We start from the raw sequence: 288,358 nt of genomic DNA, 5'->3' as shown, positions 1-288,358 counted from the left end.
GGAAATGTCAGTCATGAAGGGGCATAATTTTAAGGTAGTTGGAGGAAGTTGTGGGGGAAGATTTCAGAGGTAGATTCTTTACACAGAGTGGTGGGTGCATGGAATGCATTGCCACCTGTGGTAGTAGAGTCAGGGCAGGTGCAAGTTTTGTACTCTTTCTTTACCTTTGATTATAAGCCACATTGTACTTGGGTAACTGCTGTTGGTCTTCCTCCATGCAGGCTCACACTGCTGTATTCTACAGTCGTTTTCCTTGCACGAGAAGCTTTTCGGAAAGCATGCCTGAATGTTGGTGTGGAACAGAAATGGGCGCAGGTTATAAACCTGCTCTGGTTAACGTAAGTATCCAGCAGAAGTTAACAGTGCCAGCATGTCTCAACCAATTGTTTTTGGTCAGTTATCTCCTCAACAGATGGAGTATCTTTGGGATAGAAGATTCCTCGATGATAATATAGTGACAACAATCACAATCACAAAGTTGCAGCTTATTAAAGTTCCTTTCTGGTTGGTCTTCATTGTAAATATTGACAAGGAATAATCACTGTGGAAGTCCAATACAATGAGTCCCAATACATTTCAAATTTGCTTGATGATGAGGAGACTCGCATGAATAGCAAACTCGCCTCTATTGTATGTTTATCTTCTGCTATAATGATGACAATTATAAATTATGACAGTTAAGACAATTGGGACATCCCAGTGCATATGCTTGAATGTGTGTTTTCACAAGCATTAATTTATTTTGCCAAATGCAGCTTTAACAATGAAACATCCGCATCCTTATGATTGAGTTTATTGATATGATTAGTTTGGAATGGTGATGAGCTGATTTCTCACTTTGTCCCACTTGTCCATTGGTCAAAACAAAGTTTTAATTTAGAAAATAAGGGTCTGCTCATTGTTTAATATCCGAAACAAGTCAGCTAGATTTTTTTCAACTAAAAAATAAATGGATTTCAGTAAGGCCTTTGATAAAGTTCCACATGGCAGACTGCTCCGGAAGGTTAGATGGCATTGAATCCAGGGCGAGCTGGCAAATCAGATGCAAAATTGGCTTGATAGTAGGAAGCAAAGGGTAATAGTGGAAGGATGCTTGTTGGACTAGAGGCCCGTAACTAGTGGAGTATGTCCGGGGTCAGTGCTGGGCCTGTTACTGTTTATCTATATCAATGATTTGGATGAGAATGTACAAGATATCATAAGTAAGTTTGCTGATGACACTAAAATAGGCTGTATAACAGTGAGGAAGGTTAAGAGTAATTGCAGCAGGGCCTTGATCAGCTGGGGATTTGGGCCAAGAATTGGCAAATGGTGTTTAATATAGATAAGTGTGAGATTTTGCATTTTGAAAAGTCAAATCAATGTAGGATTTTCATGTTGAATGGTAGGGTCTTAAGGAGTGTATTAGAACAGAGGGATCTTGGAGTTCAGGTTCACAGTTCTCTGAAAGTGGAGTCACAGGTAGACAGGGCAGTGAAGAAGGCTTTTGGCACACTGGCCTTCATCAGTCAGGGCATTGAGTATAGAAGTTGGGAAGTTATGTTTCAGTTATACAGGATGTTGGTGAGGCCACAATTGGATTATTGTGTTCAGTTTTGGTCACCTTGTTATGGGAAGGATGTTATTAAACTGGACTGAGTGCAGCAGAAATTTACATGGATGTTGTCTGGACTCAATGATCTGAGTTATAGGTTAAACAAGCTAGGATCATTTTCTTCAGAGCGTACAAGACAGTGGCGGGGGGGGGGAGGTAGTGGGTTAGGGGGGATCTTAGAGGTAATAAGATCATGAGAGGCATGGATAGGGTGCATGCACTCAGTCTTTTTCCTAGGGTTCGGGAATCAAAGTCTGGAAGGCATCAGTTTAAGGTTAGAGGGGAAAGAATAAAAGTGAACCTGAGGGGCAACTTTTTTACACAGAGGCTGGTACACATATGGAATTAGTTGCCAGCAGAAGTGGTTATGGCAAGTATATTAGCAACATTTTAATTGGCATTTGGACCAAAACATAGATAAGAAAGGATTAGAAGGATATGGGCCATGTGTAGGGAAATGGGGTCAGCATGGACTAACAATTTGGCCAACATTGACCAAAGGGCCTGTCTCCGTGCTGTAGGACTCTATGAATCGTTTACATGCAGGCAATAGAAGATAAAAGATGTAAAAATCATTTACTAAAGGTTTGAGCTGTAAAATTCTGCAGCGTTGTCTTAAAAGTACTTTGCCAAATAGCTGTTAAATTTAGGAAAAATAATTATTCATAGATACTTGGGGCTACGATGTTGTGGCCATAACGGAGACATGGGTTTCACAGGGGCAGGAATGGTTGCTTGATGTTCCAGGGTTTAGAATGTTTAGAAAGAACAGGGAGGGTGGAAAAAGAGGAGGGGATGTAGCATTGCTAATCAGAGAGTGCCTCACAGCTACAGAAACGAAGGTTGTTGAGGAAGGTTTGTCTACTGAGTCAGTATGGGTGGAAGTTAGGAACAGCAAGGGATCGAGTTTAAGAGCTGCGAAGTTTTGCTGCAGCACTACAAGTCCCTAGTGAGACCACACTTGGAATATTGTGTCCAGTTCTGGTCGCCCTACTATAGGAAAGATACAGAGGCTTTGGATAAGATGCAAAGAAGGTTGGAGGGCTCGCCTTTTGAAGAAAGGTTGAATAAGCTCGGACTTTTCTCTCTGGAGAAAAGGAGGAAAAGAGGAGACTTGATCGAGGTGTACAAGATAATAAGAGGAATAGATAGAGTCAATAGCCAGAGACCTTTCCCCAGGGCAGGATTGACTGGTACAAGAAGTCATAATTTGAAGATATTAGGAGGAAGATACCCTCCAACACATCTCGTCCACATCCCGCTCCTCCACCCTCAGACCCCACCCCTCCAACTGTAAAAAGGACAGAACGCCCCTGATGCTCACCTTCCATCCTACCAACCTTTGCATAAACAAATCATCCGCCGACATTTCCGTCACCTCCAAAAAGACCCCACCACCGGGGATATATTTCCCTCTTCACCCCTTTCCGCCTTCCGCAAAGAAAGTTTAGGAAAAGATTTGTGGCTCGGGTGGCTCATTGTTGTGGTTCTGTTCGCCGAGCTGGGAATTTGTGTTGCAAACGTTTCGTCTCCTGTCTAGGTGACATCCTCAGTGCTTGGGAGCCTCCTGTGAAGCGCTTCTGTGACCTTTCCTCCTGCATTTGTAGTGGTTTGAATCAGCCGCTTCCAGTTGTCAGTTCCAGCTGTCCGTTGCAGTGGCCGGTATATTGGGTCCAGATCGATGTACTTATTGATTGAATCTGTGAATGAGTGCCAGGCCTCTAGGAATTCCCTGGCTGTTCTCTGTTTGGCTTGCCCTATAATAGTAGTGTTGTCCCAGTCGAATTATCAACTATGAGAGCAACCACCCCAACACACACAAAAGAAGTTGCATCAAGACACTATTCAAAAGGGCCACAACACACTGCAGCACACCAGAACTGCAAAACGAGGAAGAAGAACACCTATACAATGTATTCACCAAAAATGAATACCTGCGCAATTTCATCAACAGATGCCTAAGGGAAAGACAACGGAACAAGGACATGCCGCAATCCAAAGGACTAGCCACACTACCATACATCAGGAGCATTTCCGAACTGACAGCCAGACTACTGCGACCATTAGGACTCATAACAGCACACAAATCAACAGCCACTCTCAGACAACAACTCACCAGAATGAAGGACCCGATACCCAGCATGAGCAAAACCAATGTAGTGTACAAAATCCCATGCAAGGACTGCACAAAACACTATATAGGACAAACAGGAAGACAGCTAACGATCCGCATCCATGAACACCAACTAGCCACGAAACGATACGACCAGCTATCCTTAGTAGCCACACACGCAGATGACAAGCAACATGAATTCGACTGGGATAACACTACTATTATAGGACAAGCCAAACAGAGAACAGCCAGGGAATTCCTAGAGGCATGACACTCATTCACAGATTCAATCAATAAGCACATCGATCTGCACCCAATATACCGGCCACTGCAATGGACAGCTGGAACTGACAATCGGAAGCGGCAGATTCAAACCACTACAAATGCAGGAGGAAAGATCACAGAAGCGCTTCACAGGAGACTCCCAAGCACTGAGGATGTCACCTAGACAGGAGACGAAATGTTTGCAACACAAATTCCCAGCTCGGCGAACAGAACCACAACAATTCCGCAAAGACCGTTCCCTCCGTGACGACCTGGTCAGGTCCACGCCCCCCCACAACCCACCCTCCAATCCTGGCACCTTCCCCTGCCACCGCAGGAACTGTAAAACCTGCGCCCAAACCTCCTCCCTCACCTCCATCCAGGGCCCTAAAGGAGCCTTCCACATCCATCAAAGTTTTACCTGCACATCCACCAATATCATTTATTGTATCTGTTGCTCCCGATGTGGTCTCCTCTACATTGGGAAGACTGGGCGCGTCCTAGCAGAGCGCTTTAGGGAACATCTCCGGGACACCTGCACCAATCAACCACACCACCCTGTGGCCCAACATTTCAACTCCCCCTCTCACTCAGCCGAGGACATGGAGGTCCTGGGCCTCCTTCACTGCCGCTCCCTCACCACCAGACGCCTGGAGGAAGAACGCCTTATCTTCCGCCTCGTAACACTTCAACCCCAGGGCATCAATGTAGACTTCAACAGTTTCCTCATTTCCCCTTCCCCCACCTCACCCTAGTTCCAAACTTCCAGCTGAGCACAGTCCCCATGACTTGTCCTACCTGCCTATCTTCTTTTCCACCTATCCACTCCACCCTCCTCCCTGACCTATCACCTTCATCCCCTCCCCCACTCACCTATTGTACTCGATGGTACTTTCTCCCCACCCCTACCCTCTTCTAGCTTATCTCTCCACACTTCAGGCTCTCTGCTTTTATTCCTGATGAAGGGCTTTTTGCCCGAAAAGTCGATTTTACTGCTCCTCGGATGCTGGCTGAATTGCTGTGCTCTTCCAGCACCACTAATCCAAATTCTTTCTTCAATTGTTCTGACATTTTAATTTTAATTCCTGTTGGTCTACTATTCTAAATACAGTTTGCTCCTGACTTTCATGCTTGTTATAATATTTAGTTAGAATATTATTATGACACATTCACTGATCCTTTTTCCTCCTGTCTGGATTGTTTTCTACATAATTTCCATATTGAATTACTTTTTGTTTTGATAAGATCCTGTGAACATTGTTTTTAATGGTTTCTCAGAGACAGGTAACAATACAAACACCTTGTCTCCAGCAACAAAACTTTAGCTTTTTGATCTGCTCAAGGTTTCACTTGTTTGTCGAGAACTCTTTTGAATGCTTCTTGGTCAATTCACGTACTTTGTTTAGTTTTCTCTGAAATTAAAAACCCAGACTGGAGGTATAATCTCTAAGTTCTGGCTTATCTTATTTTAAAAATCAATTTAAGTAGTCCTTTGTGGGTGGCACGGTGGCACAGTGGTTAGCACTGCTGCCTCACAGTGCCTGAGACCTGGGTTCAATTCCCGACTCAGGCGACTGACTGTGTGGAGTTTGCGCGTTCTCCCCGTGTCTGCGTGGGTTTCCTCCGGGTGCTCCGGTTTCCTCCCACAGTCCAAAGATGTGCGGGTCAGGTGAATTGACCAAGCTAAATTGTCCATAGTGTTAGGTAAGGGGTAAATGTAGGGGTATGGGTGGGTTGCGCTTCGGCGGGTCGGTGTGGACTTGTTGGGCCGAAGGGCCTGTTTCCACACTGTAAGTAATCTAATCTAAAAAAAATCAACTCTTTGAGAGTATCACTCAAAAAGACTGAACGCTGTAGCCTCATTAGAAGCACCCCTATTGGCAAACAGTCATAGAATTGGAATTAACTTTTATTGTCACGTGTACTCAGAGTGCAGTGAAAATTTTATACATTGCCACTTACAGCCATCTCAGGTACAAAGATACTCTAGGTACAGCTTGTTTAATTACAGATCTTAGAGAATAGAGAAATAAAATGTCCAGCATTGCAGAAATAAAAGTTTAGAACCACAGTCTTCCAACCCAGACCACAGTGGCACCTAGCCTCCAATCTGCACTGGGTCTTGGCTCCAGACTGCATCGGACTTCACCTGAGGATCATGAGGCTGGGAGATTGCTTCAGACTGCCATGCCAGGCAAGGAGGATGCCGAGCCGGAAGGCCACTATGGGAAGACACTGCACCAGGCTGGAGGTTGCCATTGTCATGCAGGGAGGCTGATATGGGAAGCTGCTATCCTAGGCTGGGAGATCCCATGCTGGGAGACTGCTGTGCAAGGCTGGGAAGTTGCCACGCCACATTGGGAAACTACCGTGCCAGGCTGGGAGGTTGCCAGTCATTGGAAGCCGGGAGTCATCGCTAGAGGCTGGGAGAGAAGGAAAAAAAACACTAAGGGGGTGAAAAGAAAGGGAAGAAAAGAAGAGGAAGAGTGGACGAGCTCCGGCTGGAGTGTCCTGCTCCGGCTGGAGTGACCTAATCTGCCGCAATTTTACACCTAACAATGGAATTCCTTCATCCCAATACTGACCCTCGTAGCTGGTTCCTGAATTCCCAGAGGGCAATTCAGAGTCAACCACATTCCTGTGGGTCTGGAGTAACATGTAGGCTAGACCAAGTAAACATGACAGATTTCTTTCCCTAAGGGACGTTAGTGAACGAGATGAGTTCTTATGATAATCGACAGTGATTCATGGTCATCATTAGGCTGTTTAATTCCAGATATGTATTGAATTCAAATGCCACCGTCTGCCCAGTTCTGAAGAAGGGTTACACCTGAAACGTCGATTTCTCCACCTCCTGATGCTGCCTGGCTTGCTGTGCTCTTCCATCCTTCTGCTTGTTTGCCTTGGATTACAGCATCTGCAGTTTTTTTTTGTCTTTAACCACCCGCCGTGGCACGATTCGAACCCAGGTTCCCGGAGCATTACTTGGGTCTGTAGATTAATAGTTCAGTGATAATAACACTAGGCAATTGCCTCCCATTTTAATGCTATCTTTCCAATACCCTTAAAATTGTGGGTGATAACTGGAAGATGCAAGTTGTTTTATTCCTAAACTTAATGTTTTCAGTGGGCGGCACGGTGGCACAGTGGTTAGCACTGCTGCCTCACAACGCCAGAGACCCAGGTTCAATTCCCGACTCAGGCAACTGTGTGGAGTTTGCACGTTCTCCCCGTGTCTGCGTGGGTTTCCTCCGGGTGCTCCGGTTTCCTCCCACAGTCCAAAGATGTGCGGGTCAGGTGAATTGGCTATGCTAAATTGCTCGTAGTGTTAGGTAAGGGGTAAATGTAGGGGTATGGGTGGGTTGCGCTTCGGCGGGTCAGTGTGGACTTGTTGGGCCGAAGGGCCTGTTTCCACACTGTAAGTCTAATCTAATTTTTTCTTGTCATAAAATCCCACAATCTAAACAAGCATCCATTAACTTTCCAGGAGGCTTCCAGCCTGCTCTCTGATATGCACTGATTTAAAGTCATAATTCCAAGAAGACTGATCTACTTAATTATTAAACCCCTTTAACACAAAATAGACCAACACCAAATGCCGCAGATTTGAAATCCAAACATTCAAAAGAACATGGTATTAATACAAATAAATTACATACCTTTCCTTAGCACAGAGCATGATGCCTGAAACACATTAGTACTGTGTTTGCTCTGATGGTGGGAGTCTGAATGCTACACTTGCATGTGGTGAACTGCTACATGGGTGGGGATCCTGGATATAGGGAATTGAGCTGCTGTGCATTCCAAGTTAAAGGTTGCGAAGGGTGAGGGGGAGGGAGGTGTGTGATGGTTGGATGGATGTGCAGAGATGAATGTAAAGATGAGGACAGAAAGAGTGAGGGTTGATGATGAGGGTTCGAAAGTTCTTGTATGCAGAGTGGCAATAAGTCCATTAACAAATCTGTAATTGATTGTCTGTTAAGCCTTTCATCTGTTCATTGTTAACAGCTAACCCGAGAATGCAACTTTAAAGAAAGGGTTTTGTGATTTACACATGAAAAAGTAAAACTATCACTGTAATCGGTGATTGCTAGACAATATGTTGAAGGTTTTAGTCCCCTGTGTTCTCTGTCTATGACCTGATGTTTAGATTGATTTTAATCCAAAAAGTGAGATAACAGAGTTTTACATAACTTCATGCAGTTTTTGAGCTCAGAGTTCTACATGAATGAATGCAGTTTTTGAGCAAAGTGCAATGTAACTCTGCAGTACAAATTCACCCCACACAATATATGTGTGCATGTGGGTCTTTGTCTGTGTGTGTGTGTGCGTGTGTGTGTGTGTGTGTGTGTGTCTGTCTGTCTGGGGTGGGGGTTGTGAGTGTGAGAAAGTGTGTGTGTGTGTGTGTGTCGTGAGTGCAGAGTGTCTTAAGTCTGTGAGGGGGTGCATGTGAGAGTGTGGGAGTGTGTGTGTCTATAAGGGTGTGTGTGGGTGTCTGTGTGTACCTGTGTCCGTGTGTGTGTCCCCGTGTGTGTGTGTGTGTGTGTGTGTGTGTGTAGTGCAATGGTGATCACCTGTAATGTGACATGAACCCAAGGTCCAGGTTGAGGCCCTCCCTATGGGTACCGAACTTAGCTATCAGCCTCTGCTCGGCCACTTTCCTCTGCTGCCTGTCCCGAAGTCCACCTAGAGAATGGTCACCTGAAAGTCCGAGGCTGAAGGTCCTGGACCACTGAAGTGTTCCCCAACTGGGAGGGAACCCTCCTGTCTGTTGATTGTTGTGCGGTGCCCATTTATCCGTTGTTGTAGCCTTTGCTCGGTTTCCCCAATGTACCATGCCTCTGGGCATCCTTGCCTGCAACATATAAGATAGACAACGTTGGTTGAGTCACATGAGTACCTGCCGTGTACAAGGTGGGATGTGTTCCCACGCGTAATAGTGGTATCTATGTCCACAATCTGACACGTCTTGCAGCGACGACCGTGACAGGGTCAAAAACTGCATGAATTTATATAAAACTCTGTTATCTCACTTTTTAGATTAGAATCAATCTAAACATCAGGTCATAGACAGAGAACACAGGGGGCTAACACCCTCAACATATTGTCTAGCTATCACCATTGTTAACAGCTAACCCGAGAATGCAACTTTTAAAAATTTGCACATGAAAGAAGTGAAACTATCACTGTATTCTAACAGATGAAAGGCTTAACAGACAATCAATTTTTCAATGTATAATTTCAGTTACATCACACACTGCAAATTTTTGCTATAAATTCTGAGTTACGATCGAGCCCTCCACAATCACCTGATGAAGGAGCGTCGCTCCGAAAACTAGTGTGCTTCCAATTAAACCTGTTGGACTATAACCTGGTGTTGTATGATTTTTAACTTTGTACACCCTAGTCCGACACCGGCATCTCCAAATCGTAATTGAAAGTGATAGTGACCATGAATTTATTAACGATTCTCATACAAAAAAACCATCTGGTTCACTAATGTAATTTCAAAGAAAATCTGTCACTGTTACCTGGTCTAGCCTACATATGACTTCAGGCACATAGCATTGTGATTAACTCTTAATAGCCTTTTAAAATGGCCAAGCAAGACTCATGGGTCAAGGGAAATTTGTGATGGGCAATGTAAGGCCCACATTCAATGACAGAATAAAGAAAACAAAAGCTAAAATGGTGAGATATCAGAAACCCCAAAGTCTACTGTTTTGAAAGACTGTAAACTTATGGATCACATGGAATACAGGAAGAACTAGCTATTTGGACAAAGAGCTGGCTTGAAGGTAGAAGACAGAGGTGGTGACGAAGGGTTGCCTTTCAGACTGGAGGCTTTTCCAGCAGTGTGCCACAAAGATTGGTGCTGCGTACACTGCTTTTCGTCATTTATATAAATTATTTGGGTGTGAACATAGGAGCTATGGTTAGTAAGTTTGCAGATGACACTAAAGTTGAAGGTGTAGTGGACAGCAAAGAAGGTTATTTCAGAGTACAACGGGATGATCAGATGGGGCAGTGGGCTGAGGAGTAGCAGATGGAATTTAACTTACATAAGTGTGAGGTACTACATTTTGGAAAGGCAAGTCAGGGCAGGACTGATACACTTAGTGGTAAAGACCTGTCGCTGAACGAAGAGACTTTGGACTGCAGGTTCATAGGCCCATTGAAAGTGGAGTAGGACGTAGGTAAGATAGTGAAGAAGGCATTTGGTATGCTTTGCTTTATTGCTCAGAGCATCGAGTATAGATGCTGGGAGGTCATGTTACAGCTGTACAGGAAATTGGTTTGGTCATTTTTGGAATATTGCATGCAGTTCTGGTTTCCCACCAATTGGAAGGATGTTGTGAAACTTGAAAGGGTTCAAGAAAGGTTTACAACAATGTTAACAGGAGTGAAGGGTTTGAGCGATAGAGAGAGGTTGAATAGGTGGGGCTGTTTTCCCTGGAGTGTCAGAAGTGGAGGAGTGACCTTATAGAGGTTTATAATGTCATGAGGGGCATGGATCAGGTAAATAGACAAGGTCTTTTCTCTGGGTGGCAATGCCCAGAACTAGAGGGCATAAACTTAGGGTGAGAGAGGAAAAAATTGAAAGGGACCTAAGGGGCAATGTTTTCACACAGGGTGGTGAATGCATGGAATGAGCTGTTAGAGGAAGTGGTGGAATTTGGTACAATTACATTTAAAAAGGCATCTGGATGGGTATATGAATAGGAAGGATGTAGAAGGATATGGGCCAAGTACTGCCAAATAGGACTAGATAGGACCATTTGCTGGACATGCACACGGACAGCAGTGAATTGAGGGGTGTGTGGGTTAGATTATTTTATTTTAGATTAGAAATAATACTCAGCACAACATCGTGGGCGGAAGGGCGTGTTCTGTGCTGTACTTTACTATGTTCTATGTCCTATTAGTTTAGGAATCTGGTCGGCATGGATGAGTTGGATTAAGGGTCTGTTTCTGTGCTGCGCATCTCTATGACTTCCTTGCTTTTATACTTTAACATCTATTTATAAACCCAAGAATCTTGTAAGCCTTCTTAACAACTATTTCAAAATGTCTGACCATCTTCAGAGAATTATGCATTGAACCACAAGGTCTCTCTGCTCTTACATGCCGTTCAAAGTTGTACCGTTGAGCCTGCATCTATCAACAAACACATCGAGTTAGACCCCATCTACCACCCGCCTGAGAAAAACAGGAAATGACATCACCCCAGGAAATGATGTCACCAACCCAAGGAAACCCAAACATATAAATAGAATGCAGGAATTATCAACAGTGCTTCAGCTGGAGGCCCATTGGAGATGTTAGCTAGTAGGGTGATGAAACGTCTGGAAATGAACCTTCCAGCTCTGTGAGCAAACCTACATCCAAAACCTCAACCTGAGCTACAAATCTTCTCAAAGCCCACTATTCTCCCTAGCTTAGAGTTATCTGCACATTTAGAGGTTTTGCACTCCATCTCCAAATCATTCATTTAAATTAGAAAAGGAAGGGTCCCAACATTGATCCCTGGGGAACATCACTTTCAAGCGCCTGAGACCCAGGTTCAATTCCCGACTCAGGCAACTGACTGTGTGGAGTTTGCACGTTCTCCCCGTGTCTGCGTGGGTTTCCTCCGGGTGCTCCGGTTTCCTCCCACAGTCCAAAGATGTGCGGGTCAGGTGAATTGGCCATGCTAAATTGCCCACAGTGTAATGTAGGGGTATGGGTGGGTTGCGCTTCGGCGGGTCGGTGTGGACTTGTTGGGCCGAAGGGCCTGTTTCCACACTAAAAGTCTAATCTTGTCTCCAATCTGAGAAATGCCCATCTATACCTACTCTCTGTTTCCTATTTTTTGTCAACTTTTAGTCTATGCTGCCAAGGACACATCAGTCCCAAACATTTCTAATTCGCTAACCAATCTTAAAACTTGGCACCATATTAAATGCTTTCAGAAGTCCAAATATACAACATCTGCAGTACTATCCTCATTCACTGCCTGTGTTACCTTATCAGAGAACTCGATGAAATTTGTCAAGACAGGATCTGACCTTGACGAAGCCATGTTGACTGTCTAGTATTAACTTATTTTTCTCTAAGTGTATATTTACCTGATCCCATATTGTGGTCTCCATCAGTTTTCACCCTATTAATGTCAAGCTGACAGTTCTGTCATTTCCTGGGTTACGTTTGCCCCTTTCTAAACAGTGGCATCATATTTGGAAACTCCTGTCCCCCGGACTAATCTATGTTAAGAGAAGTCTGAAATCCTTTTTGTCAACAGCTCTGCAGATTGCTTCCTTTACTTTTTCAGCAATCTAGGATGTTTACAGTCAGGACTGGTGACTTCTGTACATGGACTGTCACCAGCTTTTTTAGCACCTCTCTTTTTAATCACTATACTGCTCAGTTGCTCAACCCTTGTTTTCAACTGGGCCATTGTCACCATTTTATAATGTGGAAAACACAGAAGCAAAGCACTAATTTAATACCTTAACCATACCCTTTGTTTCAGTGAGCAGTTTATCTTGCTTGTTCCTTATTGGCCACTCTATCCTTCACTAATCTTTTACTATCAATATGTTTGAAGAATATTTTGCTGTTTTAGTGGAGCCTGCCACCTTTTCCTCATGCCTTCTCTTAGCCTTCCTTATTCCAGCCTTAGCTTCTCCTCTGTATTTGAGATACTCTTCCTAACTTCTGTTGCTATTTTTATTCCAGTATGTATCATATGCCTACTTCTCCTTACCTCCTCATCAATATCCTTAGACATTTAGGGTACTGTAGCATTGGGTACCTTGTATTTATTTCCCATGGGTATATACCTAACTTGCACCCTGTTCATCTTTTTTTTAAATACCTCCATTTTCAGCTTTTGTTTTATCCACCAAAATGCATTTCCAGTTAACGTGCTCCAGTTCAACTTTTTGACCCCTCAACTCTGCCCTTTTCAAGTTTGGGATCTTAGTCATTGACTAATTTTTATCCTTTTACAATTTAATATGACGATTGCTATTTCCAAAATGCTCCTCTGATATCTTCCACTTGACCTACCTTCTTTCCTACCAGCACAGCTCCCTGCCTGGTAGGATGGGAAATATACTATTACAGAGAGTTCTTCTGCACACATTGCAAGAATTTCTCCCCTTCCTTGCCCCAAACACTAACTTTATTCCAGGCTACCCTAAGATAATTGAACTCACCAGTTATCACAACCCAGCTTGTCCTGCAGATTTCCATAATCTGCCTACATAGGGCGGCACGGTGGCACAGTGGTTAGCACTGCTGCCTCACAGCGCCTGTAGACCCGGGTTCAATTCCCGACTCAGGCGACTGACTGTGTGGAGTTTGCACGTTCTCCCCGTGTCTGCGTGGGTTTCCTCCGGGTGCTCCGGTTTCCTCCCACAGTTACAAAGATGTGCAGGTCAGGTGAATTGGCCAAGCTAAATTGCCCGTAGTGTTAGGTAAGGGGTAAATGTAGGGGTATGGGTGGGTTGCGCTTCGGCGGGTCGGTGTGGACTTGTTGGGCCGAAGGGCCTGTTTCCACACTGTAAAAACACTGTAAGTCTAATCTAATATGGTCTCTTCTACTTCCACCCCACAATTTGGAAGATTATAATAAATACCCAACAAGGTCACCACTCCTTTCCTGTTTCTCTCCTCTAACCATGTAGATTCTAATTCAGTAACTGCATCTCATTCAAGGGTAATAATACTAACTTTGACCAAGATTGCTGCACATCCTCTCTCTTTACCAACCCTGTGTCTACAAAAAACCTTATAACGTAGGATGTTAAATATCCAGTCCTGTTCAGGCTTGAGCCACGTTTCTGTCAATGCTACTATGTATACCTCCCTAGAGCAGTTTCTGCTTCCAGTTCCCCAGTTTTGTTCATTGTGCCCTTTGGAAGGTGACCACTGGAAGGAACTGGAGCTGGAGTTGGATGAACTTAGGATCATTCGGGAGGCAGAGGGAGTCATAGATCGGAGCTTTAGGGAAGTAGTAACTCCAAAGATTGCAGACAGATGGGTGACAGTGAGGGGGGACTGGGAGGAAGCAGCCAGTGCAGGGACCCCCCTGCGGTCGTTCCCCTCAAGAACAAGTATACCGTTTTGAATACTTATGGGGGGGGAAACAACTTATCAGGGGTAAGCCTCTGGCACGGAGCCTGTCCCCGTTGCTCAGAAGAGAAGGGTGGAGAAGAGCTGAGCAATAGTTATTGGGGATTCGATAGTTCGGGGCACAGATAGGCGGTTTTGTGGGGGCGAGAGAGACTCACAATTGGTATGTTGCCTCCCAGGTGCAAGGGTACGTGACGTCTCTGATCGTGTTTTCCGGGTCCTTAAAGGGGAGGGGGAGCCGCCCGAAGTCGTGGTCCACATTGGCACCAACGACATAGGTAGGAAGAGGGATGAGGCAGGCTTTCAGGGAGCTAGGTTGGAAGCTCAGAGCTAGAACGAACAGAGTTGTTGTCTCTGGTTTGTTACCCGTGCCACGTGATAGAGAGTCGAGGAATAGGGAGAGAGAGCAGTTAAATGCGTGGCTACAGGGATGGTGCAGGAGGGAGGGATTCCGGTATCTGGATAACTGGGGTTCTTTCTGGGGAAGGTGGGACCTCTATAAACAGGATGGTCTACACCTGAACCTGAGGGGCACCAGTATCCTTGGGGGGAGGTTTGCTAGTGCTCTTTGTGGGGGGGGGGTTTAAACTAACTCTGCAGAGGCATGGGAAACTGGACTGTAGCTTTAGGGTGCAGGACCTTGAGTGTAGGGAGGCTAGGAACATGGCATCAATCTCTAAGGAGGGTGCCTGTAAACACGAAAGTGGCTTGAAGTGTATATACTTCAATGCGAGAAGTATATGAAATAAGGTAGGTGAACTTGCAGCGTGGGTTGGTACCTGGGAGTTCGATGTTGTGGCCATTACAGAGACGTGGGTAGAACAGGGACGGAATGGCTGTTGTAGATTCCAGGGTTTAAATGTTTTAGTAGGGTCAGAGGTGGGGGTAAAAGAAGGGGAGGTGTGGCATTGCTTGTCAAGGATAGTATTACAGCGGTGGAAAGGACAATGGATGAAGACTCGCCATCTGAGGTAGTTTGGGCTGAGGTTAGAAATAGGAAAGGTGAGGTCACCCTGTTAGGAGTTGTCTATAGGCCTCCTAATAGTCCTAGAGACGTAGAAGAAAGGATTGCGAGGATGATTCAGGAGAAGAGTGAAAGTAATAGGGTGGTTGTTATGGGGACATTAACTTTCCAGATATTGACTGGGAAAGCTATAGCTTGAGTACGTTGGATGGGTCGGTGTTTGTCCAATGTGTGCAGGAGGGTTTCCTGATACAATATGTAGACAGGCCAACAAGAGGTGAGGCCATACTGGATTTGGTTCTGGGTAACAAACCAGGCCAGGTGTTAGAATTGGAGGTAGGTGAGCACTTTGGGGACAGTGACCACAATTCGGTGACTTTTACTCTAGTGATGGAGAGGGATAAGTGTGCACTGCAGAGCAAAAGTTATAGCTGGGGGCAGGGAAATTATGATGCGGTGAGGCATGACTTAGGATGCGTGGCTTGGAAAAGTAGGCTTCAAGGGAAGGGCGCAATCGATATGTGGAGCTTGTTCCAGGAGCAGCTATTGAGTGTCCTTGATAAGTATGTACCTATCAGGCAGGGAGGAAAGGATCGTGTGAGGGAGCTGTGGTTTAATAAGAAATTGGAATCCCTTGTTAAAGGGAAGAGGGCGGCCTATGTAAAGATGAGGCGTGAAGGTTCAATTGGGGCAATTGAGAGTTATAAGGTAGCCAGGAAGAGAGAGAGCTAAGAGCAGCAAGGAAGGGACATGAAAAGTCCTTGGTAGGATTAGGGTAAACCCAAAGGCTTTCTATAGGTATGTCAGGAATAAAAGAATGACTAGGGTAGGAATAGGTCCAGTCAAGGATAGTAGTGGGAAGTTGTGCGTGGAGGCTGAAGAGATTGGAGAGACCCTGAATGAATACTTTTTGTCAGTATTCACTCAGGAACAGGACATTGTTGCCGATGTGAATATTGAGTCACAATTAATTAGAATGGATGGCCTTGAGGTATGTAGGGAAGAGGTGTTGGAAATTCTAGAAAGGGTGAAAATAGATAAGTCCCCTGGGCCTGATGGCATTTATCCTAGGATTCTCTGGGAAGCAAGAAAGGAGATTGCAGAGCCATTGGCCTTGATTTTTATGTCCTCGTTGTCTCCAGGAATAGTGCCAGAAGACTGGAGGATAGCAAATGTGGTTCCCTTGTTCAAGAAGGGGGGTAGGGATAACCCTAGTAACTATAGGCCGGTGAGTCTCACTTCTATTGTGGGCAAAGTCTTAGAGAGAATTGTAAGGGATAGGATTTATGAACATCTGGATAGGAATAATGTGATCAAGGATAGTCAGCATGGTTTTGTGAAGGGCAGGTTGTGCCTCACAAACCTTATTGAATTCATTGAGAAGGTGACTAAGGAGGTGGATGAGGGTAAAGCAATAGATGTGGTGTATATGGATCTTAGTAAGGCGTTTGATAAGGTTCCCCATGGTAGCCTACTGCAAAAAATACGGAGGTATGACATTGAGGGTGCATTAGAGGTTTGGATTAGGAATTGGCTGGCTGGAAGAAGACAGAGGGTAGTATTGATGGTAAAGGTTCATCTTGGAGTGCAGTTACTAGCGGTGTTCCGCAAGGCTCTGTTTTGGGACCATTGCTGTTTGTCATTTTTATAAATGACCTGGAGGAGGGGCTAGAAGGTTGAGTGAGCAAGTTTGCGGATGATATGAAAGTCGGTGGAGTTGTTGACAGTGAGGAAGGATGTGGCAGGTTACAGTGGGATATAGATAAGTTGCAGAGCTGGGCAGAAAGGTGGCAAATGGAGTTCAATGTAGCTAAGTGTGAAGTGATTCACTTTGGTAAGAGTAACAAGAAGATGGAGTACTGGGCTAATGGTCGGATACTTGGTAGTGTGGATGAGCAGAGGGATCTTGGTGTCTATGTACACAGATCTCTGAAAGTTGCCACCCAGGTAAATAGTGCTGTGAAGATGGCATATGGTGTACTGGCTTTTATTGGTAGAGGAATTGAGTTCCGGAGTCCTGAGGTCATTTTGCAGTTGTATAAGACTCTGGTGCGGCCGCATCTGGAGTATTATGTGCAGTTTTGATCACCATACTATAGGAAGGATGTGGAGGCACTGGAACGGGTGCAGAGGAGGTTTACCAGGATGTTGCCTGGTATGGTAGGAAGATCATATGAGGAAAGGCTGAGGCACTTGGGGCTGTTTTCATTGGAGAAAAGAAGGTTTAGGGGTGACTTGATAGAGGTGTACAAGATGATGAGGGGTTTAGATAGGGTTGACCATGAGAACCTTTTTCCACGTATGGAGTCAGCTATTACGAGGGGGCATAGCTTTAAATTAAGGGGAGGTAGCTATAGGACAGATGTTAGGGGTGGTTTCTTTACTCAGCGAGTCGTGAGTTCATGGAATGCCCTGCCAGTAGCAGTGGTGGACTCTCCCTCTTTATGGGCATTTAAACGGGCATTGGATAGGCATATGGAGGATAGTGGGCTAGTGTAGGTAAGGTGGGCTTGGGTCGACGCAACATTGAGGGCCAAAGGGCCTGTACTGCACTGTATTTTTCTATGTTCTATGTTCTACTTCTTTGTTCACTGTTAACACTTATGCCTTCCCTCACTTCTTTTTCCCTGTCCCCCGTCTTGTCTCATTTGCCCTCTGCCTTACATTTTTAAATCCACCTCCACTATACGATTTATGCACCCAGCCGAAAGGTCAGTTCTTTTTCTGTTCAGGTGAAACCCCTCTCTTCTGAACAACTTCCTCCTTTCCCAAAAGTGATCCAAATTTTTTCCAAAATCTAAACCTCTCCCTTCTACAACATCCTCAACCATACATTTACCTCCCTGATCTGACTTGCCTAAATTGTGAAGCTCGTCACACGTATAATATTTCTGAGATTACTGCCTTGGGGATCCTGTGTTCCACCAACTCTCTAAAGCATGAAACTAAGTCTACATCTCTTCCAAGCATCTCCCTATGTTGTTGGTTCACTCATGAACCATAACTACTGGTTGCTCACCTTCCCTTTCTAGAAGTTTATCCAGCCCTACTGTTAATCCTTGCACCCGGTTTTAATGTACCACCACCATTGAATCATAGAAGTATCATAGATTTCCTACAGTGTGGATTTGGGCTGTTGAAGTCTGCACCAACCCTCTAAAGAGCATTCCTCCGTTTCCTTCCCCATCCTTCTGCCTTCCTCTACCCCCACCTTCTGACACAATTCACTTAACCCCTCATTTACCATGGCTAACCCACCTAGCCTGCACATCTTTAGATTGTGGGAGGAAACCCACACAAGCACAGGGAGAACATTGCAAACTCCATACATGCAGTCACCCAAGGTTGGAATCAAAACCAGATCCCTGGCACTGTGAGGCAGCAGTGCTAACTACTGAACCACCTTGCTATCATCATGATAAGGGCCTCACAATCTTCGCTGCTGTTCTGCCATTGTTGCAATTATTTAGCCTATTGTATGTTGTAGAGTATAATAAGTGTGCACTACAGTAAAATCTATGAAATCAAATTAAGACCAAAAAAAATCAATAAATGTCAAATTCTGAGCAGTTGTTGTTCACTGGACTCATTGTGTAAGAACTGTGAAGAGTTATAGAGTTATACAGCATGGAATTTATGTTAGGCAGGAAATGGTGTTGGATGGACTGTTAGGTCTGAAAGCTGATTAGTCCCCTGGACCTGGTGGTCTGCATCCCAGACTACTTAAGGAGGTGGCTCTAGTAATCATAGACACATTGGTAATCATTTTCCAATGTTCTATCGATTCAGGATCAGTTCCTGCGGATTGGAGGGTGACTAATGTTGTCCTACTTTCAAGAAGGAAGGGAGAGAGAAAACAGGGAATTATAGACCGGTTAGCCTGATAACAGTGGTGGGAAAGATGCTGGAGTCAATTATAAAAGATGAAATTACGACTCATTTTGGATAGCAGTAACAGGATAGGTCAGAATTGGCATGGATTAACAAAGGGGAAATCATGCTTGAATAATCTTCTTGAATTTTTTCAGGATGTAACTATGAAGATGGACAAGGGAGAGCCAGTGGATGTAGTGTACATGGACTTTCAGAAAGCGTTTGATAAAGACCCACATAGGAGATTAATGAGCAAAATTAGGGCACATGGTATTGAGGGTAAAATACTGACTTGGATTGAAAATTGGCTGGCTGACAGGAAACAAAGAGTAGTGACAAATTGGTCCCTTTCGGAATGGCAGGCAGTGACCAGTGGGGTACCACAAGGTTCAGTGCTGGGACTGCAGCTGTTTACAATATACATTAATGATATAGATGAAGGCATTAAAAGTAATATTAGCAAATTTGCTGATGACACCAAGCAGGGTGGTAGGATGAAATGTAAGGATGACGTATGAGAATACAAGGTGACTTGGACAGACTAGGTGAGTGGACGGATGCATGGCAGATGCAGTTTAATTTGGATAAATATGTGGTTATCCACTTTGGTGGCAAGAACAGGAAGGCAGATTACTATCTAAATGGATTTTCCTGCTCCTCGGATGCTGCCTGACCTGCTGTGCTTTTCCAGCATCACTCTAATCTAGACTCTGATTTCCAGCATCTGCAGTCCTCACTTTTGCCTAGTATCTGAATGGAGTCAAGTTAGGCAAAGGGGAAGTACAATGCGATCTAGGTATTCTTGTACATCAGTCAATGAAAGCAAGCATGCAGGTACAGCAGGCCATGAAGAAAGCTAATGGCATGCTGGCCTTCATAACAAGAGGAATTGAATAAAGGAGCAAAGAGGTCCTTCTGCAGGTGTACAGGGCCCTGGTGAGACCGCACCTAGAGTATTGTGTGCAGTTTTGGTCTCCAAATTTGAGGAAGGACATTCTGGCTATTGAGGAAGTGCAGCGTAGGTTCACTAGGTCAATTCCCGGAATGGTGGGACTATGATATGTTGAAAGATTGGAGCAACTGGGATTGTATATACTTGAGTTTAGAAGGATGAAGGGGATCGATTGAGGTGCATAAGATTATTAAAGAATTGGACACTCTGGAGGCAGGAAGCATTTTTCTGCTGATGGGTGAGTCCCAAACCAGAGGACACAGTTTAAAAATAAGACTAGGCCATTTAGAATAGAGTTGAAAAGAAACTTCTTCACCCAGAGAGTGGTGGATATATGGGATGTTCTGCCCCAGAAGGCAGAGGAGGTTAAGTCTCCAGATACTTTCAAGAAAGAGATGGATAGAGCTCTTAAAGATAGTGGAACCAAGGGTTATGGAGATAAGACTGGGACAGGATACTGATTGTGTATGATCAGCCATGATCATAATGAATGGTGGTGCTGGCTTGAAGGGCCGAATGGCCTACTCTTGCAGCTGTTGTCTATTGGAAGCAGATCCTTCGGTCCAACTTGTCCAGGTCAGCCAGATATCCTAAACTGATCTAGTCCATCTGCCCGCATTTGACCTATGTCCCTCTAAACCCTTTCTATTCATGTACCCGTCCGGATGTCTTTTAAATGTTTTATTTGTATTCACCTCCAAAGCCATCTCTGCTAGGTCACTCTATACATGTACCACTCTCTGCATTTAAAAGGTGCTCCTCAGGTCCCTTTTAAATTCTCCTCCCCACCCCACCCCTCACCTTAAAGTTATGCCTTCTAGTTTTGGACTCCCCACCCTGGGAAAAAATCCTTGGCCGTTCACCCTGTTTATAGTCCTCATGATTTTAAAAACCTCTCTAAGCCTCTGACACTCCAGGGATTAAAAAGCCCCAGCCTATTTGGCCTCTCCCTATGTCTCAAATCCTCCAATCACAGCAACATCCTTGCAAATCTTTCCTGAATGCTTTAAAGTTTAATAACATGAGCAGGGAGACCAGAATCGAACAAAGCGTTCAATGTCCTGTACAGTTGCAGCATGATGTCCCAACTCCTCTACTCAATGCACTGACCATTGAAGGCCAGTGGGCCAAATACCTTCTTCACCAACCTGTCCACCTACAACTCCATTTTCAAATAATTATTTACCTGTATCAATGGGTCCCTTTGTTCAGCAACACTACCCAGCTGTAATGGTTCCTACAGTTAGCTGTACAAGTCCTGCCCTGATTAGTCTTATCAAAATGCAACATTTCATATTTATCTAAATTAAACTCCATCTGTTACTCTTTGGCTTATTGGCCCATCTGATCGAGGTCCTGTTGTATTCTGAGATAACTTTCTTCACTGTCCACTGCCAACTTTGGTGTCATCTGCAAACTTACTGACCATACATCCTATATTCACATCCAAATCATTTATATAAATGATGAAAAGCACTGGACCCAGCACCCAATCCTTGCAGGACACTGCTGGTCATAGGCATCCCAGTCCGAAAACCAACCCTCTATCGCCATCACCCGTCTTCTACCTTCAAGCCAATTTTGTATCCAGTTGGCTAGCTCTCTCTGTTCTCAAGTTTATTTCACAAACTGAAATCATGTAAAACTTGCGTGGAAATGAGGATCAGATCAATGAGGACCAAGAACTATTGTACCACCCTGAAGCAACCCATTGATAGTTTGTAGTGATGATTCTGTGCTTGCTCTTTATTCCAGTGTTCCACTTGGAGTGCTCTGGTCATTACTTTTGGGTTGGATTTGGCTCCATTTAGTAACAACCCCAGACCCAGCTCTAATACCTCATTATGAAGTTGGTGTGGCAGCATTCGGTCTCTCTGCTATAGTAGAACTCCTCTCTGAGCCGTTGTGGATCCTGGCACAGGTGCATATGTTGGTGAGGCTAAAGGTGAGTGGTTCATAAATTGTGACTGACTTGTTGATCTTAGAAACTTTTGTTTCATGTTTTTATTTTTCCAAGATTCTCTTCCCCTGAAGTTGCTGGTCTTGAACCTGATTGGCTGACAGCTTGGTTTCTCTGCCCATGTGGCTGCTGGCTTTGTGTGGTGCTAGTCAGTGAGCATTGGCACTTTTCTACCCTGGGTGGCAGCACAACCAAGCCTGATCCTGCCTGACCTAATTTCTACATCTACAACAGTCTTTCAATAATGACAAAGTTCAGGAAACCTGGCTGATCTTTGTCAATTCAAGCAAGCACTTCATAGCTGCACAGGCTATGGATAATTTATGAGAACCATTGGTCAGTTGATCAGGATATCATTGATGTCTCAGGTTGGATCTGGTTCTATATGAATTTACATGTAATTCATTTGCTTTCTCTAGTTGTGGGTTGATGTAATTATTTCCAAAGCAAACACACTGATTACATAATAAGTTGGAGACTTGTACCTGGGAATGTTTCCTTTGCATTGTATTATGTAAGTTGGGTTAGGAGGTGGTGGGGGATTGGTCAATTCCTTGATGACAGTCTCAGTTGGCTAGGAGTTGCAGTTCTCTGACCTTGGATAGAACATAGAACATTACAGCACAGTACAGGCCCTTTAGCTGTCGATATTGCGCCAACCTGTGAAACCAATCTGAAGCCCATATAACCTACATATTCCATTACCATTCATATATTCATCTAACGACCATTTAAATGTCCTTACAGTTGGCAAGTCCACTACTGTTGCAAATAGGGCATTGCACTCCCTTACTACTCTGAATAAAGAACCTACCTCTGACATCTGTCCGATATCTATCACCCCTCAATTTAAAGCTTTGTCCCCTTGTGCTATCCATCACCATCTGAGGAAGAAGGCAGCCATTGTCCATTCTATCAAATCCTCTGATCATCTTGTATGTCTCTACTAAGTCACCTCTCAACCCTCTCTCTTATGAAAACAGTCTCGAGTCCCTCAACCTTTCCTCGTAAGACCATCCCTCCATACTAAGCAACATCCTGATAAATCTCCTCTGCTCCCTTTCCAATGCTTTCACAACCTTCCTAAAATGTGGCAACCAGAACTGTACACAATACTTCCAAGTGCAGCTGCACCAGAGTTTTCTATAGCTGCAACATGATCTCATGGTAGATTAGATTACTTACAGTGTGGAAACAGACCCTTCAGCCCAACAAGTCCACACTGACCTGCCGAAGCGCAACCCACCCCGATCCTTTTCCCTACATTTATCCCTTCGCGTAACACTACGGGCAATTTAGCATGGCCAATTCACCTAACCTGCAAATGTTTGGACTGTGGGATGAAACTGGAGCACTCGGAGGAAACCCACACAGACACGCAGAGAATGTGCAAACTCCACACAGTCGCCTGAGGCTGGAATTGAACTGGGGTCTCTGGCGCTGTGAGGCAGCAGTGCTAACCACTGTGCCACCGTTCTGAAACTCAATCCTCTACCAATAAAAGCTAACACACCATACTCCACCTTAACAACCCTGTCAACTTGGGTGGCAACTTTCAGGGATCTATGCACATGGATACCAAGATAGAACATGACAGTGCAATACAGGGTCTTCAGCCTTCGATGTTGCGCTGACTTGTGGAACTGATCTGAAGCCCATCTACCCTACACTGTTCCATTTTTGTCCATTTGTTTACCCAATGACCATTTAAATGCCCTCAAGGTTGCTGAGTTTACTGCTGTTGCAGGCAGTGCGTTCCATGCTCCTACTATTCTCGGAATAAAGATATGTGGATGAGCAGAGATCTGTCTGTCAAGAATCTTATCATTAGCCCAGTACTCTGTATTCCTGTTACTCCTTCCAAAGTGAATCACCTCACACTTTTCTGCATTAAACACCATTTGCCACTTCTTATGGTCACAACACGAGTCGGTTCTCTGGATAATTAATATCAACAGAGTAAAAAGTACTGGAGAAATTCAAGGAGCTAAAATTGGACAGTTCACACTGGCCTGTGTCCTATTATTTTAAAAGAGATAGATACAGAGATGGAGTGTATACTTCCTTACATTCTGAATTGGAACTCACAAATGTCACCACTATTCAAAAACGGAAGAGAACAATCTACAAAAAAGGTCGCTACTATCAGTCATCTTGAAAGTGTTGGAAATTGTTAAAAAGGAAGCAAGCCTTAAGAAGATTTGTAGTTCAGGTTGAGTTTCTGGATGTAGGTTTGCTCGCTGAGCTGGAAGGTTCATTTTCAGACATTTCTTCACCATACTGTAACATCTTCAGTGAGCCTCCGGACGAAGCATTGCTAATGATTCCTGCTTTCTATTTATATCTTTAGGTTGGTGATATTGTTTCCTGTGGTGACGTCATTTCCTTTGGTTATGTCATTTCCTGTTCTTTTTCTCAGGAGGTGGTTAATCGAGTCCAAGTCAGTGTGTTTATTGATAGAGTTCTGGTTGGAATGCCATGCTTCTAGGAATTCTTGTGTCTGTCTCTGTTTGGCGTGTCCTAGGATGGATGTGTTGTCCCAGTTGAAGTGGTGTCCTTCCTCAATTGTATGTAGGGATATTAGTGAGAGAAGGTCATGTCGTTTTGTGGCTAGTTGATGTTCATAAGGAAGTCTTAACAGTGCACTTAGTAAAGCGTAGTATTATTAGAACAAGTCAGCATGCATTTTTGGGGGTGACATTGGCATAGTGACAATGTTACTGGATTAGTCATTTCAAGGTCTGGGGACATAAGTTTGAATTCCACCGAGCAGATGGTAGAATTTAAATTTGATTAATATATTTCAAAAGGAAAGCTAGTCTCAGGAATCTATCACTTATTATTGGAGAAAAGCCATCTGGTTCAGTACTGTTCTTTAGTGAATGAAGTCTACTGTTCTTAGGTAATCTGGCCCACATGTGACTCAGACTACTAGTGTAGATAACTTTTGACTGTCTTCTGAAATAGCCAAGAAATCCACACAGTTCCATGAAAACTAGGAATGGGCAACGTGTTGTTTCCCACATTCTATGAAAGAATAAGGAAGAGGATTCCTGTTTGACCAAGTTATTAGATATTTTTGCTTTATTCTTTTTGTGGGACAGACAACATGTGTTGCACATCCTTAGTTGCTCTTGAAGTAAATGGCTTTTTTTGCCCCTTCAGAGGATAATTAAGACTCAACCATATTGCTGTGGGTCTGAAGTTGTAAGTACAGCAATCAGTGGCAGCTGTCATTGTCACCATTACTGAGACTTGCTTTAAATTCCAGATATATTGGTTCAGTTTAAATTCTACCAGTTGCCCTAATGATATTTTTGTTACCACTGCATTAGACTGCATTTCTCTCTTATGAGTAAAATGACATTAGCACTATGGTATCTATAGCACATGGCAGTGGTTTGGAAACCCAATCAGGGAAACAGAAGTGAGGAAAACAAAGATAGAAATGAAAGACAGAAAGATATAAAGAACAAAGAAGAACAAAGAAAATTTACAGCCCAGGAACAGGCCCTTTCACCCTCCAAGCCTGAGCCGGTCCAAATCCACTGTCTAAATCTGTCGCCCAATTCCTAAGCATTTGTAGCCCTCTGCTCCCCACCTATTCGTGCATCTGTCCAGTCACATCTTAAATTAACCTACCGTGCCTGCCTCTACTACCTCTGCTGACAATTCGTTCCAGACACTTACCACCCTCTGTGTAAAGTATATAATACAGAAGATAATAGGTGGGCAGGCAGGATCTCCTACAAATCTGTAAAATTCTAACAAGATTAAACCAGGCAGATGAGGAAGGAGGTTTACGATGAGTAGGGAGTCCAGAAACAGGAGTCACAATCTAAAGTTATGGTGTTGGCCTTTTAGGACAGAGGTGAGGAGGAATTTCTTCACCCAGAGAGTGGTGCGCCTGGAGAATTCTCTTCAACAGGAAATTGTTGAGGCCAAAATAGAAAAGACTTTGAAGAAAGATGTAGGTATAGTTCTTAAAGGATCCAAGGATCGGGGGAGAAAGTGGCAAAAGGGTACTGAGTTGGATGCAGCCATGATCATGTTAAATAGTGGAGCAGGCTCAAAGGGCCAACAGGCATATTCCTGTACCTATGTTCGATGTTTCCATGATTCTTTTTCAGTTTTAAAGGAGACTCCTATTTCCAATATCAATGACCTTCCTTCCATCAAAAGGTCACAAAAAGAAATGTTCACTGATATTCAGCACCGTTTGTGATTCTTTTGATAGTGGAGCAGTCCATATCTATAGAATTCTTACAGTGTGGAAGCAGGCCATCCGGCTCCACCACCTACCCTTCCTCTGTAACCTTGCATATCCCATGGCCACTTACCCTACACGCCCTTGGAGACTGTGAGCAATTTAGCATGGCCCATTCACTTAACCTGCTGGAGGAAACTGAAGAACATAAAGTCGCCCATGGCTGAAATCAAACCCGTGTCCCTGGTGCTGTGAGGCAGCAGTGCCAACTACTGAGCCACTGTGCCGCCCCTATATTGAGCAAGACCTGGAGAATATGCAGGTTTGGGCTAATAAGTGGCAAATAATATTTGCATGACACAGATGCCAGTGAATAATCATTTCCTGCAAAAGTATCTATTGGCCTTTGATAGTCAATGGCATCATCATCACCACTGAGTCCCCCACTATTCTGGCATGGATAGTGCATTGGCTAACTGGCAGAAGGCAGAAAGTGGGGATTAAAGGGTCTTTTTTCAGGATGGTAGCTGGTGGCATTTTGTTCCGCAGGTGTCATTGTTGGGATCACAAGTGTTCAGAATTCTGCATTAATGATCTGGACAATATCCACATCCTGTGAGCAAGTAAAAGATAAGGTTTGGGATAAGGCTCTGTCTTAGTGTTTTGCACTTCCTCTAGCCTGGGGAGGAAGTCAGTATCTGTGGTTTGTGGATCCTCAGGTATTAGAGGGAAGGGTAAATTTCTGTGGTTTGTGGATCTTCAGGTCTGGGGAGGGGGGAGAGGGAAGGGGTCAGTGTCTGTAATTTCTTGGCTTTCATGCTTTGTCTGTACTTCTGTTTCTCACTTTGCAGGTGATTGCTGAGAGTCTTGCTATTGTTGCAAAGTGTGTGCTGACTGTTCTGTGTGTCACAATCGTACCGCACTGGGGTCTCTACATCTTCTCTGTGGCTCAGGTGGGTTTTTAAATTGAGTCTAAATATACAGATCACTGAAACCAGAATGAGTTAAAAGAAAGCTGTTTGGGTAGACTGTTACTTACCCATGATAGTATGATAATCCTGCCCCACGATTAAAGCGTTTGCCTCAAGGCCAATGTTTCGATGAACAGAATGCTCATTAATGTGGTACTGTTGTAGACAGTAACCAACAGTTAGTTTCACACACCTTGCTCTTCCCCATAACACATCAAGTGTTTCCTTTCCAGAGAGTGATGGAGCATTGTGACAATATCATTGTAGTAGTAATACTGAGGCTAATTGGGTACATGGGTTCAAATCCCACTGGGACAGGTTGTGTAATTTGAATTTAATCAATAAATTCAGAAAGGTCACTAGATTAATTTCAGAAATGAGGAATTTGTCTTATGAAGAGACATTAAGCAGTTTAGGCCTATATTTTCTGGACTTTAAAATATTGAGAGAAGATTGAATTGAGGTGTATAAGATGTAAAGGAGGTTGACAAAATAGGTGTATAAGGGATGTTTCTTCATGTGGCGTCGTCTAGAACAAGAGGCCATAGGTTTGGGATAAGAAATTGCTTCTGTCAGAAGATTGTGAATCTGTGGAATTCACGCCCCCAGAGTGAGTGGACAGTGAGACATTGGATACATTTGAGGAGATAGACAGACAGACAAATTTGATTTTTTTAAATTAGTAATGGATTAAAGGGTTATAGAGAGCGGACAGGAAAGTGATGCTGAAGCAAAGATGCAATCATCCATGATTGTCCTGAATGTCAGATCAAGCTGGAGGGGCAGAATGTCTACTCCTGCTCCTCGCTCTTACATTCTAAATCTGGAATCGAAAGGTAATTTAGTCATGGTGACAATTAAACAAATGCCAATTATAATAGAAACCCATCTGATTTGCTAATGATCTTCAGGGAAGGAATTCCATCATAGTTACATAGTCTGGCCTACGTGAGACTTCAGACCCATTGGGATGTGATTAACTCTCAACTGTCCTTGAACTCATTTCAAGGGAGCAGGCAACAAATGACTGCAATGCCCAATCCCATGAAAGAATAAAATAATTTATCTAAGTTTCCCTTTCGCAAGTTACAATTGAATCGACTTTGCATTCCAGATTACAACAATTTAGTGTTTTTCCAGGTGCATGTAGATGGATGTTATCAGGTATTTTCCGGGTGCCGTGTATCCGAATGTTCTTCTGGGTGCAGTGTATCCAGGTGTTTTTCTAGTTGTGGTGTATATCCTGATGTTTTTCCAGTGTATTTGGGTATAGTATACTTGGGTGTTTTCCTGGTTGTGAAACATCTGGGTGTTTGTCCAAATATTTTTCCAGTTGTGGTGCATCTGGTGTTTATTTAGGTGTGGTCTGTCTGGTTTTGGTGTATCCGGATGTTTTTCCAGGTGCAGTATATCTGGATGTGGAGTATCCAGCTGTTTTTCTGGGGGGGGAGGTGTATCTGGGTATTTTCCATTTGAGGTGTATTGGCTGTTTTTCCAGGTGTTTTCTCTTTTGGAGTGTTTTTCCGGGTGTGGTGTATCCATATATTAAGAACGTAGAACATTACAGCTCAGCACAGACCTTTCGGCTCTTGGTGTTGCGTCAATCTGTGGAACCAAACTGAAGCTTATCTATCCTACACTATTCCATTTTCATCCATATGTTTTTCCGTTTGCAATGTATCCTTGTTATGGACTAGGCCAGACCCTGTCAAAACATTTCAAGAAAGTAGCCCGGACCCTAACTTTGGTAGTTGTTTTAAGCAGGTGTGTAGTGGAGATTCCAGGAGTGATGCAGCTGCCCCAATCTTAACTTAATGCTGCTGTTCTAAATACTTGCAACAATCCCATAAACACCCCTTGGCAAAAAAGGTAAATCAAAAGACAGTGTCTTACAGGAGAGAATCCAGAGAGAGGGAGGATCAGCATGGACTTGCTTCTTTGGGTCCAGCAGCTTCAAAACTGACTGACTGCTTTCAGTGAACAGCCACACTGCTCAAACCAAACCAGAGGAAAGTTGAGCTGGGAGAATGGCCACTCCCCTTTCATTGCTCAAGTGTTTATTTTTAAGAAACTTGAAGGCATTCTGAAATAGTTAAACCCAGACTTTCAGAATCGCTGTTTTTACGACCTCTATGAAGAAAACGCCAAGGACAGCATAACCTTGTTAAAGGAGTAGCATTGTCACATCCAGATGTTTTTCTGGGTGCAGAATACCTGGATGTTTTTCTGTTTTGGATGTATCCAGAAGCTTTCTGGATGTGATGTATCCAAGTGTTATTTTGGGTGTAGTATGTCTGCGTGTTTTTCCTTATACAGTGTATCTGGGTCCTTTTCTGATTGTTGTGTATTCAGATGTTTTTCTGGGTGTAGAGTTGTTTTTCTGTTTTGAGTGTATCCAGAAGTTTTTCCGGTTGCAGTGTATCCACGTGTTATTCTGGGTGCAATTTGTCAGTGTGTTTTTCATGATGTGGTGTCCCTGGATGCTTTTTCGGGTACGGTGTATCCAGGTAAATCACTTTGCACTTCTCAGGTTTGAATGTTTTTGTTCCAGTTTCTGGCTCCCTCTAGTGATGCAGCTGTTTCACATTATCTCTGCTCCAAAACGCAAGAATAAAAGAACTAGAGTCAGCCATTCAGCCCTTTAAACCTGCCCCACCATTCAATAACTTCATAGCTGATCTGTCCCAGGTATCAACATCTTTGTAGTGCCAGGTACTCATCGTCCTCAACTTCTTCATATTTGAAAAATCTATCTCCCTCCTTTTGAAGTACTTTTTTGTGATCTCGCCTCAGCAACTCTCTGGAGTAGAGAAATCTCGAAATTCACTACCCTTTGAGAGAAGAAATTCACTTGCATTTCAGTTTTTAATCAGTGCCTTTTTATTCTGTAACTATCTCCCTGAATTAGAGACTTCCCCATGAGTGAAAATATCTTCTCAACATCTACCCCAACAAACCCATTCTTCTAATCTCTACTGAAAAAGATCTAACTTGTTCAAGGTGTTCTTGATGTCAACCTGTTCATCCTAGGAGTCAGTCTAGTGAATCTTGTTTGAATCTCATGTGGCCCCCCCCCACCCCCTGGAAACAGTGCCAATATATCATTTATCAAATACATGGACCAAAACTCTACACACTTTTCCAGGAGCTATCTGATTATTTTTTATATACTTTCCTGTATTTTTGATTGTAAACTTAAGAAAAGATAAGGGTTGTTGAGAATTCCTGATCTCTTTTGATAAGATCCCCCCCCAAGAGAGACTGCTATCAAAGGTAAGATCCAATGGGATCCATATTTTGCAATTTGGATCCACATTTGGCTAAGTGGCAGGAGGCAGAGGGTGGTGAGTGAGGGGTGTTTTTCTAACTGGAAGTCTGTGTCCAGTGTTGTGTGTAAAATTGTGAAATAGTAAAATAGGGAAAACATTGTGTGGCCCTTTTAAAAGATGGTGTTATATCCTATGCTTAGAGATTCAAAAGAGTGTCTGTGGGTTTGCAGATGCACAGAGCACCTGAATTGAAACTTTTGTATCAAAAGGCTATACTGTTAGCAGGCAAAACAACATTTTTATCAAGACAACAGTCTTTTCAAATTTTACCAATCAATTTAAATCAGGCTCTTAGCTAACAAAAACCTATTAAATTTAAATGTGATAGTTTTGACAATCTAAGACCAACCTGATTGTAAAAATATTGATAGGACATTAAGCATATAAAAGATGAGGGCATTTGGAAAATTGGGTAGGGCCAACCACCATCTGCTAAGAGAAAGCAGCTCTCCGCTCTTAGAGAAAGCACCATCTCTTTAACACAGTACCACAGCATGCCATCTAAAATCCTGACAGAAGAATCTACAGAGGGAACCCTCCTGACAGAAGGATCATCGGAGAAGACTCATAAGGTTCTGGCAGATATAACCTGGCTGTAATTTCAAGAAACTAAGCTCTATTGTTTTGTTACATAAGTGGGACTTGTACTTATTGGAACAGCATACCATTAGAATCGTGCGTTATTTGGGAATGGTTAGTAGTTAGAGGGGAATTGTTTGGACTGTTAATAGTTTAGTTATTTTGTACACTGTTAGAGTTAGAGAAATAAATTGTTACTTGTTGATTATAAACTGAGTGTCAGGGTTTGTTTTATTTAACCACTAGAAGTTGCTGAAGAAAATGGATTACACCCCTTCTCACACGCCTTTTCAACAGATTATAAGGTGAGGTGCTCCTGTCTGGTTTTTTTTTGGTTTTAGTTACCAGAGGTGGGTCAACTTCTGATTTATGACAGTTGTCCCACAAGGATCAATATTGGGGTCTTTGCTGTTTGTGGTGAATATATAAATGATTTAGATTTGAATGTAGGAGGATTCAGCAGTAACTTCGCAAGTGATACACAAATTAATGGATATAAATGGCTGGTCAGGTGGGCAGATCAGTGGCAAATGGAATTCAATCCAGATAAATGTGAGATGATGCACTTGGGCAGGACAAACAAGGTAAGGGAATACATAACAAACAGTAGGAACCTGGGAAGCATAGAGGATCAGAGGGACAGATCAGACATTCTTGGTGTGCATGTCCACAGGTCTTTTAAGGTATTAGGACAGAGGATAAAATGGTTATTAAGGCACATGGTATACTTTATTAGTTGAGACGTAGAATTTAAGAGCGGGGAGATTATACTGGAAATATATAAAATGTTATTTAGTCTATAGCTAGAATATTGTATTTAATTCTGGAATCCACATTATAGGAAGGCTGTGATAGCACTGGAGGGGGTGCAGAGGAAGTTTACCAGGATATTGACTGAGCTGGAGAGTTTGTTATGAAGAGAGATTAGACAGGCTGAGGTTGTTTTCCTTGGAGAAGAGGAGATCAAGGTGAGAGGGGGAGGTCTGCTTGTATCAAGTTATGAAGGGAGATGGCAGCGATTCTGTAGAACTGCTGTGGACAGCTCTGCCCAATAGCCAAGGCATACTGGTGTTTTTTTTGCCATCCCTGGTCAACTTATGTGGTGGAATTATTAGTTTAAAACCTTACAGAACACATATTTGTTAATATTTGGGAGGGGGAAGGATGTTGAAAAGGAGCAAGCAAACAACAGCACGAAGGACAATCCTTTGCAGCACCAGCCATACCAGAGACTGTAGCAGCAGCAGTCTCTCTTGAACCCCCGGGCACCTGACAGATTTACAGGAATTGGCTGTGGTGATGGAGAGACTTACCTTGAAGGTTGCAGCTGCAATTGAGGAAATCTGTGGGGAGATTCGTGCCCAGGTCCCAACCTATCGCATCCATGCTGCAGAAGCATGAGCAGGAGATCCAGGGCCTCGGGGAGCAGCTGGAGGAGATGGAGGGTCGAACTAAGGCCTCGGAAGCTGTGATGGAGTCCTCATCCAATCGGATCCAGGTGCTGTAGCGAGAGGTGCGGGCCTTGCGAGACCATATTGACAACCTCGAAGATCAAGGTTGAAGGATAAATCTCCAAATTGTCGGGCTCCCTGAAGGTGAGCAGCCAGTCAGCTTCTTTGAAAGCTGGCTGCCAAAGATTTTGGACCTTCACGTCGAGTCCAGCAGGCTGCAGATTGAAAGGGCTTATCGGGTTACAGTGCAGAGGTCAGGCCCAGTGCTGCGCCTCCGCTTGGTCCTAGTCCACTTCCATTCATATAAAGACAAGCAAAAAGTCATAGAAGCTTCCACATCCCTGGGAAAAGATCCACATGTACAAGGGGTCAAAAATCATGTTTTCCCCGATTTCTCTGCAGCTGTAATTCAAAAGAGGAAGTCCTTCAATAAAGTTAAAAAGAGGCTGAGGAACCTGGGCATCCAATACTTCATGAGATACCCCGCAGTGCTTCATTTCAGCCACAAGGACTCAGTTTATAATTTGACTGAGCGGATAAAGCTAAAAACTTTGTGGACACTTTAAAATAGACGGATTGGCCTGAAGAATGTGGTTAATGTTTGTTCTCTTTTGTATCTTTCCCCATGTTTTCCCTTCCTTTTGTTTTATTCCTTTCTTTCTCCCTAATAATTTTTTTGAAAAGGGGGGAGAAGACTTTGGAATAAGTTGTTCCTGTTTTTTTCAATAACTGGATTTTCTGATGGGAAATTTTGTGGATATTCTTTGTTGTCTCTCCACCTTTTTGTTTGTTTGTTCTGCTTCTCTTTTAGACACAAGTACGGGTGATATGAAGCCAGGGGTGGGTGGAGTGCTCATCCTGACTTTGTCTTTTTTTCTGTTGATTTAAGGATCATCTGGCCTAAGGCTGGGGCACAGTCCAGGTTTGAAGGAGCTGTGAAGGCGGGGATGGGTAGGGTGAGTGCCTTCTATGGGCAGGGGGAAGATCTTCCATTCGAGGTTTTATAGTTAGTTTTCTTTTGTAGTTTTTTGGTAGTAATAGTTGTTTATAGTTATGATAGAGTAGTTCTTGTATATATAGTTTTTCGATTCTGAGTCTTTATTTACTTATGCTTGGTGCTTTGTAAGCAGGGTTCTCCCTCCGAGGGGTTCAAGGATGTCTGAAAGGGGATATGGCTAAGTGTCTTATTAAATGGTGCACCTGGAACATTAAGGGAACATTAATTCTCCTGTTAAAAGGAAAAAAGTGCTTTCCAGACTTAAGAGGGAAAAGGTTGATATGACTTTGTTGCAGGAAACCCATCTTGATGATGGGAACACCTGAAATTACAACAAAGGGGGTTATGACCAGATATTCTTTTCATCCTTTACTACTAAAAGTAGGGAAGTGGTGGTATTTATCTAGATAAATCTTCTGTTCACATTATTAGAGCAGGTGAAAGATGAGCAGGGACGGTTTGTGATACTTAAAGCCCTGATAATTGGGTGAAATATGGCATTTTAAATGTCTACTGCCCTCTGGCGCATCCCCTCAAATTTTTGATTAGTGCTTTCTCTAAGTTGATTGCTTTTGGAACACGGCACATTATTATAGGGGGGGGCATTTTAATTGTCTTTTGGATCCGACAGTGGACAGGATGCTTTGTGGACCCCAACTATTTCTTCGCAGGCCAAGCAGGTGGTTGACTTATGCGAGGAGTTGGGGCTGGTGGATATTTGGAGATGTCTTCACCCTACCAGCAGGGACTTCACCTTTTTCTCAAACCCGCATAAAGTCACACGAGGATTGACTTCTTTCTGGCTCCCTCGGCCCTTCTGGATTCGATTATGGGTTGTAAAATTGGGAATATCTCTGATCACGTGGCAATATATTTGGAGGTTAAGACCAAGAGTGATGGGCTAGGTTTGCGGCACTGGCGTTTGGACCCTTTTCTCCTAAAGGATTCCAAATTTGTGGAATACATTTTGAAGGAGTTTCAGGAATTCTTGACGATTAGCTCAGGCACGGCTGGTAGTCTGTCTATGCTATGGGAGACTGATAAGGCCTTTGCTAAGGGATTAGCTATTTCCTATTCAGCTAGCTGGAAACGACAGAAGGAGGAACAGCAGCGTCTACTTGAGACATGGTTGAAAGCGGCGGAGGCGGCACATTTTGCATGGCCTTCTGTGACTAAACTACAGCGTATCACGGCCCGTCTGGCTGCCTTGCATTCAATATTGACACAAAACACAAAGAAAGAACTTGCTTTTGCTAGACAAAGGCTGTTCAAATATGGGGATAGGCCAGGGAAGTATTTAGCATACCTGACTAGGAAAAAGCCTCCCCAATCCATTACTGCAATCAGAGACAGCGGCGGGATCCTTACATATGATGCTAAAAAGATTAATGAGGTTTTTTGGAGCTTTTACTCTGAATTGTATCAGTCTGAAAGTTGCGAAGACAGGAGGGCTAAAATGGAGGCCTTTTTTAAGAGGGGAAAGTGAGGTCTGCAGATGCTGGAGATCAGAGCTGAAAATGTGTCGCTGGAAAAGTGCAGCAGGTCAGGCAGCATCCAAGGAACAGGAGATTCGACGTTTCGAATGAGGAAAGTGTGTCCAGCAGGCTAAGATAAAAGGTAGGGAGGAGGGACTTGGGGGAGGGGCGATGGAGGTGGGATAGGTGGAAGGAGGTCAAGGTGAGGGTGATAGGCTGGAGTGGGGTGGGGGTGGAGAGGTCAGGAAGAGGATTGCAGGTTAGGAAGGCGGTGCTGAGTTTGAGGGATTTGACTGAGACAAGGTGGGGGGAGGGTAAATGAGGAAACTGGAGAAATCTGAGTTCGTCCCTTGTGGTTGGAGGGTGATGAGGCGCTCTTCCTCCAACCGTCGTGTTGTTACGGTCTGGCGATGGAGGAGTCCAAGGACCTGCTGTCCTTGATCCAAACTCAATATGGCTGGATATTGAGGCCTCCCAAGCAAAGTGCCCTCTTATTAACCTGTTGTTCATGGATAAGATGAGGACAGTTATCGACCACTACCGTTACCCCATTGTCATTAGTACAGTCAGGGCTTGGAGGGGAATGTGTCAGAGTAAGGGTTGCTTATCCAAGACTTCGTCACTTATACCTGTAGTTGGCATGCCAGGGTTCCACTAGGGATGATAGACTCAGGGTTCAAACTATGGGCAGCGAGAGGAGTTTCTAGTTTGGGAGACTTGTTTGAGGGGGAGGTTATGATGTCTTTTGAGTAACTGAGCTGCAAATATGAGTTGCCCAGCAGAGACCTTTTCCGTTTTTTTCAGGTTAGGGATTTCATCCAGAAGAAGACTACGCTCCTCACTAAGCCCTATAAGCCCGATTCAGAGAGGTTGTTGCTACATTCCACAAACACCCTTTCGGTTAGTGTCCTCTATCGCCTGCTGGGTGGCAGGGCCTGGCAGGATATTAACCGGTTATGTGAGGTCTGGAAGCAAGAGCTAGGAGTGCAGATCTCTTCTGAAACATGGGAGAACATATGGGAGAATATTCAAAAGATCTCAATCTGTAATAGGACATGGGCTACGCAGTTAAAAGTTCTGCACAGGGCTCATATGGCACTAGACCATCTGGCGAAGTTTAAAAAAGGAGCATCTTCAGTGTGCCCCAAATGTAAAATAAATGTAGGTACTCTTACCCATTGCTTCTGGACATGCCACAGGCTCCGTGTTTATTGGAGTGCTGTGGCGGGAGAGATAGAGAGGGTATTGTGGACTGAAGTCAAAGTAGACCCAATAGCTCTCCTCTTAGGTCTACCGAATTTACCAACATTAGACGGGCATGGGAAGAAACTATTTAATATTCTTGTGTACTGTGCACAGAAGAATATTCTGATGAATTGGGTGTCTGGGAACGCGCCGGGCTTGCTGGGACGGCAGACATTAATTATGGAGCACATTCCCTCGGACCTTTTTACAAACGTGGTGCACCACACAACAGACCATTTTTATAAGACATGGCAGCCCTACTTGAGTTATTTGGAAATAGATTTGTCAGTTGTCTTAACTAGGGCATTTGTTTAACCAGGATGGTTAGATTTGTCAAGTCCTCGGCCCTGGAGGGGTCTCCTGAGTTAATACGGGTGTATATACAATGCTCCCGTTCCTTTGTTTGGGAGCTGTGCGCTGAGCGTAGCTGTTCTGTACTTTGTGGGTTTTTTTCAGTTTTGTTTGTTTTTTTTGGTGTTGCTTTGCACAGTCTTAGGGTTTGTTTTGTATTAAGAGGGTAGGTTAATAGTTAGGAAACAGTAATTGTATTATAATTTGTGGGTTTTTTTCTTTTTATTATATTGATATTTGTTATTGTATTTTTCAATAATTTTATATGTTTGTAAAGTTAAAGTTAAAAAATATTTGCTAATAAATATAGTTACAAAAAAAATGAAGGGCATAGACAGGGTAGATAGAACATTTTGGTCTTGAAGGAACGGAATCAACGACCTGGGGAATAGATTTAAGATAAAGGGCAGGAGGTTTAGAGAAGATGAGAGGAAAAACATTTTCACCCAGAGGGTGGTTGGAATCTGGAACTCACTGCCTGTCAGGATGAAAGAGGCAGAAACCTTCATTACATTGAAGAAGTATTTAGGTGTGCACTTGAGATGCATGGACGGGTTGGACCGAAGGGTCTGTTTCCATGCTATACATCTCTATGACTCTATAACTGTGCTGCCATAATCTCTGTAAACTGATGTTAATCTGACTGTTTCCTTTCTCTGACAGCTGCTTTACTCAGGTTGCCTCCTTACTTGTTACGTGCTGTATTTTATGAAGTATATTGGTTCACAGGAAGCACAAAGAAGATCCTTCCCTCTCTCCACAGTAAGCGACGTATTGCCTAAATATCATTGTAATCAGGTAAGTGAACTGCTCCTTAATCAATGCTTGTTAACACCACACCCACCACAAACCACTGACTGTTCCCCTCCCTCACCCTCACTGCCCTCTTTCTCATCCTTACTTCCCCACACTTATCATCACTGCCCCCTCCCTCACCTTCACTGCCCCCGCTATCACCTTTACTGTGCCTTGCTCACTGTTCACTGCTCCCTCCCTCACCGTTCATTGGGTTAAGATCTCAGCTAATAGCAATATTGGACAAGTCTGACCTATGAATGACACCTGGATTAATATGCCATATATATTTTTTGTGATTGTATCGTATATTTCTATTACAATATATTACAAGTCAGAAAGATCAGATTAGAACAAATTTTTTTCAATCTATTTCCCAATGCCATCCATTACAGAGACCTCAGTCCGGAGGAATTATACTCTGGGATGCAGACTCGAAGGACCAAACATTCTACTCCTGTTCCTATTTCTTTTGGTGTTATTGTCCATCTGTTTTGGATCTGGTATTGGGTATTGAGATGGACTTATTATATAATGTTAGAGTAAAGGATTCCCAAGGAAGCAGTGACTATAACATGACAGAATTTAGCTTTGCGTTTGAGAGGGTAGGACTTAGATTGAAAATAATTGTGCTAATTTTAAGTAAGGCAATTAGAAGGGAATGGAACACACTGAGAAAGGAGTTTAGCAGCAAAGACACTTAAGGAACAATGTCAGATATTGAAGAAAATAGTTTATGGCTCACAGCAAAGATATCTCCCAGTCAGGAAGAAGAATTCTAGGAAGTCAACAATGGTTAACAAGAAAAGTTAAAGGTAGCATCAAATTGAAAGGAATGATGTACAGTGGGGCAATGATTAGTGTTAAGTCAGAATATTAAAAAAGTTTTAAAAACCAACAAAAGGTCACAAAAAAAGGAAGAGGAAGAAAATAAACTTTGAGGTAAACTTGCAAATAACATCACGGCGGACAACGAAAGCTCCTTTTAAATATATAAAAAGAAGCCAAAGTGAGTATGGATCCCTTGGAGAAGGAGACTAGAGAAATAATAATGGGAATGCAAGAAATGGCACAGGAGTTAAAATAATAATTTGCATCATCTTCACAATAGAAAAAACCCATAACATTCCAAAGTTAGTAAATAATTGGGGGGCAAAAGGAGGAGTGAAAATAAATACAATAACTATCACGGGGAAAAAAGTATGAGCAAAACTGATGGGGCTAAAGACTGATAAATCCCCTGGACCTGATGAGATGCAGCCCCAGACATTAAAGGAAGTAGCAACAGAGATACTTGATGCACTTGTAGTAATCTTCCAGGAATCCTTAGATTCTCAAAAGGTCCCAGAGGAAAACTGTCAATGTTACACCTTTATTGAAAAAGAGGAGACCATAAACCAGCGAGCTTAACATTTGTTATTGGGAAAATGTCTGTTATACAGAATATAATAGAACATTCGTGGGCGGCACGGTGGCACAGTGGTTAGCACTGCTGCCTCACAGCGCCTGTAGACCCGGGTTCAATTCCTGACTCAGGCGACTGACTGTGTGGAGTTTGCACGTTCTCCCTGTGTCTGCGTGGGTTTCCTCCGGGTGCTCCGGTTTCCTCCCACAGTCCAAAGATGTGCGGGTCAGGTGAATTGGCCAAGCTAAATTGCCCGTAGTGTTAGGTAAGGGGTAAATGTAGGGGTATGGGTGGGTTGTGCTTCGGCGGGTCGGTGTGGACTTGTTGGGCCGAAGGGCCTGTTTCCACACTGTAAGTCTAATCAAAGTCTAATCAAAGCTTTTAGAAAAACTTGTAATCAGAATGAGTCAGCATGGCTTCATGAAGGGGAAATCATTCCTGACAAATATACTGGAATGTTTTAAGGATGTAACCAACAAGATGGATAAAAGGCTGCTCACAGTGTTGATACATGCATGGGTAGAGGACTGACTAACTAATAGAAGATAGAGTTGGGATATGGTGGACATTTTCAGGATGGCAACCTATAACTATGCTATAGAAATTGGTGCTGAGAACTCAATTATTTATGATACATATTAGTGACTTGGATGAGAAAAGTGAATGTACTATAGCCAAGTTGCAGATGACACAAAATAGTTGGTAAGATAATGGCAAAGCTGACATGAAGAGGGATATAGACAAGTTAAGTGAGTGGGCAGAAACTTGGCAGATGGTATATAATTTGGGTAAACGTGAGGTAATGCATTTTGGCAGGAAGAATAGAGGAGCTGAAAATTATTTAAATGAAGAAAGACTGCAAAAGCTACAGAACAGAGGAATTTGGTAGTCCTTGTCCATGAATCTCAAAAACACCCAAGTTAAACAGGAAATAGGAAACCAAATGGAACGTTGGCTTTTATTTCAAAGGGAATGAAGTACAGAAGTAGGAAGATTTTGCTAAAACTGTACAAAGCGCTAGTCAGACCACAGCTGGAATCCTGTGATCAATTTTGGACCCCATATCTAAGGAAAAATGCGAGCATTGCAGGCAGTCCAGAGAATGTTCACTAGGCTGATACCAGGTGTGGAGGGACTGATACCAGTGATGGGGGGAGTCGTTGGGTAGGGGATTATGCGTCAGTGGAATTCTTTACTGTAAAGGGCTGTTGAAATTGGGTCATTAAAATTATTCAACACTAAAATAGACAGATTTTTAATCACTAAGGGATCAAGGGTTATGGCTAAAAGGCAAGGATGTGGAGTCCAGGGCTATAAGATCAGCCATAACCTCATTGAACAGCAGAATACACTCAATGGACTCGGTGGCCTATTTTAACACTCTGAGATCTTATGGTCTTAGGAATGAGTAGCATGAACCTTCTCTGAACTGCTTATAAAGCAATTATGTCTTTTTCAAATAATGACTCAAAATTGTATCCAGGACTCCAGTTGGGGACTTACCAAGACCCTGTACAGCTGCAGCAAAAACACCCACTTTTTATATTTGATTGCACTTACAAAAGATAATAACTTATCATTTGTCTTCCTAACCTCTTGCTGGACCTCAATACTAACCTTCTGCCATGCATCAGGTCAACCAGATTTACATGAGACTTACAATCTCTCTCCATTTAAGTAACATACAGCATTTTTAATTTTACCTGCCAAAGCGGGCAACTTTACATTTTTTTCATATTGTACTACTTCTGCCAAATTTTTCCTCACTCTATTAATTCATTTACATCCTTTTGCAGACTCCCTCTCCTCTCTTGACAACTTACTTTCCTATTTTGATGTCATCGGAAGATTTTGCTACCACGCTTTTTGGACCTTCATCCAAATCATTGATGTAAATTGTGATTAGTGAGGTCATATCTACAGGTTTTGCTTTATCTACTTTGCTTTTTACTTTGTAAAAATTTTAGTAACCTGATTTGCCTTTCACTAAGCCCTTGTTAGGTCTGCTGTTGCATTACGATTTTCTAGGGTTAATGCCCTACCTTCCTTAACAATGGATTCTGGAATCTTCAGAATGACGAATGTTAGGATAACTGGCCTGTACTTTTGGTCTTCATTCTTTCCTAAACAAAAATATTACATTGACAGGTAAACAGGGTGGTCAAGAAGGCATTTTGCATGCTTGCCATCATCAGTCAGTGCACAGAGTATAGGTGTTGGGACATCATGTTGCAGCTGTACAAGACATTAAGGAGACCACTTTTGGAGTACTGCGTACAATTCTGGTTAGAAGGATATTATTAAATTGGAGAGGGTGTAGAAAATATTTACAGGGATGTTGCCAAGACCGGAGGGTTTGAGTTATAAGAAGAGGGTGGATAGTCTATGACTTTTTTCCCTGAAGCATAGGAGGTTGAGGGGAACTGTATAAAGGTTTATAAAATCATGAATAGCAAAGGTGTTTTCCCTAGGGTAGGGGAATTTAAAATGAGAGGACATAGGTTTAAGGTGAGAGGGGAAAGATTTAAAAGGGACCTGAAGGGCAACTTCTTCACACAGAGGGTGTTGGATATATGGAATAAACACCCAGAGGAAGTGGTAGATGCAGATATGATTATAATAGTTAAAAGACATTTGGACAGGTATATGGATAGGAAAGGTTTGGAGAAATATGGGCTAAGGCAGGCAAATGAGACTAGTTTTGCTTAGGAAACTTGATTGGCATGGAGTAGTTGGACCAAAGGGACTGTTTCTATGTAGTATGACACTATCTTCCAAAATAGTGAAATTCATCTTAGCAGAGGCAGTAATGTTCTTAGCAGAGGCACTAATGCAGAAACTTGGAACAAACAGCTTTGCCAATCATCCAACCTAAACTTTGGGACTGCTACGTGGATGATACCTTTGTCATCACTAAACGAAACAAGTTAGAGGAAATTTTCAAGACCATCAATAATACCCTTACTGGCATAAAGTTCACTAAGAAGGAAGAAAACAACAACAAACTGCCATTCCGAGATGTTGCAGTAGAGCAAACAGCCAATGGGGAACTTCAAACCAGCGTCTACAGGAAGACAACACTTACGGACCAAATACTGAACTACAGAAGAAATCCAGCATCCACAAACAAAGCTGCATTAGAACATTATTTCGATAAGCCACCACACATTGCAATACAGAGGAACTACGAAGAGCAGAGGAAAGTCACCTATACAGTGTATTCAAAAAGAACAGGTACCCAATGAACACAGTCCTCTGATTTCTCAGCAACAAACCCAAACAAGCATTCAAAACACCCCCAGAAATCCTAGCCACTCCCCCCTATATCAAAGACATCTTGGAAATGACTGTCAGACTACTTAGACCTTTTGGCATCATGGTAGCCCACAAACCCACCAACACACTAAAACAGCAGCTAATGAACTTGAAAGACCCTATACAGACAACAAGCAAAACTAATGTCATTTACAAAATACCTTGCAAGAACTGTAACAAACACTACATTGGACAAACAGTCAGAGAACCAGCCACCAGGATATATGATCATCAACTAGCCACAAAAAGACATGACCCACTCTCACTAGTATGTTTACATACAGATGAGGAAGGACACCACTTCGACTGGGACAACACATCCATCCTAGGACAAGCCAAACATATACACACGTGAGAATTCCTAGAAGCATGGCATTCCAACCAGAACTCAACAAACATGTTGACAAGGATCCCATTTACTACCTGTATCACAGGAAATGTCATCAATCCAAGGAAACTTAAACACACAAATGAAAAGTGGGCCATGCCAACAGTGCTTCATCTGGAGGCTCACTGATGGTGTTACCTAGTATAGTGACAAAACGTCTGAAACTGAACCTTCCAACTCAGCGAGCAAACCTACATCCAAAACCTCAACCTGAGCTACTAATCTTCTCAAAACTTGCATGAGCAATTTATTATTAAGAATGTAACTTTAGCAGAGCACAGACTGACCACAAGGCAAACTAATTAACATGTATGATTAAACCTGATCTTTTTGAATATAAATCCACACTAATACACTGACAGACACACACACAGTTAAGGATTAAATTTAAAACGAAAATGCAAGCATTGTAATTTGTCAGTTTGATAACAATCTCAATGATGAATACTAGGCCTTCATGAAATCCTTTTCATGATGCGTTGTATTACAGGCATGTGGTAGTTTACATCTTGCTTGAAATCTAAACTTGCTCATCAATGCAAACCACTTAAGCAGACTGCAGGAGACTTTTATTTATTTCTTATGACTGGATTCTTTTCTGAGAACTTCAGTAAGTTGATAACTGAGAGCAAAACCAAAACACCTGGCCATGTCCAGCAGCTTCCAAAGCAAAGACTGCCTTCTACCCAGAACCCCGTCAAAGCCAGTTCATTCTTTGTTTTCTCTTTCTTTTTTGTGTGATTGGCTAGCCAGCACTGATCCTCCCTTGATTGATCAATTTAACATCTAACCAGGTGCCAGTCCCTGAACCTAAAAACATCTTAGTGCCAAATTAATGACACTGTTCTTAGAGCAGTAATTAACATGCATTATCTTTCCAGGCCAGTTCCCAACAACAAACATCAATTGTTTGTTTTTTTTAAAGCAAGCTGCTGTTCAAAGTTCAATTCTCAACTTCAACTCTCAGTTCCAAACTAAAAATGAGGAAAATAAAACAAAGAAAGTGACGATCTCAACATTAGCTTTGGTTCCTCAAATATATTTAAATTACTGTGAAAGATACAATTTGGAACAGGCGAGAGGGAAAGGAGCTGTATCACCCTGTTGTCCCCAATTTAAACATACTAATAACAGTGAACAATTTTATTTGTAGCCATTCAGGTTGTAAACTTGCTTAGTGACATAAATGTATGGGCTTCACATCTGATTTTATTGAAAGTAGTTTTAATTTCTTGTGTGTTTTAAATGCCGATATAGGGTATATTCCTGCTAATCAATTTTATTTTTCAGCCTATCATCGATCTGAGATTGGCTGTTCTTACTTGGAGCTTCTATAAACAATCTTTTCTGAAGCAGATCCTGACAGAAGGTGCGAGTAGGTTACAGACACTGATCAAATGACTTTAAACACGTTTGTCTCCCAAGATGAACCTTTAGATTTATTCTGTATATGTCTCATCATCTTTACATACATTTCTGCACAAGCAGAGAGAGTATCTATGTGTCAGAATGGCAGTATTTTCAGACATTGAATAATATTTTGTGTCTGTCTTCACAATAGAAGCCACAAATTACGTATCAAAAATAGACGTTATTCAACTTAGAGTGAGAAATGTAATGTTCTTAATGCTAGTATAGAAAGTTTATTAGAGTAACTTAGTCATAGAGACATTTATGGCAGAAAGGGAAGTCATTTGGCCCATTGAGTGTGCCAATTCCCCACAGGAATTGCAATTTGATCAATCCTACTACTTGCTTTCTAAGTTTATTTTATTCAAATATCCATCCAATTTCCTTTTGAAATTATTGTTTGGCCTGCATTTCTATCTCATCATTGGCAATAGGTTCCAAGTTATAACAATTCAATTTAGCACAGGAACAGACCCTTCAGCCCACCTGGCCTGCACCAGTTCCAATACTTATTTAGACCTGCCAGTTATTACCCATGCAATAAGTTTCTATCCCTTTGTTCACCTCCTGTTCATGTGTCTGTCATGGTACGCCTCAACCATTGCTAATGTACCCGCTTCTACTACCTCCACTGGCAGTGCGTTCCAGATACCCATCAACCTCTGTGTGAAATATTTGTCTGCACTTCTTCTTTAAACATTTCCTCTCTCACCTTGACAAAGCCTCTGACTATCTACTCTGTCTATACCTTTCATAATTTTAGACCCATATTAGATCTCCCCTCAGCCTCCATCTTTCCAGTGAAAACAATCCAAGTTTATCCAACCTGTGCTCATAACTAAAACCCTCCAGAGCAGGCAACATCCTGGTGAACCTTCTCTGCACCATCTCCAAAGCATCCACGTCCTTCTGATAGTGTGGCGACCAGAATTGCACTTTGGTATTCCAAACTTGGCCCAACTAAAGTTTTGAAAATGTGTTGCTGGAAAAGCGCAGCAGGTCAGGCAGCATCCAAGGAACAGGAAATTCGAAGTTTCAGGCATAAGCCCTTCATCAGGATTATGCCCGAAACGTCGAATTTCCTGTTCCTTGGATGCTGCCTGACCTGCTGCGCTTTTTCAGCAACACATTTTCAGCTCTGATCTCCAGCATCTGCAGACCTCACTTTCTCCCCAACTAAAGTTTTGTACTGCTGAAACATAAGTTGCCAACATTTATATTTGATGCCTAGGCTGATGAACACAGGTATGCTTGACCACTTAATTACCACACTGTGTATAAAACAAAATATTCTTCTAAATGTTCCAGGATATGCACGCTTCAGATAGGACAGAGAGGGAAGTAAAAGAGGGGTGGAGTTGCATTGCTGGTCAGGGATGATATCACGGCTGTGCTAAAGGAGGACACTATGGCGGTCTTGGGTAGTAAGGCATTATGGGTGGAGCTGAGAAATAAGATGGGTGCAGTTACATTGGGGCTGTATTACAGACCTCCCAACAGTGAGTGTGAGATAGGAGAACAAATAGGTAAACAGATTATGAATAGATGTAGAGGCAATAGGGTAGTGGTGATAGGAGATTTTAATTTTCCCAACATTAACTAGGACACACTTAGTGTCACAGGTCTGGATGGAGTAGAATTTGTACAAAGCGTCCAGGAGAGTTTACTAGAGCAGTATGTCAATAGTCCGACGAGGGAAGAGGCCATATTGGACCTGGTACTGGGGAACGAGCCAGGACAACTGGTAGAAGTTGCGGGGGATTTCTTTGGGAACAATGACCACAATTCTGTAAGTTTTATAATACTCGTAGGTAAAGAAGAGAGTGGTCCTCAGGGAAGAGTACTAAACTGGGCCAAAGCCAATTATATCAACATTAGGCAGGAGCTGGGAAATGTGGATTGGACACAGCTATTTGAAGGGAAGTCCACATTTGAGATGTGGGAGGCTTTCAAGGATAGGTTAACGGTAGTGCAGGATAGGCATGTCACGTTGAAGTAAAGGATAGAACGGGCAAGATTTGTGAACCGCAGATGACAGGAGAAATTGTATGATTAGCCAAGAGGAAAAGGGAAGCGTACGTGAGGTCTAGACAGCTGAGAACAGAACGGGCCCTGGAGGAATATCGGAAGAGTAGGACAAGTCTTAAACAAAGAATCAAGCGGGCTAAAAGGGGTCATGAAATAGCTTTAGTGAGCAGAATTAAGGAAAATCCCAAAGCATTTTATTCTTATATAAGAAGCAAGCGGGTAGCTAGAGAAAGAATTGGTCCACTAAAAGATAATGAAGGAAAGCTGTGTGCCAAACCTGAGAGAATGGGTGAGATTCTGAATGATTACTTTGCATGTGTTCATTGAGGAGAGGAACATGATGAACCTTGAGATTAGAGATAGATGTTTGATTAGTCTGGATCACGTTGACATAAGTAGGGAAGATGTGTTGCGTAGGCTAGAAGTTATTAAGTTGGATAAATCCCCAGGACCGGATGGGATCTATCCCAGGTTGCTGAGGGATGCAAGAGAGGAAATAGCTGGGGCCCTGACAGGTATCTTTGTGGCATCGTTAAATACAGGTAAGTTGCCGGAGGACTGGAGGGTAGCTTATGTTGTCCCCCTGTACAACAAGGGTAGTAGGGATATTATGGGTAACTACGACCAATGAGCCTGACATCAGTGGTGGGGAAGTTGCTGGAGAAGGTACTGAGAGATAGGATCAATTTATATTTAGAAAAGAATTAGCTTATCAGTATAGGCAACATGGTTTTGTGCGGGAGAGATCATGCCTTACCAACTCAATGGAGTTCTTCGAGGAAGTGACCAAGTTGTTAGATGAAGGAAGGGCTGTTGATGTCATATGCATGGACTTTAGTAAGGCGTTTGATAAGGTTGTCTTAGTAAGGTTTGAAAAGGTAGACGAATGGAGAAAGTGAAGTCACATGGTGTGCAGGGTGTTCTAGCTTGGTGGATAAAGGACTGTTTGAGCAACAGGAGACGGAGAGTAGTAGTTGAAGGGAGTTTCTCGAAATGGAGATAGGTGACCAGTGGTGTTCCACAGGGATCAGTCCTGGGGTCACTGTTGTTTGTGATATACATAAATGATCTGGAAGAGGGCACTATTGATATGATCAGTAAGTTTGCAAATGACACAAAGATTGGTGGAGTAGCAGAAAGCATGAGGGACTGTCAGAGAATACAGGAGAATATAGATAGACTGGAGAGTTGGGCAGAAAAGTGGCAGATGGATTTCAATCCAGACAAATGTAAGGTAATGCATTTAGGCAAGTCTAATTCTAGATCAAATTATGCAATGAATGGAAGAGCTGAAAAATGTGTTGCTGGAAAAGCGCAGCAGGTCAGGCAGCATCCAAGGAGCAGGAGAATTGACGTTTCGGGCAGAATATTCCTGAAGAAGGGTTTATGCCCGAAACATCGATTCTCCTGCTCCTTGGATGCTGCCTGACCTGCTGGGCTTTCCAGCAGCACATTTTTCAGCTCTGATCTCCAGCATCTGCAGTCCTCACTTTCTCCAATGAATGGAAGAGCCTTGGGAAAAGTTGATGGGTAGAGAAATCTGGGAGTGCAGGTCCATTGTACCCTGAAGGTTGCTGCACAGGTGGATAGAGTGGTCAAGAAGGCATATGGTATGCTTGCCTTCATTGGATGGGGTATTGAGCATAAGAGCTGACAAGTCATGCTAAAGTTGTACAAGACCTTGGTTCGGCCACATTTAGAATATTGTGTACAGTTCTGGTCGCCACATTACCAAAAGGATGTGGATGCTTTGGAGAGGGTGCAGAGAAGGTTTACGAGGATGTTGCCTGCCATGAAAGGTGCTAGCTATGAAGAAAGTTTGAGGAGGTTAGGTTTATTTTCATTAGAAAAAAGGAGATTGAGGTGGGGCCCGATTGAGGTTTACAAAATCATGAAGGGTGTAGACAGCGTGGATAGAGACAAGCTTCTTCCCAGGATGAAGGATTCAGTAACAAGAGGTCACGCTTTCAAGGAGAGAGGTGGAAAGTTTAAGGGGGATACACACAGCAAATACTTCACACAGTGGGTGGTGGGCATTTGGAACCTGTTGCCAGCAGAGGTGGTAGAGGCAGGCACGGTAGATTCATTTAGAATGCGTCTGGAAAGATGCATGAGTAGGTGGGGAGCAGAGGGTTACAAATGCTTAGGAATTGACCGACAGGTTTAGACAGTACATTTGGATCTGCTCAGGCTTTGCGGGCCAAAGGGCCTGTTCCTGGGCTGTAAATTTTCTCTGTTCTCTTTGTTCTTTGTGCTTTCATCCTCCGCTATTTAATGTTCTAACTAACATCCATGGAACTGATCAGATAAATTTCTCTGCACCCTCTCAAGGATCCTCACATCCTTTCCAAAATGTGGTGACTGTAATAGAATGTAATACTCCTGGTATGCTCTGGTTAGCATAGATATACTTCTTTTGTACTCAGCCTCTATTCATGAAGCCAATGATTCCATATGCTGTGCTGACCACTCTGAATATGTCCTGCCACCTTCAAAGATTAATACAAATCCACCCTCAGGTCCCTGTCCCTGAACAATCTGCAGAATTATGCTATTAAATCTATATTGCCTCTTCCTATTCCATATGCCAAAATGCATTATCCTCTCACTTCTGTGTGTTGAATTACATCTACCAATTGCAATCCATTTTGGTAGCTTGTCTCCTCCTCCTCCTAGGCAGTCCTTCAAGATCAGGAATGATTTGATTTCACGCCTGTTCAGGGTGTTCTTGGAATTCCAATAAGTCCAATATGAAATTTGCCATCTCTTACATATAGGACAGGTCATGCTTGAAGGTTTAAACAAATGAGCTGTTTAGAAGTTGTATGCTGTCTCCAGGGTCTGCTCTGTATGCAGCGTAAGCCACCAATGTGTTCTTGAAACCTATCTATTTTGTCACTTTTCCAAGTTTGGTATCATTATTGAATTTTGAAATTTTACTCTGTATCCCAAGAACCAAGTTAAAACAATCATCCACCATGTCAAAATAAAAGCTAATTATTGTGCATGCTGGAGAAATATAGCCAAGTGGTGATGAAGAAGCCGTTAACGTTTCAAGTCCAATTTCTTCAGATTTGACTGAGTTATACCCGATTTGAGATGTTAACTCTGTTTTTCACACTTTACTGATGCTGCCAGACCTGATTTTCTCTAACAATTTGATTTATCTACCATGACTTGCTGTATTCTGACCTAAAGCTTCTTTTTTATCCAATGCACACTGGCCCTCCTATTGCAAATCTCAAATTTACAAAAACTTGTAAACTTCTTTAAAGTACATAAAATACATATGAACAGCATCCACTGCACTAGCTTGATCTACCTTTTCTGATACTTCATCAAAATATTAATTTGATTAGTCAAGCATCATCTGTCTTTTACAAAAACATGTTGTCTATCCTTAATTGTCTTCAACCTCTTCAGCTTTTCGCTGATACTTTTCTGACTGATGTTTCTAAAGCCTTACTTATCACTAATGTAAAATTAATAAGCTTGTAGATTCTAGGACTCTCTGTACAGTCTTTCCTGAATAACAGAGTCATATTTGCACTCTTTAGGACACTAGAAACTTCACCAACTTCAAGGCAGATTTAAGGTCCGTCTTTCTGCTGTTTTTCACTCCCACTTTTGGAAACCTAGGATTGTAGGTATTGGGTGACTTTTACTATCCTAACAATAGCCGACCTTTCCACCACAGTCATCTTCCTTTCACTTTCCACACAGCCCATTTCCTCCAATACCTCAGTTTTTCTTACCCAAGTATTTTCCACTGACATTTGGTCCACTTGACATCTCCTAATACCAGAACCAGCATTATCTTGAGACTGAAAATACCCACTAATTGAGCAAGATCTCCTGAACACATTTCCAAAGTTCCTCCCCTTCTTGCATTTTACTCCAACATTATCCCAATTTCCATCTCTCCCTCTCACTTTTTGTAAGTGTATTAAATACCAAATAGTGTGGTTTTACACTTTTTGCTTCTCTACTCCAACCAATTGGACTCTTATTATTTCCCTCTCAGGGACATGCCCTGTCTCTTCAATATTACAATGTCTTTCTTATTCAGTACTGTCATCCCACCACCCTTTTATCCTTCTCTCTATTTTTAAACAGTTTATATCTTTGTTTAAATGCCCAAGTTCTCACCACTTTAAGCCTCATTTCCATTATTGCCGCAAAATAGTTGCACTCTGCTGTTTGTGCTTGAAGCTCATGGACACATTTTTGTTACCAGTAAGGCTAGGAATAGGAAGAAAGTATATTTTTTAAATAAGTGGCTAAAGAGTTGATGTAGGAGGAGGGTTTCAGATAGTTGGATCATTAGAATCTCTTCCAGAGCAGCTGGCAGGCAGTCCTACATCAGAAAGACAGGTTGTACTTAAACTGGAGGGGCACCAATATTCTGGCAGGTACAGTTGATAATGTCACTCAGGAGGGTTTGAAGTAGTGTGGCAGGGGATTGGGCACTAGTGCAGAATTTCAGCAAGTGAAATGACCAAGGAGGTGTGAGAGACTAAGGCCAATAAGGCTGAGAGGAGCAGCAGACAGGGAGAATGAAGGAAGGACATGATGATTGGCAATTAAATATTACAAGGTATAGATGCTTCAGACAGGACAGGGAGGGAAGTAAAAGGAGGTGTGAAGTTGCATTGCTGGTCAAGGACGATATCATGGCTGTGCTAAAGGAGCACACTATGAAGGTCTTGGGTGGTGAGGCATTATGTGTGAAGTTGAGAAATAAGGATGCAGTCACACTGTTGGGACTGTATTAAAGGCCTCCCAACGGTGAGCGTGAGGTAGAAGAACAAATAGATAAACAGATTATGGAAAGATGTAGAGGCAATAGGGTAGTGGTGATGGGAGATTTTAATTTTCCCAACATTGACTGGGATACACTTAACGTCAGAGGTCTGGATGGCATAGAATTTGTAAGCGTCTAGGAGAGTTTTCTAGTGCAGTATGTCAATAGTCCGGTGAGGGAAGGGGCCACATTGGACCTGGTACAGGGGAACGAGCCAAGACAGGTGGTAGACATTGAGGTGGAGGATTTCTTTGGGAACAGGGACCACAATTCTGTAAGTTTTAGAATACTCGTAGATAAAGAAGAGAGTGGTCCTCAGAAGAGTACTAAACTGGGCCAAGGCCAATTATATTAAAATTAGGCAGGAGCTCGGAAATGTGGATAGGACACAGCTACTTGAAGGGAAGTCCACATTTGAGATGTGGGAGGCTTTCAAAGATAGGTTAACGACAGTGCAGGATAGGTATGTCCCATTTAAGGCAAAGGATAGGAAGGGCAAGATTCATGAACGGTAGATGACAGGAGAAATTGTGCGACTAGCCAAGAGGAAAAGGGAAGCATACATAAGGTCTAGGCAGCTACGAATAGAACGGGTCCTGGAGGAATATCGGAAGAGTAGGACAAATCTTAAACGAGGAATCAAGCAGGCTAAAAGTCATGAATTAGCTTCAGCGAGCAGAATTAAGGAAAATCCCAAAGCATTTTATTCTTCTATAAGAAGCAAGCAGGTAACTAGAGAAAGGATTGGTCCACTAAAGGATAATGAAGGAAGGCTGAGTGTCAAACCTGAGAGAATGGGTGAGATTCTGAATGATTACTTTGCATCAGTTTTCACTGAGGAGAGAAACATGATGAATGTTGAGATTAGAGATAGAAGATTGATTAGTCTGGATCACGTTGACATGAATAGGGAAGATGTGTTGGGTAGGCTAGAGGTTATTAAGGAGGACAAATCCCCAGGACCGGATGGGATCTATCCCAGGTTGCTGAGGGAGGCGAGAGAGGAAATAGCTGGGACCCTGACAGATATCTCTGTGGCATCCTTAAATACAGATGAGATGCCAGAGGACTGGAGGGTTGCTCATGTTGTCTCCCTGTACAAGAAGGGTAGTAGGGATATTCCGGTGAGCCTGACGTCGGTGGGAAAGTTGCTGGAGAAGGTACTGACAAATAGGATCTATTTATATTTAGAAAAGAATGGGCTTATCAATGATAGGCAACATGGTTTTGTGCGGGGGAGATCATGCCTTACCAACTTAATAGAGTTTTTCGAGGAAGTGACCAAGTTGATAGATGAAGGAAGGGCTTTGATGTCATATACATGGACTTTAGTAAAGCGTTTGATAAGTTGGACTAATGGAGAAAATAAAGTCATATGGTGTGCAGGGTGTTCTAGCTAGGTGGATAAAGAACTGGTTGAGCAACAGGACAGAGAGACTAATAGTTGAAGGGAGTTTCTCGAAATGGGGAAAGGTAACCAGTGGTGTTCCACAGGGGCCAGTGTTGGGGCCACTGTTGTTTGTAATATACATAAATGATCTGGTAAGGGCACTGTTGGTATGATCAGCAAGTTTGCAGATGGCACGAAGTTTGGTGGAGTAGCAGAAAGCATAAGGGACTGTCAGAGAATACAGGAACTTATAGAAAGACTGGAGAGTTGGGTGGAAAAGTGGCAGATGACTTTCAATCCAGACAAATGTGAGGTGATGCATTCAGGCAAGTCTAATTCTAGATGGAATTATACAATGAACGGAAGAGCCTTGGGAAAAGTTGATGACAGAGAGGTCTGGGAGTGCAGGTCTATTGTACCCTGAAGGTTGCTGCACAGGTGGATAAAGTGGTCAAGAAGGCATATAGTATGCTTGCCTTCATTGGACGGGGTATTGAGTATAAGAGCTGGCAAATGATGTTAAAATTGTACAGACATTGATTCGGCCACATTTAGAATACTGTGTACAGTTCTGGTCGCCACATTACCAAAAGGATGTGAACGCTTTGGCGAAGGTGCAGAGAAGGTTTATGAGGATGTTGCCTGTCACGGAAGATGCTAGCTATGAAGTAAGTTTGAAGAGGTTAGGCTTATTTTCAGTAGAAAAAAGGAAATTGAGGTGGGACCTGATTGAGGTTTACAAAATCATGAAGGGTATAGACAGGGTGGATAGAGACCAGCTTTTTCCGAGTGAAGGATTCAATAAGGAGAGGTCACTCTTTCAAGGTGTGAGGTGGAAAGTTTAAGGGGCATACACATGGCATGTACTTCACACAGAGGGTGGGCATTTGGAAAGCGTTGCCAGCAGAGGTGGTAGAGGCAGGCACGGTAGGTTCATTTGAGATGCGTCTGGATAAATACATGAGTAAGTAGGGAGTAGAGGGATGCAGATGCTTAGGAATTAACCGACAGGTTTAGACAGTACATTTGGATCGGCTCAGGCTTGGAGGGCCGAAGGGCCTGTTCCTGGGCTGTAAATTTTCTTTGTTCTTTGTTATTGAACAGGGTGGGACTGGCAGACTGATATGTATTTGTGTTAATGTGTGGAGCATGACTGGTAAGGCAGGTGGATTTGGAGCTTGATTAATATATGTAACTATGATTATGCAGCTATTATAAAAACTTGGTTGAGAGAGGGACGAGACTGGCAGCTTAACAGTTTGGGATTTAGATGTTACAGAGGGACATAAAAGAAGTGAATTACTGATATGGAAGAATATCACAGCTGTACTGAGGGCACTTTGGAGGATTCAGGCAGCATCCAAGGAACAGCAGATTCTACGTTTCGGGCATAAGCCAGAAGGGCTTATGCCCGAAACGTCGAATCACCTGTTCCTTGGATGCTGCCTGACCTGCTGCGCTTTTCCAGCAACACATTTTCAGCTCTGATCTCCAGCATCTGCAGACCTCACTTTCTCCACCTTGGAGGATTCACCAAGTTAAATTAAGAGTTCAGGAACAGGAAGGCTGCAATTACTTTGATGGGATTGTACTACAGACACCCAACAGCCAGCGGAAATGGAGGGACAGATATGTAGACAAATCGTGAAAAAATGTGAAAACAACAGGATTGGTATGGTGGTGATTTTAACCTCCAATTTATTGACTCACACTCCTTTAGTTCCAGGGACTTGGATGTGAGGGAATTTGTTCAGTGTGTCCAGGAGAGTCTTTTGAAGTAACATTTTAATAGTCCACCTAGGGAAGGGGCCCTAATAGAGCCAGTATTGGGGAATGATGCCAGCCAGGCGATTGAAGTTTCAGTGGGGGAGCATTTCGGGAACAATGATCATAATTCTGTTAGTTTTAAGTGACTTATGGATACAGATAAGAGTAGTCCTTAGGTGAGAGTAAATTGGGAGAAGGCTAACTACCTCAATATTACACAGTAACTTGGGAATGTAGATTCTGGGTGGCAGTTTGAGAATGAATCCACATTTGTCACGTAGGAATCTTTGAAAGTCCAGTTGGTTAGAGTTCAGGACTAGCACAATTCTATGAAAGTAAAAGACTAGGATGACAAGATTCAAGAATCATGTTGGCTCAAAGGTAGAAGACAGAGGGTGGTGGTGGAGGATTGTTTTTCAGACTGGAGACCTGTGACCAGTGGAGTGCCGCAAGGATCGTTGCTGGGTCCTCTACTTCTTGTCATTTACATAAATTATTTGGATGCGAGCATGAGGTACAGTTAGTAAGTATGCAGATGACACCAAAATTGGAGGTATAGTGAACAGCGAAGAGGGTTACAACAGGATCTGGACCAGATGAGCCAATGGGCTGAAAAGTGGCAGATGGAGTTTAATTCAGATAAATGCGGGGTGCTGCATTTCGGGAAAGCAAATATTAGCAGGACTTATACACTTAATGGTAAGGTCCTAGGGAGTGTTGCTGAACAAAGAGACCTTGGAGTGCAGGTTCATAGCTCCTTGAAAGTGGAGTCACAGGTAGATAGGATAGTGAAGAAGGTGTTTGGTATGCTTTCCTTTATTGATCAGAGTAATGTGTACAGGAGTTGGGAGATCATGTTGTGGCTGTACAGGATATTGTTCGGCCACAGTTTGAATATTGCATGAAATTCTGGTCTCCTTCCTATCAGAAAGATTTTTTTTTAAAATTAGAATACTTACCATGCGGAAACAGGCCCTTTGGCCCAACACGTCCACACCGACCTACCAAAGCGCAACCCACCCAGACCCATTCCCCTACATTTAGAGATTTACTAGGATGTTGTCTGGTATGGAGGGAAGTTCTGACGAGGTAAGGCTGAGGGACATGAGACTGTTTTCATTAGAGAGAAGAAGGTTGAGTGGTGACATGATTGAGACATACAAGATAACCAGAGGGTTGCGTAGGGTGGACAGTGAGAGTCTTTTTCCTCAGATGGTGATGGCTAGCATGTGGTAGCATAGCTTTAAATTGAGGGGTGATAGATTTAGGACAGATGTCAGAGGTAGTTTCTTTACTCTGAGAGTAGTAGGGATGTGGAATGCATTGCCCGCAACAGTATTAGACTCGCCAACTTTAAGGGCATTTAAATGTTCATTGAATAGGCATATGGACGAGAATGGAATAGTGTAAGTTAGGTGAGCTTTAGATTGGTTCCACAGGTCAGCGAAAAGTCGGTTGAAGGGCTGATACAGACCTGAAATGTTCTGTGTTCTATGGTTGATGAGGGCAGGGTGGTGGTTGTTACTAATATGGACTTTAGCAAGACCTCTGACAAGGTTCCTCATGGCTGACTGGCACAGAAGATGAAATCCGTGAGATCGTTGGTGAGCTGGTGAGATGGATACAGAACTGGCTTGGTCATAAAAGATAGAGAGTAGCATAGAGTCATAGAGATTTACAGCACAGAAACAGACCCTGCGGTCCAACCTGTCTATGCCAACCTGAATTCCCAACCCAATCTAGTCCCATCTGCCATCACCCGACCCATATCCCTCCAAACCCTTCCTATTCATATACCCATCCAGATGTCTTTTAAATGTTGCAAGCAGTGGAAGGGTGTTTTTCTGACTGGAGATCTGTGAACAGTGTTGTTCTCCAGGTATTAGTGCTGTACCCTGGTTATTTGTAATGTAATTGTAACACAAAGATTGGAGGAACTGCAGATAGTGAGAAAGATTGCCAGAAAATACAGACAGACATAGATAGGCTTGATAAAAACAATGACTGCAGATGCTGGAAACCAGATTCTGGTGTAGAGTGGTGCTGGAAAAGCACAGCAGTTCAGGCAGTATCCGAGGAGCAGTAAAATGAGAGGAGGTTTATCTCTCCACCCTTCAGGCACTCTGCCTGTATGCCTGATGAAGGGCTTTTACCCAAAACATCGATTTTACTGCTCCTCGGATGCTGCCTGAACAGCTGTGCTTTCCCAGCACCTACTCCAGATCATAGATAGGCTTGAGTCTTGGGTAGAAAAATGACAATGGAATTTAATCCAAACAAATCCAAGTCTAATGCAGGAGGGAATTACACAGTAAAGGGCAAAGGCCTTTGAAGCATTAAAATACAGAGGGATCTAGGCTAGAGGTTCAAAGTTCCCTGAAAAAGGTGACACAAGTGGATAAGTTGGCCAAGAAGGCATATTGCATGCCTGCCTTGATCAGTTGGGGCACAAGTTGCAGCTGTTTAGAACTTTAGTTAAGCTGCATTTGGAATATTGTGTACAGTTCTGGTCACTACACTATCAGAAGGATGCGGAGGCTTTGGAGAGGGTACAGAAAAGGTTTACCAGGATGTTGTTTGGTTTGGAGTGTATTCGCTGTGAGGAGAAATTAGACAAACTCAATTTATTTTCACTTGACTATTAGAGGCTAAGGGATGACCCGATAGAATGGACAGTCAGATCCTTTTCGTGGGGTAGAAATGTCAATTACTCGGGCATAGGTTTAATGTAAATTGAGGAAAGTTCAAAGGAGACATGAGAGGCAAGTCTTTTATGCAGAGGGTGGTAAGTGTCTGGAACATACTATCAGAGGAGGTGGTGGAGGCATATACAATAGCAGTGTTCAGCAGGCATCTTGACAGACACACGAATAGGCAGGGAATATAGGGATACAACCACATAGAGGCAAAAGGTTTGTAGTTTAGAAAGGCATCATGTGTGGGTGCAGGTTTGGTGGGCCAAAGGTCCTGTTCTGTAACTGTTCTTTGCCCCACGTTTTGTGTATTTACAGTTGTACTTTATTGTTTTGTCTTTGCATTCATCATAGTGCTTCTTAGTCTGCTCCTATCTGATTTTGTTTTATTAATTCATTCATAAGATGAGGATGTCACTGGCTGGGTCAGCATTTATTGCCCCTCCATAATTGTCCAGAGGGCAGCTAAGAGTCAACCACATTGCTGAGGGTCTGGAATCATACATAGGCCAGTTATCCTCCCTAAAGGACATCAGTGAACCAGTTGGGTTTTCCCAACAATTGACAATAGATTAATGGTCATCATTTAAACTGTTAATTCCAGTATTTTTTAAATTGAATTCAAATTCCACCAATTGCTGTGGCAGGATTTAAACTCTAGTCCCCAGAACATTATGAGGGTCTCTGAATTAATAGTCCAGCAATAATGGCACTAGGTCATTTCCTCCCCCCAGCATGACACAACTTTCCTCTTTAATCCTGCCCAAAATACACTTCCAGGACCTTATTCATCTTTTTTATTTCTGTATGCTAGTACTGGTCCCAATGTTTCAATAATCTACCTTGCTTCAAGCACACATTGTTCCTGCTGAACATAAAAGGAGAAAATGCTGGAAAATTCAACAGTTCTTGCACTATTTCTGGAAAGAGAAGCAGAATTAAAATTTCGTATTCAAAAACACTTCACCAAAGACCTTTTGAATTTCAATGAACAGTGGACTTGAAATGTTAACTGTTCCATCCTTATGGATGTAATAAGACCATAAGAAATAGGAACAAGAGTAGGTCATTTGGCCCTTAAGCTTCTTCCACTCTTCACTTACATTTTCCTGCCCTTTCCCCATAATCCTTGATGCCTCAAATCATCAAGAAACTATCTCAGCCTTAAATATACATAAATACTCTGGCAAGGAGTTCTAAATACTCACAGTCCTCTTTAGCCAGTTTCTTCAGCACTTTCTGTTTTAATTTTAGCTTTCTATTATCTGCAATGTTTTACTTCTAGAACGTAGAACATTATAGCGCATTACAGGCCCTTCGGCCCTCGGTTGCGCTGTCCTGCAGAACCAATCTGAAGCCTATCTAACCTACATTATACAATTTTATCCACATGTTTATCCAATGACCAAATTCCCTTACAATTGGCGAGACTACTACTGTTGCAGGCGGGGATTTCCATACCCCTACTTCTTTCTGAGTAAAGAAACTACTTCTAACATCTGTCTTATTTCTATCACTCCTCAATATAAAAATATGTCCCCTCGTGCTAACCATCACCATATGAGGAAAAAGGCTCTCGCTGTCCACCCAATCTAATCCTCTGATTATCTTGTATGCCTCAATTAAGTCACCTCTCAACCTTCTTCTCTGTAATGAAAACAACCTCAAGTTCCTCAGCCTTTCCTCAGAAGACCTTCCCTCCATACCAGCAACATCCTAGTAAATCTCCTCTGCACCTTTTCCAAAGCTTCCACATTCATCCTAAGACCAGAACTGTATGCAATACTCCAAGTATAGCCGCACCAGAGTTTCACACAGCTGCAGCATGACTTTGTGGCTCTGAAACTCAATCCCTCTGCCAATAAAACTTAACACACTATATGGAATCGTGATTTGGAGGTGCCGATGTTGGACTGGGCTGTACAAATTTAAAAATCATACAACACCAGGTTATAGTCCAACAGGTTTATTTGGAAGCAGTAGCTTTCAGGGCGTTGTTCCATTATCAAGTGGCTGTGACCACCTGATGATGAAGCAGCACTCCAAAAGCTAGTGCTTTCAAATAAACCTGTTGGACTATAACCTGGTGTTGTATGACTTTTAACATGCTATACGCCTTCTTAACAATCGTATCAACCTGAGGCAACTTTCAGGAACCTGTGCACATGGACACCAAGATCTCTCTGCTCATCCACACTACCAAGAAGCTTACCATTAGCTCAGTATTCTGTATCCTGTTACTCCTTCCATAGTGAATCACCTCACACTTTCCGTATTCAATTCCATTTGCCACCTCTCAGCCCAGCTCTGCAGCTTATATATGTCACTCTGTCACCTGCAACATCCTTCAGAACTCTACCAACCTTCGTGTCATCCACAGATTTACTAACCCATCCTTCTATGCCCTCATCTAGGTCATTTATAAAAATGACAAACAGCAGTGGCCCCAAAACAGATCCTTCCAGTATTCCACTAGTAACTGAACTCCATTTCCCATCATAACCATTCTCTGTCTTCTTTCAACTAGCCAAGTATTTCTGATCCAAATTACCCTCGATCTCATGCCTCTGTATTTTGTGCAGTAGCCTACTGTGGGGAACCTTATTAAACACCTTACTGAAATCCATATGCACCACATCAACAGCCTTAACCTAATCCATTTGGTCACATCTGAAAGAACTCAATAAGGTTTGTGAGACACAACCTCCCCTTCACAAAATTATGTTGACTATCCCTAATCAACTTATTCCTCTAGATGATTATAAATCCTTTCTCTTATAACATTTCCCATCACTTTACCCACAACAAAAGTAAGGCTCACTCGTCTATAATTACCAAGGTCGTCTCTACTCTCTTCCTTGAACAAGGGGGCAACATTTGCTATCCTCCAGTCTTCTGCCACCATTCCTTTAGACAATGATGACATAAAGATCAAAATCAAAGGTTCTGCATATCTCTTCCCTGGCTTCCTAGGATAAGTTCCGTCTGGCCCAGGGGACGTACCTATTTTCACACTTTCTAGAATTGCTAACACCCCCTCGTTATGAACCTCAATCCAATCTAGCCTCATAGCCTGTCTCAGTATTCTCATCGACAACATTGTCTTTTTCCAGTGTGAATACTGACGAAAAATATTCATTTAGCGCTTCCCCCATCACCATGGATTCCACGCACAACTTCCCACTACTATCCCTGATTGGCCCTAATCTTTCTCTAGTCATTCTTTTATACCTGACATACCTAAAGAAAGCTTCAGGGTTTTCCTTGATCTTATCTGCCAACAACTTCTCATGACTCCTCCTGGCTCCTCCTGGCTCTCTTTAGGTCGTTCCTGGTTAACTTGTAACTCGAGCACCCTAACCGAGCCTTCATGTCTCATCCTAACATAAGCTGCTTCTTCCTCTTGACAAGAGATTCTATTTGATTGTTTGTCCCTATTTTCCTGTTTCTACTTTGGCTATGTTTGGTAGTGGGACTACTCTTGAGGTCCTCCTTTTTAACTTGCTCCCCAGCTCTTGAAAATCTGATGATATGACCTAATATGTATGTACAAATATGGAGCAGGAGTTGGTAATTTGACCCCTCAAGCCTGCTCCATCATTTAGTAAGATCTTAGCTCATCTGACTGTAACTAGAAGTGTTCTACAACTCTCAACCCTCAAAAAGGAAAGCAATTGTCTCATCTCTGTTGATTTTTAAACAGTGACCCCTCATTCTAAATGCTTGCAGAATAGGAAATATCCTATCCACATCTACCGTCAAGACTCGAGACATCTATCTTGAAGCCCAAGAAGTCAAGACCTCTCCGGACCTTATATTTTTCGATCATGTCTTTCTCCATCCTCAGTACCAGCATATGCCACAAAGTCTGGTTCACTTCATTCTCCCTGCAGCATATTCTGCACCTTCTCCATGATGTCATTTACCTTGACAAACCTCATGATGACATTTACAGAAATGCCTCTCTGTCCCTCTAATGATAGAATCTACTTTAGCGACTGTATTTCTTCACATTAATGTTCCCTCCTATACGGTTCCTTTCCTGTTGCATAGAGCCTAGACTGCATTGTTTCACTTGCAGCTGTTCTGAGTCCAGTTTGAGATTGGCTCACAACCCCAAGATTTTTAATAATTGTCTTTTCCTGCTCTTGTGGTTGGCCACGTATCGCATCTCACTGTCCATGGAGTGACTACCTCCTAGAATATATGACCTGGGAAACTGCTATCCTATCTGATGCTGCATAGTGAATCCAGTTATCCAGCTAAATTTGGAAATGCTGAGGATGAGCTGGAGATAGTTCCTGCATGCATGGTCACACATTATTTGAAAAAGAAACACCATGTATGCAGGAAAAAGGCAGGGGAAGGGATTAGGCAAATTACTTGCTTCAAAGAGACAACACACACGTCAGACTGATTGGCTTCTTTCTGTGCTATAGACTTCTTTGAATCTAAGACACATGCAATGTCCTGAGGTTCCCGTGTTCTGCAACAATTGAAATAAACGAACAGATCTCTGAAACCATCCATAATGTAAAAGAAATACACTGTTTAAAGTATTGATTTTAACACCTATTTTTCAACCTGTTGTTTGTGGTTGCATCTCACTGGAGTCATTCATTAGAAATCAAGCTCCATTATTCCTGGATTCATCACCAAGAATTAAAAGTTTTAAATAAGTGTGCAAAATTCTCCCAATTACTCTTTTAGGTCCAGATTGACAGAATTAGAGTTTTAAATTCCCCCCATATTTTCTGTTTGTATTCCAGGTGAGCGATATGTCATGACTTTTCTAAATGTGTTAAGTTTTGGAGATCAAGGTATGTTTTTTTATTTTCTTGATAGAGTGTGTCTAGTTGAATTTAAAGTGCTTTATTACAAAGATGTACAGTAGTGTTAGTAATGATACTTCTCTGTCATACTGAGGGAAATAGCGAGTGCAGCTCTTGAATGAGCCACCTTGCCTCACTAGCAGCACTACCAGGTTTTGAGACCAAGAGGGTAGAAATTAAGCACATAATTTCAAGCGAGTGCTACAAGGAGGGAGACTGCACGCTGCAGTACTACGCACCATTCAGCAGTCATTAAATTAGACTCTAGGTTAGATGGGAAGCATGGGTTTCTCTTGCCTGGCAGCAAGTGCTGAACATTCCTGAAAGGATTAACAGGTGGATCTTCGGACCTACAGAGAGAGGACCTAAGGGACAACTTTCATGCAGAGGGTGGCGCGTGTATGGAATGAACTGCTAGAGAAAGTGATGGAAGCTGTACAATTACAACATTTAAAAGCCATCTGGATGGGTATATGAATAGAAAATGTTGAGGGGGATATTGGCCAAATGCTGGCAAATGGGACTAGATTACTTAGGATGTCTGGGCAGCATGGACGAATTGCACCAAAAAATCTGTTTCCTTGCTGAACATCTCTATGACTCCACAAGTCTCAGTTGTTGAGACTAGCAGAGAGTCTGGTTGTTGCTGTGATTTTTCTGACTGTTCATGGATAGAACATATGTTGTTCTGTTGCTGACTGCATACAGTTGAAATGGTTATTGTTTTCACAAAGCAATGGGAATGAAAGGGAGAAACATCACAGAATCTGTTTGAAACATCAGAAGGGAGAAACATTATTAATAAGACAATGCCTAACTATCCCTTAGTTCATGATATTCTTGTCTCACCAACTATTCAACACATGTCTGCAGAGCTGGTGTAGGAGGGAAGGCTTCAGATGTGTGGATCATTGGGTTACCTTCTGGGGAAGATGGGACCTCTACAAGGAGAATGGGTTTCATCTGAACTGGAAGGGCACCAATATCCTGGGTGGAAGGTTTGCTAGAGTTCTTCAGGATTGTTTAAACTAGTTTGGCAGGGGATGGGAACTGGATCTACAGATCAGAGGATGTGGTAGCAGGTGAGCAGGCAGATAGAGCATGCATTGAGTCTGTGAGGAAGGATTTACGATTGATAGGGCAAAGTTGCAGTTAGTGTGATGGGTTGAAGTGTGTATTTTTTAACACAAGAGTCCGGAATAAGAGTGATGAACTTAGAGCTTGGATCAGTACTTGGAGCTACAATGTTGTGGCCATTACGGAGACTTGGATATCACAGGGGTAGGAATGGTTTTTGGATGTTCCAGAGTTTAGATGTTTCAGAAGGAATAGGGAGGGAGGTGAAAGAAGTGGGAGAGTGGCATTGCTAATTGGAATAGTATCACAGCTACAGAAAGGGAGGTCGTCGAGGGGGGTTTGTCTACTGAGTCAGTATGGGTGGGAGTCAGAAACAGGGAAAAGAGCAATCACTTTAGGACATAGAAAAGTACAGCATAGAAGAGGCCCTTCAGCCCACCATGTTGTGCCAAGGTTTAATCCTAATGTAAAATATAATAACTTAACCTACACACCCCTCAACTCACTGCTATCCATGTGCATGTCCACTGAGTTATTACAGTCAAGTCCGCGGTGAACAAATTATTGGAGAGGATTGTGAGGGGCATGCCTCACAAGCCTTATTGAATTCTTTGAGGATGTGACAAAATGCATTGCTGAAGGTAGATCAGTGATTGTGGTGGATATGGATTTTAGCAAGGCATTTGATAAGGTTCTCCATGGTAGGCTTGGGATACAGGGAAATCTGGCTGTCGGGATATAGAATGGGCTGGCCCCAAAGAAAACAGAGGGTGGTAGTTGATGGAAAGACTTCAACCTGGAGCTCGGTGACCATTGGTGTTCCGCAGGAATCTGTTCTGGTACCTCTGGTCTTTCTAATTTTTATAAATGGCTTAGATGAGGAAGTGGAAGTGTGGGTTAGTAAGTTTGCCGATGATACGAAGGTTGGTGGAGTTATCGACAGTGTGGAGGCCAATTGTAGGTTGCAATGGGACATTGACAGGATGCAGAACTGGGCTGAGAAGTAACTGATGGAGTTCAACCTGGAAAAGTGCGAAGTGATTCACTTTGAAAGGTCAAATTGGAATGCAGATTACAGGGCTAAAGGAAGGATCCTTGGCAGTGTGGAAAAACCAAAGGATTTTGGGGCACACGTCCATAGTACCCTCAAAGTTGCTACCCAAGTTCATAGGGTTGTTGAGAAGGTGAATGGTGTGTTGACCTTCATCCTTCCTGTAATGGGGCGACCAGAACTGTACACAATATTCCAAGTGCGGCCGCACTAGCGTTTTGTATAATTGCAGCATGATATTACAGCTCTGAAACTCAATCCCTCTCCCAACAAAACTGGAGGGAGGCAAATGTAATTCCTCTCTTTAAGAAAGGAAATAGGGAAATCCCTGACAATTACAGACCAGTCAGTCTCACATCTGTCGTCTGCAAGGTGTTAGAAAGGATTTTGAGAGATAGGATTTATGACCATCTGGAAGAGCATAGCTTGATTCAAGGCAGTCGGCACGGCTTTGTGAGGGGCAGGTCATGCCTCACAAACCTTATTTGAGGGTGTTACTAGAGAAGTTGATGAGGATCAAGCGGTGGATGTTGTGTATATGGACTTCAGTAAGGCATTTGATAAGGCTCGTTCAGAAGATCAGGAGGAATGGGATACAGGGAAATTTAGCTATGTGGATACAGAATTGGCTGGTTGATAGAAGACAGCGAGTGGTAGTGGAAGGAAAATATTCTGCCTGGAAGTCAGTGGTGAGTGGTGTTCCACAGGGCTCTGTTCTTGTGCCCCTACTCTTTGTAATTTTTATTAATGACTTGGATGCGGAGATTGAAGGATAGGTTAGCAAGTTTACAGACGACACAAAGGTTGGAGGTGTCGTTGACAATATAGAGGACTGTTGTATGCTGCAGCATGATATTGACAGGATGCAGAGATGGGCTGAGAGGTGGCAGATGGAGTTCAACCTGGATAAGTGCGAGGTGATGCATTTTGGAAGGTCGAACTTGAAAGTTGAGTACAGGGTTAAGGATAGGATTCTTGGCAATGCAGAGGAACAGCGGGATCTTAGTGTGCAGGTACATAGATCCCTTAAAATGGCCACCAAAGTGGACAGGGTTGTTAAGAAAGCATATGGTGTATAGAACATAGAACAGTACAGCACAGAACAGGCCCTTCAGCCCACGATGTTGTGCCGACCATTGATCTTCATGTGAGGTAAACCTAATGTATGAACTCTCAAATTTCTATGACCATATGCATGTCCAGCAGTCTCTTAAATATCCCCAATGACCTCGCTTCCACAATTGCTGCTGGCAACGCATTCCATGCTCTCACAACTCTCTGCGTAAAGAACCTGCCTCTGACATCCTCTCTATACTTTCCGCCAAACAGCTTAAAAATATGTCAGACGTTTTTTTACGTAGAGAATGGTGGGTGTGTGAAATGCACTGCCAGCAGTGGTAATTGAGTCAGATACATTGGGGACATTTAAATGACTCTTGCAACAGCACATGGATGATAGTAAAATGGAGGGTACTTAATTCAGTTTGATCTTAGAGTAGAATAAAAGGTCGTCATAATATCAAGGACCGAAGGGCCTGTACTGTGCTGTACTGTTCTATGTTCTATAACTATTCCCAGAGCTGAGTCCAGCTTCCAGGGAACTGCTGACTGCACAAGTGTTTGCAATTTGTTAGAATGACTGCTTATATGTGCGTTTTGATGCAGGTGTGTATGACGTTGTGAATAATCTGGGATCGCTGGTGGCCAGATTCCTGTTCCTTCCCATTGAGGAAAGCTTCTATGTTTTCTTTGTCAAAGTGCTTGAGCGAGGAAAGGACATTGGACACCAGAAGCAGGTAATGCCTTTCTGCAGCAAACTGCCAGACTGTCAGGTGTTGTGGTATCTCCAGATCCTGTTACTATACTGACAGGAATAAATGGAAGCGTCGACATCAGGAATGTGTTGGGTGGGGCGGGGGAGAGGGGTGGGGAGAGGTGCCCAAGGGGGCTGAGAGATAAATGGGAAGGGCGTGGGGCTGTGGGGGAAGGTAGCTTGGAAGGCAATGGGTAGATGAAGATGGGGTGTGATGGTGATAGGTCGGAGCAGAGGGTGGACGGGATAGTTGGAAAGGAAGATAGACAGGTAAGACAGTTAAAGAGGGCGGTGCCCATTTGGAGGGTTGGATCTGGGATAAGATGGAGAGAGGGGAGTTGAGGAAACTGGTGAAATTGACATTGATGCAATATGGTTGGAGGGTCCCAAGGTGGAAGTTGAGGCCCTCCTCCTCCAGGTGTCGGGTGGCTTGGATTTGGCAGTGGAGGAGGCCCTGGGCTTGCATGTCCTCGGTGGAGTGGAAGGGGGATTTGTTGTGGTCAGCCACAGGGTGGTGGGTTTGTAGGGTATGTTTGTCCCAGAGATGTTCCCTGAATGTTCCGCAAGTTGGCAGCCTGTCTCCCCACTGTAGAGGAGATCACATCAGGAACAGCAGACACAGGGGATGAGGTGTTTGGATGGTTAGGAAAATCTCTGCCAAGTGTGAAAGCATCCTTTGGGGCCTTGGATGGAGTTGAGGGTGGTGGTGTGGGCACAGGTTTTACACCTCTTGCTGGAGCAAGTGAAGGTGCTGGGAGTGGAGGGTGGGTTGGTGGGGTGTGTGGACTTAATGAGGGAGTCATGGAGGGAATTGTTTCTGCGAAGTGCTGGTAGAGGTGGGAGGGAAATATATCTCTGGTGGTGGAATCTGACTGTAGGTGGTGGAAATGGTGGAGGATGATGCATTGTATCCAGAGAGATACAACGTTGACTCTTCTGCTCCTCGGATGTTGCCTGACCTGCTGTGCTTTTAGATTAGATTAGATTACTTACAGTGTGGAAACAGGCCCTTTGGCCCAACAAGTCCACACCGACCCGCCGAAGTGCAACCCACCCATACCCCTACATTCACCTCTTACCCAACACTATGGGCAATTTAGCATGGCCAATCCACCTGACCCACACATCTTTGGACTGTGGGAGGAAACCGGAGCACCCGGAGGAAACCCACGCAGACACTGGGAGAACGTGCAAACTCCACACAGTCGGTCGCCTGAGGCAGGAACTGAACCTGGGTCTCTGGCGCTGTGAGGCAGCAGTGCTAACCACAGCACCACACGTTTTTTGACTCTGATCTTCAGGATCTGCAGTCCTCACTTTCTCCTAACAGGGATACGTGCATTGCATGATTCTTCAGTAGGGAGGGTATTTGTGCCAGTGTCTAAGCAGAGCAGGAAGAGGCAGTCGTGATGTTGGATAAATAGGAATAAAAAGAGGATATTTAAAAGATTCACAGCTGTCAAAGTGGGAAAAACACCTAATCTGGATGGCAATGAATTTTGAAATATGTTGAAAAGATGGAAACACTGGAAGCTATGGCCTTGGGTTTGAGAAGTGCCAGGGAATTGTAAATGTTTCATTCATGTTTAAAAAAGAGAGAAGGATAAAAATCTAGTTGTCAGCCTAACACCAATAGTGGAAAACATTTAGAGATGTTAATCCAGTGCAAAATAAATTGACATTTTTAAAAGGATGTGTGAATAAATGAAAATCCATATGAATTGAGCTCACAGCCACTGTATCCCCCCATCATAAAAAAACTGCCCAGCTGAACACTTGGCTCTACTGTTGTGACCTTTGCTTCAGTTTTCAGTCTTTGACCTCATATCCAGACTTTATCCTTGTCACTTGAACTTTGGTCTCAGTAAGGCCACCTGCACACACACAACCAATGCAATGTTGTTGTGCACTAAACATAGATTAATTCTGGCTTGGTACATCAATCTCCAGTAACTGACATCACCATGATAATATTAAATAAAGCAATCACCATGCCCATCTTTATGTGCACAAGCAACCATTTGGGCAGCCATCTTTACGCTCATCACTCCATTAATTAAAAGCAGATTGTCTTTGATTAATTTGATTAAGTTCTTCCAAAGAATGAGAGGTTGATATTGTTTATGTGAACTTTCAAGAGATATTTGACAAAATATCATGAAACAGATTTGTTAATAATTGAGCCCTGAGGGAGTGATGTCAAGGAGCTTGGGGTGAAAGTGGAAATGAAGCAATGAGGTAGAGGATCAATCTTGATAATGTTGAATTTACAGACTTCAGGAAATTATACAGAGGAGTTTGCCAGTGATGGGTATTGGGGCCTTTGTCTTTTTTTAACATACATTAGATTGGAGTGCACGGAGAATAATTTTTAAATTTGTCCATTTAAACAGGGAACTGTAGTAAACAGTGAAGGGTGTGATAACAGACTTCAGGAGGACATAAACAAATTGATGAAATAGGCAAACTTATGACAGTTGGTTTAACACCGAGAACTGCCAAGTGCTACCTTCTGGTAGGAGAAAGAAGATGCTAGGTACAGTAAATGGTACAGATATGATGGGTTGTAAGAGCAGAGAGAAATGCAACGGTGGCAGGAAAAGAACATGTTAAAAAAAGCAGACGAGATCCTTGGATTTCCAAATTACTCCCAAGTGTATGGAAAAGAGGTAGTTATGCTGATTTTTATAAAATTCTTTACCTTACTGAGTTAGTTCACATCACATTCTAGGAAGGATATCAAGGCCTTAGAGAGAATGCAGAGGAAATGTGCTATGGATAAGGGACTTCAGTAACATGTTGGAAACTGATTCAGTACTAGAGTAACTTTCAAAGAGAATTGGATAAATATGTGAAGCTGGACTTTGTTGAGCTGAGGAAAGAATGCCGAAGATGATGGTTAATAGAGTAGCTGTTTCAAAGAACTAGCAGATGTGCAGTGGCCTGGATATCACTTCCTATTTTATGATTATAACATGCTCTGGATTAATTGTTGTCGTGATAGCTGCCACATTATGAAGAATAGAATATTCACAAAACTTCCTGTTTGGTTACCAGGAGGATGTTTCTATGGCAGCCAATGTTCTGGAGATGCTTATGAAGCTGATGATGTTGATCGGACTGACCATCACTGTGTTTGGATACTCATACTCCCATCTGGCCCTGAATATCTATGGTGGATCGATGCTGTGCTCAGGCCCAGGTATTTCTGTCTCTGTGTAGAGTGTTGAATTTCAACACATCTTTTTGTGGAGTCCCAAGAGAAGGAATTTGTGCAACTTCATGAAACAGCAGTTCAGAAGCAATTTTTAAAAATTCATTTTTGTTTTATGGGCAGGCTAGGAAGATCAGCACTTACTGCTCATTCCCTAACTTCCCTGGAAAAGGTGGGGGTGAGCTGCATTCTTGAACCACTGTGGTCCACATGCTCTGAGAAGTTGGATATAGAAGATAAAAGCTCATTGTGTTGGGGGTAGCATTTTATTTTACTCTATCATGGGATATGGGCTCTGCTGTTTGGACCAGCATTTATTGCCAATCCCTTAAGCAAATTCCTTGATTAAAGCTGTCTGACTTTACTCTCTTAAAATGTCCCTTCCAGCTTGCCTTCAACCAAGATCCTGCCTCGGTGTCTCCTTATGCCAAATATTCTTTGATAACATTTCCACCAAGAACTTTGAGACTTAATATGATGTTAAAGGCACTATAAAAACACATCTTTATTGTTGATGACAGCGCTTCAACTTTTTAACTATTTCATTAATATTGTTATTCAGCAGTTGGAAATGAGTTGTAGACCCATGCAAATTCTTTTCCTTAAACTCGGGACAAATATGATTTCAGCTGTTGACGCATAGTCAAATAATTCATCTGAAAAATCATTGCCTTGAATTTTACATTGAAGAACATTCACTTCAGGGAACCAGTGGAGAGTAACATTTACTGTTGAAATAGTTTTCAGCATGGATATACACCATGAGAGAGAGAATTGACAAAAGAAGGCGAAATGTTATGGCAAATGGGGTTTAATGTGGAAAAGTGTGAGGTGAGTCACTTAGGAAGGAGCAACAGGAGTAAAGAGTACTGGGCTAATGGTAGATTCTCGGTAGTGTGGATGAGCAATGAGATCTTGGTGTCCATGTATATAGATCCCTGAAAGTCACCACCCAAGTTGATAAGGTTGTTAAGAAGGCATATGGTGTGTTAGCTTTTATTGGTAGAGGGATTGAGTGTCATGCTGCAGCTGTACAAAACTCTGGTGCGGCCGCACTTGGGAGTATTGCGTACAGTTCTGGTCACCATATTATAGGATGAACGTGGAAACATCTGAGAGGGTTCAGAGGCGATTTACTAGGATGTTGCCTGGTATGGAGGGAAGGTGTTATGAGGAAAGGCAGAGGGACATGAGGCTGTTCGCATTAGAGAGAAGAAGGTTGAGAGGTGATTTAATTGAGACATATAAGATAATCAGAGGGTTAGATAGGTTGGACAATGAAGCCCTTTTTCCTCGAATGATGTTGGTTAGCACGAGGGACATAGCTTTAAATTGAAGGGTAATAGATTAGATTAGATTACTTTTTAGATTAGATTACTTACAGTGTGGAAACAGGCCCTTCAGCCCAACAAGTCCACACCGACCCGCCGAAGCGCAACCCACCCATACCCCTACATATACCCCTTACCTAACACTATGGGCAATTTAGCATGGCCAATTCACCTGACCCGCACATCTTTGGGCTGTGGGAGGAAACCGGAGCACCCGGAGGAAACCCACGCAGACACGGGGAGAACGTGCAAACTCCACACAGTCAGTCGCCTGAGTCGGGAATTGAACCCAGGTCCCTGGCGCTGTGAGGCAGCAGTGCTAACCACTGTGCCACCGTGCCGCCCAAAGATGTAGGACAAATGTCAGAGATAGTTTCTTTACTCAGAGTAGTCGGGGTGTGGAACGCACAGCATGCAACAGTAGTAGACTCGCCAACCTTAAGGGCATTTAGATGGTCATTGGATAAAAATATGAATGAAAATGGAATATTGTAGGATAGATAGGCTTCAGATTGGTTTCACAGGTTATAGAGTCATAGAGATGTACAGCCGTCCACACTGACCAGATATCCCAACCCAACCTAGTCCCACCTGCCAGCACCTGGCCCATATCCCTCCAACCCCTTCCTATTCATGTACCCATCCAAATGCCTCTTAAATGTTGCAATTGTACCAGCCTCCACCACTTCCTCTGACAGCTCCTTCCATACACATACCACCCTCTGTGTGAAAAAGTTGCCCTGTAGATCTCTTTTATACCTTTCCCCTCTCACTCTAAACCCATGTCCTCTAGGTCTGGACTCCTGACCCCTGGGAAAAGACTTTGCCTATTTACCCTATCCATGCCCCTCGTAATTTTGTAAACCTGTATAAGGTCACCCCTCAGCCTCCGACACTCCAGGGAAAACAGCCCCGCCTGTTCAGCCTCTCCCTGTAGCTCAGATCCTCCAACCCTGGCAACATCCTTGTAAATCTTTTCTGAACTGTTTCAAGTTTCATAACATCTTTCCGATAGGAAGGAGACCAGAATTACATGCAATATTCCAATGGCCTAACCAATGTCCTGTACAGCTGCAATATGACCTCCAAACTCCTGTACTCAATACTCTGATCAATAAAGGAAAGCATACCAAATGCCTTCTTCACTATCCTATCTCCCTGTGACTCCACTTTCAAGAAGCTATGAACCTGCACTCCAAGGTCTCTTTGTTCAGCAACACTCCTTAAGACCTTACCATTAAGTGTATAAGTCCTGCTAAGATTTGTTTTCCCAAAATGCAGCACCTCGCATTTACCTGAATTAAACTCCATCTGCCACTTCTCAGCCCATTGGCCCATCTGGTCCAGATCCTGTTGTAATCTGAGGTAACCCTTTTCGCTGTCCACTACACTTCCAATTTTGGTGTCATCTGCAAACTTACTAACTGTACCTCTTATGCTCACATCCAAATCATGTATGAAAATGACAAAAAGTAGAGGACCCAGCACCGATCCTTGTGGCACTCCACTGGTCACTGAGGGCCAAAGGGCTTGTACTACACTGTAATGCTCTATGTAATAGTTTGCTGTTTCTCTGTAGGTCCAACTCTTTTGCGTTGTTACTGTGTCTATGTATTGCTCCTGGCTATAAATGGAGTGACCGAATGTTTCACATTCGCTGCAATGAGTAAGGAAGAAGTTGACCGGTAAGTAGCTGAATTGAATTGAATTTATTGTCACTTGAACCGAGGCACAGTGAAAAGCTTTGTCTTGCGAGTAATACAGGTAGATCACATAGTGAAGTAGATTTGATAAGTAAATAATTGGTAAACAGCAGCAAAAACAAAAACACAGGTACAGGTGAATGTTAAGAGTTTGTGAGTCCATCCAGTATTCTAACAACAGTAGGGTAGAAACTGTTACGAAACCGGCGTGTGTGTGTGTGTGTTTTTTCAGGCTTCTGTACCTTCTCCCCAATGGTAGAGTTGTAGAAAATATTGCCAGGGTGGGATCGATCTTTGAGAATGCTGGCGGCCTTTCCTTGACAGCGGGCCTCGTAGATGGATTCTGTAGATGGGAGGTTTGCCTTTGTGATTGTCTGGGCTGAGTTCACCACTCTCTGTAACCGTCTCCGATCTTGAATGGTACAGTTGCCATATCAGGTAGTGATACATCCAGACAGAATGCTCTCGATGGCGCACCTATAAAGGTTGGCAAGGGTATTCGCCATCATGCCAAATTTCCTCAGCTGCCTGAGGAAGAAGAAACGTTGTTGGGCCTTTGTACCAGTGCATCCACATGAAGAACCCAAGAAAACTTGTTGTGGATGACTACTCCCAGGAGCTTGACTTTGTTCCACCTCTGTGCTGTTGTTATATAGGGGGGGCATGAGTGACATCCTGCCAAAAGTCAAAAATAGCTGAAGTTGTTTGTGAAGCTACATCTAACTATTAAAATCAGTAAGCTTCTTGAAACATTAATGTCAGCTCTTTATAAATTTATTTCACATATATAAAATGCAATAATACTTTAAAAATGGGGGGCATGACGGAACGCTGGTGGGTAAAATTAGGGAGAATCCCAAGATAGTCTATGTATATCAAGCGGAAGAGAATAACCGATGTAGTTTGCATTGGATTGCAGCAAAGCCTTTGACAAGGTCCCACATAGGAAACTGATAAAGAAGGTAATAACACCTGTAATTCAGGGTAACTTGGCAAACTGGATATAAAATGACTTTGTGGCAAGAGACAGAGGGTGGTGGGCAAAGGCTGTTTGTATGACTGGAGCCCAGTGTGTAGTTGTGTACCACAGGAATCCGTGCTAGTCCCTCTTTTTTTGTGATATCCATAAGTTATGTTAATGAGAATGTGGGGAGTGATAAGTTTGTGGATGATATATAAATTGGCCACATCTTGAAAAATGTCCATAATACGGAGAAGATGCTGTGGATGTCTTAAAATGCGTAAACGTAGATAAATCTCCAGGACCTGATCAGGTGTACCCAAGAAGTGTGTGAGAAGCTAGAGAAGTGATTGCTGGGGCCCTTGCTGAGATAGCCACAGATGAAGTGCCAGAAGTCTGGAGGTTGGCTAACGTGGTGCCCTTATTTAAGACAGGTGGTAAGGACAAGCGAGAGAATTATAGACTGGTGAGCCTGACATCAGTGGTGGGCAAGTTGTTGGAGGGAATCCTGAGGGACAGGATTTACATATAGTTGGAAAAGGCAATGACTGATTAGGGATACAGTATGGCTTTGTATGTGAGAAATCATGTCTCATGAACTTGATTGAGTTTTTTGAAGAAGTAACAAAAAGAATTGATGAGGGCAGAGTGTTGAACATGACCTATATGGACTTTAGTAAGGCTTTTGACAAGGTTCCTCATGGCAGCCTGATTAGTGAGATTGGATCACATGGAATACAGGGAGAACTAGCCATGTGGGTACAGAACTGGCTCAAAGGTAGAAAACAGAAGATGGTGGTAGAGGGCTACTTTTTTAGACTGGAAGCCTGTGACCAGCGGTCTGTCACAAATATGGGTGCTTGCTCCACTGCTTTTCTTATTTATATAAATGATTTGGATGTGAATATAGGAGGTATATAGTTAGTAAGTTTGCAGATGACACCAAAATTGGAGGTGTTGTGGACAGTGAAGAAGGTTACCTCAGAGTACAATGGGATCTTGATCAAGATGGGCCATTGGGCCGAGGAGTGGCAGTTGGAGTTTAATTTAGATAAATGTGAGGTGCTGCGTGAGGTTTTGGAAAGGCAAATCAGGGCAGGACTTATTCACTTAATGGTAAGGTCCTGTGGAGTGTTGCTGAACAAAGAGACCTTGGAGTGCAGGTTCACAGTGCCATGAATCTGGAGTCCCAGGGAGACAGGATAGTGAAGAAGGTGTTTGATATGTTTGCCTTTATTGGTCAGTGCACTGTGTGTTGGAGTTGTGTGGTCATGTTGTAGCTGTACAGGACATTGGTTAGGCCACTTTTGGAATACTGCATGCAGTTCTGGTCTCCATGCTATAGAAAGGATGTTGTGAAACTTGAAAGGATTAAGAAAAGATTTACAAGGATGTTGCCAGGGTTGGAGGGTTTGAGCTACAGGGAGAGGCTGAATGGGCAAAGGCTATTTTCCCTGGACCGTTAGAAGCTGACGGCTAACCTTGTAGAGGTTTATAAAACCATGAGGGGCATGGATAGGGTAAATAGACAATGTCTTCCCTGCGGTGGGGAGTCCAAAACTAGAGAACATAGATTAATATGAGAGAGGAATGAGTGTTAGGGACCTGTGTTCAATTCCAGCCTTGGGCGACTGTGTGGAGTTTGCACTTTCTCCCTGGGTGTGTCTGCATAGGCTTCCTCCAGGTGCTCGAGTTTCCTCCCACAATCCAAAATGTGCAGGTAAGGTGAATTGGCCAAGTAAAATTGCCAATAATGTTCAGGGATGTGTAGGTTAGGTGTATTAGTCAGGGTTAATGTGGAGTAATATGGTAGGGGAATATTTCCGGGTGGGTTACTCTTCAGAAGGTCAGTGTGGACTTGTTTGGCCAAAGGGTCTGTTTCCACTCTGTAGAGATTCTATGATTTAAAAGGAACCTTTTCACACAGAGGGTGGTGTTTGTATGGAATGAGCTGCCAGAGGAAGTGGTGGAGGCTGGTACAATTACAACATTTAAAGGCACCTGGATGGATATATGAATAGAGAGGGTTTAGAGGGTTACTGACTGAATTGTGGCAAATGTAACTAGGTTAATTTAGGATATCTGGTTGGTATGGAAGAGTAAGACCAAAGGGTCTGTTTCCATGCTGTATATCTCTATGACTCTAAACTCTAATTGTTTTGTTTAGAATAGCAAAGGCTGAGATTAAGATATATAAGAGTATGAGGGGCATGGACATGGTAGATAGAAAGCAGTTGTTGGTTGATAAGTCAATTACAAGGGACATAATCTTAAAGCAAAAGGCAGGAGATTGGAGGAAAATGTTTTTCATCCAGATGGTGGTGGGGGCCTGGGAGGGGAGTGAGGTGAGAAAGCTCACAACCTTTAAAGTGTACTTGGATGAGCACTTGAAATATCATAACATTGAGTGCCTAATGTATGAAAATGGGACTTGTGTATTTTTGTCAGTGCAGACTCAATAAGCTGAAGGATCTCTCCTGTTTGATTCTAGGATTCTAAGGTTTAGAGTTTGCAACACATCTGGTGGTTAGACACTCAAATGCTTTGCAGTTCCAAGTTCAGTATTCAAGCTAGTCAAATGTCAGAATACAAATCATTACAACCTGAAACAACCTAGTTTCCAGATATCACTGGTCTGATTGCAAGATTTAACAATTTCACTTCTTGATTTTCTTACTGTGTGCACCAAGTGCGCCATTTAAAATCCCTGGAAGAAATGTTTCTGACATACTTCAGTGCAGGTGCATAAGATCATAAATTTCCATAATAATTGCAAATCTTCCTTGATCCATTAGGTACTTCAATATTTTGTTTAATGTTTGTTTTATTGAAGGTATAACTTTATGATGCTGGCTCTATCGCTTACATTTCTTGGCTTTTCCTATTGTTTGACATGGTGGCAAGGAGGTGTTGGATTTATTTTAGCAAACTGCCTGAACATGGGACTCCGAATTACTCACAGCCTTCAGTATATCAGTCGTTACTTCAAGCATAGCAAGAGTCAGCCCCTCAAGGGCCTTCTGATCCCTGGGCCTTTACTGCTCGTCTATCTTGGCAGTGGCATAGTAACAGCACTTTCACAGGTAGGTACTGGGGAAGGTGGGTGCAGAAAATCAAAAGATGGTCACCATTCCAAAGTTGCTGGAGGAAAGCTACTACGTGACACTAACCCCGGTCCCTGACCTAGTGACATGGCGACTTCAGCCCCTGGCCCTGTGATGCTCCGACCCTGGCCCCTAGCTCCTGTCACTGCAACACTCCGACTCTGGCCCTGGCCCAACAACACTGCAACTCTGGCCCCTGGCTCTGCGACACTCCGACCCTGGTCCCTGGCTCTGCGACACTCCAACCCTGGTCCCTGACTCTGCGACACTCCGACCCTGGTCCCTGGCTCTGCGACACTCCGACCCTGGCCCCTGACTTTGCCACACTCCGACCCTGGTCCCTGGCTCTGCGACACTCCGACTCTGGCCTCTGGCCCCCGACCCAGCGACACTCTGGCCCTGGCCCCTGTCATTGTGACACTCTGGACCTGGCCCCTGGCCCAGCGTCACTGCAACCCTGGCCACTGGCCCATCAACACTGCGACCCTGACCCCTGGCCCAACATCGCTGCGACCCTGGCCCAGCGACACTGCGACCCTGGCCTCAGGCCCAGCGTCACTACGACCCTGGCCCCGCGTCACTGCGACCCTGGACCATGGCCAAACGACACTGCAACCCTGGCCACTGGCCCATCAACACTGCGACCCTGACCCCTGGCCCAGCGTCACTGCGACCCTGGCCCCTGGCCCAGCGTCACTGCGACCTTGGCACTTGGCCCAGCGTCACTGCAACCCTGGCCCCTGGCCCAGCAACACTCAGTCCCTGGCCCCTTGCCCAGCGTCACTATGACCCTGGCCCCTGGCCCAGCGACACTGTGACCCTGGCCCCTGGCCCAGCGTCACTGTGCCCCTGGCCCAGCGTCTCTGTGCCCCTGGCCCAGCGACACTGTGACCCTGGCCCCTGGCCCAGCGACACTGTGACCCTGGCCCCTGGCCCAGCGTCACTGCAACCCTGGCCCCTGGCCCGGCGACACTCTGTCCCTGGTCTAGCGTCACTGCGACCCTGGCCCCTGGCCCAGCGACACTGCGACCCTGGCCCCTGGCCCAGCGACACTGCAACCCTGGCCCAGCAACACTCTGTCCCTGGCCCCTGGCCCAGCATCATTGCGACCCTGGCCCCTGGCCCAGCGCCATTGCGACCCTGGCCCCTGGCCCAGTTAAACACCCACAGTGAAGCACTAGTCCTGAACACCGCCGCCTCCTCACCAATTTTGATGACACTGATGCAATGCTTTATGTGACCTTGTTGCTTTGAATGAATTGTTTTGTTTTTTCCCAGGCTACTTTGAGTGAGCAGTGTTTGATGTCCCAGTTGGTCCATGTTCTGCTAGGGGCTTTGTGTTTATCCATCACCGTTGTCACGATCTTCTTCACTGAGCCCAGACTTGTTTGGTTCGTTAGAACTCAATTCCTTTCTCAGGGCAAGAAAGAAATGTAGAATTGAGAATGAAACAAGCAGAATGGTGATTCCAAAGCCAAGAGACACCAACACCAGAGGACTTCCAGGGTGATGGATGAAAATTTTGCATTTTAATTATTATAAAATCACAAAGACTCAAAGTAATCATGGAATCATCAGATCCAAGTGTGTGGGATGGATTTCACCAGAGATTTGAAACAAGTCTGCTGTACTGTATTTATTGAATAGATTGAGTTCAAATTTTGTTTATCTCTTAACAGCCTTATCTTCATACTTCATTTTGCACTGTAAATGCAGGGGAGATGGGAATTAATGCATTCCCAAAGTGGTGTTGGGAGGAAAGTAAAATCAGCAAACGAAGTTTCAACACAGATAAATATGGGGGTGTACATTTTGGTGGGAGGTGTCAGCAAGTTAGTTATTCCATGGAAGGTATGTGACTGGGTGGAGTAAAAGGAGCAAAATACACCGACTACTAAAGATTGTATCACAGGCATTAGATGCTACAGTAAAAAGGACAGAATTCAAAATTTGAGAAGTTATGTTAAGCCTGTACTGAACCTTTTTTAGATCACATTTATGAGTACTGTAAAAGTAATAATCGGTAATTATACTGGGAAATATCATCTTTCCCAACATAAATTGGGATGGTATTAGTGTAGGGGTTAAGAGGAAGCGGATTTCTTGAAATGTATCTGGGGAGTTTTTTTGTATCAATACATAGAAGTCCCAACAAGAGACGGTGCAGTGCTGGATCTGGTTCTGGGAAAAGTAGCTGGATAAGTGTTCGCAAAGGCAGTGGGGGAATATTTAAGCAATAGCAACCTCGATATGGTATGGTTCAAATTTATTCTGGACAATGAAAAAGATGTCCTACAAGGGCTGTGGATTGGGAAAGGCAGATTTTATTAAAATAAAGCAGGATCTGGCCACAGTAGACTGGGAACAGCTCTTTGCAGGTAAGTCTACAATGGAGCAATGGAGGTGTTTCAAAAAGGAGATGGGAGAGTACAGGTCCAGCATGTACCCGTTAGAGGGAGGTGTAGGAGCAAAATGTTCAGAGAATCCTGGATAACACAGAGCTGGATAAAGAAGAAGAGTAAGGCTTTTAGCAAGTCCAAAGGAAGCAATTCTGCTATGGTCATACAGGAATACAGGAGGTGCAGGAGGAAACTTAAGAAAGCAATTAGAAGAGCAATATGAGTGGGCATGAGAAAGACTTGCAAACAGGATTAGGAAGAATCCTAAGATATTTTATAAACGCTTTAAAGACAAGAGGTTAACCAGGGAAAGAGTAGGGCCCATTAAGAACTGAGAGGGTAATCTGTGTGTAAAGCTGCAGGATATTGGAAGGGCTTTAAATGAATACTTCTCTCGGGTCTTCACGCTGTAAAACATAGGACGTGACAATGCAGTACAGGCCCTTCAGCCCTCGATGTTGCGCCAACCTGTGGAACCAATGTGAAGCCTGTCTATCCTACATTATATGTTTATCTCATGACCATTTCAATGCTCTTAAAGTTGGTGAGTCTACTACTGTTGCAGGCAGTGCATTCCATGCCCCTACTACTCTCTCAGTAAGGAAACTACCTCTGACATCTGTTCTATATCTATCACCCCTCAATTTAAAGCTATGTCCCCTTGTGCTAACCATCACCATCTGAGGAAAAAGGCTCTCACTGTCCACCCTATCTAACCCTCTGATTTTCTTATATGTCTCAATTAAGTCACCTCTCAACCTTCTTCTCGCTAATGAAAACAGCCTCAAATCCCTCAGCCTTTCCTCATAAGACCTTCCCTCCATACCAGACAACATCCTAGTAAATCTCCTCTGAACGCTTACCAGAGCTTCCACATCCTTCTTATAATGTGGTGACCAGAACTGTATGCAATATTCCAAGTGTGGCTGCACCAGAGTTTGTACGGCTGCAGCATGACCGCATGGCTCCAAAACTCTCTCCCTCTACCAATAAAAGCTAACACACCATATGCTGCCTTAACAACCCTATCGAACTGGGTGGTAACTCTGTTTACCACCTCTCAGCTCAGTTCTGCAGCTTACCTATGTCTCTCTCTAACCTACAACATCCTTCGTCACTATCCACAACTCTAGTGACCTTGGTGTCATCCACAAATTTACTAATCCATCCTTCTATGCCCTCACACAGGTCATTTATAAAAAAATGACAAACAACAGTAGACCCAAAACAGATCCTTGCAGTACCCTACTAGTAACTGAACTCCAGGATGAATGTTTCCCATCAACCACCACCCGTTGTCATCTTGTTTCAATTAGCCAATTTCTGATTCAAACTGTTAAATCAACATCAATCCCGTGCCTCCATATTTTGTGGAATAACCTGCCGTGGGGAACCTTACCAAATGCTTTACTGAAATCCATATACACCACATGAATGCTTTCCCCTCATCCACCTGTTTGGTCACCTTCTGAAAGAATTCAATAAGGTTTGTGAGGCACAACCTACCCTTCACAAAACTGTGTTGACTATCCCTAATCAACTTATTCCTTTCCAGATGATTATAAATCCTATCTCTTATAACCGAAGTAAGGCTCACAGATCTATAATTTCCAGGGTTGTCTCTACTACCCTTCTTGAACAAGGGAACAGTATTTGCTATCCTCCAGTCATCTAGCACCATTCCCGTAGACAATGACAACATAAAGGTCAATGCCAAAGGCTCGGCAGTCTACCCCCTGGCTTCCACAGGATCCTAGGATAAATACCATCCAGCCCAGGGGACATAGCTATTTTTACACTTTCCAAAATTGCTAACACCACCTCCTTCTGCACCTCAATTCCATCCACTCTAGTAGCCTGTAATGTGAATACTGAAGAAAAGTATTCATTTAGCACTTCCCCTATCTCTTCTGACTCCACGTATAGCTTCCCACTACTATGCTCGATTGGCCCAAATCTTACTGTAGTCATTCTTTTATTCCTAATATACCTGTAGAAAGTCTTAGCGTTTTCCTTGATCCTGTGTGCCAACAATTTCTCATGTCCCCTCCTGGCTCTGCTTAGCTCTCTCTTTAGGTCTTTCCTGGCTAACTTGTAACTCTCGAGCAATAACCATTCCTGTCCCTGCTCTACCCATGTCTCTGAAATGGCCACAACGTTGAAATCCCAAGCACCAACCGATGCTGCAAGTTCACCCACCTTATTTTGGATGCACATAGCATTGAAGTAGACAAACTAACTTCTTGCTAGCCAGTGCCTTCTTGTGATCTTGAAATCTTAGTTCTGACTTCACTACTCTCAACCTTCCATATACACGTTCTACAATTTCAGTTCCCATCCACCTGCTGCATTAGTTTCAACCCACCCAAAGAACATTAGCAAATTCCCCCCCCCCCCCCCCCCCCCCGCCAAGGAAACTGGTACCCCTATGATTCAGGTGAAGACTATCCTGTTTGTAGAGGTTCCAATTGTCCAGGAATCCAAACCCTCCCTCCTGCAGCATCCCTGTAGGCACATGTTCAACTGCTCTCTCTGTCTATTCCTTCCTTGCTAGCACGTGGCAGGGGCAACAAACCCCAGACAACATCTGTTTGTTCTAGCTCTAAGCTTCCACTATAGCTCCCTGAATTTCTGCCTTAAATCCCCATCTCTCTTCCTAACTATGTCGTTGGTGTCTATGTGAACCACAACTTGCGGCTGCTCCCCCCCACCTCAAGAATCCCGAAAACATGATCTGAGACATCATGAACCCTGGTACCTGGGAGGCAACACACCAACCTTGAGTCTCTCTCATTCCCACAGAAACTCCTATTTGTCCCCCTAACTATTGGAATTCCCAATGGCTAATGCTCTGCTCCTCTACCCCCTTCTCTTCTGAGCAACAGGGACAGACTCTGTGCCAGAGACCTGTGTCCCATTGCTTACCCCTAGTAAGTCGTTCCCCCCAACAGTATCCAAAACAGTATACTTGTTGTTGACAGGAACGGTCACAGGGGTCCCTGCACTGCATGCCGGTTGTCTTTCAGTCCCATTTACCTTCTCCTTTTACCTGAGGTGTGACTACCTACCTAAACTCTTTTCAATAACCCCTCCATCTCCCGAATGATCTGACATTCATCCAGCTTTAGTTCTGTCACGCGGTTTTCAAGGAGTTGGAGTTAGGTGCACTAGCCACAACATCATATTGCAGAACTGAGAATCATCCTTAGCTGAAGGTTGGACATTTGGCTGGTGCCTCTGCAAATTCTGCTCTCCCTTTCCTCAGTACCCAAATATTTTATGAACATTTAAATGCAGCATATTCATAGATTCCTCCTTATCTATTTTGAAACCTTGAAATGCATGACAGCCTCCTTTTTAGCTGGTGAACATTTGCTGCCAACATAAAGGGGAAACCAATCTTTTCTCTTTCTCCTTCCTTACATTGTTTTTAGGTCCCCTCAAAATGTCTTTCATGATCTGGTTCTCAATTGTATTATTCACCTATTTGACTACACACAATTTTTCTTCATCTTATTCTTACCCTGGTTAGTCCTTGTCTTTTTCTATAACCAACATAAAGTTATGATGCAAAGACCACTTTCCCTTAAATGGTCTCGCTTTGACACTTGATTCACTTTGGCCACTGTCATTCTCAAGAGCCAGATCCAGAAATGTATGCCCCCTATACGGCTGCGAAAAAATTTCCACATACTCCAGTAACACATGGGTCTGCCTTATACACTACTTCCATTTCAGCTTTCAGCTGATTAAAGTTCCCAATATAGCTACTCAATAATATCTTTATAATTTCCTTGCAAATTTGTTCTTCTACATCCTTCTCATTAGTGGATGATCTGTAGACAACACCAACCAATCCAATTGCACCTGTTTTGTTCTTTCACTCTATTCAAATGAATTATTTCTTTGATCCCTCTGGGAAATCCTCTTTCTTCAGCATTGCAGTGCTATATTTAAACAGACTACCAGCCCTCCCCTTCCTTTCCTGGACAACTTGTATTCAGGAATTTTTAATACATAGTCCTGCCCTTGAATTAGAACTCTGACTGTTGTACACTGATTTAGCAGATTGGATTTGTGCTGCTTCAATACTAATGTGGTCTGATCGAAAACCAGATGGAAAAGCTAAATAACTGAAATCTTCTAATTCAAACCACAAACCTCAAATGGAGTATGTGATATAAAATCAGGAAACAACATTTTTTTGTTGTTTTATTTATATAAAAATAAGTACTTTTTCACTCCAGACAATATTAAGGCTTAACAAAATTAGCTTATAGCTATTGTCACTTTAGAATCAGATGTGACTTTGCAGATCTTTTCTTATTTACTGAAGACGCTCTTCGGCTGATCAGGGGTTCCCTTTGTAAAAACTGTCTCTTGTCCTGTTCTCGCGGCACTGAAAACAGAAGGAGCAGCTCCACCTTCCTTCTCTGTTAGTACAAACAAAGCATGTAAACTTCAGAAACATTTGCGTAGTTACAGAACAGTCCCACCACTGCTGGCAATCATTATAGAATTGAAACCGAGAGAGCCACAATCAGTGTGAGCCCAGATTCAGCAATACTGGAGACCAGGTTGGGGACGTTCAATATTTTTCTTCCTGGGGACGTTAAAAAGCTGGCAATTGTGTCGTGCAGACATTATTTACCATTTATAAACTGACTAATCATAAAATTACACATTTAATTAAATCTTAAATAAAAACAATCCTCTGTCACGAGTGAGGCATGTAACATGTAATCGTGTAATTGCAGGATTGTTGTAAACCGCCTGGTTTGCTACTGTTTTTGAGGGAGGAACAGCTGCTGTCCTTAACCTGTCTAGCCAACAGCTGACTTCAAATCTATAGCAAAGTGGTTACCTCTTAAGCACTTTCTGAAATGACTAGCAAGCCACCCAACTGCATCAAACCGCAAGTGACATATACCATATAGATCACTGACATTGACCAAAGACTCAAAAACACAATAAGAGACTAACCTATCCTGTCCAGTCCACCTCACTGACATCTGGGAACTTCTGGTGAAATTGTGAGACAGACGCCTAATAAAGTCTTGTTCATTGAGTCATAACTTACAGCTAACATTCCAGATACCACCATCATTATCCTTGAGAATGTCCCATTCCACCAACATGACACATTCACCAGGGCTAGCAGCAATAGTATATAGTCAGGAAGAAGTTGCCTGGGAGTTCTTGGCATTAACTCCAGACCCCAAGAAAACCCATTAATCAGGTTAGACAGGTATAAGGAAACACTGCCTGTCTCCCTCAGCTGATGATTCAGCAATCTCTGCTGAACACCACTTGTATGAGGCACTAAGAATAGAAAGGTAATGAATGTGGTTTGGGTGACTGGATAGCACCTGTATTGGCCAAGGTAATTTGATCATGAAAGACATAGCTGCTAAACTGTACTTTTCTTGGGTGTTGAAGCAATGAGGTAATATAAAATGCTTGACCTTGCCCTCACTGAACTACCTGTCACTGACTGTTCGGAATGGAATAACCAAAGGAATGACCTTGTGGAGAAGGAGGACACATGTAGTGTTACCATCTGTAGAATAATTAATTGAGGACAGAGATGTGGAGAAAGAGCAGGGAAGTAGGTCTTTGAGAGAACTGGCACAAGTAAGGCAGTCTGAATGATGTCTTCCCATGCAGTGTCTTTCTATGAGTGTCTGTCATAAGGTGAGCAAGCAGTTTGCTGTGTTTTAAATTCAGGACATCTATAATAATCAGAGGCAGTCAGTAGCTGGAAATATTTTTATTCATTCACAGGACATGAACACCAGTGACACCAGCAGTTATAGGCTATCCGTATTAGCTCTGATAGGATGGTATTGGGAATAAGCATTTGTTTGTGCTTCAGAGGCTGTTTAGCTTGAAAATATCTTGCACTGGGAGTGCCAAGCCTCTGTCCCTTTTGCTGTCTCTGTAAATCAAAGCACTGCAACCTATTATATACTTGTTCATGCAAACTTACCTGTTTTATTTGTTGACCAGTAAAAACAAAACCTGTTTACTGAGTTATTTAAATATCTGAGTTTCATTTTCCTTCAATCTTAAGTTTGGATGAGTCTGAAATTTTTCTGTGCAGTTAAATCTGCACAAATTCTGCTCTTCTGTCACCCATTTCAATCCTCTGCTTGATTACAGTCTTTGAATCTGGTTTCTGTTGAATTCATGGTGGAAGTTGAACACATGGCTACAGAACATTAGAGTCTGGAATTCTGGATTAGTTCAACATTACCACAATGCCACCACCTCTCCATGAACCTAGCTACACCCATTTGCAGATTTTATCCTCTCTTCACAACTTTGATTCGTATTGTCATCAGTAAATGTAGTATCCATGCATTAGCTCTCTTCATAAAAGTCATTTATATAGCTTAAAGGGTGGCACAGTGGTTAGCACTGTTGCCTCTCAATGCCCTGAGGTTGAAGTGTTCCAAGGCGGAAGATGAGGCGTTCTTCCTCCAGGTGTTGGGTGGTGAGGGAGCGGTGGTGAAGGAGGCCTCAGACCTCCATGCCAATAACTGCCTCATCTTCCGCCTCAAAACACTTCAACCTCAGGGCATCAATGTGGACTTCACCAATTTCCTCATTTCCCCTCCCCCCACCTCACCCCAGCTCCAAACTTCCAGCTCAGCACTGTTCCCGTGACTTGTCCTACCTGCCTATCTTCCTTTCCATCTATCCACTCCACCCTTCTCTCTGACCTATCACCTTCATCCCATCCCCATCCAGCCATTGTACTCTTTGCTACCTTACCCCACCCTCCTCCCCGACCTATCACCTTCATCCACCACCCCCATTCACCTATTGTACTCTATGCTACTTTCTCCCCACCACCACTGAACGAGGTGGGTGAACAGACAAATGTTATGCTTGAGACCAATTCTAAAGGCTGAGCCATAAAGTGATTATATCCTGATTGTAAATTTGTGCTCTCTGATTACTAATCATCTTGCAATTGCAATCAGCTTCTCATTTATTCTGTCATGTTTTTGAACACACAAACCTAATCTTACTTTAGTGTTCTCTCCAAAATCTTAACTTCATGAGTTTTTTCATGCAACTAATGTCCCTCCCCTCTACATGAAATCCATACTCTTTCCAAGACCTTCCATAAAAGATTGATCACAAGGCTTAAGCTGGGACTCAACCTGCAATATATAATCATGGATAGTCATAACTAGCTTCATTCCAGATGTGAATCAACTCCAGCCAGGTTTCTCTTGGGAACTTTGATGAGATTTTTTAAAAATGTTTTTGAAATCTCATTTTCAGGCTTTCAGTTCCCAGCATGCTTTCTATCTATTGCTTTCATTAACAGGGGATCGAGTTTAAGATCCACAAGGTTTTGCTATAGCTGTACAATTCCCTGGTGAGACCACACTTGGAATATTGTGTCCAGTTCTAGTCACCCTACTATAGGAAAGATACAAAGGCTTTGGAGAGAATGCAAAGAAGGTTTACCAGGATGCTGCTTGGACTGGAGGGCTTGCCTTGTGAAGAGAGGTTGACTAAGTTTGTACTTTACTCTCTGGAGAGAAGGAGGAAGAGAAGTGACAAGGTATACAAGGTAATGAAAGGCATGAAGGTAAAAACAATGACTGCAGATGCTGGAAACCAGATTCTGGATCAGTGGTGCTGGAAGAGCACAGCAGTTCAGGCTGCATCCTACGAGCAGCGAAATCAACGTTTCGGGCAAAAGCCCCCTGATGAAGGGCTTTTGTCTGAAATGTCGATTTTGCTGCACTTTGAATGCTGCCTGAACTGCTGTGCTCTTCCAGCACCACTAATCCAGAATGAGAGGCATGGATAGAGTCAATAGCCAGACACTTTTCCCCAGGGCAGGATTGACTGGTACAAGGGGTCATAGTTTTAAAATATTAGGAGAAAGATATAGAGGAGATGTCAGAGGAAGGTTCTTTAGGCAGAGAATAATTCCTGAAGAAGGGCTCATGCCCGATACGTCGATCCTCCTGCTCCTTGGATGTTGCCTGACCTGCTGCGCTTTTCCAGCAACACATTTTCAGCTCTGATCTCCAGCATCTGCAGTCCTCACTTTCTCCTCAGAGAGTTGTGAATGCATGGAATGTGTTGCCAGCAGTGGTGGTAGAAGCAGAGTCATGAGGGACATTTAAGTGACTGCTGGACGTGCACATGGATAGCAGTGAATTGAGGGGTGCGAAGGTTAAGTTATTTTACATTAGGATTAATCCTCAGTGCAACATCGTGGGCCAAAGGGCCTGTTCTGTGCTGTACTGTTCTATGTATTGTTAATCCAGTGTAGATCATTATCCCTGTGCTGAAAGGGCAGTGAGAGTTATGCCATGTTATGCTGATACTGACTGGTCAATTATCTTTAATTCTACTGCTGATAGGTCAGAATGCCTCATGGAGGGTGAATGGATTTGTTAGATTGTTGATCAAAAATCTGTGGAACTCATTGCCACAGTAGGCTGTGGAGGCCAAGTTATTTGGCTGTATTTAAGACAGAGATTGATAGATTCTTAATTAGTAAGGAGATCAAGGGTTACAGGGAAAAGGCAGAAGAATGGGGATGTGAAGCATACTAGCCATGATCAAATGGCTGAGAAGACAAGCCAAATGTCCCAGTTCTGTCATATATTTTATGGTTTTATGAAGAATTTACCAGACAAATTAGATGCATCCCAGCAAAGAAACAGTACTCTATTATTAGTGTTTGCGTTTGTGTAATTAGATTACTTACAGTGTGGAAACAGGCCCTTCAGCCCAATAAGTCCACACCAACCCGTCGAAGTGCAATCCACTCAGACGCATTCTCCTACATTTACCCCTGCACTTAACACTACGGGCAATTTAGCATGGTTATTTCACCTAACCTGCACATTTTTGGACTGTGGGCGGAAACTGGAGCACCTGGAGGAAACCCACGCAGACAGGGGAAGAACGTGCAAACTCCACACTGTCAGTCACCTGAGGCAGGAATTGAACCTGGGTCTCTGGCGCTGTGAGGCACAGTCCTGCCCGCATTGTTAATGGGTAATCCTTTAGAAAACAAATGTGCTCCACGGGCTCTTTTCTGTGAAGTGTCTGTTACTGCTGAACCCAGCCAATAGAGTCACGGAGTCATACAGCATGGAAACAGGCCCTTTGACCCAACTGGTCCATGGCAACCAGGTTGCCTAAACTGAACTAACCGTATTTGCCTGTATTTGGCCCATCTGCCTCTAAACTTTTAAAATACATTTGCATGAATAGGAAAGGTTGTAATTGTATTTGTCTCTATCACTTCCTCTAAAAGCTCATTCCATACATTTGCCACCCTCTGTGTGAAAACGTTGCCCCTCAGGTCCCTTTCAAATCTTTCCCCTCTCATCTTTAAACCTATGGCCTCTAGTTTTGGACTGTCCTATCCTGGGAAAAAGACCTTGACTATTCACTTTATCTTTACCTCTCATGATTTTATAAACCTCTATAATGTCACCTCTCAGTCTCCTATGTTTCAGGCAAAAATAAATCCCAGCCTATACCACCTCTCCATGTAACTCAAACCGTGCAGTCTCAGTGATCTTTATTGTATCCTTTCCAGCTTAATAACATATAGCAGAGCAACCAGAATTGTTTGCAGTACTTCAGTGTAGCCTTACAAGTGTTAACTAGGTCTCAGAGGCCACAAATGGTTGACAATATGATGGGAAGTTATGAGGTGACACAGTCTGCAGAGGGACAGATAGGCTAAATCATAGAGTCCCTACAGTGTGGTAGGAGGCCATTTGTCCTATCAAATCCACACCGACCTTCTGATGAGTATCACACCCAAACCCACCCCTATCCTTGTAGCCCTGCATTTCCCATGGCCAATTCTTTACTCTAGGCTGGGTCTTAAAGTATATTCAAAGCTGAGATACCAGTACCTTTTAGGGGCCAACCAATTCTGAATCCACACAGCCAAGACACCATGGATCCCATGCATCTTAATCTTCTGGATGAGCGGACCTTGTCAAAAGCTTTACTAAAATCCATGTAAACAACATCCACAGCTCTACCCTCATCAATCACCTTTGTCACCTCCTCAAAACATTCAATCAAATTTGTAAAACATGGCCTGTCCTGCATAAAGTAAAAAATGAGGTCTGCAGATGCTGGAGATCACAGCTGCAAATGTGTTGCTGGTCAAAGCACAGCAGGTCAGGCAGCATCTCAGGAATAGAGAATTCGACGTTTCGAGCATAAGCCCTTCATCAGGAATATAAAGCCATGCTGGCTGTCCCTAATCAGGCCATGCTTTTCCAAATATACTAAATCCTATATTTAAGAATTCTCTCCCGTAGCTTCCCAAGCACCAATGTGAGACTCGCTGGTCAATAGTTTCCCAGATTATCCCTATTCCCCTTCTTGAACAGAGGAACAACATTAGCTACTTGCTAGTCCTCCAGGACCTCTCCAGTGGCTAGTGAGGACACAAAGATCTTGGTGTCAAGATTAAAGTGATATTGGAAAAGCACAGCAGGTCAGGCAGCATCTGAGGAGCAGGAAAATTGACATTTTGGGCAAAAGCCTTTCATCAGGAATGAGCCCCTCTTGCATCTCTCAATAGCCTGGGGTAGGTACCACTTCCTTCTTGATTTCAAAATGCCCCACACTTATCTCACTATCCCTCATATCATTCTTTTGGGTGAATACCGTTGGAAAGTACTCATTTAGGATCTCACCCACATCCTGCACCTCCAAGCACAAGATCCCTTCTTTATCCTTGAGTGGTATTAGCTTCACCCTAGTTATTTTTTAAAAATATCTACAGAATATCTTGGGATTCTCTTTAACCCTCCTTGCCAGGGTCAATTAGAGACAAAAAGACTGCAGATGCCGGAATCCAAGGTAGACAAGCAGGAGGCTGGAAGAACACAGCAAACCAGGCAACAGCAGGAGGTGGAGAAGTCAACATTTTGGGTGCAACTCTTTGGAGTCATTTAATGGCCCCTTCTTGCTCTAATTCCCTGCTTGAGTACTTTCTGCTTTCTTTATGTTCCCCATGGTCCTGTTCGATGTTAGCTTCTTAAACCTTACATATGCTTTTTTCCCTCCTTTTGACTAAATTCACAACCTCCCTCGTTATCCAAAGGTCCCTTACCCTTGCCATCCTTGTCCTTCCTCCTTATAGGAACATGCGGGTCTTTAACTCTCATCAGGTCTTTAAACAATTCCCACGTCATAGGTGGATTTTCCCCATAACAGCTCCTCACAATTAACTCTCTCTAACTCTTGTCTAATACTGAAGTAATTTGACCTCCCCAATTTACTACCTTCCCTCAAAGTCCTGACTTACCCTTATTCGTAGCTATCTTCAACCTTGAGTTGTGATCACTGTTTCCAAAATGCTGTCCCACTGAAAAGTTTCTCTATTTCGTGTATTTATTTATTGGTTGAGTTTGCTCCTGAAGTAACTGGCTCCCTGTATAAAGGCAGTTTGTTATGCGTTGAAAGGAATTTCAATTCCACCTTCTCGAATAAGAATCGTGCAAAAAAAAATCGACCTCTCTCTTTAAAATAAGAATTCGCTTTGTTCAATTCTGCACGGATGGCTGAGTTTTCAGCTGCTTCCCTTCCCTAGAAACTACCTCCAAGGACACTCACCGCATTGCTGCATTACGCGGTACGTTTTCGACTGGACTTTCTGTTCTTTTCCCAGTTTATTTCGAGCTCCTTTAATATCTTCCTCCTTCATCGGTGGCCGTTTCTTCTTAACAACGTGCACTTCCTAGACAGGACATTTTACAAGAACTGGTTGAGAACATACAGAAAACAGTGAACTGAAGCCGCGCAGACAAGCAGCGTTTTACCTGCGACATGGTCTAGGAGCTGCAAAGGGACCCAGCGTCGGAGCCTCTCGCTTGGAATCGAAGGAGCTGCTCCGCGTTTTGTTGCTGCTGCTCAGTTTCTAATTTTGGGGAGAATGAGCTCAGAGCTCGTCACCAGCCGCTTATTATGACCCATGATTCTTGTTTGCAGAATTTCCTGAACCTGTTTGATGTTCATAAACAGCTGCAGAGACTGACAAGAGAGGGCTGGGGAGAGCTGCAGCTGAACTGGGTAAGATGACGTGAGTTTATAACAGAGACAGAACATTCTCGGATGTATCAAAGTCCCCACTCCGTATAGGAAAACCCATGCCAGCATGAGGAGCTATCATCGCAGATCTTGTATTTTTTTTTCGGTCAGAAAATTTGGGATGGGGTGAGGGAAATTCGGTGAAGCACTACGCTCTCGGTTTTTTTGGGAAACTGGATTGTACACTGATTATCATTGGGCCAGTTGCAAATTTAACGGGTGAACAAGGAAGAAGAGAATTCATGAAGCATCTGCTGGGTAATGCCAGACTTGGGGGTTTTCAGAACCAGCTGCTGTTCCTGACTCAGGTCCTATCTATGTATACTGACATTTAGAGAGACTGTCCAATGTTTGTACCCTCTTTAATTTCATGATCAAAATATTCAAAATGTTTGCAGCTGACAGAATCTCATCATAATCTTTACATGGATTTGATGGTGATGAACATTCTGTGAGAAGATTCATATCTAGGATGGAAGAAGATTATCTTTGGCCATTGTCCACAGAGTGGTCTCCTTCTCAAATGACACCTGGATCTTTCTCTATTCTAGACAGCGAATGATTAAAACTAAAACTAGGTAAAAGTTCATCGAAGTTGTCTGAAAATAAAACTCTGGGAGCTTGAGTTGAGGCAGTTACATGAAGATTGGTTTTCACACTTTGGAGTATTTGACAGATCACATTACATTTGAGGTATAGAACTGATTTTTTTTTAAGAGATGACTGAAATAGTGTACAGGGAAATCTCTCATTAATTTTAATTATTTGAACTGTCAGGCAGGATTTGATGAAGTCTTTAATCGGAGGTAATCTGAAATTGAAACTCATGGAATTGAAAACAAATTATTGATTCAACTAACAAAATAGCAGAAAGGCAAGGAAGGAATGGGAATGAACAAGGTGTGACTGGAGAAATTTTGCAACTATTTTAATATTTAATATTATTTAACGGGATATTAAGCTTTGCAAAAAAGACACATGAAATAAAGCATTTCATCAAGTATTCACCAGATCAGGACAGAAGAAACCAAACTTTAAAAAGAAACACTATATTACCTGGAAAGTGAAGGTGTCTCAAATGTTTAAGCAACAGATGAAGCTTGCTGTCTCAAACTGCTAATAAGCCACAGTGATTTTCTCCATTAACAGAATGCTGTAGTCAAGCCAAAAAGATGTCTTGCCTACAACACAACTAAGTAATGTGATATTTGTGTTTCAGTGCTGATGTGATGCCAATTATATAGGTTGTTTGTCCCAATTAGTGACAGACCAATCAAACAATAAACCCTAGGAGAAAGTGAGGACTGCAGATGCTGGAGATCAGAGTCGAGAGTGTGGTGCTGGAAAAGCACAGCAGGTCAGGCAGCATCTGAGGAGCAGGAAAATTTACATTTCGGACATAAGTTCTCCTCCTCTCTCTACAAGCTTCCAGCATCTGCAGTCCTCACTTTCTCCTAGTTGATTTCAACCTTACTGTGAAGGCTCTTCCAAGGCTGCCTACCTTAAGACGTTCTCCTCCTCTCTCTACAAGGGAGCCTTATTTCTGATGAAGAGCTTATGTCTGAAATGTTGATTTTCCAGGACCTTGGATGTTGCCTGACCTGCTGTGCTTTTCCAGCACCATGCTCCTGAAACAATATGCCCTGATGACTGTTTACAATGAGCAGCTTATTGACCACATAAATCAGCCCATTCTTGCAAAAATGCAAAACAGTGTGTCCAATATTGGATGTGATTCTGCTATGGAACAACATTCATTAAATAATTCATTAAATTCAAAGTGTGTTAAGAATTGCACCAGAAACCAATTTGATCGTATTTTAAAGTGGTTTCATTTGTGTGTGCTACAAGTTACATATATTTTCACACAGGACTCTATTAGATTAGATTACTTACAATGTGGAAACAGGCCCTTCAGCCCAATAAGTCCGCAGTGCTAACCACTGGATTAGTGGTGCTGGAAGAGCACAGCAGTTCAGGCAGCATCCAAGAAGCAGTAAAATCGATGTTTCTGGCAAAAGCCCTTCATCAGGAATACAGTGCTAACCACTGTACCACCATGCCACCCCTATTTCTCTCACTTCCAACATCACCCAATATTTCATCTCATTGGACTAGAAATACCACCCATAGAGCTGAAGTTAAATCATGGCTCAATATGTGAAAGTGAACCATTATTAACTCGATCTCATTCCTCCCAGAAAACTGTAGCTACTTTTCTTGACTTCTCAAACTAGCAACCACTAAATTTATTTAACAGAAGAAAATAGTTCATATCCAGTTGGGTCCTAGAAAGTGAACAGCTCCTTGACGGTACTGGGACAATTAATATCTTAATTAATACATTCATACAGCTCTTTATTGAAGGTCATTACATAAAATGAGTTTGATTTATTGTTGTCATGTAGAATCATAGAACCCCTACAGTGTGGAAGCAGGCCATTCAGCCCATACCAACCCTCTGAATATCACCCTACCCATCCCTGTGACCTTGCATATTCCCATGGGTAATATCAGCCTGCACATTATAGGAAATTTCCCATGGCCAATCCATCTAACCTGTGTATTATTGGACTGTGGGAGGTAACTGGAACACTGGAGGAAACTCACATACACACAGGGAGAATGTGCAAACTCCATACAGTCACCTGAAGGTGGAATCAAACCCAGGTCCCTGGCACTGTGAGACAGCAGTACTAACCACTGAACCACCATATACTGAGATATCGTGAAAAGTGTTGCTTTGCATGCTTTTCAAGCAGATTATGCCATACTCGGTGTATCAGTTTCCGCAAAAAGAATGCAGAATACCTTGTTAAGGCACAGAGAGAGAATGATCAGAATTAACATTTGAGAGGTCCATTCAAAAGTTTAAAAAAAAATCCAAAGGCCTCACAAGCTTTTTCCTGTCCAGGAGCAGCGGGAGACAGAGCAGAGGTGACGGAACCAGGAGGTTGCCGGGAAGGTAAGGACTTAGTATACATTTGGGCAGCGGCTAAACCCAAGATACTACATAGTAGTAAACCCAAGATACTATGTAGTATCTCCCTCCTGCCCCCCCCCCCCCCCCGCCCCGCCTTCCTCTAACCAGAAGAAAAGGGTGACCTTATTGAGGTTTACAAAATTATGAGAGGCATGGATAGGATAAATAGACAAAGTCTTTTCACTGGGGTCGGAGAGTCCAGAACTAGAGGTGAGAGGGGAAAAATATAAAAGAGACCTAAGGGGCAACTTTTTCACGCAGAGGGTGGTCCAGAGGATGTATGGAATAAGCTGCCAGAGGAGGTGGAGAAGGCTGGTACAATTGCAGCATTTAAGAGGCATTTGGATGGGTATATGAATAGGAAGGGTTTGGAGAGATATGGACCGGGTACTGGCAGGTGGGACTAGATTGGGTTGGGATATCTGGTCAGTATGGACAGGTTGGATCAAAGGGTCTGTTTCCATGCTATACATCTCTATGACTCTGTGACTCTGTAGGGTAAGGCTTTTTCTTTTATATATTTAAGTGCATTGTTTGGTATTAGTTAGTTGAGTTAGAACTAAGGCTAACAATGGCAGGGGACCTCAGACCTGTGGCATATGCCTCTTGCTTAATGAAGGAGCTCAGGGATGTGGCTGATGTCCCTGACTTTTACACTTGCAAGAAGTGGACAGCAAAGAAGGTTACTTCAGATTACAATGGTATCTTGATCAGATGGGCCAATGGGCTGAGAAGTGGCAGATGGAGTTTAATTTAGATAAACGTGAGGTGCTGCATTTTGGGAAAGCAAATATTAGCAGGACTTATACACTTAATGATGAAGGGCTTATTCACTTCCTGATGAAAGGCTTTTGCCCAACACATCGATTTTCCTGCTCCTCGGATGCTGCCTGACCCGCTGGGCATTTCCAGCACCACCCTAATCTCTACTCTTATACACTTAATGGTAAAGTCCTGGGAAGTGTTGCTGAACAAAGAGTCCTTGGAGTACAGGTTCATAGCTCCTTATAAGTAGATAAGATAGTGAAGACGGTGTTTGGTATGCTTTCCTTTATTGGTCAGAGTATTGTGTATAGGATTGAGTACAGGGATGTCATGTTGCAGCTGTACATGACATAGATTGGGCTACTTTTAGAATATTGCATGCAGTTGTGGTCTCTTTCCTCTCAGAAGGATATTGTGAAACTTGAAAGGATTCAGAAAAGATTTACAAGGATGTTGCCAGGGCTGGAGGGTTTGAGCTATATAGGGAGATGTTGAATAGGCTGGGGCTGTTTTCATGGAGTGTCAGAGACTGAGGGATGATCTTATAGAGGTTTATAAAATCATGAGGGACATGGACAGGATAAATGGACAAAGTCTTTTCCCTGGGATGGGGGAGTCCAGATCTAGAGGGCATAGGTTTAGGGTGAGAGGGGAAAGATATAAAAGAGACCAAAGGGGCAACATTTTCACACATGGGCGGTAAGTGTATGGAATGAGTTGCCAGAGGAAGTGGTGTAGGCTAGTATAATTGCAACATTTAAAAGACATCTCAATGGGTATATGAATTGGAAGGGTTTGGAGGGATATGGCTATCTGGTTGGCATGGACGAGTTGGACTAGAGGGTCTGTTACCATGCTGGACATCTCTATGACTCTAAATGTGTCCAAATGCAGCTCTTGTTTGACCGCATGACGGCTGTGGCGCGGTGGTTGGCTTCACTGTGGAGCATCCGTGATGCTGAGGAGATCATGGATAGCACATTGAATGAATTGGTCGCACTGCAGATTAGAATTGCTGAGGGAGACAATGAATGGGTGACCAAAAGGCAGAGAAAGAGTCGGAAGGCAGTGCAGGTGTCCCCTGCAGTCATCTCCCTCCAAAAGAGGTATACCGTTTTGGATATTGTTGGGGGAGATGGCTTACCAGGGGAGGGAAGCAGTTACCAGTATCATGGCACCTTGGCAGGCACTGCTGTTCATAAGGGCAGGAAAAGTCTCAGGGCCATAGTCATAGGGGATTCTATTGTAAAGGGAGTAGATAGGCGGTTCAGTGGCCAAACATAAGACTCCCGGATGGAATGTTGCCTCCCAAGTGCTCAGGTCAGTGATGTCACCAATAAGCTGCAGAACATTCTGAAAGGGGAGGGTGAACAGCCGGTTGTTGTGGTGTAGATAGGCACCAATGATATAAGTAAAAACAAATGGGATGAGGTCCTGAAAGAAGGATTCAGGGAGCTTGGAGAGAAGTTAAAGTGGAGGACCTCAAAGGTAGTGATCTCAGAATTGCTACCAGTGCCACATGCTGGCCAGGGTAGAAATGAAAGAATTGACTGGATGAACACATGGCTTGCAGGTTGGTGTAGGAGGGAAGGGTTTTTTGCTACTGCTGTTGGGGAGGGTTTAAACTGATGTGGCAAGCAGCTGGGAACCAGAAGAGAAGACTATAAAAAGTGATTTCAGGGAGTTAGGATGGAAGTTGCAAAGCAGGATGAACAGAGTAGTGTTCTCTAGTTTACTACCGGTGCTATAAGATAACGAGGCGAGGAACAGCTTAATACAGCTGGTGTAGGAGGGAGGGCTCAGATATGTAGATAATTGGGATGCCTTCTGGGGAAGGTGGGACTTGTACAAGAAGGATGGGTTGCATCTGAACTGGAAGGGGACCAATGTCCTGGGTGGAAGGTTTGCTCGAGTAGTTCGAGAGGGTTTTAACTAGTATGGCAGGGGGGTGGGAACCAGAGGTGAGAGTTGATGCAGATGAGGCAATAGCAAGAGGTAGACCAGCTAGTGGGAAGATTTTCCTGGCAAGGAACCAAGGGATCAGTTAAAGTGTGTTTGCTTTAATGCAAGGAGTATCAGGAATAAAAGTGATGAACTTAGAGCATGGATCAGTACCTGGTGCTATGATGTTGTGGCCATAACAGACATGGGTTTCTCAGGGGCAGGAATGGTTGCTGGATGTTCCAGGGTTTAGAACATTTGAAAAGAATAGGGAGGGGGGAAAAGAGGAGGGGGTATAGCACAACTAATCAGAGAGGGTATCACAGCTACAGAAGCTTCCATTGTCGAGGAAGATCTGCCTACCGAGTCAGTATGGGTGGAAATTAGGAACAGCAAGGGAGCAGTCACCTCTTTAGGGGTTTACTACAGGCCCCCCAATAGCAGCAGGGAGATGGAAGAAAGCATAGGTCGGCAGATTTTGGAAAAGTGTGGACATAGTAGGGTTGTTGTAATGGGTGACTTTAACTTTCCCAATATTGATTGGAACCTCCTTCGAGCAGAAGATTTGAATGGAGCTGTTTTTGTAAGGTGTGTTCAGGAGGGTTTCCTAACTCAGTACGTTGACAGGCCGACAAGGGGAGAGGCCATTCTAGACTTAGTGCTCAGAAACGAGCCAGGGCAGGTATCAGATCTTGTGGTGGGAGAGCATTTTGGTGATAGTGACCACAACTGCCTCACATTCTACATAGCTATGGAAAAGGAAAGGATTAGGCAAAATGGGAGGATATTTAATTGGGGAAGAGGAAACTATGATGCGAATCGACATGAGTTAGGAAGCATGGATTGGGAGCAATTGTTCCATGGTAAAGGCACTATAGACATGTGGAGACTGTTTAAGGAAAGTTGTTGCAAGTGATGAATAAATATGTCCCTCTGAGACAGGCAAGAAGTGGTAAGTGAGGAATAAGAGAATGGTCAAAGAAAGAGTAGGGCCGATCAGGGATAGCATAGGGAATTTGTGTGTGGAGTCTGAGGATGTAGGGGAAGCCCTATATGAGTTTTTTACTTCTGTCTTTACAAAAGAAATGAACTTTGTAGTGAATGAAACCTTTGAAGAGCAGGTGTGTATGCTGAAATGGATAGAGATAGAGGAAGCTGATGTGCCGAAAATTTTGTCAAACATTAAGATTGACAAGTCGCCAGGCCCAGACCAGATTTGTCCTCGGCTGCTTTGGGAAACGAGAAATGTAATTGCTTTGCCACTTGCGAAGATCTTTTCATCCTCGCTCTCCACTGGAGTCGTACCTGAGGACTGGAGAGAGGCAAATGTAATTCCTCTCTTCAAGAAAGGAAATAGGGAAATCCCCGGCAATTACAGACCAGTCAGTCTCATGTCTGTCGTCTGCAAGGTGTTAGAAAGGATTCTGAGGGATAGAATTTATGACCATCTGGAAGAGCATGGCTTGATTAAATGCAGTCAGCACGGCTCTGTGAGGGGCAGGTCATGCCTCACAAACCTTATCGAGTTCTTTGAGGATGTGACTAGAAAAGTTGATGAGGGTCGAGCTGTCGATGTGGTGTATATGGACTTCAGCAAGGCATTTGATAAAGTTCCCCATGGTAGGCTCATTCAGAAGGTCAGGAGGAATGAGATTCAGGGGAACATAGCTGTCTGGATACAGAATTGGCTGGCCAACAGAAGACAGCGAGTGGTAATAGAAGGAAAATATTCTGCCTGGAAATCTGTGGTGAGTGGTGTTCCACAGGGCTCTGTCCTTGAGCCTCTATTGTTTGTAATTTTTATTAATGACTTGGATGAGGGGATTGAAGGATGGGTCGGCAAGTTTGCAGATGACACAAAGGTTGGAGGTGTCGTTGACAATATAGAGGGCTGTTGTAGGCTGCAACGGGACATTGACAGGATGCAGTGATGGGCTGAGAGGTGGCAGATGGAGTTCAACCTGGATAAGTGCGAGGTGATGCATTTTGGAAGGTCGAACTTGAAAGTTGAGTACAGGATTGAAGACAGGATTCTTGGCAGCCTGGAGGAACAGAGGGATCTTGGGGTGCAGGTACATAGATCCCTTAAAATGGCCACCAAAGTGGACAGGGTTATTAAGAAAGCATATGGTGTTTTGGCTTTCATTAACAGGGGGATTGAGTTTAAGAGTCGTGAGATCTTGTTGCAGCTCTATAAAACTTTGGTTAGACCGCACTTGGAATACTGCGTCCAGTTCTGGTTGCCCTATTATAAGAAAGATGTGGATGCTTTGGAAAGGGTTCAGAGGAGATTTACCAGGATGCTGCCTGAACTGGAGGGCTTATCTTATGAGGAGAGGTTGACTGAGCTAGGACTTTTTTCATTGGAGAAAAGGAGGAGAAGAGGGGACCTAATTGAGGTATACAAGATAATGAGAGGCATAGATAGAGTCGATAGCCAGAGACTATTTCCCAGGACAGAAATGACCAACACGAGGGGTCATAGTTTTAAGCTGGTTGGAGGAAAGTATAGAGGGGATGTCAGAAGCGGGTTCTTTGCACAGAGAGTTGTGAGAGCATGGAATGCGTTGCCAGCAGCAATTGTGGAAGCGAGGTAATTGGGGACATTTAAGAGACTACTGGACATATATATGGTCACAGAAATTTGAGGGTGCAGACATGAGGATCAGTGCTCGGCACAACATCATGGGCTGAAGGGCCTGTTCTGTGCTGTATTGTTCTAAAGCATAGGGGATTGTCAAAGAATACAGGAGAATATAAGTAGACTGGAGAGTTGGGTGGAGAAGTGGCAGATGGAGTTCAATCCAGGCAAATGTGAGATGATGCATTTTGGGAAGTCCAATTCGAGAGCAAATTATACAATAAACAGAAGAGCCTTGGGAAAGTTGATGAGCAGAGAGATCTGGGAGTTCAGGTCCATTTTACCCTGAAGGTTGCTGCTTAGGTGGATAGAGTGGCCAAGAAGGCATATGGTATGCTTGCCTTCATCGGATGGGGAACTGAGTATAAGAGCTGGCAGGTCATGTTAAAATTGTACACGACATTGGTTTGGCCGCATTTAGAATACTGTGTACAGTTCTGGTCACTGATTACCATAAGGATGTAGATGCTTTGGAGAGATGCAGAGAAGGTTTACCAGGATGTTGACTGGTATGGAAGGTGCTAGCTATGCAGAGAGGTTAAGTAAGTTAGGATTGATTTAATTAGAAAAAAGGAGATTGAGGGGAGACCTGATTGAGGTTTACAAAATCATGAAGGGTATAGACAGGGTGGGTAGAGATAATGTTTTTCCCAGGGTGAAGGATTCAATAACGAGAGGTCACGCATTCAAGGTGAGAGGAGAAAGGTTTAGGGAGGATACATGCGGAAAGTACTTTACACAGAGGGTGGTAGGTGCCTGGAATGTGTTGCCAACAGAGGTAGTAGAAGCAGATATGGTAGATTCATATGAGGTGCGTCTGGACAGATGCAGGGGTAGGTGGGGAGCAGAGGGATACAGAGGCTTAGGAATTGGGCGACAGGTTTAGACTGGATTTAGGTCGGCCCAGGCTTGGAGGGCCGAAGGACCTACTCCTGGCCATAAATTTTCTTTGTTCTTAAGCTGCTAACCTTATTGGCTTGGAACAGATGGCTCAACACGTCTGTCTCAACCTCTCCTAATTAAAAAAAGGGCAATATACAACCCTTAAAGTCATAGTATTGTCACATCCCCAACTCAACCATTATTATCAAACCACGGGATCAACCCTGGTTCAATGGAGAATGCAGAAGATCATACCAGGATTGGAACTAGGCATACCTGAAGATGACGTGACAACCTGGGGAAGCTACCAAACAGGACTACTTGCATTAGCAGCAAGTAATAGAGCTAAGTGATCCCACAGCCAATGGATCAAATATAACCTATGAAGTCCTGCCATATCCAATCACAAATGGTGGTGGACAGATAAACAACTCAGTTGAGAAAGAGGCTCCACAAGTATCCCCTTCCTCAATGTGGGAACAGCCCAGCACGTAAGTGCAAAAAGATAAAGCTGAAACATTAGTAATAACCTTCAGCCAGAAATGATAAGTGGATGATCCATCTCAGCCTCTTCCAGGGGTCCTCAGCATCACAGATACCAGACTCAGTCTGTGTGATATCAAAAACATTTTTGGAGACACTGGATATAGCAAAGGCTTATGGGCATTGACAACAGTCTAACAATTGTACTGAAAGCTTTGGCTCTACAACATCCTGTTCTTTTAGCTAAGCTGTTGCAATGCAGCTACAACACTGGCCAGAAGTCACACCACCACCAGGTTATAGTCCAACTGATTTATTTGAAATCACAAGCTTTCAGAGTGCTGCCCCTTCACCAGGTGATGTCAAATAAACTTGTTCGACTATAACTTGGTGTCATGTGATTTCTTCGAGTAAAAAATGAGGTCTGCAGATGCTGGAGATCACAGCTGCAAATGTGTTGCTGGTCAAAGCACAGCAGGTTAGGCAGCATCTCAGGAATAGAGAATTCGACGTTTCGAGCATAAGCCCTTCATCAGGAAGGGCTTATGCTCGAAACGTCGAATTCTCTATTCCTGAGATGCTGCCTAACCTGCTGTGCTTTGACCAGCAACACATTTGCAGTCATGTGATTTCTGACTTTGCGAGTTTCCAATGACCGGTGCACAGACTGAAGGCGAGGCAGAGAGTCTTTGGTGTTCCAGTGTGTGGCAGTGCCTGAAGGCCTGGTTCAGGACTTTGGTTGTCTAAGATCCTAGGAACAAGCCCAAAGCAGTGATGGAGGTTCCCATGACATCTACAATGACAACAAAAGCAGGGGTGATCAAGCCAGGCATAAGGCAATGGTACCAAAGCAGAAGAGATTGAGCCCTTGTTGGAAATGCGGTCCTAGCATTGCTAAGCACTGAAGAAGAAGTGTATGGATGGATGCTTAGCTTTATTTCTTTATGCTTTGATTTAATACTAAAATGGACTGTAAAGTTTAACTTTCAACTTTGTTCCTTATATCTTTCTATTTTGCTCTTAGATTTTTGTTCCTGGGTACTTTTACCTAAGATTGTGGCATGTGTGATGATATTGAAAACTTTTCACTGTTCTTCTGTGTTTTTGTACTTGAGTATATGTGACAATAAAGTCTAAATCTAAAGCCTAGGAAGATGGTCATGGTTGTTGGAAATCAGTCATCTCAGGACATCTCTGCAGGGTTCCTCAGGGTAGTCTCCAAGGCCCAACAGTCTTCAGCTGTTTCTTCAACGACCTTCCCTCCATCAGAAGTCCAGAAGTGGGGATGTTTGCTGATGATTGCACAATGTTCAGCATGATTCAGGACTCCACAGATCCTGGAGTAGTCCATGTTCAAGTGTAACAACACCTGGACAATATCCAGGGTAGGGCTGACAAATGGCAAGTAATATTTGCATCTCACAGAAGCAAGGCAATTAGACCCAGGTTATCCTAACCCTGAACCAACAACATTCAGGAGCAGCAGTGTGTACTATCTACAAGAGGCACTGCAGAAATTCACCGAAGATCCTTAGTCAGCAACCTTACAAACCCACAAGCACTTCTATCTAGAAGAACAAGGGCAGCAGACACATAGGAACACTACCACCTGCAGGTCCCCATCCTTTCCTTCACTATCACTGGGTTGAAATTCTGGAATTCCCTCCCTAAAGGAATTGTGGGTCCAACTTACAGCACGTGGACTACAACAGTTCTCCACCACCTTCTCAAGGGCAACTAGGGACAGGCAACAATTGTTGGCCCAACCACTGAAACCCACATCCCCTGAGTGAATAAAAAAAATACTGTGTACAGTCCCAGTCACCACACAATCAGAAAAATGTGATTGTACTAGAGAGGGTGCAGAGGCGATTCATCAGGATATTGCCTGTGATGAAAAATCTCAGTAATGAGGAGAAACTGGATAGGCTGGGGTTGTTTTCCCTGGAGCAGCGGAGGCTGAGGAAGTATTTGATTGTGATACACAAAATTATGAGAGGCATGGGCAGGATGATCATGAGAACCTCTTCCCATGGCAAATGTGTCTAAGAGCAGAGGGCATAGGTTTAAGGTGATGAGTAAATGGTTTAGAAGAGATCTGAGTAATTTTTTTCCCCAGAGGATGGTGGACATATGGAGCATGCAGCCTGAGAGGGTGGTGGACACAGGTATTCTCACAATATTTAAGAAGTATCTGGATGAGCACTTACAATGCCAGGGCACAGTCGGCTATGGACCAGTGCAGGTAATTGGGATTAGCGTAGTTTGGTGTTGTTGCCCAGCATTGATGTGACGAGCCAAAGAGCTTGTTTCTATGATGGAAAACTCTGAATAGGATGATGTTTGAAACTTTAAAAACAATATTGGAGTATGTTGTGAGTTGTATGTGCAATGTTCGCTCATAGAATAGTGAAAGCAAGAAATATAGGTAAATTTTGATTTGATTTATATTGTCACATCCATCCAGTAACAGTAAAAATTATTGTTTTGACTCTATCCAGACAAATCATACCTTAAATAAATACATCAGGGTAACAGAACATAATGCAGAATACAGTATTACAGCTACAGAAAAGGAGCAGAAAAAGATCAACTCTAATTCTTGTGAGGTCCATTCATAAGGCTGATGACTGTGGGGAAGAGGCTGTTTTTGAATCTGTTGTACATGCTTTCAAACTTTTGTGTTTTCTGCCCAATGGAAGAGGGTGAAAGAGAGTATAACCAAGGTGGGATGGGTCTTTAATTGTATTGGCTGCTTTCCTACAGCAATGGGAAGTGTAGATGGAGTTACTGGAAGGAAGGCTTCCAGTTTCATGATGGATTGGGTTGACATTCACACCTCTCTGTAATCTATTGTGGTTGGCTGTGTGTGTGTGTGTGTGTGTGTGCGCGCGCACGCGCGTGTCTGTCTGTTCAATGCAACTCTGCCAAGAGACAGTCTTCTAAAGTGTCTTTTCAATCAACACCAGTTGTTGTGGTCTTAGGGGAGCCCAGCATTGTAAAAAAACTCTTGATTGGCCCCTTGGCAAGTGACTGCAAAATATTTAATGAGGCTTGTGAAGCATGAACTGCCCTGCACAAAGCCATGCTATCTATAATCAATCTTTGTTTTTCCAAATAATCATGAATCTTGTCTCTCAGAAACCTTTCCAATAATTGCCCACCACCAGTGTAAGACAGGTCTATAATTCTCAGGATTATCCCTATTCCCTTTCTTGAACAAGAAAAAAACATTTGCTACCCTCCAATCATCAGATACTCCTCCAGTGGACATTTAGGATGCAAAGATCATTGCCAAAGGCGCAGCAATCTCTTCCCTCATTTTCCGTAGTACCCTTGGGTATATCCCGTCTGGCCCAGGGGATGTATTTATCCTCATGTTTTTCAAAATTTCCAGTCCATCCTCCTTCTTAACATATGTTTGAGCATATCAGCCTGTTTCACACTGTCCTCACAAATGACAAGGTCCCTCTCACTAGTGAATACTGAAGCAAAATATTCATTAAGGACCTCCCCGACCTCTTCTGACTCCCGGAACAAGTTCCCTCCATTATTCTTGATCAGCCCTACCCTCACTCTGACCATCCTCTTGTTCCTCACTTAAGTGTAGAACACCTTGGGGTTTTCCTTAATCCTACCGGCCAAAGCTTTTTCATGCCCCATTCTAGCTCTCCTAAGTCCATTCGTCAGTTCCTTCCTGGCTACCTTGTAACTCTCTAGAGCCCTGTCTGATCATTGCTTCTTCAATCTTAAATAAGCTTCCTTCTTCCTCTTGATTAGATGTTCCAAATCTCTTGTCATTCAAGGTTCCTTCACCCTACCATCCCTTCCTTGCCTCAGTGGGACAAACCTATCCAGCACTATCCACAAGTGCTCCCTAAACAACCTTCACATTTCTCTTGTGTATTTCTCTGAGGTTATCTGCTCCCATGTTATGCACCATAGTTCCTGCCTAATAACATTGTAATTCCCCCTCCCCCAATTAAATACTTTTCTATACCCTCACTCCTGGCAGTTTGGGCAGAATACAAAGATTGACCAAGAAAGCAAAGGGAGAAATTAAAATGTGAGAGATGTCTAACTGGAAATATAAGAATATGTAGTACAATTTTCTGCAAGTTTTAAGAAATTAATAAGTAATGCAAATATAATGTTGGTCAGAAGCGGCAAAAGTAATTCAATCTAAATAAATATGAGGTGATACACTTGAATTGAATTTGAATTGAGTTTATTGTCACGTGTACAGAGGCACGGTGAAAAGCTTTGTCTTGCGAGTAATACAGGGTAGATCACAGAGTTAAGTAGATTAGATAAGTAAATAATAGGTAAATAGCTGCAAAAACAAAAAACACAGGTACAGGCGAATGTTAAGAGTTTGTGAGTCCATTCAGTATTCTAGCAACAGTAGGGTAGAAACTGTTTTGAAACCGGCTGGTGCATGTGTTCAGGCTTCTGTACCTTCTCCCCGATGGTAGAGGTTGTAGAAAAGCATTGCCAGGGTGGGATGGATCTTTGAGAATGCTGGCGGCCTTTCCTTGACAGTGGGCCTGGTAGATGGATTCTGTAGATGGGAGGTTGGCCTTTGTGATTGTCTGGGCCGAGTTCATCACTCTCTCTAACCGTCTTCGATCTTGAATGGTATAGTTACCATACCAGGTAGTGATACATCCAGGAGAAAGTGAGGACTGCAGATGCTGGAGATCAGAGCTGAAAATGTGTTGCTGGAAAAGCGCAGCAAGTCAGGCAGCATCCAAGGAGCAGGAGAATCAACGTTTCGGGCATGAGCCCTTCTTCAGGAATCAGGTGATACATCCAGAAAGAATGCTCTCGATGGTGCACCTATAAAGGTTGGCAAGGGTATTTGCCGTCATGCCGAATTTTCTCAGCTGCTTGAGGAAGACGGCCTTTGTAACCAGTGCGTCCACATGAAGAGTCCAAGAAAGCTTGTTGTGGATGACCACTTCCAGGAGCTTGATACTCTCCACTCGTTCCACCTCTCTGCTGTTAATGTATAGGGGGGTATGAGTGATATCCCGCTGAAAGTCAATAATGCGTTCCTTGGTTTTGCCGGCATTGAGAGCTCGGTTGTTCTCAGTGCACCATTTTTCCAGGTCTTCCACCTTCCATCAATAATCTGTTTCATCACATCTGAGATTCGACTGACTATGGTGGTGTCATCAGCGAACTTGTAAATGCCTCCACCCACGCATCAATTAATTTAATACCGCCATGACGTCGAACACCTCTTCCTCTGCCTCTGAGCATACTTTTACAATCAGGAATCCCGCCCACCTTTCGAAGACCCCTCCACTCGCCTCCAACACACTCCATCCACCTGGACACCCCGTGCTGGTCTATTACCCGCCCTCGACCTCTTCATTTCCAACTGCTGCCAGGACATTAACCCCCTCAACCTGTCTACCCCCCCTCCCCCACTCCAACCTCTCACCCCCACAAAGAGCAGCCCTCCAATCCCTCTGCTCCAATCCCAACCTCACCATCAAACCATCCCAAAGGGGGTGCAGTGGTAGTCTGGCGCACTGACCTCTACACCACTGAAGCCAGACGCCAACTTGAAGACACCTCTTCCTATTGCCCCCCTCGACCATGACCCCATTCCCCATCACCCATCCATCATCTCCCAGACCATACAGAACCTAATCACCTCAGGAGATCTCCCACTCACAGCTTCCAACCTCATAGTCCAGGAACCCCGCACTGCCTGGTTCTACCTCCTTCCCAAGATCCACAAGCCTGACCACCCTGGCCGACCCATTTTCTCAGTATGGTCCTGCCCCACTGAACTCATCTCTACCTACCTCGACACCGTCCTATCCCCCCTAGTCCAGGAACTCCCCACATACGTTCGAGACACCACCCATGCCCTCCACCTCCTCCAAGACTTCCGTTTCCCCGGCCCCCAATGCCTCATCTTCACCATGGATATCCAATCCCTCTACACCTCCATCCGCCATGACCAGGGCTTCCAAGCCCTCTGTTTTTTCATCTCCAGACATCTCCAAAAGTGCCCTTCCACCGACATTCTCATTCGTTTGGCCGAACTGGTCCTCACTCTTAACAATTTCTCCTTCGAATTCTCACACTTCGTCTAGACCAAAGGGGTAGCCATGAGCACCTGCATGGGCCCCAGCTATGCCTGTCTTTTTGTTGGCTACATAGAACAGTCCATCTTCCATAATTACACCAGCACCACTCCCCACTTCTTCCTCCGTTACATTGATGACTGCATTGGCGCCACCTTGTGCTCCCGTGAGGAGGTTGAGCAATTCATCAACTTCGACACATTCCACCCTGACCTTAAATTTGCCTGGACCATCTCTGACATCTCCCTCCCCTTCCTGGACTTCTCCATCTCCATTAATGACGACCGACTTGACACCGACATTTTTTACAAACCCACCGACTCCCACAGCTACCTGGATTACACCTCTTTCCACCCTACCTCCTGCAAAAATGCCACCTTGTCTTCCCAATTCCTCCACCTCCGCTGTATCTGCTCCCAGGAGGACCATTCCACCACAGAACACATCAGATGGCCTCCTTCTTTAGAGACAGCAATTTCCCTTCCCACATGGTTAAAGATGCTCTCCAACGCATCTCAGCCACATCCCACACCTCTGCCCTCAGACCACACCCCTCCAACCGTAACAAGGACAGAACCCCCCTGGTGCTCACCTTCCACCCTACCAACCTTCACATAAACCAAATCATCTGATGAATTTTCGCCACCTCCAAACGGACCCCACCACCAGGGATATATTTCCCTCCCCACCCCTTTCTGCCTTCCGCAAAGACCATTCCCTCCATGATTACCTGGTCAGGTCCATGCCCCCCTACGACCCACCCTCCCATCCTGGCACCTTCCCCTGCCACGCAGGAATTGCAAAACCTGTACCCACACCTCCTCCCTCACCTCTATCCAAGACCCCAAAGGAGCCTTCCATATCCATCAAAGTTTTACCTGCACATCCACCAATATCATTTATTGTATCCGCTGCTCCCGATGCAGTCCCCTCTACCTTGGGGAGACTGGACGCCTCCTAGCAGAGCACTTTAGAGAACATCTCTGGGATACCCGCACCAATCAACCACACCGCCCTGTGGCCCAACATTTCAACTCCCCCTCCCACTCAGCCGAGGACATGGAGGTCCTGGGCCTCCTTCACCGCCGCTCCCTCACCACCTGATGCCTGGAGGAAGAACGCCTCATCTTCCGCCTCGGAACACTTCAATCCCAGGGCATCAATGTGGACTTCACCTGTTTCCTCATTTCCCCTTCCCCCACCTCACCCCAGCTCCAAACTTGCAGCTCAGCACTGTCCCCATGACTTGTCCTACCTGCTTATCTTCCTTTCCACCTATCCACTCCACCCTCCTCTCTGACCTATCGCCTTCATCCCCACTCTCATTCATCTATTGTACTCAATGCTACTTTCTCCCCACCCCTACCCCCCCTCTCATTTATCTCTCCACTCTGCAGGCACTCTGCCTGTATTCCTGATGAAGGGTTTTGCCCGAAACGTCGATTTTCCTGCTCCTTGGATGCTGCCTGAACTGCTGTGCTTTTCCAGCACCACTCTAATCTAGAATCTGGTTTCCAGCATCTGCTGTCCTTGTTTTTACCTTGTAAATGGCATTAGTCTGGTATTTGGTGATGCAGTCATGGGTATACAGTGAGTATAGTAGGGGAGCGGAGTAAGCACCCTGGGGGTCTCCAGTGGTGAGTGTTAGTGACAATGAAATATTGTCCCTAGTCTTCACTGATTGTGGCCTGTGGGCCAGGAAACTGAGGATCCAGTTCAGAGAGTGGGGCTTAGTTCGAGATCACTAAGTTTAGTAATCAGTCTTGAGGGGATAATAGGGTTGAAGGCTGAACTGTAGTCAATGAGTAGGATTCTTACATAACTGTGCTTGGTGTCAAGATGTTCTAGGGAAGAGTGAAGGGCAAGTGATATGGCATCTGACATGGATCTGTTGGTCCAATAGGCAAATTGGAGTGGGTCAAGAGTAGTGGGGAGGTTGGAGTTGATTAATGCCATGACCAGCTTTTCAAAGCACTTCATGACCACTGAAGTTAGGGCCCTGGGCAGTAGTCATTGAGAGGTAAAAACAATGACTGCAGATGCTGGAAACCAAATTCAGGATCAGTGGTGCTGGAAGAGCACAGCAGTTCAGGCAGCATCCAAAGTGCAGCGAAATCAACGTTTCGGGCAAAAGCCCTTCATCAGGAATAAAGGCAGAGAGACTGAAGCGTGGAGAGATAAGCTTGGGGGGATTGGGCGTGGGGAGAGAGTAGCATAGAGTACAATGGGTGAGTGGGGGAGGAGATGAATGTGATAGGTCAGGGAGGAAAGGGTGGAGTGGATAGGTGGAAAAGGAGCTTGGCAGGTCGGACAAGTCCGGACAAGTCATGGGGACAGTGCTGAGCTGGAAGTTTGAAACTAGGATGAGGTGGGGGAAGAGGAAATGAGGAAACTGTTGAAGTCCACATTGATGCCCTGGGGTTGAAGTGTTCCGAGGCGGAAGATGAGGCATTCTTCCTCCAGGCGTCTGGTGGTGAGGGAGCGGCGGTGAAGGAGGCCCAGGGCCTCCATGTCCTCGGCAGAGTGGGAGGGGGAGTTGAAATGTTGGGCCACGGGGCGGTGTGGTTGATTGGTGCGGGTGTCTCGGACATGTTCCTTAAAGCACTCTGCTGGGAGGTGTCCAGTCTCCCCAATGTAGAGGAGACCGCATCGGGAGCAACAGATACAATAAATGATATTGGTGGATGTGCGGGTAAAACTTTGATGGGTGTGGAAGGCTCCTTTAGGGCCTTGGATAGAGGTGAGGGAGGAGGTGTGGGCACAGGTTTTACAGTTCCTGCGGTGGCAGGGGAAAGTGCCAGGATGGGAGGGTGGTTTGTAGGGGGGCATGGACCTGACCAGGTTGTCACGGAGGGAACGGTCTTTGCGGAAGGCGGAAAGGGGTGGGGAGGGAAATATATCCCTGGTGGTGGGGTATTTTTGGAGGTGGCGGAAATGTTGGCGGATGATTTGGTTTATGCGAAGGTTTGTAGGGTGGAAGGTGAGCACCGGGGCGTTCTGTTCTTGTTACGTTTGGAGGGGTGGGGTCTGAGGGCGGAGGTGTGGGATGTGGACGAGATGCGTTGGAGGGTATCTTTAACCACGTGGGAAGGGAAATTGCAGTCTCTAATGAAGGAGGCCATCTGGTGTGTTCTATGGTGGAACTGATCCTTCTTGGAGCAGATACGGCGGAGGAATTGGGAATATGGGATGGCATTTTTGCAAGAGATAGGTGTAATCCAGGTGTGGGAGTCGGTGGGTTTGTAAAAAATGTCAGTGTCAAGTCGGTCGTCATTTATGGAGATGGAGAGGTCCAGAAAGGGGAGGGAGGTTAGGGTCTGGACTTGTCCGACCTGCCAAGCTCCTTTTCCACCTATCCACTCCACCCTTTCCTCCCTGACCTATCACCTTCATCTCCTCCCCCACTCACCCATTGTACTTTATGCTACTCTCTCCCCACCCCCAACCCCCCCCAAGCTTATCTCTCCATGCTTCAGTCTCTCTGCCTTTATTCCTGATGAAGGGCTTTTGCCCGAAACGTCGATTTCGCTCCTCGGATGCTGCCTGAACTGCTGTGCTCTTCCAACTGATCCAGAATAAGATTAGGGCCAAACAAGCATAGTAGTGCGAAGTTGTGCATGGAGTCAAAAGAGAGAGGGAAACACTAGATGAATACTTTTCATCAGTATTCATGCTAGATAGCAAGGTGATAAGTGTTTTCTTTTATGTTTAATTTTTTCAGCGGTCTATTTGGGAATTTAGAATAGTGGGAATGGAGATTAGGGCAGTTGAATGTTCCTCCTGCAGCATGTGGGAGGTAAGGATCACCTCTAGTGTCCATGCTGACTTCATTTGTGGGAAGTGCACCCAACTTCAGCTCCTTGAGAACCATGTTAGGGAACTGAAGCTGGAGTTTGATGAACTTCGAATCATTCCATAGGCAGAGGGAGGTAGTTACTCCACAGCCACATGAAGAAGATAGATGGGTTACCATCAGGGGTAGGAAAGGCAACTGGCAGGCAGTGCAGGGATCTTCAGTAGTGGTTCCCCTCAAACAACAAGTATACCATTCTGGATACAGTTGGAGGGGAGGGGGGCAGCTTCCCCACTGTGAACAATGGGGCACAGGTCTCTGGCAAGTGGAAGGGTCCTCGAAAGGTAGGCTGGAGTCCTGATTGTAAAAGCACTCTCGGAGGTGGAGGCCATGGAAGAAGTGTTCTACGTCATGACGGGTATTAAATTCATTGATGCGTGGTCGGAGGGGGATAAAGGTAAGGCCTTTGCTGAGGACTGATCGTTCATCCTCAGTGAGGGGGAGGTCTGGGGAGATGGTGAAAACTCGGCAGTACTGGGAGCTAGGACCTGGTGTAGGTATGGAGCTGGAAGTGGGGGCGGAGCCTGTAACTGGAGTCATGAGCAGGGGTGGTGTTCCCCTCAGGGTTCTGGGGGGGGCGGGGATGGTGACAGTGGGATCTGTGTGTGGCATATCAGCAGTATGCAGCTGAGTGGTGTTGGTGGGGGGGCTGAAGTGGTGGCAAACACGGCGCTGGGGGGCGTGGAAGTTGCTGAGTGTGTGACGTCAACGATAATGTGGGGGGGGGCGGAAGTGATGTCACGTGAGGAATCATGACGGGCGGAAGTTGCTGTGGAAGTGGCCATGTTGGGGACGGAAGTGACGTCACTTTGATCGCCGTGGGGTTGATAGCTGTACCAGCCTGATTCCTGGTGAAGGGCTTTTGCCCGAAACGTCGATTTTCCTGCTCCTTGGATGCTGCCTGACCTGCTTTTCCAGCACCACTCTAATTTAAACTCTGGTTTCCAGCATCTGCAGCCCTCACTTTTGCCACAGGTCTGTGGAGCAGAGAATGTCCCTGTGGCTCAGAGGGGAAGGGGAAGGGAAGGGGGAGCAGAGCTTTAGGCAGACAGATAGGAGGTTTGGTGGGAACGAGAGAGACTCACACTTGGTGAGTTGCCTCCTAGGTGCCAGGGTTCGTGATGTCTCTAATCATGTTTTTGGAATCTTTGAGGGGGAGGCAGAGCAGTTCTAAGTCATGGCCCACATAGCCACCAACAACATAGGTAGGAAGACAGGTAGGGATCTACGGCAGAAATTCAGGGAGCTAGTTAGAGCTAGAACAAACAGTGTTGTTATCTCTGGTTTGTTGCCCATGCCTATGCTAGTGAAGGGAGGAACAGGGAGAGAGTGGAGCTGAACATATGGTTGCAGCGATGGTGCAGGAGGGAGGGTTTTGGATAATTTCTTGGATAAATGGAGCTCTTTCTGGGGAGGTTGGGACCTCTACAAACAGGATGATCTTCCCCTGAACCAGAGGGGTATCAATATCCTGGGGGGAGGAAATTTGCTAATGTTCTTCGGGGGAGTTAAACTGATGCAGCAGGGGGATGGGAACCTGAATTGTAGTTCCAGTGTATAGGAGGGGGAGGGTAGTGAGGTCAGGAATCGGTTTACAAGGTTGCGAGAGGGCACTGGAGGATAGGAATCTTTGTGTCTATGTGCATAGATCCGTGAAAGCTGCCACCCAGGTTGATAGTACTATTAAGAAAGAATATAGTGTGTTAGGTTTTATTGGTAGAGGGAGTTCCGGAGCCGTTTTGTCATGCTGCTATACAAAACGCTAGTGTGGCCTCACTTGGAATATTGTGTACAGTTTAGGTCGCTCCATTACAGGAAGGATATGGAAGCATTGGAAAAGGTGTAGAGGAGATTTACCAGGATGTCACCTGGTCTGGAGGGAAGGTCTTATGAGGAAAGGCTGAGGGACTTGGGTCTGTTCTCATTGGAGAGAAGAATATAGAACATAGAAACTTACAGCACAGAACAGGCCCTTCAGCCCACGATGTTGTGCCGAAGATTTATCCTAATGTAAAATAACCTAACCTACGCACCCCTCAATTCACTGCTGTCCATGTGCACGTCCAACAGTCGCTTAAATATCCCTATTGACTCTGTTTCCACCACAACGGCTAGCAACGCATTCTATGCATTCACAACACTGCGTAAAGAACCTACCTCTGATGTCCCCTCTATACTCTTCTCCTAATACCTTAAAACTATGACCCCTGGCCTGGGTAAAAGTCTGGCTATTGACTCTATCCATGCCTCTCATGTGAATATGAGGCATGAAGGCTAAGTTAGGGGGCTTGAGAGTTAGAAGTTAGCCAGGAAAGATCTAAAGAAAGGGCTAAGAAGAGCTAGGAGGGGACATGAGCAGTTGTAGATGGATAGGATCAAGGAAAACCCTAAGGCCTTCTATAGATAAATCAGGAATAAAGGAATGACTGGAGTAAGATTAGGGCCAATCAAAGATAATAGTGGAATCTGAGGACATAGGAGAAACACTTAATGAGCCCTTTTTTGTCAGTATTCACATTGGAAAAGGGCAATGTTAGTGAGAATATGGAGATACAGGCTACAAGATTAGATGGGATTGTGGTTGACAAAGAGGAGGTCTTAGCAACTTAGACATAGTCAACCAGACAGGATTGACTAGCCAAGAAGATTAGATAGGTTGGACAGTGAAAGTCTTCTTCCTAGGATGATGACGTTGGCTTGTATGAGGGGGCATTGCTGCAAATTGAGGGGTGATTGAGTAAAGAACCAACCTCTGACATCTAAAATCTGAGTGGTAAGTGGGTCAAATGCCCTACCTGCCAATGTAGTTGACTCAGCCACATTAGGGGCATTTGAACATTCCTTGGATAAGCATATGGATGGGATAGTGTAAGGGAATGGGCTTGGATTGGTTCACAGCTTAGTGCAACATCGAGGGCCGAAGGGCCAATTCTGCACTGTATTGTTCTATGTTCCTTGTAAATGTTGTTCCCTTGTTTAAGAAGGGGAGTCGGGACAATCCTGTTAATTATAGGCCAGTGAGCCCAACTTCGGTTGTGGGTAATGTGTTGGAAAAGGTTATCAGAGATAGGATTTTCAATCACCTGGCAAGGAATAATTTGATTGAGGATAGTCAACATGGTTTTGTGAAGGGTATGTCGTGCCTAACTAACCTTTTGAGTTCTTCGAGAAGGTGACTTAACAGGTGGATGAATGTAAAGCAGTTGAGATAGTGTATGTGGACTTCATTAAGTTTCGGGATTGAAGGTAATTTAGCAGTTTTGATCAGAAATTGGCTAGCTGAAAGAAGACAGAGGATAGTTGATTGAGGGGAAATGTTCATCCTGGAGTTCAGTTACCAGTGGCGTGCCGCAAGGATCTATTTTGGGGCCACTGCTCTGTCATTTTTATAAATGATCTGGATGTGGGTGTAAGGGGGATGGATTAGTAAATTTGTGGATGACACTAAGGTAGGCAGAGTTATGGATAGCACCGAAAGATGTTATGGGTTACAGAGGGACATAGATAAAATGCAGAGCTGGGCTGAGAAGTGGCAAATGGAGTTTAATGCGGAAAGGTGTGAGGTAGTTCACTTCGGCAGAAGTAACAGGAATGCAGAGTACTGGGCTAAGGGTAAAATTCTTGGCAGTGTAGATGAGCAGAGAGATCTCGGTGTCCTGGTGCATAAATCCCTGAAAGTTGCCACCAGGTTGAGAGTTGTTAAGGCAAATGGTGTCTTGGCGTTTTTTGGTGTCTTGGCATTTGTTGGTAGGGGGATTGAGTTTCAGAGCCATGAGGTTATGCTGCAGCTGTACAAGATACTGGTAAGGCAGCACCTGGAATACTGCATAAAGTTCTGATCACCACATTATAGAAAGGATGTGGAAACTTTGGAAAGGGTTCAAAGGAGACTTACTAGGATGTTGCCTCATATGGAAGGAAGGTCTTATGAGGAAAGGCTGAGAGAACTGATGCTGTTTTCATCGGAGAGAAGAAGGTTGAGAGGTGACTTAATCAAGTCATATAAGATAGTCAGAGGGTTCGATAAGGTGGACAATGGGAGCCTTTTTCCTCGGATGGTGAAGGCTAACATGAGGGAACAGATATAAGAGGTAGTTTCTTTACTCAGAGAATAGTGGGGCATGCAACGCACCACCTGCAACATTAGTAGACTCGCCAATTTTACGGGCATTTAAACGGTCATTGGGTAGGCATATGGATGAGAATGGAATAGTGTAGGTTAGATGGGCCTCAGATTGGTTCCACAGGTCAGCGCAACATTGAGGGCCAAAGGACCTGTACTGCGCTGTAATGTTCTATGTTCTATTAATCTATTTTGTCAATTTGCACATGGTTCAGGTAATAATCCAGAGATTGTGCACCTTGAGGTTCTGGTTTTTAATTTTGTTTCTAATTCCTGATAATCCCCAAACAGAACCTCTCACCTATACTTGTCTATATTGTTAGTGCCAATGTGGACCACAACAACTGGATCCTCCCCTCCCTCTCCAATACCTTTTCAAGCCAACTCGAGATGTCCTTCACTTTCACCAGGCAGGCAACACACAATGTGGGAATCTTGATCCTGCCCATAAAGGATGCTGTCGGCCCTCTAATTATACAACTTCCTACCAGTATCAGTTTTCTTTGGCTCCCATCATTTTAATGGCTTCCTGGACCATAGTGTTGTGGTCAGTTTGGCCAAAATCTCTGCAGACTTTTTTCTCAACCACACAGGGGGAAAGTACCTCATACCTGTTTGGATAAAGTCAAGAGATGAGGGTCCTCCAATGCTTTGTTCAGGATATCTCTAACTGCCTCACTTGTCACAGTTTCTAACCTTGACCAGTGACGAAATGTGAACTATTAAAGTTAAAAAGTGTGACTGCCTGGAACACAGTGTCAAGGTAACTCACCCTGTCCCAATGTGTCACAATGCCTGAACCTTGGGTTTCAGCTCATTAACTCTGAGCTGGAAGTTCTTTGAGCTGCACACACCTACTGCAGATGTGATCATTGTGGTTCACAGTAGGATCCATCAGCTACCACATCATGCAAGATCAATACATTGCCTGAACTGTCAGGACAGTATTCGATTCTCAAGGAAAGCTAGGGAGAAGCAATAAATGCTGGCCCAGCCAGTGATGTCCTTATCCATGAAAGAAGTCTCACTCACTTAACACTAGGTAAATTAGATTCTGACCTCCAGCATCTCAAGTTTAAAAATATTTGTCTCATGTTCACATCACTTGTCTCACTCCCTTTTTCAATCTCCTTCAGCTGCATAACGATTTCTGCTAAACTTTTCTTTTAGTATTGGCTTCATGTGCATTCCTCTATATTTTAGGACCATAAGACATAGGAGTGGAAGTAAGGCCATTCGGCCCATCGAGTCCATTCTGCCATTTAATCATGACTGATGGGCATTTCAAGTCCACTTACCTGCACTCTCCCCGTGTCCCTTAATTCCTTGCGAGATCAAAAATCTGCCTTGAAGACATTAAATGTCCCAGCCTCCACTGTGTTCAGCGGTAATGAATTCCACAGGCCCACCATTCTCTGACTGAAGAAATCTTTCCTCATTTCCATTCTAAGTTGACCCCCTCTAATTCTAAGGCTGTTCCCACATGTCCTGGTCTCTCCACCTAATGGAAACAACTTCCCAGCATCCATTCTTGCTAACCCATGCATTATCTTGAGATTTTCTATTGGATCTCTCCTCAACCTTCCAACTTTAATGTATACAATCCCAGAATCCTGAGCCTTTCATTGTATGTTAGGCCTACCATTCCAGGGATCATCTGTGTGAATCTCTGCTGGACACGCTCCAGTGCCAGTATGTCCTTCCTGCGGTGTGGGGCCCAAAATTGGACGCAATATTCTAAATGGAGCCTAAATGAGTTTATGAAGGCTCAGAAGCACATCACTGTTTTTATATTCCACCCTCTTGAGATACATGAAAACATTACATTTGCTTTCTTAATCACAGGCTCAACCTGCAAGTTAATCTTTAGAGAATCCTGGACTAGCACTCCCAGATCCCTTTGTACTTTGGCTTTATGAATTTTAGTCATAGTGCCATAGAGATGTACAGCATGGAAACAGACCCTTCGGTTCAATTCGTCCATGCCGACCAGATATCCCAACCCAATCTAGTCCCACCTGCCAGCACCCGGCCCATATCTCTCCAAATGCTTCCTATTCATATACTCATCCAAATGCCTCTTAAATGTTGTAAATTGTATCAGCCTCCACCACATCCCCTGGCAGCTCATTCCACATACGTACCACCCTCTGTGTGAAAACGTTGCCCCTTAGGTCCTTTTTAAATCTCTCCCCTCTCATCCTAAACCTATGCCCTCTAGTTCTGGACTCCCCGAACCCAGGGAAAAGACTTTGTCTATTTATCCTATCCATGCCCCTCATAATTTTGTAAACCTCTATAAGGTCACCCCTCAGCCTCTGACGTTCCAGGGAAAACAGCCCCAGCCTGTTCAGCCTCTCCCTGTAGCTCAGATCCTCCAACCCTGGCAACATCCTTGCAAATCTTTTCTGAACCCTTTCAAGTTTCACAACATCTTTCCGATAGGAAGGAGACCAGAATTGCACACAATATTCCAACAGTGGCCTAACCAATGTCCTGTACAGCTGCAACATAAACCTCCCAACTCTTGTACTCAATATTCTGACCAATAAAGGAAAGCATACCAAACACCTTCTTCACTATCCTACCTGAGACTCCACTTTCAAGGAGCTATGAACCTGCACTCCAAGGTCTCTTTGTTCAGCAACGATCCCTAGGACCTTACCATTAAATGTACAAGTCCTGCTAAGATTTGCTTTCCCAAAATGCAGCACCTCGCATTTATCTGAATTAAACTCCATCTGCCACTTTTTGGCCCATCTGGTCCAGATCCTGTTGTAATCTGAGGTAACCCTCTTTGCTATCCACTACACCTCCAATTTTGGTGTCATCTGCAAACTTACTAACTGTACCTCTTTAGATTAGATTAGACTTACAGTGTGGAAACAGGCCCTTCGGCCCAACAAGTCCACACCGACCCGCCGAAGCGAAACCCACCCATACCCCTACATTACCCCTTACCTAACACTACGGGCAATTTTAGCATGGCCAATTCACCTGACCCGCACATCTTTGGACTGTGGGAGGAAACCGGAGCACCCGGAGGAAACCCACGCAGACACGGGGAGAACGTGCAAACTCCACACAGTCAGTCGCCTGAGTCTTATGCTCGCATCCAAATCATTTATGTAAATGACAAAAAGTAGAGTGCCCAGCACCGATCCTTGTAGCACTCCACTGGTCACAGGCCTCCAGTCTGAAAAACAACCCTCCACCACCACCCTCTGTCTTCTACCTTTGAGTCAGTTCTGTATCCAAGTGGCTAGTTCTCCCTGTATTCCATGAGATCTAACCTTGCTTATCAGTGTCCCATGGGGAACCTTATTGAATGCCTTACTGAAGTCCATATAGATCACATCTACTGCTCTGCCCTCATCAATCTTCTTTGTTACTTCTTCAAAAAATTCAATCAAGTTTGGGAGACATGATTTCCCACGCACAAAGCCATGTTGACCATCCCTAATCAGTCCTTGCCTTTCCAAATACATGTACATCCTGTCCGTCAGGATTCTCTCCAACAACTTGCCCACCACTGATGTCAGGCTCACCGGTCTATAGTTCCCTGGGTTGTCCTTACCTTCTTAAACAGTGGCACTACATTTGCCAACCTCCAGTCATCTGGCACCTCACCTGTGACTATCGATGATACAAATACCTCAGCAAGAGGCCCAGCAATCACTTCTCTAGCTTCCCACAGAGTTCTCAGGTACACCTGATCAGGTCCTGGGGATTTATCCAACTTTAACCATTTCAAGGCATCCAGCACTTCCTCCTCTGTAATCTGGACATTTTGCAAAATGTCACCATCTATTTCCCTACAGTCTGTATCTTCTATATCCTTTTCCACAGTAAATACTAATGCAAAATATTCATTTAGTATCTCCCCCATTTTCTGTGGCTCCACACAAAGGCCGCCTTGCTGATCTTTGTGGTACCCTATTCTCTCCCTAGTTACCCTTTTGTCCATAATATATTTGTAAAACCCCTTTGGATTCTCCTTAATTCTATTTGCCAAAGCTATCTCATGTCCCCGTATTGCCCTCCTGATTTCCCTCTTAAGTATACTCCTACTTTCTTTATACTCTTCTAAGGATTCCCTCGATCTATCCTGTCTATTCCTGACATATGCTTCCTTCTTTTTCTTAACCAAACCCTCAATTTCTTTAGTCATCCAGCATTCTCTATACCTACCAGCCTTCCCTTTCACCCTGATGGGAATATACTTTCTCTGGATTCTTGTTATTTCATTTCTGAAGGCTTCCCATTTTCCAGCCGTCCCTTTACCTGCGAACATCTGCCTCCAATCAGCTTTCGAACTTTCTTGCCTAATACTGTCAAAATTGGCCTTTCTCCAATTTAAAACTTCAACTTTTAGATCTGGTCTATCCTTTTCCATCACTATTTTAAAACAAATAGAATTATGGTCGCTGGCCCCAAAGTATTCCCCGCCTGCCCTGCCTTATTTCCCAAGAGTCGGTCAAATTTTGCACCTTCTCTAGTAGGTACATCCACATACTGAATCAGAAAATTGTCTTGTACACGCTCAAGAAGTTCCTCTCCATCTAAACCCTTAACATTATGGCAGTCCCAGTTGATGTTTGCAAAGTTAAAATCCCCTACCATAACTCCCCTATTATTATTACAGATAGCTGAGATCTCCTTACAAGTTCGTTTCTCAATTTCCCTCTGACTATTGGGGGGGTCTATAATACAATCCCAATAAAGTGATCATCTCTTTCTTATTTCTCAGTTCCACCCAATTAACTTCCCTGGATGTACTTCAGGGAATATCCTCCCTTAGCACAGCTGTAATGCTATCCCTGATCAAAAATGCCACTTCCCCTCCTCTTTTGCCTCCCTTTCTATCCTTCCTGAAGCATTTGTTTCCTGGAACATTCAGCTGCCAATCCTGCCCATCCCTGAGCCATGTTTCCGTAATTGCTATGATATCCCAGTCCCATGTTCCTAACCATGCCCTGAGTTCATCTGCCTTCCCTGTTGGGCCCCTTGCATTGAAATAAATGCAGTTTAATTTATTAGTCCTACCATGTCCCTGCCTGCCCTGTTTGACTCACTTCTGTTCTCAGCTATACCCATCTCAGATCGATCTCTTTCCTCACTGTCTCCCTGGGTCCCCACCCCCACCTTACTAGTTTAAATCCTCCTAAGCAGTTTTAGCAAATTTCCCTGCCAGTATTAGTCCCCTTCAAACTTTCTCACCATTTAGAAAATAGTCCATGCTTGTATTCTTTTTTCCAAAGTATTTGCTCACAATGAATTTCATCAGCCATTTCCTGGACCACTCTCCTAAACTGCCTAAATCTTTCTGCATCCTCCCATCTCCTCAGTAGCCTGTCCACCTAACTTTGTATCATTGGTGAGCTTCACCAGAATGTCTCCAATCCCTTCATCCAGATCATTAATATATAAAGTGAACAGTTGCAGCCCCAGCACTGAACCCTGTGGGACACTTGTGCTGGGGGTGCAACTGTTTACAGGCTGCCATTCCAAAAAGGAACCTGTTATCCCAACTCTCTGCCTTCTGTCAGCCAATCCTCAATCCATACCATAGCTCACCTCAAACACCATGAGCCCTCACCTTACTCAGCAGCCTCCTGTGAGGCACCTTATCAAAGGCCTTCTGGAAGTCTAGATAGATAGATAGACTAGGTTTACCTGGTCTTAACTACTTGTTACCTCTTCAAAGAATTCTAAAAGGTTTGTCAGGCACAACCTCCCCTTACTAAGTCCACACTGAATTGTTCTAATCCGATCCTGCACTTTCAAGAATTTAGAAATCTCATCCTTAACGGTGTTTTCTAGAACTTTACCAACAACCTGAGAGGTTGAACAGGCTGGGACTGTTTTCCCTGCAGCATCGGAGATTGAGGGGCACGGATAGGATAAATAGACAAAGTCTTTTCCCTGGGGTCGGGGAGTCCAGAACTAGCGGACATGGTTTAGGGTGAGAGGGGAAAGATATAAAAGAGACCTAAGGGGCAGCTTTTTCACGCAGAGGTGGAACGTGTATGGAATGAGCTGCCAGAGGAAGTGATGGAGGCTGGTACAATTGCAACATTTAAGAAGCATTTGGATAGGTATATGAATAGGAAAGGTTTGGAGGGATATGGGCTGGGTGCTAGCAGGTGGGACTAGATTGGGTTGGGATATCTGGTTGGCATGGACGAGTTGGATCAAAGGGGCTGTTTCCATGATGTACATCTCTATGATTCTATAACTGACATTAGGCTATTCAACCTATGATTTTCCATCTTTTGTCTTGATCCTTTCTTGAACAAGACGGTTACAAAAACAATTTTCCAATCATTTGGGACTTTCCCTGACTCAGTGACTTTTGAAAGATCAATATTTGTTTCTTATTGGCTAGCCTACTTTCTTATTTGATCCTCTCCTTCCTTATTTCTCTCTTTGTTATACTCTGTTTTTGTAATCTTCCCAATCTTCTGATTTTGCCCATGATTGGCAACTTTGTCTTCAATCTATTATTCTCTATATTCTGGAATATTTTTACCATAAAGGTTGCAGGGGTGTATCGGCAGGCAGAAAGGTGGTTTGAAGTGTGTACTTCAATGTCAGGAGCATCTGGAACAAGGTGGGTGAACTTGCAGTATGAATTGGTACCGAGACTTCGATGTTGTGGCCATTTCAGAGACAAGGATAGCGCAGGAATGGTTGTTACAGATTCCAGGGTTTAGATGTTTCAGTAACATCAGGGAAAGTGGTACAAGAGGGAGAGGTGCAGCATTGTTAGTCAAGAACAGTATTATGGTGGCAGAAAGGACTTGTTTGATGAGGACTTGTCTACTGAGGTATATATGCTGAGGTTAGAAACAGGAAAGGAGAGGACCCTGTTGGGGAGTTTTCTACAGGCCTCCAAAAGTTCCAGAGATATAGAGGAAAGGATTGCAAAGATGATTCTGGATATAATAGGGAGTTGTTACGAGGACTTTAATTTTCCAAATATTGACTGGAAAACAATATAGTTTGAGTATTTTAGATGGGTCAGTTTTTGTCCAATGTGAACAGGCAGGTTTCCTGACACAGTATGTAAATAGGTCAACAAGAGGTGAGGCCACATTGGATTTGGCACGGGGTAATGAACCTGGCCAGGTGTTAGATTTAGAGGTAGGTGAGCTCTGGTGAGAGTGACCGCAATTTGGTTATGTTTACTTTAGCAATGGAAAGGGATAGGTATACAACGAAGGGCAAGAGTTATAGCTGGGAAAAGGGCAACTATGATGTGATTAAGCATGATTTAGGATGCGTAGGATGGGGAAGGAAACTGCAGGGATGGGCACAACTGAAATGTGGAGCTTGTTCAAGGAACAGCTACTGAGCGACCTTGATAAGTACGTACCTGTCAGGCAGGGAGCAAGTGATTGGGCGAGGGAATGGTGGTTTACTAAAAAAGTTGAATCTCTTGCCAAGAGGAAGAAGTTAGCTTATGTTAGGATGAGATGTTAGGCTCAGTTAGGGTGCTTGAGAGTTACAGGTTAGCCAGGAAGGACCTAAAGAGAGAGCTAAGAGGAGCCAAGAAGGGTCATGAGATGTCGTTGGCAGGTACGACCAAGGAAAACCCTAAAGCTTTCTATAGATATGTCAAGGATAAAAGAATGACTGGAGTAAGTTTAGGTCAGTCAAGGAGTAGTGGGAAGTTGTGCTTGGAGTCCAAAGAAATAGGAGAGGCACTAAATTAATATTTTTCATCAGTATTCACACAGGAAAAAGACAATGTTGCCGAGGAGAATACTGAGATACAGGCTATTATAGACAATAGGTGCAGAAGTAGGCCATTCTGCCCTTCGAGCCTGCACCACCATTCAATATGATCATGGCTGATCATCCTTAATCAGTATCCTGTTCCTGCCTTATTTCCATAACCCATGATTCCACTGTCCTCGAGAGCTCTATCCAACTCTTTCTTAAATGAATCCAGAGACTGGGCCTCCACTGCCCTCTGGGGCAGAGCATTCCACACAGCCACCACTCTTTGGGCGAAGAAGTTTCTCCTCATCTCTGTCCTAAATGGTCTACCCCGTATTTTTAAGCTGTGTCCTCTGGTTTGGCACTCACCCATCAGTGGAAACATTTCCTGCCTCCAGAGTGTCCAATCCTTTAATAATCTTATATGTCTCAATCAGATCCCCTCTCAGTCTTCTAACCTCAAGGGTATACAAGCCCAGTCACTCCAGTCTTTCAGTGTAAGGTAATCCCTCCATTCCAGGAATTGACCTCATGAACCTCCGCTGCACTCCCTCAATAGCCAGAATCTCTTTCCTCAAATTTGGAGACCAGAGCTGCACACAATACTCCAGGTGTGGTCTCACCTGGGCCCTGTACAGCTGCAGAAGAACCTCTTTGCTTCTATACGCAATCCCTCTTGTTATGAAGGCCAGCATGCCATTAGCCTTCTTCACTACCTGCTGTACCTGCATGCTTACCTTCATTGACTAGTATACAAGAACACCCAGATCTCTTTGTACTGCCCCTTTACCTAAATTGATTCCATTTCAGTAGTAATCTGCCTTCCTGGTCTTGCCACCCAAATGGATAACCATACATTTATCCACATTAAACTGTATCTGTCATGCATCTGCCCACTTACCTAACCTGTCCAGGTCACCCTGCAACCTCCTAACATCCTCCTCACATTTCACCCTGCCACCCAGTTTAGTATCATCAGCAAATTTACTAATGTTATTACTAATACCATCATCTATATCATTAATATATATTGTAAAAAGCTGCGGTCCCAGCACTGATCCTGGAGGTACCCCACTGGTCACTGCCTGCCATTCCGAAATGGAGCCGTTTATCACTACTCTTTGTTTCCTATCAGCCAACCAACTTTCAATCCAAGTCAGTATTTTGCCCCCAATACCATGCACCCTAATTTTGCTCACTAACCTCTTTTGTGGGACTTTATCAAAGGCTTTCTGAAAGTCCAGGTACACTACATCTACTGGATCTCCCTCGTCCACCTTCAGAGTTGCATTCTCAAAAAATTCCAGAAGATTAGTCAAGCATGATTTCGCCTTCATAAATCCATGCTGACTCTGACCTATCCTGTTACTACTATCCAGATGTGTCGTAATTTCATCCATAATAACAGACTCCAGCATCTTTCTCACCACTGAGGTCAGACTAACTGGTCTATAATTTCCAATCTTTCTTAAAAAGTGGTACAACATTAGCCACCCTCCAATCCGCAGGAACTGATCCCGAATCTATTAGACTAGACGGGATTAAGGTTCATAAGGAGGAGGTGTTAGCAATTCTGGAAAGTGTGAAAATAGATAAGTCCCCTGGGCTGGATGGGATTTATCCTAGTATTCTCTGGGAAGCCAGGGTGGAGATTGCAGAGCCTTTGGCTTTGATCTTTATGTCGTCGTTGTCTACAGGAAAATTGCCAGAATGTTATCACCTTGTTTATGAAGGGGAGTAGAGACAACCCTGGTAATTATAAACCAGTGAGCCTTACTTCTGTGGATACGGGGAGAAGGTGAGGAGCAAGTGATTTAGAGTAGTCCTGAGAATTTTTTTTTCTCCTCAAAGATGCTAGACACATGGATCGCATGTACAGTGTGGTGGAGGCAGGAACTCTTGCAACATTTAAGAAACATCTGGATGAGTAGTTAAAATGCCAAGGACATAGTAAGCTATGGATCAAGAGCAAGTAAACAGGATTAGTATAGCTTGGTGTTTGTTGACTGGCATAGACATGGTGGGCCAAAGAACGCAATTCTATGCTGTATGTAGAAGCATAAAATATAAAGCAAGGGTGACTGTGGTGCAGTGGTAGCGTCCCTAAAAAAAATAAAAGCAGGGAAGTGACAGGACACTTTCCTTACCATCACAACATAACAAATAAAACAGGTTTTGTTCTCCTAGTGTTTAGCTCGAGGAAATTCAGTCTCATTCATTAATAGGTGTAAGTAATATATTGCAAAATACAGGATGATTGCCTTCCAAAACTCTGAGGACAGGTACATAATAGGGTTAGATACAAAATAAAGCTCCCTGTACATTGTACCCGTCAAACACTCCAAGGATGGGGTTAGATAGGCTGTCTAATGTACAGTATTAGATACAGATTAAGGAACCCTCTGCATCAAATCATTAAGACACCTCATTGCCACCTTTCCTATAGCACCTTCTGCGTTTGTTGGAGTCTGATTGTTAATTTTTGTGTTGCTTACTTGTTAATTGAGGACGATTCTAATGCAACTTCATTCATTCCCAACTGGATTGAAATCACACAAACACATCATGTCTTAAAATGAACAGAAGAAAAATTTGGTCTGGATTCAAAACCATGCTTAAAGTGAGGTGACCACCTATCTGATGGATCACAGGCAGATACTGTTGCTTTTCTACAAATTTCAGCATTTCCTGTACAATAAAATAGAGCATTTAAAAAGAGGCATCATGAATGCAAGTTTTGAAGTTTCCAAAACTTTAATATAAAGTGATATATAAAGTATATACATCATATACTCATTGCTGTACACATTGCAACATGGTGAACTTGACCCGGCCCGAAAGCAGCATTGTGAATGTACACATACCTTTCGCTGATTTGGTTGATGCAAGAATTGTTGTAACATTTAAACTACACTACAAAGGAGTGACAGAAGTAAAGATTGATTTTAATACATTGATAGTTACCAAAACATTATTGAAACACCTGAACTTAGTTTCACTGCAAATAAATTAAAGAATTAGAATGGCCTTTTTTAAGCATCTCATGTTACAAAATTAATTTGAGCTTAAACTTGAGGATATTTTATGAGAAAGCATATTTATGATATTCTTACTTGTGAAAATGAAACATAATTTAGGGATCAGAAGAAAAATGTTATTTCATTAATTAAATACACCACTGCAATCAGTGGTCAATAATAAGTACCCGAGTAAAAAGTGAAGTCTGCAGATGCTGGAGATCAGAGCTGAAAATGTGTTGCTGGTTAAAGCATAGCAGGTCAGGCAGCATCCAAGGAACAGGCAATTCGACGTTTCGGGCCAGAGCCCTTCATCGTTCCTGATGAAGGGCTCTGGCCCAAAACGTCGGATTTCCTGTTCCTTGGATACTGCCTGACCTGCTGTGCTTTAACCAGCAACACATTTTCAGCAATAATAAGTACCCATTTGGCTGAGAATGGATCTCAAGTGTTTTAATGATACATTTCTTCACAATCTGATCTTTGAAAAGAAACAATGATGAAAGGAATGAACACATCAGAATCAATCAGGCTGAAATGCCTGATCGAAACATTCAGTCTTCTAGGCTATCCATCCACTCTGTGTATATAATTGAGGGATGTTCCCAGGTATTGACAGTGCCTCAGTACAGGAGCATCTGATTCTATTCCCAATTAATGTGACCAGATGTATTTTCACTATTCTCTCAGATTCATTCAGGAAACATTTTTACAGACTTAAAGAAATTCCAGAGCAATGCCTCGGTCGCATTCTCCAGATTCATTGGGAGGACCATCACACAAAATTGCATGTCCTTTTTGAAGCCAAATCCATGACTACTCAGGCAAGTTCTTGCAAAAATATCCATGGAGTAATGGACATTGTCCATAAGTTGAAAAACATCTCCCCTACCAGGTTCTGTTTTCTCTCGACTCATCTGATCAGATAAGGCAACGGACAAGGGTCTTTTCCATAGGATGGGGGAGTTCAAAACTAGGGGGGTATATTTTTTAAGAAGAGAGGAACTTAAAAAGACATGAGGGGGAACTTACTCTTAACAGAGAGAATGGTTTGTGTGTGGAATGAACTGCTAGAGAAGGTGGTGGGTGCAGATAAAGTTACAACATTTAAAAGACATTTGGATAAGTTAATGAAAAGGAAAGCTTTGGAGGGATATGCACCTAGCGCAAGCAAGTTGGACTAGTTTAGTTTGGGAACATGGTCAGCATGTTACGGCAGGATCAAGAAAAAGCTTCAAAAACTCTCTGAACATTCTTGAGCCGTGGCAGTATTGACATCAGTGACCAAGAGGAGCTTGTTATCAATCATTCAAGCTGACAATAGCTTGTGTATCATGCTGCATCAGACTTTGAATGCCAGCAACCTAATAATGAGTCCCAGGAGTTGCAGAGAAGAAAGCAAACCTTGCATTCCAGATTCCATACTTTGTATGACATTCTGCCTCATGAACACAAAGATTTGCAGATCCATAATCTGCCTGTTCAGTCAAATGAAACATAGCAGAAATCTGTGACCCTGATTAGATCTCATCCTCAAATCAAGAGACCCCAGTCATACTTACTGACAACAATACCAGCTCTATCTCAGTGTCCCGGATACGAGACCCTGTTGCTACGCCAGCTTTATTCCAATATCCAGGACATAAGACATTGTAAAATACCTGATGTAGTGTTTTTGCCCTGGAAACTATTTTCCAGCTTCCAGAACAAAAACACTACATCATCAACTATTTTCCCATGCCTCTTACCTGTATGTTTTAGAACAAATTTCACCTAATATTTTAGACTGTAGTTTGAGAGTTAAATACAGCTTTAAATAATCAGAGCTTATACTTACAATAAATGACTCACATGTAGACATTCTCCAGTTTTGCATTTTGTCCAATAATAAAAAAGTGTTTTATGCCTTAAATTCATTTTAAAAAGAGTTCTGATTGCAACATTATTTTTTTCAGAACATGAGGCACTTTATCTGAAGCAGTGACTTACATTCAAATGAGAAAAAAACATTACTGCAAGCTAAAACCTCAGTTAAATTAGTTGCATTAATGTCACTATAAATGTAGGCAAATATGCTACAAATTTCATATAAACATTTTACATGAATGAACAATGAATAGGCATCTAAAAATTAGTATATCAAATGTCTAGTTTTCCAAATGATTAAATTAAGCAATTAAGCATTCGAGAAAACACCAGCAATAGATAGATGTAAACTGAATCCCTAATAAATGCATTAGGTTAAAATGTGTTGTTTAATTTAATAAATATCAGCATCAGTTTTACGCTAGCGAATCCAGCAAATTCATGAGTAAGAATTAGCCTGCAAGACATATTTAGTGATTGCGGAATAGAGAATGATTTTCAGCTCCTTAAGCCAATTTTATACAGGCTGAACAGAGAGGAAAAAAAATCATAATTGGGACTGTTCAACTAAAAATTACTAAACAGATCAGTAGCACTCATCTGAGTTCTCATACCAGCTGCATTTCTCCAAGACTAGAATCAGAAAAAAAATTGAAATGCTTCTAGTGAAATTCTTTTAAAATCATATTTTAATAGCACTGAACTTCCATGCCAGCAGTCTCTGTCTTATGCATTGCTTTAGGTGTAAATTTTGTTCCAAACAGTTTATTTCACTCCAAAAAAAATTCTTAGCATTCAATCTCCAAATTTATACTGACTTTGAAATCTTTAAAGGTAAATGTGTTAAGGTTTTTTTTTCATTTTAAGTGATTAAAACTAGTTTCAGCATTTGAAGCATGACATATTTCAAGCTAGTAATTGGGCTCATTTTAGAACAAAATACTATTTTCAATAATGAACTTCAGGGTTATTCAAACACAGAAAATGTAGGGGAAACTCAGATGTCTGGCAGCATCCGAAGAGACAGAAATAGAGTAAATGTTCAAGTCTGGAATGAATTCTTCAGAATCAACTCAAAAAGCTAGACTCAAAACTTTAACTCTTTCTCTCGCCACAGATGCTGCCAGACATACTGAGTATTGTCAGCATTGCATTTATTACAAATTTCCAGCATTCGAGGCATTTTGCCTTTATTCACAGTTATTGATTCTGACACGTTTCCTTTTTAGCTTATTGTTGTAAAAACAATGGCACATTTATCCCTGCTAATTTTTACAGAAATGAGAAGTTGATCTTTAAATTTATAAACAGATTAATGTTACATTTAAGTGGGAGGTCTCTTTACACTGTCTCCCATCAAATACTCCCAAGTCAGGTACAGCGTGGGGTTAGATACAGAGTAAAGCTCCCTTTCCACTGCCTCCATCAATTACTTCCAGGGCAGGTTCAAAACTGGGTGAAGATAGAGTAATGTTTGTAGTGCTCTAACAATATACCTCAAGTTAAAATTCGAAAGATTTGCAGCAGCCATGATTTATGTTTATTTTACACACAAATCATGCCACTATATATAATGGTGTGGAGGTACCAGTGTTGGACTGGGGTGGACAAAGTTAAAAATAACACAACACCAGGTTATAGACCAACAGGTCAATCTGGAAGCACTAGCTTTCGTAGCCTGATGAAGGAGCAGTGCTCCAAAAGCTAGCGCTTCCAAATAAACCTGTTAGACTATAACCCAATGTTGTGTGCTTTTTAACTATTTATAATGTTACAGTTGCCAAAATGTTTTGAAAGGTACAGTAAGAATATATTAAAACAAAACCTCAATAAACATTAATGCCATCAATTAATTAATTAATATTTGCCTGTCAGAGCCAGTATGGGTTAGAAACATCATTATGAAATAGTTTTAAATGGTTGAATGTTTTTGATCAGAACAGACAGGTAACATATACCTTCAATGCTCTGTTAGTGAGCTTTGTAAAGTCTCAAAAGAGATGACCTGGTTTTGAAATTGAATACTTTGTTGCTGTTGAGAATCATATCCCATTAAGAAACCATGCTGCAAAGTAGCATTCGTTTTGTCCCACAGGTAAATTTATAATAAATAAAGCATGTTTATCATGATTTGACTAGAAATGATGGAGAACAGGGAGACAGGCCCAGAGGAAACAGCCTGGACAAGTCACAAAAGAATGGAACAGGCCAACAGCTGCTTTGCCCTTTCTCAGTGTGGAATTTTCTGCTATTACAGTATTTTCAATTTAGTAATTGCTGAGATTTTTCATACCGATCAGATCTCCAACCTGTGACCATGCTGTGTCACAATTACAGCTGCTGGTTATGACCTTTGAAAGTTGAGGATTCACAGTTCTTGGGCATTGTATAAAACATAAAAACAGACTGACTGACAGATTTAATAACTTAAAACAAGGTAACAAAAGCCTGACTGGTGCTAAAAAAAATGTTTTGCAGCATCCAACAGTCCTGTACATTTTGCATTTGCAAACAATGGACAACTTTGATTAGGGAATGTTCGATATCAGTGCAAAGAGGAGAGTTGAGACCATAAAATTTACAATCACTGCAATCTCATCTTTTTGTTCATCTTTCATATCTTTGTGCCACTCCAATATTTTATGTAGCCCATTTTCATACTGAAGTTTGGAATAGGAAAAGATTTCACATGTTCCGTTAACTCTGAAAGACAGAGCACTATCCTGCGTCATACGGGGAGGCCCCCAAATCGCAGCTTCTTTTTAACAGGCTTTAAATTCATCAGTCTCCTCAGGTCCTCGTCACCTTCAGATTCATCCATCTCATCATCTGCTGAAATGAGGATCTGTAAACCAGTTTAATGGTGAAAACTGGAAAAATACAAGCAATACCTGCACAATCCATATATTATTAAAAACCAGCTTTCTACATTTTCTATTTGTATTCCACAGAGTTTAATAAATATTATTTTAAATATCTTAAGATCATAAAGTAGGATCATGATTAGGTGTATGGTCCCTTGATTCTGATCAACCATTCAACAAATTTACAACTGATTTGATATCGCCATCGTTTTTCTGACCAATCCCCATCATCTCTGATTAACTTAGGTCCAGAAATCTACACATTCTTAACTCAAAATCTAGTCAAAGCATAAAATCATACAACACCAAATTATAGTCCAACAGATTTATTTGGAAGCACTAGCTTTCAGAGCACAGTTGGTGCTTCTAAAGGGCTTTTGTCCGAAACGTCGATTTCGCTGCTCGTTGGATGCTGCCTGAACTGCTGTGCTCTTCCAGCACCACTAATCCAGAATCGTGCTTCCAAATAAACCTGTTGAATTACAGCTCCTCCAAATCATAGTCAAAGCATGAGTGCCTACAACACCATGTGATAGAAAAATCCAAAGCTTCAAAACCCTCAGAGACAGCATTTCTCATTACAGTCCAAAATGGACAATCCTCTTATCCTGAAACTATGTCCCAGAGATCCAGACCATACACCCAGAGGAGGCCCTTGGCCCATGAAACCAGCACTGACCAAAAAATCCATCAGCATCTATACTTGTCCCTCTTGCCAGCACCTGGCCCATAGCGTTGAAGGTTATGTCATTTCAAGTGCTCATCCACATTTATTTAAAAAAAAGGCAGTGCATCTCACATTCCCACCATCCTCTGGGTTAAAATTAATTTCCTCAAAACCCTTCACCTTAAAATTATGCCCCTTGTTACCAACCCTTCAACCAAGGGAAACAACTGTTTCCTATCAATCTTCCTCAATTGGGCAGGACTGACAAGGCAAGGGAGTACACAATGAGTGGTAGAACCCTGGGAAGCATCAAAGATCAGAGGGACTTTGGTGTGTATGTACACCAGTCCCTTAAGGTATCACAACAATTAGATAAAGTGCTTAAGAAGGTAGATGGTATAGCAGCTAGAATATTGTGTGCAGGGTGGGTGGACAGGCAAGAGTTTTTCCTCTTGGTGGGAGGGGAATCAATGACTGGGGACACAAATTTAGGAGGGGTAAGGAAGAGATTCACCCAGAAACAGGTGGAAACTTGGAACTCAATGACTATAATGGTGGTAGAGGCAGAAACCCTCAGAATGCCAAGGCATACAAGGCTAAGGGCTAAGTGCTAGGAAAAGTGATTACAGTAGTTAGGTTTTTTTATCCCCCACTGGTTCAGATTCAACAGGCCAAGGGGCTGTTTTCAGTACTGTACACTTCCTTACCTGATAACATGGCGAAAGCATAAGCAAATTGGAGAGTGGCAAACTGTGACACACTCCGATATCCGGATAGGAAATTAGGCAACAATTATTTTCAGAGATTCACAAACCAATGGTATTGTACAAACATAAGTTTCCACCTTTCCCTGGCCAGATGCCAATGTCCCACATGGGAAGAACTCCATACTTAAATAGAATGTTAAATAAGCATCACCTGTTCTTGATCAACTCCAGGTCTGTTTGAGTCATAAAATGACCTGAATTTTTAACTCTGACAATCCAGAGAGATTGGAGACCAGCACTTACCTCAGACTCAGACTCCTCGTGTGATGCTGCTCTTCTGTATCTGACCTTGTTGCTGCTTCTAGATTCGTCTTCTCCAACTTCTCCTTCCAGTTTAGCTTTAGTTTTGCCTTTTCTCATTAGAAAATTATCTACTACCCAAAACATTAATGCCTGTGAGAAATGAAAAAGCAGAACATGGAATAGAGTTAAGGGAGAACGTATGAACAGTAACGAGGTCATTTAGCCATTAGGGTGTTGTCCCACTTAATTCTATCATGGCTGAGCTGTGATCTAACTCCATACCCCTGCTTTACCCCACAACTCTTCCCATCGATGGTTAACAAAGTCTGTCATTTCAGTTTTGGAATTAGCAATCAACCCTTGAAGAGTAACCCATCTCCTGACTCCACCATGCCTGCACACAAGGTACACAACACAAGTCAGATGTGAGATGGAATACATCCCACTTGGCTGGATGAGGGGAGCTCCAACAACACTCAAGGGTTGACAACATCCAGTATAAAAAGTGTTGATTTATACCCCATCCAGCACCCTCAAGAGTCACTCCCTTCACCACTGTCAGACAGTGGCAGCAGTGTGCAATAATGCACTGCTGCATGTCATCAAGGCTTCTCCAGTAGCATCTTCTAAATCAATGACTTATACCATCTAGAAATACAAAATCAACAGATACATGGGAATATCATCACTTGCAAATTCCCCTCCAAACATTCACCATCTATCATGGAACCATACCAGTGTTCCCTCACTGACAGTGAACATAGTGCTGGAACTAGGCAAAAGCGAGAACTGCAGATACTGGAGATTAGAGTCGAGAGTGTGGTCTTGGAAAAGCACAGCAGGTCAGGCAGCATCCAGGAGCAGGAGAATCATTGTTTCTGAAGGGCTTTTGCCCAAAACGTTGATTCACAATCCTGGAACTCCCTCCCTAACAGCATTGTGTGGGTGCATACATCCCAAGATTCAAGGACAAACTCACTCCACCTTCTGCGAAGTAATTCAAGTTGGCAATTAATGCTGACCTAGTCAGTGACAGCATGAACAAATTTAACATCCTGTGTGTATGCAAATGATTCTCAATTTTACTATTGAATGGTCAAGCTCTAAGTTTTAAGACTGCCAGTCAGACCTCAACTCTCAAACTCGGAAAAATATTTTCTCCAATTCTGGTCTCAATGCCTTGAAACCTTTCATTAAATCAGCACTCAGTCTTCCCTAGATATATAATCTAGTTTATGTAACATCTCTTAGTAACTTAACCATTAGTCATGGTAGTATGCTGGTAAATCAAGCCTGCCAGTCCTTCCTATGAACATTCATCTTGCTGAAGCTATAATGCCCAGAACTGTTCACACTCAAGATACACAAAATGTCATTTAATCTTGCTATAGCACAACTTCTTACATATAATGGCATGCATTCCATTAGCCTCTTCTCTAACTGTTTATAACATCTTAATGATCATGCGTGCGTCCCTGTCCTAACCACCGCAAATTGTTTAGGATCCCAATATACAGCCAAACAGTTGCAGATGCTGGAAATCCAAAATTAGAACAGAAAATGCTCGAAATGTTTAGCAGGTCAGGTAGCAATGATTTTTAATTCCTTCATAGAATGCGGCCATTGTTGACTAGGTCAACATATATTTAATATCCCTTGGTGCCCTTGTGGTGAGCTATCTTACAGCTGGACTGTGCAAAAGATAGGCACACCTACAAGGCCATTAAGAAGGGAATTTCAGGATTCGGATCCAGGAACATTGATATATTTCCAGGCAGTAGTCATCTCAGGCTCAGAGGGGAACTTGTGAGTACTGTTTCATGCTTCTGCTGCTCTTGTCCTTCTAATTGGTAGAAGTTGCAGGTTTTCCATTACACTCCTGACTTGTGCCTTCTGGACAGGCATTGGGGAAACAAGAGTTAAGTTCCTCACCTCAAAATTCCTAGCTGTTGACCTTCTCTTGTGGGAACAGTATTGATATGCTCAATTTCTGCTCCGGGAAGCAAGAAAGGAGGTTGCTAAGCCGCTAATGAGGATATTTGCCTCCTCACTCTCCACAGGAGTCGTACCGGAGGATTGAAAGGAGGTGAATGTTGTTCCTCTTTTCAAGAAGGGTAATAGGGAAATCCCTGGCAATTACAGACCAGTCAGTCTTATGTCTGTGGTCAGCAAGGTTTTGGAAAGAATTCTGAGGGATAGGATTTATGATTATTTGGCAAAGCATGGTGTGATTAAAGGCAGTTAGCATGGCTTTGTGAGAGGCCTCACAAATCTTATTGAGTTCTTTGAGGGGGTGTCAAGACAGTTTGACGATGGCTGAGCAGTGGATGTGGTGCATATGGACTTCAGCAAGACATTTGATAAGGTTCCCCATGGTAAGTTCAATCATAAAGTCAGGAAGTATGGGATACAGGGAGATTTGGCTATCTGGATTCAGAATTGACTGGCTGACAGAAGGCACAGAGTAGTTGTAGATGGAAAGCATTCTGCCTGGAGGTCCGTGTTGAGTGGGGTCCCGCAGGGCTCTGTTCTTGGGTCTCTGCTCTTTGTAGTTTTTATAAATGACTTGGATGAGGAGGTTATGGGGTGGATTAGTAAATTTGCAGATGATACAAAGGTTGGAGGTGCCGTCGATAGTATAGAGGGCTACTGCAGGCTGCAGCGTGACATAGACAGGATGCAGAGCTGGGCTGAGAAATGGCAGATGGAGTTCAACCTGGATAAATGCAAAGTGATGCATTTTGGAAGGTCGAACTCGAATGTTGAATATAGGATTAAAGACAGGAATCGTGGCAGTGTGGAGGAACAGAGGGATCTGTGTGTGCAAGTGCATAGATCCCTCAAAGTTGCCACTCATAGAACATAGAACATAGAAGGATACAGCGCAGTACAGGCCCTTCGGCCCTCGATGTTGCGCCGACCGAATCCTACCTAACCTATACTAGCCCAATAACTTCCAAATGCCTATCCAGTGCCCGCTTAAATGACCATAAAGAAGGAGAGTTCACCACTGATACGGGCAGGGCATTCCATGAACTCACAACCCGCTGTGTGAAGAATCTACCCCTAACATCTGTCCTATACCTACCACCCCTTAATTTAAAGCTATGTCCCCTAGTAACACCTGACTCCATTAGCGGTAAAAGGTTCTTAGTATCTACCCTATCTAAACCCCTAATCATCTTATACACTTCTATCAGATCTCCCCTAAACCTTCTCTTCTCCAATGAGAACAGCCCCAAGTGCCTCAGCCTTTCCTCATAAGATTTTCCTACCATTCCAGGCAACATCCTGGTAAACCTCCTCTGCACTCGTTCTAAAGCTTCCACATCCTTCCTATAGTATGGCGACCAAAACTGCACACAATACTCCAGATGAGGCCGCACCAGAGTCTTATACAACTGCAACATGACCTCAGGACTCCGGAACTCAATTCCTCTGCCAATAAAGCCCAGTACACCATATGCCTTCCTCACAGCACTATTTACCTGGGTGGCAACTTTCAGAGATCTGTGTACATGGACACCAAGATCCCTCTGCTCATCCACACTACCAAGTAGCCTACCATTAGCCCAGTAATCCATCATCTTGTTATTCCTACCAAAGTGAACGACTTCGCACTTAGCTACATTGAATTCCATTTGCCACATTTCCGCCCAGCTCTGCAACTTATCTATATCCCGCTGTAACCTACCACTTCCTTCCTCACTATCCACAACTCCACCGACTTTTGTGTCATCCGCAAACTTGCTTACCCAGCTTTCAAGTCCTTCCTCTAGATCATTTATAAAGATAACAAAAAGCAATGGTCCCAAAACAGATCCTTGTGGTACACCGCTAGTAACTGCGCTCCAAGATGAACATAATCCATCAACTACTACCCTCTGTCTCCTTCCAGCCAGCCAATTCCTAATCCAAACCTCTAATGTATCCTCAATGCCATACCTCCGAAGTTTTAGCATTAGCCTACCATGGGGAACCTTATCGAACGCCTTACTAAAATCCATATACACAACATCTACTGCTTTACCCTCATCCACTTCCTTGGTCACCTTCTCAAAGAACTCAATAAGGTTTGTGAGGCACGACCTGCCCTTCACAAAACCATGCTGGCTATCCCTGATCACGTTATTCCTACCCAGATGTTCATAAATCTTATCCCTTACCATTCTCTCTAAGACTTTGCCCACCACTGAAGTCAGACTCACTGGCCTATAGTTGCTAGGGCTATCCCTACTCCCTTTCTTGAACAATGGGACCACATTCGCTATCCTCCAGTCCTCTGGTACTATTCCTGTTGACAACGACGACATAAAAATCCAGGCCAATGGCTCTGCTGTCTCCTCCCTAGCTTCCCATAGGATCCTGGGGTAAATGCCATCAGGCCCAGGAGACTTATCTATATTCATCCTTTCCAATATTCCCAAAACCTCTTCCCTGCATATTTCCAGGGCATCCATTCTAATTATTTGTGATTCCATATTCACATCAGCAACAGTGTCCTGTTCCTGAGTGAATACTGAGGAAAAGTACTGATTTAATGTCTCTCCAATCTCCTCCGCCTCCACACACAACTTCCCACTACTATCCTTGACTGGACCGATACCTACCCTAGTCATCCTTTTATTCTTGACATATCTATAGAAAGCCTTTGGGTTTTCCCTAATCCTACCAGCTAAAGACTTTTCATGTCCCCTTCTCGCTTCTCTTAGCTCCCTCTTTAGCTCCTTCCTGGCTACCTTATAACACTCAATCGCCCCTACTGAACCTTCACGCCTCATCTTTACATATGCCGCCTTCTTCCCTTTCACAAGGGACTCCAATTCCTTACTAAACCACGGCTGCCTCACAAGGCCCTTTACACCATGCCTGACTGGTACATACCTATCGAGGACACGCAGTAGCTGCTCCTTGAACACTCCCCACATCTCATTAGTGTTCTTCCCTTGAAGCCTGTGGATATGTCATGTGGATAGGGTTGTTAAGAAAGCATGTAGTGTTTTGGCTTTCATTAACAGGGGGATCAAGTTTAAGAGCTGCCAGGCTTTGCTGCAGCTCTACAAGTCCTTGGTGAGACCGCACTTGGAATATTGTGTCCAGTTCTGGTCTCCCTACTATAGAAAAGATACAGAGGCTTTGGAGAGGGTGCAAAGAAGGTTTTCCAAGATGCTGCCTGGACTGGAGGGCTTGCCTTACGAAGAAAGATTGAATAAGCTCAGACTTTTCTCTCTGGAGAGAAGGAGGAAGAGAGGAGACATAATCGAAGTGTATAAAATAATGAATGGAATGGATAGAGTCAATAGCCAAAGACTTTTCCCTAGGGCAGGATTGACTGGTACAAGGAGTCATAGTTTGAAGATATTAGGAGGAAGGTATAAAGAAGACTTCAGAGGTAGGTTCTTTACACAGAGAGTTGTGAATGCATGGAATGCGTTGCCAGCTGTGATGGTGAAAGCAGAGTCATTGGGGACATTTAAGCGACTGCAAGACATTTGCATAGATAGCAGTGAGTTGAGGGGTGTGTAGGTTAGGTTACTATATTTTACATTAGGATTAAACCTCGACACATCATGGGCCAAAGAGCCTGTTCTGTGCTGTACTTTTCTATGTTCTAGTCAATGACAAACTCCAGGATGTTGAATGGGAGATTCAGCAATAGCAATAACACTTCAAAGTCAAGGGGTGGCGGCTAAATTCTGTCTTGATGGAGATGCCCATTGTCTGGTATCTATGTGGCACAAATACTACTTATTACTCATCAGCCCAAACCGGATTGTTGTCTAAATGTTGCTGCATATGAACATGGATACCCGGTGACTGCAAAGACTACGAAATTTATTTTCTTTCATTTGGATTGTGGACTAAAATGGGAAAAGAGATCTTTCCACAGCTTTTTCTCCAACCAAGGACTTTGGAAAGAGTTTCTGCACTTTTAAAAATAAAACAAGTTAGTGGGACATATTGTGAGTTACGTTTACTCTATCACTATGTTCAAGCAGTAGAGGGAGAGGTCTAAAATGGCACAGAACCGGGACGTTCAAAGTTAACACTGCCCAGCAATAGATTATCAATTGGTTTGTGCCATTGGGATTAGTCGTGGATGCCAGAAGTCACCAGCATCTCAAAATGTAAGGCTCTTTATCTGAATGCACACAGTAATTCTGAACAGATACACAGGTTGTTGGCACAAGTAGCACTAAACAAATAGCTACTACACAGCTGTGATTGCAGGGTGACCAGAAATGCGAACAATATTGTTATACCTCATTGGCATAGCGCAATGGAAACCAATCCCGGTTATTGTGGAAGTCATTACAAAAGTTAAAGCTTTTAAAAAATACACAAAATTCTCCAATTTATCTGTATTTTAGAATGTTGAGAGAAAGCACAGACCAGGTTTCTAAAGTAAACATGAATTACTGTTTCTTACAAGCATTTAGAGTCTAGCTACTGGTGAGCAATTTGAATTGCCAACATATAACTCTGCTAGTTAAAACTCTATCTTATGAATTTCTCCTTACACACAATTACATACCCACAGATGTGAACAGGAAAATTAATGGGTGTGATGGATAGAAGGAAAACCACTCATTAATCTCTGTTCACAGGATTTGCTGAGATCGTTGCTGTGCTGGTCAGAATGTTGCTTCTTGGTCTTCCTTCTCCAGATGCCTTCATGGTTTTCATGAAGCACAGCATGGCTGGTTCAATGATTTTAAAAAAGCCTTTGGCTTATTAATTAAAAATCAAAACTACAGCAATTGCTGAAGGTAAGGTAAAATGGTTTTCTTTAAGCAACTCTTACTGCAGAGAACAGTGAGCTGTTAAGTGATCTGTTGACTTTTCATTTTTTTGTTCATAACCAAAGTTGTTCAGTTGCCCAAGAACCAATTGGCCAGCAGAAGGGATCTAGTAAAGTGTGATAAGGTAGGATTGATCAGAGATCTCATAATTAAGGATTCTCATAGGGGTAGCCATCACAACATGATAGAAGCTCAAATTCAGTTTGAGTGTAACACGGGTCTCAAACCAGTATCCTCAACTTAAATAAGGGCAATCGCAAAAGGTACAAGGAAAGTGTTGTCTAAAATGGGCCGGGAAAAAAAGATGAACAGGTAGATCAGTAGATGAACAGTGGCAGACATTTAAGCTGATATTTTGTAACAGTCAGCAAAAATTTATTCCAGTCAAACAGAAGGACTTGATGAGAAGGATGATCCACCTGTGGCTAATAAAAAGTGATCAAATAGAATATCCAATCATAGGTATAGAAAGCAATTTTTAAAAAAAAGTGTGACGCCAGGGGTTGAGATTTTTTTTTAAGATGCCATCACCAGATAACTAAACAGCTAATAAATGGACAAAACTCGATTCTGTAAGTAAATAGCCAAGAAATATGAAAACAGACCACAAGAACTCCAATAAATAGACAATAGGTGCAGGAGTAGGCCATTCGGCCCTTTGAGCTGAATATTTATAATATTTAAAATGAAAAATGTAGCTAAAGTGAGCATGGCATCCTTGGAGGAATTGATAATGGTGATCAGGGAAATGGCAGATAATTTAAAGCAATAGTTTGCATTGGTAGTCACAGTTGAGGATATTATAAACATCCTAAAGATATCAGATAAGTGAGGTGCTAATGGAAGAAAAGGTCTTGCAACATTCTCTATCATGAGAGACAAAGTATTTGACAAACTAATGAAACTGAAGGCAGAGAAGTCACCAGCATTGACTACCTGCATCCAAGGGTTTTAAATGAAGTGACTGAAGAGATTGTGGAGGCATTGGTTGTAATATTCCAGAAATGGATGGGTCCTAATCGGATTACAGATCAGAAAACAGCAAATCTTCACAAAGGGAGGTAGACAGAAAACAGGAATCTATGGGCCATGTAGTTTAACATCTGTCATCGGGAAAAGCTAAATAAGGAGGGCTAAGAGGAAGCAAGCAGAAAAGATGGCAGTCTGTGCTAAAAAAAAGTAAAATGTTTTTCAAACATATTAATAGTAAAAGATTAGTGAAGAATAGAGTGGGGCCCATAAGGAACTTCATTGTTGTGGAGTCAAAATCCTGGAATTCCCTCCCTAACAGCATTGTGTGGCAACTTAGAACAGGTGGACTGTAGCAGTTCAAGAAGGCAACTCACCAGCACCTTCTCAAGGGTAACTAAGGACTGACAATAAATGCTGGCCCAGCCAATGATGCCCACATCCCAGAAATGAACAGAAAAAAACAACAGGCAGGATAAACTGCTCATTGATGCAAAGAATATGGCTGATGTACTAAATTAATATTTTGCTTTGCTCTTTACCAACTCTTGTACTCAATACCCCGCCCAATGAAGGAAAGAATGCCGTATGCCTTCTTGACCACTATCAACTTGCGTTGCAATCTTCAGGATACAATGGACTTGAACTCCCAGATTTCTCCGTACATCAATTTTCCCCACTGCTTTTCCATTTATCATATAGTTCACTCTTGAATTGCCCGGATTGAACACCATCTGTCATTTTTCGGCCCAACTCTCCAACCTATCTATATTCTGCTGCATTCTTGCATTCACTCCACCAATATTAGTGTCATCTCCAAATTTGCTAATCAGACCATCTATACCTTACTCCAGATCACTTATGTATATCACAAACAACAGTGGTGCCAGCACAGGTCCCTGTAGAACATCACTGGTCACAGTTCTCCATTTTGAAAAACTCCCTTCCACTATTACTCTCAGTCTCCTGTTGCCCAGTCAGCCCTCTAACCACCTAGTTTGTACAAGTTGGACCCCACGTGACTTCACTTTCTCCATCAGCCTATCATGGGGAAGCTTATCAAACACCTTACCAAAGTCCATGTATATGACATCTACAGCCCTTCCCTCATTGAACATTTCCTCAAAGAATTCTATTAAGTTGGTAAGACATGACGGCCTGTCACTGATAAGTCCATTTTTTTCCAAATGTAAATAGGTCCTTTCTCTCAATTATCTTCTCCAGCAGCTTCCCTATCACTGACGTCAGACTCACCAATCTATAAGGGCAGGTCACGTCTGACAAATTGGAGTTATTTGACGAGGTGACTCAGGCAGTAGATGAGGGCAATACTATTGATGTTCGATAGTTCAGAAAGCATTTGATATGGTGCCACATGGCAGGTTGGGTCCTTGGCAGTATGGATTAGAAGTTGACTAAAAGATAGTAAACAGATGGTTGGCATAGATGGCCATTCTTCACATTGGAGGCGATTTGAAAGTGGTGCCCCCAGGGATCAGTGTTGGGACCTTTGTCTTTCCTGATTTGTATAAATGATTTAGAGGGCAAAATCTCCAGATTTGCAGATGATACTAAGCTAGGGAGAATAGTGAATTGTGAGGATGATACTGCGCAACTTTAGAGGGACACTGACAAATTGGCCAAATGGGCAGAAACATGACAGATGAATTTCGATGTAGAGAAATGAAAGATAATACATTGTGATAGAAGAAGCTCAGAGACAATACAGGATTAGTGGTTCAACTTTGAGCAAAGCACAGGAGCAGAGGGACCTCAGGGTTCACGTGCATAATTCTCTGAAGGTGACCAGGCATGTTGATATAGTTGTTAAGGCGGCTTATAAGATCCTTGGGTTTACAAATAAAAAGTATAGAGTATAGTGTGCAGGTTTGATATCCAGACGTTTCATTACCTGGCTCGGTAACACCATCAGTGGCGACCTCCAAGTGAAGCGAAGCTGTTGTCTCCTGCTTTCTATTTATATGTTTGTCCTGGATGGGGTTCCTGGGGTTTGTGGTGATGTCATTTCCTGTTCGTTTTCTGAGGGGTTGATAGATGGTCTCTAGATCTGTGCGCTTGTTTATGGTGTTATGGTTGGAGTGCCAGGCCTCTAGGAATTCTCTGGCATGTCTTTGCTTAGCCTGTCCCAGGATAGATGTGTTGTCCCAGTCGAATTGGTATTTTTTTTCATCTGTGTGTAGGAGGGAGAGAGGGTTGTGTCTTTTTGTGGCTAGCTGGTGTTCGTGTATCCTGGTGGCTAACTTTCTTCCTGTTTGTCCTACATAGTGCTTGTGACAGTCCATGCATAGAATTTTGTAGATGACTTTGGTTTTGTCTATGGGTTGTACTAGGTCTTTTAAGTTTGTTAGTTTTTGTTTGAGAGTGTTGGTGGGTTTGTGTGCTACTAGGATTCTGAGAGGTCTTAGTAATCTGGCTGTCATTTCTGAAACTTTTTTGATGTATGGTAAGGTGGTTAGGGTTTCTGGCTGTGTTTGGTCTGCTTATCATGGTTTTTTCTTGAGAAATCTGCGGACTGTATTTTTTGAGTATCCGTTCTTCTTGAACACATTGTATAGGTGGTTCTCCTCTGTTTTGCGAAGTTCGTCTGTGCTGCAACGTGTGGTGGCTCGTTGGAATAGTGTTCTGATACAGCTTCGTTTGTGTGGGTTGGGATGGTTGCTGGTGTAGTTAAGTATTTGGTCAGTGTTTGTCGGTTTTCTGTATACACAGGTTTGTAGTTCTCCGTTGTCCTTTCTTTAGACTGTAACGTCCAGGAATGTGAGTTTGTTGTCAGTTTCTTCCTCCTTGGTGAACTTCATGCCTGTGAGGGTGTTGTTGATGATGTCAAATGTCTCTTCTATCTTGTTTCGTATAGAGTATAAAAGCAAAGTGATGCAACACCTCTACAAATCATTGTTCAGACCACATTTGGAATATTGCATTCAGTTCCGGATGTTTTATTTAAGAAAGGATCTTAAAACCCTGAAGAGAGTGCAAAGAAAATTTACTAGAATAGATTATATTCAAGGAAAGATTAGAGAGATTGGGCTTTTTCACCTTATAGCAGAAATGATTAAGAGATGAACCTCATTGAAGTGTTCAAAATTATGCACAATTTTGAGAGGGTAAAGAAGGATATTCTGTTTCCACAAGTTTAGATTAGATTAGATTACTTACAGTGTGGAAACAGGCCCTTCGGCCAACAAGTCCACACCGACCTGCCGAAGCGCAACCCACCCAGACCCTTACATTTACCCCTTATCTAACACTAGGGCAATTTAGCATGGCCAATTCACTTGACCTGCACATCTTTGGACCTTGGGAGGAAACTGGAGTACCTGGAGGAAACCCACGCAGACACGGGGAGAATGTGCAAACTCCACACAGTCAGTCGCCTGAGTCGGGAATTGAACCCGGGTCTCTGGCGCTGTGAGGCAGCAGTGCTAACTGCTAACAGCAGAGTTGGTATGTCAGTAACAAGAGGTCTTAATTTCAAGATTGTCAGCAAAAGAACCAGAAGTGAGAGAAGAAGAAATGTCTTTACTCTGACAGTTATTAGGATTTAGAATGTACCACCTGGAAAGTGGTGGAAAACGAAAAGGAGGCATACATAAAGTTTAGGAAACGGAAAACAGACAGTGCCTTTGAAGAATATAAATAAAACAGGAAAGTGCTTAAAGGTGTTAGGGGGGGCTAAAAGGGGCCATGAATGTCTTTAGCACACTGGATTATGGAAAATCCCCAAGACATTTTATACGTCTATTAGGAGCAAGGAGGTAGGTAGAGAAATGGTAGGTCCACTCAAAGGCAAAAGAGGGAAATTATGCAAGGAACCGGAAGAAGAGAGGGAGAGGCATCGATATAAACAAAGGAGAAGAATGTGGTGGATGGCGAGTCTAGAGAGGGTATGTTGATATTCTAAGGCTTGTCAATATTAAAAAAAGTGGCATTGGGTATTTTGAAAAGCATTAAGGTAGACAAGTCTCCAAGATTTGATGGGATCTATCCCAGAATACCGAGGCAGATGAGCGGGGAAATTGCTGGAGCCTTGTACGAAATCTTTGAATGTTTTTTACTCACAGTAGAGGTCATAGGGAATTGGAAAATAGCCAAAGTTGTTCTTTTGTTTAAAAAGGGCAAGAGGATTATCCAGGAATGACAAATCCTTCCCAGTCAGTGATAGGGAATTTTTTTTTCTTTATTCATTAATGGGATGAGGGCGTTGCTGCCTAGGTAGCATTTATGGTCCATCCCCAATTGTCTATTAGGCGTTGAAGAGTAAACCACATTGCTGTGGGTCTGGAGCCAGGTTAGGTAAAGGATGGCAGTTCCCTTCCATAAATAGCATTAATGTACCAACTGGGTTTTTCCTGACAAGCAACAATGGATTCACGGTCATCATTTGACTCTTAATTTTAGATTTTTAAAAAAATTGGATTCAAATTCCGTGAACTGCCGTGGCAGGAATTGAACATGGTTGAAGCTTGATGGGCTGAAGGGCTTGTTCCTGCACTGTACTGCTGTTTGTTCTTTGACAAATGTGTCATCAACAGTGCTATCAAATGCCACTTGCAAAGTAATAACCTGCTCACTGACTGTCAAAGTGGTTTCCAGCAAGGCTACGCAACTCCTGATCTCATTATAGTCAATGTCCAAACTTGACACCATCCAGGACAAAAGATCACAGTCAACTACAATATTCACTGCCTTTATCATTGATGCAGATTGGCAGCAGATTTTAATAATTTAAAAATACACACAACTCAACTAACCTCTGACAGCTCTTTCCAAATCCAGAGCTCCACCACATAGATGAACAAGTTCCCCACAAATCTATACACCATCTTTACTTGAAATTATATCACATTCACTGTCTCTGGATCAAATGCTTAGAACTCCCTTCCTAAAAGGATTGAGGATGCCCTTACACCGTACGGGCTACAGCAACTCAACAAAATAGATCACTACTGCCTTCTCCAAGGCATTTAGTGATAGACAATAATTCATGGTCTGGCCAGCTGTGCCCACGTTCCATGAACAAATATAAAAACCTAAGCTTTGGTTGTGAATTGATGCCAGGAAGCTGGGAGCCAAGAACAAGGCAAGTGGAAGCCAGGGACTGGGACCAAGGGCAGCCTTTTTTCCAGGTTGGGAAAAGGGATCGGGATTCTCTTGCTTGCCAAGACAGCTTTCTGCGTCCAGGGCTCTGAGGTGTAGAGGGTCACAAGGAGATTGTGGGGAGATGGAGAGGCTGAAAGATGACTGAAAGGGTACAATGGAGACTGTGGGAGATGGGGTTGGGGAGAGAAGGAAGCTGTGGGGTGGAAAGAAAACCTGCTGGGGAGGGAAGTGAGTGAAAAGAGGGAAAAACCAAACAATAGCTGAAAGGCGCCATCAAAAAAGAAAACATTTTGTGCCCGGTTGAGGAAAAAGTGTAGCTTGACAACACTATTAACAAGCTGGATCTACCATGTGTTTAATGGCCAAGGCATATCTTCGCAATATTTCACATTTGCGGTTGATACCGATGTTGTAGCTGTAATTGAACAGATTGGTTAGGATGCAGTTAATTCTAGACCATAATCTTCAGCACTGTTGTCAGAGTACTGTCTGGGCTCACAGCCTTTGCAAAATATCCAGTACCTTCAACATTTCTTGATAACTGAGCTGGCATCTGTGATGCTGGGGACCTCAGGAGAAGGTTGAAATGGATCATCCTCACAGTACTTCTATCTGAATACGGTTGAAGGTGCTTCAGCCTGGTCTCTTGAATTGATATGGTCGGGTCCACCATCATAGAGGATGTGGATATTTGGGTTGCCTCTTCCTCCAATTAGTAATTTGTTTGTTGACCACCAATCACAATTGGATACGTAGAACTGCAGATCTTAAAACTGATTCAATGGGTGAGAGATTCACTGTTCTGTTTGTTACATGCAAGTGCAATTAGACCATAGAACAATACTGCGCAAAACAGGCCCTTCAGCCCTCGATGTTGCACCGGCCTGTGAACTATTCTCAGCTCATCCCCATACACTATCCCATCATCATCCATGTGCTTAGCTAAGGATTGTTTAAATCTCCCTAATGTGGCTGAGTTGACTACATTAGCAGGCAGGGCATTCCACACCCTTACCACTCTCTGCGTAAAGATTAGATTAGATTAGAATAGATTAGTTACACAGTGTGGAAACATGCCTTTCAGCCCAACAAGTCCACACGTACCCTCCGAAGAGCAATTCTTTTGGAATTTTTTTGAGGATGTAATTCTGAAGATGGACAAGGGAGATCCAGTGGAATGTAGTGTACCTGGACTTTCAAAAAGCCTTTGATAAAGTCCCACATAGGAGCTTAGTGAGCAAAATTAGGGCACATGGTATTGGGGGCAAAATACTGACTTGAATTGAAATTTGGCTGGCTGACAGGAAACAAACAGGAAGAAAGTTAGCCACCAGGATACATGAACACCAGCTAGCCACAAAAAGACACGACCCCCTCTCCCTCATAGCTCTACACATGGATGAAACAAAACACCATTTCGACTGGGACAACACATCTATCCTGGGACAGGCTAAGCAAAGACATGCCAGAGGATTCCTAGAGGCCTGACACTCCAACCACAACGCCATAAACAAGCACACAGATCTAGATGCCATCTATCAACCCCTCAGAACATGAACAGGAAATGACATCACCACAAACCCCAGAAACCCCATCCAGGAGAAAGATATAAATAGAAAGCAGGAAATGTAGCATGGCCAATTCACCTAACCTGCAAATTTTTGGACTGTGGGAGGAAACCGGAGCACCCGGAGGAAACCCACGCAGACATGGGGAGAATGCGAAACTCCACACAGACACCGTTGCCTGAGGCAGGAATTGAACCTGGGTCTCTGGCACTGTGGAGCAGCAGTGCTAACCACTGCACCACCGTGCTGCCCATAAAGAACCTGCCTCTGATGTCTGTCTTAAATATATCACCTCTCAGTTTGTAGTAATGCCCCCTCATACAAGCTGACTTCATCATCCTCGGAAAAAGAGTTTCACTTTAAAAGCAAAAGGATGAGATTCATCAGGAGCCAGGGACTTGTTGGCCTTTCCTTCCATCTCTTGCTTCTCAACTGTTTCTGACATCCACTATATGGAAGCTAATGCAAACGACCTGTTCAATTCATTTGCCACTCCTTATTTCACATTATTAATTCCCCAGGTTCATTTTGCAATAGGACCAACATTAGCATTGTTAACACTTTTAAATATCTTTCAAAGCTCTACTATGTATTTCGGTATGTCTAACTCGCTTTCTCTGGAACTCACTTTTCAAAATTATTTTTTTAGATTCTTTGCTGCATTTTATATTTGGTCGAATCTTCTGACTGCACCCATCTGTTTCCAAGTCAGGATGGTGAGTGGCTTGATGGGAAACTTGGAAATAGTGATGCTTCTCCGTTTCTGCTTCCCTTGTCCTTCTAAATGGTAATGGTCATGGGTTTGGAAGATGCTGCTAACAGTGCATCTTCGAAATGGTGCACACTGCTGCTGAGGTGGCCTCTGAAATACACAGCATTCAGAATTGCCGAGCAAAAACTGATAGGCAAGTTTCATACACATGAAGACAGCCTCAATCGTGATCTTGGGTTCATGTTGTGCTACATGTGATCCCACCATACTGTTCTGTAAAATCTTCCTTACTGAACGGTTTTGACACCATCATGTTGATAAATTGTTATGATCTCTCTACTCTAATTAGTTTGCACAGTTTTCGATTACATACTACTTTGGTCAGACTCTCAGCATGCGACACTTATACCTTGCATGTTATTCCAGTCACCGGGTTTTTCTCCAGCACAACCTTATAATTATCCCTCTGCCTCAAGTAATCGGATTACAGGTATCCCTTTGCTTGTTATTCAGCTGTTGACACTTAACTCTCAAAGTTTGACACTCTTGATCACCTGCAGAGACCTATTATCCAGCCTGTCGACACTCCACTCAAACCATTTGTATCGTATTTTGATCTGTTTAAAAAATCTGTGCCTGAATGCTCTCTTCACTTGACAAAATGGCAGCACATCAAAAGCTTGTGATTTCAAATAAATCTGTTGGGGCTATAACCTGGTATCATGTGATTTTTGACCTTGTCCATCCCAGTCCAACACCGTTATCTCTACGTCATGACTACTGAGTGTCAGTAATGGAAGGATTGAATATTTGTGAAGAGGTGTCAATCAAGTGGACTACTTTGTCCTGGATGGTGTCAAGCTTCTTGAGTGCTGTCAGAGCTGTATTCATCCATGCAAGTGGACAGTATTCTGTCACATTCCTGACTAGTGCCTTGAAGACACAAGGTAGCTAGGCTTAGAGAGTCAGGAGGCCAGTTACTTACTATAGGATGCTTAGCCTCTAACCTATTCTTATAGTAACACTTCAGCTTCAGGTCAACAGTTATCCCCTCAGCATGTTGATAATTGGGGTTTAATGATAATGAAAGTGATGCCACTGAACATCAAGGCCAGAAAATTAGATCCTCTCTCGTTGGAGACTGCCATTGTCTGGTACTCGTGCTGCGTTAAAGCTATTTGACACTTATCAGCCAAAGCCTGGATGTTGTTTAGGCCTTGCTTCATACAGAAATGGCTTGGGTCATTATCTGAGGAATTCTGAGTATAACTGAATAGCCTGAGTTAGGGCAGTCACATATTCCTCCTGCAGGATGTGGAAGGTCAAGGAGTATTCCATTGTTCCTGATGCTTACACCTGTGGGGAAATGCACTCAGCTGCAACTCCTGGGAAACTGTGTTAGGGAACTGTAGCTGGATGCACACAGGATCATCGGAGACGCTGAGTGCTTCACAAATAAAAGTTTTAGTGAGGTGGTCACACCTAAGTTTCAGGCAGAGAGTAGCTAGATGACCACCTGGAAAGGCAAAGGGAGTAGGCAGAGTGTGCAGGAATCTCTTGTGACCATTCCCCTCAAAAACAAGTATACCTTTTAGGATAGTGTTGGGGGATGACCGTTCAGGGGAAAGCAGCATAGGCAGATTGGTGGCTATGACTGGCTCTGGGACATAGAAGGAACGGGTAAAGGTAAATAGGATCTTAGTGACAGGAGACTTGATAGTTAGGGGGACAGATAGGAGATTCTGTGGCTGCAAACAGAAATCCAGGATGGTGTGTTGCCTCCTTGGTGCAAGGGTCCAGGATGTCTCAGAGCAGCCAGACGTCATTGGCACAAATGACGTAGGTAGGAAAAAGGGATGAGGTCCTGCAGAGTGAGTGATTATAGAGAGCTAGGAAAAAGGTTAAAACCAGGACCTTATTGGTAATAATCTGCAGATTACTTCCAGTGCCACATGCAAGTGAGGGTAAGAACAGAAGGATATGTAGATGAACGTGTCGCTAAAGAATTGGTTTAGGAGGTAGGGATTCAGATTTTTAGATCATTGGGATCTTTTCTGGGGCAGAGGTGAACTGTTCAAGAGACAGGTTGCATCTGATCTGGAAGGGAACCAATATCTTGGCAGCTAGGTTTGCTAGTGTTGCAATGGAGGGTTTAAACTAGATTGGCGGGGTGGGAGTGGGATCCTCAACATTTTAATCCAAACAGGCATTCCTTGCTCCCTGTCCTGTTCCAGCCTGACTTGCTATTTCTGTTTACTGTACCTCCTTCGAGCCTCGCAATTGTCTCGGAGCAAGGAATGCCTGTTGGATTAAAATGTAATTATTTCAAGACAAGAGGGCTGACCGGTAAAGCTGATAAACCTAGGGGGTGAATAACCATGTGGGACTGGGATATTATCGCTGCAAATGTGTTGCTGGTCAAAGCACAGCAGGTTAGGCAGCATCTCAGGAATAGAGAATTCGACGTTTCGAGCATGAGCCCTTCATCAGGAATAAGAGAGAGAGAGCCAAGCAGGCTGAGATAAAAGGTAGGGAGGAGGGACTAGGGGGAGGGGCGATGGAGGTGGGATAGGTGGAAGGAGGTCAAGGTGAGGGTGATAGGCCGGAGTGGGGTGGGGGCGGAGAGGTCAGGAAGAGGATTGCAGGTTAGGAGGGCGGTGCTGAGTTGAGGGAACCGACTGAGACAAGGTGGGGGGAGGGGAAATGAGGAAGCTGGAGAAATCTGAATTCATACCTTGTGGTAGGAGGGTTCCCAGGCGGAAGATGAGGCGCTCCTCCTCCAGCCGTCGTGTAGTTGTGTTCTGCCGGTGGAGGAGTCCAAGGACCTGCATGTCCTCGGTGGAGTGGGAGGGGGAGTTAAAGTGTTGAGCCACGGGGTGATTGGGTTGGTTGGTTCGGGCGGCCCAGAGGTGTTCTCTGAAGCGTTCCGCAAGTAAGCGGCCTGTCTCACCAATATAGAGGAGGCCACATCGGGTGCAGCGGATGCAATAGATGATGTGTGTGGAGGTACAGGTGAACTTGTGGCGGATATGGAAGGATCCCTTGGGGCCTTGGAGGGAAGTGAGTGTGGAGGTGTGGGCGCAAGTTTTATATTTCCTGCGGTTGCAGGGGAAGGTGCCGGAGGTGGAGGTTGGGTTGGTGGGGGGTGTGGATCTGACAAGGGAGTCACGAAGGGAGTGGTCCTTGCGGAACGCTGATAGGGGAGGGGAGGGAAATATATCCTTGGTGGTGGGGTCCGTTTGGAGGTGGCGGAAATGGCGGCGGATAATACGTTGTATGCGCAGGTTGGTGGGGTGGTAGGTGAGAATACGGACTCCGAACTACATTCCAACCAACAAAATTTGGACCCAACCAGGACAACCTGTAACGGACTCCGAACTACATTCCAACCAACAAAATTTGGACCCAACCAGGACAACCTGTAGCCCCTCCCCCTAGCCCCTCCTCCCTACCTTTTATCTCAGCCTGCTTGGCTCTCTCTCTCTTATTCCTGATGAAGGGCTCATGCTCGAAACGTCGAATTCTCTATTCCTGAGATGCTGCCTAACCTGCTGTGCTTTGACCAGCAACACATTTGCAGCTGTGATCTCCAGCATCTGCAGACCTCATTTTTTACTGGACTGGGATATTATAGCAATTACAGAAACATGGCTAAGATAGGGACAGGACTGGCAGCTTAATGTGCCAGGGTACAGGCACTTTAGGCAGGGCAGAGGTGATGGAAGGATGGGAGGGGGAGTTGCATTTTTAACTCAGGTGCGTCTCAAAGCAGTAGTCAGGGGTGAAATAACTGAAGGATCATCCAGTGAGGCTTTGTGGATGGAGCTAAGAAATAAGAAGTTGATAGTGAAGTTATTGGGGGTTGTATTTTAGGACCCAAATAGTCAACGGGAATTAGATGAACAAATATGCAGGGAGATTGAGGAGATTTGCAGGAGCAATAGGGTTGTCATAGTAGGGGATTTTAATTTTACTAACGTAGACTGGGACTGCCAGAGGGTTAAGTGCTCAGATGGGGTGGAATTTAAGTGCGTTCAGAAAAGCTTCTTCAAGCAGTATATAAAGGGTTCTACTCGAGAAGGGGCAAAACTTGACCTACTTTTGGGAAATAGGGCAGGATAGGTGACGGAGGTGACAATGGGGGAGCACTTTGGGACCAGTGATCATAGTTATATTAATTCTAAAATAGTTATGGAGATGGACAAAACTGGTCCATAGGTTTAAGTTCTAAATTGGGGACTGGCAAATTTTGATGAAATTAGATAGGAGCTTGCAGGGGTTGATTGGCGTAGTTTGTTTGCAGGCAAAGGGACCTCTGGCAAGTAGGAAGCCTTGAAAAGTGAGATAGCTAGAAGTCAAGGTCTATTATATTCCTGACGGTGAAGGGCAAAGTTGGCAGGAATAGTGAACCCCGGATGACAAGAGATATGGAGGCTTTGACCAGAAAAAAAAAGGAGGCATGGCTCAAGTACAGGCAGCTGGGATCAAGGGAATCCCTGGAGGTATAAAGGGAATACAGGAGTTTACCAAAGGAGGAAATCAGGAAAGCGAAAGGGGCACGAGATAGCCTTGGCTGAGATTAGGGTGAATCCAAAGAGACACTTTAGGAATATTAAAGGAAAAAGAATAATGAAAGAGAGAGAATAAGGCCGCTCAAAGACCAAAGTGGACATGTATGTGTAGAACTGCAGGAGATGGGCGAGGTTCTCGAATAATATTTCTGTGTGTTTACCATGGAGAAAGACATGAAGACTTGGGAACTTGGAAGTTAGTGATGATATCTTGGGAAAATGTCCATATCACAGTAGAGATGGGTGTTGAACGTATTAGAAGATAAGAAGATGGAGCAGCACGGTGGCTCAGTGGTTAGTATTGCTGCCTCACAGCACCAGGGTCCCAGGTTCAATTCCAGCCTCAGGTCTGTGTGGAGTTTGCACATTCTCTCTTTGTCTGTGTGGGTTACCTCCGGATGATCTGGTTTCCTCCCACAGTCCAAAGATGTGCAGGCCAGGTGAATCGGCCATGCTAAATTGCCCATAGCGTTTGGTGCATTAGTAAGAGGGAAATGGGTCTGGGTGGGTTACTCTTCAGAGGGTTGGTGTGAATATGTTGCTGGAAAAGCGCAGGTCAGGCAGCATCCAAGGAGAAGGAGACTCGACATTTCGGGCATGAGCCCTTCTTCTTTCGGGCTCATGCCCGAAACGTCGATTCTCCTGCTCCTTGGATGCTGCCTGACCTGCTGCGCTTTTCCAGCAACACACATATTCAGCTCTGATCTCCAGCATCTGCAGTCCTCACTTTCTCCTAGAGGGTCGGAGTGGACTGGTTCCACACTGTAGGGAATCTAGAAAACAAATCTCTTGATCCTTACCAGGTATACCCAAGAACACTGCAAGACGCTAGAGAAGAAATTGCGGGGACCCTGGCTGATGTTTTTGCATCATCGTTAGCCACGGGTGAGGTCCCTAAGACAGGAGGGTAGCGAATATTGTGCCATTATTCAAGAAAGGCTGTAAAGAAAAGCCTGGGAACTATAGAACAGTAAAGTTAACATCGGTGGTGAGTAAGTTACTTGAGAAGGTTCGGAGGGATAAGACGTACATGCATTTTAGATTAGATTAGATTCCCTACAGTGTGGGAACAGGCCCTTTGGCCCAACAAGTCCACACTGACCCTCCAAACAGCAACCCACCCAGACTCACTCCCCTACATTTACCCCGACTAATGCACATAACACTACAGGCAAATTAGCATGGCCAATTTACCTAACCTTTCCTGGGAGGAAACCAGAGCACCCGGAGGAAACCCACACAGACACGGGGAGAATGTGCAAACTCCACACTGGCAGTTGCCCAAGGCGGGAAATGAACCAGGCTCCGTGGCACTGTGAGGCAGCAGTGCTAACCACTGAGCCACTGTGCTAGCCTTTTTTTTAAATTCAAAGAAATAAATAGTTTATTGGCTACATTTCCACCTCCAAAATATGAGCAGTTTTGCCTCAGGTGGCTTCCTATCTTAAATAGCACACAATGCTGTTAACAAATTGTCTGACAATATAAATTTTACACAAGTTCTAAACATGACTTTAAACCAGATTTGAACTTACACTCCATCGAACATTTTTCGGTATTGAATTCCCCAGCCATTAAAACATCAACCAGTTAAATTTCAAATTGAGCATGCATTGCTTGTCCCAAGTGTTGTGAAACAACGGACACTTGTCAATTAAAAAATTCAACCTGGTTTAAGTGTTACAGAAGTACACAATTTCTATCTAATGTTACAGTATGCTTTGGTTGATAAACACATTTTCTATAGTGCAAATTTAAAAACTCAGTGAAGTTCAGAAAAGCATGATTGCAACACGTATATTTACAGACTTGGTAAAAATGACACATAAGCTATTCCAATCTGAGACATTATAATCTTGTGTATCCCCTGAGGAATACAAGTTAAACATGAGGAGGATGAAAAATCCAGCAAATGTCCACGTTCGAGGATTTGCTATCCATCCAAACAAATTGATCTACTCCAGGAAAAGACACAAACAAAGACTCCCATGTTCTTTGTCCTTCTCCACCATCAAATACAGAAAATTCTTAGACTCCAGATGAAATACATTTTCAGTAGTAAGTGCACCAGTTGCTGCCATCACTGGGCATCAGATCTCCTGTAATGAGCAATATTAGATCCAAAAACCACCAGATCCCAAGACCTCCAAGAATCAGCAGTTTGCCCACTGCAGTGCCAGGCAAAGTCTATCTCCACTGAAGCACCCCAGGAAAAAGGAATATAGCAAGGTTGTTACAAATTTGGAAAGACAGGGTTTGATTAGGAGTAGTCAGTTAGGCACCGAGAGCTGTTGTGGTTCTGTTCGCCGAGCTGGGAATTTGTGTTGCAGACGTTTCGTCCCCTGTCTAGGTGACATTCTCAGTGCTTGGGAGGCTCCTGTGAAGCGCTTCTGTGAAATTTCGGGGGTATCCGTTTTTGGCGAATACATTGTATAGGTGTTCTTCTTCCTCTTTTTGCAGTTCTGGTGTGCTGCAGTGTGTTGTGGTTCTTTTGAACATTGTCTTGATGCATCTTCTTTTGTGTGTCTTGGGGTGGTTGCTTTCATAGTTCAGGACTTGGTCTGTGTGTGTCCTAAACTACGAAAGCAACCACCCCAAGACACACAAAAGAAGTTGCATCAAGACACTGTTCAAAAGGACCACAACACACTGCAGCACACCAGAACAGCAAAAAGAGGAAGAAGAACACCTATACAATGTATTCGCCAAAAACGGATACCCCTGAAATTTCATCAACAGATGCCTAAGGGAAAGACAACAGAACAAGGACATGCCACAACCCAAAGGACTAGCCACACTACCATACATCAAAAATCTTTTTGAACTGACAGCCAGACTACTGCGACCACTAGGACTCATAACAGCACACAAACCAACAGCCATTCTCAGACAACACACCAGGACGAAGGACCCAATACCCAGCATGAGCAAAACCAACGTAGTGTACAAAATCCCGTGCAAGGACTGCACAAAACACTACATAGGACAAACAGCCATCCGTATCCATGAACACCAACTAGCCACAAAACGAAATGACGCGACCAGCTATCCTCAGTAGCCACACACGCAGATGACAAGCAACATGAGTTCGACTGGGACAACACTACTATTATAGGACAAGTCAAACAGAAAACAGCCAGGGAATTCCTAGAGCCATGGCACTCATCCACAGATTAAATCAATAAGCACATCGACCTGGACCCAATATACCGGCCACTGCAGCAGACAGCTGGAACTAACAACCGGAAGCGGCAGGTACAAATCACTATAAATGCCGGAGGAAACATCACAGAAGCGCTTTACAGGAGGCTCCCAAGCACTGAGGATGTCACCTAGACAGGGGATGAAACGTCTGCAACACAATTTTCCAGCTCGGTGAACAGAATCACAACAACGAGCAACCCGAGCTACAAATCTTCTCCCAAACTGAAGGCTTTGTGAGTGGGAGATCATGCCTCACAAATTTGTTTGAATTCTTGGATAAAGTGACCAGGAAGATTGACGAGGGCAGGGCAGTAGACACAGTCTATATGGATTTCATTAAGGCCTTTCCCAAGGTTCCACATGGTAGGCATTTCTGGAAGGTTAGATCGCATGGAATCCAGCACAAACTGACAAATTAGATTAAAATTGGCTTGATGGTAGGAAGCAGAAGGTAATAGTGGAAAAATGCTTGTTGGACTAGAGAACTGTGACTAATGGAGTGCCTCAGGGGTCAGTGCTGCGTCAATTACTGTTTGTTATCTATAGCAATGATTTGGATGAGAATGCACAAGGCATGATTAATAAGTTTTCTTATGACACTAAAATAGGTGGTATTGTGGACAATGAGGAAGGTTATCAGAAATTGCAGCAGGACCTTGATCAGCTGGGGAAGTGGGCTGAGAAATGGGAATAGGAGTTTAATATAGATAGGTGTGAGATCTTGTGTTTTGGAAAGTCAAATCAAGTTTTATGGTGAATGGTAGGGCCTTAAGCAGTGTGTAGTGGAACACAGAGATCTTGGAATTCAGGTTCAGAGTTCCCTGAAAGTGGAGTTACAGGTAGACAGAGCAGTGAAGGCGGCTTTCGGCATACTGGCTTTCATCAGACAGGACACTAAGTATAGAAGTTGGGCAGTTACGTTGCAGTTTTACAGGACATTGGTGAGGCCGCAACTTGGAGTGTTGTGTTCAGTTTTAGTCATGCAGTTATAGGAAGTATGTTATTAAATTAGAAAGAGCGCAGAAGAAATTTACAAGATGTCACCTAGACTCAATGGTCTAAGTTATAGGGAGAGATTGGACAAGCTAGGACTTTTTTCTTCAGAGCATAAGAGACTGAAGGGAACCTAATAGAGGTGTATAAGATCATGACAGGCATGGATAGGGTGAATGCACTTAGTTTTTTTCCCAAGGTTGGGTAATCGAGGACGAGAGGACATCAGCTTAAAATTAGAGGGGAAAGAATAAAAGAAAACCTGAGGGAGAAGTCCTTTACTCAGAGGGTACACATATGGAATGAGCGCCAGCAGAAGTGGTTGAGGCATGTACATTAACAACATTTAAAAGGCACTTTTGCAAATATATGGATAGGAAAGGATTAGAAGGATTTGGGCTGAGTGCAGGTAAATGGGGTTGGTGTGGATGGACATTTTGATCAGCATGGACACTTTGGCCCAAAAGGCCTGTCCCCGTGCTGTAGGACTCTATGACTCTAATAAAGGTTAAGCACACTGACAGGGCAGTAATTAGTGGGTCACATTTTTCCTGCTTTTGGTGGACAGGATAAATCTGGCCAATTTTCCTTGCAGCTTGATAAATGCTGCTGCATTTGGCAATCAGGAAAGTAAACCTGCTCTATTTGAGGATTTGTTAGCCTTTAGTAATATTATTTTCTCCAATAACAGAGTCAGAGTCATAGAGATGTACAACATGGAAACAGACGCTTCGGTCCAACACGTCCATGCTGACCAGATATCCCAACCAATCTAGTCCCACCTGTCAGCTTGTACTGTCTCCATTCCCAATTCAATAGTGGTTTCCTTGACATGCCTTGACAGTGTTGTTAAAAAGAGTTATGTTGTGTTAGCTTTCATTATAGAGACAGATGTACAGCATGGAAACAGACCCTTCGGTCCAACCTGTCCATGCCGACCAGGCATCCCAACCCAATCTAGTCCGAACTGCCAGCACCCGGCCCATATCCCTCCAAACCCTTCCTATTCATATAACCATCCAAATGCCTCTGAAATGTTGCAATTGCACCAGCCTCCACCACATCCTCTGGCAGCTCATTCCATACACATACCACCCTTTGCATGAAAAAGTTGCCCCTTAGGTCTCTTTTATATCTTTCCCCTCTCACCCTAAACCTATGCCCTCTAGTTCTGGACTCCCCGACCACAAGGAAAAGACTTTGTCTATTTATCCTATCCATGCCCTTCATAATTTTGTAAACCTCTATAAGGTCACCCCACCAGGCCTCTGACGCTCCAAGGAAAACAGCCCCAGCCTGTTCAGCCTCTCCCTGTAGCTCAAATCCTCCAACCTGGAGGATAGTAAATGTGGTTCCCTTGTTCAAGAAGGGGAGTAGGGATAACCCTAGTAACTATAGGCCGGTGAGTCTTACCTCTGTTGTGGGCAAAGTCTTAGAGAGAATTGTAAGGGATAGGATTTACGAACATCTGGATAGGAATAATGTGATCAAGGATAGTCAGCATGGTTTTGTGAAGGGCAGGTCATGCCTCACAAACCTTATTGAATTCTTTGAGAAGGTGACTAAGGAGGTGGACGAGGGTAAAGCGGTAGATGTGGTGTATATGGATTTTAGTAAGGCGTTTGATAAGGTTCCCCATGGTAGGCTACTGCAAAAATTACAGAGGTATGGCATTGAGGGGGAGTTGGAGGTTTGGATTAGCAATTGGCTGGCTGGAAGAAGACAGAAGGTAGTAGTTGATGGTATTGGTTCATCTTGGAGTGCAGTTACCAGCGGTGTTCCGCAAGGATGTGTTTTAGGACCATTGCTGTTTGTCATTTTTATAAATGACCTGGAGGAGGGGCTAGAAGGTTGGTGAGCAAGTTTGCGGATGATACGAAAGTCGGTGGAGTTGTTGACAGTGAGGAAGGATGTGGCAGGTTACAGCGGGATATAGATAAGCTGCAGAGCTGGGCAGAAAGGTGGCAAATGGAGTCCAATGTAGCTAAGTGTGAAGTGGTTCACTTTGGTATGAGTAACAAGAAGATGGAGTACTGGGCTAATGGTCGGATACTTGGTAGTGTGGATGAGCAGAGGGATCTTGGTGTCCATGTACACAGATCTCTGAAAGTTGCCACCCAGGTAAATAATGCTGTGAAGAAGGCATATGGTGTACTGGCTTTTATTGGTAGAGGAATTGAGTTCCGGAGTCCTGAGGTCATGTTGCAGTTGTATAAGACTCTGGTGCGGCCGCATCTGGAGTATTGTGTGCAGTTTTGGTCGCCATACTATAGGAAGGATGTGGAGGCACTGGAACGGGTGCAGAGGAGGTTTACCAGGATGTTGCCTGGTATGGTAGGAAGATCGTATGAGGAAAGGCTGAGGCATTTGGGGCTGTTTTCATTGGAGAAAAGAAGGTTTAGGGGTGACTTGATAGAGGTGTACAAGATGATGAGGGGTTTAGATAGGGTTGACCATGAGAACCTTTTTCCACATATGGAGTCAGATATTATGAGGGGGCGCAGCTTTAAATTAAGGGGTGATAGGTACAGGACAGATGTTAGGGGTAGATTCTTTACTCAGAGAGTCGTGAGTTCATGGAATGCCCTGCCAGTAGCAGTGGTGGACTCTCCTTCTTTATGGGCATTTAAACGGGCATTGGATAGGCATATGGAGGAAAGTGGGCTAGTGTAGGTTAGGTGGGCTTGCATCGGTGCAACATCGAGGGCCGAAGGGCCTGTACTGCGCTGTATTTTTCTATGTTCTATGTTAACCTTGACAACATCCTTGTAAATCTTTTCTGAAGCCTTTCAAGTTTCACAACATCCTTCCGATAGGAAGGAGACCAGAATTGCACGCAATATTCCAACAGTGGCCTAACCAATGTCCTGTACAGCCGCAACATGACCTCCCAATCCCTGTACTCAATACTCTGACCAATAAAGGAAAGCACACCAAACACCTTCTTCACTATCCTATCTACCTGCAACTCCACTTTCAAGGAGCTATGAACCTGCACTCCAAGGTCTCTTTGTTCAGCCACACTCCCTAGGACCTGATCATTAAGTGCATAAGTCCTGCTAAGGTTTGCTTTCCCAAAACGCAGCACCTCGCATTTATCTGAATTAAAATCCATCTGCCACTTCTCAACCCATTGGCCCACCTGGTCAAGATCCTGTTGTAACCTGAGGTAACCGTCTTTGCTGTCCACTACACTCCAACTTTGGTGTCATTTGCAAACTTACTAACTGTACCTCTTCTGCTCGCATCCAAATCATTTATGTAAATGACAAAAAGTAGAGGGTCCAGCACCAATCCTTGTGGCACTCCACTCGTCACAGGCCTCCGGTCTGAAAAACTACCCTCTACCACCACTGGCTAAAAGCAAATTACTGCAGATGCTGGAATCTGAAACTAAAAGAGAAAATGCTAGAAAATCTCAGCAGGTCTGGCAGCTCCTGTAAGGAGAGAAAAGGACTTACGTTTCAAGTCTAACTGACCCTTTGTCAAAGCTCGACTACCACCCTCCGTCTTCTACTTTTGAGCCAGTTCTGTATCCAAATGGCTAGTTCTCCTTGTATTCCATGAGATCTAACCTTGCTAATCAGTCTACCATGGGGAACCTTGTCGAACGTCTTACTGAAGTCCATATAGATCACATCTACTGCTCTGCCCTCAATCTTCTTTGTTACTTCTTCAAAAAAACTCAATGAAGTTTGTGAGACATGATTTCCTACGCACAAAGCCATGTTGACTATCCCTGATCAGTCCTTGCCTTTCCAAATACATGTACATCCTGTCCCTCAGGATTCCCTCCAACAACTTGCCCACCACTGATGTCAGGCTCACCAGTCTATAGTTCCCTGGCTTGTCTTTACCGCCCTTCTTAAACAGTGGCACCACGTTTGCCAACCTCCAGTCTTCCGGCACCTCACCTGTGACTATCCATGACACAAATATCTCAGCAATAGGCCCAGCAATCACTTCTCTAGCTTCCCACAGAGTTCTCGGGTACACCTGATCGGGTCCTGGGGATTTATCCACCTTTACCCGTTTCAAGACATCCAGCACTTCCTCCTCTGTAATCTGGACATTTTGCAAGATGTCACCATCTATTTCCCTACAGTCTATATCTTCCATATCCTTTTCCACAGTAAATACTGATGCAAAATATTCATTTAGTGTCTCACCCATTTTCTGTGGCTCCACACAAAGGATGCCTTGCTGATCTTTGAGGGGTCCTATTCTCTCCCTAGTTACCCTTTTGTCCATAGTATATTTGTAAAAGCCCTTTGTATTTTCCTTAATTCCATTTGCCAAAGCTATCTCATGTCCCCGGTTTCCCTCTTAAGTATACTCCTACTTTCTTTATACTCTTCTAAGGATTCACTCGATCTATCCTGTCTATACCTGACATATGCTTCCTTCTTTTTCTTAACCAAAACCTCAATTTCTTTCGTCATCCAGCATTCCCTATACCTACCAGCCTTCCCTTTCACCCTGACAGGAATATACTTTCTCTGGATTCTTGTTATCTCATTTCTGAAGGCTTCTCATTTTCCAGCCATCCCTTTACCTGAAAACATCTGCCTCCAATCCGTTAGCAGAGGGATTGAGTTTAAGAGCCACAAATTTATGTTGCAGCTCATCAAGCCTTGGTTAGACTACACTTGGAATATTGTGTTCAGCTACAATGAGGTCGCCTCATTGTAGGAAAGATGTGGAAGCTTTAGAGAGTGCAGAGGAGATTTGCTAGGATGTTGCCTGGACTGGAGGGCATGTCTTATGAAGAAAGGTTGAGGGAGCTAGGGCTTTGCTCACTGGAGCAAAGAAGGACGAGAGGGGACTTGATTGAAGTGTACATGATGATGATGGGCATAGATAGAGTGGATAGCCAGAGACTTATTTCCCAGGGCGGAAATGGCTATCATGAGGGGGCATAATTTTCAGGTGTTTGAAGGAAGGTTTGGGGCGATGTCAGAGGCACAATCTTTACAGTGTATGGTGGGTGTATGGAAGCACAGTCAGCAGTGGTAGTAGAGTTAGATACATTGGGGACATTTAAGCAACTCTTGGACAGGCACATGGAAGATAGTACAATAAAGGGTATGTAGGTTAGTCCGACCTTAAAAGAGGATAAAAGGCTGACACGACATTGAGGGCCAAAGGACCAGTACTGTGCTGTACTGTTCTATGTCGAACATGCTGACTATCATATTTACAGTTGCAAAGGCATTATTGCTTTACTTTGCTTGCTAATATCACGAATATCAGCTTATGTGGCTCAAATTACCACCTCATCACCCTCTTTCTTCTCACTCAATTGCGAAATGCTTTGCATCAATGTCTATATTGCTTCTAAGGTTTGTTTCATATTCAATTTTTGTGGTCCTTATTATCTACTTTGTTGCTTTACTTTATATTCAGACAGTGTTAAATAAAACAAACAGACTGAGATTGCCATGGTTCAAGCATATCTATACTTCACCAAAATAAAGTTTGAAGTTCAATGCAGACAAATCTAAGGTGATGTATTTTGGTAGGAAGAACATGGATAGAAAATGTAAAATAAGGGATAAAACTCTAAAGGAGTGCAGCAGGACAGGAACCTGGGTGTCTATTTGCACAGATTATTGAAGGAAGCAGGACAGGTCGAGAGAACAGTTAATAAGGTAACTGGGCTTTATTAATGGGGCACAGTACGAAACAGCAAGGAGGTAATTTTCAATTTGTGCAAGACACTCGTTGAACTTCAGCTAGAGAACCATAGACAGTTCTAGATGCAACACTATAGGTAGGGTATGAACATACTGCAGAAGAGATTTACAAGAATGGTTGGAAGAAGAGATGCTTCAGCTTTGAGGATAGACTGAAGATGTAACTGTCCTCCTTGGAGAGAAGGCTAAGATAAAGGTTTTCAAAACCACGAGTGGCTGGATAGAATAGAACGGTTCTCTCAAAAGGAACAAGAATGAGACAACATAGATATAAACTGACATGTAAGTTTAGCAAATGCATCAGAGTTTGAGAGGGTCCATTGTCCCATCAAGTCTGCACTGGTGAAAAAACAAACATTACAGGTGCATATCTAAATATTTAAATGTTTTGAGGGTTTTGCCCTCTGCCACCCCTACAGGCAACGAATTCCAGATTTCCACACCCTCTAGGTGAAAATAGTTACCTCACAACTCCTCTAAACCTAACCTCCTATTCCTTACATTAAATTATGAGGGGTCATTTTCCCCTTTGTGCATTCCCCTGCACGATGGGGAAAAGTTTCTTCCAGTCTAGCCTATCTATGCTCCTCATAATCTTACATATCTCAAATGTCCCTCCTCAGTCTTCTTTGCTCTAAAGAAAACAATTCCAATCTATCCAATTAATCTTGGGGGCAGCACGGTGGCTCAGTGGTTAGCACTGTTGCCTCACAAAGTTCGATTCCAGCCTCAGGTAACTGTCTGCATGAAATTTGCACATTCTTCCAATGTCTGCATGGATTTCCTCTGGGTGCTCCAGTTTCCTCCAAAGATGTACAGGTTAGGTGAATCGACCATGCTAAAATTGTCCAGTGTTCAGGGATGTATTGATTAGATGCATTAGCCAGGGGAAATGTAGGGTAATGGGTCTGGGTGGGATACTCCTTGGAGGGGCAGTGTGGACTCGTTGGGCCGAGGGGCCTGTTTTCCACACTGTAGGAATTCTAATGCTAATTCTAATTCATAACTAAAACTCTTCAGCCCAGGCAACATCCTGGTAAATCTCCTCTGCACTCTCTTCAGTGCAATCACATCCTTCCTATAATGTGGATTCCAAAACTGCACAACATGTGATGGCAGAAACATCTTTTTCACTCAGCGAGTGGTTTGGCCTGGAATGCACTGCATGGAAATACAAAGAAGGCAGGTTGAAGTAAGGCATTCAAGGTGGTACTGGATGACTATTTAAGCAGAAACAATGTATAGGTTTATGAGCAAAAGGCAGATGAAGAGTACCAAGCCATAATGCTCACTTGGAAAGCTACGACAGACATGATAGAGCATTTGGCTGCCTCTACACCAACTCTGCAAAAAAGTTCACTTTCTAGTTGCTCAAACATGACGACTTCAATTTGGTTCACAAATTCATGCTATTGAATATAAAGTAATGAGGACCGGAGTTTCCAGAAATCAAACGTTTCAACTTTCAAAAGATATAGACAACATACCAAGTTTGTTATCATCATTTACAGTTGTCTTCTATATCAGAACTAGGTTAAAAAAATTAGGAGTCTCCCATTTAATACTGAGAAAAGGAAATTTTCTCTCTCAAAAGATCATTAATCTGTTGAATTCTTTTCCTCAGAAAACAGTCACTGAATATATTCACAGCTGAGTTAGTTAGGCTTTAATTCCGCAAGGAGAGTCACAGGTTAGGATGGACAGATGGAAAAGTGGAGTTGAGGCCATAATCAGATCAGCCATGATCATATCTAGTAGTGGAGCAAGCTTGAGCTGAATTACCTAATCCCACTTGAAATTCTTGCACCTAATCAGTTAATGCCAAAAACAAGGAACTCATTCAAGTGGCTCAGTTCAGGTACCTTTAGTAAAGGTCAGTCTGAAAGGGCTACTTACATTGACAAAAAAAGGAACTATGAGCATCACAATCGCCAGCTCCAACTGTGGATTCTGGATTGGATTGAGTAAAGCTACCTGTGAAGAAAGTCAGAAAAACACAAATGATGAAAAGCTATTTTACCAAGCAGATTTAATCCCATAATCTCTTCCCATAGTCCACATCACACAACCACCACACTTGCAACTCCATTGCATATCAGAAAGATAATTGAATGCAACTGAAAAGCTGGAATATCCATCACAAAAAAACAAGCGTTACAGCACAGGAGACGACCATTTGGCCCAATATGCCTGCACTGGTCCACAAAATTAGTATCATAACCTAGTGCCAATCTCCTGCTTCATTTCCCCCTCTACCCCTGCATATTATTTTTATCCAAATAATCACCAAGTGCTTCTTGAATGCTGCATTTGATTCTGCATTCACCTCATTTCCAGGCAATACATTCCATTCCTGAACTATTTGAGGAGTGAAAAGGTTTCTCCTCACTTCACCTTTGTTTCTTTTGGAGATCACTTCAGTACGGTAAGGAAAAAAAAGGGGGGAGGATATAAACCAAAATGGGGGGAACCAAACCAAACCAACATCCATTATCTCTTACAGTTTATCTAAGAGAGTCCAAGAATTCCTTAGCTTTTTCTGGCGATCCGAAGTTATACACGGATCCTTCATGGTTAAAGCGTAGTGTCGCTGGGTAGCGAGTACTGAATATTTAAGTCCCTTAAACGCTTCTTCGCCTCGTCGAATGCCTTCCTCTTTCGGACCAGAACTGGGGAAAAGTCCTGGAATAACATGATCTTGGATCCTTTATAGATCATAGCTTGGGGGTCTTTTCCAAGATTTCTAGAAGCTTCTAGGAGTATGTGCCTCTCCTTATAGCTCTGCAGCCAGAACAGGACCGGGCGCGGGCGCTGGTTCGAGCCGGGCCCGCGTATTGCGACCGGTTAGGCCCATCCCACCCTTACCTGGCCTGATCCAGCTTCCAAATTTAAAAGCTGTGGCAGCCACTGCTCGAGGAATGCTGTAAGCTAGTCTTCCTCTTCCCGATCAGGAAGGCCCAGCAAATGAATATTTTTTCAACGACCTCGATTATCAAGGTCGTCAATGTAATTCTCCAAGGTCCGTACTCGCTGTTCGAGAGTCCGGACCTGATCCACAGCCGATTGCGCTGTAGTCTCGGAGGTCACGGCCTTTAACTCCGCCCCTCCGACTCGGCGCTCGATTTCCTGGATGTCTCGGTCGTGCTTCTGCAGCGCGGCCGAGAGTGAGTCGCATCGATTTCGGGATTCTTTGATAAAGGCGTCGATCTTCACATCCAGCTTGGAGATCATTTCCACAAGGCTTGCCACTGTAGGTAAGTCCCCCGGGGCGGCTGTGGACGCCTCAGCTGCAGCTGGAGAGGGTGGGGGAGGGGTTCCTGCTTGCTGAGAGCTGCGGGCTCCCTTCCCTTTGGTCATTTTCACTAAATATTAGATTGTTTAAATTTAATACTAAGTAACTAATTAAATTAAACAGCTATTATAAATGATTTGGTGAGTGTGGTGGGGGTGGGTGACCCACTTTACCCAAGTCTTGGGAGGAGCACTATAGACTCAGACTTGCTGGGTCACCGCCATCTTGGATCCCGGAGATCACTTCAAATCTGTGCCTGCTTGTTCCTGCTCCGATTGGGAACAATTTATCCCAATAGACTCTATTCAACCTGTCCATGATTTTGATCAATTTTATCAGGTTTCCTCTAGCCTCTCTCTCTCCAAGGAGAACAGTCCCAAAGTCTTCAATCTGTCCTCATACTTAGGACCATTATTACAAAACACTTCTGTACTCACTCCAATGCATTCCCATCCTTGCTACCCATAACTGTACACAATTCTCAAGGGGAGGTCAACAAGTGTCTTATACAAGTCTAGATTAGAGCAGTGCTGGAAAAGCACAGGTCAGGCAGCATCCGAGCAGCAGGAAAATTGACATTTGGGGCAAAAGCCTTTCATTAGGAATGAGCTCCTGTATAGAGTTGCAGCATAACCTTGTGGCTCTTAAACGCAATCCCCCTCCTAATGAAAGCCAACACACCATATAGCTTCTTGACAATCCTATCAACTTGGGGAATCTATGCACATGGACTCCAAGATCCCTCTATTCCTCCACACTGCCAAGAATTCTGCCTTTAACCCTGTATTCTGCATTCAAATTTGACCCTCCAAAGTGAATTACTACACACTTTTCCAGACTGAACTCCATCTGCCATTTCTGTGAGGAAGGCATATGGTGTACTGGGCTTTATTGGCAGAGGAATTGAGTTCCGGAGTCCTGAGGTCATTTTGCAGTTGTATAAGACTCTGGTGAGGCCTCATCTGGAGTATTGTGTGCAGTTTTGGTCGCCATACTATAGGAAGGATGTGGAAGCTTTAGAACGAGTGCAGAGGAGGTTTACCAGGATGTTGCCTGGAATGGTAGGAAAATCTTATGAGGAAAGGCTGAGGCACTTGGGGCTGTTCTCATTGGAGAAGAGAAGGTTTAGGGGAGATCTGATAGAAGTGTATAAGATGATTAGGGGTTTAGATAGGGTAGATACTAAGAACCTTTTACCGCTAATGGAGTCAGGTGTTACTAGGGGACATAGCTTTAAATTAAGGGGTGGTAGGTATAGGACAGATGTTAGGGGTAGATTCTTCACACAGCGGGTTGTGAGTTCATGGAATGCCCTGCCCGTATCAGTGGTGAACTCTCCTTCTTTATGGTCATTTAAGCGGGCATTGGATAGGCATTTGGAAGTTATTGGGCTAGTATAGGTTAGGTAGGATTCGGTCGGCGCAACATCGAGGGCCGAAGGGCCTGTACTGCGCTGTATCCTTCTATGTTCTATAGCTCATCCTTTCAATGTCCTGTTGCAACCGACAACAGCCCTTCACACTATACCACTTCATCAATCTTCGTGTCTTCGGCAAAGTTACTAACTCACCCTTCCACTTCCTCACCTAAGTCATTTATAAAAATCACAGAGCAGAGGTCCCAGAACCGATCTCTGCAGGACACCACTGGTCACCAAGCTCCAGGCTAAATACTTTCCATCTACCACCAACCAACTGTCTTCTATGGGCCAGCCAATTCTGTACCCATACAGCCAGATTTCCCTGTATCTCATACCTCCTTACTTTCTGAATGAGCCTTCCACATGGGGAACCTTATCAAACGCCTTGCTAATATCCATGTACACCCCATCCACTGCTCTACCTTCATCAATATGTTTTGTCACATCCTCAAAGACTTCAATAAGGTTTGAGAGGCATGACCTGTCCCTCACAAAGCCATGCTGACTATCTCTAATCAAGTTATGGTTTTCCAAGTAATCATAAATCCTGCCCCCAGAATCTTCTCCAGTACTTTACCCATCACAGACGTGAGACTGACTAGTTTATAATTCTTCGGATTATTTCTATTCTCTCTCGAACAAGGGAATAACATTTCGGTAAAAACAATGACTGCAGATGCTGGAAACCAGAGTCTAGATTAGAGTGGGCAAAAGCCGTATTCCTGATGAAGGGCTTTTACCCGAAACGTCGATTTTACTGCTCCTCTGATGCTGCCTGAACTGCTGTGCTTTTCCAGCACCACTCTAATCTAGACAAGGGAATAACATTTACCAAACTCCAATCATCTGGCACTACTCAGTGGACAGTGAAGATTCAAAGATCATCACCAAAGGCACAGCAATCTTTCCCCTCACTTCCTGTCATAACCTAGGGTATACCCTGTCTGGCCCAAGGGATTTATCTATCCTTACGATTTTCAACATTTTCAGCACTTCCTCCTTCTTAACATCAAGCTGCTCAAGTATATCAGCCTGCTTCACACTGAACTCAGAAACATCAAGGTTCCTCTCAGTAGTGAATACTGAAGCAAAGTATTCATTAAGAATCTCCCCAACCTCCTCCAAATCTAAGCGCAAGTTCCATCCACTATTCCTGACTGGCCCTACCCTCACTCTGGCCATTATCTTGTTCCTCACATAAATATTAAGGTTAAGGTTTTCCTTTTTCTAACCTGCTAAAACCTTTACATGCTTCCTTCCAGCTCGAAGTCCATTCTTCAGTTCTTTCCTGGCGACCTTATAACCCTCTAGAGCCTCGTATGATCCTTGCCTCCTCAACCTTAAATAAGCTTCCTTCTTCCTCTTGACTAGATGTTCCACATCCCTTGTCACGCAAGGTTCTTTCAACCTACCATCTCTTCCTTGCCTCAGTGGGACAAACCTGTTTAGCAATATCAGCAAATACTTCCTAAACAAACTCACATTTCTGTTATGCATTTTCCTGAGAACATCTGTTCCCAATTTAGGCATCCCAGTTTCTGCCTAAAAGCATTGTTAGTCCCCCTCCCCAAATCAAATACTTTCCCATACCATCTGCTCCTATCCCTCTCCATGAGTATAGTAAAGGTCAGGGAGTTGTAATCACTATCACCGAAATGCTCTCCCACAACGAGACCTGACATTTGACCTGGTTCGTTGCCAAGCACCAAATCCAATACAGCCTCCCCTCTAGTCGGCCTATCTACATATTGAGTCAGGAATTCTTCCTGAACACATCTGACAAAATCTGCTCCATCCAAACAATTTGAACTAAGGAGGTTCCAATCAATATTAGGGAAGTTAAAGTCATCCATGACAATAACCCTGTTACTTCTGCACCTTTCCAAAATCTGCCTCCTAATCAGTCCTCTGTATCTCTGTTGCTATTGGGGAATCTATGGAAAAGTCCAAATAAAGTGATTGCTCTTTTCAGTTTCTGACTTCTACCCATAATGGCTCACTAGACAAATCCTCCTCTATGACCTCCCTTTGTGCAGCTGCGATACTATCCCGTATTAGTAATGCCACTCCTCCACCTCTTATCTCCTACCTATTCCTTTTGAACCATCTAAACCCTGGAACATTCAAAACCATTCCTACCCCTGCAATATACAAGTTTCCGTAACGGCCACATCATAACTCCAAGTACTCACCTGTGCTCTAAGTTCATCACCCTTATTCCTGATAATTCTTGCATTAGAATAGACACACTTCAACCCATTACACTGATTGCACCTTTGCCATATCACGCGCCTACCCCTCCTCACAAACTCTCTGCACACTGTATCTAGCTATTCATTATCTAGTCTGAATTTGATCCATTACTCTGATTCCCACCCCCTTTGCAATCTCATTTAAACCCTCCCAAAGAGCTCCAGCAAACTTCCTGCCCAGGATATTGACGCCCCTCCAGTTCAGGTGCAACCCATCCTTCTTGTATATGTCCCACCTTATCCATAAGGTATTCCAATGATCCACATATGTGAACTCTTCCCCTCCTACATCAATCCTGCAGTCACGTGTTCATCTGCATTCACCCTCTATTCCTAGCCTCACTAGCACATGGCACAGGTAGCAATTCTGAGGTTACTACTCTGCTCACCTCCTTGCTTTTGTACTCAATACTCCTATTAATAAAGTCAAGAACACTGTATACTTTATTAACAATCTCTTCACCTGTTCTGCTATTTTCAATGAGCTGTGCACAGATACGCCTTGTTAAGAATTATACTCCCTATTCTGTATTGATTTTCAAAGTTCATCCTGCCAAAATACATCAACTCACATTTCTCTGCATTGAAAATCATCTTCCATTGATGTAGTCACTCCAAAGGTGGAGGCATTTCAGTCTCCTGAGTCAATGGGACTGTGGCTGCTCTGTGGCTTAACTTCATATATCTGCCTTTGGCCCATATAGACTTGGAGTCATAGAGATGTACAGCATGGAAACAGACCTTTCAGTCCAACCCATCCACGCCAACCAGATATCCCAACCCAATCTAGTCCCACCTGCCAGCACCCGGCCCATATCCCTCTAAACCCTTTTTATTCATATACCCATCCAAATGCCTTTTAAATGTTGCAATTGTACCAGCCTTCACCACTTCCTTTGGCAGCTCATTCCATACATGTACCACCCTCTGAAAAAGTTGTCCCTTAGGTCTCTCTTATAGCTTTCCCCTCTCAGCCTAAACCTATGTCCTCTAGTTCTGGACTCCCCCACCCCAGGGAAAAGTCTGTCTATTTATCTTATCCATGCCTCTCAGTATCCCTTAATACTTATACTTAATAAAAACCTCTCTCTCAAATTTAAAATTAACAACTGATCTAGCATCAATGGGCATTTGTTGAAACAGTTTATCATTACTTATCCTATCTTTTCCTGTTAGTTTAGATGACCCCTCAACTGTAAATTCTAGAAAAAACAGGCCTAATTTGTGCAATCTCTCCTTATAACTTAAACCTGATGCTCAAGGATGCTGCAAAGATATCTGTTAAGGGCCGAGCTATTTCCTATCTCGCTTCCCTCAGTAACCTGGGATAGACCCAGGTAGATTAGCCAGTAATATTAGAAATGATAGTAAAAGTTTCTTTCAATACATAAGAAACAAATGACAGGCAAAAGTAGACATTGGGCCACTTCAAACTGATGCTGGAAGGCTAGTGGTGGGAGATAAGGAAATAGCTGGAGAACTTAATAAGTACTTTGCACCAGTCTTCACAGTGGAAGACATGAGTAATATCCCAACAATTAAAGGGAGTCAGGGGGCTGAGTGGAGTATGGTTGCCATTACAAAAGAGGTAAAGCTAGAAAAGCTAAAAGATCTTAAAATTGACAAATCTCCTGGCCCCGATGGGCTACATCCTAGAGTTCTGAGGGAGGTGGCGGAGGAAATAGCGGAGGCGTTGGTTGAGAGCTTTCAAAAGTCACTGGAGTCAGGGAAAGTCCCGGATGATTGGAAGACCGCTGTTGTAGCCCCATTGTTCAAGAAAGGTTCAAGACAAAAGATGGAAAATTATAGGCCAATTAACCTAACCTCGGTTGTTGATAAAATTCTAGAATCCATCATTAAGGATGAGATTTCTAAATTCTTAGAAGAGCAGAGTCTGATTAGAACAAGTCAACATGGATTTAGGAAGGGGCGGTTGCGCCTGACAAACCTGTTAGAATTCTTTGAAGAGGTAACAAGTAGATTAGACCAAGGAAACCCAGTCGATGTGGTCTATCTAGACTTGCAAAAAGGCCTTTGATAAGGTGCCACACAAGATGCTGAGTAAGGTGAGGGCCCATGGGGTTTGAGATGAGCTACTGGCATGAATTGAGGAATGGTTGTCTGACAGAAGGCAGAGAATTGGGATAAAAGGTTCTTTTTCGGAATGGCAGCCAGTGACAAGCGGTGTCCCACATGGTTCAGTGTTGGGGCCGCAGCTGTTCACGTTATATATTAATGATCTGGATGAAGGGATTGGGGCATTCTAGTGATGTTTGCTGATGATAGGTGGACAGGCAGGTAGTACTGAGGAAGTGGGGAAGCTGCAGAAGGATCTAGACAGTTTGGAAGACTGGTCCAGGAAATGGCTGATGAAGTTCAATATGAGCAAATGAGAGGTCTTGCACTTTGGAAAAACAATACAAGCATGGACTACTTTCTAAACCGTGAGAAAATTCATAAAGCCAAAGTACAAACGGATCTGGAAGTGCTAGTTGAGGATTCTCTAAAGGTAAACATGCAGGTTGAATCTGTGTTAAAGAAAGTGAATACAATGTTGTCATTTATCTCAAGAGGGTTAGAATATAAAAGCAGCGATGTGCTACTGAGACTTTATAAAGCTCTGGTTAGGCCCCATTTGGAGTACTGTGTCCAGTTTTGGGCCCCACACCTCAGGAGGGACATACTGGCACTGGAGCGTGTCCAGCGGAGATTCACACGGATGATCCTCGAAATGGTAGGTCTAACATACGAGGAATGGCTGAGGATCCTGGGATTGTACTCATCGGAGTTTAGAAGGTTAAGGGGAGATCTAATAGAAACTTACAAGATAATACATGGCTTGGAAAGGGTGGACGCTAAGAAATTGTTTCTGTTAGGCGAGGAGACTAGGACCTGTGGGCACAGCCTTAGAATTAGAGGGGGTCAATTCAGAACAGAAATGCGGAGAGATTTCTTCAGCCAGAGTGTGGTGGGCCTGTGGAATTCATTGCTGCGGAGTGCAGTGGAGACCGGGACACTAAATGCCTTCAAGGCAGAGATTGATAAATTCTTGATGTCACAAGGAATGAAAGGCTACTGGGAGAATGCGGGTAAGTGGAGTTGAAATGCCAATCAGCCATGATTAAATGGCGGACTGGACTCGAAGGGCCGAATGGCCCTACTTCCACTCCTGTCTTATGGTCTTATGGACCCCATCTGGACCTGGGGTCTTGTCCACTTTAATGCATTTTAAGAATACCAACACTTCCCCTCCCCTTATGCTGACTTGACCCAGAGTAATCAAACATCTATCCCTAAACTCAATAATGTTGGAATATTGCTTGCAATTCTGGCCTTTTTCCTATCAGAAAGATGTTGTGAAACTTGAAAGGGTTCAGAAAATATTTACAAGGATGTTGCCAAGGTTGGAGGATTTGAGCTATAAGGAGAGCTTGAATAGGCTAGGGACGTTTTCCCTGGAGTGTCAGGGACTGACTTTTTAGAGGTTTATAAAGTCATGAGGGGCACGGATAGGATAAATAGACAATGTTTGTGAGAAGATTTGTAGCTCGGGTGCTTGTTGTTGTGGTTCTGTTCACCTAGTTGGGAATTTGTGTTGCAGACGTTTCACCCCTGTCTAGGGGACATCCTCAGTGCTTGGGAGCCTCCTGTGAAGCGCTTCTGTGATGTTTCCTTCTGCATTTATAGTGGTTTGTCTCTGCCACTTCCGGTTGTCAGTTCCAGCTGTGCGCTGCAGTGGCTGGTATATTGGGTCCAGGCCGATGTGTTTGTTGATAGAATCTATGGATGAGTGCCATGCCTCTAGGAATTCCCTGGCTGTTCTCTGTTTGGCTTGTCCTATAATAGTAGTGTTGTCCCAGTCGAATTCATGTTGCTTGCCATCTGCGTGTGTGGCTACTGAGGATAGCTGGTTGCATCGTTTCATTTCGTGGCTAGTTGGTGTTCATGGATACGGATGGCTAGCTGTCTTCCGGTCTGTGTTATGTAGTGTTTTGTGCAGTCCTTGCATGGGATTTTGTACACTACATTGGTTTTGCTCATGCTGGGTATCGGGTCCTTCGTCCTGGTGAGTTGTCTCAGTGTGGCTGTTCGTTGTTTGTGAGCTGTTATAAGACAATAAGACCATAAGACATAGGAGTGGAAGTAAGGCCATTCGGCTCATCGAGTCCACTCCGCCATTTAATCATTGGCTGATGGGCATTTCAACTCCACTTACCAGCGTTCTCCCCGTAGCCCCTAATTCCTCGAGACAACAAGAATCTATCAATCTCTGCTTGAAGACATTTAGCGACCCGGCCTCCACTGCACCCTGTGGCAATGAATTCCACAGGCCCACCACTCTGGCTGAAGAAATGTCTCCGCATTTCTGTTCTGAATTGACCCCCTCTAATTCTAAGGCTGTGTCCACGGGTCCTAGTCTCCTCGCCTAACGGAAACAATTTCCTAGCGTCCACCCTTTCCAAGCCATGTATTATCTTGTACGTCTCTATTAAGTCTCCCCTTAATCTTCTAAACTCCAATGAATACAATCCCAGGATCCTCAGCCGTTCCTCATATGTTAGACCTACCATTCCAGGGATCACCTGTGTGAATCTCCGCTGGACACGTTCCAGTGCCAGTATGTCCTTTCTGAGGTGTGGGGACCAAAACTGGACACAGTACTCCAAATGGAGCCTAACCAGAGCTTTATAAAGTCTCAGTAGCACCAGAGCTTTATAAAGTGTCAGTAGCACATCACTGCTTTTATATTCCAACCCTCTTGAGATAAGTGACAACATTGCATTCGCTTTCTTAATCACGGACTCAACCTGCATGTTTACCTTTAGAGAATCCTCGACTAGCACTCCCAGATCCCTTTGTACTTTGGCTTTACGAATTTTCTCACTGTTTAGAAAGTAGTCTATGCTTTTATTCTTTTTGCCAAAGTGCAAGACCTCGCATTTGCTCACGTTGAATTCCATCAGCCATTTCCTGGACCACTCTCCCAAACTGTCTGTCTAGATCCTTCTGTAGCCTCCCCACTTCCTCAGTACTACCTGCCTGTCCACCTAACTTCGTATCATCGGCAAACTTGGCTAGAATGCCCCCAGTCCCTTCATCCAGATCATTAATAGATAATGCGAACAGCTGTGCCCCAACACTGAACCCTATGGGACACCGCTCGTCACCGGCTGCCATTCCGAAAAAGAACCTTTTATCCCAACTCTCTGCCTTCTGTCAGACAGCCAATCCTCAATCCATACCAGTAGCTCACCTCAAACACCATGGGCCCTCACCTTGCTCAGCAGCCTCCCATGTGGCACCTTATCAAATGCCTTTTGAAAGTCTAGATAGACCACATCCACTGGGTTTCCCTGGTCTAACCTACTTGTCACCTCTTCAAAGGATTCCAACAGGTTTGTCAGGCATGACCTCCCCTTACTAAATCCATGTTGACTTGTTCTAATCAGACTCTGCTCTTCTAAGAATTTCGAAACCTCATCCTTAATGATGGATTACCAACAACCGAGGTTAGGTTAATTGGCCTATAATTTTCCATCTTTTGTCTTGATCCTTTCTTGAACAAGAGGGTTACAACAGCGATCTTCCAATCATCCGGGACCTTCCCTGACTCCAGTGACTCTTGAAAGATCTCAACCAACGCCTCCGCTATTTCCTCAGCCACCTCTCTCAGAACTCTAGGGTGTATCCCATCGGGGCCAGGAGATTTATCAATTTTAAGACTTTTTAACTTTTCTAGCGCTATCTCTTTTGTAATGACAACCATACTCAACTCAGCCCTCTGACTCCCTTTAATTGTTGGGATATTACTCATGTCTTCCACTGTGAAGACTGACGCAAAGTACTTGCTAAGTTCTCCTGCTATTTCCTTATCTCCCATCACTAGACTTCCTGCATCAGTTTGAAGTGGCCCAATGTCTACTGTCGTTTGTTTCTTATGTATTGAAAGAAACTTTTACTATCATTTCTAATATTACCGGCTAGCCTACCTTCATATTTGATCCTCTCCTTTCTTATTACTCTCTTTGTTATCCTCTGTTTGTTTTTATAGCCTTCCCAATCTTCTGATTTCCCACTGTTCTTGGCCACTTTATAGGATCTCTCTTTTTCTTTGATACATTTCCTGACTTCCTTTGTCAGCCATGGTTGTCTAATCTTTCTTTTCTTGGGGATGAACCTCTGTACCGTGTCCTCAATTATACCCACAAACCCCTGCCATTTTTGCTCTACTGTCTTCCCCGCTAGCCTCTGCTTCCAGTCTATTTTTGTCAGTTCCTCTCTCATGCCCTTATAATTACCTTTATTTAACTGTAACACCATTACATCCGATTTTGCCTTCTCTCTATCAAACTCCAGACTGAACTCTACCATATTATGATCGCTACTTCCTAAGGGTTCCCTTACTTTAAGATCTTTTATAGAGTCTGGTTCATTGCAAAGCACTAGGTCCAGAATAGCCTGCTCCCTTGTGGGCTCCATGACAAGCTGTTCCAAAAAGCCATCCTGTAAGCGTTCCATGAATTCCCTTTCTTTGGATCCACTAGCAACATTATTTACCCAGTCCACCTGCATATTGAAGTCTCCCATGATCAATGTGACCTTGCCTTTCTGACATGCCTTCTCTATTTCCCAGTACATGTTGCGTCTCTGGTCCTGACCACTGTTATGAGGTCTGTACACAACTCCAATTATGGCTTTTTTGCCTTTGTGGTTCCTCAATTCCACCCACACAGACTCCACATCATCCGACGCTATGTCATTCAGTGCCATAGATTTAATTTTGTTCTTAACTAACAAGGCAACCCCACCCCCTCTGCTGACTTCCCTGTCTTTTCAATAAGTTGTAAATCCTTGGAGGTTAAACTGCCAGTCCTGACCCCCCTGTAACCAAGTCTCTGTGATGCCTACCACATCATAATCATTCACTATGATCTGTGCCATTAGTTCATCTGCTTTGTTAAAAATGCTACGAGCATTCAGATAAAGTGCCTTAATGCTAACTTTCTTATCATTAGCGATATTGGAAGTCATATGATGTCCTAAGTTATCCTTGCTTTTTTCTGCATTCCCAATCTGCCTCAATTTTAAATCCACCTGGACACATGCTATCCTGCTGCTTATCTTTCCATTTAACGCCATACTCCCTGTCGCTTTCACTTTCCCTTCCCCCCAACTCAGAAGTTTAAAGTCCTACTGACCACCCTATTTATCCTCTTTGCTAGAACATTGGTACCTGATCGGTTCAGGTGGAGACCGTCCCAACGGTACAGATCCCCCCGTTCCAAAACTGATGCCAATGCCCCATGAAGTGGAATCCCTCTTTCCCACCCCAATCCCTTGGCCACATGTTTACTTGCCTAATTTTCTTGTCCCTATGCCAATTGGCACGTGGCTTGGGCAGTAATCCGGAGATTATGACCCTTGAGGACCTGTGCTTCAATTTCCTGCCGAGTGCTTCGTAATCCCCAAACAGGTCCTCCACCCTAGTCTTGCCTATGTTGTTAGTACCAACGTGGACCACAACAACTGGATCCTCCCCCTCCCGCTCCAATATCCTTTCAAGCCGGTCAGAGATGTCCCGCACCCTGGCACCGGGCAGGCAACACACCATGTGAGACTCCCGATCCGGCTTGCAAAGGATACTATCTGTCCCCCTAATTATAGAATCCCCTATAACCACTACTTGTCTATTAGCTCCCCCCTCTTGAATGGCCTTCTGCACCATGGTGCCTTGGTCAGTTGGCTCATCCTGTCCAGATCCGAACAGGGAGCAAGAATCTTGTACCTGTTGGACAAGGTCAAGGGCTGAGGCTCCTCCACTCCTGAACTCAGGTTCCCCCAACCTGCTTCACTTATAGTCACACTTTGATGTGCCTGATCACTAGCTGAATGTGAATTACTTAATCTCCCAGGTGTGACTGCCTCCTGAAACAAAGCGTCCACGTAACTCCCCCCCTCCCGAATGTGCCGCAGTGTTTGAAGCTCAGATTCCAGATCATCAATTCTGATCCGGAGTTCTTCCAGCAACCAACACTTGCTGCAGATGTGGTCACTGCCATTCATAATGGGATCAGCCAGTTCCCACATCATACAGCTACAGTCCTAGTGGTCGTAGTAATCTGGCTGTCAGTTCAGAAATGCTCTTGACGTATGTTAACGTGGTTAGTCCTTTGGGTTGCGGCATGTCCTCGTTCCGTTGTCTTTCCCTTAGGCATCTGTTGATGAAATTGCAGGCGTATCCGTTTTTGGCAAATACATTGTCGAGGTTTACTTCTTCCTCTTTCTGCAGTTCTGGTGTGCTGCAGTGTGTTCTGGCCCTTTTAAATAGTGTCTTGATGCAACTTCTTTTGTGTGTGTTGGGGTGGTTGCTTTCATAGTTCAGGACTTGGTCTGTGTGTGTAGCTTTCCTGTATACCTTCGTGCTGAATTCTCCGTTCGGTGTTCTCTGTACCATCATGTCTAGGATTGGGAGTTGGTTGTCCTTTTCTTCCTCTCTAGTGATTCTGATTCCTGTGAGTGTAGCATTGATGATTCGGTGTGTGTTTTCTATTTCTGTGTTTTTAATGATTACAAAGTTGTCATCCACATATCTGACCCAGAGTTTGGGTTGAATTTGCGGTAAGACTGTTTATTCTAATCTTCAGAAGCATTACAGCTTCTGTTAGGAGTCCAGAGATGGGTGAGCCCATGGGTGTGCCGTTGCTTTGTTCATATATTTGGTTGTTGAATGTGAAGTGTGTTGAGAGGTACAGGTCCAGTAGTTTGAGTATGCAGTCTTTGTTGATAGGTTCCCCTATCCATGAACACCAACTAGCCATGAAATGAAACGACCAGCTATCCTCAGTAGCCACACACGCAGATGGCAAGCAACATGAATTCAACTGGGACAACACTACTATTATAGGACAAGCCAAACAGAGAACAGCCAGGGAATTCCTAGAGGCATGGCACTCATCCACAGATTCTATCAACAAACACATTGACCTGGACCCAATATACCGGCCACTGCAGCGGACAGCTGGAACTGACAACTGGAAGCGGCAGAGACAAACCACTATAAATGCCGGAGGAAACAACACAGAAGCGCCCCACAGGAGGCTCCCAAGCACTGAGGATATCTCCTAGACAGGGGACAAAACGTCTGCAACACAAATTCCCAGCTCGGCGAACAGAACCACAACAATAAATAGACAAATGTCTTTTCCCTGGGGTACAGGTGTCTAGAACCAGAGGGCATAGATTTAGGATGAGACGCGAAAGATATAAAACAGACCCAAGGGGCAACCTTTTCACACAGAGGGTGGTATGTGTATGGAATGAGGTTCCAGAGAAAGTGGTAGAACTAGTACAATTGCAACATTTAAAAAGGCATCTAGACGGGTACATGAATAGGAAGGGTTTGGAGGGAGATGGGCCAGGTGCTGGCAGGTGGGACTAGATTGGGTTGGAATATCTGGTCGGCATGGTCGATTTGGGCCTAAGGGTCTGTTTCCGTGCTGTGCATCTCTATGACTCTATAATTGTCATGTCCCTCTCCTCGGTGAATACCAATGCAAAGTACTCGTCAAGAATCTCACACATTTTCTCTGACTCCATGTCCCCCAGTCTTGTCAAATCTCTAGCTCATGTAGGTCACTTGAGGTACCCAGAACACATTTTCAACTCATAAGGCTTACATCTGCCTTGGAGAAACACTTACGCACTACATCCAAGTTTTATAAATGCTCTTTATTGGTCTACCTGGTTATTAGCAAGTCATCTAGATATATGGCAACCTGGGGTAGACCTTGTAAAATATTATCCACTGTTCACTGGGACAGGCTGATGATTCTCCGAAAGGCAGATAGTTATCAGTATTAACTGTAGCATGCTTTTGGTATTCGTTTGCCCCTACCTCAATGAATTCCACACCCTCCATGACATGGAGCTCTTCCTCCGCGCTGCCTTCTTCGACGAAGCCTCCCTCTAAGAACTCCTTCTCCCGCCTCCAACCTTCCTTCTCCATTTGGCTCCACGCCCCCAACACCCACCACAGACCTTATACCCACCCTAGACCTCTTTGTTGCTAACTGATGACAGCTATCGGTTGCCTCAATTTGTCCACCCAACTCATCCACTCCAACATCACCCCCTCCAAAGGTGCAGCACTCCACTCTCTCCGTACCAAGCCCTGGTTCACTATCAAACCCGTTGACAAAGGCAGGGTGGTGGTAGTCTGGGAAACAGACCTCTATGTTAGAGGCCAATCACCAACTCTCTGACACCAGGTCCTACCTTCCTCTTGCTCATGACTTTACTGAGACCCATCATGCCAAAATCACTTGCACTGTCCGTGCCCTCATCGCCTCTGGTGATTTCCCCTGCGCTGCTTCCAATCTTATAGTCCCCGAGCCATGCACTGCTCGGTTCTATCTGCTCCCCAAGATCCACAAGCCCAACTACCCCAGCCGATCAATCATCTTGGCTTATCGTCCTATCTCGACTCCATCTTCTCCCCCTTGGTTCAGGCACTTCCCATCTACATCCGTGACACCAACCACACCCTCCATCTCTTCAGTAGCTTCCAGATCCCCAGCGCTTTATCTTCACTATGGATGTGCAGTCCTTATGCACATCTATACCCCACAAGGATGGCCTCCAGGCCCTCAGCTTCTTCCTCTCCAACGGACCTATCCAGTTCTCCTCCATCAATACCTTCCTCTGCCTTGTCGAACTGGTCCTCGCCCTCCATAACTTTTCCTTTAACTCCTCCCATTTTCTCCAAATCCAGGGGGTGGGCCCCAGCAACACCTGCTTCTTTGTCGGCTATGTCGAGCAGTCCCTCTTCAGCACCTACACAGGCACTGTGATCCAACTCTTCCACCATTACATTGATGATTACATCAGTGCAGCATCCTGCACCCAAGCTGAACTGGAACAGTTCATCGACTTCACCCACAACTTCCACTCCAACCTCAAATTCACCTGGTCCATCTTGAACATTTCCCTCCCCTTTCTTGACCTCTCTGTTTCCATCTCCAGCGACAGTCTCCAGACACATAGACTCCCACAACTACCTGGATTAGACCTCCTCCCACCCAGTATCCTGCAAGAACTCCATCCTCTTCTCCCAATTTCTCTACCTCCGTCGAATCCGCTCGGACGAGGAGATATTCTACTCCCAAGCATCCCAGATGTCTATCTATTTCAAACAACGTGATTCACTCCCCAGCCCCGTCATCCAGACAGCCCTGCAACTGCACCACCTCCACTCCTGTTCCACTGCTCTAAACCCCCCTCCAAATACTATAAAGACAGAGTCCCCCTTGTCCTCACCTACTACCCCACTAATCTCCACATCCAACGCATCATCCTTAAACACTTGCGCCAACTCCAACTAGACCCCACCACCAAGAACATCTTCCTCTCCTCACCCCTCTCAGCCTTCCGCAAGGACCATTCCCTTCAACAGCCCTTGAACTCCCAGGTACCTTGCCCTGCAACTGAAAAAAATGCAAAACAAGCTGGTACACCACCCTCTCAGCTCCACCAAGGGCCCCAAACAGTTCTTCCAGGTGAGACAGAGGTTCACCTGCCTCTCTTCCAAACTAGGTGCTTCTGATGTGGTCTTCTCTACACTGGGGAGATCAAATGTAAACTTAGGAAATGGTTCACCAAGCACCTCAGCCAGGTCCGCAGGGGCCGACCAGACATCTCAATCACTGCCTGTTTTAATTCTCCTTCCCACACCCTTTCAGACATCATCATCCTTGGCTTCTTCACTGCCACAACAACCAAATCAAATTGGAGGAACAACACCTCATCTTTCGCCTAGGCATCCTACAGCCCGGAGGACTCGATGTTGAGTTCTCCAATTTCAAATAATCTCCCTTCCTTTCCCAGCCCCTCCACCTCCTTTGCACGCCTCCCAGCCAACTACCGATTCATTTGTCCCATTGACCAACCAGATTGTACGCTCTCCCTGTCGTCACTTATCCCCACTTCTGCTTTTCATGAATCCATACTGTATCTACCCAATGCGATAACAGATTACAGATTCAAGCCACTTCCCCATTACAAAAGTGAGGCAAATGGGTCTATAATTACCTACCTCCTTTTTTAAAAGTTGGCCTCACATTTGCCATTTTCCAATCTGCCAGAACCACCCCAGAATTCAGAAAACTTTGGTAAAATTACCACAAGAGCATTTCCTATTTCTGCTGCCAGCTCTTAATACCCTGGAATGCATGCCAACATGGCCAAGAGATTTGTCCACCTTTAACAGCATTAGCTTGCCAACACTACAACTTTAGTGATAATGATTAGTTTCTAGATCCTCACCTGTTATAGCCTCCTTGTCATCAATTACTGGCATGCCATTTGTGTCTTCCACTGTGAAGATCGACACAAAATACCTGTCAACACATTGGCCATTTCCTCATTTTGCAATACTAAATCCCCCTCTTCTAAAGGTTTGTAAAATCATGAGGGGCATGGACAGAGTGAATAGCCAAGGTTTCTTCCCTGTAGTTGGGGAGTTGAAAACTAAAGGGAATAGGTTTAAGGTGGATGAGAAAGCTTCAAAGAGCACTTGTGTGGGAATATTTTCACACAGAGGGTGATGTGTTTATGGATTGAGCTGTCAGAGGAAGTTGTGGAGGTGGGTAGAATTACATTTAAAAGCCATCTGGATAGGTATATGAATAGGAAAGGTTTGAGGGAGAGGAGCCAAATGCTGGCAAGTGGAACTAGATCTTTTCGTGGTTTCGACTTCATTTACCTGTCATCTCACCACTGTCATCAATTCATTTACAGTTCAAAAAATTATCTATCTTCGCTTTAAAAACATTCAATGTGGAAGCCTTAACTATTTCGCTGGGCATGGAATTCCACAGATTTACAACCCTCTGGGGGAAGAAGTTCCTTCTCAATTTGGTCATAAATCTGCTCCTCCCTAATTTAGAGGCTATGCCCTCTTGTCCTAGTTTCACCCGCTAGTGGAAAAATCCTCTCTACTTATATCTTATCTATTCCATTCATAATTTTATATGTTTCTATCAGATCCCTCTTCAATCTTCTAAATTCCAATGACTATAATCCCAGTCTACTCAGGCTCCCTCATAAGCCAACCCCCTCAACTCCAGAATAAACCTAGTGAACCTCCTCTGCACCTGCTCCAGTGCCAGTACATCCTTTCTCAAGTAAGGAGACCAAAATTGCATCCAGCTGCAACATAACCTCCCTGTTTTTAAACTCAATCCTTTAGCAGTGAAGGACAAAATTCCATTTTCCTTCTTAATTACCTGTTGTACCTGCAGACCAACCTTCTGTGATTCATGCACAAGAACACCCAAGTCCCTCAGCACAGCAGCATGCTGCAAATTTTTTACCATTCAATTAATAGTCCTTTCTACTGTTATTCCCACCAAAATGGATGACTTCACATTTATTAACATTGTACTCCATCTACCAGACCTTTGCCCACTCACTTAAATGATCATGTCCTTTTGCAATGTTTCACAGTCCTCTGCACACTTGGCTCCACTGTTCAACTTAGTGTCATCTTCAAACTTTGGTTGGTCCCCAATCCCAAACCATTTATATAAATTGTGAACAACTGTGGTCCCAACATTGATCCCTGAGGCACACCACTAGTCACTGATCACCAAGCAAAAAAGCACTCATTTATCCCCATTCTTGGCTTCCTATTCACCAATCCTCTACCCATGCTAATACATTACCCATAATGCCATGCATCCTTATCTTACAAAGCAGTCTTTTGTGCAGAAAATGGGTTGCTGGAAAAGCGTAGCAGGTCAGGCAGCATCCAAGGAACAGGAGATTCGACGTTTCGGGCATAAGCCCTTCTTCAGGAATCCTGCACATTTTCAGCTCTGATCTCTAGCATCTGCAGTCCTCACTTTCTCCTACAGTCTTTTGTGCAGCACCTTGTTGAATGCTTTTTGGAAATCTAGATACACCTCCTACTTATATCACCTCTTACTCTTTTAAACTCCGGTGGATACAAATTTAGCTTGTTCAACTAAGGATGGGTTAGTAAATTTACGGATGACACTAGGTTCAGTGGAGTTGTGGATAGTGCCAAAGGGTATTGCAGGTTACACAGGGACGTAGATAAGCTGCAGAGCTGGGTTGAGAGATGGCAAATAGAGTTTAATGTAGTAAAGTGTGAGGTGATTCACTTTGGAAGGAGCAACAGGAATAGAGTAGTGGGCTAAGGGTAAGATTCTTGGTAGTGTAAATGAGCAGAGGGGTCTCAGTGTCCATGTACATAGATCCTTGAAAGTTGCCACCCTTGTTGATATAGTTGTTAAGGCAGCATATGGTGTGTTAGCTTTTATTGGTAGAGGGATCGAGTTTTGGAGCCACGAGGCCATGCTGCAGCTGTACAAAATTTTGGTGCAGCCGCACTTGGAGTATTGTGTACAGTTCTGGTCACTGCATTACAAGGAGGATGTGGAAGCTTTGGAAAGGGTTCAGAGGAGATTTACTAGGATGTTGCCTGGTATGGAGGGAAGGTCTTATGAGGAAAGGCTGAGGGACTTGAGGCTGTTTCTGTTAGAGAGAAGAAAGTTGAGAAGTGACTTAATTGAGACATGTAAGATATTAAGAGGATTAGATAAGGTAGACAGTGAGAGCTTTTTTCCTTGGATTGTAAAGGATGATAGATTTAGGACACGATGCCAGAAGTAGTTTCTTTACTCAGTGAGTAGTAGAAATGTGGAATGCCCTGCCTTCAACAGTGGTCGATTCTCCAACTTTAAGGGTATTGAAATGGTCATTGGATAAACATATGGATTATAATGGAATAGTGTAGGTTAGGTGGGCTTCAGAATGGTTCCACGGGTTGTCACAATATTGAGGGCCAAAGAGCTTGTACTGCGCCGTAACGTTCCATGTTCTAGAACCTTCCCTCGAAAGACAAACCCCCATTCTCTCTAGGTACTAGTCCAATATATTTTTTTCTGAACTGCCTCCGAAGCATTAAATAATGTGATTTAAAATGGTGCACCACACTTCAGATGTCATACCACCAATTCCCTGGAAGACTGAAACATAACCTTCCTATTCCTGCATTCAAGTCGTCTTGCAATAAATGATACAATTTCATTACCTATCCTAATTACTTGCTATATCTGCAAACCAACCTTTTACAATTCACGGATAAGGACTTTCAGATCCTTCTGAGATTAGAATACTTAGGTGCTTATTTTTGACTGGCGTAGACCCGATGGACCAAAAGTAACTTTTCCCATACTCTCGACTTTATTATTCTATCTCAGAGCTTCTCAATCTCTCACAAATTAGATCTTTTATTCTTTCTGCCAAAATGGACAATTTCACATTTTTCCAAATTATACTCTATTTGCCACATCTTTGACCACTTCCTTAAACTATCTCTACCTTTTTGTATGTCTGACAAAGCGTCACTGGACTTGAATGGAGATAAGGGGTTCTTTTTCAGGTTGACAATTTTGTAGCCAGTAGGGTTCCACAGTGATCACGGCTGGGAGTGCAACCATTTAAAATATACATTAATAACTTGGAAGAAGGATTAAATGTACTATAGCCAAATTTGCAGATGACGCAAAAATAGATGGCAAGGCAAATTACGAGATGGATACAAACAGTTTACAGAGATATACTGATACACTAAGTGGGTAAAATGTTGGCAAGCGGAGTATAATATGGGAAGATGTGAAGTTGTTCATTTTGGAAGGGAGAACAAAAGAACAATATTATTTAAGAGGAGGAAAACTGCAACATGAAGAGACTAGGGAGTATGTTTTGGAAGAAACATAGAAAGCCAGCACACAGGTGCAGAAGGTAATTGGAATGATGGCCCTTATTTCAATGGGCTTTGAGTATAAGAGTTGGAAGGTTTTGCTGGAACTGTACAAGGTACTACTGAGACCACATCTGGAGTACTGTAAGCAGTTACAGTCTGCTTATCTAAGAAAAGGCATTATTTCACTGGACACCAGGTTATAGTCCAACAGGTTTATTTGGAAGCACTAGCTGTCAGAGAGCTGCTCCTTCATCAGGTGGTTGTGGAGAATAAGATTGTAAGACACAGAATTTATAGCAAATGTTTACAGTGTGATGTAATTGAAATTACATATTGAAAAAGACCTGGATTAGAACATAGAACAACACAGCACAGAACAGACCCTTCGGCCTACGATGTTGTGCCGAACATTTGTCCTAGCTTAAGCACCTATCCGTGTACCTATCTATTTGCCACTTAAAGGTCACCAATGATTCTGACTCTGCCACTCCCACAGGCAGTGCATTCCATGCCCCCACCACTCTCTGGGTAAAGAACCTACCCCTGACATCCCCCCTATACCTTCCACCCTTCACCTTAAATTTATGTCCCCTTGTAACACTCTGTTGTACCCGGGGAAAAGGTCTCTGACTGTCTACTCTATCTATTCTCCTGATCATCTTATAAACCTCTATCAAGTCACCCCTCATCTTTCGCCGTTCCAATGAGAAAAGGCCTAGCACTCTCGACCTATCCTTGTACGACTTGTTCTCCATTCCAGGTAATATCCTGGTAAATCTCCTCTGCACCCTCTCCAAAGCTTCCACATCTTTCCTAAAGTGAGGCGATCAGAACTGCACACAGTACTCCAAATGTGGCCTTACCAAGGTCCTGTACAGCTGCAACATCACCTCACGACTCTTGAGTTCAATCCCTCTGCTATTGAACGCTAATACACCATAGGCCTTCTTACAAGCTCTATCCACCTGAGTGGCAACTTTCAAAGAGCTATGAACATAGATCCCAAGATCCCTCTGCTCCTCCACCTTACTAAGAACCTTACCATTAACCCTGAATTCCGCATTCTTATTCGTCCCTCCAAAATGGACAACCTCACACTTGACAGGGTTGAACTCCATCTGCCACTCCTCAGCCCAGCTCTGCATCATATCTAAGTCCCTTTGCAGCCGACAACAGCCCTCCTCACTATCCACAACTCCACCAATCTTCATATCGTCTGCAAATTTACTGACCCACCCTTCGACTCCCTCCTCCAAGTCATTAATAAAAATTACAAACAGCAGAGGACCCAGAACTGATCCCTGCGGAACTCCACTTGTAACTGGGCTCGAGGCTGAATATTTACCATCTACCACCACTCTCTGACTTCGACCGGTTAGCCAGTTCTCTATCCAACTGGCCATATTTCCCACTTTCCCATGCCTCCTGACTTTCCACATAAGCCTACCATGGGGAATCTTATCAAATGCCTTGCTAAAATCCATTTACATTACATCAACTGCTCTACCCTCATCCATATTCACTCCTCAAAGAATTCAATAAGAGTTGTAAGGCAAGACCTACCCCTCACAAATCCGTACTGGCTGCCCCTAAAACAGTGTGTCTTTCCCTCTGTACCCTTTCCATTACTTTGCCTACCACCGAAGTAAGACTAACTGGCCTGTAATTCCCGGAGTTATCCCTATTCCCTTTTTTGAACAGGAGCACAACATTTGCCACTCTCCAGTCCCCTGGTACCACCCCCGTTGACAGTGAAGATGAAAAGATCATTGCCAATGGCTCTGCAATTTCCTCTCTTGGTTCCCACATAATCCTAGGATATATCCCGTCAGGCCCGGGGGACTTGTCTATCCTCAAGTTTTTCAAAATGCCAACACATCTTCCTTCCTAACAAGTATCTCCTCTAGCTTACCAGTCAATTGCATACTCTCCTCTTCAACAATATGGTCCCTCTCATTTGTAAATACTGAAGAAAAGTACTCATTCAAGACCTCTCCTATCTCTTCCGACTCAATACACAGTCTCCCACTACTGTCCTTGATCGGACCTACCCTCGTTCTCGCCATTCTCATGTTTCTCACATACGCATAAAAGGCCTTGGGGTTATCCTTGATCCTACCCGCCAAAGATTTTTCATGCCCTCTCTTAGCTCTCCTAATCTCTTTCTTCAGCTCCATCCTGGCTATCCTGTATCCCTCCAACGCTCTGTCTGGACCTTGTTTCCTCAACCTTATGTAAGCCTCATTCTTCCTCTTTACTAGACATTCAACCTCCTGCGTCAACCAAGGTTCTCTCACACGACCATCTCTTTCCTGCCTGACAGGTACATACATATCAAGGACACGTCGTATCTGTTCCTTGAAAAAGTTCCACATTTCAACAACATCCTTCCCTGACAGCCTATGTTCCCAACTTATGCTCCTCAGATCCTGTCTTGCAGCATCGTATTTACCATTCCCCCAATTGTAAAACCTACCCTGTTACACGCACCTCTCTCTCTCCATAACCAAGGTGAAAGTCACAGAATTGTGGTCACCATCACCAAAATGCTCACCCACCAACAAGCCCATCACTTGCCCCGGTTCGTTACAGAGTACCAAAACCTCCCCTCTGGTCGGACAATCTACATACCGAGTTAGAAAAGCTTCCTGGACACTGCACAAACACCGCCCCGCCCAATCTACTTGACCTAAAGAGCTTCCAATCAATATCTGGGAAGTCAAAATCACCCATGACGACTACCCTGTGGCTTCTGCACCTTTCCAAAATCTGTTTCCCAATCTGTTTCTCCACATCTCTGCTGCTATTGGGGGGCCTATAGTAAACACCCAACAAGGTGATTGGTCCTTTCCTATTTCTGACTTCAGCCCATACTACCTCCAAAGGCAGATCCCCCTCGAACTGCCTTTCTGCAGCCATTATACCATTTCTAATTAGCAACGCCACAACCCCTCCTTTTTTTTTACCACCCTTGTTAAGTCTCTAATCTTTTAAAATGACCATGTTGGTTTCAATTCTTTCATATCTAAATCGCAAAACTTTTTTTAAAAGATTACATTCTCAATTGACTTCATGGGATATGGAATCAATGTTGAGGTGGAAACAGACACAAAAGCTGATTTCAAGAAGCGCCTGGACAAATGGATGAACAGGAAGGGAACAGGGATACGGATCCTGTATGTGAAGATAGTTTTAACCTGGAAGGGCCGAAAAGCCTGTTTTTGCACTATATTGTAGGGATGGGCAATTAATGTTGGCCTAACCAATGTCCACATTCGCTGGATGAATTGAGAGAACATACCCACCACCCTCAGAAAACCCACGCAGACATGGGGAAAATGTGCAAACTCCACACAGACAGTTGCGTGAGGTAGGAATCAAATCCAGGTCCCTGGTGCTGTGAGGCAGCAGTGCTAACCACTGAGCAGCCCTGAATATACTAGACTACCATTACCACTAATTCAGGGGATCAATGAGGCAGGGAGGAGGTCATACAGGAGTCTAAAACTGAGTCAGCAATCTAATGGAGCTAAAAGACAGGACTACCTGCATGCTAAGCAGTACACACAGCATGCAATAGATACAGCTAGCAATCCCACAAACCAATGGATTAGATCTAAACTCTGTAGTCCCTCCCCAACAGTACAATGGGTGTACCTTCACTAAATGGACTGTAACGGTTTAAGAAGGAAGCACACTACCACTTTTGTAAGGACAACTAGGGATGGGTAATGAACAGCCTAGTCACGAATGTCCACATTCTGAAGGAATCAAAAGTGACTAAGTTCAGAAACACAGATGAGTTCAGTCGGAGTTGGGGTTGGAAAGAAAGTGACAATAAATACAAACCTTCTTCCACTGTGGTAAGAGCAGCACCACAATCACCACAGTCTTCTCCAACATCATAATTAACAGGTAAAGTGCACACTGTCCAACCCAGGCACTGCACTCCAGTGGGTCGCCTGCAATTAAAGTTTAATACATAGGGTGAATGCTGCATGTAACCAGTTAACAGCTGGATTATTACTTTTCAATTCCAATACATAAACGTAGCAAAGGCCAAACTGCATTCAGGATTACGGTAATAATTGATGGCACAGCTTCGATAGGCTGAAACGCCTTTTCCACACTTTATGACTTTATGTATATACAAGTCACAAGTGGAAAGGAAAGACCAATTCCACTAATTGAAATTTTAACCACCACTCTCACCCCAGACTCCCTGGACATTCAATGGTATTATCTTTGCTGAATTCCCCACTGTGAACAGCCTGGGCATTATCAATGATCAGGATACCTAATTAGACCAACTGAGTGTTTTTCTCCTGATTTCCAGTAATATCAGTCCTACTAAGGTTCCGTGACGTCACACTCTGTTTTAAGCAGCGAAGATATTAAGGGCTGTCACACTTACCTCACCTCTGGAATTCAGCTCTTTTGTCTATATTTTAAATCAATGCTGTGAGGTCAGGAACTGAGTGGCTCTGGTGGAACCCAAACTGAGTATCACTGAGCAGTTGCTGCTTGATGCACTGTTGATGACATCTTCCATCAGTAAGGATTCTATGAGTTGCCAATATATCACAATTGAAGTCAAATACCTATTGCCCACAATTACAGGAAGCTTTGGAAAGTTACCATCAGACTCTTAAAACTATGATTAAGGCACACTGTCACAATATTCATGGATTGGGGAAAAAGATTAGATTGCTAAATCTTTTCTACCAGGAATTCCAAAAGAAATCCATGGATTTATTTAGTCCATTTAAACTGGCTTACAGTCATGGATTAGAGATCATTAAAAGAGATTATGGAGATGTTCTTGTACTAGAAAGATGAATCTTCAATATTGATTACATGTCAATATTTCTAGAAAAAACTCTCAGAAGCCTGACAAGTGGCAAAAGACATTCAAAATGTTCACAATCTGATAACTGCTCCTGGGAAAGTATGTTAAAAGGAATGACAGTACATAAGCAATGGACAGTCTTTAATGAACTATTATATAGCTTGCTGCAACTATACATTCCTTTGGAGGCACAAAATTCAAAACAAGTCAGCTATCTGCAGCTTACATAAAAGGCTCAAAAAGTGTCCAAAAATAGTAATAGTAATGTTTGGGATATTTTTAAGAATACAGTAAAGGAAGACCAAAAAAACTGATAATGAAAGGAAGAAAAGAATTTGCATACAATCTTGCAAACATTTAAAAGATGGACAGTAAAAGCTTCTTCAGGTATGCAAACAGGAAATGTGCAGCTAAGACGAATGTAGTCAATTAAAATCAGTCAGGAGAATTCATAATGGGGAATAAAGAAGTGGCAAAGAATCTAAATGATTCCTTTGTGTCTACTTTCATGGAGGAAAATACAAGAAGTCTGCCAGAGTCAGAGATCCAAGTGGCTAATGAGAATGAGGAATTGAAGGAAATTAATGAGTAAAGAAATTCCTCCTCATTTGAGTCCCAAATGGCTTCTCCCTTTCTTGCAAACACATGGTCAAGCCCAATAAGAATTTTATAAGCTTTGAGGAGATCATCTCATTCTCTTAAGCCCAGAGAATTTCAGGTCAGTTTCCACCTACCATCCCAGAGATCAGTTTGGTGAACTTTCATTGCACTCCCTCTTTGGTAAGTACATCCTTTCTTAGGCAAGGTACACAGTACTCAAAAGCTCTCTATGGATGCATCAAGGCTTTGTCCCCGAACTCAAATCCTCAAAACAGAACTGAAGTGGTTGAGCTTCATAAAGAGTGCAAGAGTAATAAGTGGCACAGTGACTCAGTGGTTAGCACTGCTGCAACACAGCGCAAGGTACTCAGAGGTTCAATTCCACCCTTCTGTGGAGTTTGCACACTCTCCCCACGTCTGCTTGAGGTGAGGTGCCAGAAGACTGGAGATTAGCTAATGTGGTGCCACTATTTAAGAAAGGTGGTAAGGACTAGCCAGGGAACTACAGAACGGTGAGCCTGGGCAAATTGATGGAGGGAATCCTGACGGACAGGATTACATGTATTTGGAAAGGCAAGGACTGATTAGGGACAGTCAACATGGTTGTGTGTCGGGGAAATCATACCTCACAAACTCGATTGAGTTTTTTGAAGAAGTAACAAAGAGGATTGATGAGGGCAGAATGGTAGATGTGATCCATATGGACTGAGGTAAGGTGTTCGACAATGTTCCTCATGGGAGACTGGTTAGCAAGCTTTGATCTCATGGAATACAGCAAGAACTATCCATTTGCATACAGTTCTGGCTCAAAGGTAGAAGACAGAGTTGTGGTGGAGGGTTGTTTTTCAGACTGGAGGTCTGTGACTAGTGGAGTGCCATAAGAATCGGTGCTGGGTCCTCTACTTTTCATCATTTATATAAGTGATTTGGATGTGAGCATAAGAGGTATAGTTACTGAAAGTGTGTTGCTGGAAAAGCGCAGCAGGTCAGGCAGCATCCAAAGAGCAGGAGAATCGAGGTTTCGGGCATGAGCCCTTCTTCAGCTCATGCCTGACCTGCTGCGCTTTTCCAGCAACACATTTTCAGCTCTGATCTCCAGCATCTGCAGTCCTCACTTTCTCCTCTTAAGAGGTATAGTTAGTAAGTTTGCAGATAACACCAAAATTGTAGGTTAGGTGGACAGCAAAGAAGGTTACCCAGAGTACAACGGGATCTTATGGGGCCAATGGGCTGAGGAGTGGCAGGTGGAGTTTAATTCAGATAAATGAGAGGTGCTGCATTTTGGGAAAGCAAATCTTAGCAGGACTTATACACTTAGTGCCAAGGTCCTAGGGAGTGTTGCTGAACAAAGAGACCTTGGAGTGCAGGTTCATAGCTCCTTGAAAGTGGAGTTGCAGGTAGATAGGATAGTGAAGGTAGTGTTTGGTATGCTTTCCTTCATTGGTCAGAGTATTATGTACAGGAGTTGGGAAGTCATGTTGGGGCTGTACATTGGTTAGGCCACTGTTGGAATATTGCGTGCAATTCTGGTCTCCTTCCAATCGGAAAAAATTTGTGAAACTTGAAAGGGTTCAGAAAAGACTTACAAGAATGTTGCCATGGTTGGAGGATTTGAGCTATAGGGAGACGTTGAATAGGTTGGGACTGTTTTCCCTGGAGCGTTGGAGGCTGAGGGATAACCTTATAGGAGGTTTATAAAATCATGAGGGGCATAGATAGGATAAATAGACAAAGTCTTTTCTGAGGTGAGGGAGTCCAGAACAATAGAGCAGAGGTTTAGGGTGAGAGGAAAAGAGGTATAAAAGGGACCCAAGGGACAACATTTTCACACAGAGGGTGGTACATGTATGGAATGAGCTGCCAGAGGAAGTGGTAGAGACTAGTATAATTGCAACATTTAAAGGCATCTGGATGGGTATCTGAATAGGAAGGGTTTGGAGAGATATGGGCTGGGGCTGGTGAGAGGTAGACTATATCATTGTTCACATTTCTTTTAAAATACTGATGTGAAGCATGCCTCTTTGGGCATTTTGGATTTCGTTACTGGGCTGGGGGGGGGGGGGGGGGGGGGAGAATACTTAGCTTTATAACACAATAAACGTCTACCGCTGCAGTAACTGGGACTCAGTCCGCGAGCTGCAGACACTGCAACAACACAGGAAGGAGGAAAGTGCCTGATCATTGGGCTCCATTTGTATTCCCTAACCAAAACAGACAACACAGCACAAGAACCTATTTCATCTTAACTGATATAGCAAACCTTTCTGTGTAAATAACAATCTCAGTATGGTTTAAATGCTTACTATTGGCCAAACATTGATGTGATCAAAGATTAAAATAACAACGATGTAATTGGATGATGATTAGGAGGTTGACGATTTCATAAGTCTTCATTAAACAAAAATTCCTTTCAGATATCTAAAACATAAAAGTACTATATAAACATAATCTTCGCTTTCAAACAAAGCTTCAGGAATATAAAACTGCCTGAACACACTGCTTCATCGACAGTTTCACTGTTTTGTTATTAAATAGGTCATACAGAAATTCCCCTCCACAAGTGACTTATTTTCTAGCAACATCTCAACTTCCTTAAGCAGATCTGTATTTTGTCACTATATATGGTTACAGCATAATCCACAGGACGTCTATTTCAAGCTCTGTCTTCCACACAACTGGCAAGGAATTTTTCCATTCAATGCAGCCTCTAGTCGTTGATATTCAGTCATCACAGGAGACTGCAATGATCACTGACCCAACAACACATTATATTCAGTAGGACTGCGTATTATGTAGTATTTGCCTATCCTGACCATATGTTAGAGATAGTAGATGTTTACTGCAGCTGATGGACTGCAATTCCTTTATCCTAGATGTTATCAAAATTCAAATTTTATTTCATTTGCACTTTCCATTCAAGAAGTCCATCATATTTTGCTGGTTTATTCCAAGGTGCATGATAAACTCGCCGAGTTTACTACAATTGCAACATTTAAAAGGTATCTCAATGGGTATTTATCTGTCACAAGTAGATCAATGTTTCAAGGTGTGTCATGCATTAAGAAAAGGAGCAGGAGGTGTGGCAGGGACTCGAGGATAAATGATTATCACAGAGAGTGGTGACTATCTGGAACTGATTGTGTAAAATTTCGTTGAGGCAGAAACTGTGAAGGTATCTCGGAATGAGTGCTTGATACAATGTGTCATATAAAGCCAAGTGCTGGAATGGAGATTAAAATAGATGGATACTTAATGGTAAGCACAGATACGATAAGCTGAAGGGCCTGTATTCGGTGCTGTAAGAAAATGGCGTAATGACAAATCTTTGTCACTTGGTGTGATGAAGATGCTCTGAACTTCCTGCTGGTTGGTTGTCTTTCAATGTTACCTCAGTGTTCCAGGGTGCCCCTCACTGGCAGACTGTGCTGAAAATCAAAGTCCTGCTTTTCCCCGAGTCATCATAAAGTTAAATCTTCTAAAACGTACACAGAAAGTCCTAAATTAGCTGACCCATGTTAACAGCAATCACAAAGCAGGTTACAAATGAGAATGACTATTTAATTATTCCAAATACTGAGACTGTGGTTACAAGTAAATAGTTAAAAACCACATTCAACAAGGTTCCCCATGGGAGACTGGAATACAGGGAGAACTAGCCACTTGGTTACAGAACTGGCTTGAAGGTAGAAGACACAGGGTGGAGGTGGAGGTGGAGGTGGAGGGCTACTTTTCAGACTGGAGACCGGTGATCAGTGGACTCCCACAAAGATCGGTGCTGGGTCCTCTACTTTTCATCATTTATATGTATGATTTGGATGTGAGCATAAGAGGTGTAGTTAGTAAGTTTGCTGATGACACCAAAAATGGAGGTGTAGTGGACAGCGAAGAAGGCTACCTCAGATTACAACAGGATCTTGGTCAGATGGGCCAATGGGCCGAGGAGTGGCAGATGGAGTTTAATTCAGATAAATGCGAGGTGCTGCATTTTGGGAAAGCAAATCAGAGCTGGACTTATTCACTTAATGGTAAAGTCCTGGGGAATGTTGCTGAACAAAGACACTTTGGAGTGCAGGTTCATAGCTCCTTGAAAGTAGACTCGCAGGCAGATAGGATAGTGAAGGCATCGTTTGGTATGCTTTCCTTGACAGGGTTCAGAAAAGGTTTACAAGGACGTTACCAGGATTAGAGGATTTGAACTATAGGGAGAGGTTGAATAAGCTGGGACCGTTTTCCCTGGAGTGCTGGAGGCTGAGGGGTGACCTTATAGAGGTTAATAAAATCACAAGGGGCATGGAAAGCATAAATAAACAAAATCATTTCCCTGGGGTGGGCAAGTCCAGAACTAGAGGGCATAGATTTACGGTGAGAGGGGAAAGATTTAAAAAGGACCTGAGGGGTAACTTTTTCACAGAGGGTGGTGCGTGTATGGAATGAGCTGCCAGAGGAAGTGGTGGAGGCTACTACAATTGCAACATTTAAAAGGCCTCTTGACGGGTAAATGAATAGGAAGGCTATGGAGGGATATGGGCCAAGATTTGGTTAGGATATCTGGTCGGTATGGAAGAGTTGGACTGAAGGGTGTGTTTCTGTGCTGTACATCTATATGACTATCACACTCCTGCTGAGCCATTACACTTTGCACTAAGTAATCGAATTTAACCAAGAGGCAAAATAGCTACTACTTCCAATTTGTTGCCTCTCACATAGCAAAGGTACAAAAACCCTAATACTCTGTCCCTTCAATGTGGGTAACGAAGAAGTTAGGAAGAAAAAAAATTAAAAATAATTAGTAATTTTTGGGTTGTAAGTTTCCTTGGTCTTGGTCTGTTGTGGTAGGTGATATCACTTTCGGTTCTTTTTCTGAGAGTAAATGGAGTCCAAATCAATACGTTTGTTAATGGAGTTCTGGTTTGAATGCCAGCCCTCTCGGAATTCCAGGGCACATCTTTGTTTAGCATGTCCCAGGAAGGATGTATTGTCCCTGTCAAACTGGTGTCCCTCTTCATCTGTGTGTATGGATACCAGTGATAGTTGATCATGTCTTTTGGTGCTCATGTATTCTGGTGACTAGTTTCCTGCCCGTCTGTCCGATGTAATGTTTGTTGCAGTCCTTGCAGGGTATTTTGTATATGACACCATCAGAGACTCACTGATGATGTTACCTAGCACCGTGGCAAATGTCTGAGAACAAATCTACCAGGTTAGTGAGCAAACTTACAACCTGATCCACAACCAGAGCTACAAATCTTCTCTAAAATTGCAAATTAGTAATTTTTGTTTACCATACTCGCCAAAACGAAGAGACTCCCAGTGTCGCCATTCTACGAGGACACCCACTACTCGTACTCCAGCATAGATCAGAAGCATTCCCAGAGTAGCATCCAACAGGAAATTAATCAAATACCTGAATAATGAACAGAAAAACATCAGTCACCAAACACAAACCTAAGCACCAAAACAGTGGCAACAGTGCATACCGCCTACAAGATGGTTTGCAAAAATTCAAAAAGGCTCCTTCAACCTTTTCAAACCTCTACCACCAAAAGAAACAACTGGAGCAATGCGAAATGACCACAGAATTGTAGTGAATTGTATACAAAGAGGCAGACAACTGAAAAAATTAGTCACCAAGCCTAATCCCACTGTCCAGCAAAATGGGACATATTTCATTCTGATCGAACAGCTCAAGATTGGGCATCTATGAAATGGCATGAACCATCAACAACAGCAGAAAAGTACTTTACCCTCTTGACCTATCATATCCTCAGACGCCAATCAGCCACTACTATCAAGCCAGGAATCCACTCTTCTTCAATGGAGGGCATGCCAAGAGCAGCACCAGGCAGACCTTAAACATGAGGCATCAACCTGGTGAGGCTAGCAAATGGGGCTGCTTGCTTGTCAAACAGTACAAGCAACAAATTATGAAGAGAGCTGAGCTGAGCTGGCTATTGCAGGTTCCAGGGTTTAAATGTTTTAGTAGGGTCAGAGGTGGGGGTAAAAGAGGGGGTGGTGTGGCATTGCTTGTCAAGGATAGTATTACAGCGGTGGAAAGGACGATGGAGGAAGACTTGCCATCTGAGGTAGTTTGGGCTGAGGTTAGAAATAGGAAAGGTGAGGTCACCCTGTTAGGAGTTTTCTACAGGCCTCCTAATAGTCTGAGAGACAGAGGAAAGTATTGCGAGGATGATTCAGGAGAAGAGTGAAAGTAGCAGGGTGATTGTTATGGGGGACTTTAACTTCCCAGATATTGACTGGGAAAGCTATAGCTCGAGTTCGTTAGATGGGTCGGTGTTTGTCCAATGTGTGCAGGAGGGTTTCCTGACACAATATGTAGACAGGCCAACAAGAGGTGAGGCTATACTGGATTTGGTTCTAGGTAATGAACCAGGCCAGGTGTTAGACTTGGAGGTAGGTGAGCACTTCGGGGACAGTGACCACAACTCGGTGACTTTTACTCTAGTGATGGAGAGGAATAAGTGTGCACTGCAGGGCAAGAGGGAGGGAAATTATAAAAATGACAAACAACAAGCTGGGGGCAGGGAAATTATGATGCGGTGAGGCATGACTTAGGATGCGTGGATTGGAAAAATAGGCTTCAAGGGAAGGACACAAATGATATGTGGAGCTTGTTCAAGGAGCAGCTATTGGGTGTCCTTGATAAGTATGTACCAGTCAGGCAGGGAGGAAAGGGTCTTGAGGGAGCCATGGTTAAATAAGGAATTGGAATCCCTTGTGAAAGGGAAGAGGGCGGCCTATGTAAAGATGAGGCGTGAAGGTTCAGTTGGGGCGACTGAGAGTTATAAGGTAGCCAGGAAGGATCTAAAGAGAGAGCTAAGAGCAGCGAGAAGGGGACATGAAAAGTCCTTAGTTGGTAGGATTAGGGAAAACCCAAAGGCTTTCTATAGGTATGTCAGGAATAAAAGGATGACTAGGGTAGGAATAGGTCCAGTCAAGGATAGTAGTGGGAAGTTGTGCGTGGAGGCGGAGGAGATTGGAGACACTAAATCAATACTTTTCGTCAGTATTCACTCAGGAACAGGACATTGTTGCTGATGTGAATATTGAGTCACAAGTGATTAGAACGGATGGCCTTGAGGTATGTAGGGAAGAGGTCTGAGGAATACTGGAAAGGATGAAAATAGATAAGTCCCCTGGGCCTGATGGCATTTATCCTAGGATCCTCTGGGAAGCTAGGGAGGAGATAGTGGAGCCATTGGCCTTGATTTTTATGTCTAGTGCCAGAAGACTGGAGGATAGCGAATGTGGTCCCCTTGTTCAAGAAGGGGAGTAGGGATAGCCCTAGTAACTATAGGCCAGTGAGTCTCACTTCTGTTGTGGGCAAAGTCTTAGAGAGAATTGTAAGGGATAGGATTTATGAACATCTGGATAGGAATAATGTGATCAAGGATGGTCAGCATGGTTTTGTGAAGGGCAGGTCGTGCCTCACAAACCTTATTGAGTTCTTTGAGAAGGTGACCAAGGAAGTGGACGAGGGTAAAGCAGTAGATGTGGTGTATATGGATTTTAGCAAGGCGTTCGATAAGGTACCCCATGGTAGGCTACTGTAAAAATTACGGAGGTATGGCATTGAGGGTGCATTAGAGGTTTGTATAAGGAATTGGCTGGCTGGAAGGAGACAGAGGGTAGTAGTAGATGGTATAGGTTCATCTTGGAGTGCAGTTACTAGCGGTGTTCCACAAAGATCTGTTTTGGGACCATTGTTGTTTGTCATTTTTATAAATGACCTGGAGGAGGGGCTTGAAGGCTGGGTGAGCAAGTTTGCAGATGATACGAAAGTCGGTGGAGTTGTTGACAGTGAGGAAGGATGTGGCAGGTTACAGCGGGATATAGATAAGTTGCAGAGCTGGGCAGAAAGGTGGCAAATGGAGTTCAATGTAGCTAAGTGTGAAGTCATTCACTTTGGTAGGAGTAACAAGAAGATGGATTACTGGGCTAATGGTAGGCTACTTGGTAGTGTGGATGAACAGAGGGATCTTGGTGTCCATGTACACAGATCTCTGAAAGTTGCCACCCAGGTAAATAGTGCTGTGAAGGAGGCATATGGTGTACTGGGCTTTATTGGTAGAGGAATTGAGTTCCGGAGTCCTGAGGTCATGTTGTAGTTGTATAAGACTCTGGTGTGGCCTCATCTGGAGTATTGTGTGCAGTTTTGGTCGCCATACTATAGGAAGGATGTGGAGGCATTGGAACGGGTGCCGAGGTGGTTTACCAGGATGTTGCCTGGCATGGTAGGAAGATCTTATGAGGAAAGGCTGAGGCACTTGGGGCTGTTCTCATTGGAGAAAAGAAGGTTTAGGGGAGATTTGATAGAGGTGTACAAGATGACTAGGGGTTTAGATAGGGTTGACAGTGAGAACCTTTTTCCGCGTATGGAGTCAGCTGTTACTAGGGGATACAGCTTTAAATTAAGGGGTGGTAGGTATAGGACAGATGTTAGGGATAGATTCTTTACTCAGCGGTTTGAGAGTTCATGGAATGCCCTGCCAGTAGCAGTGGTGGACTCTTCCTCTTTATGGTCATTTAAGCGGGCATTGGATAAGCATATGGAGGTTATTGGGCTAGTGTAGGTTAGGTAGGCCTCGGTCGGCGCATCATCGAGGGCCGAAGGGCCTGTACTGCACTGTATTTTTCTATGTTCTATGTTCTGTGTTCTACCTTTTCCTGTCTAGGAGCAGCAGCAGACAGAGCGGAGGGGATGCTGGAGACAAGGAGGTTGCTGGGAAGGTAAGGACTTATAGTATATATTTGGACAGCGGCTAAACCAGAGATACTACATGTGTAGTGTCTTCCTCCCGCTCCATCCCCATCCTCTAACCAGAAGAATATTTGAGTGCATTGTTTGGATTTAGTTAGTAGATATAAAGCTAAGGCTTACAATGGCAGGGGACATCAGACCCATGGCATATGCCTCTTGTTTGATATGGGAGCCCAGAGACATGGCTGACATCGCTGACTCTTACACTTGCAAGAAGTGAGTCCAGCTGCAGCTCTTGTTTGACCTCATGATGGCTCTGGAGCTGCGGAGGAACTCTCTGTGGAACATCCATGATGCTGAGGTGGTCATGGATAGCATGTTCAGTGAATTGGTCACACCGCAGATTAGAATTGCTGAGGGAAACAGTGAATGGGTGAACGAAAGGCAGAGAAAGACTAAGAAGGCAGTGCAGGTGTCCCCTGTGGTCACCTCCCTCCAAAGCAGGTATACTGTTTTGGGTACTGTTGGGGAGATAGCTCACCAGGGGAGGGCAGCAATTGCCAGGATCATGGCACCATGGTGGGCACTGCAGAAGGGCAGGAAAAAGACTCGTAGGGCCATAGTCATAGGGGATTCTATTGTAAGGGGAGTAGACAGGCAGATCGGTGGGAGAAAACTAGACTCCCGGATGGTATGTTGCCTCCCAGGTGCTCAGGTCAGGGATGTCACCAATCGGCTGCAGAGCATGCTGAAAGAGAAGGGTGAACAGCCAGTTGTCATGGTGCATATAGGCACCAATGATGTAAGTAAAAAATGAGGTAAGGTCCTGAAAGCAGAATTCAGGAAGCTAGGTGAAAAGTTAAAGAGGAGGACCTTAAAGGTCGTGATCTCGTGATTGCTACCAGTGCCTCAAGCTAGCCAGGATAGAAATGAAAGAATAGGCTGGATGAACACGTGGCTTGCAGATTGGTGGAGAGAGGGATTCAGATTTGTGGGACATTGGCACTGGTTCTGGGGAAGATGGGACTATTACAAATTGGATGGTCTACACCAGACTAGAACTAATGTCCTGGGGGAGTTTTTGTTACTGCTGTTGGGGAGGATTTAAACAAAAGTGGCAGGGGACTGGGAACCAGAAGTTTAGTAGACAGTGAGGTAGAAACTAGAGACTGGAAACATTACCAAGGGAAAGAGTAGGCAGAGAGCAGATGAACGCAAAAGAACTGGCAGCCTGAAGTGCATATACTTTAATGCAAGGAGTATACGGAGTAAGGCAGATGAAATTAGGGCTTGGATTGGTGCCTGGAAATATGACATTATTGCAATCACAGAGACTTGGTTGAAGGAAAGGCATGTTTGGCAACTAAATGTTCCAGGATATAGACACTTCAGACAGGACAAGGAGGGAAGTAAAAGTGGGGAAGGAGTTGCATTGCTGGTCACGGATAATATCACGGCTGTGCTAAAGGAGGACACTACGGATGGCTTGAGCAGTGAAACATTATGGGTCGAGCTGAGAAATAAGAAGGGTGCAGTTACATTGTTGAGGCTGTATTACAAGCATGACGTAGAAGAACAAATAGATAAACAGATTATGGAAAGATGTAGAGGTAACAGGGTGGTGGTGATGGGAGACTTTAATTTTCCCAACATTGACGCTGTGTATCCCAGTCAGAGGTCTGGATGAGGCAAAATTTGTAAAGAGCATCCAGGAGAGTTTTCTAGTGTAGTATGTCGACAGTCCGACGAGGAAAGAGACCATATTGGACCTGTTGGGGGATGAGCCACACCAGGTGGTGGAAGTTGCAGTGGGGAATTTCTTTTGGGAATAGTGACTACAATTCTGTAAGTTTTAGAATACTCATAGACAAAGATGAGAGTGGTCCTAAGGAACGAGTGCTAAACTGGGCCAAGGCGAATTATATCAAAATTCGGCAGGAGCTCTGAAATGTGAATTGTGAGCAGCTATTTGAAGAGAAGTCCACATTTGATATGTGGAAGGCTTTCAAAGATAGGTTGAAGATAGTGCAGGATAGGCATGTCCCTTTGAAAACAAGGGACAGGAAAAGCAAGATGCAAGTGCATGACAGGAGAAATTATACGACTACCGAAGAGGAAAAGGGAAGCGTACATAAGGTCCAGGCAGCTAGAAACAGAGCAGGCTTTGGAGGAATATCAGGAGATTAGGACCAATCTTAAGCAAGGAATCAAGCGGGCTAAAAGGCATCATGAAATAACTTTAGTGAGCAGAATTAAAGAGAATCTCAATGCCTTATATTCATTTATAAGAAGCAAGAGGGTAATTAGAGAAAGGGTTGGTCCACTAAAGGATAAGGAAAGAAGGTTGTGTGTCAAACCTGAGAAAATGGGTGAGATTCTCAATGATCACTTTGCATCAATGTTCACTGAGGAGAGGCACATGATGAATGATGAGATTAGAGATAGAGGTTTGTTTACTCTGGATCACAGTGACATATGGTGGGAAGATGTGTTGGTTAGGCTAAAGGATATTAAGGTGGATAAATCTCCAGGACTGGATGAGATCTATCCCAGATTGCTGAAGGAGGCGAGACAAGAAATAGCTGGGGCCCTGGCAGATACCTTTGTAGCATTCTTAAACATAGGTGAGGTGCTGGAGGGTTGCTCATGTTGTCCCCCTGTACAAGAAGGGTATTCTGGATATTCCAGGTAACTACAGACCAGTGAGCCCAACGTCAGTGGTGGGCAAGTTGCTGGAGAAGGTACTGAGGGATAAAATCTATTTATATTTGGAAAAGAATGGGCTTATCAGTGATAGGCAACATGGTTTTTTATGTGGGAGATCATGCCTTACCAACGTAATAGAGTTCTTTGAGGAAGGGACCAAGTTGATCGATGAAGGGCTGTAGACGTCATATCCTTGGACTTTAGGAAGGCATTTGATAAGGTTCCCCATGGGAATCTAATGGAGAAAATGAAGTCACATAGTGTACTGGGTGCTGTAGCTAGGTAGATAAAGAACTCGTTGAGTAACAGGAGACAGGGAGTAGTAGTTGAAGGAAGTTTCTCAAAATAGAGAAAAGGTGACCAGTGGTGTTTCCACAGGGATTAGTGCTGGGGCCACTGTTTTTTGTGACATACATAAATGATCTGGAAGAGGGCAATGATGTCTGACCAGTAAGTTTTCAGATGACACGAAGATTGATGTAGTAGCAGAAAGCATAGCGGACTGTCAAAGAATAAGGAGAATATAGATAGACTGGAGATTTGGGTGGAGAAGTGGCAGGTGGAGTTCAATCTAGGCAAATGTGAGGTGATGCATTTTGGGAAGTATAATTCTTGAGCGAACTATACTGTAAACAGAAGAGCCTTGGGAAAAGTTGATGAGCAGAGAGATCTGGATGTTCAGATCTATTGTACCGTGAAGGTGGCTGCACAGGTGGATCGAGTGGTCAAGGCGACACGTGGTATGTTTGCCTTCATCTGACCGGGTATTGAGTATAAGAGCTGGCAGATCCCGTTAAAATTGTACACGACATTGGTTTGCCGCATTTAGAATACTGTGTACAGTTCTGATCGCCACATTACCAAAAGTACGTGACGCTTTGGAGAGGGTGCAGAGAAGGTTTGAAGATGTTATCTGGTATGGAATGTGTCAGCTATGAAGATAGGTTGAGTAGGTTAGGATTGTTTTCATTAGGAAAAAAAAGATGGGGAGAACCTGATTGAGGTCTACAAAATCATGAAGGGTATAGTCAGGATGGATAGAGATAAGCTTTTCCCGAGGGTGAGGGATTCAATTACGAGAGGTCACACGTTCAAGGTGAGAGTTGAAAAGTTTAAGGGGGATAACATGCAGAAAGTACTTTACACAGAGGGTGATAGGTACCTGAAAAGCGTTGCCAACAGAGATAGTAGAGGCAGGCACGGTAGATTCATTTAAGGTGCGTCTGGACAGATGCATGAGTAGATGGGGAGTAGAGGGATACAGATGCTTAGGAATTGGGCAGCAGGTTTAGACAGTGGATGTGGATCGGCCCAGGCTTGGAGGGCAGAAAGGGCTGTAAATTTTCTTTGCTCTTTATTCCTCAACCAATTGATCAGATTGAAGGTGAGCAGTCTTATCACATCCAGTCACGAATGGTGGTGGTCAACTAAACAAGACTGGGGAAAGAGGCTGCAAAAATATTCCCAATGTATCAGTCTAGCGCATCAGCACAAAAGGTAAGGCTGAAGCATTCGCATTGATCTTCAGTAAGAAATACCAAGTGAATAATCCATCGGGGCCTCCACCAGAAGTCTCCAGAATCATGGATTCCTGTTTACAGCCAATCCAATTCACTCCATGTGACATCAAGAAATAGGAGGAAGCACTGTGTCCCACAAAGGCAATGGGTCTTGACAATTTTCCAGCAATTTTCCAGAAGATTCTCACTCCAGAACTTGCCTTTCCCCTAGCCAAGTTTGTCCAGTACAACACTGGCATTACCTCATCATGTGAAAAATTGCCCAGGTATATCCTATACACACAAAGCAGAAAATTCTGACCCAGCCAATTACTGCTCCTTCAATCTGCTCTCAATCATCAGTAAAGTGATGGAAGGTGTCATGAACAGTGCTATCATGCAGCACCTCTCAGCAACACCCACTTTGGTTCCACCAGTGCCACTCAACTCCTGATCTCATTATAGTCTTGGTTCACATATGGACAAAAGAGCTGAATTCCAAAGATGAGGTGAGTGTGACATCAAGGCCACGTTGACAGAGTACAGCATCAAGGAACCCTAGCAAAACTGGAATCAATGAAATCGGAGGAAAATATTCTGCTGTTTCGACTCATGGGAAGATGGCTGTAGTGGTTGGAGGTCAGTTATCTCAGCTCCCTGACATCTTTGCGGAGTTCCTCAGGGTAGCGTCCCATGCCCAACCATCCTCAGCTGCTTCATCAGTGACTTCCCTCCATCACAAGGTCAGATACTGAAACAGTGCATGTTCAAATGCAACAGGATATGGACAAATATCCCCACTTAGGCTGACAAGTAACACTTGTGCCACATAAATGTCAGGCAAATACTATATCCAATAAGAGACAATCTAACCACTGTCCCTTGTTATTCATGGTGTTACCAGCACTGAATCCCCCACTATCAACATCCTAAAGGGGTACAATTGACTAGAAACTCAACTGAACGTGCCACTTAAACACAATGGCAACAACAGGTCAGAGGCTAGGAATATCGCAGCAAATAACTCATTTGCCAACTCCTGAAAGTTTGTTCACCATCTACAAGGCACAAAACAGGAGCGTGATGGAATACTCTCCACTAGTATGGATGTCTGTTTGGCACCATTAGGGCAAAGCAGCCCACTTGATTGGTACCACTTCTACAAGCACTGATTCCCTCCAGCACCGATGCTCAATAGCAGCAGCGTGTACTATCTACAAGATGCACTGCAGAAATTCACCAAAGATTCACCTTCCAAACCCATGACTACTTCCATTTAGAAGGACAAGGGCAGCAGATACATGGGAAGACCACCACCTGCAACTGCCCCATCAAGGCTCTTATCCTGGACTTGGAAATATATCGCTGTACCTTCAATGATGTTGGGTCAAAATCCTGAAATTCCCTCACTAATGGCATTGTGGGTCTACTTAAGACATGGACTGCAGCAGTTCAAGAAAGCAGCTCACTACCACCTTCTCAAGGGCAACAGGGCAGAAGCAATAAATGCTGGCCCGCCAGCAACACCTATGTGCCAAAAATGAATTAGAAAAAGATGGCAGTGGTTGTTGGAAATCAGTCATCACAGCTCCAGGACAACTCCCCAGGAGTTCCTTTTCACCCACATAGACTCAACCACCTTCAGCTGCTTCAATAACATTCCCTCAATCATAACGTCAAAAATGGGATGTTCATTGCTAATTGTACCATGTTCAGTACCATTTAAGTCTCCTCAGATCAAAAAACTGTCCATGCTCAAATGCAGCAAGACCTGGACAATATTTAGGTTTAAGCAGACAATTCCAAGTAACATTTACACCTCAAAAGAGCCAGGCATTGATCATCTCCAACAAGAATGGGGAAGTTAATTATATCGCTCTAAAGACATTTAGACTGCACAGGCTCAGTGTCCTCCTTCTCTACTGTAATGAATGTAGGACTCCAGCTCTTTGACTGAGCATCTGGACACATGACAATGAGCTGCTAGTGGGTGGCAGTAAACAATGCTGTTCCTTTCATAAATAAATATCACCACAAATATTTGTGAATTTTAACAGTCATATTGTTAATTACAGTGAGCAGGGCCTGTAAGCACACTTGAATCAAAAGCATAGAAAACAGATTTATGTTGTTAAAAATGGCAACATAACACATCTAACAGATAAGTAGCATATAAATACCATTACTCACAATGAACATGGGTCCTCTTCAGTCAGGTCAGATAAATAAACATTGGCAAAATGGATAAAGAGCATCCCAATAGCCTGCTTGGAGGTGTCCAAGAACCTGCAATAGCACCAAACCTAAACATTATTTGAGAGATATTAATTAGTGCTTAGAAAATGAAATAAGGATTGTTGGAATTTTTTTTAAAAATTGCTACATGACCCCTAAATTACTGAGAATCAGAAGCCTTTATGTATTATGACCCTAATGTCTTCAATATCTCTAGTGGTCAGTGGTTCTCACTGAAAAGTCTGACAATTCTGTTTATTTCATTCAGCAGGTGGGATAAGGTCTGAGATACAAAAGCTGATGGTGCATTAAAGACACAGAGCAGCTCTTGAACACGGAGTCACAACTTACTGCTTGGGTGGAGTGGGGAAGCGGATGATAAACGGTGCAAATGTATGAACAAAATGTTTAAATTTGAGGATGCGTTCAATGAGGGAATTTGATTCAATGAGGAGCAGATGCCGTTATGGTAGTGGTCCAAGAGTGGAAACCAAGAATATCTATGCTCAAGAGCTGAAACCTAGAGACATCAATTAGGTGATCAGGTAGTTAATTAGGGAAGTTAACATTTTTTTTTTAAAATCCTTCTAAACTGTTGCAGTTGTTTAATCCAGAAAGATTAGAACTATATATTGTTGCAAGTTAAACTTCGTAATATAGCTACAGCTAATTAGTGAAGGATACTCTAAGCTTAACACTTAATTAGTTTACGAAAATAAAATAGAGATGGGAAGACAGATGATGTGTTCTTGCTGTAATATTTGGAAGAGGAAAAGTTACCGGGGAACATTAATGCTCATTAGTCACCAGAATTCAGTAAGGCATTTGACAAGGTTCCTAATGGGAGACTGGTTAGCAAGGTTCGATCTCATGGAATACAGCGAGAACTAGCCATTTGCATACAGGACTGGCTCAAAAGTAGAAGACAGAGTGGTGGTGGAGGGTTGTTTTTCAGACTGGAGGCTTGTGACCAGTGGAGTGCCACAAGGATCGGTACTAGGCCCTCTACTTTTTGTCATTTACATAAAAGATTTAGATGCAAGCATAAGAGGTACAGTTAGTAAGTTTGCAGAGGACATCAAAATTGGAGGTGTAGTGGACAGTGAAGAGGGTTACCTCAGATTATAACAGGATCTAGACCTGATGGGCCAATGGGCTGAGAAGTGGCAGATGGAGTTTAACTCAGATAAATGCGAGGTGCTGCATTTTAGGAAAGCAAATCTTAGCAGGACTTATACACTTAATGGTAAGGTCCTAGGGAGTGTTGCTGAACAAAGGGACCTTGGAGTGCAAGTTCATAGCTCCGTGAAAGTGGAGTCGCTGGTTGATAGGATAGTGCTTTCCTTTATTGGTCAAAGTATTGAGTACAGGAGTTGGGAGGTCATATTGCAGCTGTACAGGACGTTGGTTAGGCCACTGTTGGAATATTGTGTGCAATTCTGGTCTCCTTCCTATCGGAAAGATGTTGTGAAACTTGAAAGGGTTCAGAAAAGATTTACAAGGATGTTGCCTGGGTTGGAGGATCGGAGCTACAGGGAGAGGCTGAACAGGCTGGGGCTGTTTTCCCTGGAGCGTCAGAGGCTGAGGGGTGACCTTATAGAGGTTTACAAATTTATGAGGGGCATGGATAGGATAAATAGACAAAGTCTTTTTCCCGGGGTCAGGGAGTCCAGAACTAGAGGGCATAGGTTTAGGGTGAGAGGGGAAAGATATAAGAGACCTAAGGGGCAACTTTTTCACACAGAGGGCAGTACGTGTATGGAATGAGCTGCCAGAGGATGTGGTGGAGGCTGGTACAATTGCAACATTTAAGAGGCATTTGGATAGGTACATGAATAGGAAGGATTTGGAGGGATATGGGCCGGGTGCTGGCAGGTGGGACTAGATTGGGTTGGCATGGACGGATTGGACTGAAGGGTCTGTTTCCATGCTGTACATCTCTATGCCTCTATGACCCCTTCTAAACTAAGTGCTTTAGATTTGGTTTGGACATGGCTTGATGAATTCGTGGCCATGGGACTGATTCGGGGACAAAAGACATCTATCCAAAAGGAAATGGTTACATCTCAATAGGAGGGAGGATCAATGTCAACGTGGGGAAATTCACATAGATGGAAGGTTTGAATGAAAAAGAAAGGGAGAAATGTTATGTTATGGAGGAAGACAGCCGAATCAAATCAGCCGCCCTACCTCTGTATGCACTACAACGTAGAATTTAAACTTTCAAAGACCCTCAAAATGACACCAATGGCTCCTAACCAGACTTTTTGAATGACCAATTCCAAACTGTAAATAAATCAGTTCCAGACACCAGGTTTGTAGCTTAAACAAAAAAAACTTCACAATTAATTAACAATACAGTAACTTCAGCAGAGCAAAATTAAACAAAGTAATTGTCAATTGTTTAAATCCAATAATCTTTGTTTTCAGCCCCATTCACACAAAAATAGATATGGCTTGACGCATTTGTGACCATGGGACTGATTCGGGGACAAAATAAACCAAATAGACATTCTTTGGATGCTGCCTGACCTGCTTCTCTTGCTCTTTGGATGCTGCCTAATCTGCTGCGCTTTTCCAGCAACACATTTTCAGCTCTGATCTCCAGCATCTGCAGTCCTCACTTTCTCCTCAAACCAAATAGACAGCCAAACAAACAATTAAGAGTTTTTTTTCAAATAACAAAACTGGCCAGATTACTGAAGTGGTTTCCACAATGCATTGTCCTACACACATGAATGATTGTTTCATTGATTTTTTTTGAAGATGACCCCGTCACCTTTTCAGTTAATTGAGCAAAATTCAGTAATACTTATAACTTAATTTCTATCCTCTAAACTTCCAAAAATTGGTAATGGGAGGCTAGGTATGGAACTTTCAAATTTTTATGCTGCAACATCAATGGCCAAACTCCTCTCCCAGGAACGAAAACCAGTATAAATTCTCCAATCCTTCCCTCTATTTGACCATCCTGTTCCCCTCCCCAGCTACAGGCGAATTCCAATTACTCTGGCGTGGGCCCATCAATTGATTCTTGAACATACACTGAACTTCCTTTGTTACTTTGGTCTGTTTCTCTAGGTTTTGTTTGTTTGGGTCTGAATATCTCTTCATCCATATCATGTTCATTAATGTAGTATACCTAAGTGTATCTTTACAAACTTCTATTTTCTGAGCAATCTCATTATATTTCTCTATTGATCGTCCTTTAGTTATGAAAATTTAGTGTCTAAATTCTCTTAAAATCTCTGAATTTTTTCAACTATTAGTAGGCAGTTCATTTTGGATTATCCATTTCTATATAATATATTTTTATTAAGAAAAAATAGATTTTTAAATATAACAAATACAAAACAATGCAATTCAAAACAGTACAAAACTAAACCCAAATAATAAAAAAATTCCCCAACCCACCCTCCTATATAGAGAAGTATAAAATTAAAAAAACCTAAACTAGCTATTTAACGAACTCAATAAATACCTAACAACAAACAAATAATAGTAATAACTCAGCCCAGCCAAACAAAACACTCATACATTCACAGTTCCTCCTCCCTGGATATTGGATTCATGAAACACAATCGTTATGGCTATATAAAAGCCCTTGTTATTGTGGCAGATAAATCTGTGTCCAGGTATTTCAAAAAGGGTTGCCATGTCTTGTAAAAATTCTCAGTTTTGTCGTGAACCATATTTGTGAGAAAATCCACGGGAATATGCTCCATAACAATCTTCCGCCAACCCGACAGGCCTGGGGGGTTTTCTGATATCCAACCTAGCAAGATATTCTTCCTTGCACAGAATGTAAGAATATTGGAAAGTTTTGCCTTATGTGAGTCTGCAGGAAATACAATGGGTAGGCTCAAAAGGAGCAAAATAGGGCCCTTCTCCACCCCTACACCTAAAATCCTCTCCATTGCACCCACCACAGCGCTCCAATATGTTTGAAACCTGTCACAAGACCAAAGACAATGGGTAAGAGTACCCATACAGACCTTGCACTTGGGGCATGCTGAAGATACCCCTGGTTTAAATTTTGACAAACGGTCTGGGGCTAAGTGGTCCCTGTGGAGAATCTTCAACTGTAAAGCATGGATCCTATTGCAAATTGATATCTTCCTTGCATTCTCCCAAATATCCTCCCATGCGTCTGAAGAAATTTCAACACCCAGCTCTCTTTCCCACATCTTGCAGAGTCGATCAGACTCATCTGAGGTGGCACCCCCCCCAATTGGTGTTATAGAGTACTGACAGAGAGTGTGCTCTTAGCCCTTAGGACCCCTCTTTCTATGTCAGATTTGTAGGGGTCAAAAGTGTGTTTTTTTTAAATAAAATCCCTAACTTGAAAAAAAACCAAAGAGGTTTCTATTAGGTAACTCGTATTTCCGTACTAACCGATTGAAGGACATCATCGCATTGCCCTCAAATAAATCACTCATGCAAGATATACCCCTAGCTACCCAACGTTTAAATCCTGAATCTATCATATCTGGTTGAAACCTCGGCATACCCACTAAAGGTGTAAACAAAGATGTTCTGCCAATATTACCTTCCCTCTACCGAATTGCCCTCCACGCTTTAACAGTATTCATGATCATTGGGTTATGGCAATATTCCCTAACTGTCCTCACCTTGTCCAAAAACAGCAAACTGGTAAGGGAGCACCTTGCCTGGGAGACTTCGATATCTAGCCATATTGAAAGAGGGTCCCCACAAACCCAATAACTTACGTAGGTCAAAAGCAAGCTTAATTGGTAATTTTTAATGTCCGAAGCTCTACTCCCCCCCAATCTGAGAGGCAACTGCAGTTTGGCTAATTTAATGACGGGCCGTTTACAGTGCCGGATAAAGGAGCTGAACCAACTGTTCAATCTCCTGAGTGTTTGTTTATTGAAAATCGGGGGAGCGTCCATATAGGGTATAGCAAACGAGGGAGAATAGTCATCTTAACAAGTGCTATCCGACCCAACCATGAGACTGGAAGTGCCTCCCATCTTTGGAGATCTTGTTTAATTTTTTCAAATAATTGAGTAAAATTGGCTTTGAACAGCCAATCCAGAACTGGAGTAACGAATTTGCCCAAAGACACAAAACCCCCCTGTGACCACCCAAATGGGAATCTATAGTCACTCTCAAGAGCCAACTCTTTCGTAAGACCACCCATAGGCATAGCCTCTGATTTAGCAAAACTAATCTTAAAGTCTGGTTGAAGATTTGTAGCTCGGGTGTCCGTTGTTGTGGTTCTGTTCGCCGAGCTGGAAGTTTTTGCTGCAAACGTTTCGTTCCCTGGCTAGGGAACATCATCAGTGCTATTGGAGTCTCCTGTGAAGCTTTGCTTTGATGTTTCTTCCGGTATTTATAGTGGTTTGTTCTTGCCGCTTCCGGGTGTCAGTTTCAGCTGTAGTAGTTTGTATCCCTATTCCTAGTAGTAGTAGGGATGTAGTACTATCCCTAGTAGCCATACACTCAGACAACCAGGAACATGAATTTGACTGGGAAAACACTACCATCATAGGACAAGCCAGACAGAGAACAGCCAGGGAATTCCTAGAGGCATGGCATTCATCCACAAACTCCATTAACAGACACATGGACCTGGACCCAATATACAAACCACTACAGCTGAAACTGACACCCGGAAGCGGCAAGAACATCCATCAACAGACACATCAACCTGGACCCCACATACAAACTACTACAGCTGAAACTGACACCCGGAAGCGGCAAGAACAAACCACTATAAATACCGGAAGAAACATCAAAGCAGCGCTTCACAGGAGGCTCCAATAGCACTGATGATGTTCCCTAGCCAGGGAACGAAACGTTTGCAGCAAAAACTTCCAGCTCGGCGAACAGAACCACAACAAAACTAATCTTATACCCTGAAAAAGCGCCAAACGCATGAATGCATTGTATCAGGCAAGGCACTGAAACTGCTGGATTTGTCAAGAAAATTAGAACATCATCTGCATACAGCGTGATCTTAAGTAATTTTGACCTCACTTCTGGAGCGGATATATTGAGATCCCCACGAAAGGCCTCTGTCAATGGTTCAATCGCCAATGTAAAAAGTAATGGTGAAAGGGGACAGCCCTGCCGGCTGCCCCTAGAAATTTTAAAATTGCTTGATCGTACTCCGTTGGTAATGACTGCAGCCAGAGGTACACTGTAGAGAACCTTTACCCATCTTATGAAAACTTCGCCCAGACCAAACCGGTCTAGAGTATGTAAAAGGTACAGCCACTCAACTTGGTCAAATGCCTTCTCTGCATCTAAAGAAATCACCAATCCCTGTATTGACTGTTGTTGGCATGCCTGAATTACGTTAAGCAGCCTCCTAACGTTATTCGAGGATCTGCGACCCTTTATGAAGCCAGTCTGATCCTCTTTAATAATAGAAGGTAACACAGTCTCCAGCCTTAACACAAGAGCCTTAGAAAGGATCTTAAAGTCCACATTAAGAGCGAGATGGGCCTGTATGAAGCACATTCTTCCGGATCCTTCCCTTTTATAAGGATAAGTGAAATATTGGCCTCTCAGAGATGGTGGGAGACAAACATGACTGTATGAATCATTAAACATATTCAGCATCGGGCCTGACAGTATACTTATAAATTCCTTATAGAATTCACTGGGAAGTCCATCAGGACCGGGCGCCTTTCCACTCTGAAGCTGCCTCACGGCTTCCTGCACTTCTTGCTCTGATAATGCGGCATTGAGAAAGGACTGTTGTTCGGGAGTCACACCCGGGAGCTTCAGATCTCTAAAAAAGGATTCCATTTTGGCCTACCCCTCCTCACAATTCTCAGACTGATATAATTTAGAGTGGAATCTCTGGAACGCCACATTAACCTTTTTAGAATCACGTTAGGTTCCCAGACCCATCCCTAATCGCTGTAATGGTTTGTGGGGCACTTCCCTTTCTGCTGCAAATGTGTTGCTGATCAAAGCACAGCAGGCCAGGCAGCATCTCAGGAATAGAGAATTCGACGTTTCGAGCATAAGCCCTTCATCAGGGCTTATGCTCGAAACGTCGAATTCTCTATTCCTGAGATGCTGCCTGGCCTGCTGTGCTTTGACCAGCAACACATTTGCAGCTGTGATCTCCAGCATCTGCAGACCTCATTTTTTACTCGAAGACTTCCCTTTCTGGCAAGGTATGCTAAGTATTTGCTTGGCTTGTCACCATGCTCGTATAACCTTTGCTTTGCAAAAGCCAGCTCCTTCTTTGCTGTCTGCATGAGCATGGAATTTAGTCCAGACCGCAGTGCTGTAATCCTCTGTAGTTTGACCAACGAGGATCTGTCAAAATAGGCCTTCTCAGCTGCCTTCAACCATGCTTCAAGGAGATGTTGCTGCTCACCCTTCTGCCGCTTCCTACTTGTGGAATATGAAATAACTAACCCTCTGGCATAAGCTTTGGCAGTTTCCCAGAGAACAGATGAGCTATCAACCGAGCCTATGTTGATGTCTAGGAATGCCCGAAATTCCCTAGAGAAATACTCCACAAACTTGCTGTCCATGAGAATAAAGGGGTCCATTCACCAGTACCTTGAATCTGCTGTAACATCCTTAATTTTAACCATGAGGTACACACTGGAGCATGATCAGGGATGGCAATATTACCAATCGTACAAGATGCCACCAGATCCAGGGTTACCGCAGGGGTCAGAAAAAAATCAATCCTCGTGTGACATCTGTGCGGATTAGAGAAAAATATGAAATCCCTACCCGTAGGGTGGAGACACCTTCAGTCCCCCACCAATCCTAATTCCCCACACAAACCCAATTACTGTTTAGTTTGTGCAGAGGGTATCGAGGGACCTTTAGGCAACCTGTCTACTGTGGCGTCCATGAGACAGTTAAAATCTTCCCCTATAATGATGTACCCAAGACTTGAGACTTATCAGTTTAGAAAAAGCATCTACCAAGAATTTAAGAGGATGAGCTGGGGGACAATAAACATTTAAAATGCCATATTCTTCCCCATTTATCAAGGCTTTAAGAATTACAAACCTCCCATATGTGTCTTTAACACATTCCAACAATTTAAATGAGAGATTTTTCCTCACCAATATAGCCACTCCCCTACTTCTGGTATTAAATAATGAAAAATAAACTCTGTCAAAGCCATTCTGCTGTAATTTCAGATGCTCCTTGTCATCCAAATGTGTCTCCTGTAACAAAGCAATATCCACCTTCTCCTTTCTAAGACTCAAGAGTACCTTATTCCTCTTAATTGGCGAGTGACTTCCCTTGATATTACAGGTACGCCATTTAATCAAATCATTAGCCATAATCTTCTGCAATTACATTTAAATTCCAGAGAGGAGGAACCCGAACCACAAATTGCTGAGCCTTAGTGTCGTATGATCCACCAAATATAAAAACTACATAAACTAAAACCACTACATTTAACAAACATACAAAATTATTAAAAACAAAAAACAACAAAAACCAGAAAACAAACCAGCATATAAAGTGCCAATAGCGCTGAGTAGGGGAACTCACCCCCTGCCCGGAGGGGGCAATTACCTGTCCCGAACTCCCCATAAATAGGCATCTAACCATCTCAACCACCTTCACTTCTCCCAGCTACAGCCACATCGCAAGCACAAGCTAAAAAGAATAATCACCCCATAGAATATGAATAGGAATTTTAAAAAAACATTCTTTTATAAAAAAAGGGAGAATAAATACCCCACCCATTCTTTGGTATATCCTAACTTAGAAATTTAAAATGTACATCTTAACCACCGCCAGACATAGTTTGAACCAAATTATTATCAATAGAGGTAAAAAAAGGGGAAAAACAAAGTTCCAACCGTATTTCCTCCATTTCATTTACAGATAAACGCATACCCAAGCAACAATATTTATATATACTACAATTGTTTAACTTAGGTTAGTTTGTCCCCAAAGTCTCTTGCCTTCTCCGATGTGTCAAAGAGATGCATGGATCTATCCAAGGTGATCCGAAGCACTGCCGGATATCTTGGAGTACGAATCCCAAGCTCCTTCAACCTTCTCTTGACACCATCATACGATTTTCCTTTCTAGATCACCTCCGCTGAAAAGTCCTGGAAAAACATGATCTTAGACCCCTCGTAAATTAGGGCCTCCATAACTCTCTCCTTATCCCGGTGATGATGGAACCGCACCAGGAAAGGACGAGGGCATTGACCCAGACCCAACCTCCGTGCTGCGACCCGGTGAGCCCTCTCTATCTTCAATCCTCTCATGCCAGTCTTCAAGTCAAGGAATTTCGGAAGCCAATCTTCAACAAATTCCGCAGGCCTCTCACCTTCTTTACCCTCGGGCAGACTGATGATCCAAATGTTTTTTCTCCTGCCCGTTTTCAAGATCATCCACTTGGTCACGCAAATTACGAACCTGCGTCATCAGGGCTTGGATCTCTTCCTTGAATGAACTGGCATCAGCTTCCACCACTGTGATCCTTTGCTCCATCCTCTTCTCCAGATCTCCTAGCTGCTGCTCATGCTTCTGCAGCATGAGACAGACTGGAGCCAGCTTATCTTCAATCTGTTTCCCCAACATCTCGCAAGATTTCGAGAGCTGGTTCACCAGGTCCTGGAGAGTAATCTGCTCTGTGGCTGCTGCAGGCTGAGCTGCAGGCCCAGCCTCAGATGCTCCTCCTCCCTTTTTAGGCATTTCTGGACAGCTGAAAGTACAGGTAAGTCAATTGTTAAATGTTTCTTGGGGCTCCACAATCTTTCCAACGCCCCAAGAAATCCTGATGACCTGGGTTGGGTGGGTTAAAGGTCCGTCCTGCTTCTGCTGCGATGCGAAGCTCTGCAGTATGATCTTCTCAGATCGCCGCCATCTTAGATCCCCCGGATTTATCCATTTCTACTTGGTTCCCATTCTTCTGTCCTCCTCTACTACATCTGCAACTTGACGTGAAAGTGCCGGTGTTGAATTGTTCACCTGGCGAAGGAGCTATGCTCCAAAAGTTTGTGGTTTCAAATAAACCTGTTCAACTATAACCTGGTGTCACATGACTTTTAACTTTATCCACCTGAGTCCAACACTGGCACCTGATGAAGAAGCAGCGCTCAGAAAGCTTGCGATTTTAAATAAAACTGGTTAGACTATAACCTGGTTTTGAGAAACTTCTGACTACTTGACACACCTGTACATTCATATCTTCTCTACAGTAGGCTGTTTCAACATGTTCACATGACAATCAATTCTTTTTCCTTGATCAGGAGTATCAATTAACTCTTGTTATCTGATTAACTCATAACTACCTGGTAGGGATTGCTGAATTTTGCTTTTAGTGGATCACCTCTTAAGGCAACAGTACCAACTTTAGCACCTGCTGTGAAGTTTCTAGCCACTCTTACTTTGTTTTGGGAAGGTTTCACATGTAGCATTGCACAGTAATATGCTTCTGTTAACCTTTTGAGAATTTTGGACTTTAACATTGAAAATTCTTTTTTTTTGACTTAATAGCTTATCTCCAATCAGTTTTAATAGTTTTTCTTCTCACAGCCACAAACTAATATGAATGGGCCAAAGCCAGTAGTTTTGTTTGGAGAAGCCCTGGTTGCAAATCGAAGAAATCTAACCTTTTGCCCAATTCCTTTGGACACTCATAGCAAGAGGCTTTGACCATAGTTTTGAGAATCTGGTGATATCTCTCAAAGCACTTTGGGTCTGCAGATGGCACGTAGTCTATTTCATTTGATTAATCTCCAAACTATTGATATCCTGAAAAGGTTTTGACATAATATTTGATCGTTGGTCAGACTGTACTTCCATTGGTAGACCATAACAAGTGAAAAATAGTTTTCTTGTAACCATCTTAGCTCTGATTAATCTTAAAGAAATAACATTTGGAATTACAGTAGTCATATCTCTAATGGTAAGGATGTATTCATTTCTGGTTTCCATTTTAGGTAATGGTCCTATACAATCATTAGTACATGACTGAATGGTTTCTCAAAAACTGCATTAGAAATCAGGAGTTTTGATTTAATCACATATTGAGATTTACCAACAACTTGTTGAGGGTAACGTGTTTTATAAAAAATGTAGTTAAACTTACAAATCACACGATACCAGGTTATAGTCCAACAGGTTTAATTGGAAGCACTAGGTTTCAGAGTGCCGCTCCTTCAACCACCTGAAGGAGCAGCGCTCCAAAAGCTAGTGCTTCCAATTAAACCTGTTGGACTATAATCTGGTGCTGTGTGATTTGTAACTTTGTACACCCCAGTCCAACACTGGTATCTCCAAATCATGGTTGTTAAACTTGAAAGGGTGCAGAAAAAATTTATTGGGATGTTGCCAGGGTTGGAGGGTTTGAGCTCATGGAGAGGCTGAATAGGCTGAGACTATTTTCCCTGGAACGTTGGAGGCTGAAGGGTGACCTTATAGAGGTTTATAAAATCATGAGGGGCATGAATAACGTGAATAGCTAAGGTGCTTTCCCTGGGATATGGGAATCCAAAACTAGAGGGCATAGGTTTAAGGGGAAAGGGGAAACAATTTAAAAGGGACCTAAGTGGCAAACATTTCCACATAAACTGTGGTGTGTGTATGGAAAGAGCTGCCAGAGGAAATGATGGGGGCTGGTACAATCACAACATTTAAAAGGCATCTGGATATATACATAAATAGGAAGGGCTTTGAGGGATATGGGTCAAATGCTGGCAAACAGGACTAGATTAATTTAGGATATCTGGTTGGCATAGATGGGTTGGACTAAATGGTCTGTTTCTGTGCTGTACATACTCTATTACTCTATCTTCCTACAACAACTAGGTGGGCACTACTACTTAATGTACAACCAATCATACTTCATCTGTGGATCTATAAGGGTGCTTCCACTTCCTCATTTGCATTCCATTCTTAAAGATTAAAACACTCCAGAACTCCTTCAGCCTCTACTTCAGCATGAGCTGACTGTACTTTATTTAATTCACAATGTGCTTTTTGTGATTCAAACACCGACTCTACACTAATCCCATCTGTCTGTAAATGTTTCCTATCCCTCTATTCCCTGCCTGTTCATCTCTCCATCTAAATGCCTCTTAAATGCTCTCATTCCACCTTCCTGGTACCTTCCTGGCAGCATGTTGCAGACTCTTAAAAAGCTTGCTTTACACATCTCCTATAAACTTTACCCCGCTCACCTTAAACCCATGCTCCCTATTTGACATTTCCAACCGGGGAAAAAAACTTTCTCTATCTATCCTCACCGTAATGACCTCCTCAGGTGACAGACACGTGCTGCAACTGACAGGGTACCCTTCATTGTTCAGTACTTCTCAGGGGCTGAAAAATTACGCCATGTTCTTCGTGACCTGCAACACATTATCAATGAGGATGAGCACCTCACCAAGACCTTCCTCACACCTCCATTACTTGCCTTTAAACAAGCACCAAACCTCAAACAGATCATTGTTCGTAGCAAACTGCCCGGCTCTCAGGACAACTCCATACAACCCTGTCACAGTGGAAGCTGCAAGACGTGTCAGATTGTGGACATAGATACCACTATTACGCATGGGAACACCTCCCACCTTGTACATGGCAGGTACTCATGTGACTCAGCCAACATTGTCTATCTTATACATTACAGGCAAGGATGCCCGGAGGCATGGCACATTGGGGAAACCGAGCAAAGGCTACAACAACAGATGAATGGGCACCGCACAACAATCAACCGACAGGAGGGTTCCCTCTCAGTTGGGGAACACTTCAGTGGTCCTGGACATTCAGCCTCGGACCTTCGGGTGACCATCCTCCAAGGTGGACTTCGGGACAGGCAGCAGAGGAAAGTGGCCGAGCAGAGGCTGATAGCTAAGTTCGGTACCCATAGGGAGGGCCTCAACCGGGACCCTGGGTTCATGTCACATTACAGGTGATCACCATTGCACTACACACACACACACACACACACACACACACACACACACACACACACACACCCTCACAGACTTAAGACACTCTGCACTCACTACACACACTCTTTCTCACACTCACAACCCCCACCCCAGACACACACACAGACAAAGACCCACATGCACACATATTTGTGGGGTGAATTTGTACTTGCAGAGTTACATTGCACTTTTCTCAAAAACTGCATACATTCATGTAAAACTCCGAGCTCAAAAACTGCATGAATTTATGTAAAACTCTGATTCTAATCTAAAAAGTGAGATAACAATCTAAACATCAGGTTATAGACAGAGAACACAGGGGGCTAACACTTTCAACATATTTTCCAGCTATCACCATTGTTAACAGCTAACCCGAGAAGGCAACTTTAAAAAAAAGGTTTTGTGATTTACATATGAAAGAAGTGAAACTATCACTGTATTCTAACAAATGAAAGGCTTAACAGACAATCAATTTTTCAATGTATAATTTCAGTTACATCACACTGCAAATTTTTGCTATAAATTCTGTGTTACGATCGAGCCCTCCACAATCACCTGATGAAGGAGCGTCGCTCCGAAAGCTAGTGTGCTTCCAATTAAACCTGTTGGACTATAACCTGGTGTTGTGATTTTTTAAAAAACTTTGTACATCCCAGTCCAACACTGGCATCTCCAAATCATATCCTCTCCTTGCCTCTCAAAATTTTATACACTTCTATCAGGTTATCCCTCAACCTCTGACACTCTTGTGAAAACAATCTCAGTTTGTCCAGCCTCTCCTTATAATTAATATAATCAAATACAAGCAATTTATAGCAAATCTCTTTTGTACTCTCTCCAAAACTGACGCAGCCTTCCTATGGTGTGGAGATCAGACTTACACACAATTATCTTTATTTTTCAGGACAGTTTCAGCTACCTTTGTTCATGATGTCACGTTAACGCTCGATTGATTGGTTACTCCACTCAGAGAAAATACCAGGAACCTGTTCAGTCTCTTGAATCTCCTTCGGCCATTCTGCAATTATGGGAGAAGCTACTACCTTTAGTCCTGCCAAATCATTCCCTATTAAGGGAGCACACTTTCGCTTGGGTAATGTCTTTATTACTCCAATAATTACTTTGCCTGGTAACAAACCACATTTCAGTTGTACTTTTATATAATGGAACCAGAATATATTCATCAGTCCCAGTTATTAATACTTTGGCTGTCCGTGAACTTTGGAGGGGAAATCAAGTTTTTCTCCAGTAAAAAGGATTGTGTTGCCTCTGTAACTCTTCGTATTGTTTTGGGTTTAATTATCTCACCTTACCTGCAGTTACAGTCACACCTGTGGTATTATCATTGTGTTCCCTTCTCGGATTCATTTTAACTCGTAAAAGTCTCATGGGTTTACCTCAACTTCTAGTATTCTGAATGCATAATCAGCTATGGAAAGGCTGGATAAGTTTGGGTTGATTTCTTCGGAACAGAGAAGTTTGAGTGGGGACCTGATATAGGTGAATAGAAAGCAGCTATTCCCCTTAGTTGAAGAATCAATGAGGCATAATTTTAAAATGAACGACAGGAGGTTTAGAGGGGAATTGAGGAACAATTTTCACCCAGATGATGGTGGGTAGGGTTTGGGAGCTGGAAGGCAGTGCCTTGAAAAGTACTTGAGGCAGGAAATCTCAACCTTTAAAAATATCTGGACGAGCAACTAACGTGTCATAGCATCCATGGCTACGGGTCTACTGCAAGTAAGTGGGACTAATGTAGTTTGTAAAGTAATTTTGGCAGTTCAGACTCAATAGGCTGAATGCCCTCTTCTGTACTGTACAATTCAAGCCCAACATACTACAATAGAAACATTTAAACTTCCAAACATCAGCTCCACCCTCAGTAATTCCTTTTTTAATCTGAGCAGGAATCCCCTATTGTCTATTCTCTGTACTGATTACCTGCCTTCATTTTACTTTCTCACTTCCTTATTTTCATCAAACTTCTGGGGGTGACAGGAAAAACAAAAGTGTTTATGCATCCGTTCATATTCATTAGCCATTATAGCTGCCTGTCCTGCCATTGCTACCCTTGGGAGTTCTATATTTGAGTTCTGATTACAGAGGCTCAAATTTGTCTAAAAGAATCATTTCCCTGACAGCATTGCAAGTATTCTCAGTCATCAACGGTCTTATTCACCTATCAAAATTATTTTACTTAACTCTCTGAAGCTCAAAACAAGTTTGGAGAAAGTGAGGAGAGCAAATGCTGAAGATCAGAGTCGAGAGTGTGGCGCTGGAAAAGCACAGCAGGGCAAGCAACATCAGAGGAACAGGAGAATCAATATTTCCAGGTATAAGCACCACACTCTCGACTCAAAACAAATTGGTCCAAGATGTTTCTGTCGGTTCTGAAACCCTGCCTCTGCGTGTTCGAGGTCAACTCATATGCATTTAGAATAGTATTTTTTGTCTCATTACATTGCCAAGAATGTTCCTCCAACAGGGAACAGGGATGCATAAACTTTCTTGTGCTTTCCCAGCTAATCTACTTTTCATGGGAAATAGAGTCTGTGTTTCTCGAATGAGATGAAAAATGTTCCCACAGCTTTCCCTTTAAATTTTGGCAAAGCATGCAGAGGCTTAACCATCTCCTGATTGAACCGTGGAGTATGACTGGACCCTTCTCTGCCAAATTCTCCCAAACCTTTGATTTAGCTTGCCTTCTTCCTCTTGCCTTTTTAGTTCCAGTGTTTTAAGTTTTAATGCTCTTTGGAATTGTCTTTCTTTTACTTCACTTCGGAATACCACCTCCAATTTTCTCATTTTGATATCCCTAAATTGCAACTCAAGATTCACCGATGCATCCAATGTACTATGTGTAGCACTTTGTCTCTCTAGTTCCACTAAACTCAACTGGCTCATTATTAATTCTATTACAGGATTTGGTGATGACTGGGGTGTACCAAGTTAAAAATCTCTCAACACCAGGTTATAGTCACACTAAAGGTACCCCCACTGCACTATGCACAGACACACACTCCTCCAGGCCCATACACTCATGCAAACTTTCTCTCATATACAAGCTCTCTCTCATACACTCCCACAAGCACCCTCTCACAGACTTATACTCCTTTACACACACACACACACACATGTACGTTTGTGGAATGAATTTATACTTGCAGAATTTATAGAAAATAAAGAACATGAAAGCACGGACAGGGTTAAAGCATGAAGACCACTGGCAATCTGCGGTCTGTGGAAGGCAGGGTGGGATAAGAATAGTGGAATGATCTTACACCAATTAGCAGAATAACGTTAAGGCTGAAAGGTCACTATGGCGAGATGAGATAACACAAGTAATAAAGCAAGTTTTTCTGTTAAGTGTTATTATGACAGGATTGGGACCATAAATATTTGGGACATGATATTAAAATATCTAATTAATTGTTAGTAGAGTCAGCTTGAGACAGGAGACTATTGTAATAGATGGAATAGCTAAATATCTATCATGACAGGTTAGCCTGGAATGGAAGATCACTGTAGCAGAGATAGCAATAAATATCTAACCGTGACATTAGAATAACATTAAGCAGAATGTACAACTAAAGAGATAATGGGAACTAACATCACTGGTTTATTGTGTAGCTACAGTGAGGTACTTTGATTAATATAGTTGACATGCTAAATAGCTAACAGAAATATGGTAAAAAAAAATTTAAATCCACGGACCCTCACATTCGTGGGCATTCGGAGAATCTGCTTTCTCAGCGTCATGGTTTTTTGTTTGCAAATAAAAGACCTATTTCTTGAAGAACTCTCTGCGTCTCCTGATGATTCTCTATTTTTCTCCACAACAAATTACATTTTATTTTGCTCAAAAACTGCATGAATCTCCGTAAGATTCTGTAAATCCATTTTTTTGGATTAGAATCAGTCTGAACATTGTGCCATAGAGTCTCACACAGGGCACCTCACACCTTTAATCTGGACCGACATGACCCCAATTGTTAAAGTTCATTTGAGAATGCAACTTGAGAAAAGTTCTGTGATTTACATATCAAAGAACTAAAACCAACATGCTCATTCTAAAAGATGAGACTTAACAAACAACCCAAGGTCTTTCTTAACATATAATTTCAGTTACATGACATTGTAAACTTTTGCTATAAATTCTGTGTCTTATGATCTTATATTCCACAAGGAGCAGTGCTCTGAAAGCTAGGGCTTCCAAATAAACCTGTTGGGACTATAACCTGGTGCTGTGCGATTTTTACCTTCATTCTACAGCGTCAGTCTTCTTAGCCTGCTCTGACAACTTTATTTCCCATCTGCTGGCTAACGCTGCTAATTAAGCTTTAGTCATACCCTACTTTCAAAAAACAAATTCCAGTGCCACCTTAAATTGGTGTACAAACCTGGTGTCCAACTACCCAAAATTCAGTTCCACATCTATATTGTCAGTGTTTCAAGAGACTTTGTGAACAGTCACTCAATGCCAGACACTGGGCTTGTCACTTAAACAAAAGATTTAGCAATTTATTAATAATACAGAAACGTTAGCAGAGCAAGATTAAACAGAATACTCTAATTAGAACATAGAACAGTACAGCACAGAACAAGCCCTTCAGCCCACGAAGTTGTTGTGCCGACCACTGATCCTCATGTATGCACCCTCAAATTTCTGTGACCATATGCATGTCCAGTAGTCTCTTAAATGTCCCCAATGACCTCGCTTCCACAACTGCTGCTGGCAACGCATCCCATGCTCTCTCAACTCTGTGTAAAGAACCCACCTCTGATATACCCTCTATACTTTCCTTAAATCATAATGTTTATGATTTAAGACCAACAACCTTTGTTGTCTATCTTTTGTGAGAATGAAAAACTTACATAGCAAAGGAGTCATTCTTCAAAAAAAAACACACAAAACTGGCCACATTACTGAAGTGGTTTCCACAACGTGCTGTTTCACATGCATAGATGATTGATTATTTCCTGGTTGATTTTCTGAAAGTGATCAGGGCCACCTTTTTAGTTAACAGAGGAAAATTCAGTCATACTTACAAATTAATTTCTATTCTCTAAATTCCCAACAGCTGATAACGGGAGGCAAGGTATAGACCTTTCAAATTTTCATGCTGTAGCATCAAGAGTCAAACTCCTCCTCTCCCAGTAACACGGTCCAAAATCCAGCTCAAATTCTCCAGACCCTCCCTCGGTTTGTCCGTCCTATTTTCTACTCCACCCCACTCCAGACTTGCTGGCACCAAGTCCTACGTATTGACTTCGTTAATCGCCAAGTATCTGCTATCTGATTAGACAAACCGTTTTCCCCAGTGTGTAAGTGTCCACGGATATTTCTGATTAAGAACTAACCTGCAATTAACTTTTGGACCTGGCCTCACAGTTTGTTTGTTCTCTCTTTTATAAAAGAAACTGTCTCATGTTCCAAAGGTCACTTTTCAGCTCTCAGCTCACAGTTCACAGCTCTAAATCAAATTTTAAAACTGAATGAAAAAAAAATCAGCCAAGGTTGAAACAATGGGGACCGGTATACGTAAGTATAAAAGAATAAGGTACTTTCAGTCAGTGTTGAAGAGTGCTAAAGAAAGCAGAACCATATTATATCAAATAGATTAATAGGGATGACATGGAACATCGTTTTAGTGACATTTCTGAAACAGGAGTCAGTTAAGTCATCTCAGGTGAAGTTAGTTATTTGAGTAACTGATTTGATACAGTACAGAAGCATTATTATTGGTGCCTATAAAAAGGAGGCAACCTCACGGGAAAGCAGCAACAGCTGGGTTCATGACACTACAGGTGGCTCGGCTGCACAGAAGGGGAGGAAACCAGTGGCAGGGCTATAATGATAGGGGACTCAATAGTAAGAGGAACATTCAGGCTTTTCTGTGGCCACATATGTGAATCCAGAATGGTATGTTGTCTCCGTTGTGCCAGGGTCAGGGATGTGGCTTTAGGACATTCCAGAGAGGGAGGATGAACAGCCAGTGATTGTGGTACACGTGTTTACCTATGTCATTGGCACTTAAGGGATGAGAACCTGTAAACTGAATATTGGAAATCAGGAGATAAATTAAAGTGAGGATTTCAAATGTAGTAATTTCAGGATTTCATCCTGACCCATGTGCCGGTGAGAGCAGAGATTAGAGGAAGATCAATTGAATGCATGGCTGGAGAAATGGTGCATCAGGGAGGAGTTTCAATTCTTGAGGCATTGATACAGTTCTTGGGAAGATGGGACCTACAGGCCGGATGGATTGCACTTGGGAAGAACTGGGAAAAATATCCTGATAGGGGCTTTTGCTAGTTCCATTGGTGAGGTTTTAAACAGCATGGCAGGGAGATGGGAGCCAAAGTGCTGATGGGTCAGATTCAGACCAGGAAACGCAAGCAAGTATTAGTTAGTGATGTAGTCAGTGACTCAAAGTCAAAAGAAACAAAGGTTAAAAAGCATCCAAAAGAAATAAAGGAGCTGATCTGCTTCCAATTCAATGCAAGGAGTATTACAAACATGGTGGATGAACTAAGGGCACAGATAGACTCATGACAGTACAAAGTCACTACTATACTGGAGGACTGTCTAAAGGAGGTGCAAAATGGATTGCTCAAAATCCCTGGATAAAGATAGAAAGGGTGACAAATGGGGTGGGATAACAGCAATGGTTAAAGAAATCAATTACAGTTGTGAGAAGGGACGACTTTCTAATGGATTAACATATGAGGTTTTATGGTTTGAGTTTAGGGATTTAAAAAAGCAGTCACACCACTAGATGTATACTACAGATCACCGCATAGTAATATGGAGATAGAAGGCGGCATAATGTAAGCCATTTTCTGCCTGTAGGAATAAGAGGGCAATAATAGTTGCAGACCTTTAACTATCCCAATATCACTTGGGTATCCACAAGGAGCATTAAAGATAAAAGTCATTTACTGTGTCCTGGGAAATTCTTTCAAACAAGCCCAATGAAAGAAGATACAATTCTGGATTTAACTCTGGGAAACGAAGATGGGCAAGCGGGTGAAGTGACAGTGGATAATCACTTCAGGGTTAGTGACCACAATTTGGTTAGATTTAGTACTATTGTGGAAAAGGACAGAGATAAATCAGGAGTAAAAGTTTTAAGTTGGGAAAACACAAATTTTACGAAACTGAGAAATAATTTGGCTGAGCTGGACTGGACAGGACTGCTAAAGGATAAATCAGTGGCAAACCAATGGGAGGCATTTTTGGAGCATAAAGCAGACTTATCCCTCCAAAAATATTAAGGGTACTGCCAAATGTAAACTCCCATGATTGTTTAGAAAAATACAAGTTAGGAATAAACAGAAAAAGAAAGCTTATGATATTGACCAAAAACTCAACACTGCAGATAGCTGAGGGGTGTGTTGAAAGTACCGGGATGAATTCAAAAAAGACATAAGGAAATCAAAGATAGGTCATAAAAAATATTAACGAGCAAAATCTAGAAAAATGCAAAGATGTATTACCAGTTTATAAAGAGCAAAAGGATAGTTAAGGGAAAAAAGAGACCTCAGAGATGAAGTAGTGATTCAAGTTGAGGAGGTTGGTTTATAAGGAGAGACTGAGTAGACTGGGATTATATTCAATGGAATTCAGAAGATTGAGGGAGGGGAATCTTATAGAAACATATAAAGTTATGAAGGGAACAGATAAGATAGAAGTATAGAGGATGTTTCCACTGGTAAGTGAACAGACGATAAGTGGGTGAGAGGTGAAAATTCAAGGTGATTCAAGTGTAAGGGGGTTACATGCGTCAAGTACTTTACACAGAGGGTGAAAGGTGCCTGGAATGCGTTGCCAGTAAAGGTAGGAGGCAGGCACGCACGGTAGATTCATTTAAGATGCGTCTGGACAGACGCGTGAGTAGATGGGGAGCAGAGAGATACAGATGCTCAGGAATTGGGAGATAAGTTTAGCCAGAAGATTTGGATCAACTCAGGCTTGGAGGCTGAAGGGCCTGTTCCTGGACTGTAAATTTTCTTTGTTCTGTGGTCTTCAGGGCATAGCCTCAAGATTAGAGGGAGCAGGTTTAGGACTGAATTAAGAAAGAATTTCACCCAGAGGGTTGTATATCTATGGAATTCCTTGCCCAGTGAAGTAGTTGATGCTATTTCAGTAAACATTTTTAAAGCTAAAGGTAGATTTTTTTTGAATAATAAAGGAATGAGGGGATATGGTGAGAGCGTAGGTATGTGGATCAGAGAACACAAAGATATCAGCCATAATCTTGTTGACTAGCAGAGCAGGCTCCTGATCCTAGTTCTTATGTAAGTGAACTTGTGTAAGATGCAGAGGATGTGGGAAGAATTTTAAATAAAGGACGAGGTGGGTGTGTTGAGGGGTGGGGACAGAGCTGCTGGAAAATCCAGTTAGAACTTGCAGAATCCCAAGAGGCCTGGATAGCGTGAACTAGGAGGAGAAAATAGGAGCTCAGGGCACAGCCTCAGATCAAAAGGACGATCCTTTAGACTGCAATGAGAAAGGTTTTTGTCAGCCAGAGGAATTCAGTCTGTGAAACTAAATGCTACAGATAGTTGTGGAGGCCAAGACATTGAGTGTATTTAAGACAGAGATAGATAGGTTCTTGGTTTAATAAGTGAATCAAGGGTTACGAGGAGAATATAATAGAATCAGGTTGAGAAACATATCAGCCAGGATCAAACGGCAGATCAGACTTGATGGACTGAATGGCTTAATTCTCCTCTTATATTCTCTGGTCTTGTGTTGTCAGCACAATGAATAAGGAGATTTTGCCCAATCTGTTGCAGGGGATTGAGGCAGACAAAGTGGACAACACTTGGGTTAGGTAATTAACGTATCATGAAGTTCACATTTGCAATGGAAAATAGCAAGGCAAATTCTAATTTAGAACCACGAGGTCCAGCCAGAATACAACAGAACCAGAAACAACAGGAAAATCTCTGTCATAGAACAATGTTTACAGTGTAATGTAACTGAAATTATATATTGAAAAAGACCTGGATTGTTTTTAAGTCTCTGATCTTTAAGAATGACCATTTTGGCTTTAGATCTTTCATATGTAAATTGCAAACTTTTTTTTAATATATTAAAAGTTACATTCTGAAGTGAACTTTAACAATGGGTGGCATGTTGGCCCAGATAATGTCAAAGAGATGTACAGCATAGAAACAGACCCTTCGGTCCAACCTGTCCATGCCGACCAGATGTCCCAATCCAATCTAGTCCCACCTGCCAGCACCCGGCCCATATCCCTCCAAACCCTTCCTATTCATATACCCATCCAAATGCCTCTTAAATGTTGCAATTGTACCAGCTTCCACCACATCCCCTGGCAGCTCATTCCATACACGTACCACATAACGTATTGAAGGCGTGGGTTTCCCTGTGAGGCTGTCTGTGCCACCATGGCCAGACTGATTCTAATCTAAAAGACAGATTTACAGGATCTTACATGGATTCATACAGTTTTTGAGCAAACTAAAATGCATTTTTGCAAGTACAAATTCACCACACAAACTTATATGTCTAAGTGAGCGTGTGCATGTGGCGGGGGGTGTATGAGTGTCTGAAAGAGAGTGTATGAGAGTGTAAAGGGGTATAAGTCTGTGAGAATGTATTGCGGGAATGTGTGTGTGTGTGTGTGTGTGTGTGTGTGTGTGTGTGTGTGTGTGTGTGTGTGTGTTAGTGTTACTTTGCTCAAAAACTGTATGAATCCATGTAAGATTCTGAAACTCTGTCTCACAGGGAAACTCAAATGTTCAATACATTATCTGGGCCAAGGTTAAAAATCACAACACCAGGCTATAGTCCAACAGGTTTAATTGGAAGCACTAGATTTCGGAGCATTGCTCCTTCATCAGGTGGTTGTGGGGTACACAATTGTAAGACAGAATTTATAGCAAAAGTTTAGTGTGAAGTAACTGAAATTATACATTGAAAAATACCTTGATTGTCTGTTAAGTCTCTCATCTATTAGAATGACCATGTTAGTTTCACTTTTTTCACATGTAAATCACAGAACTGGTTTTAAAAGTTACATTCTCAGGGTAACTTTAACAATTGGCATCAGCCCAGAATGTGTTGAAGGTATTAGCCCCCTGCGTGCTGCTGTCTGTGCCATAATGTTTAGACTGATTCTATCTAAAAAATGAATGAACAGAATCTTACATGGATTCAAGTAAAAAATGAGGTCTGCAGATGCTGGAGATCATTTTTTAAATTCCTGATGAAGGGCTTATGCTCGAAACGTCGAATTCTCTGTTCCTGAGATGCTGCCTGGCCTGTTGTGCTTTGACCAGCAACACATTTGCAGCTCTTACATGGATTCATGCAGTTTTTGAGCAAAGTACAATGTTACTCTGCAAGTGTGTGTGTATGTGTATATGTGCACGAGTGCAAGAGTGTGAGGTAGAGGGTTGTGTGTGTCTGTGAGAGTGAGTGCATATGTGCGAGTGTGAGAGTGTAAAAGGATCGAAGTCTGTGAGAAGGTGCACGTGCGAGTGTGGGAGTGTGTGTGTCTGTAGAAGTGTGTATAGGAGTGCCTGTGTAGGAGTGCTTCTGTGTGCGTATACTGCAATGGTGGTCACCTGTTGTGTGACATGAACCCAAGGTCCCGGTTGAGGGCCTCGCTATGGATACTGAACTTAGCTATCAGCCTCTGCTCGGCCACTTTCCGCTGCTGCTTGTCCCGAAGTCCGCTTTGGATGATGGTCACTCAAAAGTCCGAGGTCACATGTCCTAGACCGCTGAAGTTTTCTCCAACTGGGAGGGCACAATCCTGTCTGTTGATTGTTGTGCATTGCCCATTCATCCATTGCCGTAGCCTCTGCTCAGTTTCACCAATGTATCATGCCTCAGGGCATCCTTCCCTGCAGCATATGAGATAGACAATGTTGGCTAAGTCGCATGAGTACCTGCCGATTACATGGTGGGAGATGTCCCCACGCATAAAGGTGGTATCCATGTCCACATTCTGACACAACTTGCAACATCTACCGTGACAGGGTTGTATGGAGTTGTTCTGAAAGCCGGGCACCCTCTCTCAGACTTAGACCCCTTTAAATTTGATTCCCTAAAAGGGGTGGAAACAGGCCATTCAGCCAACAAGTCTACACCGACCCTCTGAAGAGTAACCAACCCAGACCCATTTCCCCCTGAGTAATGCACCTAATACTGTGGGCAATTTAGCACAGCCAATTCACCTGACCTGCACATCTTTGGACTGTTGGAGGAAACCGGAGCACCCGAAGAAAACCCATGCAAACACAGGGAGAATATGCAAACTCCAGACAAACATGCACACACATCCATGTAAGATTCTGTTAATTCATTTTTTAGATTAGAATCAATCTAAACATTATGGAACAGACAGCAGCATATAGGGGGCTAATACCTTCAACACATTAACAATTGGTGTCAGCCTAGACAAAGTTAACCTGAGAACGTAACTTTTTAAAAAAATGTGGTGATTTACATATAAAAAAGTGAAACTAGCATGAGAGATTTAACAAACAATTAAGGTATTTTTCAATGTATAATTTCAGTTACATCACATTGTAAACTTTTGCTATAAATTCTGTGTCTTATAACTGTACTCCACAATCACCTAATGAAGGAACAGTGCTCCGAAAGCAAGTGCTTCCAATTAAACCTGTTGGACTATAACCTGGTGTTGTGCGATTTTTTTTAATAGATATTTTTATTGGAAATTTAACATTTTTACAAGTTTACAAAAATAAACAAAACACTCAAGTACAAACATTGATATACAATTAAATCTTAAATAAATAATAACCAAATTTTAACAAAAGAAAAATACCAAGAGAAAAAAAATCAAAACTCAACTACCTACCAATCCAACCTACAACTAACCAGAGTGTATAATTAAGTCTCTTACATTATTCAAATAAGAGAAGGGAAAAAAAAACAACAGATAACACAGAAATTGGATAGTGAGATACATGCTTGGAATGTGTTAACATCAAATGTAACAAAACCTGTATTCGTGCGGGATTCCTCTCCCAAGGGGCCCTGGACCAGCCAGGTTCACAATCTCAATTAAATAAAAGCCCTTGTTAGGATAGCCGAAATATCTGTATTTATATAATTCAAGAAGGGCTGCCATATTTTATGAAATAATTTGGTCTTTCGGTGCACCATATTTGTAAGGAAGTCAAGGGGAATACATTCTATAATTAATCTGTGCCAATTTGAAAGTCCAGGGGGGCCCGCAGCCACCCAGTTTACCAAAATATTTTTCCTTGCACAGAAAGAAAGAGAGAATAGAAAATAATCTCTTCCCGTACATATCTAGGGAGGGTAAGTTTGAAAAGCCCAAAAGGGAGAGATACAGGGTCCACTTTGATTTCCGCTCCTAAAATTCCTGTCAGGGTACTTGCTACTTTAGTCCAGTATCTATGGATCTTATGACAGGTCCATAGGCAATGTACAATGCCACCTCTATTTTACAACTGGGACACATTGGAGATGCTCCTACCTTTAATTTTGCCAATCGATCCAGTGCTATATGGGCCCTATGAAGTATCTTCAGCTGGATAGCCTGAGTTCTGTTGCAGATGGTGATTCTTCTGGTGTTTTCCCAAATGCCATTCCACGTTTCTATAGAGATTTCTAGTTCAAAGTTTGGGAGAAGATTTGTAACTCGGGTGCTCGTTGTTGTGGTTGTGTTCGCCGAGCTGGGAGTTGGTGCTGCAAACGTTTCGTCCCCTTTTTAGGTGACATCCTCAGTGCCTGGGAGCCTCCTGTGAAGCGCTTCTGTGGTGTTTCCTCCGGCATTTATAGTGGCTTGTCTCTTCCGGAAACGGCAGAGACAAGCCACTATAAATGCCGGAGGAAACACCACAGAAGCGCTTCACAAGAAGCTCCCAAGCACTGAAGATGTCACCTAGAAAGGGGACAAAACGTTTGCAACACCAACTCCCAGTTCGGCGAATAGAACCACAACAGAGATTTCTAGTCCCAAATCCTGATCCCATGTTTTAAGCAGATTCTCCATATCTCCCGATACTTCATGTAGTAAATGATAAACAGTACTGATGGAAGATACCCCCATTGGTCGTAGCACTCTACATTCTCTGATTTATAAGACCATCTAATAATGTAGTCTTCTTCTGTATATAATCTCGAATTTGGAAATATCGAAAGAGATCTCCATTAGGTAATCCGAATTCTGACGCAGCTGTTCAAAAGACATCAGGACCCCTTCTTTAAATAGGTCCCCCAGACATGAGATACCCCTGGATCTCCAGAGTTTAAAAGTGCCATCTGTAAACCCCGGTTGAAATCCCCATGCTCCCACTATCGGAGCATAGAGGGATGTTTAATGCGAGTTGCCCTCATTTTGCTGCATTATATTCCAAGCTTTAATTGTGTTTAATATTATAGGGTTTTTACAGTGATCTGTAATGATTTTCCTCTTATCTGAAAATAAAAGGTTAATAAGTGGGCATTTTACTTGAGAAGCCTCAATGTCCAGCCAGACTGATTGCGGATCAGACAAGACCCAATCAGCTATGTAACTTAATTGGGAACTTAACTGATATTTCCTAAAATCTGGGAAGTCCAGTCCTCCCCTTGCCTGTGGAAGCTGTAGCTTCTTCAGCTTAATGAAGGGCCGTCTATGATTCCAGATAAAGGAACCCAACCAGCCATTTTATTTACGTAGTGGCAGCATTACCGGAAGCATTCTCAATGGGTATAGGAGACGGGGCAGGACATACATTTTAATTAGTGCTATTCTACCCAGCCAGGAAATTGGAAGGTCTCCCCATCGCTGGAGGCCCTGCCTTATCCTTTCCAGTAAATGCACAAAGTTAGCCTTGTATAACTGACCAAATACTGGGGCAATAAAAATGCCTAAATGTAAGAAACCCTCCAGGGACCACCGAAAGGGAAAGTGGGATCCGTCCACTAAGTGGGGTATCATAGCAAAGCCACCCATTGGCATAGCCTCCGATTTTGAGAAATTAATTTTATAGCCTGAGAATGTGCTTAATATATTGATAACTTGGATTAAGCGATGCACGGACCTCAGAGGATTACGGAGGAATAGAAGAACATCATCTGCATAAAGGGTAATTTTATGTTTACCTGTACGAATCCTCGGGGCCATTATATTAGGATTAGCCCGTATAGCTTCTGCTAGTGGTTCAATTATTAGCGTAAATAATAATGGCGAGAGGGGACATCCCTGACGACAGCCCCTATCCACACTGAAGCTATCCGAACCTAATCCATTGGTAACCACAACTGCTTTGGGGTCACTATACAATGTTGAGACCCATTTGGTAAACACTTTTCCAACGCCAAACCTTTCCAATGTATAAAACAAATATGACCATTCAACTCTATCGAATGCCTTTTCCGCGTCTAATGAGACTACTATTCCTGGTATCTTTCCCTGATGGCAGGCTTGAATCATATTCAAAAACCTTCTAATATTATTGGATGATCTACGGCCCTTAATAAACACCGTCTGATCCTCCTTTATGATATGTGGCAATACCCTTTCTAGTCTTAATGCTAATGTTTTAGAAAGGATTTTAAAATCTACACTTAGCAAGGATATTGGTCTGTATGACACACAATCTTCTGGGTCCTTTCCTTTAAGGATAAGAGAGATATTTGCTTCTTTCAACGAAGGCGGGAGGCAGCCCTGACTGTATGCATAGTTATACATGTCCATAAGTGGACCAGCCAATAGTCCTGTAAATTCTTCATAGAATTCAGCTTGAAAGCCATCTGGGCCAGGTGCCTTACCGCTCTGAAGTTGCCTGATTGCGTCAAGTATTTCTTGGACTGTTAGGGGAGCATTTAAGACTGAGACCTGTTCCAGAGTTAGGTCGGGAAAGGTCAAATTTTAAAAAAAATGATTGCATCCCCCTAGTCCTGTCTTCACAATCCTGCGATTTATATAAATCAGAATAAAATTTTCTAAAGATTGCGTTAATCCTTTTATGATCATGAGTCAAAATACCCGTACTTTCCTTGATAGACGTGATAGTTTGAGGGGCCTTTTTTTTCTTTGCAAGAAATGCTAAGTATCTACCCGGTTTGTTGCCAAATTCATATAACCTTTGTTTTGCAAATAATATTTCCCTCTTAGCCGTTTGGGTAAGCGTGGTGTTTAGAGCTGTCCTAAGGGCCGTAATCCTTTGCAATTTGATAATAGAAGGTCTGTCAGCGTATGCTGTTTCAGCTGCTTTTAAGCGAACTTCGAGCAGACGCTGTTGTTCTCCCTTTAATTTTTTCTGGGTCGCTGAGTATGAGATGATCAAACCTCGCGCGTAAGCTTTGATGGCCTCCCACATCATTGATGGGTTGCTAGCCGTACCTAAATTAATTTCTAAAAAAGTTTTAAATTCTTGAGAGAAGTACTTTACAAATTTACTATTTTTCATCAGGAAGGGGTCCATACGCCAATGCCGAGGGGATGTCCCATTGTTCCTCGCCTTGATTTCCATACATACAGCAGCATGATCGGAAATTGCCGTACTACCTATTTTACAGGGTGATACGGAATTTTTTAAAAATCGAGGGGGCAAAAAACATTTCAATTGTGGTATGACATTTATGTGGATTGGAGTAAAAAGAAAAATCGCTGCCCTGTGGATGAAGTCATCTCCATACATCTACTAATCCTAATTCTTTGTTCAGATCCACCAATTGTCTAGATCTGGGAGATACTCCTGCAGTACTCTTATCTATTTCTGGATCCATAATACATTAATAGGGGGAGACTTTAATTGTAAGACAGGCACCAAGAGTCAATTTTGAGAAGGCTTCCGTTATAAATTTAAAAGGATGTGCCGGGGGCAATACAAATTTAAAATCCCATATTCCTCTCCGTTTATAAAGGGCTTTAATCAGAATATATCTTCCAGATTCGTCTTTTATCTGATTTTGAAAGGGAAATTCTTATGAATAAGAACAACTCCTCCCCTGCTTTTTGAGCTAAAAGAAGGAAAAAAAAGGCCTGATCAAATCCATCCTGTTGTAATTTCAAGTGTTCTTTATCCAACAAGTGTGTCTCCTGTAGGAAAGCTATATCAACCCTTCCTCTCGAGATTTGATAATATTTTCTTCTTTTTGACTGGCGAATTACTCCCCTTGACATTCCAGGTGCACCACTTAACAGACTGATCAACCATAATCATCCGGGCAAATCCGAGACCCCTCGGAAGGGGAAACCCTATCCAGAACACCCCGAGCATATAAAATTCACAAAAATAAAAGGCTCTCTAATACACTCACAACAGTATAATAAAAAAGCTACTCCTAAATTTTAAAAAAGGTATTTAAATGGAGATTTTCCCCCTTGTTCCCAGGGTTTATCACTTCCTTTCCAAAGGTCCATCTCTCTCCCAACCAGTGCCCCACCTTTGACCCAGGTGCTCCTCAATAGGATGAGGAAAATTCAAATATACTACAGAGCTAGAGTTAACAGTGAGCACCCCACCCCCACCTGGATATATTTGGTAATGTTAATACCATGTATAAACATATATAACTATAAAATTACAACCTTAACAAGTAATAATTAAATATTATAATACAAAATAACAAGGCAAAAAACCCCACTCCTGGAGACAGAGGTAAAATAGAATAAGGTAACCACCTCCCCCCACCAACATTAACTAGACCCCCCGGCCTAAAAAAAAATTGGGGGGGGGGGGGAAAAGAGAATCATTAAGTAAAGAACAAATAAATAAATCCCTCTCCACACCCCCCAAGATAATATTAAACAGTAAGGTAATAAAAAGAAAAAAAAAAGGGGGGGGGGAGGCAAACCAACATCAATTATCTCTTACAATTTATCTAAGAGAGTCCAAAAATCCCTTAGCTTTTTCCGGCGATCCGAAGTTATACACGGATCCTGCATGGTTAAAGCGTAGTGTCGCTGGGTAGCATAAGGAGTACTGAATATTTAAGTCCCTTAAACACTTCTTCGCCTCATCGCCTCTTTCGGACCAGAGCTGGGGAAAAGTCCTGGAATAACATGATCTTGAATCCTTTATAGATCATGGCTTGGGGATCTTTTCAAAGATTTCTAGAGGCTTCTAGGAGTATCTGCCACTCCTTGTAGCTCTGCAGCCAGAACAGAACCGGGCGGGGGCGCTGGTTTGAGCCGGGCCCGCGTATTGCAACCCGGTCCCATTCTACCCTTACCTGGCCTGATCCAGCCTCCAGATTTAACAGCTGTGGAAGCCACTGTTCAAGAAACGCCGTAAGCTGACCTTCCTCTTCCCGTTAGGGAAGGCCCAGCAAACGAATATTTTTTCGACGACCTCGATTCTCGAGGTCGCCAATGTGGTTCTCTAAGATCCGGACTCGCTGTTCGAGAGTCTGGACCCAATCCACGGCCGATTGCGCTGTAGTTGCAGAGGTCGTGGCCTTTAGCTCCGCCCCTCCGACTCAGCATCCGATTTCCTTAAAGTCTTGGTCGTGCTTTTGCAGCGCGGCCGAGAGTGAGTCCCATCGACTTCAGGATTCTTCAATAAAAGCATCGATCTCCACATCTAGTTTGGAAATGATTTCCACGAGGCTCGTCACCATAGGCAAGTCCCCCGGGGTGGCTGCGGACACCTCTACTGCAGCTGGAGAGGGTAGGGGAGAGGTTCCTGCTTGCTGAGAGCTGCGGGCTCCCTTCCCTTTAGTCATTTTTACTGAAGATTAAACTGTTTAAATTCAATACTAAGCAACTAATTAAATTAAACAGCTATTATAAATGATTTGGTGAGTGTGGTGGGGCTGGGTGACCCACTTTGCCTAAGTCTTGGGAGGAGCACTGTAGACTCAGACTTGCTGGGTTGCCGCCATCTTGGATCCCCGTAGTGCGATATTTAACTTTGTACACCCCCGTCCAACACCGGCATCTCAAAATCATTATCTGGGTCAACAGGACACCCATTGTTAAAGTTCACTTGAGAATGTAACTTTTTTTTTAAAAAAGCTTTGCGATTTACATATGAAAGAACTGAAACCAACATGATCATTCTAAAAGATGAGAAACTTAAAAACAAACCAGGTCTTTTACAATATATTATTTCAGTTACATCACACTGCACATACATTTGCTATAAATTCTGTATCTTACAATCTTATTCTCCACAACCACCTGATGAAGGAGTAGCGCTCCAAAAGCTAGTGCTTCCAATTAAACCTGTTGGACTATAAGTTAGTGCTGTGTGAGGTTTAACTTTGCACAGCCAGTCCAACACCAGCATCTCCAAATTAGAACAATGGGTTATATGGAAGAGAGATTCTTCAGGTAGAAGTTTATTATAATTTAGCAAGGCAAAAGTTAAGGAAGCCAAAAAACAGGGCTCTCTGGATGATGAGGGATAATGAAGCAAAAACAGATGCATGATATATGTCAAGTGAATTCTAGTGAAACCAGGTCAAATACCATAGGTTGATAAGAGAGATGAAGAGGAAAATAAAACTGGCAAAGAGAAAATATGGGAATAGAATGACAGTCAACATTAATCAAAACTCTTCCACCAACAGAGGTGGTGTGGCTCCTATTATGCTTAAAGGTCTTGGCAAGGTGAGAATACATAACTACTTTGTCATATGCCTATTCCTAAACACCATTATAAAGTGTCAGCACAGTAGGGACAATGGAAAGTGCAAACATTGAAGGAGATACCAGAAAGGCTTGACAGGTAGACACTGAAGTCCTTGAATTCTGTTGAAGAGTCACCAGACTCAAAACATTCTCTGCTTTCTCCACATAGATGCTGCCAGACCTGCTGAATTTCACCAGTAATTTCTGTTTGGACAGTGTGTTTCTCCTGGGTGAAGTTACAACCTCAATGTAAAGGATCAATCATTTAGGACCAGGACAAGAAATGCCTTCATGACATAGTGAACCTTTTGTAAATCTCTGACCGAGAAGGAGGTAGATGCTCCATCATGGAGCATTTTCAAGCAGTGACACATCTTTTGAGAAATACGAGTGCAGGACAGAATGTGCCATTGAAGCAGGGGAGCAGTTATGATCACACTGAATGGTGGAGCAGGTTCAAGAGTCTGTACTCTCCACTCTTGACCCTTTAGCTAACATGACACTGTAACGGTTATGGGGACTGTGGCATTAAAAGGGAATGGAGTGTCTGATCAGCTGTAATTGTATTAAATGGTGAAGCAGGCTCGATGCGATGAATGGACTAGTCTTGTTCTTATGTTCCTAAGTGACCATTCCACACCACAACTAATCAATAAGAATGATTATTTTAGTAATATTTCAATACTCGCCATATCTTCCAAGGTCGCCTCTCATACTTTGGTTCTCGGAAACGTTTCACTGCAAGAAACAAAGCAATGTATAAATTTTTAAAACTTGAGTCACTCTAACTATACCTCCATCAATTCAAAAAAGTTTGTTTTGGTCCAACTGTGAATGTTTCACTTGCAGTTCTTCTAATTTTTCTCGTTTAAATTTACCATGATAACCATCAATTCCCTGCTCACTTGCATGCTTGACAAAATTCTCCTTGACTACGTCTGTACTAATCACTTTTTCTGGTAGGAAGTTACACATTTTTAGATATTTTTGTGTGAGAAAGTTTCCTCCGAGTTTCCTGTTGGATTTCTTGGTGACTCTTGAACTGATGGCCTCTCAGTTATGTTGTTCCCAAGTAGAAAGATCTCTGCATTGACTCTATCAAAATCTTTTCTAATTAGAAAACCAGCACTTAAAACGTCCAAGGTAAGTGGGAAGAGTCAGCATGGTTTTGTGAAAAGAAAGGAGAAAGTGAGGACTGCAGATGCTGGAGATCAGAGCTGAAAATGTGTTGCTGGAAAAGCGCAGCAGGTCAGGCAGCATCCAAGGAGCAGGAGAGTCGACAATTCGGGCATGAGCCCGTCTTCAGGAATGAAGTTGCCTGAAGAAGGGCTCATGCCCGAAACGTCGACTCTCCTGCTCCTTGGATGCTGCCTGACCTGCTGCGCTTTTCCAGTAACACATTTTCAGCGTTTGTGAAATGAAAGTCATGCTTAACAAATTTAATAGAGTTCTTTGAGGAAGAAACATAATGGATATACTGCATTCAGATTTCTTGAGGGTTCTTGATCAGAAATCTCAAAGATTATTGTGCAGAGCTAATGGTGTAGAGTCACGAAAAATTAGTACGCGGGTATATCATGTAATCAAGGCGGCCGATGGGATGTTATCATTTATTATAAGAATTGAATGCGTTATGCTTTTTTACAAGGCATTGGTGTAAGCACATTTAAATAAAGTTTCATTCTTCTTATTTGAGGAAGGATGTAAATGCATCTGTGACAGCTCAGAGGAAGTTTACGAGATTGATACTGTACCTGAAATGCTGTCTTATGATAATGGAGTGGGCTCCAGTATTTCTTACTTTCTTGTTAGACTGACTGCATCCAAATCCACCCTTTACCATCTTAATCTTCTCCTCCTCACTTCCCAACATGCAGAATGAGCAACAGTTAGAACCACACAGACAGTGATCAGGAATCTTCCTCATCCAAGTGTCAAATATGCTTACACCATCAGGAAAATGTGCTATCCCAAGAAGAGGGAGTCTGGGCCAAGATGGAATTCACAGTTGTACCCAATTACGTGAAAGAACTTGTAGTAAACCATATTCGGTTGGATTTTTAAGTCCATTCCATATATAGTAATAGCTAATATCCAAATGGCCATTTGTTTTGCCATTGTTTGCTGCAAGCGTGTCATATTATTTCCAAATTGGAGAAGCAAGTTCCTCTGAGCAATAGACCTGGTGAACATCATTGTCTTAATTAACTCTCTAAAAATTCATAACATTTTCCACCACTTAAAACATTTGCACAGAGCTTGAGGATGATGCCTGGTCACTGTACTTAACTGATCTTAGCCAGAACACTTTACAGAAGGAAAACTCAAACCTCGCCCTGCTGATCATCACTGCAGTACTCCTGGTTGAAGCATGTGTGCGCAATACTGAGTTCTCAAAACCAAAAAGAGTTCGCAGGTAAAGATCAGAGGCTTCAAGCTGTTATCAATGAATTAGCTGAATAAAAAAAAAGTTATCCGCAGTCACTGAATTATCGGGCTATGAATATACAAATATAAAAATAATGAGTAGAGGAAGGCCCTTTGGTTACAAAGGTTCACCAGACTGATCCCCGAGACTGGGGAGAGAGAGGACTGGCATGAAGGGCTTATGCACAAAATATTGATTCTCCTGCTCCTTGGATGCTGCAAGCACCACACACTCTACTCTGATCCCTGAGATAGCGGGACTTACAAATGAAGGTGGTCTGGGAAGAGAGAGAGGGTGCACAAGTGTGAGCGAGGGCGCACGAGTGCAAGTGAGGATGCACAAGAGGGGGAAAGAAATAGCGAGCAAGCTTGATGGAGAGAGCAAGAAAAAGAGAGAGGAAGGGAGGGGGAGAAAGCGAGAAGGAAGGGGGGTAGAGGAGAGACAGCAAGCAAGCTAGGGAGTGTGGGGGAAGACAGCAAGAGGGAGAGCGAGTGAGCGAATGAACGGGAGGGAGAGGGAGAGAATGAGCGAGCGAGTGAATGGGAGGGTGATGGGGGAGAATGAGCAAGCAAGTGAGAGGGGGGGGGAGGAAGAGAGTGGGGAGGAAGCCCAGGGAGAAAGAGGGGTGTGGGCATGGGGTAGGGGTGGGGATGAGCGGGGAGAGGTATTGCAGAGGGACGGTGATCTTTTGCAATAAATTCAGTGTCTTACAATCCTGCTCCACAGCTACCTGATGAATGCTGTGCTCCAAAACTAGTGCTTCCAAATAAACCGGTTGGACTATAATCTGGTGTTGTGCGATTTTTAATTTTGTCCACCCTAGTCCAACACCGTCGCCTCCATATCATAATGGCAGCTGTGACTTTAAGAGGTGTTTCATCCTGGTGTCGTTGAGCAAGGAGGAGGCAGGGCGAGGGCGACAAGTGTCGAACAGTTTATGAGAAGAGAAAGAACTTGTGAAGCCTTGGGTTTTTTTTTGTTTAAGAAGCTGGAACAATAGAAGCTGCCTGAATGAGTGTGGTCCAAGTTCCCACCCACTGAACCAGGGATTTTAGGATTTTAGTTTTCAGCAGCAGTTGCTGTAGTGATCTTGAAGAAGAAGTGAAAGCTATTTTCCCCTCAATTTTCTCAAAGCTAATTTTCTCTCAATTACAGCCAAAAGCTGGGAGTTTTCTTCCTGGGCTGCTGAATTACTGGTGAGACAAAATCCGTTTTCTGAACTGGCCTTTTGCCAAGGGTGATTTTATGGAATGCTACTATATTAGAACAGTTAATTAATAATAGTTACTGTTATGTATTATTCTGTTAAGTTTTCCAATAGAGTTAAGCTACCCCAAGTTCTTCTTTCTTTTGCTGGATATTAGCTCCAGCTTAATATACCCTTCCTATAATTGGGTGACCAGAATTGGACACAGTATTCCAGAAGAGGTCTCACCAATGTCATATACAACCACAACATGAGTTCCCAACTTCTATACTCAAAGAACTGAGCAATAAAGGCAAGCATACCAAATACCTTTTTAATCATCTAGTCTGTAAGTCATGCAGACTTCAAAGAATTATGCACCTGCACCCTTTGGTCACTCTGTTCTACAATGCTACCTAATGCCCTATTAACTGTATAACCCCACCTTTTTCTTTGTTGCACCCAAATGCAATACGACACATATATCCAGATTGAAATCCATCAGCCCATTTTTCAGCCTATTGACCCATTTGGTCAAAATCCCTTTGTAATCTTAGAAAACCTTCTTCACTGTCTGTGGATGACACCAATTTTGGTGTTATCCACAAACTTACTAACCATGCCATCTATATTCTTATCCCTTAAATGGACATCCACTGAGTTTTAAACTGGGGGCACCTAGTTCTAGATTCACCCATAAGAGGAGCAATCTTTCCACATCTATCCTATCAAGACTACTCAGGATTTTAAATGTTTCAATCAAGTCACCTCTTACTCTTCCAAACTTCAAAGGATACAAGCCTAGCCTGTCCAACATTTCTTTATAAGACAAGACATTCATTTCAGGTATTGGACTAGTAAACATTCCTTGAACTGCACCCTTCTTTAAATAAGGTGACCACGATTTGTGCTGTACTTTAGATGTGGTTTCATCAGTGCCCTGCATAAATGACGTATAATCTCCCTACTCTTGCATTTAATTTCTCTCTCTATAAATTGTAACATTCTATTAGCTTTCTTAATTATTTGCTGTAGGTATATGCTTACCTGTTACAATTCATGCATGAAAGAGCGCTGCAATCTCTCAGCATTTAATTATTCTTTTCTGCTAAAAAGGCCAATTTCACATTTTCCAACATACACTCCTTTGCCCGCTCATCTATCTATATTCTTTTTGCTGCCTCCTTATGTGCTCTTCACAAATTGCTTCACTACCTTTGTGTTGTCAGAAAAATTAGCAATTATACCTTTGTTCACCTACATCATTTATATAACCTGTAAATAGTTGAGGCCCCCAGCACCAATTCTTGTAATGCAAGCACTCATCATATCTTGCCAGCTTGAAGTAGACCCACTTACACATAATTTCTGCTTCTTGTTAGCCAACTATGCTTCTACTCTTTACCCATTTTTTTATTTTCTGCTGTCACCTCCGATGTGAACATTATCAAATGTCTTCTGAAAATTTAAGTATTGGTTCTCTTTCATCCAAAGCACATGTTAACTAGCAAAATAACTTTACAGATTGGAATTTGCTTAAACAAGATCAAGTCTGATTAGCTTTAACTCATGTAATAAAAGCTCCAACATTTCTCTATGAGAGACGTAAAGCTAACTGACTTAAAATGGTTTATTGAAATGGTAAGCAATTGGGAGGTCAGGATCATTCCAACAGAGTACAGGCATTCCGCAAAGTTGTCACAGAATAGACAGGCAGGAGACTGGAAGAAAACAGCAAGCCAGACAGCATCATGGGGTGGAGAAGTCGAAGTTTCAGTGTAACTCTTCTTCAGGGTGAGGGGGGGGGGAACTGCAGATGAAGAATTGAATTGGGCAGGGGCAGGGTGGTGAAGTGGGAATAGGTGAAGACAGGTAGAGGGTACAATCTGGTTGGTCAATGGTCAATGAATCCAGTTGGTGGCGAGGAGGAGTGGAAGTGATGGGGAGAGGCTGGGAAGGGACGCTATTTGAAATTGGAGAACTCGACATCGAGTCCTCCGGGCTGTAGGCTGCCCAAGCGGAAGATGAGGTGTTGTTCCTCCAATTTGTGGTCCGTTGTGGCAACGGAAGAGGCCAAGGATGGTCATGTTGGAAAGGGTGTGGGAAGTGGAATCGAAATGGGCGGTGACTAGGGAGGTCCGATCTATGCCTGCAGACCCGGCTGCAACACTCAGCGAACCATTTCCCAAGTTACATACGGTCTCCCTGATTAGAGAAGACCACTTTGGAAGCACCTGATGCAGTAAACTGGTTGGAAGAGAGGCAGGTGAACCTCTGTCTCACCTGGAAGGACTGTTTGGGGCCAGAGATTGGGGTGACGGAGGTAATGTACCAGCAGATTTTGCATCTTTTCTGGTTGCAAGGGAAGATACCTGGGGGTGAGGGGATGCAAACCAATAAATGTCAAATGGAATGGTCCTTGTGGAAGGCATGGAGCGGTGGGGAGGGGAAGGCGTTCTTCATGATGGGGTCTAATTAGAGTTGGTGGAAGTGTTTAAGGATGATGTGTTGATTGCAGAGACTGATGGGGTGGTAAGTGAGGACAAGGGGCACTGTCTTTATTGCATTGGGGGGTGGTTTAGAGCAGTGGAACATAATAATTTGGTGTGGCAGAGGACTGTCTGGATGCGAAATTGGTGGATATCTGGATGCTCACGAGCGGAATGTCTCCTTGTCCGAGCAAATGCGGCAGAGTAATTGGTACAATGGGATGGAGTACTTGCAGGGCACTGGGTGGGAAGAGGTGTAGTCCAGGTAGTTTTGGAAGTTTGTGGGTTTGTAGTAAACATCCTTCTGGAGACTGTCACCACAGATGGAAGTGGTGAGATCAAGAAAAGGCAGGGTGAGAGTTGTGGACAAAGTTGATAAACTGCTCCAGTTAAGCGAGAGAAACATTAGGAGGAGTAGGTCATTCAGCCTTCAAGCTGGTTCTACAATTCATGATGATCATGGCTGATCATCCAACTCGATAGCCTGTTTATTTCTTTCTCCATAAGCTTTGAGAATAGTTCACAGGTCGGCGCAACATCGAGGACCGAAGGGCCTGCTGTATGCTGTATTGTTCTATGTTTTCTGATCCCTTATCCACACGTGCTGTATCCAACTCCTTCTTGAAGTCAAACAACGCTTTGGCCTCAACTGTTTTCCGTGGTAGCAAATTCCTCAGGCTCACCATCTCTGCGTGAAGAACTCAACTCTAAATAGTTTACCCCCATCCTTAGACCATGACCCCTAGTTCTGGACTTACCGGTCATCTACCTTGTCTATGCCTGTTACAATCTTGTTCCCCACACACTCCCTCCCCCTGCAACACACACACACCCAGCCTTATCTTAGAACATCACAGCGCAGTACAGGCCCTTCGGCCCTCGATGTTGTGCCGACCTGTCATACCAATCTGAAGCCCAACTAACCTACACTATTCCATGTACGTCCATAGGCTTGTCCAATGACGATTTAAATGTACTTAAAGTTGGCGAATCTACTACTGTGGCAGGCAAAACATTTCATACCCTTACTGCTCTCTGATCTTGTTTACTTTGCTGTTCGCAGAAAGGATCCAGTCTCCTGCTTCACACCCATAGAACATAGAACAATACAGCACAAAACAGGCCCTTCGGTCCACGATATTGTGCCGAACATCTATCCCAGATTAAGCACCCATCCATGTACCTATCCAAATGCCGCTTAAAGGTCGCCAATGATTCTGACTCTACCACTCCCACGGGCAGCGTATTCCATGCCCCCACCACTCTCTGGGTAAAGAACCCACCCCTGACATCTCCCCTATACCTTCCACCCCTGACATCTCCCCTATACCTTCCACCCTTCACCTTAAATTTATGTCCCCTTGTAACACTCTGTTGTACCCGGGGAAAAAGTTTCTGACTGTCTACTCTAACTATTCCTCTGATCATCTTATAAACCTCTATCAAGTCACCCCTCATCCTTCGCCGTTCCAACGAGAAAAGGCCGAGAACTCTCAACCTATCCTCGTACGACCTATTCTCCATTCCAGGCAACATCCTTGTAAATCTTCTCTGCACCCTCTCCAAAGCTTCCACATCTTTCCTAAAGTGAGGCGACCAGAACTGCACACAGTACTCCAAATGTGGCCTAACCAAAGTCCTGTACAGCTGCAACATCACCTCACGACTCTTGAATTCAATCCCTCTGCTAATGAACGCTAATACACCATAGGCCTTCTTACAAGCTCTATCCACCTGAGTGGCAACTTTCAAAGATCTATGTACATAGACCCCAAGATCCCTCTGTTCCTCCACCTGACTAAGAACCCTACCGTTAACCCTGTATTCCGCATTCTTATTTGTTCTTCCAAAATGGACAACCTCACACTTGGCAGGGTTGAACTCCATCTGCCACTCCTCAGCCCAGCTCTGCATCATATCTAAGTCCCTTTGCAGCCGACAACAGCCCTCCTCACTATCCACAACTCCACCAATCTTCGTATCACCTGCAAATTTACTGACCCACCCTTCGACTCCCTCATCCAAGTCATTAATAAAAATTACAAACAGCAGAGGACCCAGAATTGATCCCTGCGGAACTCCACTTGTAACTGGGCTCCAGGCTGAATATTTGCCATCTACCACCACTCTGACTTCGACCGGTTAGCCAGTTTTCTATCCAATTGGCCAAATTTCCCTTTACCCCATGCCTCCTGACTTTCCGCATAAGCCTACCATGGGGAACCTTATCAAATGCCTTCCTAAAATCCATGTACACTACATCCACTGCTCTACCCTCATCCACATGCTTGGTCACCTCCTCAAAGAATTCAATAAGACTTGTAAGGCAAGACCTACCCTTCACATATCCGTGCTGGCTGTCCCTAATCAAGCAGTGTCTTTCCAGATACTCATAAATCCTATCCCTCAGTACCCTTTCCATTACTTTGCCTACCACAGAAGTAAGACTAACTGGCCTGTAATTCCCGGGGTTATCCCTATTCCCTTTTTTGAACAGGGGCACAACATTCGCTACTCTCCAGTCCCCTGGTACCACCCCCGTTGACAGTGAAGACGAAAAGATCACTGCCAACTGTACTGCAATTTCCTCTCTTGCTTCCCACATAATCCTAGGATATATCCCGTCAGGCCCGGGGGACTTGTCTATCCTCAAGTTGTTCAAAATGTCCAACACATCTTCCTTCCTAACAAGTATCTCTTCTAGCTTACCAGTCCGTTTCACACTCTCCTCTTCAACAATACGGTCCCTCTCGTTCGTAAATACTGAAGAAAAGTACTCATTCAAGACCTCTCCTATCTCTTCCGACTCAATACACAATCTCCCACTACTGTCCTTGATCGGAACTACCCTCGTTCTCGTCATTCTCATGTTTCTCACATACACATAAAATGCCTTGGGGTTATCCTTGATCCTACCTGCCAAAGATTTTTTATGCCCTCTCTTAGCTCTCCTAATCCCTTTCTTCAGCTCCCTTCTGGCTATCCTGTATCCCTCCACTGCTCTGTCTGAACCCTGTTTCCTCAACCTTATGTAAGCCTCCTTCTTCCTCTTTACTAGACATTCAACCTCCCTCGTCAATCAAGGCTCCCTCACACGACCATTTCTTTCCTGCCTGATAGGTACATACATATCAAGGACACGTCGTATCTGCTCCTTGAAAAAGTTCCACATTTCCACCACATCCTTCCCTGACAGCCTATGCTCCCAACTTATGCTCCTCAAATCCTGTCTTACAGCAACATAATTTCCCTTCCCCCAATTGTAAGATCTACCCTGTTGTGCGCACCCTATCTCTCTCCATAACCAAGGTGAAAGTCACAGAATTGTGGTCACCATCATCAAAATGTTCACCCACTAACAAGCCCATCACTTGTCCCGGTTCATTACCGAGTACCAAATCCAATATGGCCTCCCCTCTGGTTGGACAATCTACATACTGAGTTAGAAAAGCTTCCTGGACACACTGCACAAACACCGCCCCATCCAATCTACTTGATCTAAAGAGCTTCCAATCAATATTTGGGAAGTTGAAGTCGCCCATGACTACGACCCTGTGGCTTCTGCACCTTTCCAAAATCTGCTTCCCAATCTGTTTCTCCACATCTCTGCTGCTATTGGGGGGCCTATAGTAAACACCCAACAAGGTGACTGCACCTTTCCTATTTCTGACTTCAGCCCATACTACCTCCAAAGGCAGATCCCCCTCAAACTTCCTTTCTGCAGCCGTTATACCATTTCTAATTAGCAATGCCACCCCCCCCCCCCTTTTTTTACCACCCTCCCTAATCTTACTGAAACATCTGTAACCAGGAACCTCCAACAACCATTCCTGTCCCTCATCCATCCACGTTTCCGTGATGGCCACAACATCGTAGTCCCAGGTACCGATCCACACCTTAAGTTCACCCACCTTATTTCTTATACTCCTTGCGTTGAAGTATACGCACTTGAGCCGATCTCTGTGTCCGCAAGTATTCCCTGTCAGTGCTACCTTCTACACAGCCTCCCTACATTCTTGGACATCCTGACAAACAGCTATCTTACTTACTGGACTACAAGTCCGGATCCCATCCCCCTGCCAAACACACCCACTCAAATACTAATCACTTACCTTCCCGACCAGCTCTGCGCTCCAACCTCACTTCCGCCCAGCTCGCGCCGCTCTCTGCGGTGAAAAGACCGTTGGCTTTTCATATCACTTTTCCTCTTCTACAATCATTAACAACCCCTTGTATTTGCTCTGGACCTCTCCATTATCTAGTCCCTCGATACTGCTCCACCTGTGTCCAAAGAGTAGAAAAATATTTTTCCAACATCTATCAGTTCTGAAGAAGTCGTACTGACCCAAAACACTGACTGTTGCACTCCCCATTGATGCTGCCAGACCTGCTGCCATTATCTAGCATTCTGTTTCTTTTCCAGATTTCCAGCAGCTTTTATTCAAGGGTATAACTGCAATCATAGGTGACTTTAATTTACATAAGATTGAACAAACCAAACTACCTTTAATACTACAAAGGAGGATTTCCTGATTTTTTTTTAAAAAAACACCAATAGTTGAGGAACCAACCAGAGAAGAAGCAACCATTTCAGAGTCTACAGCTTTCATATGGTCCACGTGCTTGCCCCCTAACATTGTGCGTCACTGGACCTGACCTTGAGTCAACCTTGCCTCTTAACTATGCAGAGCCATCCCGACGATTCCTACACCGAACTTCACCCCCTGAAGTAAACTGTCTCACTTGCTTAGCAGAGGCTTATGTCAGGTACTGGTGCTCCTGATGCCATTTCATCCTCATCAGGTCAGGTAGATCAGATTTAACCTGATATGGAATCTTCTCCCAACAACAACTCTGGAGCTAAACCTTTGGGAGAATGAAGATTGGTCCTATAATCAAGTAGGAACTGGGACAGTTTGGTATCTAGTTTGGACAGCTCTTTTTGCCAGACTATTGCATGGCAGATGGTATAGAGCTGTCCTTATATTATGAATACCATTCAATTTTAGGAAATACTCAAATTCCCTGCTGCTAAACGATGTCCCATTCCCTGTGACCCAACACTTCTGGGAGTCCGTGTATTACAAAAGATGTATGCAGCTTTTCGATTGCCATTTCCATATTTGACAAATGAACTCTATGCAAGTCCAACCACTCCTGAGTGGTTGCCCACAATGACTAAGAACATTGAGCCCATGAAAGAACCTGGATAGTCAACATGTAATGGAATCCAGGGTTTACCCTGCCATTTGCACCAATGTTGAGGAGCTGCTAGTGGTAAGTTTTGTCCTTGTTGGCACTCTGGGCACTGACCACCAGTGCGGCCACCAGCCATAACCTGTCACCAATATCTTCAGATCAGAAACCCCTGGATGATCCTGGCAGAGTTCACGCAGTATCTGGCAGCAACCGTCGCTTGGGACAATGAGTTGCTCCACATAATAATACGCCATCCTCTATTGTGATCTGGTCTCTCAGGTCGAAATGGCTCTTTGGTTTCCCCCATCACCACTAGCTGTTTCAGTTTTGCCAGGTCTAATCTTCCTGCATCCAAAGTCTGATACTTCCAGTTATAGCTGACTGTGTGTCCAGAAAATTTAAAACCATTACAGGCTCTTCCAATGATAGCACCACATGTGGTGTACATGCCAGCAAGATGCGCATTTGTTACTTGGCCTCTCAGACTGTGTTCCAATTTTTAATTGTACACAGTCAGTATTACAGCCCAATGCTGAATGTGGCCTGAAGCTACAGGTGGGACTATCTTGTCCTCTTTAAATAGACCTAGCAGAGGCTTGTGGTCTGTTATTATTACAAATTTAAGTTTGTAACAGTATCAGTGGAATTCCTGACTCAAATATGACCATCAAACCTTCCCTCTCTATCTAGGTGTATTTACACTCTGCATTAACCTAAGTCCCAAATGCATACACTATTGGATATTCCTCTCCATTTGGTCACCTATGAGCTAATACTACCCCGATACAATACAAGGAGACATCGCACGTCGTTACCTGATCTCGTTTGCGATCACAGCGCACCAACACCTAAGAGGATGACAGTGTTTCTTTATTTCACTGAGTTATAGCTTGGCTATGCATCCATTTCCAAGACTTACCCTTTTTTAAAAGACTGATGCATGGTGCCAGAACAGAGGCCAGGTTATGCATGAACTTTGCGTAATAATTCATCAACCCAAGGAAAGACCCAAGCTTTGGCAGAAATGTGGGAGCCTGGGCACCTTTGATCACCCTTACTTTATCTTCCGATGATTGTAACCAGTCTGTAGCCCAAGTAGATCATTTGGGATGTCTGGAACAGTTTCCTCTTCGAAGACATATGCTCACCAGGAGAAACGTCTAAGGACTATGTTCATGTTCTCCAAGTGCTGCTTATTGGTCTACCCGGTTATTAGCTGGGAATTATCATCTAGATAAATAATAACCTGGGATAGACTTTTTAGAACGTTCTCCATCGTCTGCTGAAATATGGAACAGGTTGACAATATCCCAAAGGCCAGTCTCGCATCTTGGTACAAACCCTAAGGGGTATTAATTGTAGCATACATCTGGGAATCCTCAGTTAATTGCAATTGCAAGTATGCATGGTTCATGTCCAGCTTCATGAAGGACAGATCCCTGCCAGCTTTGGGTTAGTAATTGTGCCGATAACAAAAGTCGGTGAAGTTGTGGATAGTGTGAAGGGCTGCTGTAGGTTGCAACGGGACATTGACAGGATGCAGAGCTGGGCCGAGAAGTGGCAGATGGAATTCAACTAAAATAGCGTGAAGTGATTCATTTTGGAAAGTTGCATTTGAATGTAGATGACAGGGTTAAAGGCAGGATTTTTGGCAGTATGGAGGAATAAGAGGGATCTTGAAGTCCATATCCACAAGTCCCTCAAAGTTATGAATTTTGAAAAGATTTGTAGCTCAGGTTGGAGGTTCTAGGTGCAGGTTTGCTCATTGAGCTGGAAGGTTCACCTTTAGGCGTTTCATCACCATACTAGGTAACATCTTCAGTGAGCCTCCGGACGAAGCACTGCTGGTGATTCCTGCTTTCTATTTATCTGTTTGCTTTGGGCTGGTGATGTCATTTTCAGTGATAATGTCATTTCCTATGGTGATGTATCCTGTTCTTTTTTTCAGGGGGTGGTAAACGGAGTCCAAGTCAATATGCGTTTGTTCATAGAGCTCTAGGAATTCTCGTGCATGTCTGTGTTTGGCTTGACTTGGATGGATGTGTTGTCCCAGTCGAAGTGGTGTCCTTCCTTATTTGTGGCTAGTAGATGTTTCATGTATCCTGGTGGCTAGTCTTCTGCATGTTTGTCACAGTTCTTGCACAGTATTTTGTAAATTACATTACTTTTGCTTATCTGTATAGTGAGACCCATAGTCTCACTACCTGGAACACCAACTTACAGATTGGCCAAGGAGCTACACTTAGTAGAAGACTCACACCATTCCATCCACTCCACCCAAGAATTCCTGAAGACCAACAAAGACACGAAGATAGAAGAGGATGAAATAATGGTCTCCTTTGATGTAACAGCCCTGTTCACATCAATCAACATTAACCTGGCCAAGGCAACACTGACTACATTATTAGAAGAACCAAAGTCACATACACCAAACACCACCAACTTCATCAGCAAGGACAGTATTGTCAAGCTAGTGGACCTATGCCTTACCACCCACTTCACCTTCAGCAACAAAACTTACAGACAAACCAACGGAACACCCATGGGATCTCCGATATCAGGGTTCTTAGCAGAGACAGTAATGCAAAGACTTTAAACAACAGCTCTGCAAACCATCCAACCCAAACTTTGGTCTGCTTCACGGATGACACTTTTGTCATCACTAAATGAAACTCATTTGAGGAAACCTTCAAGACCGACAATAATACCCTTACTGGCATAAAATTCACATAAGAGGAGGAAAACAACAACAAACTGCCATTCCTATATATCACAGTAGAGTGAACAACCAATGGGGAACTTCAAACCAGCGTCTCCAGGAAAACAACACATACGAACCAAATATTACAGAAGCAATCATCCCAACATCCACAAATAAAGCTATATCAGAACATTATTTTGATGAGCCACCTCACACTGCAGCACAGAGGAACTTCGCAGAGCAGAGGAAAATCACCTATACAGCACATTCAAAAAGAATGTGTACCCAATGAACACAGTCCACCGATTTTAGATTAGATTAGATTACTTACAGTGTAGAAACAGGACCTTCGGCTCAACAAGTCCACACCTACCCGCTGAAACGCAACCCACCCAGATCCATTCCCCTACATTTGACCCCTTCACCTAACACTACAGACAATTTACCATGGCCAGTTCACCTCACCTACACATTTTTGGACTGTGGGAGGAAACCCACACAGACACGGAGAGAATGTGCAAACTCCACACAGTCAGTCAGTCAGTCGCCTGAGGTGGGAATTGCTAACCACTATGCCACCATGCCACATACTTCTCAGCAACAAACCCAAACAAGCAGACAAAACATATTCAGAAACCTTAGCCACTCTCCCCTAAATCAAAGACATCTCGGAAATGAGTGCCAGACTATTCAGGTCCCTTGGCATCATGGTAGCCCACAAACCCACTAAAAAGCAGCTAATGAACTTGAGACACCCTATAAGACAATTAGCAAAACTAATGTCAAGGACTGTAACAAACACTACATTGGACAAATAGACAGAAAACTAGCCACCAGGATACATGAACATTAACTAGCCACAAAACGACATGACCCTCTCTCACTAGTATCCTTACATACAGATAAGGAAGAACACCACTTTGACTGGGACAACACATCCATCCTAGGACAAGCCAAACAGAGATGTGTGAGAATTCCTTAGAAGCATGACATTGCAACTGGAACTCTATCAACAGACACATTGACCTGGACCCTATTTACCACCTCATGAGAAAAAGAACAGAAAATGACATCACCAGCCCAAAGAAACCCAAACATATAAATAGAAAGCAGGAGTCATCAGCAGTACTTTGTCCGGAGGCTCACTGAAGATGTACTTAGTAGGTGACGAAACGTCTGAAAACGAACCTTCCCGATCCCTCAAACTTGCCACCCAGGTTGAGAGTTGTTAAGGTGGTGTATGGTGTTTTGGCTTTCATTAGCAGGGGGAATTAAAGGATGCAGCAACTTTATAAAGCCCTGGTTAGAGCGCACTTGGAATATTGTGCTCCATTCTGGTCACCTCAATATAGGAAGGATGTGAAAGCTTTAGTGAGGGTGCAGATGAGATTTACCGGAATTCTGCCTGGACTGGAGGGCATGTCTTATGAAGAAAGGTTGAGGGAGCTAGGGACTTTCTCATTGGAGCGAAGGAGGAGGAGATGTGACTTGATAGAGGTGTACAAGATGATGAGAGGCATAAATAGAATGGATCACCAGAGACTTTTTTCCCCAGGGCAGAAATGTCTGTCATGTGGGGGTATAATTTTAAGGTGACTGGAAGGAGGTTTTGGGGGAAGATGTAGGCTTCCATGGTAGGCTAATGCTAAAACTTCGGAGGTATGGCATTGAGGATACATTAGAGGTTTGGATTAGGAATTGGCTGGCTGGAAGGAGACAGAGGGTAGTAGTTGATGGATTATGTTCATCGTGGAGCGCAGTTACTAGCGGTGTACCACAAGGATCTGTTTTGGGACCATTGCTTTTTGTTATCTTTATAAATGATCTAGAGGAAGGACTTGAAAGCTGGGTAAGCAAGTTTGCGGATGACACAAAAGTCGGTGGAGTTGTGGATAGTGAGGAAGGAAGTGGTACGTTACAGCGGGATATAGATAAGTTGCAGAGCTGGGCGGAAATGTGGCAAATGGAATTCAATGTAGCTAAGTGCGAAGTCGTTCACTTTGGTAGGAATAACAAGATGATGGATTACTGGGCTAATGGTAGGCTACTTGGTAGTGTGGATGAGCAGAGGGATCTTGGTGTCTATGTACACAGATCTCTGAAAGTTGCCACCCAGGTAAATAGTGCTGTGAGGAAGGCATATGGTGTACTGGGCTTTATTGGCAGAGGAATTGAGTTCCGGAGTCCTGAGGTCATGTTGCAGTTGTATAAGACTCTGGTGAGGCCTCATCTGGAGTATTGTGTGCAGTTTTGGTCGCCATACTATAGGAAGGATGTGGAAGCTTTAGAACGAGTGCAGAGGAGGTTTACCAGGATGTTGCCTGGAATGGTAGGAAGATCGTATGAGGAAAGGCTGAGGCACTTGGGGCTGTTCTCATTGGAGAAGAGAAGGTTTAGGGGAGATCTGATAGAAGTGTATAAGATGATTAGGGGTTTAGATAGGGTAGATACTAAGAACCTTTTACCGCTAATGGAGTCAGGTGTTACTAGGGGACATAGCTTTAAATTAAGGGGTGGTAGGTATAGGACAGATGTTAGGGGTAGATTCTTCACACAGCGGGTTGAGTGTTCATGGAATGCCCTGCCCGTATCAGTGGTGAACTCTCCTTCTTTATGTTCATTTAAGCGGGCATTGGATAGGCATTTGGAAGTTATTGGGCTAGTATAGGTTAGGTAGGACTCGGTCGGCGCAACATCGAGGGCCGAAGGGCCTGTACTGCGCTGTATCCTTCTATGTTCTATGTTCTATGTCAGAGGTAAGTTCTGTACACAGAGTGGTGGGGGTGTGGTATGCATTGCCAGCAGTGGTAGTGGAGTCAGATACATTGGGCACACTTAAGCGACATGTTCCTCTTATAGAGGATAGACAATAGGTGCAGGAGTAGGCCATTCTGCCCTTCGAGCCAGCACCACCATTCAATATGATCATGGCTGATCATCCTCAAACAGTACCCTGTTCCTGCCTTATCCCCATAACCCTTGATTCCATTATCTTTAAGAGCTCTCTCCAACTCTTTCTTGAAAGTAGCCAGAGACTTGGCCTCCACAGCCTTCTGGGACAGAGCATTCCACATACCCACCACTCTCTGGGTGAAGAAGTTTCTCCTCAACGCTGTTCAAAATGGCCTATCCCTTATTTTTAACCTGTGTCCTCTGGTTCGGCACTCACCCATCAGTGGAAACATGCTTCCTGCCTCCAGAGTGTCCAATCCTTTAATAATCTTATATGTCTCAATCAGATCCCCTCTCAGCCGTCTAAACTCAAGGTATACAAGCCCAGTCGCTCCAATCTTTCAACATAAGGTAGTCCCGCTATTCCAGGAATTGACCCCGTGAACTTACGCTGCACTCCCTCAATAGCCAGAATGCCTTTTCTCGAATTTGGAGACCAAAACTGCACACAATATTCCAGGTGCGGTCTCACCAGGGCCCTGTACAGCTGCAGAAGAACCTCTTTGCTTCTATACTCAATTCCTCTTGTAATGAAGGCCAGCATGCTATTAGCTTTCTTCACTCCCTGCTGTACCTGCATGCTTGCTTTCATTGACTGAAGTACAAGAACACCTACATCTCATTGTACTGCCCCTTTACCTAACTTAACTCCATTTCAGTAGTAATCTGCCTTCCTGTTCTTGCCACCAAAGTGGATAACCACACACTTATCCACATTAAACTGCATCTGCCATGCATCTGTCCACTCACCTAGCCTGTCCAGGTCACCCTGTAATCTCCAAACATCCTCCTCACATTTCACCCTGCCACCCAGCTTCGTATCATCAGCAAGTTTGCTAATATTACTTTTAAATACCATCATCTATATCATTAATGTTTATTGTAAAAAGCTGCGGTCCCAGCACTGTTCCCTGCGGTACGCCACTGGTCACCGCCTGCCATTCTGAAAGGGAGCTGTTTATCACTACTCTTTGCTTCCTGTCAGCTAACCAATTTTCAATCCAAGTCAGTACTTTGCCCCCTATACCATGCGCCCTAATTTTGCTCACTAAGCTCCTATGTGGGACTTTATCAAAAGGCTGTCTGAAAGTCCAGGTACATTACATCCATTGCATCTCCCCTGTCTATCTTCAGAGTTACATCCTCAAAAAATTCCATAAGATTAGTCAAGCATGATTTCCCCTTCATAAATCCATGCTGACTCTGACCTACCCTGTTACTGCTATCCAGATGTGTCGTAATTTCATCCTTTATAATTGACTCCAGAGTGCACTTGCACTGTTAGAGTGAAGGAAAAGGCTGGTAAGATTAGAGAGCAATGGATGAATAAAGACATTGAGGTTCTGGTCAAGAATAAGGAGGCATAATTTAGATATAGAAGAAAGTGAAGACTGCAGATGCTGGAGTTCAAAGTCAAGAGTGTGGTGCTGGAAAAGAACAGCAGGTCAGACAGCATCCAAGGAGCAGGAGCATCAACGTTTTGGGCAAGAGCTCTTTATCAGCAATGAGGATTTAGGTATAGACAATTAGAATCAAGTGAATCTCTTGAAGGGTGTAAGGGGTATAGTGACATTCTTCAGAGGGAAATCAGGAGAGTAGAAAGAGGATATGAGATTGCGTTGGCTGAGAAGGTTATGGATAATCTAAAGAGATTGTGCAAGTACATTAAGAGCAAAAGGACAACTAGGGAGAGAACAGGGCCCCTTAAAGATCAATGAGGTTGTCTATGTGTTGAACTTCAGGAGGTGTGACAGATACTAAATTAATATTTCATACAAGCTTTGACTGTAGAGAAAGAAATTCAGGCTAGGGAACACTGGGAAATAAATAGTGATGTTATAAAATTTTAATGTTACAGAAGAGGAAATGCTGGAGGTCTTAGAAAATATAAAGTTGGATAAATCTCTGGGACCTCATCAAGTGTATCCCAGGATGTTGTGGGAAGTTAGAGAAGAAATTGCAGAGCCCCTAGCAGAGATATTTGTGTTATCTATAACCATGGGTGAGGTGCTGGAGGACTGGAGGGTGGCCAATGTTGTGCCTTTACTTAAAAAAAGGTTGTAAGGAGAAGCCTGAGAACTACAGATTTGAGGGCCAGACATCAGTGGTGACTAAGTTGTTGGAGGTGATTCTGAAAAATAGGTACTGATTAGGGATAGTCAGCATGCTTTTGTGGCAAGGCAGGTTGTGACTCACAAACTTGATTTTTTTGAGGAAATAACCAAAAACATAGATGAGGGCAGAGCGGTAGACATTTTCACTTGGACTTTACTAAAGCCTTTGACAAGGTTCCGCATGGACTGATTTAGTAAAGTTAGTAAAATGGGATTCAGGGTGAGCTTGCCAATTGGATATAAAATTGGCTTTACAGCAAGACAGACAGAAAGGTAGTGGGGGTTGTTTTTGGGACTAGAGTCCTGTGACAAACGGTGTTCCACAGGGATTTGCAATGTGTCCACTGTTGTTTATTATTTATATAAATGATTTTGTCGAGAATTTACGATGCATTGTTAGCAAGTTTGCAGATGACACCAAAATTAGTGGTATAGTTGACAGTGAAGAAGGTTAAATCAGATTACAAACAGACCTTGATCAATTGGATCAATGGGCTAAAGAGTGAGTGGCAGATGGAGTTTAATTTGGCTAAATGCGAAGCATTACATTTTGGTAAAACAAACAAGGGCAGGACTTACACAATTAATGGTAGGGCAGTGTTGTAGAACAGATACCTAGGGGTTCAGGTATATAATTCTTTGAAATTTGCATCACATGTAGACAGGGTGATTACGAAGGTGTTTAGCACACTTGCCTTCGGTGCTCAGACCTAATGAGCATAGGAGTTGAAATATCATGTTGAGGTTGTACAGGACATTGGCAAGGCCTTTTCTGAAGTGCTGCACCCAGTTCTGGTGTCCCTGCCATAAGAAGGATATTATTAAATTGGAGACGGTTCAGAAAAGATATACCAGGATGTTGCTGGGAATGGAAGGCTACAGTTATAAAGATAAACTGAGAATGTTTCCACTGGAGCATAGGAAATTATGGGGTTGACCTTATAAAATCATGACGGGCATAGATATGAATAGCAAGGGCCTTTTCCCTGGGGTGGGAGAAGTGGGGGCATATCTTTAAGGTGAGAGGAGGAAGATTTAAAAAAAAATGAGGAAGTGTCTTTTATACAGACTGGCTCATTTGTGCAATGAACTGCCAGAGGATGCGGTGGATGGGAGGTACAGTTACAACATTTAAAGAACTTTGAATAAGTTTGTGAATAGGAAAGGTTTGGAGAGGTAAGGGCCAATTGCAGGCAGGTGGGACTAGTTTAGTTTGGGAACATGGCCGGCGTGGATTAATTGCACCGAAGGGTCTGTTTCCTTGCTGTATGACTATTTTCTATTCATCAGGACAGGGATAAAATCATCAGGTCTAGCAGCAGAATTAGGGCATTCAACCCGTCAAGTCTGCTCCACTAATCAAGGAGATCGTGGCTGATCTGGTAATCTGCAGCTCTCCTGCCTTTTCCACACAGCTCTTGATTTCTTTATAAAAAAAAGTTACAACTACTCAAGGCTCAGATTTCATTCAGAAATCTATCATAGAGAAAAGCAACTTTAGAAAGGAAAAGGCAGCAGTTCATATAAATTGTTATTCCCTTTATAAATTTAGTTTTCTTGCATGCCAGTCCTGATGAGGCTGTTTTTCCTGGAGCTATGGAGGCTGACGGATAACCTTATAGTGGTTTATAAAACCAGGGAGGGGCATGGATAGGATAAATAGACAAAGTCTTTTCCCTGGGGTAGGGGAGTCCAGAACTAGAGGGCATAGGTTTAGAGTGAGAGGGGAAAGATATAAAAGGGACCAGAGGATCAACTTTTTCACGCAGAGGGCAGTGCATGTATGGAATGGGCTGCCAGAGGAAGTGGTGGAGGCTGGTACAATTACATTTAAAAAGCCATCTAAATGGGTATATGAATAGGAAGGGTTGAGGGATATGGGCCAGATGTCAGCAAGTGGGACTAGATTAGGTTGAGCTATCTGATCGGCATGGATGAGTTGGACCGAAGGGTCTGTTTCCGTGCTGTATATCTCCATGACTCTATGGCATAGGCACATGGATGATAGAAAAATGAAGGCTATGTAGGTTAGTTTGAAGTTAAGAGTAGGATAAAAGGTTGGCACAACATCGAGGACTGAAAGGACTGTACTATGCTGTCCTGATCTACATTCACATATAAATCCTCTATGCAAGGGATTTGGTATTTATCCACTTGCAAAAAGCAGTTTACCTATCGTCTAAGATCATCACAAAAGTGAACCAATCCATTCAGCTTCACAATCAGCATGACTGATGCTGCTCACCCCATAAACTGGACTTTCACTTTCCAGCCTTCTGAATTCTGCCTCTACTCTTTTCTCTAAGGCAAATGGCACTGGATAGGCCTTGCAGAATTGTGGAATTGCTTCCCGGTAAACAAGCGAGGTAATCTTATCCCCTTTGATGGTACCTCGAACCTCTTGTAAAATGTCCAGGAATTTAATTAAGACTTCACTCAAGCAGACATTTTCTAACTGAAAAATGTTAAGCCAATCCAGGTGAATCTTTCTTAACTAATTTTGCCCTGTCAAGCTTGGGCCTCAGCCTTTTACTACGATCAATGGGAACTGAAACACCTGCTTTTCATAACAGACGAGAACCAAAGTTGCATTCTTAATCTGTAAAGGCTCCCCCATACAGGTTCTCAGCCTAGCACAAATTTAAGGGCTGGATACCTCAATTTTGTTAAAGACTAGGTTTACGATCACTGAAACAGCCATCTGGTATCGAACGCCATTAGAACCTGGTGATCATTTAGCCAGGCGTTTATTTTCATTGGTTCTGATTTCGACGTTGCTCAGCAATTTAACAATTCCAAACTACATGGAGGTGGACTTGCCAGGGTGTGCACTCTGCTGGATACCAGCCTATGAGTTCTCTTACTCCATTTAGGTCTAGTGGGACTCTCTTGCTGTCTCAAATCCACATACCGACAGCAACTACAATAGCTTGCCAGCCCGGATCCTGAAGAAAGTTTTAACCATTTGGCTTTGTTATGGAGTTTAGCTGTGGCTGACCTAAAGTCACTCTGTCCAGAATATGTCTGGAGTGAGGCTATGCAATTGCCTCCACTCAGTTGGCATTCCCCAAGCTCAGTCAGCCTGATGAGCGTGTCCATTCTGAATACCCTGCAACTCATGCTCCACTTGCTACATTTTCTAATGATAAAGCCAGTTGGACTTCAGCTAGTAGGCATTTTTGCACAGTTAAAAACATTAATCCCAGTCTTGTCACCACTGAAAAATTCAACAGAGGCCAGTACCCCATTACCAAGAAACCCTTTATTTACAAGTGGAGAGTCCTTGACACTGATCCACCTCCCTCAGAGCCAGCTCCCAGAGTGTACAAGACACATGACATTCTTGTTCTTATCTGTCAGCTAAGGCTCCCTGACTAGACCAGATTAACAAACCCAATCAGGGAACTCACTCTGAGGTCCACTGGCTGACATTGTTACAATCACTATAGGGTCCTGAATCTAAATAAAGAGAACTATGAGTGTATGAGGCATGAAGAGGCAAGGATGGATTAAGCAATCTTGGTACCAAGCAACAGGTCAATTAAGCAACAGAGCAAAAGCTGTTGACGATCAATAGACAATGAATAATATTTAAAGAATGTGCACGTAAATTACAACAATTATTCATTCCATCTGTCACAAAAATGAAAGAGGAAAAGTGGCTCAATCATGGCTTACAAATGCAATTAGTGATTGTATCTAAAACTAAGGGCAGATATATAAAATCGCTAGAAAAGGTAGCAAGCTAAGGATTGGAAGCATTTGAAAATTCAAAGGAAGGAGGACAAAGTGATCAAGGAGGGAAAATAGCATAGTAGAGTAAAATTACAGGGAACATAGAAATTGACTGTAAAAATTCTACAGATGTGAGAGAAACTATTACTGAAGATAAATGTAGGTCCCTTACAATGAGAAGCTGGGGAAATTGTAACAGGGAATCAAGAAATTATAGATGACATATTTTCCAGAAATGTTAGAGAACCAACGGTCTACTGAGATGGCAGATTTGAAGAAAATCAGTATTAGTAACAAAACAGTACTAAAAAAATTAATAGGGTTAAAGGCTGACAAGATTTGCCTCCAGTCTACTTTAGCCAACTCCTCATTCATCCTATTGTAGTCTCCTTTGAATGAGCACAGGACCCTGGTACTAGATTCTTTTCTCGCTTTCCATCTGTATTCTAAAGTCAACCATATTGTGATCGCTCTCTGGTCGAATTTAGAATGCAAGAAAATAAAATCCAATACAAGGGATCTGTGCTTAAACAAAGGAGACTACAATAAGAGGAGTGAGGAGTTGACTAACGCACACTGGAAGCAAAGACTTTATGGTGGGACAGTTGACAAACAGTGGAGGCCTTTCAAATTTTTCAATTTTTCAAAGTGCTCAGTAAAAAGTATACACCAGTGAAAAGGACAGATTGCAGGAAAAGGAGTAATCTGCCAAGGGTGTCTAAGTAAATAAGAGAGGCTATCAAATTGAGAGAGAAGACATAACAAAATAGCCAAGATCAGCGAGAAACTAGAAGATTGAGAAAGCTTTAAAGATCAACAGAAAGCCACGAGAAAAGCAATAAAAGATAGATTATGAGAATAAACTAACTCAGAATATAAAGACAGTCAACAAAAGTTTCTATCAATACATAAAACAAAAAAGAGTGGCTAAAGTAAACATTGTTCCTTTGGAGGAGCAGAAGGGGGATTTAGTAATGGGAGAGGAGGAAATGGCCAAGGCATTGAACAAGTATTTTGTGTCAATCTTCAGTGGGGGACACGAATAACATGCCAGTAATTCACAGAGACAAAGGTAGGTGAGGAACTGGAAACAAATCATCATCACAAAAGAGGTAACGTTAGGCAAGCTAATGGAGCTAAGAGTAGACAAGTCTTCTTGCTCTTATGTGATGCCTCCCAGGGTACTAAAAGGAGATAGTGGGATAAATAGCAAATGTACTTGTGGTAATTTTCCAAAATTCATTGGACTCTGGGGCAGTTTCAGCAGATTATCATATTTGTTGTTTTCTACTGTTTAGAAAAGGAGGTAAACAAAAGATGGCAAATTATAGACTGGTTCACTTACCTTCTGTAGAGGGGAAAATGCTTGAGGCTATTATCAAGAAAGTAGTAGCAAGGCATCTACATAGAAATTGTCCCATTGGGCAGACATAGCATGGGTTCATGAAGGACAGGTTATATTTAACTAATCTACTGGAATTTTATGAAGATATTAGATGCACAATAGACAGCAGATAGCAGGGTCTCAGTAGATGTAGTGAATCTAGACTTCTAAAAGGTATTTGACAATGCTGCACAAAAGGCTGCTGCATAAGGTTAAGATGCAAGTGTTACGGGTAATGTATTAGCATGGATAGAGGATTGGTGAACTAATTGCAAGCAAAGAATAGTGATAAATGAGTGTTTTGCTGGTTGACGATCAGTGACTAGTGGTGTGCCTCAGGAATCAATGCTGGGACCACAATTATATAGATGATTTGGAGTTGAGGACCACATGGAGGGTGTCAAAGTTGTTGGATGACACTCAGATGAGTGGCAGAGCAAAATGTACAAAAGACTGTAACTTTGCAAAGGGACAGAGATAGTTTAAGTGAGTCAGGAGAGGTCTGGAAGATGGAGTACAATGTCAATAAATATGAAGTAATCCATTTTGGTGGGAATAACAGTAAAAAGGACTATTATTTGAATGGTAAAAAATTGCAGCATGCTGCGTGCAGAGGGACCTGGGTGTCCTTGTGCATGAATCACAGAAGGTTGGTCTAAAGTGCAATAGGTAATTAAGGCGGCAAATGGAATTTTGTCCTTCATTGAATTTTTTTTCAGAAGGTGCCCAAGCATGTAGATGAGAGTACAGCAGTTAACGTGGTATACATGGACTTCAGTAAATTCATAAAATTCCACATGGTAGTCACACCAGGTGATAGTCCAACAGCTCATTTGAAAGTACAAGCTTTTGGAATGCTGCTCCTTCATCAGGTAGCTCCGAAAGTTTCAAATAAACCAGCTGCACTATGGCCTGCTGTTGTGTGATTTTTAACTATTGGAATAGAACTTCGTCCTTCACTGTGTAAAAGTTATCATGGCAACAGTGACATACAACAGTGGAAGGTATGCTCAATACGAATGCAGGACTTTGTCTCCACAAAGGTAGTGCTGCTGTGCAGGCACTCTTGGTGATTGGTATTGAAATCCTCCACTCAGTGACCTTGCCACTCACTGCTTCCTCCAAATGTTGCTCAACATAGTCAAGAGAAAGCGTTACATGATAACCTGCAGGAAGTTTCCTTGCCCATATTTGGCCTGATACAATCAGACTTCACCACGTCCACAATCCACGTTGGGAATTTCTGAGGCAACTCTTGCTCGACTGCATACCTCTGCTGGATATGCTCTACCGATGGGATAAAAGTGTTCATACATGAATCACAAAGTTGATTTGCAGATGCAACAAGTAAACAGGAAGGCAAGCAGAATACTGGTTTTCATTGCTAGAGAGAATGAATTTAAGAGCAGAGAGATTCTGATGCAATTGTACAAGTTGTTGGTGAGGCTGCAACTGGAGTATTGTGCACAGTTCTGGTCTCCTTACTTGGAGGAGGATATATGGCTTTGGAGGCAGTGCAGAGGAAGGTCACCAAGTTGATTCAAAGAAAAGGGGGTTACCCTATGAGGAAAGGTTGAACAGCCAGGGACTGTACTCACTAGAATTTAGAAGAATGAGAGGGGATCTTATAGAAACATAAAATTATGAAAGGAATAGATAAGATAGAGGCAGGCAAATAAGTCGTTTCTGCGGTTGGGCGAGACGAGGTCTAGAGGACATGGCCTCGAGATTAGGGGGAGTAGATTTAGGACAGAGATGAGGAGGAATTGCTTTTCACAGAGAGTACCGAATCTATGGAATTCTCTGCCCAGGCAGCTTCATTAAATATATTCAAGAGACAGTCGGATAGGTTTTTGCATGGTAGGGGAATTATGCAGGTAGAAGGAGCTGAGACGGTGGATAGATCAGCCATAAGATCAATGAAAGACAGAGCAGGCTTGATGGACCAAATGCTGAAAATGTGTTGCTGGTTAAAGCACAGCAGGTTAGGCAGCATCCAAGGAATAGGAAATTCGACGTTTCGGGCATAAGCCCTTCATCAGGCCGAAACGTCGAATTTCCTATTCCTTGGATGCTGCCTAACCTGCTGTGCTTTAACCAGCAACACATTTTCAGCTCTGATCTCCAGCATCTGCAGACCTCATTTTTTACCCTGATGGACCAAATGGCCTACACCTGCTTCTCTTACTTTGAAACTATGACATATCCATTGATGGCAGTATCTGGGACATCGTACAGTATGATTCTGTTAGTATGAGTACCTTAGTTAGCTTTCCCTACTGCCTTGATCCAACGGTGAAGCAGACTCAGTAATCTGAATGGGCTAATTCTGGTCCCATACCTTAAGGTCAGGCTGTTGTTCGAATAATCTGCGAGACAGTTCTCCCAAATTTGGCACTATCCCAGAGATTTCACAGCATGGAACAAATACAGAGACGAATAAAGGACCACAAAGCGGATAATAAGAGTGGCTAAAAAGGATTATGAAAGGAAAATTGCAACATGCGTAAAAGATAACAGGAGATTTTATATTTCCGTAAAGGGAAAGCAGCTGGTTAAGGGCACTAATTTCCTGATGAAGGGCTCTGGCCCGAAACGTCGAATTTCCTGTTCCTTGGATGCTGCCTAACCTGCTGTGCTTTAACCAGCAACACATTTTCAGCTAAGGGCACTAAGAGTCCACTGAAGTTCGAGAATGGGGATACCGACAAATGACTGAAGGGAAATGACAGATATGCTGAATGATTATTTCACTTGCGTTCACTGTGAAAAAGGATAGTGCCAGAAGTCCAAAAGTAGTTAACAGAGGACCAGCGACAGGATCCAAATAAAGTTAGCTTAAATAAATCATTAAATTGGGAAATTAACAGAAGTGGAGATTGACAAATCCCCAGGACTGATGGTTTCTATCCATGGGTATTAAAGGAGGTAGAAGAGCACACTGTCATTGCTTTTCCCATAATCTTTCAGTTTCCTGGATTCAGGAGTTGTACCTGAAATTTGCTCGTGTCACCCTGCTCTTTAATTACAGAGCGAAACCAGGGAATTACAGACCAGTTATAGCTAGATATGTATGGTAGGAAACTTGCTGGTGCCTATAATCAAGGGTAAAGTAACAGATCACCTCAAAATTTTCAATTAATCAGAGAGTTAGCTTGAATTTATGAGGGGTAGGTCATGTCTGATAAACCTCAGTTTTCTGAACAGGTGACAAATGTGGTGGACAGTGTTGAATTGATAGATACTGCTTATAATAGATAAAATCCCACACAAGTCACTGTTAGCAAAGATGGAAGCCCTCTGAATGGAGGGCAAATTGCTGGCATGGATAGGAAATTGGTTTAATAGCAGGGGGAAACATTGGTATAATAGGTAGGTGCTCAAACTGGCAGGATATGACAAGTGGTGTCCCCCAAGGATCTGTATTGGGGCCTCAATTATTCACAAATGTTCATTAACAACTTGGATAATGGCATAAAAAGTCAAAATATCTAAATTTGCTGATGACAATATTGGGCAGCATTGAGACAGTGTGGATGACAGCATAAAATTACAACAGAACATTGCCAGAGTAGGTAAATAGGCAAAGCTACAGCAGATGGATTTTAATAAAAGCAAATGAGGTCAATCTTTTCAAACCAAAAATGGATTCAGAGTTTTTTTTAAAAAGAACAAATACAAAGTTAAATACAGTTGACGTCCAACAAGATTTGGGGAGTTCAAGTGTGTAGCCCTTTAAAATGTCACAAACAGGTGCAGAAAATAGTCAAGGCAGCGAATGGAATGCAGACCTCTATATCTAAAGAGTTGGAAATGTACAAAGTAAATTTTATGTTGCAGTTATACAAAATTCTTTGGCCCTCGAGGGAATTCAGCACAGGCTTACAAGGATGGTAGCTGGATTTCAGGGGTTATTAAGATAGATTAGGCAAATTGGGATTTTATTTTCTAGAATTTAGAAGGTTACGGGTGATTTATTGGAGGTCTTCAGGATATTAACAGGGACAGGGAGGGTAGAAAATGATATAACTATTCCCATTGGTTGAGGATTCTAGAACTAATCTAAAAAGCCTAATTCAAGAGAGATGTTAGAAAGCACTTCTACACAGGAGTGGAGGTTTGGTACCACCTTCTTCAAACGGTGGTCAATTCTAATTCAATAGTTAAATTTAAATCAGACACAGACTAATGTTTATTAAATAATGGCATCAAGGAAATGGGTCCAAGGCAACCATATAGGTTACGCCACAGATCAGGCATGATCTTATTGAAAGGCAGAGCAGGCTCGAGGGACTGAGTGGCCCACTCGTGGCCCTATGTCAGGAAGGAGGGCAAATGGGTTTGTTTCTCCCATTTTTTTTTGAAGGCTAGGTCAATGCTGATGTCTGTTCAATTTCAGTTCTTAGTTGAAACTTTGTAGGGAATTACTGGGTCATTTCGGAGGGCAGTTGAGAGTCAATCACATTGCTGCCACACATAAGCCAGACCAGGTAAGGATGGCAGAATTCCTTCCCTGAAGGAAATCAGTGAGCCAGGTGGGTTTTTCCGACGATGGTTTTATGGTCATCAGTAGATTCTTAATTCCAGACATTTTTTGTTGAATTCAAATTCCACCATTTGCCATAGCAGGATTCAAATCCAGGTTGCCAGATAATTAGCCGGGTTTGTGGATTAGTAGTCTAGCGATAATTCAACTAGATCAAGGGTCAGAGAGGGTAAAGTGTTCCTGGATTGTTTTCTGGAGAGATTCCTAAAGCAGTACGTGTCAAGTCCAACAAGGAAGGATGCATTGTTGAACCACATGCTTGGTCCACTGAGTCCACTCATTTCCAAAGTGTCAGCAAAGGAACATGTAGGAGACAGTGATCACTGCATTGTAAGATTTAGGTTGGTGCCAGAGATTGACATACAACAATCCAGGACAAGAACATTTAATCGACAATGGTACTAGAACAGAGTTGAGTAGGATTGGTTGGAATAAGAGGTTGGTGGAAAGATCAGTTACTGAACAGTCGTGGCATCTTCAAGGATCCAACCTTAGTGGTTTGTTAGTTGCCAACAATCAATCCAAGACTACTACTTTAATTTTGATCCCTTCTAATGACAGACTTTTCCTTTGTCATCATGGCCTGGGCAGCGGCATCCCCTTTGGTAAAGAGGGATGCGAAATAGCTCAGCCATGGCCCCTGCCTCTGCCTGAAAATCCCCTGTTTGGTCTCTGATCCGCCCTACACCTCCTTTAACCACTCTCACTGTTCACATACTGATGGAAGACTTTGGGATTTCATATCGTTAGCTGCTAGTCTTTTCTCAATTTCTCTTTGCTTTTCTCATTTGTTTTTTGGTCTCCGCCGGCACCTTTGGTATTTCTGTTGAGACTCAGTTGTACTTTCTACTTTACACCAATCACAACCATTCTAATTCCTTGGTCATCCAGGGAACTCTGGATTTGTTTACCTCACCTTTCCCATCAGAAGGGAATCTCCTTCAACTGTGTCTAAATCACAGATCGGAATTAGGTTTAAATAAATTGAAAATGCTTTTTTTTTGCATAGTTAAATACTTATAGTTCTACTAAACATTGACAGACATCTTTGCAACCTCTTTGGCCACAGAGGTTACTGCAAATTGGTCACAGGCAGACTAGTTCAAGAGGTAAAGTCACATGGTATTAGGGTGAGCTGACAGGATGGATAAGAACTGGCTTAGACATGGAGACAGAGGGTGGTGGTGGAAGGATGGTTTTTGGAAAGGGAAGTGGTGACTGGTGGTGTTCCACAGGGATCAGTGCTGGGACCTCTGCTGTTTGTGAACTACCTACACGATTTAGAGGAAAGCATGTTTAGTCTAATTAGTAAGTTTGCAGACAATACAAAGATTGGCAGAGTTGCAGATGGTGAGGAAGGTTGACAGAGGATACAGCAGGATTAGATCAGTTGGAGGCATGGGCAGAAAAATGGCAGATGCAGTTTAATCCAGACAAATGCAAAGTGATGCATTTTAGAAGGTCAACTAAAGGTAGAAACTATATAGTGAATGGCAGAATCCTAGGAGTATTGACATACAGAGGGATCTGTTTTGCAGGTTCACAGTTCACTGAAAATAACAGTGCAAGTAGATAAGGTAGTAAAAAAGGTCTGTAGCATGCTCACCTTCATTGGAAGGGGCACGGAGTATAAGGATAGACAAGTTATGCTGCAGCTTTATAGAACTTTAGTTAGGCTACAGTTGGAATATTGTGTACAGTTCTGGTCAAACTACCAAAAGGATCTGAATGCTTTGGAGAGAGTACAGAAAAAGTTTACCAGGATGTTGCCTGATTATAGGAGATTTTACGCTATGAAGAAAGGTTGGATAGACGGAGTTTGTTTCCACTGGAAAGCAGGAGATTGAAGAGCAATCTGATAGAAGTTTAAAAGATTGTGAATGACATGGATAGAATGGAAAGTTAGGTTTTTCCCCAGAACGGAGGGGTCAATTACTAGGGGAACATAGATTCAAGGTGTGGGATGGAGGAAGCTTAAAAGAGATGTTTGAGGCAATATTTTCACACAAAGGGTGGAGAGTGGCTGGAATGCACTGCCAGAGATGGTGTTGGAAGCAGACACGTTAACAGCATTCAAAAAGCACCTAGACAAACATATGAAAAGAAGGGGAACAGAGGGATATGGATACTGCAAGTGAAAACAATTTTAGTATGGAAAGGCAAAAATATGTTAGCACAGTCTCGAAGGGCCTGTTCCTATGCTGTATTGTTCTTTGTTCCAAAGGCAAGTAACTCGCAACTAAATCATTGACAGAAATCAAATATTTGCAGCATTTTGAATCACAAAACACAACCTCAGCAGCCCTACATGGACCACCTTACAATCACTCCACACTCATGTTCTCTGCATGTGGCTGTTCTATTGAAGCAGCTGAATAAATTGATAGTGACATAGAAAATGGAGTGACCAACACAACGTATTGGTCTAACAGGCAAAGGTGCGCACTGCAGATGCTGGAAATCAGAGTCTAGATCAGAGTGGTGCTGGAAAAGCACAGCAGGTCAGGCAGCATCTGAGGAGCAGGAAAAATTGATATTTTGGGCAAAAACCTTTCATGAGGAATCGGTCTAACACATCAGTGTAGAAAGGGTTGAAATACAGACTAACATTAATTGGTCTAACGACTGTGTAAATATAAGGGACCTTGCAGTGCAGTGGTAAAGTCTCGGTCTGCTAGAGAGATGAATTATAATATAACTAAACTGACTGAAAATTAATTAAAAGTAGGAGGTAGCACAGGATGTGGAGTGAGCAGTGTGGCTGTTTGTTCAATTCGGACCTTCCTGCTATGGGAGCGATGTTGTTAATCTTGAAAGGGTGCAGAGAAGATTTACAAAGATGTGGCCAGGATTGGAGGGTTTGAGCTGTGGGGAGAGGCTAAATAGGCTAGGACTATTTTCCAAGAGTGTCGGAAGCTGAGGTGCGACCTTATAGAGGTTTATAAAATCATGAAGGACATGAACAGGGTGGATAGCCAAGATCTTTTTCACAGGGTATGAGTGTCCAAAACTAGAGGGCAGAAGTTGAAGTTGAGATGGGAAAGTTTTAAAATAGATCTAAGGGGCAACGTTTTTAAATGGAGAGGTTGGTATATGTATGGGATGAGCTGCCAGAGAAGGTGGTGGAGGCATGTACAGTTATATCATTTAAAAGGCAACTGGATGGGTACATGAATAGGAAAGGTTCAGAGGGATATGGGCCAAATGCTGGCAAATGGGACTGGATCATTTTAAGATATCTGGTAGGCATGGGTGAGTCAGTCTGTTGCTATACTATACAACGACGAAAATCATTGAGTTTTAATTTACCAATAATCTGAGATAGAACAGAGAACATAACAGCACAGTAAAGGCCTTTTGGCCCTCAATGTTGCACTGACCTGTGGAACCAATCTGAAGCCCACCTAACCTACACTATTCTATTTTCATCCATATGTTTATCCACTGATTATTTAAATGCCCTTAAAGTTGGTGAGTCTACTACTGTTGCAGGCAGTGCGTTCCACACCCTGAGTACTTAGAGTAAAGAAACTACCTCTGCCATCTGTCCTATACCTATCACACCCCAAGTTAAAGATATATCCCTCCGTGCTAGCCATCACCACCCAAGGTGAAAGGCTCTCACTATCTACCCGATCTAACCCTCTGATTATCTTACATATCTCAATTGTCACCTCTCAACCTTCTTCTCTCTAACGAAAACAGCCTCAATTCCCTCAGCCTTTCCTCAGAAGACCTTCTCTCCATACCAGGCAACATCATAGCAAATCACCTCAGAACCCTTTCCAATGCTTCCACATCCTTCCTATAATGCGGTGACCAGAACTGTACGCAATACTCCAAGTGTGGGCACACCAGTGTTTTGCATGGCTGTAGCATGACCTGGTGGCTCTGAAATTCAATCCCTTACCTATAAAAGCTAATACACCATATGCCTTCTGAACGACCCTATCAACCTGGGTGACAACTTTCAGGAATCTATGTACATGGGCACAGAGGTCTCTCTGCTCATCTACACTACCAAGAATCTTACTATTAGCCCAGTACTCTGCATTTCTGTTGCTTCCAAAGTGAATCAGCTGAAAATGTGTTGCTGGTTAAAGCACAGCAGGTTAGGCAGCATCCAAGGAATAGGAAATTCGACATTTCGGGCATTTATCCAAAGTGAATCACCTCACTTTTCTGCATTAAACTCCATTTGGCATCTCTCAGCCCAGCTTCGCAGCTTATCTATGTCCCTCTGCAACCTGCAACAAGGAACAAGGATTAGATAGCTACAGTATGGAAACAGGCCCTTCGGCCCAACAAGTCCACACCGACCCTCTGAAAAGTAACCCACCCAGACCCATTCCCCTACCCAATATTTAGTCCTGACTATTGCGCCGAGTGCTATGGGCAATTTAGCATGGCCAATTCACCTGAAACTGGAGCACCCAGAGGAAATCCATGCAGGCACGGGGAGAATGTGCAAATGCCACACAGTCATCCGAGACAGGAATCGAACCTGGGTCCCTGGTGCTGTGTGGTAACAGTGTTAACCACTGAGCCACCCTTCATTATCCACAACACCACCGACCTGAGTGTCATCCACAAATTTATTCCTTCTACCACCTCATCCAGGTCATTTATAAAAAACAGCAGTGGCCCAAAAACAAATCTTTGCAGTACTCCACTCATCACTGAACTCCAGGATGAACATTTCCCAACAACCACCACCCTCTGTCTTCTTTCAGCTAGAGAATTTCTGATCCAGACTGCTAAATCACCCTCAATCCCATGTGAAAAAGCCTACCATGGGAAACCTTATCAATTGTCTTACAGAAATCCAAATACACCGCATCAACTGCTTTACTCACATCCACCTGTTTGGTCACCATCTCAAAGAACTCAATAAGGTTAGTGAGTTCTTACCCATAGTTAAAAACTGACCCATCTAAAATACTCAAACTATAGTATTTCCAGTCAAAATATAATCCAAATGAACAAATGTATAATCACCTGGAGTACTTGCCCATTGTGATCACTCCAGTAAAAAGACTAATTGCACTGACAAGGAATGGTAAGAAGATTAATCCATGTGTGGGGGAGCCAGACTGAACCTTGAGGGGCTATAGGAATACTAGTGAGTACACATTTACTCTCATTGCTTTTTCCATCTTTAGTTTACTCCAATCTGAAAAGGTACACCGAACAGCAAACTTCACCAAAACTGTTGCCCTCGCAGTATCATTCAATTCAGTGAGAACCACAATGTTCATTCAGGGCACTCAGAATTACCAACAGATAAAGCAGCAGCTGCTGTAGACTCACGGGGCGAGAGTCTACTGGGCTCGCAGGGTAAACAGGATCCAGGTAGAGAAGGGAGATCGGGGTGTGGAGGGTTTGGGCTTGTGGATCCTGGATAAGGGAGAGATGCTGGAGGAGGGGAAGAGGGATCCCAAGAGATAAGGGATTCTTGGGGAAGTGGGGGTGACTGGACGAGAGATTGGGGGGGGGGGGTCACTTTCAGATCCTCTGACCCCAGCCCATACTCACGCATCAAGAGGCTGAAAGCCACGACCCCGAGCAGACCCTGAATGAACATTCCGAAGTTTCCCATCAAGGCGCCATTCTCGCAGCCTCGGGACCCGGGGCCCGGGCGCCCAGCCGTAGCTAGTGGGACGGTAGCGTTGGAAGCGGAGTAGGAGCCACGGAGGAGCCGCTGCACAGTGTCCGGGCTCCGGAACTCGCTGTCGGCCATGGGTTTGGGATCCAGCCCGAGACTCCAGCCAGTTACAGCCTCAATTCCCGACAGACCGCCCGCACCGCATTCTGGGAGCTGTAGTTCCGGCCGCGGTGCATTGTTTAAAAATAACTTCCGGTGCAGAACTAAACTTCCCAGCATTCTCTCCGGGTACAAACAGAAAGGCCTGCTCAGTTTAAAAACCCAAACAAAACTCAGGTATTTATAAATAGCCTTGATCATAGGGACTTTTGCCTGAATTAGTAAAAGATGGGTAATTATAATTCTCTGGAATTGACGGCACACGACAATCTACCACACAGGAAGATACCACCAAGAAAAACAGATTATCAAAACATCATTCTGTTAGGCAGCAGCTCCCTCCCTCCAAACACCGGCCTGTAATCCATCAACATACCCTCCAAACACCGGCCTGTAATCCATCAACATACCTCCAAACATCGGCCTGTAATCCATCAACATACCCTCCAAACATCGGCCTGTAATCCATCAACATCCCCCCCAAACCCCAGCCTGTAACCCATCAACATACCCCCAAACACCGGCCTGTAATCCATCAACATCCCCCCAAACACCGGCGTGTAATCCATCAACATACCCCCAAACACCGGCCTGTAATCCATCAACATACCCCCCAAACACCGGCCTGTAATCCATCAACATACCCCCAAACACCGGCCTGTAATCCATCAACATACCCCCAAACACCGGCCTGTAATCCATCAACATACCCTCCAAACCCCAGCCTGTAATCCATCAAAATACCCCCAAACACCGGCCTGTAATCCATCAACATCCCCCCAAACACCGGCCTGTAATCCATCAACATCCCCCCCAAACACCGGCCTGTAATCCATCAACATCCCCCCCAAACACCGGCCTGTAATCCATCAACATCCCCCCAAACCCCAGCCTGTAATCCATCAACATACCCCCAAACACCGGCCTGTAATCCATCAACATCCCCCCCCAAACACCGGCCTGTAATCCATCAACATACCCCCAAACACCGGCCTGTAATCCATCAACATCCCCCCCCAAACACCGGCCTGTAATCCATCAACATCCCCCCCCCAAACACCGGCCTGTAATCCATCAACATCCCCCCCAAACCCCAGCCTGTAATCCATCAACATACCCCCAAACACCGGCCTGTAATCCATCAACATCCCCCCCAAACCCCAGCCTGTAATCCATCAACATCCCCCCCCCAAACACCGGCCTGTAATCCATCAACATCCCCCCCAAACCCCAGCCTGTAATCCATCAACATACCCCCAAACACCGGCCTGTAATCCATCAACATCCCCCCCAAACCCCAGCCTGTAATCCATCAACATACCCCCAAACACCGGCCTGTAATCCATCAACATCCCCTCCCAAACACCGGCCTGTAATCCATCAACATACCCCCAAACACCGGCCTGTAATCCATCAACATCCCCCCCAAACCCCAGCCTGGAATCCATCAACATACCCCCAAACACCGGCCTGTAATCCATCAACATCCCCCCCCAAACACCGGCCTGTAATCCATCAACATCCCCCCCAAACCCCAGCCTGTAATCCTTCAACATACCCCCAAACACCGGCCTGTAATCCATCAACATCCCCCCCAAACCCCATCCTGTAATCCATCAACATACCCCCAAACACCGGCCTGTAATCCATCAACATCCCCCCCCAAACACCGGCCTGTAATCCATCAACATCCCCCCCAAACCCCAGCCTGTAATCCATCAACATACCCCGAAACCCCAGCCTGTAATCCATCAACATACCCCCCTCCAAACACCAGCCTGTAATCCATCAACATACCCCCCTCCAAACACCAGCCTGCAATCCATCAACATACCCCCCTCCAAACACTAGCCTGTAATCCATCAACATACCCCCAAACACCAGCCTGTAATCCATCAACATCCCCCCCCAAACACCAGCCTGTAATCCATCAACATACCTCCAAACCCCAGCCGGTAATCCATCAACATCACCCCCCCAAACACCGGCCTGTAATCCATCAACATACCCCCCTCCAAACACCGGCCTGTAATCCATCAACATACCTCCAAACCCCAGCCTGTAATCCATCAACATCCCCCCCCAAACACCGGCCTGTAATCCATCAACATCCCCCCCAAACCCCAGCCTGTAATCCATCAACATACCCCCAAACACCGGCCTGTAATCCATCAACATCCCCCCCAAACACCAGCCTGTAATCCATCAACATCCCCCCCCAAACACCGGCCTGTAATCCATCAACATCCCCCCAAACACCGGCCTGTAATCCATCAACATACCCCCAAAACACCGGTCTGTAATCCATCAACATCCCCCCCAAACACCGGCCTGTAATCCATCAACATCCCCCCCAAACACCTGCCTGTAATCCATCAACATCCCCCCAAACACCGGCCTGTAATCCATCAACATCCCCCCAAACACCGGCCTGTAATCCATCAACATACCCCCAAACACCGGCCTGTAATCCATCAACATGCCCCCAAAACACCGGCCTGTAATCCATCAACAACCCACCAAACACCGGCCTGTAATCCATCAACATCCCCCCCAAACACCGGCCTGTAATCCATCAACATCCCCCCCAAACACCGGCCTGTAATCCATCAACATACCCCCAAACACCGGCCTGTAATCCATCAACATACCCCCAAACACCGGCCTGTAATCCATCAACACACCCCCAAAACACCGGCCTGTAATCCATCAACATCCCCCCCAAACACCGGCCTGTAATCCATCAACATCCCCCCCAAACACCGGCCTGTAATCCATCAACATACCCCCAAACACCGGCCTGTAATCCATCAGCATACCCCCAAAACACCGGCCTGTAATCCATCAACATACCTCCAAACACCGGCCTGTAATCCATCAACATACCCCCCCAAACACCGGCCTGTAATCCATCAACAACCCCCCAAACACCGGCCTGTAATCCATCAACATACCCCCCTCCAAACACCGGCCTGTAATCCATCAACATACCTCCAAACCCCAGCCTGTAATCCATCAACATCCCCCCCCAAACACCGGCCTGTAATCCATCAACATCCCCCCCAAACCCCAGCCTGTAATCCATCAACATACCCCAAACACCGGCCTGTAATCCATCAACATCCCCCCCAAACACCAGCCTGTAATCCATCAACATCCCCCCCCAAACACCGGCCTGTAATCCATCAACATCCCCCCAAACACCGGCCTGTAATCCATCAACATACCCCCAAAACACCGGTCTGTAATCCATCAACATCCCCCCCAAACACCGGCCTGTAATCCATCAACATCCCCCCCAAACACCGGCCTGTAATCCATCAACATCCCCCCAAACACCGGCCTGTAATCCATCAACATCCCCCCAAACACCGGCCTGTAATCCATCAACATACCCCCAAACACCGGCCTGTAATCCATCAACATGCCCCCAAAACACCGGCCTGTAATCCATCAACAACCCACCAAACACCGGCCTGTAATCCATCAACATCCCCCCCAAACACCGGCCTGTAATCCATCAACATCCCCCCCAAACACCGGCCTGTAATCCATCAACATACCCCCAAACACCGGCCTGTAATCCATCAACATACCCCCAAACACCGGCCTGTAATCCATCAACACACCCCCAAAACACCGGCCTGTAATCCATCAACAACCCCACAAACACCGGCCTGTAATCCATGAACATCCCCCCCAAACACCGGCCTGTAATCCATCAACATCCCCCCCAAACACCGGCCTGTAATCCATCAACATACCCCCAAACACCGGCCTGTAATCCATCAGCATACCCCCAAAACACCGGCCTGTAATCCATCAACATACCTCCAAACACCGGCCTGTAATCCATCAACATACCCCCCCAAACACCGGCCTGTAATCCATCAACAACCCCCCAAACACCGGCTTGTAATCCATCAACATACCCCCAAAACACCGGCCTGTAATCCATCAACATCCCCCCCAAACACCGGCCTGTAATCCATCAACATACCCCCCAAACACCGGCCTGTAATCCATCAAAAACCCCCCAAAACACCAGCCTGTAATCCATCAACATCCCCCCCAAACACCGGCCTGTAATCCATCAACATACCCCCAAACACCAGCCTGTAATCCATCAACATCCCCCCCAAACACCGGCCTGTAATCCATCAACATCCCCCCCAAACACCGGCCTGTAATCCATCAACATACCCCCAAACACCGGCCTGTAATCCATGAACAACCCCCCCAAACACCGGCCTGTAATCCATCAACATACCCCCCAAACACCGGCCTGTAATTCATCAACATACCCCCCCAAACACCGGCCTGTAATCCATCAACATCCCCCCAAACACCGGCCTGTAATCCATCAACATACCCCCCAAACACCGGCCTGTAATCCATCAACATACCCCCAAAACACCGGCCAGTAATCCATCAAAATACCCCCAAACACCGGCCTGTAATCCATCAACATTCCCCCAAACACCAGCCTGTAATCGATCAACATCCCCCCAAACATCGGCCTGTAATCCATCAACATCCCCCCCAAACATCGGCCTGTAATCCATCAACATCCCCCCCAAACACCCGCCTGTAAACCATCAACATACCCCCCTCCAAAACCCCAGCCTGTAATCCATCAACAACCCCCCCAAACACCGGCCTGTAATCCATCAACAACCCCCCAAACACCGGCCTGTAATCCATCAACATACCCCCCAAAACACCGGCCTGTAATCCATCAACAACCCCCCCAAACACTGGCCTGTAATCCATCAACATACCCCCCAAACACCAGCCTGTAATCCATCAACATACCCGCCAAACAGCGGCCTGTAATCCATCAACATACCACCCAAACACCGGCCTGTAATCCATCAACATCACCCCCTCCAAAACCCCAGCCTGTAATCCATCAACAACCCCCCCAAACACCGGCCTGTAATCCATCAACAACCCCCCCAAACACCGGCCTGTAATCCATCAACATCCCCCCCAAACATCGGCCTGTAATCCATCAACATCCCCCCCAAACACCGGCCTGTAATCCATCAACATACCCCCCAAACACCGGCCTGTAATCCATCAACATCACCCCCTCCAAAACCCCAGCCTGTAATCCATCAACAACCCCCCCAAACACCGGCCTGTAATCCATCAACAACCCCCCCAAACACCGGCCTGTAATCCTTCAACATCCCCCCCAAACATCGGCCTGTAATCCATCAACATCCCCCCCAAACACCGGCCTGTAATCCATCAACATACCCCCAAACACCAGCCTGTAATCCATCAACATCCCCCCCAAACACCGGCCTGTAATCCATCAACATCCCCCCCAAACACCGGCCTGTAATCCATCAACATACCTCGAAACCCCAGCCTGTAATCCATCAACATCCCCCCCCCAAACACCGGCCTGTAATCCATCAACATACCCCCCTCCAAACACCGGCCTGTAATCCATCAACATACCTCCAAACCCCAGCCTGTAATCCATCAACATCCCCCCCCAAACACCGGCCTGTAATCCATCAACATCCCCCCCAAACCCCAGCCTGTAATCCATCAACATACCCCCAAACACCGGCCTGTAATCCATCAACATCCCCCCCCAAACACCAGCCTGTAATCCATCAACATCCCCCCCCAAACACCGGCCTGTAATCCATCAACATCCCCCCAAACACCGGCCTGTAATCCATCAACATACCCCCAAAACACCGGTCTGTAATCCATCAACAACCCCCCCAAACACCGGCCTGTAATCCATCAACATCCCCCCCAAACACCGGCCTGTAATCCATCAACATCCCCCAAACACCGGCCTGTAATCCATCAACATACCCCCAAACACCGGCCTGTAATCCATCAACATACCCCCAAACACCGGCCTGTAATCCATCAACATGCCCCCAAAACACCGGCCTGTAATCCATCAACAACCCACCAAACACCGGCCTGTAATCCATCAACATCCCCCCCAAACACCGGCCTGTAATCCATCAACATCCCCCCCAAACACCGGCCTGTAATCCATCAACATCCCCCCCAAACACCGGCCTGTAATCCATCAACATACCCCCAAAACACCGGCCTGTAATCCATCAACATACCCCCAAACACCGGCCTGTAATCCATCAACATACCCCCCCAAACACCGGCCTGTAATCCATCAACATCCCCCCAAACACCGGCCTGTAATCCATCAACATACCCCCAAAACACTGGCCAGTAATCCATCAACATACCTCCAAACACCGGCCTGTAATCCATCAACATACCCCCCCAAACACCGGCCTGTAATCCATCAACAACCCCCCAAACACCGGCCTGTAATCCATCAACATACCCCCCCAAACACCGGTCTGTAATCCATCAACATCCCCCGCAAACACCGGCCTGTAATCCATCAACATACCCCCCAAACACCGGCCTGTAATCCATCAAAAAACCCCCAAAACACCAGCCTGTAATCCATCAACATCCCCCCCAAACACCGGCCTGTAATCCATCAACATACCCCCAAACACCAGCCTGTAATCCATCAACATCCCCCCCAAACACCGGCCTGTAATCCATCAACATCCCCGCCAAACACCGGCCTGTAATCCATCAACATACCCCCAAACACCGGCCTGTAATCCATCAACATACCCCCAAACACCGGCCTGTAATCCATCAACATCCCCCCCCAAACACCGGCCTGTAATCCATCAACATCCCCCCCAAACCCCAGCCTGTAATCCATCAACATCCCCCCCCAAACACCGGCCTGTAATCCATCAACATCCCCCCCAAACCCCAGCCTGTAATCCATCAACATACCCCCAAACACCGGCCTGTAATCCATCATCATCCCCCCCAAACCCCAGCCTGTAATCCATCAACATACCCCCAAACACCGGCCTGTAATCCATCAACATCCCCCCCCAAACACCGGCCTGTAATCCATCAACATACCCCCAAACACCGGCCTGTAATCCATCAACATCCCCCCCAAACCCCAGCCTGTAATCCATCAACATACCCCCAAACACCGGCCTGTAATCCATCAACATCCCCCCCCAAACACCGGCCTGTAATCCATCAACATACCCCCAAACACCGGCCTGTAATCCATCAACATCCCCCCCCAAACACCGGCCTGTAATCCATCAACATCCCCCCCAAACCCCAGCCTGTAATCCATCAACATACCCCCAAACACCGGCCTGTAATCCATCAACATCCCCCCAAACCCCAGCCTGTAATCCATCAACATACCCCCAAACACCGGCCTGTAATCCATCAACATCCCCCCCCAAACACCGGCCTGTAATCCATCAACATCCCCCCCAAACCCCAGCCTGTAATCCATCAACATACCCCCAAACCCCAGCCTGTAATCCATCAACATACCCCCCTCCAAACACCAGCCTGTAATCCATCAACTTACCCCCCTCCAAACACCAGCCTGCAATCCATCAACATACCCCCCTCCAAACACCAGCCTGTAATCCATCAACATACCCCCAAACACCAGCCTGTAATCCATCAACATACCCCCCTCCAAACACCAGCCTGTAATCCATCAATTTACCCCCCTCCAAACACCAGCCTGCAATCCATCAACATACCCCCCTCCAAACACCAGCCTGTAATCCATCAACATACCCCCAAACACCAGCCTGTAATCCATCAACATCCCCCCCCCAAACCCCAGCCTGTAATCAATCAACATCCCCCCCCCAAACACCGGCCTGTAATCCATCAACATACCCCCCTCCAAACACCGGGCTGTAATCCATCAACATACCTCCAAACCCCAGCCTGTAATCCATCAACATTCCCCCCCAAACACCGGCCTGTAATCCATGAACATCCCCCCCAAACCCCAGCCTGTAATCCATCAACATGCCCCCAAACACCGGCCTGTAATCCATCAACATCCCCCCCAAACACCTGCCTGTAATCCATCAACATCCCCCCCCAAACACCGGCCTGTAATCCATCAACATCCCCCCAAACACCGGCCTGTAATCCATCAACATACCCCCAAAACACCGGCCTGTAATCCATCAACATCCCCCCCAAACACCGGCCTATAATCCATCAACATCCCCCCCAAACACCGGCCTGTAATCCATCAACATCCCCCCAAACACCGGCCTGTAATCCATCAACATCCCCCCAAACACCGGCCTGTAATCCATCAACATACCCCCAAACACCGGCCTGTAATCCATCCACATGCCCCCAAAACACCGGCCTGTAATCCATCAACAACCCACCAAACACCGGCCTGTAATCCATCAACATACCGCCCCAAACACCGGCCTGTAATCCATCAACATCCCCCCCAAACACCGGCCTGTAATCCATCAACATACCCCCAAACACCGGCCTGTAATCCATCAACATACCCCCAAAACACCGGCCTGTAATCCATCAACATACCCCCAAACACCGGCCTGTAATCCATCAACATACCCCCCCAAACACCGGCCTGTAATCCATCAACATCCCCCCAAACACCGGCCTGTAATCCATCAACATACCCCCAAAACACTGGCCAGTAATCCATCAACATACCCCCAAACACCGGCCTGTAATCCATCAACATCCCCCCAAACACCGGCCTGTAATCCATCAACACACCCCCAAAACACCGGCCTGTAATCCATCAACAACCCCCCAAACACCGGCCTGTAATCCATCAACATCCCCCCCAAACACCGGCCTGTAATCCATCAACATACCCCCAAAACACTGGTCAGTAATCCATCAACATACCCCCAAACACCGGCCTGTAATCCATCAACATACCCCCAAACACCGGCCTGTAATCCATCAACATCCCTCCCTCCGAAACACCAGCCTGTAATCCATCAACAACCCCCCAAACACCGGCCTGTAATCCATCAAGATCCCCCCAAACATCGGCCTGTAATCCATCAACATCCCCCCAAACACCAGCCTGTAATCCATCAACATACCCCCCAAACACCGGCCTGTAATCCATCAACATACCGGCCTGTAATCCATCAACATACCCCCCAGACATCGGCCTGTAATCCATCAACATACCTCCAAACCCCCGCCTGTAATCCATCAACATACCCCCCTCCAAACACCGGCCTGTAATCCATCAACATACCTCCAAACCCCAGCCTGTAATCCATCAACATCCCCCCCCAAACACCGGCCTGTAATCCATCAACATCCCCCCCAAACCCCGGCCTGTAATCCATCAACATACCCCCAAACACCGGCCTGTAATCCATCAACATCCCCCCCAAACACCAGCCTGTAATCCATCAACATCCCCCCCCAAACACCGGCCTGTAATCCATCAACATCCCCCCAAACACCGGCCTGTAATCCATCAACATACCCCCAAAACACCGGTCTGTAATCCATCAACAACCCCCCCAAACACCGGCCTGTAATCCATCAACATCCCCCCCAAACACCGGCCTGTAATCCATCAACATCCCCCCAAACACCGGCCTGTAATCCATCAACATACCCCCAAACACCGGCCTGTAATCCATCAACATACCCCCAAACACCGGCCTGTAATCCATCAACATGCCCCCAAAACACCGGCCTGTAATCCATCAACAACCCACCAAACACCGGCCTGTAATCCATCAACATCCCCCCAAACACCGGCCTGTAATCCATCAACATACCCCCCAAACACCGGTCTGTAATCCATCAACATACCCCCCAAACACCGGCCTGTAATCCATCAACATCCCTTCATCCGAAACACCGGCCTGTAATCCATCAACAACCCCCCAAACACCGGCCTGTAATCCATCAACATCCCTCCCCCAATCACCGGCCTGTAATCCATCAACATCCCTCCATCCGAAACACCGGCCTGTAATCCATCAACATCTCCCCCCAAACACCGGCCTGTAATCCATCAACATCCCTCTCTCCGAAACACCGGCCTGCAATCCATCAGCCTCCCCACCCAAACACCGGCCTGTAATCCATCAACATCCCTCCCTCCGAAACATCGGCCTGTAATCCATCAACAGCCCCCCCCCAAACATCGGCCTATAATCCATCAATCAGCCCCCAAGCCCCAGCCTGTAATTCATTAACACCTGTCCCCAAAACGTTGGCCTGTAATCCATCAATCACCACTCAAACCCCAGCCTGTAATCTACCAATCACACTCCAAAAACCAAGCCTGTACTCCATCAATCATCTACCCCAGCCTGTAATCCATCAATCATCTCCCAAAACTCCATCAATCACCCCATCCAAGACCCAACCTATGATTCATTAACACTCCAAACGTTGGCCTGTAATCCATCAATCACTCCCCAAACCCCAACCTGCAATCCATTAATCACCACTTAAACCCCAGCCTGTAATCCATCAACATACCCCCCTCCAAACACCAGCCTGTAATCCATCAACTTACCCCCCTCCAAACACCAGCCTGCAATCCATCAACATACCCCCCTCCAAACCCCAGCCTGTAATCCATCAACATACCCCCAAACCCCAGCCTGTAATCCATCAACATACCCCCCTCCAAACACCAGCCTGTAATCCATCAATTTACCCCCCTCCAAACACCAGCCTGCAATCCATCAACATACCCCCCTCCAAACACCAGCCTGTAATCCATCAACATACCCCCAAACACCAGCCTGTAATCCATCAACATACCCCCCTCCAAACACCAGCCTGTAATCCATCAATTTACCCCCCTCCAAACACCAGCCTGCAATCCATCAACATACCCCCCTCCAAACACCAGCCTGTAATCCATCAACATACCCCCAAACACCAGCCTGTAATCCATCAACATCCCCCCCCAAACCCCAGCCTGTAATCAATCAACATCCCCCCCCCAAACACCGGCCTGTAATCCATCAACATACCCCCCTCCAAACACCGGGCTGTAATCCATCAACATACCTCCAAACCCCAGCCTGTAATCCATCAACATCCCCCCCCAACACCGGCCTGTAATCCATGAACATCCCCCCCAAACCCCAGCCTGTAATCCATCAACATGCCCCCAAACACCGGCCTGTAATCCATCAACATCCCCCCCAAACACCTGCCTGTAATCCATCAACATCCCCCCCCAAACACCGGCCTGTAATCCATCAACATCCCCCCAAACACCGGCCTGTAATCCATCAACATACCCCCAAAACACCGGCCTGTAATCCATCAACATCCCCCCCAAACACCGGCCTATAATCCATCAACATCCCCCCCAAACACCGGCCTGTAATCCATCAACATCCCCCCAAACACCGGCCTGTAATCCATCAACATCCCCCCAAACACCGGCCTGTAATCCATCAACATACCCCCAAACACCGGCCTGTAATCCATCCACATGCCCCCAAAACACCGGCCTGTAATCCATCAACAACCCACCAAACACCGGCCTGTAATCCATCAACATACCCCCCCAAACACCGGCCTGTAATCCATCAACATCCCCCCCAAACACCGGCCTGTAATCCATCAACATACCCCCAAACACCGGCCTGTAATCCATCAACATACCCCCAAAACACCGGCCTGTAATCCATCAACATACCCCCAAACACCGGCCTGTAATCCATCAACATACCCCCCCAAACACCGGCCTGTAATCCATCAACATCCCCCCAAACACCGGCCTGTAATCCATCAACATACCCCCAAAACACTGGCCAGTAATCCATCAACATACCCCCAAACACCGGCCTGTAATCCATCAACATACCCCAAACACCGGCCTGTAATCCATCAACACACCCCCAAAACACCGGCCTGTAATCCATCAACAACCCCCCAAACACCGGCCTGTAATCCATCAACATCCCCCCCAAACACCGGCCTGTAATCCATCAACATACCCCCAAAACACTGGTCAGTAATCCATCAACATACCCCCAAACACCGGCCTGTAATCCATCAACATACCCCCAAACACCGGCCTGTAATCCATCAACATCCCTCCCTCCGAAACACCAGCCTGTAATCCATCAACAACCCCCCAAACACCGGCCTGTAATCCATCAAGATCCCCCCAAACATCGGCCTGTAATCCATCAACATCCCCCCAAACACCAGCCTGTAATCCATCAACATACCCCCCAAACACCGGCCTGTAATCCATCAACATACCGGCCTGTAATCCATCAACATACCCCCCAGACATCGGCCTGTAATCCATCAACATACCTCCAAACCCCCGCCTGTAATCCATCAACATACCCCCCTCCAAACACCGGCCTGTAATCCATCAACATACCTCCAAACCCCAGCCTGTAATCCATCAACATCCCCCCCCAAACACCGGCCTGTAATCCATCAACATCCCCCCCAAACCCCAGCCTGTAATCCATCAACATACCCCCAAACACCGGCCTGTAATCCATCAACATCCCCCCCAAACACCAGCCTGTAATCCATCAACATCCCCCCCCAAACACCGGCCTGTAATCCATCAACATCCCCCCAAACACCGGCCTGTAATCCATCAACATACCCCCAAAACACCGGTCTGTAATCCATCAACAACCCCCCCAAACACCGGCCTGTAATCCATCAACATCCCCCCCAAACACCGGCCTGTAATCCATCAACATCCCCCCAAACACCGGCCTGTAATCCATCAACATACCCCCAAACACTGGCCTGTAATCCATCAACATACCCCCAAACACCGGCCTGTAATCCATCAACATGCCCCCAAAACACCGGCCTGTAATCCATCAACAACCCACCAAACACCGGCCTGTAATCCATCAACATCCCCCCAAACACCGGCCTGTAATCCATCAACATACCCCCCAAACACCGGTCTGTAATCCATCAACATACCCCCCAAACACCGGCCTGTAATCCATCAACATCCCTTCATCCGAAACACCGGCCTGTAATCCATCAACAACCCCCCAAACACCGGCCTGTAATCCATCAACATCCCTCCCCCAATCACCGGCCTGTAATCCATCAACATCCCTCCATCCGAAACACCGGCCTGTAATCCATCAACATCTCCCCCCAAACACCGGCCTGTAATCCATCAACATCCCTCTCTCCGAAACACCGGCCTGCAATCCATCAGCCTCCCCACCCAAACACCGGCCTGTAATCCATCAACATCCCTCCCTCCGAAACATCGGCCTGTAATCCATCAACAGCCCCCCCCCAAACATCGGCCTATAATCCATCAATCAGCCCCCAAGCCCCAGCCTGTAATTCATTAACACCTGTCCCCAAAACGTTGGCCTGTAATCCATCAATCACCACTCAAACCCCAGCCTGTAATCTACCAATCACACTCCAAAAACCAAGCCTGTACTCCATCAATCATCTACCCCAGCCTGTAATCCATCAATCATCTCCCAAAACTCCATCAATCACCCCATCCAAGACCCAACCTATGATTCATTAACACTCCAAACGTTGGCCTGTAATCCATCAATCACTCCCCAAACCCCAACCTGCAATCCATTAATCACCACTTAAACCCCAGCCTATAATCCATCAATCATCCCCCAAGCCCCAGCCTGTAATTCATCAATCACCTGCCAAAACCCAGCCTGTAATGCACCAATAACCCCCAAACTCCAGCCTATAATTCATTAACCCCCACCCAAACACTTGCCTGCAATCCATCAACAATGTCCACCCATACATCGACCTGTAATCCATCAATCATGCCCCCAAACCCTAGCAGCCTGTAACCCATCAATCACACCTCTCAAACCCCAGCCTATAATCCGTCAATCACACCTCCCAAACCCCAACCTGTAAACCATCAACATTTCTCCCAAACATCGGCCTGTAATCCATCAATCATCTCCCCCAAAACTCCAGCCTCTAATCCATCAATCGCTCCCCCAAACCCCAGCCTGTAATCCATAAATCATCTCTCCCCAAAACCCCATCCTGTAATCCATCAATCACCCCACAAAACCCAGCTTGTAATCCATCAAAAAACCATCAAACCACAGATTGCTATTCATTAACCCCCACCCACCAAACATTGGCCTGTAGTCCATCACACACCCCTTAAACCCGAGCCTGTAATCAAAGAATAAAGAAAATTTACAGCCCAGGAACAGGCCCTTCGGCCCTCCAAGCCTGAGCCGATCCAAATCCACTGTCTAACCTGTCGTCCAATTCCTAAGCTTCTGCATCCCTCTGCTTCCCACCTACTCATGCATCTGTCCAGACGCATCTTAAATGAATCTACCATGCCTGCCTCTACTACCTCTGCTGACAACACATTCCAGGCACCTCCTACCCTCTATGTAAAGTACTTGCCGCATGTATCCCACTTAAACATTTCACCTCTCACGTTGAAAGTGTGACTTCTCGTTATTAACTCCTTCACCCTGGGAAAAAGCTTATCTGTATGTACCCTGTCTATATGTTCAGATTTTGTAGACCTCAATCATGTCCCTGCTCAATCTCCTTTTTACTAATGAAATCAAACCTAACCTACTCAACCACTCTTCATAGCTAGCACCTTTCAAACCAGGCAACATCCTCGTAGACCTTCTCTGCACCCTCTCCAAAGCATCCAAGTCCTTTTGGTAATGTGGCAACCAGAACTGTATATGGTATTCTAAATGCGGCTAAACCAAAGTCTTGTACAATTTTAACATTACCTGCGATAGGGAGGCCCGTGCGATAGGGTTAGGGTATAGGGTTAGGGTTAGGGTTAGGGATAGGGTTAGGGTTGGGTTAGGGTTAGGGTTAGGATTAGGGTTAGGGATAGGGTTAGCCTGCGATAGGGTTAGGGTTAGGGTTGGAGGCCTTGTGAGAGGGTTAGTGTTAGGGATAGGGTTAGGGTTAGGGTTAGCGATAGGGTTAGGGTTAGGGCTAGGGCTAGGGCTGGGGCTAGGGCTAGGGCTAGGGTTAGGGTTAGGGTTAGCCTTGTGATAGGGTTAGGGTTAGGGATAGGGTTAGGGTTTGGGTTTGTGGATTAGGGTTAGGGTTAGGGTCAGGGTCATGGTCAGGGTTTAGGGTTAGGGTTAGGGTTAGCCTTGATCTGCGATAGGGTTAGGGTTAGGGTTAGGTCACCTGCGATAGGGTTAGGGGAAGGGTTAGGGTTAGGGTTAGCGATAGGGTTAGGGTTAGGGTTAGGTCACTAACACACCTACAATGGGGTTAGTGTTAGGGTTAAGGTTAGGGCCAGGGGCTAGGGTGAGGGTGAGGGTTAGGGTTAGGCTTAGGTTAGGTTTAGAGTTAGAGTTTGGGTTAGGGTTAGGGTTAGAGTTATGCGATAGTGTTAGTGTTAGGGTTAGGCGATAGGGTTAGGGTTCCGGTTAGCGTTTGGCTTAGGGTAGGTCAGGGTTAGGTTAGGGTTAGGTTATTTTTCGTTAGGGTTAGGGTTAGAGAATGGGTTAGGGTTAGGGTTAGCCTGTGATATGGTTAAGGTTAGGGTTACGGTTTGCGATAGGGTTAGGGTTAGGGCTAGGCTACCCCCCAAACACCGGCCTGTAATCCATCAACATACCCCCCAAACACTGGCCTGTAATCCATCAACATACCCCCCAAACACCGGCCTGTAATCCATCAACATACCCCCCAAACACCGGCCTGTAATCCATCACCATCCCTCCCTCCGAAACACCGTCCTGTAATCCATCAACATACCCCCCAAACACTGGCCTGTAATCCATCAACATACCCCCCCAAACACCGGCCTGTAATCCATCAACATACCCCCCAAACACCAGCCTGTAATCCATCAACATCCCCCCCAAACACCGGCCTGTAATCCATCAACATGCCCCCAAACACCGGCCTGTAATCCATCAACATCCCTCCCTCCGAAACACCGGCCTGTAATCCATCAACAACCCCCCAAACACCGGCCTGTAATCCATCAACATACCCCCCAAACCCCAGCCTGTAATCCATCAACATCCCCCCCAAACACCGGCCTGTAATCCATCAACATGCCCCCCAAACACCGGCCTGTAATCCATCAACATCCCCCCCAAACACCGGCCTGTAATCCATCAACATACCCCCCAAACACCGGCCTGTAATCCATCAACATCCCCCCTAAACATCGGCCTGTAATCCATCAACATCCCCCCAAACACCGGCCTGTAATCCATCAACATACCCCCCAAACACCGGTCTGTAATCCATCAACATACCCCCCAAACACCGGCCTGTAATCCATCAACATCCCTTCATCCGAAACACCGGCCTGTAATCCATCAACAACCCCCCAAACACCGGCCTGTAATCCATCAACATCCCTCCCCCAAACACCGGCCTGTAATCCATCAATATCCCTCCATCCGAAACACCGGCCTGTAATCCATCAACATCCCTCTCTCCGAAACACCGGCCTGCAATCCATCAGCCTCCCCACCCAAACACCGGCCTGTAATCCATCAACATCCCTCCCTCCGAAACATCGGCCTGTAATCCATCAACAGCCCCCCCCCAAACATCGGCCTATAATCCATCAATCAGCCCCCAAGCCCCAGCCTGTAACTCATTAACACCTGTCCCCAAAACGTTGGCCTGTAATCCATCAATCACCACTCAAACCCCAGCCTGTAATCTATCAATCACACTCCAAAAACCAAGCCTGTAATCCATCAATCATCTACCCCAGCCTGTAATCCATCAATCATCTCCCAAAACTCCATCAATCACCCCATCCAAGACCCAACCTATGATTCATTAACACTCCAAACGTTGGCCTGTAATCCATCAATCACTCCCCAAACCCCAACCTGCAATCCATTAATCACCACTTAAACCCCAGCCTATAATCCATCAATCATCCCCCAAGCCCCAGCCTGTAATTCATCAATCACCTGCCAAAACCCTGCCTGTAATGCACCAATAACCCCCAAACTCCAACCTATAATTCATTAACCCCCACCCAAACACTTGCCTGCAATCCATCAACAATGTCCACCCATACATCGACCTGTAATCCATCAATCATGCCCCCAAACCCTAGCAGCCTGTAACCCATCAATCACACCTCTCAAACCCCAGCCTATAATCCGTCAATCACACCTCCCAAACCCCAACCTGTAAACCATCAACATTTCTCCCAAACATCGGCCTGTAATCCATCAATCATCTCCCCCAAAACTCCAGCCTCTAATCCATCAATCGCTCCCCCAAACCCCAGCCTGTAATCCATAAATCATCTCTCTCCAAAACCCCATCCTGTAATCCATCAATCACCCCACAAAACCCAGCTTGTAATCCATCAAAAACCATCAAACCACAGATTGCTATTCATTAACCCCCACCCACCAAACATTGGCCTGTAGTCCATCACACACCCCTTAAACCCGAGCCTGTAATCAAAGAATAAAGAAACTTTACAGCCCAGGAACAGGCCCTTCGGCCCTCCAAGCCTGAGCCGATCCAAATCCACTGTCTAACCTGTCGTCCAATTCCTAAGCTTCTGCATCCCTCTGCTTCCCACCTACTCATGCATCTGTCCAGACGCATCTTAAATGAATCTACCATGCCTGCCTCTACTACCTCTGCTGACAACACATTCCAGGCACCTCCTACCCTCTATGTAAAGTACTTGCCGCATGTATCCCACTTAAACATTTCACCTCTCACGTTGAAAGTGTGACTTCTCGTTATTAACTCCTTCACCCTGGGAAAAAGCTTATCTGTATGTACCCTGTCTATATGTTCAGATTTTGTAGACCTCAATCATGTCCCTGCTCAATCTCCTTTCTACTAATGAAATCAAACCTAACCTACTCAACCACTCTTCATAGCTAGCACCTTTCAAACCAGGCAACATCCTCATAGACCTTCTCTGCACCCTCTCCAAAGCATCCAAGTCCTTTTGGTAATGTGGCAACCAGAACTGTATATGGTATTCTAAATGTGGCTAAACCAAAGTCTTGTACAATTTTAACATTACCTGCGATAGGGAGGCCCGTGCGATAGGGTTAGGGTATAGGGTTAGGGTTAGGGTTAGGGATAGGGTTAGGGTTGGGTTAGGGTTAGGGTTAGGATTAGGGTTAGGGATAGGGTTAGCCTGCGATAGGGTTAGGGTTAGGGTTGGAGGCCTTGTGAGAGGGTTAGTGTTAGGGATAGGGTTAGGGTTAGGGTTAGCCTGTGATAGGGTTAAGGTTAGGGTTAGCGATAGGGTTAGGGTTAGGGCTAGGGCTAGGGCTGGGGCTAGGGCTAGAGCTAGGGTTAGGGTTAGGGTTAGCCTTGCGATAGGGTTAGGGTTAGGGATAGGGTTAGGGTTAGGGTTTGTGGATTAGGGTTAGGGTTAGGGTCAGGGTCATGGTCAGGGTTTAGGGTTAGGGTTAGGGTTAAGGTTAGCCTTGATCTGCGATAGGGTTAGGGTTAGGGTTAGGTCACCTGCGATAGGGTTAGGGGAAGGGTTAGGGTTAGGG

The 288,358-nt window shown here is 43.9% G+C and overlaps 3 protein-coding genes across 3 annotated transcripts in view; 1 reads left to right on the top strand and 2 right to left on the bottom strand.

Annotated features, from left to right (window-relative positions):
* Positions 1-77,187, top strand: part of rft1 (RFT1 homolog) — a 78,583-nt gene extending 1,396 nt beyond the window's left edge. Inside the window, exons 2-13 of the mRNA XM_060835267.1 lie at positions 222-338; positions 21,635-21,824; positions 26,898-26,999; positions 35,653-35,748; positions 37,108-37,242; positions 43,638-43,716; positions 61,209-61,259; positions 65,065-65,195; positions 68,270-68,414; positions 71,337-71,442; positions 75,255-75,504; positions 76,804-77,187. Coding sequence (XP_060691250.1) covers positions 21,807-21,824; positions 26,898-26,999; positions 35,653-35,748; positions 37,108-37,242; positions 43,638-43,716; positions 61,209-61,259; positions 65,065-65,195; positions 68,270-68,414; positions 71,337-71,442; positions 75,255-75,504; positions 76,804-76,962 — 1,272 coding nt within the window. The 5' untranslated portion in view covers positions 222-338; positions 21,635-21,806 and the 3' untranslated portion in view covers positions 76,963-77,187. The remainder of the gene's footprint in view (positions 1-221; positions 339-21,634; positions 21,825-26,897; positions 27,000-35,652; positions 35,749-37,107; positions 37,243-43,637; positions 43,717-61,208; positions 61,260-65,064; positions 65,196-68,269; positions 68,415-71,336; positions 71,443-75,254; positions 75,505-76,803) is intronic.
* Positions 77,188-82,105: 4,918 nt separating this feature from the next.
* Positions 82,106-89,878, bottom strand: LOC132822199 (musculoskeletal embryonic nuclear protein 1-like). The gene is made up of 3 exons (XM_060835269.1): positions 89,765-89,878; positions 89,559-89,682; positions 82,106-82,357 (listed from the first exon to the last, which is right to left on the bottom strand). The coding sequence occupies exons 1-3, from the start codon at positions 89,771-89,773 to the stop codon at positions 82,248-82,250; spliced, it is 243 nt and encodes an 80-aa protein (XP_060691252.1). The 5' UTR covers positions 89,774-89,878; the 3' UTR covers positions 82,106-82,247.
* Positions 89,879-128,262: 38,384 nt separating this feature from the next.
* Positions 128,263-270,003, bottom strand: stimate (STIM activating enhance). The gene is made up of 8 exons (XM_060835268.1): positions 269,744-270,003; positions 236,164-236,212; positions 203,911-204,006; positions 194,079-194,200; positions 187,197-187,309; positions 162,490-162,567; positions 130,957-131,106; positions 128,263-129,260 (listed from the first exon to the last, which is right to left on the bottom strand). Exons 1-8 carry the CDS (start codon positions 269,946-269,948, stop codon positions 129,144-129,146), a joined length of 930 nt encoding a protein of 309 aa, XP_060691251.1. The 5' UTR covers positions 269,949-270,003; the 3' UTR covers positions 128,263-129,143.
* Positions 270,004-288,358: the final 18,355 nt, after the last annotated feature.

Source organism: Hemiscyllium ocellatum, chromosome 14, assembly GCF_020745735.1.
Source record: "Hemiscyllium ocellatum isolate sHemOce1 chromosome 14, sHemOce1.pat.X.cur, whole genome shotgun sequence".
Classification (NCBI taxonomy): domain Eukaryota; kingdom Metazoa; phylum Chordata; class Chondrichthyes; order Orectolobiformes; family Hemiscylliidae; genus Hemiscyllium; species Hemiscyllium ocellatum.
Note: the sequence above shows the minus strand (reverse complement) of the source record. Positions and strands in the feature narration are given on the sequence as shown.

Excerpts from the sequence above, each read along its gene's own strand:
- LOC132822199 (XM_060835269.1), bottom strand. Across the intron at positions 82,358-89,558 it reads CCGCGTAATGCAGCAATGCG|AGAAGGAAGGTGGAGCTGCT; the intron begins GTGAGTGTCCTT and ends TTGTACTAACAG.
- stimate (XM_060835268.1), bottom strand. The coding sequence starts at position 269,948 with ATGGCCGACAGCGAGTTCCGGAGCCCGGACACTGTGCAGCGGCTCCTC. Across the intron at positions 204,007-236,163 it reads AGGCGACCTTGGAAGATATG|GTTCTTGGACACCTCCAAGC; the intron begins GCGAGTATTGAA and ends GTGCTATTGCAG. Across the intron at positions 187,310-194,078 it reads TCTTCGTTTTGGCGAGTATG|GCGACCCACTGGAGTGCAGT; the intron begins GTAAACAAAAAT and ends CTTTAATTGCAG.